Here is a 230075-nt window from a genome sequence, read left to right as displayed (position 1 = left end):
AATTTATCAAGGTCCGCTTGGACCTCCTCGCAATCCTTTGTTTTTTGAGGAGGAGGAGGAGTTTGGATTTATATCCCCCCCCCCTTTCTCTTCTGTAATGAGACTCAAAGGGGCTTACAATCTCCTTCCCTCCTCACAACAAACACCCTGTGAGGTAGGTGGGGCTGATAGAGCTCCAAAGAACTGTGACTAGTCCAAGGTCACCCAGCTGGCATAATCTAGTTCCCCAGATAAGCCTCCACAGCTCAAGTGGCAAGCGGGGAAACAAACCCGGTTCTGCAGTTTAGAGTGCACCTGCTCTTAATCGCCACACCACGCTGGAATTGGCAAATACAAAACTAATGATCCAGTTGGCAAACAAATACTGTAGTTTTCCCTTTCCCATCCTTATATTTACTCAATGGCCAGAGATGGCAGTGGCTGTATCTACATGCAGAGCTGAAGCCAGGAGTTGCACCAACCCCAGAAGAATCGATCAGAAAGGAAGAACACATTCTGAAATTTGTGAAACATAAGTTTCCATTTAGAATGGGAGCCTGCTTTCAAATAAAGTCTGGTTTGTTGTAAAAAAGGGTTTTTAAAATGTGGAAAGGGGGGGGGGGGCAGATGGCCCAGTTTTGGAAGGGGGAAAGCAGAACCCTCATAAATAGCTGAGAAGGGCCTGTTCCTTCATGAAAATATTGCAGGTGCCACTAAATGAGGAATACTGGCTACAGTCCTGATGTACAGAGCAGGCTCAAGAGCTCCTTGCAAAGAATAGTCAGAGAAAGTCCTCCTTAGTGTAAAGTTTTGTTTTAGAAACATCTCAATGCAGCACAACAGAATCTCAGACTGTAAAAGGCTTCTTAGTTATTTTGAAGCAGACTATTCAGACACAAGCATTTAAAAAAAGATTATGAAAGTATAATTGCCCAACAAGCAATCTCCATCCCCCCTCCCCCCCGCCTCATGTGATTAAAAATACCAGTCAGGTTCCCCCTCCTTGCAAGAGGCTGATGAACTTTAAAGACAGCCTCTACTTTTCAACCTAGCTAGCTAGAGCTGATGGGCAGGGTGGATATTTGCCTGTTTACACTAAAATGTATTTCTTGCATGATTAACATGAAACTTGCTACTCCATTTACAATTGCAAGTCAAAGAGCCTGTTAGATACGGTGTTCCGAAAGCTGAAATCAGGATGGGTCTTTCTGCTCATTTACATATTGCTACCCAGAATTCTTCTGTAGCTCACAGCCAATGCGGTAAGTCACACATATGATATAATACCTCCTTCCTCTGCATCTGTCTGGTACTAAATTAGCAGGGCCTTGCTTCTTTTCAGTTTGACAAAAAATAATTCAGGAACAAGCAAAAAATGAGAAGGTGGTACCTTTCCCAGTCCCATTACTCTTTCCTGGCTGCAAGGACCAGTCACTTGGGTGTAATTAGTTAATAAATAGTATCTTGCCGTGCTCGGTTTCAAAAGAGAAGTATCTTCATACAGGAAATGGCTTGTACTGGCTCCCATTTAAAACAAAAACAAAAAGAATTAAGATAGCGCTAAGAATGCTGCAGTGTTACAAAGCAGGATTGTAAAATGACCCAGCCTGCTCTGGCTCTTTTAGGTATACAGAAATCTTTAAAAACACAGGACAAAGCTCGCTGCCTATCATCTTGCCCCTGTCCTCAGCTTCAAAAGTCGGCCTCTGTACTAGCAAGGCCAGTATCTTGCCAGTATCAAGGAAAAATCCTGTATTAGAGAACTTTTCATACATTGTATAGCAGGAAATCTAGGTTTACCCCACTGCATATTCACAGTCTAATTCCAGCAGTGAACAGTCCTGTGACAAAAGACGATTAAAAATACTCACATCACACCTACATATTACAACTGTAATCAATGGGGAAAGGATATGCTTAAATTTGTAATGAAGCTGCACCTGTGGGCAGGCCTGTAGGGCAGACATGGTGCTTTTTAATAATTTTACAAGAAGTCAAAAACAGCAAGAGGAGTTCTCCTCGTCACCCACGCCAGTAAGAAGGAAGCCCTGGTGAATTTCCACTTACACCAGAAAGAAAGGGAACAGCTTGTTTAGAACACACAAATCATTTACTGCTTACCTTGGAAGTAGGACAGATCAGAGAACGAGCACTCAGTGGGGATTGTATACAAGTGGGCCAATAGACAGACCACAAGAAAAGCATCTGCCACCCAACCACACTCCTCTAAATGAACTCGATTTGTAGTGATCTAATTAAATTTGGTGCTTCTTAAGATCCATTTACAGAACCTGCACCTTGTTGGTGGCCGTAGTATAATGGCTCAGATTGAACGATGTACGAGGCAGACCCTAGTTCAGACTTCACTAGGTGGCCACGGGCTCCAAGTTTAAAGTATTTTATAGTAATGTGTTTATTTTAATCTATTTTATTAATGCATTTTATTTAATCTTGAATGTAAGCCGCTCTGAGCCCTGTGGGGGAGAGCAGCATAGAAGTTTGAGGAAATAAAATAAAGAAGTTTCCCATCTGCCATGGTGGGAGAATAGTATCTGCTGGAAATAATGTCTATGAAGATTTAAAATAGCCCCAATACAAGTGTTCAGACTTAACTATCAAAGATCCTCAGTCAAATCTATGGCTTGGATCCTAACCAATAGGAAGGAGGGACAATTCCACTTTCCAATGAAGACTCTCACCCACTTCATCCCAGGCTATTCCCTGATCTTCACCAGGGCAGAATTGGGGGACAATTTCCTTTCTACGTGCACTGGTGATATAGAATCCAAGCCAATTCTGACATCTTTTGGACTGTCTCTCTAGATAAAGGGATCACTGCCTAGGTTTCAGAGCAGCTTTGGACTTTGCAGAGCAGTAGTAGGAATTGTGGCATTCCTTTATGTTATTTCAATACATCACCTTTTTAGTGGAAGTCATGCCTTTTGCAAGACAATTTATAAATTGGGTATTGGCTGCAAACTGGCCTCAAAATTACTGCAGCCTTTAAGACATGGATAGAAAAAAAAAACATAGCCTTTAATGCATGCAGAAGTGTTGATGTACTGTCAGCATTTATAGAATTGTGTGAAACATACCGTCAAACATAAAGTCCATAACTCCTCCACTCCCTTATTCAAATGTCAAGCAGGTCTTTTAAGGTGAATATAGAGATCTATGCACTTCAGTGTTTGAGTCTTACAAATTTTTTTTGGCAAGAAATTTTAAACGAATGGTTGGCAAACATATTTACCTGGTGCTCAAACTTCATCTCAGAATCTCCCTTCTGGCATTATACACTAGAAGCCTAAAAAGCTAATTGTTGTCATTGACATACTAACCATTTTTACCATCTGTTCAGTCCCACCCGGCTGTGGGCTCACCCATCCATACATGCTCCCCCCCCCCCGCCCCCAGTGCCATTCTGGGACCAGTCAAAGCAGTCACACACACCCCAGGACCCAGCCTGATCAAGTCACAGTTATTTCACATCCGGCTCTTGTAACAAATGAATTTGACACCCTTGTGCTAGAGTTATGATGAGTTATCACATTAAAATTAACACAATATCCTTCATAATTTACTCACAGATATTTAAGGGGGCACGAATTTTCCACTGTATTAAATTGAAATCATGTGTTTTATAAGAACATGGGAAGGTGAAAATGTGATTAATGCTTGTTTGTTTCACTTCCTTCACTTTAAGTTGCAAAGAGAAACTGTCTGACCTTTGTACTTACAGGTCACACTCTAGGCAAAGTTAAGCACATTTGCTACTGAAATTAACAAGACTTACAGCCCAATCTTGGTCACATTTCCTTGGAAACACATTCAACAACACTTATCCCAGGATTTTAGGAGTGAGATTGCAACCTTGACTTTGGCTGGGCTGTTCCCATAATCATTTAAAAATCGAGTACTCTACTTTCTCAGATTTATAGACTAGCCATTTGTCTGTCATCATTTTACTAACTTCAAAATTTAACATTGCCATCTGTATATTACTTTACCTTAAAAAGCAAAAAAAATGTTTTCAGAGTTGTTTTTTTTACTGTTTAGGGGACAAACCAAGAAAAACTGTAAAACTTGAGGAAATATCATTCAGGTATAATTTCACAGCTCCCAGACCATAGATAGCTATGAAGATTTTGTAACGTTTGTTCTAACAACGAAAACACCAGATCATTCCATTCAGTCACTGCAAATACAAATCCATACTGTCTCCCATAATCACTGGCTATAGGGCATTTTCAGCATGATTTAGATCCACGTACATGAAAACAGAGGTGAGTGGGAGCCAGACGTTCGGATGCACAATACTCTTAACTAGGGTTGAAAACTGGGCCACAGATCACCAGTCTTCAGCCAGAGAAGCAATACATGTGTTCAGTGACAGGACACAGTGCAATAATAAACGAGGTGAGAGAATGGGCCTTGAATGTGCAGGGAGAGCTGACGAGGACCTGGAACACCCAGGTTATAAAGTCCCACTCTGCCATGAAAGATTATTTCAGTACATCATTGAATTATCAAGGAAGTTAGAACAGCACAAGAAGCTTTTTGCTGATCACCAGTGCACCCGAACAGGATTTTAGAATGGAGTTCAGCTAGCCATCAGTAGTCGTAACTAGGCCTTCAAATTAGTCTTTGCTCTAATACAAAACATTTATACCTTGGATCTCTGCACTGGACTATAAAGCAACTTCTCCTTTAAGAGTGGCTGGTTCTTTATAAGCTACATTACACTGCCTTCAAAGCTCTAAACTTCCCTTAACTAATACAAATAGAAAGATTGTGCTGAATGTGTTGGTCCTGAACACGAACATTTTATAATCCATTAGACTTAGGCCCCTTCTGCACATGCAGAATAGTGCACTTTCAATGCACTTTGCAGCTGTGTGGAATAGCAAAACCCACTTGCAAACAATTGTGAAAGTGGATTATTCTGCATGTGCAGAAGGGGCCTTGGAGCAGTGAAATGACAACTGACCAAAAAGATGTACGGATAAGGCTTGTACAAATTTAACGGACAACACATTTTTTGTAGTTCCAATAGGAACTTAAAACAGTGACTCTCGCCTCAATATTCGTTCCCAAGTTCAATAGCTCAAATAGAGTCAAGTGACCATACAGAACTCTGACACCCTTGCAATGCAAGACAGCTTACTCAGAGTACCATAAAAGAGGAAGTGTCTGCAAGATTAGAGCACCTGAAAAACAGGAAGCCGCACTATTCATATGGTTGGTTAATTCATAATACCTAAGACAAAACATCAAGTGCTGCTCATCTCACGTATACTGATTGGCAGTCAAATAGTAGGAATTTATGGTAGTTAGCTATGTAAGGGTAGCTAAGAGCAACAAAATCCTCCAGTTGTTAAAAGATGACAGACTGGTTCCTCTCGGTATGCTGCCGTAATAACAGAGCAGCCCGGCCATCAGGGTAACATGTAGTTAAGTCACTTCCTGCAGTGACACCCATAAAGACTGCTAAGAGATTGGCAAATTGTTTAAGAGAAACGTGTGATACTCAAAGGTCATGGCCCAGGAGGATATCTAATTCAAGGTACCAGTTTTTAAAAGACAGCCATTCAACAGCTTAATCAAAATGAAAAATAGTCATTCGTTAGAAGTTCTGCCCTGAAGTTGCTCCCAAGATGGCAAAAAGGCTACCAGTTGTTGGAGAACTTCCGCAGTTCTTGAGAGCACAGCGGACAAAGCATGTAAAATGTCTATATAGGCCAGGAATAAGCAAATGGTGTCTGAGGGCACCCCCCACCTTGAATTGGCCTCCACTTGCCATGTGGCTACAACAATGGGATTTACTACAACAATTGAAACCCGGGCCCACCACCCACCACCCCTTTGTCTCAAAGGAGCCTGTAAATCCTACTGCAGGCCAAGCACATGACCCCTGCCAACTTGTCACAGGAAGCAAAAAGTTGTTTTTCCTGGAGATGATTGATTTATCAGGCCAATGTTACCAGGTACACATAATTAAAATAGTTTTTAAAATTTTAAGGGTGCACACCAAGGTTACTAGGTCCAGTAAAATATTTTCAGCAGACTGCCTGCAGTATAGCTCTCGCTTTGCTTTACAGCTGTTAAAGAAAAATACAACCACTGGAACTTGTTTTTATTTCGAGGACAAAATGGTTTTTGACAGTGTCTAGATGCAAAAGACTCCTTTTGCAAAGGTTTTTGAGCACACATTTGGAGTTCCCTCACTTTTATTTTTCCACAGCATTGTGCAATTCTGAATCATGTCACTCACAGGTGTCTAACTCCGGCGCTTCAGATGTTCATGGACTACAATTCCCATCAGCTCCAGCTGGCCATGCCAGCAGAGGCTGATGGGAATTGTAGTCCATGAAGTTCTGAAGCACCACAGAGTTGGACACCCCTGATGTAAGTGATGCAATTTTTATCTAACAGTCAGTGCCCTAAAAACGGCTATTCTGTTGAAGAGACTAAATCTGCTTTAACATGGTTTTTGTGCAGATACAAAGGGGGCTATTCTGCTACAGTGCAAGTGTGACACTTTGTTGCCAACCACTCCACTTATGGGAAGTTAAGGGCCAGTGGACAGGAATGTTACAAGCTTTAGTACTGCAAGTCATTCATATTAGCCGGCATAAGATGATATGACATCTTAATGGACGTGTGAACAGACTGTAATGTAACACTGAAGCTGGAGTACCAATATGTTCCCCTGATCTGGACAGTGCCGGTTATCCCAATCTGATCAGATCTCAGAAGCTAAGCAAAGTCAGGCTCTGGTTGGCATTTGAATGGGAGATCTCTAAGAAAGCCCGGGGTTTCTATGTGGAGGCAGATGGTGCCAAACCATCCCTGTTCACCTCTTGCCTTGACAATCCTATGGGGTCGTGGTTGCCATAAATCAGCTCGACTTGACAGTACGTTGCAGTATACATACCAGGTTTCAAATTCCTAGTGAAAGTCAGAGGGCTACTTTGTAATTGAGAAAGTTCATGGCACACCACACTGAATCTAGAGGAAGCACAGAATAAAATAATGCAAGAAATATGGGCTGCATCACCAGCATGGCCTTTCTAAGCAGACACATTACTAGCAAGTGCTTCCAACATATTCAGGAAGAACTTTGTGTGTCTGAACAGAAGCACGAACAGACACTTCTTATGGTTTAGAACACAGCACAATTTCTTTAAACTGCTTCTGGAAGAGGTTTCATACCAGATTTCTGTGTTCTGGTACAATTAAGGCATGGGCCAATAATGGAACACAAAATAAGAACGGGTTCAACAGAATCAAATGGCTTTCCTCTAACCCTTACAGAGAAGTATAAAAGCTGCTGAAGACACTCGGAGGCAAATAACATATTAACTCCCCTTTGTTCCTGTAAGGAACAGAAAAAACATTAAATAAAATCTAGCTGAGAGTAAGACAAATGATAGGGACCAACTACTGGATATACTAGTGGCAATAGGGTATGTGTTGCCGAACAGCAAACGCTTCACTGTAGTACCTTATTGTGCCATATGATCACACTGGGAGTGGGGTGGAACACACTAAGTCATACAGCATCTGAAAGGGACATCCCATAGTACTTCTGTATCCAATACCCCAACTAAAGCACTGAATTAAGCTGTGATTGAATCCCACAGGTGTATATGTTCTTATGTATGATAATAACAGTGGTGATTTCGGCCTAGTGCAGTTCTTGGCATAAGGGAAAGTCCCTCATACTGGGGGAAAGAACCACCGTCAGTGAAATGAGCCTACAGGATCCACCCGTTGTTATTCCAGGACTGCGCACAGGTTACAACTTGCTTACATCTTCCTGTTTCTTGTTTTGGTTAGTCATCTGTTGTGTATATTCAGACTATGGATTTGCAAAACCTCAACCCAATTTAACTGACATTTCAAGCCTTCACAGTTGTAGGAAATAGGTTGGCGTAAGACACTCTGGGTAGAACAGAGCGCAAACCCTACCACTAAGTATTCTCAGAACTAATATGTTGGTCAATTTTTGCACAAACTCTCAATTTAACCTACATACAAGTCTATTAATGCACATTTGAATTTTCCAGCTGCAACATTTGGCAGGCCAAATGGTGGAAGAAAATCTAATGTTTTTTAATTAAGCTAAGAATTAAGTATACATCCAGCTGTACAAGATGCTGTACCGTGATAATATGCACTCCTGGTTAGTTTTATTTCACCTTGTGGTTGAATGATAAGCTTTGCTTCCAGTCTACAACCTGTACAACTGAAATGTTCAAACATAAGACTCAGAGGTCTGCCTCAACGTCCAGCAGACATACAGAAGTATCAGCTAGATCCAGGAAGATGGTATAATGAAAATCTTCAACGTATTTGCATGGCACCAGTACTATGATTCCAGAATAGCCCCAACTTAACATATCTCCATCTTAGACATCTTCATATAAAAGGTAACTTCAATGCAACTTGCTTAGAAATTCAGCCAAAATACCTTTAGTGGGATTGTGGTATTAAGTCGTAATGATGCCTACAGGTACATATACATAAACTTTACAATTATAATCAATGTTAGATTGCGCCCTGTTTTTGTAATTCTTGTCATACCTGTGTATACTAGAGGAGCAATTTACTGCAAATTAAGCACTAACCCCGCCACTCAATTAACTGGCCCGCGTTCTGGGATTAAGATTTTTTCCCCATTTTGAAGGAACTGTTACAGTCAGCAGTGAAGTAGTTACTCCCAAAGTGAAGCTCAGCCAGCCACAATGAGCTTGAACAGGCAACTGAGTACTCCCAGAGAGGGTTGTGAAACCTATGTTTTAAAACTGAAACAAACCATGGCCAAACTACATATTCCATTTTTATAAAAGTTATAGTTTAACATTTATTTTACATCTAGGTTTCCACAATTGTGTGGAGACAAGGAATTAGGATGCACAGAACTATAGAAGCAGTGCCAAGAGTGGAGCTAGAAAGAAGTCACAGAAGCACAAACTGATAGTACAGGACTAGAGAACGTCAAGCTAGACGACAAGGATGGAGACAAGACCATGTGTGCAGGAAGAAGGAGAAAGAAATCAGTACCTTTTCACCAACAAGATCAAGAATGAGTGGCACAAGAGTGCTCTTCAAAGCAAAAAAAAAAATCCAATAGCAATGACTTTTATTCATTCATTTTAGCCACCAGAACGAGTGACCAACTGCAGCAAAAATGTTCATTAATGTTAAGTGGCAGCACGGTAAATAATCCTTCAATGGATAGCAAGCATCCCACATAGAAAAGTCACTTCAACACAACCTCATGACAATTCCCACATCAAAACAGTACTTTATTTTGCAAATTTTGCCTCATTACTCCCACATAAAGATCTTTCAGCTGTCAAGTGTACAAGGTGAAGAAAAGCTTCTCAGTCAACAAGCTGGGTGCATCCGGATGTGCCTCCACAATACACCAGTACATATATCAGCTGGGTCCCAAGTCCACATTTGAACTCTTGGCTCCCAGTACCTTGTGTAGCACACTAAAGTCTACACTACTAGATTAGCTTATTAGTTCTGCATACTCCAGGGCTGATCAATGTGTCAGCCTGAAAAACAGACCAAGTATTATAACTGAACATGGCAAAAAGGTTCACTCTACTAACTTCACATCATTATTTGATGTCAAACAATGAGGCAAATCCCAACAAGTATATACAAAAACCACCTTTGCTTTTACAAAAGATTTTGTTTCCCATATTGATTAATCCAGGCAGCTAACTCATTGGTTTATGTAACTTTATTGAAGAAAATAAAATCAATTACTAGAAGAGCTATTAGTTGATCACTCATCCATTGACAACTTGCATCATTTATTCAGTGCTATATTAAAGTGTTGTGGAAGACAGATTAACTAATAGCTCCAAGCATCCTAACAAAATTTAAATGAGTTACAAAAATGTTCGTAGACCCTATTTTGGAATACAAGGGATGTTGGATTTCCAAATTCCATTCTCTGTAGAACAAGAACTGGTCATTCCTTTATTGACATGCATAAGATACATCGCGTGTTCTGTTCTGCTGATGCTACAGGTTCTGTACCAATTCTCCAGCACACCAGTTATGAGTGCAAGTTATGTCATGAAACCTCAGTCTCTAACACTGGAAAGGTTTTAAATAAGATGGATGATGCTACAGCAATGTTATTTCCTGTGATGTGAGCAATCTGCACATCCATCTCCCTTCCCTTTGGGTGATATCTTCAGTAGAACTGTTAAGAGCAGTGAGGAATGATTTCAACCTCATAACCAAGTTAAGAGTGAAGACATTGGCCACAACACACATGCTCCATTTAAAGAATTCTGAATCTTGGGCAACTGTTCTTGTATAACTACTTTACAGATTCTAAAAAGCAGTTATTGTCCAAAGCTGGAAGAGCTAGTCTTCTCAGGTGAGCATGTGCATGAATGGAGAGAGGTAAATAAAAAACAAAAAAAACAAAAAAAAAAGATGAGGTCTGAGAGGGGAGCAGCCGGATAAGAAAATCAAAAAAGGAACAGTAATTTAAAGTTTATTCCAGCTATAATGCAGGTTATTCTGACTTTTAAGGTAGTATCACATGGCATACTTCTGAGTCCATTCTCGAGATATTCTGTTGTACCTGTAACAGGAAAATACGTTACACAAATCAGCAAAGCTCCAAACATCATTAGCAATAGAAACTTCAGGGATTTTCTTGGTATTTTATGGTGCAAAATTCTGCTAGCTGAAGAATTTCTAGATAAATGACTATTCTCCAAACAAAAATTACAGGGTATTCAAAACCAACATCAATGAGAAATCCTGCCATAAGTATAGAGTTCCTTCAACTAGCCCAAGTTACTTCAAGCACAGTTTTTCAATTAAATCAGCTTCAAATGGAAAGCATGACTGGCATTAGCTGGCGGCCTTAATAATATCTCAACCAAGAAACAGGCAGAAATATCTCTTCTTCCAGTACTGTTTTTGACCATGGAACTGGTCAAGGAGGCCCATGGACCAAAGCCAAATTCACACCTTTCCCAAACACATGCCAATCTTTGTATTCAGCATATAATTACACAGTGCCACATAAAATATCTTAATGGGCAGATGGATGTTCAGTTATGTTTGGCAAATAACAGAGAACTCCAAACTTCTGTAACACAAATAACCCACAAAGCTCTTAAATTCTAATGCAGACAACCTCATTCAAAAGCAAGGATACCGAGAGAAAAAACTGTAGCACTTGACTGAAAGAGAGCTAATTCTACAGTCACATGCTCATCCACGACTACATTAGTGTTTACCTGAACATGCCTAATAATTTGTATTTTATGCACTTCAAGTCCTGTCAGTTCAACAGTCTAGATTACGTTGTGGCCAAGACCATTTGATGTTACTGCCAAGTACTTCATGGATGAATGTGGCACCACAAAACCATGGGAGATTTAGAAAGCCACTTTAAATTTGACTATACTTTTTTTTTGCCATGCAAAAATAGGTTCCTCACACTGAGTATATAACAAGCAGTTATATGTTGAATTTTAGTAACTGATACATCCATTATATTGGTTAGTTAAATCTGGTGTTTTAAAGCATGCAGCACACAAGTGCTGAAGTTCCCACATAATTGATGCACCATGTAGTGCAGACAAGCTTACCCTACAGCATAGCGTATTTCTCTGTCCATTCTCTTGCTAACCTATTGTACCTAATTAGATAAGTATATTTAGTAACAAAAAAAGGACAAACCAGTGGATCCCTCTGAAGTCTGCTTGAGTAAGACATAACTGCAAGCAAAAAACAATCCTAGTACCCATGGACAGCTCTGATGCAGTTTCTTGGGCTTAACTCTTATCAATAGAAAACTGTACATAAAAATCTCCAAACAAATACACATCAATATCTTTAAAAAACACATGTAAAATATCACAGCATATATCCGAAATAACCACAAGATATCCACTGTTTGGGTCATACACAAGAAACACCCCAGAATCTACCCAGTCTATCTATATATTGATGTATATTTCTATTAAGATTTTATGTATAATTTTCTAATGATAAGGGCCAAGCACAGTGCAATAAAATGCATATTTAATATTTTAACAGATACTGATTAGAGTTCTCAGCCTCTTGGGTTCCTAGTTGTGTTTTCAGGTTGGTTTTGTATTTTTTCTTTCCCCCCTTTCTTTGGTTGCTAATTGCTCCGATGCGAGCACAAAAGCCCAAATTAGAAAATAATAGTTATGTCTGAGAGTAGTCATCTATTTCACTCTTTCCTTACACTGCAAGCCCAACGGTATGTTCTGTTAAACGATCCAGTGACAGCCTCAAAATCTCTAGGCGGCCAGCATTTACTTGAAGTAAAATTCACACTAGTACTCTCCAGAGCCTTCTGAATGTAAAAATGGAATGGAACACTTTGCCCAAATCAATACCCAATTCGAGAAGAGCAAAAACAGCTCAAATGTTCTCGCCATCTCCCTCTATTAAAGCCATCTTCCCTAAGAAGCCGTACTTACTTGTCTCTGTCTGTTTTATAGATACGTGCAATCTCTGGCACTAGGGGATCATCTGGATTGGGGTCACATAGCAGTGAACAAATGGATAAGAGAACTGCAACAAAAAAGCAATATTTACATCAAAAGGAATGACAATGAGAGACCTGTCTAGCTGGCCCACACATCTTACTTGCCTAAGTTGCTCACAATAGCCACTAAATATCAATTTAGAGTCAGCGTCTTTTAAACATGATTTCTTTGCCAGTAGCTACAGAGCACTAACATTCAAGCTCTAAAAGCAAGACAACGAATTAGAATATATTGCCTACATTCTTCACACCACTTTACAAAATAAACAGAATACCCCAGTTCCCCGGAAATAATACCTAGCATGATTTTTCGGGATTTTTGGAGGATGATTGAAATATAAGCCCTACTCCAAAAATAGGTCCTAGTTACAGATTCCCCGGCACAGCTGATCTGATCATGTGTGTGTGTGTGTGTGGGGGGGGGGGGTGTTATATCATGGAAAAAAATAAGACATCCCCTGAAAATAAGCTCTAGCGCATCTTTTGGAGCAAAAATTTAATATGAGACCCTGTCTTATTTTTGGGGAAACACAGTAGAATGTTTCCATACTAATAATCAAAATTCAAATGGAAAGCTTGCTGCTCCTAATATTGTGTCCACCATAGTAGTGGCTTTCTTCGGTTAAAATGTTGAATTGCCAGGAAATTCTCAAAGGATGATTAGGGACAGTGTGAACAGCTACAAGTCTTGAGGCACAGCTGTGATGCCAGTTTAAAACACAAAAACAGGCATTATTAGCCCTGTTACAGTGCTTTACCTTACCTTTAGAAATAGTTAGAGCAGGAGACCACTGTGACCTTAGAATGTCGAGACAAATGCTGCCATTACTGTTAATATTTGGATGATAAATTCTTGTCGTAAATGCAACCTAGAAGCAATTTAGAGAGAATGCAGTCAGCAAACGTCCATTTGATCTGGTTAAAGATGCTGGTTATCAAGCATCTTAAAAACAGTCCTGTTTACTGTGCTGAGGTAAATGATTGCTGTGTGTTTACATTTTCTGGATGTACAAACTGAAGTACAGTTAAGCGTATCAAGGTTTAAGCATTTAAATGCCTACCACGTGATGCCCAAGGACGTTATACGTTCTGAGTCATGTGCACAAGAGAGAACACATTTACATTCAACTACCAGGGGAGAGGCTCATTTTCTACCTCTAAGTTTCTTAACGGACTGATAAAATCAAACACTTTATCTTGAGTTCCCTTTTAAAGGAAAGCACTGCAAATGAATTTCAGAGATGCATTACAAGACCTCCAGTTACTGTATCTCCTGTCTCATCACACATTACTTCCTTGGAGTTGATACACAGGGACATGGATGTTCCCCTGCATGAAGATCCAAGCCAAACATCCAATACTCCAAAAAATTAAGTACTTTCTTAATTTGGCACTAGAACTAATCTGGCAGACCCCTTTTTGCAGGACAGCCCACCCAATACTGTTCCAGACTGGTAAATTTAATAAGTGTGTCTTATTCATCATGGAAACAGCATGGCTATGATTAAAAGATACTCTGCTCTGTTTTTTCCCTCTTTGAACAGCTGAAACACACAAGAAACTTTCTTAATAAAATGTCTGAGCTTCAGAAGCAGTCATGCACACAGTAGTTGCCATTTTAAAAATAAATCGAAGTTCTTTCAGTGCACAGAACTAGCTATGCCCTTGTTCAAGTCAAACTTCGGATTTCACGTTGGAATATTAAAAACTTAAAACAGCTCAAAGTATTTGGCCGTGAACTGCCTCTTGTAATCGCAACAGGACTAGAAGCATATGTGGATATCAAATTAAATTTGACAGCATTAAGAAACTGAACTCCTTGAGCAGTAAATATGCACATCATATTAAAAGGTAAACATATCCATGGAATTATAACATATACTATAAAATAGCATTACCTAACATCGCAGATTTTACATAATCTTAATACTAAACCCCGGATAAGACTTTGTCTTAAAGGATTTCACTGGTTGCAAAAGACAAGAATTACAGATGTTTTTCTTGCATTCTCTTCAAAAGATCCAAAAGTCCCCTTAGAATTTTTTTCCCAAGTTTTACAGTCTCCAGCTCATGGCCTACAATAAAGTCCCTCTCTTGCTTTTAAATGTTGACTTCACCTCTGCTTAGAGAATCTCAGGCCTCTTCTGCACATGCAGAATAATGGACTTTCGATCCACATTCACAATTGTTTGCAAATGGATTTTGCTATTCCACACCACTTTAAAGTGGATTGAAACGGCATTATTCTGCATGTGCGGAAGGGGCTTCTGTATTTAAAAGCAAAAGCCTTTCAAAAGTTATACTTGCCTTAGGTGGTTTGAAAGGGTAGTCTGTAGGAAAGTGAATTGTCAGGAAGAAAACACCGCCTTGATATGGACTGTCATTCTATCAAAATAAATTCAAAGACAATGCTGAATTAGTAGTTTTAGAAGGAACAATACAGTTTACTGCAGTTTAGTGCCATTAACTTAAGCTTAGTTACCTGTAATGAAACAAAACTCCTTGAACTAAAAAAAATTCCCTATTTTCTTGCAGAAAGGTTTTGCAATTTCCAATTCAACTGCCTGTTAAAATATGAAATTTTGGGGACAGCTATGGAAATACTCAAAATAACTGACAAATGCTGACATCTCTCCAGAACAAAACAAAAAAACAATCCCCACTGCTTTCAGAAGGACAAAACAGGATGATTAAACCTACAGTAACGACTCTAAACGAGGTTTCATAAACAACCCAAATTATAGCTTTTCGTATCTGGCCTCCATAAAATATAAATGTCAGAGAGTTCTAGAAGTCTAAACGCAAATTTTATTTCCCTTAGACATTTAAAAGTGCAATACTTACAGGGCCCATAATTGTGGCTTGCCAATGAAACACTGAAACAAGAAGAAAAAAAGTATGTTTGGATTTCCTCCCAATAAAGTGTCTGTATTAAACTAAGAAAGCTCTAGCTGGCTAGGTTCAACAATGCTTTGGATCAACCTCCACTGAAATTCATAGGTCTATAGCAGGGGTAGGGAACCTGCGGCTCTCCAGATGTTCAGGAACTACAATTCCCATCAGCCTCTGTCAGCATGGCCAATTGGCCATGCTGGTAGGGGCTGATGGGAATTGTAGTTCCTGAACATCTGGAGAGCCGCAGGTTCCCTACCCCTGGTCTATAGTGACTAAAGCCCTGACCTGGATTTCTCCTCAGGTCTCAGAAGATAAGCGTGGTGAGCCCTGGCTAATATTTGGATGGGAAGGTCCCAAGGAATATCAGAGCCATGACATGGAGGCAGGCAATGGCAAACCACCTCTGAACATCTCTTGTCTTCAAACCCTGGGTTGACTCAAGTCAGCTGTGACTTGACAGCAAAAAATAGTGACTAGAATTGCCATGTACTACCCCACCACGTTGACCCAAAACAATATTTTTATATTGATATCTAATCTGAAAGACACCTTTGGAGCTGTTTAGGCTGAAGGCTTCTGAAGAAATTCTGGAGAATTTTTTTTCTCCAGAAGAATATGAAGTTTGACTGCTACTTACTGTCATCTCCAACTGGGCCTGCAGAACACTGCGCTGGTGGGTCACGAGCCAAGTCACTAAGTTCCTAAAATAAAACAAAAAAACCTATATTACCTTTAAAAAATACTATGCATCATGTTTTGTACCCCCACTGCAGCCGATAAACTTCAAGGACAGGTCATTTTTGAGCATTATTTTATGCCATCGAAGTTTAATACACCTTCAAATTTAACTCTAGAACTTCCTACTACTAGAATTCAACTATGCAATCTTACAGACTGATGCAGAAAGGGTAGAGGCTATAAGCACATACAGTGAGTGCCAAGCAACCTTGACTCAAGGAAGCAAGATTTTCAAAAGCACCTTCCTCCTCACAACTGCTGGGCATGCTCTGACGCAGCTACACCAGGGCATACAGGGGAGAGAGATGTTAAGGCTGCCAAGGGGTAAGAGGAGAGAAAGCTGAAAACAGGTACACAGAAAGGTAGGTTGACTGGTAGGTAAGAAGGAAGGAGAAAAAGAAGAGAGATTATTGGTGCTTTCAGGGAAGAGATATAAGAAATAGTGGGGGAGGGGGATGAGATGCCCCCCTGCCAATCCTCGCAGGTCCCATGCTTGTACAAATCTATTTATAGTAACAACTAGCTACCTGCCATTTATTGCTATTTCTTTCCACCATGTGTTTGTTATCAGATCGGCACTGCAAGAAACTGAAACCTTCATTTGGACTTCTTGCAATAACTTCCCATGGAATGACTGAATGACAAGCAAATCAGAGGCTTGCAATACAAAGTCTCAGAAGTTATGCTGGATTACTGGTTAAAGCAAATAAGAGTGCAATGTATAGGCATATTATGTTCACCATATTTGCACCCCAAAGTTGCTCTACAACATACAATCATCATCTTTTGCCACTGGTGCTTCTGAAAGGTAGCTGACTGCTTTTTTTTATTTCTGTTTTATTTAGAAAACATTTTCTTCCTACATTTTGCTTCTGTCAGAAAAAAAGAAGGAAAGCGTTAACCATCCTGATCTACAACATTTGACCGTTGTTTCTCATTATGAAAGCAATTTGCAGGCTTTAGTTGAAAAAACCACATTTGTCAAACTATTCTGAAACCACAGAAATTTTTATTTTCTTTCTAGTGATGTCACATCATTCCAACACCCCAAAGAAATAGCACGTATTAAGTCCCATGTTGTAATACAGATAATTTTCACTGACGTCTAACAATGTGGCCATTTTGTATACCACAACATCACAAGGAATTCACTGTACTTTGTGGGCATCACTCATGCTACGAACAGCAGACCTGATCACCATCTACAGTCATTTATGTGGCTATCATCAACATCTTCACCATGCCATCCAACTAGTCCACAAAAATTACTAAACAAGAATTTACAAGCTCATCTATGCAGATATCTATTTTACTCATGAGCAGCCTAAAAATTGCAGCTTTTGTGTAGCTTCTCATGGAGAAGTACTCACTGCGAGGATACAGCTCAGCAGAGCCGATATGGAACTATGCTTATAGCCTCCTATGGTACCAAGTTTCTTAGTAACATTAAATCAGTTTCTCTAGAGACCAATTCAGAATGCACACATTGTTATTCACTGGCAAAGCTCAAAACAGTGTAAAAAGTGGGGGTGTTTTATGCAACTAACAGCTAGAGTCTGGTAGCACCTTCAGACACCAACAAGATTTTCAGGGTTAGAGGCTGATTCCGCATGGGCCAAATACAGCAGTGTGAAAACAGTATAAACTCTTTACACCATTTTAAACACTTTTACACCGTTTTCACACTGCTGTATTTGGCCCATGCGGAATCAGACTAAGATTCCTAGAGTCAAAGCTCCCTTCATCAGAGATAAACTCAAATCTAACTATTCTACTGCAGGCCAATATGGCTACCCTCAGAAGCTGTTACTAGCAACTGAAGGAGTTTCAGACTTCAAGTTTCTCATGAAGGAAACAGGCAGCCAAGAATCAAGATACACTTTCCTGCAAACAAAGGAAGTTAAAAAGACTATGGTAATATGAAAATTGGTCTCTATGTAAAAGTTACCATGAAAGGGTAACTCAAGCTCTAAAGAGGTGATTCAGTAAAACAATAACCCTATGATACTATCTGGAATCCAAACAGATCAGAAAACAGAGAAGAAATCAAAGAGAAACACAGATATAGCTCCCAGTTCTATTTCATCTAGTTAGCATATGTGTGACGAACAGGAGCTATATAAAGTAAACATAACAGCCTGAGTCTACCCTATGGAATTTTTCAATTTCCACTTCCTATAGGTTACCTCTAGGTCTTATCAAGCTACCTTTGATACTCTTCCATTTTCAATAGCAGTTTTCCCCAAATATCAAGCAGGTGGCAAGAAGAGGACTACCCTTCACTGAAATTCTCCAGAGCACCTTCCAACATAAAAACCAGCAGTTTCTGGATTCTGTCCATGGATTTGCTTCCTTACATTTACCACTGAACTGTCAGTTACTTGAATGCAGTAAGATGTAGGTAAATACCTAGCAGCAGACAGCCAGAAGATGGTAGACTGTCTTTACAGATGAAAGCTAAACTGAACTACACTATAGTCTTTTGCAAGTGAAGAAGCCATAGTCATAACCTGCATACAAGAACTATAGCCTATACTCTGAAGAAAGCGCTAAATGCATTTTAGTGTTCAAGTTCTGTTATTTGGAAAACACTAAAAGCTATAAATGTTAGTTCAGCCTTTGATTCAGCTCTCGTCTAGAAGCCCCTGGGTAACAACTGCTTTAAAGCAAACAGGCATAAATTTATTTCCCTCCCTCGTGTAGTGTTGTCTTAATCCTTCTGCTGTCCCCAAATGTTCTGCCAGGCTTATGGTGGAGCACAGCAAGGGTTTTATTTCAGCTGGCCTCCCTTTTCCTTTCCCCCTCCTTCCCTTGTCCTTTCCCTTGTCCCCATCAATGCCCCCCGCCCCACGGACCTCTTTGTCAGCTCCTCTACTGTGTTTGCAAGGTCTCAAGAAATCGTACTGAAGGCATCAACAGAGAAAGCCACAACCAGGGCGAAATTGTGAGTATTAATTCTTGTGCCTGGGTTTTTAATTGAATGTTATGTGGTAATTTAGATTTCTGATTGTATTTTTCCCCCATGTTGTTAGCTGCCCTGAACTCAGGAAAGGGCAGGGTAAATATAATAAATAAAATGAACAGATGATAGCCTGCTCTGCCCAAGCACTGGGATGAGGGTATAAACTATCAATAGTAGTAGCAGTAGAAGCAGTAGTAATTGGGCACTTGGGCCAGAGGTCCTTGAGCAATTACCTACAATGCTATACTAACAGCATGGACATATATAATGGGGATCAGAAAACAACAAAAAGTTACCTGGAAAAGCATATAAATATGATTGATAGATTCCAATATTTCAGATGGTTCTTGATTACATTATCTCAAGTTTGAAAATTTGGCTTTCACATTCTTCAATCAATCATGTCAGAAACAAGATAGTGCCAAAAGAAAAGCTTAGTTCAAGAAAAAGACTTCTTTGCTCAGCAGGGAGCCCTGGTTTCTTCCATTTTTAAGTAGCTCCATTCTTATTTCACTCCTTGCAGAATTACAGAAAAGCCAGGGAACAATGCCCTGTAGCTATGTTCGCTGCATATCACCTCATATCTCTGGTTCCAGTCAACAAGGAGCACAGTACTGAAGTTTCAATAAAAGCTTACTTGAAAAGCATTTTTTAAAACCACATTTGCCCATGTTCTATGCTCCTGCCACATTAAATTCTTGTACGCAAGGTCTACTGAGTCAATGCCTTAATGGAGATACGTGCTGTTTGGCTAAGAGGGCATAATGAAATGGCCTTATATTTTGCAAGCAGACATGACAAGTATGAAGCTGTTTTGTACTGAATCAGACCACTGGTTCATCAAAGTCAGTACTATCTACTCAGTCTGGTAACAGCTCCCTGGGGCCTCAGACAGAGTTATGTCACATCAGTGACTACCTGGTCAATTCAAGTGGATAGGCTGGAGACTGAACCTGGGAACATCCGCCCACAAAACAGATGCTCTACTGCACGGGTGGCCAACCTATGGCACTCCAGATATTCATGGACTACAATTCCAATCAGCCCCTGCCAGCATGGCCAATTGGCCATGCTGGTAGGGGCTGAAGGGAATTGTAGTCCATGAACATCTGGAGTGCCATAGGCTGGCCACCCTGTGTCTTAGCTTCAACCCCTTCCCCATACTTAGCTTCAACCCCTTCCCCATACTATGCTTAGCAATGAAATTAAAAGGTAATTAAAAATGAATGCCTAACAGCATCCTGTTCTCAAAATCGACAGGTTTAATCTTTGAACTTTCCCCCCAACTTGGGATTCTTTGCTTTGTGAAAACACTCCTCACCCCCAAGAACTAAGCCTCTCTTCCATACACAAGCAAGCAGGCATCCTTGGACACAACTCTTTGTGGGAAGATGTGGATCCCTCTCCACCCACTGCTGCACGGATTAGTAAGAGCCCTCTGCTTTGGGATTCAATGTTTCCAGGAACTATGCACACATTCATTCCAGGGAAGAAAGACCACAGTTTGGGAACAAAGCCATATTGTCTCTGGCAACAGGAAAACGATGCTTCTGTAATCATTTTTACACTCTACTCTTCACAACCGCTGTAGTGACAGCAGAACTTTATACATATTAATTATTTTCCAAGTGCTCTTACATGAAGGATAACTACCTCTAAACGACACTATCACACCGTAAGAACTCAATTTAGTTACATAAACAAAACATTGTATATTTAGCTTCTGTTTATTGCTTATTCCAAGGTCAATTTACACAGGGGGAAAGGGTGTTCCAGCAGTGCTGTCCTGCTTAGCATATATAACAACTAAAAAATTACTACAGTTCTTTGCACTTCATTGAAATGCAAAAGCAGCAATAACAAGACCTGGAAAAACCTAAACTAGCTGCTACTTTTGAGACACAGGTAACAAAATCTAAATGCAAAAGAACCTATACAAAGCTATTGTTTATACAAGTCAGGCCACTGGTCCATTTAGGCCAATATTGTTTATTCTGACAGCATCGCCAGAGAGTCAGCCAGTCTTGCTCTGAAATCCTTTAAATTGAAGACATAGAGGCTTGAACTTGGAACCTTCTGCTTGGGAGATTTACTCTGCCATCTAGCCATGGCCCCTTGTTGAGTGTGCTATGAATCATGAACTGGAAATTCTTCTAGGAACTCTCAACCTCGGATATACTTTCCTTCCAAAACAAAACTGCACTTCAAGACACAAGAATATCTTGAAAATAATCTTATCTGAGTCACAGTATAAATAGTGGCTGTGTGTTATAAGTGCCATCAAGTAACTTCTGACTCACAGAAGCACATGAATCAATGTCCTCCGACATGTCCTCTTGTTAATACCCTCACTCAGGTGTTGCAAATCTATGGCCACAGCTTCCTCTATAGAGTCAGTCTACCTCATGTTGGGTCTCACTCTTTTCCTGCTGCCTTCAACCTTTCCTACTGCCTTTTCCAACAACTACAGATTTGTTTAAGATACTACACCCAAAAATCAACACTGCCTCAGCTCAAACTGGCATTTTAAGGATGTAACCACACTCCATAAACTTCATCATTTGTTGAAGATCTGACCCTACAACCTCATGTCCAAATATAATGCTACCTTGAACCCCAGATTTACAGGATTTACAGGGTTAGAGCCCTTCGGGGGAGGGCGGTCTAAAAGTTTAAAAAATAAATAAATTATAATTTCAGGTAGAAAGTTTTCACTATTTTCTTCCATTCCTGTATTTTACTGGCCAAAGCACTCATACCAACAAGTATCACCACAAGCAACTCTTTAAAGGGTAAAAATATTTCATCACTTTTATACTGATGTTCTGAAAAGAAATCAGTTTAAAAAATTAGTATTATGCCTTTATTCATTGTGACAAAAACAGAAAGGTCATTTGCCCCTTAAATGTGAAGCTAAATACCTGAACAACGTATTTCCAATATAAACGATTCTCAAGAATGATGCACAGCATCAGATGTCAATAAAAACCAGATTCTCAAAGCCACAGAGTTTTTATTTAGAAGTTAAAAAAAGCCAGTGTATCCTTACTGGGGGATACACTATTGGGTGGCAGCATGTGTGAACAAGATTTTGGGGGATACAGGTGGACAGTAAGCTAAGTATGAGCAGCAAGTGTGATGCGGGAAGAAAAAAGGCTAACGAGTGTATCAAAGATAGAATATCCAAATTACAAGATGTCACAGTCCTGCTGTACACCACGTTAGCAAGACAGCACCTGGAGTACTATGTGAAATTCTGGAGGCCTCACTTCAAAAAGGATGTGGACAGACCAGAACAAGCGCAAAGGATTGTGACAAGGTGATCAGGGGCCAGGAGACCAAGCCCTGAGAGGAAAGGCTGAAAGTCTTGGGAATGTTCAGTCTGGAGAAGAGGAGACTGAGGGGGGACAGGATTGAATTATTTGAAGGGCTGTCACTTAGGGCAGGAAGCTCTTCCTGCTGGCAGCAGAGGATAGGATTGACAATAAGAGGTTTAAATCACAAGCAGAAATGTTCCGACTAGAAATCAGGAATGTTTTTAAAAGTAACAGTCGTACAGTGGAATCAACTGCTTAGGGATGTGGTGAGCTCCCCCTGACTGGCAGGGGCTGGACAAACCCTTGTCTGGGATGCTCTAGGCCATAGGCGTCAAACTTGCGGCCCTCCAGATGTTATGGACTACAGTTCCCATCATCCCCTGCCAGTATGATGCTGGTAGGTGATGATGGGAACTGTAGTCCATAACATCTGGAGGGCCGCGAGTTTGACACCTGTGCTCTAGGCTGATCCTGCACTGAGCAGGGGGTTGGACTAGATGGCCTGTATGGCCTCTTCCAAATCAATGATTCTACTCGCTCCACAACTACCTTTGGTAAGTCACAAGGACTGCTTCCTAAGAATCATTTTTTTCTGCTGGTCTTTACCTAGTGGGTCAGAACCTGACCCAAGATTACTCAATTGAGAACATTTACAGCCCTTACCCCTTCTTAAATCAAGTGGAGGCAAACAAAACTATCCTTCTTGGAATGGTTCAGCCATCCTTCATCTCCAAATTTGCTGTGGATCAGTGAGCAATTCTCAGCCAAAGTGTATTTAATTCACATAAAATGTTGCTGGCGCAGACAGAAGGGACACCTACTAATCCCCTCCTAAAACCTTGAACCTCAGCTCCTGATGATCTCTGGCCTCCAAGGGGGTGCATCTCTCTCACTTTCCAAGCAAACCTATTAGAGATGAAGCAGACATTTTCCCAGTCACCTTCATCCTTCCCAGCCCTGAGACAAATCTCCATCCCTGGCTGGGATCCAGTAGTGTATTAACATACAACACAGTCTCATCCACACTAGTTTAGCAATCGTTCTTTCTCTCTAGGGAGCACTGGTACTTGTGATTAGGTAGTGGGGGTTTATTCCTCCAAGAACTTTGGCATCTAACTACAATTCTCAGGATTTCTGGAGCAGCCCTAGCAAACTAAAATAGAATAGACCTAATGTTCTGATGCCAGCTAGCATTAGTACCCTAACTCAGATATTGGCAAGTAGCAGGAAGCTTATCTATACAACTCCTATGTATTGGAAGAACAGCTGATTTGATGCTAGCCTGGGAAGACCTAGAACACAGGGATCATATGGTGGTGGACATATTTTAGGGGAGAAAAGATTTGTAAATCTTATTACTTGCCTCAACCCAGAATAGATATGCAAGCAAAAAAAAAATCCCCCTCACACATATGGAACTGTTCCAAGTTACTTAGAGAAAAAGCACAACTAGAGAACCATGTTCTCCAATGCATACATGAAATTTAAGAAAAAAATTTTATCATGCTGTTCAGCATGGATATTCCCAGCATTTCCTGCTTAAAGATTTAATTCAGTCTCATTTAAGTCTATGGGATCATATCAAGCATTCAACTTTGAACTATGCACCTGACATTTTCACAGTGTGACAAAGTTACATCACGTAAAACAAGATGTTTGTGAACTATTAATTTTAAAATTAATATTCATAGGAAATGGCAACTTCAAGCATTCCAATCAACTTATCTTGTTAACAGTTTAATTTAGCAACTGCATAGTCCACTCTGCATATTAGTATTGTTAAATACATTATAAAATACAGTATGCAAAGTAATAGGGATTTGCTCAGTTTTACAGGATTTTGTACGCCACATAAAAACCCTCAGCAGCATAAACTAGTTTTTTCAAGAGTTTAAATACACAATTCAGCTGCCATTGTTGTTCTCTATTTTAACATCCATAAGTACTATAGAAGACTTATTTTGTAATCTGTTGCAATCTGCTTTCAATGGCTAGCATCCCTTCTCTGGCAAGCATGACAAGCACTGGCCTTTGCACCAAGCAGGCCCTTCCCATCCCACTCCTCATTCTCACAGTAAAGTCAGGAAGTGCGTGAAGCACTTTGGATGTACAGCATTAACACAGGTACGCTCTAGCTCTCAAATACCTCCAGATTTAATGCACCTTTGGACTGCTCCCATCCCCAAATGGTGAAGTACTAGTGATCACAATTTCTAGTTGACTATTAATGCCAGCAAATCTTAGCGAATCCTTCTCTTTGTGGCATGTGATTTTCCATGTTGGTAAAGAAAAGTTACAAAGAATGGATTTTCAAAGACAACTGAGAATCGTATCACAAAGCCATATTAAAGTTTAAAAGCAAAAAACGTTCTTTACACTTCAAGCGATTTATTTGAACAAAGAAGGCAGTTTTCGTTTCAGAATACCTTCTAAATAATCACTACATTCAACTGATCATCAGTGGCAAGTAAGATTCACCGGGAACCAGTTTTAAAAATTTAAAAAGTTATCTGCAAGACAAGAAACAAGTACATGACTCTGCCATCAACATCAGCTTATTGTATTATCTAACTTTAAATAGTTAAAGCATTAAGAATTAATTTTTAAAAATCCAAGAAGAAAGGAGCCCTTGAATGTACAGGAATAGATCCAAGAGTAGATCTACATTTAGCTCCATCACATGTAATCTTCAATTTAGTTTGAATGCAAAAATCCTTACACGTACAAAACTAATTCCCCACAGTTACGACAGCTTCCCCTACATGCAAACATTTGAGACCCATCTGTATACAGATTCCACAGATGCTAGAAATACGGTATCATGTGACTAATCTGAATATGTGAAGAACAGCCTCAAGACTTGCATCACTGAAAATTTGTATTATGTGAAACACCAAGTATGAGGATATAACACCTTAATGATGAATAGGCATTTCAAAAACCTATAGAAGAGGTAATAAGATCTTAGAAGGATGGATCTAAAGAAAAAGAAAAACAGAAAGCAAATCCGGCACATCATCATGCAATACTGAAAGGAAAGTAGCTTGTGGAACACCATAAAGAACAGCAGGTGTTGAGGAAATTAACCATTATTTAAAGGGAACAGTTGTCCTTTAAGCATATAATGTTCATCAAACAACTGCTATTTTGATAAGAAATGAAAATAGTCCCCAAATATTTAGGAGTAAAGAAAAAGGTCTCAACCAAGGAACTGCCAATTTGTCTTCAGTACCAGAAGCTAAGACAGAAGGTGACCAATCTATTATTCTCAAGAGCTGTCACATCCAGGCCAAACTTGCTTGGCTTCAGCAAGGCTGCTGTACGTTGTGCCCTCCAACCATCACCTAGGATCCTGAGAATAACTGAATTGTAGGCAAAAATAAAACGAAATTCAGTAACACAACTGTGGTACCAGAAGTCCAACTGGTGAAGCATTCTACATGAAAGAAAATTTGGAGATGCAAAGAAGTAGCACCAGAGTTGGGAAGATGATCAACTACCATGTGTTTTTGAACAGTTCAAATCAGCAAATCTTGCCTGGGCCATGTGTAATCAAATTACAAGTCGCCCTTGGATTACTTTGGAACTTAATTGCAGTTCCAAACTATTTTTCTTCCAGTTATTTATACTGGGCAAATACCATTCCCACAAAGCAAAAATTGAATGCTCATCTTTGTAGCTGTGACTATCTCAATTAAACTATATAAATGAGAAAATGAACTAGCCAAATGTACACCATGACCAATATGTGAAAAGCAAGTGTTCCATACTGAATTTTCACATGTTATGATTGTAGCACATATAAACGTTCCCTTTACCCAAGAGAAAAAAAATTAGCAAACTGAAGGATTATTTTTAAGAATATGGTCATATCATATGCTCGCAGTGGTACCCCAGGGTCGGATAGGACTGAAGGGGAAACTTTACCTTTATGGGCATATCAATGTTGAACAGGCATTTCGAAATGACAGGTAGAAGTTAGCAAAAACTGCATTAAATGTAAGAGGAATCGTGGCGAAAAGGACAGGCCAAAGACTCTGAACTTCAGTATAAGACTCTGGCCTGTCCATTTTCTCCACGATGCCTCTTAAATTCAATGCAGTTTTTGCTAACTGTTATGTCACTTTGAAATGCCTGTTCAACACTGGTTTACTTATAACTTCCACAGAATTACAAGTTGATAAAGACTTCATTTTCCCACAATTTTCAATACTAGTATGCCAAATGGAATTTATGTTGTATTTCATCTGTTTCAAAAGTGGCACTTATTTACAGAGTCGCTACAAACAAGTGGGGTATGTAAGATAACAAGAGGCCTGAAAAAAGATCTTAAGAAAGGATTTAAAATGGGGTGTGATGTGTAATCTATTATCTGAAAGCTGGTAGGGGTCAGCATAGACATTCCACTTCACAATATTCTCTAACCAATTTGCATTTTGATTTCTTGTTGTCTTATACAACATCTTGATTTACTGAAAAAAATTTACCTGCTTTTTCATGTAATTCTACCTAATTATCTCATATGACAGATGACGTTATGACTATAATAATAAAAATTGAAACCTGTCATACCTTAAAATGGGACATCTGCCTATTGATTCATAAGTTAAGTTATTGAAATACCTCGAGGATTGAAATACCGTAAGGATTAAGTCAGCAGACTTAGTTAAGGGTAAATTACAAGAGGTACCAGAACTACAGTTCTTAGCTCCCTCACCAAACTACACACTACAGATCTTGTCTCAACAGCAAGTTCTCACTGACCGATTCTGAACTTCAAAAGCCACCTGACATATGACACATTATATTCTGAATCAGACTAAAGATATAGCAAACTAAATCTGATTTTGATGGATTTACAGTGTTCTCAACATCCCAAGACTAAGAATTTCTAGAGAACTCGCTAATATCAATAAAACATTTATGCACCAGGCCACTAAACATTTCCCCTGTACGTTGTTGACAAAACTAATTAAAGCCAGGTAACTCCCTCCAGAGTTGCTATTCTCTACTGCAGGGGAAACAAGTTCAAAAGCAAGTTCATCAGAAGCTGTTATTAAGGTCCGGTTTCTTACTAATTCAGTCTGTACACACCAGAAGTGTGTATCCTACATATGCCAGATTCACCTAACAGCCATCAGGACTTCCAACAGATGTGTACATGTGACCAGTGTGTGCCTTTCTGTTAACTAGTCAGAGGGCTCGAAGAACTCCTAATTTTGTGGACCAGAGGGGTCCAATCCCCTTTCCCTGCCAAAAAAAGGGCCAAGGATGACTTCCACTCTGCCAGGGGTCCAGAGGTAGACCCCCGTGCTTGCAGTGACCGACCCCTTTGGCTTTCAGGGACGTCACCAGCGAAACTAGAAGCATGACGAAGTTGCTAAACCGCACCCTCTGCTCACCACCACCAGCGAGCCTCTCCACAAAGCACCCAGGCCGACTTCCTCCCCACCACGACACTCATGTCGAATTAGCTGCTTACTCCACCCTCCTTCTAGATTGTGCAAGAACGAAATTCTCCATGCACCAGAGAGAGAGCCAGAGAGAGCCACCATCACACACTTCCGCCCCTTGTCAAGAGTGGAGGCTGCAAACAAGACCATATTCCGCATTGGCAAAAAAAAAAAAAAAGGTTCGGGAGGATCCGGGGGAGAAGCGGGCGAAGGGCGCGACCCGCCGGGCTGCTGCGCTCGGGGCGGCCGCGAAGGTGGGCTCAACCGCGCGTCACTCGGCCAGACGTTGCCGCCGAGAGAGAAAGAGAAAGATCCCGGGGAAGCGCCTCCACTAGGCAAGCCCGCCGCCATCTTACAATGCGGGAAAGAAGTTCGCGGCTGCCAGGCAGAAAGCGACGGGTGGGGGAGGCTCCTTTTACACAGCCCAGGCGGACCGCAGGGGGGGGCTCTCCAATATACTCCCCCCCCTCCGGGTCTCCGCTCTTCTTCGTCGCCCCCGCCTCTTCCGTCGCCAACAATGCATTAAGAGCCCCCCAAGGAAAGGGGGAGGCGCCACGCCTGACATAAAACGACTGCTCCCCTTCTGGACGGATCCAACGGCCTGAGGCCCGATGTTGCCAGGCCCCTCCCCAGGGGCAGCTCGACCCCCAGCGTGCCCGATCCACCCGCAGCGTTTGGGAGAGGGGCGGTGGGGGACAGCTGGCCTCCCGCCGCCGCCGCCGCCGCCCGGCCAAGGCTCTCCCGCCCCCCGCTCCTAACCCGCCCCACATATGGGCACAGCGCCGCCGAGTCCGACCCGCCCCGGCGAGGCCGCGCTCACCTTGTTGATGCGTTTCAGCGCCATCCTTTCCGCTGCGAGGGCGAGTTGCTGTTGTCGTCGTGGTGGTGGCCGCCGCGGCCGGGGGTTCGTCCTGTTCCTCCTTCGCCGCCGCCTCCTCCTCCTCGTCGGGCCTTTCTGCGCCGCCGCCGCTGCCGCACTCCCTCCCTGCGGGTGGGGGATGGGGCCGCTCGCTCGCCGCCTGCGCTTCTCCTTCCTCCGGAAACAGCCGGGGGCGCCCGCCCGCACCGAACACCAGCCGCGACGTCACCAGCCGCGTCGCCGCCTCTTCCTTCGGCGGGGAGGGCGTAGCGGCTCCGGCCTGTCTTCCCCGAGAACGGCGAATAAAAGCTCCGCAGCTACCTGGCCGAGAGAGACGGATATAAGCGAACGGCTTAAAAAGGCTCGGGCGCAGCCGCCGTCGCCGCCAATGGCGAGGCCAGAGAAAAAAGGGCGGTGCTAAATACAGGCCACGCCCCTCCCCTCCGTCATCACCCGCCACCGCCCTCCCTCCTGGGGATGACGGCAGGCCGAAGTATGAAGAAGCGCGCTGAATCCCCGCCCCCGGGCGCCTCCCATTGGACGAAGTGAAGCACGCTTAACCGCTGACGGGAGGGAGGAGGACCGCGCGGATTCGAGGAGGGAAAGGAAGAGAGGGAAACAGCCGTCGGAGCGGCGCATGCGCGCCTCGTTCCGTTTGTTTCCCTGCAGCAGTCGTCCGTAGAGAGGGAAACGAAAATTCACGGAGCACGTCTCGCGAGATAGCGGGAGCGCGACGACGTCGGAGCGAAAAAAAAGGTCGCTTTTGCCCGCCACGAGTGGATGAAACGTTGCGCGTTCACGACCTATTTCCGCCCCCCCCCCATCGCAGCAAAGCAAAAAATCAAAAACATTTCCTTCACTTCCCTCCCCCGCACAGGAACGTGGACCATTATATGTCCATCGAGTGACACTTACAATGCAGGGGCCTCTGCTGCCGTTGGAGGGATGGGTCTGCCACGAGCGGTTCTCCTTATTCGGCCCCTCTTTTCCTTTCGGGATCGCGCATTCGCCAAATGGCCGTCGCGACAAGAAGTCTCGCTACGTATCCCTCCGCCTAGGTCTAGGAGAACGCCTTCCCCTCAGTCTCTCTTTCCCCTGGGTTATTCCGGTCTTTTCGAGGTCCTGCTTTTCATCGCCATCCTGGAGGACGTGTATAATAAAAAGTCTTAGTGGGGCTTTCTTTATTTCTTTTAAAAAATAAATGGAATTCTTGTGATCCTTTAATGGCTGACATTACCATGTAAAACAAAACGTCTCACCCAATATTAGACCCCATTCAGATGTGAATTACAGTGCATCTCCACCAGATAGACTTTTATGTGAAGGAAAAATAATGACAAATAGCAGCGTCTAAGGGCCCAGGAAGTGCAGGGCTAGATATAATTAATGTAAAGTTCAATAAAAAGACCATTCACTTGAGCAGCTCCTGGTAATCTCCTTAATTAATTTTTTCTGAGCCAGGTAACATCTGTATTGCCTGAAGTCCTTTGGAAATAATATCCACCTTGATAGACTTGAATTACCTTTGCCTTCTGGCGTGTACCTTTTCCCTAGGAAATGGGGATGCTTTGATGCCGTGTCCTGGCAAAGAATTCTGTTTTCTCAGAATTGCCATTTTAAATATCAGATTTTATGTCCTTGTTTTTCTGTATGGAATACGCATGTATAGCCAACTATTTCCAAAGAGGAAAAATAAAGCAGGTTACTTTTCTATACCGCTTTGCTTGGAATGTAGGAAAATGTAAGAAATGAGCCATTGGCCTCATGTGATTTGAGATGTCACCTTGCAGGAATGTGGTCATTTGCTTTAACTCCTTGACTGCCACATGCCTCTAAAGCTAGTTGTGTAACAATTACACCTTGTGATGTTAACACTAAGGAATAATCCCAGGATACCACAGGTTATGGGGGAAAATGTGCAAGAGCCTGTAAGAATGGCCAGTGAGTGAGCCCTGTACAGTTCTTCATCTCATAAACTATGTTACGAATTAGGACAAAATTTTCAAAAATGTTACAAAAATGTGTCAACAATTTATAATTTGATAGTTCATACTTTCAGTCTTGTGATTAATATACATCAGATGTATAGTTGGAAAATACTAACATTTTGCGTATTTATTTCTCCCTACTTAAAAAAAAAACCCTCAACATTTTTCTAGAGTATTGCTCTTAGAAATGTAGCTAGATTTCTTTCTTCAGTAAATTCATATGATCCCCCTGGTGGATTGACCTGATAAAAAGCTATTCTTTTTCACTGTTTCCTCAGTCTTCCATTGTGCCTGATTTAGCTCTGTGCTCAGCCACAGCAATAAAGGGCAGAAGTAGAACGCACCTGCTATTTGTGAATAATGGGAGGGTCAAAAGGGGTAATGACAGTACTAAGGGAGCAGAAATAATTTTAAATTAAGCAACCAAATATATCTTCCAAAAGGACAATGTGCCTGATTTTTGCTCTCTGTGTAGGATGCATTCAGATTTAAATTTCAAAATCTGTTGATGTAGTCAGATCTAATGGTAGTGGAAAGTACCATCAAGTCAGGTGACTTATGGCGACCCTATAGGGCTGTCAAGGCAAGAGAGGTTGTTTCCCATTGCCTGCCTCTGAGGGAGCTGAGAGAGTTCTGAGACAACTGTGACTGGCCCATTCAGCAGGCTTCATATTTACAAGTGAGGAATCAAACCCAGTTGGCCAGATTAGAGTCCATTGCTCATAACTACACTTCACTGGCTCTCAGATCTAATACTACAATCAAATTACCATTGTTGTTGTTTTACTTTTTATAACACCTTTTATTTCAGTTACTAATATAATTGGGTATTAAACAAAAATCCACATGTCTTGTTTTCCACTGTGACCTCTGTGACTGCCTCCCTGTAAGTTTGCTTTTGTCATGCCCATCTTTCTTGTCCAAGTTTCTTCCATACAACAGATTTGTTCCAGTCATGTAGACACCAGTGTAAATACACCAATAAACCAATCTATAAGCCAATTAAAAACAGATATAATTTTTTAAAAGGAATAAAGCAGCTGTTTCTGTTCTTGTTAACTTTTTACCCTCAAATGTTACTGCATTATAGGCTTATAAGTGGAAATTCACAAGGACTTGCGGGAAACATCTCATTTCCCCTCCCCTATTATTTCATTTTCCCCTTTCTTGGAAGCTCACATAGACTCTCCCCTCTCCCTGTTTTCTTCTCTCTTTAGGGTTGCTATCTCCATTTTGGGAAATTCCTGGAGATTTCAGAGAGGAGCTCTGGGAGATGAGGTTTGGTGAGGGAAGCAAACTCAGCAGGTTATAATATAGTCCACCCTCCAAAGCAACCATTTTCTCCAAGGGAACTGATCTCAGTCACCTGGAGATTAGTGGTAGTTCCTTGTGATCCCCAGCCCCGCCCCCCACCTGGAGGCTAGCAACTGTAGCTCGCATAAGGAAATCGCTTTGGAGAGTGGAGCCTATGGTATTATACCTCTCTGAGGTCCCCTCTGTCCCCAAACCCCACTTTTCCCAAGATGCACCCCAAACCTATAATTGATGATGTTATCTTCTTCCCATTCAACACCCAACCTACCGCTATCTCACTCTCTGTCTTAAGCTTTATCCCCCCCCTCCCCCACTAGCCTCCATCTAGGAAAACTGTTGGCCAATTTTATGGTGCCAGCCACTGGGTCAGGCCACTTTCATGGCAGGGAACCAACAAGAACTTGTAGGGTAGAACCTCACTTTCCCCTCTATCCCACTCCCCACACTATTTTCTTGTTCCTTTTCCCTGGCATTTGCCATATCCTTTCCCCTTCCTCTGCCTCATTCTCTACTCAGCCATTCATTACCCAGCTTTTTTATCTGGCTGTCATCTTCAGCTATATTTATTATGTATTTATTTCATTTTGCCCCACCTTTCTCCATAGTGAGGACCAAGCAACTTACATTATCCCCCCTGCTCCTTTTTATGCACACAACATCCTTGTGAGGCAGGTTAAGATGAAAATATGTTACTGGTCCAAAATAACCTAGTGAGCCTCCACAGCAAAATGGGAATTCAAACATGAGTCGCTCAGACCTGACTTTGAAGCTCTAACTACTATGTCACACTGGCTTTCATGAGGCAGTTGCTTGAACAGTGGCAACCAGCCAGGCCCAGATGAATAATGCACATTAGATTGTATCAAGTCATCCAGAAGTTGCCGTCAGGCCTAGATTTGCCACCCTCTAGACATCTCCCAGAATTACAACTGAATCCCAGACATCACAGATCTGCCCCCATAGAGAAAATGGCTTCTCCGGAGGGTGGACTTTATTATTTATTTATTTATTTATTTATTTATTTATTTATTTATTTATTTATTTCTTCAATTTATATACTGCCCGATCCCCGAAGGGCTTTATGGGATTATATTCTGGTGAAGTCTGTCCCCTCTCCAAACCTGACCTTCAGATTCTACTACACTATCTCCAGGAATTTCCTAACCTGGAGCTGGGTCCCCTTGCTTGAATGGATCCTCCTTCAGAGTCTAAAATGGGCCTGGAAAGGGTCCTGCCCTCTCCATCTGTCTTTCACTGACAGAACTAGGCCTGGAACATATGGTCACTTAGTAATGCCGCTAAAGGAATCTCTTGCTTAAAGCTACAGATGCTCTGTTTATTATTTTGGGATTTATTAACCTCCAATATGAGTTCAGATTTTTCTGCAAACCTGGGGTGCTGTTCAGGTTTGTAGAAAGATGTCATGCCAGGTCACCACCCCAGTCTCTGGATTTAGGTATCTCAGATCTGGCCTACTTTGCTATTGGTTGATAATTATGTTATTCTATAGTTGATGACTATTATATTCTTAGGCTTGGGAGCCACATGGGCTCTAACATGCTATGAGACTCGTTTGTACACCATTTCTCGAATTGGCACATGCCCTGTATTCCAGGAAGTTAATTTGTCCTGTAGGTCTTGCTGTTGCCTCCTTGGAACAGTACAAAGACTGGAGGATAGGTAAGCTGAGAACTGTGGACCAGGGACAGATATAAAGGGCACATCCATGACTCCACATTCTCATCCCAAGCACCCAAGTGTTTTTCAGGAATAAAGAAAGCTGGCTACAGAGATGGGAGAATAAAACCACCACCACAGCAACAACTGAGGAAAAGATCAAGTTGACCAGAGTGGTATGATGGTGCTTGGCCATCTCAAACTGTCACTAGACCTGCTGTTCCTCATTCTGAGGAGAGAGCAGGAAGACAGAGAAGGGACCCTTCCAGTCATTCCAGATGGACAAGAGCTAGCTCAGCTTAAACAGTTGTGGGGAAGATGAAGCCACCATCTGTGGGGTTATGCTTGAACCACCATCTACAACCATCTGAATTGCTGCTGTTTCATAATACTTATTTTATATGTTTTATTGTTATTTATTGTTGTTCACTGCCCTGGGCCCCCTGGGGGAGGGCGGCATAGAAGTTTAATAAATAAATAAATAAATAAATAAATAAAACCCTATATGCTCAAAGGTACTCTGTTAATTAAATAAGTTATCTTTATATGTTTAACATTGATAGTTACATCTTACATCATTGCATGTGTGTCTTGGGAGAGTGCACATGGCTTACAGTAGTTGTGTGGCTCCAGAGGCATATCTAGGAAAAATGTAGCCAGGTTAAAAATCTTAGTTTTCTGCCCCCCTCCCCTTTATGGGTGCCCACCTTCCCCCACCACAACCAAACAACTTTTTTTCCACCAGGTTTTGAAGTAAGTGTATGGACCTGGGGTGGGGAGGAGGAGGACTGTGGGGGGTGATTTTCTGCCCCCCCCCCCCCGCATATGACTAAATGGCCGCAGTCTGGGGACATTTGACCCCATATGTCCCCCTGGGCAGTACGCCCCGTGTGGCACTTTTGGTTAATGGTAAATATGAATTCGGCTTTCTACGAACCGCAAAGTACCACTGCCTTAAAGTAATATTACAACTTGTCATAGTGAAATATTACAACTTTCACAGTGAGGTTGAAAAGTGAAACAATGATACACTTCATTGCATATGGAAGTTACTAAGATACTTATAAGCAACACCACCTGCTGGCAGTCTTTGATTAGTATTTTGTGAAGATTCTAAAGAAAAAGCAACTAGTTTGTCCCACTTCCAGCTGGATGTAAAAAGGCAGGTCCAGATAAATGGAAGATGCTGTGTCAATAACACTGGTTATACCTGAGGAGGCTGTGGCCCGTCGTTATCAGAGACAGGATACTGGATTGGAGAGAATTTTTTATCTGATCCAATGCTTATGTTCTTAGCATACCTAATACAAATATTTAGTAAAGTTCTAGATTTCAGGAATGAAAAGAAAAAAAACCCTGAATTGGATAGCAGGAGTCTGCTCCTGGAACTTAATATTATTTTCAAACACTACTTGCTAGTTATGTGCTTTTAGACATTTAAATATTATTTAGGGATAAATTTTGACTAGGAACCTTGAAGCTGCACAAAAGCTCACTGTCACAGCACAGTGTTCAATTTCAAGAAATCATGGTGAAGTAGTTTATAGATATGCTTTGTCCTACATTCAGATCGTAAGATCCTGTGCCCTAACTTTGGGAGGGTTTGAAAAGAATGAGGTGATTGTGAAAATCTCTCTTATTTTTGCAGCCTCTCTCTAGATATGAAACTGTGACAAACAGTTGGCCCACTCCCAACTCACTCTTTAAAATGACCTCAAGGCTGCCATGAGAACTTTTTATGAGATGTGCAATGCACATTTTGGGTCTGCCAGATGTCAACAGGGCTGATTCTGACACTACAGTGCACTTGGAGAAGGGACTTCAGCTCCCCCCACCCATGCTGTTTTAGCACCCCATCACAGAGCACCTATTTACTCAATTGTGTGAGTTATGTAATTTCTGCAATGGATCAAATTGCGACTCAGCAGGGTAGTTTTCGGACAAAGATGATACAGGGCAGGGCGGCTGAAGTTCCTTCTTGCTATGTACCAAGATTGTGATCAAAATTGGCCTGCATGTTTCTGGGAGGCACCAAACTCCCATTCCTTATCTGACACAAAACCCACATTGTAGCCAGGAGGACTTTGTACCATGTGAATTGACCCTCAGCCTAGTATGTGTGTATTCCAATGTGGATCATTATAACTGGACATGCCAAGAGTGGAGCTTGAGATCTTCTTCAGGCAAAGCATGTGTTATGGCTGCTCCACTCCAAATCTGTTCATACAACAAGGGCAGAAAATCCTGAAGATGACTATGACCATGAAGAGATTATCTCACAAAGTGGGAGGGGATGATAGCGAAAGCAGTTATAGTGAGGAAAGTTAGCAAGCTACCACTATAGCAGCAGCAAGGCAGTTTGAGGGGGCAGTAGTAAAGCAGAGAGGCAGGAGCTATTGTCTGTGCTTTCTCAGGCAATAAAAATATTAAAAGTACCTCCACTGAATGTACCTCTTGCTCCTCAGAATCCCAGTCCAGTGCGCTTTCTATTTTAATATAAAAATTCCCTTTTTTCTCTAATAAGCCCTTTAGTGTAATATAACCCAAAACTACTTTGCTAATATTTATTGACTTTTGTGTAGTGAATGGAAACACATTAAAAACCCTCTTATTCTGCTCAGCATGTTCAATGTGTCTATTTCTGTGCAGAAAGGAGGTCAGATGAACGGCTGCTCAGCAAGGCTCAGAAGCTCCAGAGACATATTTCAAGTGCTTTCCATCACAGGCAGAATCAAAAAGAGGTGAGGAACACAGGGAAGCTGAGAGCGCAGAATGGCATTTGGTGTGAATGGGAGCTTCTCTGGGTTCTGATTTAGTCCTTATGATAACACCTTCCAGGGTTATGAGCTGAAATTGGTTCAGAACATTTAAAGTTGTTAAACAATATTTGGACATTTTAGTTCAACAACAAGATTTTTGTAAAAACAAAAAGGAAAACAAAAAGGCCCACAATAGTTTGAGAATTTGGAATTTAATCTCACGGTGGATCTGGCTGTATAATTGCAAAACACAGTCAACATTAAACAGTCACTTCTGTCTTGTGGCTTCCACTCAGTGAGGATTCTCTGTATTCCTTTAATCACCACTGCAGATTAGGGATGCCAACTTCCAACCCCCTGGAATTACAACTGATTTCCAGGCCACAGAGATTCTGCATGAGGAAACAGAAGCTTGGGAGAGAAGAATCTATGGTATACCATAAAGTCCAGGAGAAATGGAAGTCCCTCCCCAGCAACTGTCCCCAAATCTCCAGGAATCTCCACATGCAGAGCAGTCACCATGAGAAGCATACACATTTGCAACATGACTTCTCGTGGGAGCTTTTCCCTCTCAAGCTGCCCCACTCAGCTACCATTTCCCTTGCATTTTTATCCCTGCCACGCCACTGAAGAGCTTTTTAGAAAGATTTGGTTTTAAATTTGGTGACTGCTATAGTATTATAATACTTTAACAAGTATCTTTTATGGTCATTTTGTTTTTAAAAACTATAAAAAAAAGTGTTGCCGTGGCACCACAGTGGAAAGGATGAGGGCGCAGTTTTGTTGGCAGGGTAATGGTGCCAGTGTGGGTGGGACCTTTGAAATTGTGCACCTTCTCAACCAGACATTTGGACTGTATTCTTCCTTTAAAAAAAGACCAAAGTAAGATTGGGAAACAGTGTAATGAGGATAGGAAGAGAATGAACAGACCATGGTGCATTGATGCTCCAGGATAAAAAGCATTCTGATTTGAAAGCCAAAATGGACAAAAATCTGTGTCAAAGTTGTCTTGGTTATGGGATTGTGATGATGGTGCAATGATGTGTGGGCCATCAGAGGGGAAAGGTAACCAAAAACAGAAAGGCCATTTTATGTCCACATGCTTGCACCCATTTTATGTCCACATGCTTGCACCTGCATGCACGTACAGTTCCCTTTTGCCTCGCTATTCGGAAATATGAGTTACAGACATGGAGGGGACCCAAAAGAACCATAGTACACCTGACTGCATCCTAATAACATTTCACAAAGCCTTCCCCAGTTTCTTCCTCAAAGGCAAAAAGTAGGATAGGAAATTTTCTATGGAGAGGTGCTAGCTGTGGCCAGTAAGCAGGGCTGGGAAGAACGTTCATTACTTTACAGCTCATCCTAAATCTATGTGATTTTTTTCCCTTAAACACTGCACAGGAAAAAAAATCCCACTGCCTGTGGGCATAAGTGTCCTGCGAAGAAATTACTCCTGTTATTCAGTATGGTTAAAGATGAAGATCTGTGGGAGAGAGGGAGAAGTAACCCTGCAAGAAGGAGGAGAAGAGTATGTATGGAAGAAATACAGTACAGTTGGGCAGGCATAATCTAACTGCCCATCACAAAGACAAGTCTTCGTTAGAAGACGTTTAGGCTTGCATCATGCAAAACGATGCTTAAAAAGAAGGGACAGCCGAGCACCAAAGACCGCTTCCTTTGCCAAAAGTCCTATGAGCTGGGTGGAAAGCCTCACCCCGCCGCCCGAAGTGACGAGCACATAGGAGGCCCATCCCAAAAACTGTCCTCTTCCTCTCGCCCTTTTTCCGGGCTCGGTCCGTCGGCATCATCGCCACGATGCGCGCATGCTCCCTAACGGGAGAAGGCACTTCTCCGAGGGGGAAGCAAGAGGGCAAAGTCGAACCGGGCATGCAAGTGAATCGCGAGAGCGGGAGGTAGCCGAGCCGCGCCCCCTCCCTGCCTCTCCTTGCCCTGCCCCGCATCAGCAGGACCGCCAAAGCCCGCGCCATGGTGCTGGACAGCTTAGCCCGCATTATCAAGGTGCAACTGCCCGCCTACCTCAAGCGCCTGCCCATACCAGAGAGCATCAGCGGCTTCCTCAGGCTGACAGGTGAGGGGGCAGGATTGGTTGCGGGGGGAGGGGGGGTGTAAGGAGGCACGTGGGGGATGGAGGAGCAGAAGGTGGGGGCAGTGCTGTGCCCCCCCCCCCCCCACACCTTAGCAAACTTGCTTGATTCCCTTTCCATGGATAAAACAAAACAGTTGGGAGTTCCTTAAATACAGCCTCAATTAGGATTTGGCAAATGAAGATTTTAGTTATTTGTATAACAGAATCCAGAGTACCCTCATTTTTAATACCCCCTTGATTCATTTTCTCTCTCTCTCATGTGTAAAGGCTTTTGCTTCGTTCAGTTTCCTGGCCTTCTTCATCAGCCCTTTCTGTTTTTTGGTCTTTCCTTCCTTTGCCTTTTCCTGACCTGAATATCAGTTCCTTCCCTCTGTGCCGTCTAGTGGCTTGGTCCAATTGGGTGAAATCCAAATAAGAGATGTTTCTGATTCGGCCGGGCGTTCATAAGTCTAACAAGAGGTGCAAAAGAATTTTGTTTCCAAAGTTTGTTCCAAAAGTAAAACCTGCCAAGTTTGATGCGACTTGTTCACAGCAAAGGCTGCAGATCTGTGCATAAACTTTGTTGATTGAACTCATTGATAATGTTTGCTTAACTGTGTCTAGATCTTGACTGCAGAAACATAGCAGTACTTGTTCAGTGTGAAAATACTCACAGTAGACACATAAAGTTGTTAATACAAAATGGTCATTCAAAATGGTAATTCATTAAAACTTTCCAACTATCTGGTCGTTGGTACAGTGAAAAGAATTCCTCCCACACTTGTGATTCATATGTATATAAACACATGTGCATTTGAACTCATGTAGGTGAATGAGTTGAGCAAGTGTGAACTTTTTTAATGAATTCATGCACAGTACAAGTGTGTCTTATGTTGCAGAACTGACTGAAGGGGGTGGTATATAAAACTATCTAATGGCATTTAGTTAACTTTTTAATCTCCTTCAACCAGCCTTTCAAAAATTCAACGGGTAGCATCAGGTGAGTATTTCTGTCTTTTAAAAATGATTTTTATTGATTTTATAAGAACTACAACCACTATATTACAATACTACATTACAATACACATTAAACAAAAAACACACACTATACAACAGTGAACCAGTCACTCTACTTAAACTACAAAACTTCCATCTTAAATGGTGATTTTCAGTGGGCCATTAGAATTTGATCATCCGTTTCTTTTGCAAAGAAGACAACAATATCTCTACAAAGTCCCTGTGACTTTGGATTCTTCGAATTGACTCTAGACTGTTTCGATTTTCCCTCTATTTTTTCCTCTTCCATCTTCAAAAAATCAATGAGAGCTGAGGCAATTTTCTTTTCAAGATTCTCTTTCGAAGGATCCTGTTCTTCTGGAATCAGCCTTATCCTTAATGCTTTGTTCCTTAGCCGATATTTGAGGCGAAGTATGGCCTGATTGTGAAGTTTCAACTCTGTTCATACAATGTCTGTGCCTTTTTTCAAATTTTTGATCTCCTTTGTTGTCTTTAAGTCTTTTCTCAGCTGTACAACTTTTCTTCAATCAGTCTTGATCTCTTAAGAGTATTTGTATCTTATGCCTTTTCTTTCCCTATATGCAGCAATTCTAATCCATATAATTGACTGTACACACAAGGGAGTGTGCGGATTATTTTTTCATTCACCAATAATAAATTACCCTGTATATGTGATATGTTTCCTTCAAAGAACACACCACTGATTGCCCTCTCTCTTGTATACCCAGGAATTTTAGCACAAGGAATTAATTGCTAGTTAAGATTTTCTTACCTAGAAAGCATGTCTGTGCAGGAAAATACAAGACAGCTATATGTAGTTCATTGTGACACAGCCGCTTATGCAGGTATCTTGCTACATGTACTTTGTTTTACAGAGTAAGGTTAAGGAAAGGTGTGGTATTTTTAGCGTCCCACTCCCAACATATGCAGATGCAGCAGAAACATATATATGCATGTGATTATCCCATGTGCAAAATGGCCTTAAACAACATGCGAAAAGGCTAAAGGGGTGAGCCTAAAAATCCTCTAGATAGATAGATAGATAGATAGATAGATAGATAGATAGATAGATAGATAGATAGATAGATAGATAGATAGATAGATAGATAGATAGATAGACGCACACATACATATATACGTACATGTGTACACATATATACCAATATATTTCAGCACAACAGGAAGTGCCATAGATCAGTGAGACTACATCTTGGAGAGCTTTTTCAGATGAAGTTACCGTTTATGAACTATGTATGTCAGTGGTTTATTTTATAAGAAAAAGAATTTGGACTTATACCTCACTTTTCTCAACCGTAAGGATTCTCTTAAGTGACTTACAAACTCCTTCCCTTCCTCTCCCCACAACAGATTACTTGTGAGGTAAATGGGGCTGATAAAGTTCTGAAAGAATGTGACTGGGCCAAGGTCACCCAGTAGGCTTCATGTATAGGATTGGGGAAACAAACCTGGTTCACCAGATCAGAGACCACTACTCATGGGGAGTAGCGGGGAATGAAACCCGGTTCCCCAGATTAGCGTCCACAACTCTTGACCACTGCACCAAACTAGCTCTTAGCTTCCTGTATTCTATGGTAATCCCCATTCTCATAGGCCTGGGCTCCATGGAACATTAGAATATAAAAAGAGCATTGCTGGATCAGACCAGTGATTATCTAGTCCAGGATCCTGTCTTGCACAGTGACCAACCATTGCCTCTAGAGGTCCAGCGTTAGGGAATAGAGGCTAAGACCTTCCCCTGTTGCTGCCTTCTGGCACTGGTATTCAGAGATTTACTGCCTTTGAACATGGATCAACCATGTCGAACATGGAGCAACCTTTAGCAACTATGGCTAGTAGCCACCGATAGACTTATCCTCCATGGAGGTGCTGTGAGGTTAAAAAAATACATAACATAGAAGTTACTAGTCATTTCAGGAAAAGACTGTCTTGGCAGAGTAGGCTGAATTCCATATCGTAAGTACCTCTGCCACTTTATTCTTTCTTTCATATCCTGTAGGCACGTTTGTCTCCTGCAATGTGTTTTACTGATACAGCAAAAGAAAAGCGAGCTTGTAAAAAATTTCTGAACGTGACATGGGCTGCTTAGAACTGTGTGTTGATTTTTTGCTTCTATTTTCCCCTCATTAAAAACTTCCTCACAAGGATGAAGCAGGGGTGAAGTCAGAGCAGCTTCCTTAAACCAGAGCACCATTCTCTCTGGGCCGAGATATCAGAGCTCTTGTTTCTGGATTTTATACCTCACCTCCAGCTATGCACAATCCGTAGGCTGAACTGGCTCATAAATCTAAAGGCACCAGAGGCTAAATGAGCTTCAGTTTTCATGAATAGCAGCCATGTTGGCTGACACGGCTGGAATCTTGTTAATCAGGATAGGCACAATTTGAAGGCTGTGGGGGCAAGCGTGCTGAGTGAAAGCAGAATGTTGTTCTGCTTGCCCTTCCTGACAATAGCCCTAGCTGTTGTTTCGTTTTATTAGCCTCATAATGCAGAGGGCAGCTTCAAATGAAAGATTCTTCAAATCCCACTTTTTAAATCTTCATCGCCTCCTCGGTTTGTCAATGGCTTTCCTGAGTGTCTCATAAATTTCAAGTTAAACCCCCCTTCCGGCTTTGGGTCAGGGGTCAACTAGTCGAGAACTTGCTGCAGCCCACAGAGCAGCCGTGGGACCCTGCTGACAGGAGTCCTGAAATGCACTTCCAAAATGGGGCCCAGAGAACTGGTCCTGGAGGAAAGCTGCCTCTTACGTTTTGAGGCAAATCTTCCCTGCTTCGTTGCTTCTGTGCATGATTTCCAGTCTGCTCCAGAGGCCTTGTGAGATAGTCCCTTTTTTTGTCAGTGTCACCATGGCAAGAGGGTTTACCTTCTGCAGCTATGATCTTGGACCAGTCCCACATTCCCAGCCAAATATAAGTTGCTTTGGGTGATGCATCTGTTTTATAGCCTCACTGCCCACTGATCTCTGTCAAACGTAAGAGTTTTGTGAGACTCTCAAAAAATTGTTGCCAGCTCTGTCACTTTGATCCATATTGTACACTTGCCTCTACATCTTGGGTTAGTTCTGTAAGGGCCATACCATGAGTATTTGTGACCAATCTTACTTATTGGACTGGCTCCTTAAGTCAGTGAACTGGGAGATCCAGCATTCAGGTACTGGATCAATCAGTGGGTCCCCTTGTACATCTGCAGCCAAAGCAAACACATGGGTGACCTCTTTGTGAATAGTAAGTTAGGTTTCTGCAGTGTAACATAGTTTCTTATAGGTCAGCATGTTTACTATGCTCCGTTGCCCATGCTAAACCTGTTCAGTACAAACAAAAGGTTGTAAATTGGATGATCCCAATATGTTCCAGTAAAATCCTTGCTTAAAAGTATGTGTAAGGAAGGAGCTGATTAGTTTCACTGAAGCCAAATAGTATTATTCATGCTTCAGAGACATTGGGTTGGATCCCACTAGCCTTAATCCTGGTAAAATTGAAGAGGGGCCTACTTTGACAACCAGGGACCGTGTCACATCTGTGAGCATAAGTCATGTGGTACAAGTGCTGCAAAGGGAAACTGAATGAATTTCAGTGGAAAAACAAGGAGAATCCCACCCAGTGGTTTTTAAAAATTCTATTTTATTTCCTTCACAAAAAAGGGGAAAAAATTAAAAAGAAAAAATGAGAGATACATAAAGACAGAAACATTCAACCGTGGTGGCAGATGTACACATACATTTCTATAAACTGTTTCCAAATATCTAAAGATAAGTCTGTGCACAATTGCTATTTCAGTGATGGCGAACCTTTTCGAGACCGAGTGCCCAAATTGCAACCCAGACCCACTTATTTATCGCAAAGTGCCAACACGGCAATTTAATCTGAATACTGAGGTTTTAGTTTAGAAAAAATGGTTGGCTCTGAGGCGTGCGTTACTCAGGAGTAAGATTGGTGGTAGTCGGTGGCTTTGCTTTGAAGCAATCATGCAACTCTTCCAACTGGTGAATCAAGACCCTAGCAGAGTTTACTCAGAAGCAAGCCGCATTGCCAGCAACCGAGCTTACTCCCAGGTAAAGGATCGCGCTATAGTTCTTTACATGAAAATCAATGGGGTTTAACAGCGCTTAACAGGGTTACCTACACTGCTTCCCCAAAACTGAGTCTTAGGTTTAATGCTAATAATCGAGCCCAGTGGCCCAGGCCAGCCTAGATGGGGGGGGGGCGGGGGAGCACGCTGTTTGCGTGTGTCCACTGAGAGGGCTCTGAGTGCTACCTCTGGCACCCGTGCTATAGGTTCATCACCACTGTGCTATTTATATACTGTGCATTCAAATATTGATAGAATTTAAATGTCCAAAATCCATTGATTTATCAGAGGCGGGCTTTTTATCTTTCTAGTGTGTAATACAAATCTTTTAGCTATAATAAGCGCACAGAGGGTTCATTTTTGTTGTCCAACTGTTAGCCTCCAAGAAACAGGCTAACAAAACTGATTCAGGTAATAACTAATAACATATTCCCAGAAAAACCTAATTACTGGACATGCACAAAGCATGTGTTTAAGAGATTTGTCCTGCCAACAATTACACACCTCACTCAGTGTTTTGCTAAAGAGTCACTGCAGTGTCCAGGTTATCTTGAACATATTTTTGCTGGATAAGTTTCAAAGTTAAGATCCATGGACAGAGCAGGTATAAAGTTAAAGACCATATCCCATCACTTTGGCAAAATAGAGCAATCTAGTTCCTATTCCATTCATTCCTGACTCTGCATGTCATAGTTTATAAAATATTGTAGGTTTTGTTTTCTGCCTTGATTCAGTTAAAGTTTGCAGGAACAAATGAGACTCTGGGACACTTACAATGCAATCCTATGCAGAGTTACTGCAAGTCTGAGCCCATTGAAATGAATGGACTTAGACTAGAGTAACAATCAATCAATCAATCACACCTTTATTGACATAAAAGTAACTCTCCTTAAGATTTCACTGCCAATGCTGCAGGGCTATATTTAGATACCAACAAATGTTTCAACCGTAAGTATTGCCATTCTATATAAGGTGACAAGTCATATCTAGACCTCTGCTGTGAAAATGACAAAACCTCATCAATATAACCCATCAGTTGGTCTAATGTAACAAAAAATCCCCTTGTCAGTCCAGGCCATCCATTAAAAAGATTTCTTCCCAATTTTTAGATCTGGAGTGGTCCATAATGTTGGTATTGTTGTGCCCTTATACACCATTGTTCTCTCATTGCAGAAATTGCAAGAGGAATGGGATCCTCTCTAGCACAAGTAGACCTGATTGCATTTCACTTAGAAAGGGGCAAGAAGCCTTCAAATGAGCCCAAAACAGATAGTCCAACTGCGAGGAGTGATCCCAGTAATTAGTACAAGTTAACAAGTATGCCTGATGATCTAAACCAAGATCAGGGAAGCCCAGTCCTCCTTCATTAAATGGAAGCTGCATTCTTTGAGGCAACATGGAACCTTTCATAAATTTCTGAAGCAAAGTATATGGAAAGGAATTGCACATAATATATAAATAATCTTAGGTATCATATTCATTTTGAGTGTATTTCTTTTGCCCCAGAGAGACAAGCTTAAGGTTGTCCATCTGTCCAAATCCAAAGATGTCTCAGCAATTGGTTTGTGAAATTTTAGTATAATCTTGTGCATAATATTTTGTGCTGTATCAGGCCAGTGGTTCATCTAGTCTAGTCTCTGGTTTCACACAATGACCAACCAGTTCTTCTGGGGGTCCAGTAACTGGGGTGTAGAGGCCAAGACCTTCCCCTGATGTTGCCTCTTGGCACTGGTATCCAGAGGTCTATTGTCTTTGGAAGTGGAGGATCCCTTTAGCTACCTTGGCTTGCAGCTACGGATAGACATATCCTTCATGAATCTGTCTAATCCCCTCACAAGAAAACTCATATCACATTCCTGACTGGGACCAACGTGACAGAATGAGGCCAAAGAGTCCTGTGGCATCTTAATTTTTTTCTAATTTCTTGCAGAATGAGCTTTTTACTACTTTAGGGGCCTACCATTTGCACAGAATGCTGTTGCCTCCTTTTTTTAAAACTTGTTCTGCTTCCTTGCAGTCCTGTGACACACAAAGTGTGCAGGTGGCATTTTTCTTGATATGGACCTGACTAGTGAGAAGAACTTGGTTAGTAAACTTGTATGTTCTGGGCTACTGTTAGAGGCAGAGGATAAGATCTTACAAACACTGTCCTCATAGAGTTTATGGCATTTAGTTGTGGTTTGCAGTACATGCTATAGATCAGATTTTGTTTAAAAATACTACTGACAGTTGCAGTGCAACAGTTTGTCTTGTTTATTTACTGTGCCTACCTAAAGTCAGGGGGGGGGGGGGTTGGGGGAATGAGAAGTAGGAAAAGATGCCTGTTGCATCTGGCTGGGTGACAGGAAGAGGGAATGACTGCTGCCTTCAGGCTAAACTTAAAAGGAAAGGCTTTCTCTCATATGAAGACATCATGTCAATGTCAGAAAAACTTTGAGTCTGAAATCCCTAAAGGTCACACAAGGAGCTGAAGCATCATGAAATTTTATCCCCCATGGTTTCTGATCCTTTAGTACAGTGATGTTTGTGTAGCACATTGTTTCTGATCAATGTACAGTGTAGTACATTGTTTCGGATCCTTTAGTACAGACCTTTTCGAGACCGAGTGCCCAAACTGCGACCCAAAACCCACTTATTTATCGCAAAGTGCCGACACAGCAATTTAACCTGAATACTGAGGTTTTAGTTTAGAAAAAAACGGATGGCTCTGAGGTGTGCGTTACTCGGGAGTATGCTTGGTGGTAGTCGGTGGCTTTGCTTTGAAGCAACTGCGCAACTCTTCCAACGGGTGAATCACGACCCTAGGAGGGTTTACTCAGAAGCAAGCCTCATTGCCAGCAACCGAGGTTTCTCCCAGGTAAAGGATCGCGCTTTAGTTCTTTGCATGAAAATCAGTGGGGTTTAACAGCGCTTAACAGGGTTACCTACACTGCTTCCCCAAAACTAGGTCTTAGGTTTAATGCTAATAATCTAGCCCAGTGGCCTAAGCCAGCCTAGATGTGTGGGGGGTGGGGGCGACTCTGTTTGCGCGTGCCCACAGAGAGGGCTCTGAGTGCCACCTCTGGCACCCGTGCCATAGATTCGCCACCACTGCTTTAGTATATGTTGCAGTATGGTTTCAAGACACTTTTAAACGAAAGCTAAGATTCATTGGCCGCTGTCCACAAAAATCCCTTATATAGATAATTGTCCAGCCCTAATTTTGTGTGCTCTTGGTCAGTTCTGACCCTTTTGGGCTGTTGCTGCACAAAGATACTTGATCCTAGAATGTGCAGGGTCACATATGCAATGTGATGTTTGTTTGCGATTGTAGCTATCAGAAAATCTAGGAGGTCAATGGCTTTATTCGGCTTCTGACAGTCTCAGGATACTAGTGCTGTTTTTAAGTTGGACTTGATGGCCCTTGTGGTCTCTTCCAACTCTGTGATTCTATGAACTGAGATCCTTAAATGTGATTTAGAATATGGTTCAGAAACTGGGAAAGAAGGGAACATGGGGGGATGGGGAAGCAGGGGGAAAGGAGAAGGGGTCCCGTCATCTGGTTATGGTTCACCCATCCTGGAGTGAAGGGTAGGGTAGGGAGGGGGAAAGAAACAGTTTGACACAAAAGAATAACTGTGAGTGAAAGATAAAGAGACACCAACAAAGAATTTGCAAATAGCCCAGCATGACTTTGCCTTGCAGTGCAGGGACTCTTCCTTCTTTCAGTTCCTCTTCTTGTTCCTAGTACTTCTGCTGAAATGTATACTATGGCCTCATGATGACTCTGCTTCCTAGGCTGGTATAATTGATTAAACTGATGGTGATACCCCGGCAGCTGTTATCTGTTCTTAGCAGAGTGTTTGCAACCAGGTCAAAGGAAGAGATACAGCTGTCTCTGAGAGCTACATTTGGTGCACCTCTCGATGCTTTTCAGCAGAAAGAAAAGGTCATCATCTTGCCTTCGTTTAAGAGTACCTAAGATGCTGAGAAAGAAACCCCGTGGTGCAGAAGGGTGTGCTGCAGTACTGCAGTCCAAGTTCTGGTCACGACCTGAGTTCAATCCCAAAATAAATAGGTAGCTGGCTCAAGACTGACAGACTTCTATCCTTCTGAAGTCAGTAAAATGAGTGCCTAGCTGGCTGGGGCTAAAGTGTAGACATCTGGGGAAGGCAGTGGCAAACCACCACCTAAACAAAATCTGCCTGGTAAATGTCATGATGTGACGTCAACCCATTTGCGCACAAAACTACTTTTACCTTTACAATGCTGGGAAGACAAGAACTACCTTTCTGAACCAAGCAAAAGGTCCAGTTTGTCAAGGATTCAGACTCCAACATGGGTCAGATTGATGACCCATCCTCTGTTGTTTGCTCAGCAGATCAAAGAATTGGAGATTATCTCTGAACCTGAGGACTCAACTTTTAATTCTTATATGCTCTGTCCACATAAAGATGATAGTAGATAGTATATTACTCCACCACAAAATAAAGCATGCCAGACCTTATTTGTTGTAGAATGCTCTGCCTGGGTCCTAGTGCCTACCTTGGTTATGCCATTTATTTATTTCCAGGGCATTGTTCCCTTCTCCCCGCATCTGTTTGAAAAACTGAAAGTAAAAACACATTTTGGAATAAAGGCTTTTTGATTCAAGTACTACGTTCAGTAATGCACAAAATAATGGTTTTGACAAATGCAGTGCATGAAACTGAATGATAATGTTCATATTCTTTTGGGACTATGTTCTAATGCGGAAGCATACAACTTCTTCAATCGCTGCGCCTCAACTGACTGAACAGTCGTCCTTATGTGGAACAGAGTATCATTAATAGCAGTTGATTAATGTATCCTTTATGAACATATCTAATATTTTTTTAAAAAACCCACCAGAGGTAGAGTGATCATCATGAGCTCCTGAATATATGAAGCTGTCTTATATCAAGCCAGATCATTGGTCTACCCAACTGAGTATTGCCCCTTGTGACTGGTAGAAGGTCTCTAAGGTCTTAGACCAAGACAGCATGCACAGGATCTCTCAGACCTGGCCTTTCCCTCCATGGTAATGGATCTGATAAGTTAATTATTCATTAAAGTAATTGTCCTGAATCTTATTGTCAATTATAGTTTCTTACATAAATATTTAATTTTACTCCTTCATGGACTTCCGTAAATTTACACATGTGAAATTAACATCTTTCAATTATTAGTCAGCAAGCCATACAGCCATCCAAGACACACGGAGACTGGAAAAACTACGGATCAGGAAAGCACACTTACTCTGTTCTCTAACCTTTCTTCTACGCTGCAGAGACACAGGCAAAGGATGTCTCTAGGCAGTAAGCGATCAAAAGGGATCAAAAGGCCAGGCTACTACTATGCAGATGCCCTCGCTAATTGATTATGCTTTCTTCATGGTTATTCACATGCTTCATGGTTATTCACATGCTAAAATGGGTGGATCCCACTCAACATGCAAATCAAGCTTGTTAAGTTACACTTGTTAAAACAGCCAAATGGTTCTTTCTCCCACTCTGGACAGTCCACAGGTATATATACTCCACTTGCTTTACTACCATCAGATCCTCTGAAGATGCCAGCCACAGATGCAGGCGAAACATCAGGAGAAATGCTACTAGAACACAGCCATACAGCCTGGAAACCACACAACACCCCAGTGATTCTGGCCGTGAAAACCTTCGACAATACCATGCAGCTTTCTCTATACATGTATTCATTGGGTGCATCTTTCATATGTGTGCATTACTTTTGCAGCTGGAGGATTGCCGTAGCCTTGTGAAAGGGTTGCTGGGAAAATAGAAATGATTGCTGGGCATTTGTGGGTTAGGGGGTGGGACCACCCAAAGACAAAATTCTATTGATCGGGAATATTGTTGCTGTCTTTATCAGCCTGCTAAGAACATGTGTTTGTGGTCTGGATCTGTGGAGTCTTTTGATTAATTCTTGGCACCATCAGAGAACTGAAGGAACGTAATTATTTTCATCCCTCCCCGTATTTCAAAGCGGAGGTCTGCAGACCACTTACTCTGCAGAAATGCCAGGATTACCTTGGCAATAGTGAGTCCAAGCTGCCTAGCAGCTGTTAGAAACTGGAAGGGAAAACATGCTGCCTATTAAAATTTGAAGAGAACATGATTCGGGAAGTAATTTGCACAAAATTTAAATTTGCAAATAGGATAGCTTTTAGTTCAGTCTGTTGTGAGTAGCTGAACTTCTGGTTGGGAAGGATTTCATTTAAAAAAAAATCTTGTTGGTTAATGTTTCCTTTGTTTTCCCTACATCACCCTTGATATCAATATGACTTTGAACGTTTCAGTGTTAACCATTGTGCATCAGTTTTAATGCCTTGTTGTTTCAATTCTGATCCTCCTTTAGAGTTTGTTTTTATTCTGTTGTCATTTGAACATTTAGTGAACATAATTTGCTAGTATCCTGCATTTTTGGATGTGATATGTTAATGGCTACGATTGTGTTCTGTATGTGACTCCTTCCTTCGTTCATCTTTGAGAAACAGGACTTGTTTCGCATACTTATGTATGGAAAGTCCGCTTATTTGCACAAAGCGATTAGACTGATCAATGTTTCCATCATCTCAAGGTAAAACCAGAGTCTCTCAATCCAGGGCCTCAGTGAACAAGTTAGTTTAGTTCTATTACATCCTATTTTATTGAGCATCATCCCGACATCAGTCTTTATTTATTGGAAACAGGCTAGTTTGATAGCAACTAATGCTGGAAACTGTTCATGGTGCTGAAAATCTTAGAATCTGGTATGTGCTCAGTTTCAGAATGGCTGCGGTTATTGCCTTTCCTGGGTGTCCTCGCTCTACTCGGATACCTTGCGGTTCGTCCATTCCTTCCGAAAAAGAAACAGCAGAAGGATAGCTTGATTAATCTCAAAATTCAAAAGGAGAATCCCAAAGTAGTGAACGAAATCAACATTGAGGATCTGTGTCACACTAAGGCAGTATACTGCAGGTGTTGGCGCTCAAAAACAGTGAGTATTCAATGCATGATTGAAGGATTCTCATTTTGTTACCATTGTTTCTTACCTTGCACAATACAGAATTGTCATAACCATGCAGTGGGTGTTTCCATAGATTTTTTTACAGTGTTTACTTTTGATACACCGTTGTTCACACTTAGACATGTGCCGCCCCAAATCATTCTCATAAAGTGAGAAAATACTTTGTGGAGGCGCTGTAGTAATGTGGAGAGACTTGAAGCTGTGGCCAACCATTCACAAGCCATGATGTAATCGTGTCCAGCTGTAAGTTGTTCAGCTATGGTTTGGTATGCTGTCTGAATTGTGCATCTGCATCCCAGTCATTCTTGTACTCTTGTTGTCTAAGCTAGAGGTATTGTTTATAACTTTCTATGGAGTAATTGTGTTGCTTCCGGAAGAGGGTGAAAGGTAAGCAAGTAGGAGCAGCCAAGGCTATGTGAAAAGACTATAGAAGGAAAGCTGTAGTGGTGGAGCGGCAAAATGGGTCACTGTATGGTAATAGACTCTGCAGCTGTTAAGTCTGAATGTAAACTCCTTTGTAACTAAAGCACACTTTTTGAAATCCCAAGGAATCGTGAGTCCCAAATTTATCTGAGCACGAGCTCATGGGGAGACATTAGTTTGTCACATTGGTGGTTCAGAACCAGTAATGGGGATAGAGCAAGTGCATGTAATATTTTAAGCAAACAATACAATGGCTTATTACACTCAATACATGTCAATTGGCTTGGGATCAGGATAGAGGACCATCTCCTTCACTATAAATCTTCATTGGAAGCCTTGCTTCAATCATCCCCTCTTCCCCATTTGAGAAGAGTTGTTCAAAAGGCAGTGTCTTCTCTGCCTTGTGAACCATTTAGTTAAGAGCATGGGCTTAAGATAGAACTAATAATCTTGCCGCCTGGATCTTTACTTGTCCCCATCTCTTAAGCTAATGTTTGACATGGGCCCCTTCCGCATATACAGAATAATGCACTTTCAATGCACTTTGCAGCTGTGCGGTGTAGTAGTGCACTGCCGACCCAGCAGTGCCGTAGTAGAACGTTGGGACGCCAACGGACCTGCGGCCTTGCCGGTCGCATCGCACCCCCACTCCTCATCCCCCCATGAGTCACGGGTCGTGAACTGTCTGGCTCAATCACCGGCTTGCCCAGGAACGTGGTCTTGCCCCAGGTGAGGGATGAAACTCGAAGCAGCGTCGCTCTTCTCACGCCGACGTAGCCAGATGAGATCATGCATCACCTGATGATCTCCCACCCGGACGCCTCCCGGGCCTCTGAACTCCCCCGGATTACTCCCTCCTGCGCCCCGATAGGAGTAACAATAAAAGGTGCCCAGGAACCCGGCGAGGCCGAGACTTCGCTTAGGAACACGGACCTCCGGTCTCCAGCTGGCTGGCGCATCTCCCACCAGATATTATCTCCGGCGTCACTCGTCGTTCTTTACTGACCGCTGCGGTCGCACTACAAGGTGGTGCGAAACCGGGAATCCCTCGAACCTCCACCCTGCTCACCGTGGCGCCTGGGGAAGGGTCACTGCTGAGCATACGAGATCCGCTGGATCAAGCGCATCCAGGGACCACCGTTCCGGTATCAGCCTGTCACTCGTTCGGCGCATCCAGAGAACCGCGGCGATCCTAAGAACCTCTCGTCGGAATGGAACACGGTGAGTATAGAGGGCTTACCAAAAGCAGGGCTTATGATGCAACCACTGGCGTTGGCGAATGAACGCGTTAGCGAAATCTGGTAGGTCCCCGTAAAGAGAAGGGAGCTCTGCATAAGTGGTTGAGAGGAGATTGAAGCTCGGTAATCGCATGGTACCTGGGAGAGGTGTGGCCACATTGAATCTTAAGGACTGGGAAAACATCAGGCGCCTCTTCAGCACCCAGGAGCCTCGCTACAACGATGTCAGCTGCTACTGCAGCGTGGGAACAATGCTCTTTGTCGCCATCAGCCCACCGACCCTCGGCTCCTTGGTGCCTGTAGGTCGCCCTCACTTCGATCTTTCACCTTCAATTCTGACTCGGAATTTTCTCTATCCCACTAATTGGACGCCACCATCCTCCTTCTGCCCCCCTAAGCTCGGGCCCTTCACCCATCTCAAATCCTCTCCGGCGGCTCAGCCGCCCCTCCCCTTGTCTGCCTCCGCCTTCATTTTCTCCGAAGCCACTGCACGCTCGTAGCCCGTAATGGCGGGTTTCAAACTCTGCGGAAGCGTGTAGCCCGCGATCTGCAGAAGAAGAGATACCCTGGCCAGGAAGCGATACCGACCCTATTCTTGCATTGGTATTGCCCCATCCACTTTACGAATACCGAGATGGCATAGTTATTTGAGGTTGTCAGTACGCCCTGAGCTATAACTCTTGCCGGAGCTCATAAACAATCGCGGGTGCGTGAGTCACTAGCCCTACGTGAGAGGCATGCTGGAAGCCATCGCGGAACCACCCTGTGGTTCCAGATGACTGGAAAATACTCCCTTTCGCGTATCTGGGCCCTGCACAATTTGTGGTCTGGGAAAGTGAGTTCGCCAGCAATGTGCTTCAGCAAACGGCCACCTCTGGCTTCACGCCGCTCAACTCTGAAGCCCGATGCTTTTGTGCAATCCCAGCGATCAGATTGTACTGCCTGGGAGGCCACCCGCTACGATTAGCCTCTGAGTGCGCCTATAAGGCATTTATCAAAGTCTAATGCGAGCCAGCCAACCCAGAGTTTCTCCTCCATCCGGCCACAAAACCCCGAGAGCCCTATGCTGAATTTGTGAACAGGCTCGGGAGCTCAGAGGCAGGTAGATAGCGAGGAGGCCCAAGCGAGCTCCTCATCGCCGCAAGGGCAGCTTCCATGGAGTGCCGCAGGCAATCGCGGGCCTGAGCAAAAATCCTGAACTGGCCCGACGGCAAAACTTTGCAAGGACATTGGTCCTCCGCCCACCAAGCTAGCCTCGCGCGTTTCTCCACGTGGGAGACAGTCGCAGGATGACTGGCAACTCGCGACGAAGACCGGACGCTTCGAGGGGAGTGTAGGCAGCCGGTGGGGGGCCTGCAACCCGATGGAGGGAGGCCTCCCCAGGAGGAGGCGATACTAAACCCGGTGCCGCACGTTGCCAGAAGGGGCTTCCATTGGAGAAAGCGACTGCCGTCGGAAACTCCCGCCGAGGCGTCTCCCAGCCAGGACCAGGGGAGGGAGGTACTGGGAGCAGACCAAGCGCCAGGCCCACCGAACCACCCTCTGGTATTGGCATCGGCTCGCGCTGCACCCAGCCCATCTCCTTTAAGTTCCCCGCGGGGTTCTTGTAAGCCCCAACCCAGTATGAGCCCATCCCTACGGGACAATTGGGCTAGATGCTGCCAAAAGGCACTCTGCGCCGCTGAACGGGATTATTCATCGTCGAGTGATGTCGACTCCAACAAGGACCCATCCACCTTCAGGTCTGGACAAACATCCACAGGAGCTGCCGCTGGAACCAGCTGTATCGTGATTCTCTTGCCCATCGCCGGCTGCCGGCCAATAAAAGACTCTGACTGGCAACCAACATGGCGCAACCCACCACCACCGCTGGCGGTGGAGGCATGTCGGAGCTCCGTCCATATCACGATTCTGGCCATTGAAGGATGTAAAGTTCAAGGGGCCTGGTGGACACCGGCTGATGTTACGCGATCATAAGAGCAGCCGAGTGGCCCGACCAGTGGCGACGGGGCTTTGCCATCTGGGGTGGGGGAGACAAACCGGCGAGCGGGAGCATCCACCATCGCGATCCAACAATGGGACTTGGCTGACAGCTCACAGTCCATACATCTGGAATATCCGCGTCAATCTCTGGGAAGGGCCTCATGAGTCAGGTTAAAGCGACTCTGGTTTGGAATGGGTAGAGCAGCCGCGGGTCATTGATCCCAATCTTGCCCTCGAAGGTATTTTCTAACTCCCACAGGAAGGCGAACCCTCTCCTCCTCTTCTCCTTCTGTTTTCGACCAGTAAGAGGCGGGAGGGGCCAGTTAATGACTGGCCACTCCTGGATTAAAATCTGGGCCAGATCCTGATACCGCTTAACTGTCGGGACGGGCCTAAACTAGAAGTGCTACGCACCAAATTCACCATAAACGGCTTGGGCACCCAACGGGTTGCTCCTCGGTTTTCGACTTATTCCGGCCCTTGGCGAGCCGTAAGGGCGATGTCTCGTGACAATTCCCAAAGACAATTGATCACAAATTTGCTTTCATCCAGCTTCCTGCATCCAGCCACCAAGGTCCGCGGTAAGTACAACTCTCTTGCGAAACCCCTTCCTTTCTCCTTTGTGCAAGGAATTTGCCTCTATTGCCTGATTGTCGTTCCCGGATGCACCCATCCCCAAAAGGTGCTTCAAAGCCCCCGCTTTGTGATTTGCTGATTCGTGTTTGGAACACCTCGAGGCTCGGTTGACCCTCGTAGCCAGCACCCTGATGGCGGCTCTGAAGCCAATTCCCACCAGGAATTAAGCCTACCTCCTGCCCTCCCTGTCAAACAACTAAAAAGAAAGAGGAGTGTAAAGGCGACTTTAGGAAGGTGCATTAAAAGCAACCTGCAGGCTACCAAGCTCAAGCCTTCGCTTCCATATTAAATCCTAAACCGAACTTCGTCCAATCTCCGCCATCCGGCTACTAGAACTGACTTGGCGGGACCCATTAAGTAACCTGGGAAGGGTGTGTGTTTCTCAGTCCGCCTCTTCCACTGGGGTTCGTGAACAAATTCGCCATGACGACGGCAGGTGGTAAAGGCTCAACCCATCGGAGATGGAGCGCATCTCAGAGTCCGCCCGCGTCCCAAGCGAGAGCAGCCCGTCATGGCAAAGACGGATGACCTGGGAAAAAGTGAACGACCACCAGCCGAGCCCTAGCGGCTCTTCGGCGAGACACCCGAGGCGGCCGAACCTGTGCGCGCTCTTTCGATCATCACCACCAACTCGAAACATCCTTTGCCTGCTCTGCTTCCTGCCGATGGCGATCGTACCCTGAAACGCGGACAGCATGGGGCGGTTTGCTGCGCTGTAGCGTCTCTGCGTCTTAGACGGTACCCTACAATTAGGGAGACGCCTGCTGAGCTCCTACCTGCTCCCGTCTACAAAAGCACCGGAGACTTCCTAAGCGGAGTCTGGGCTGAAACCTTCGCGAATACCCTCATCCATCAGATATTCTGCCGGCGACTGGGACCCGTCTCCGAGCTTCCCTCCGGCTGGCTCTTTCCGCATCACCAAAGGCGGTCGCTAACCCGCAGGGATCCAACACCTCGCCCGCATCACGGCGCAGCCGAAACTGAAGAATGACGGGTATTCGTCGGCTCGGCGGTTGAACTACACACATGGAGGACATTCCACGTGTTCCGGAACATCCTGCTCACTCCCCAGGCTGGTTCTGGACCTGAAAGGAAGGCGTTCTTCACATCGCCGACTCCACCGGGCTTTCTTTTGCTCGTATGCTGAACCACCGGGGCCGGGCCCGCCGCGCGCGTTCATGTGCTGACCGCCCTCGGGCGTAGCGGTATCCTCGAGCCGGGTTAAGTCGTCTCTAAACCTCTCCTAATTAGAGTCCCGGTTCGCTTCCTAACAAGTATGAGCTAATGGCGTGGCTGGCTCCAGCATCGCGATCCATCAACTCCTGACTCTCCACCGCTCTGGATGCCCTGGCCTCCTCGGGAACGGCAGGAACTTCGTCAAGTGACCCTAAAAGACAATGCGATTACTGCTATTGATTATGTGTTGCTGTTACATCACCAAAGTTGTGAGATTGTACACGCATGTGTTGTTTTAATCTTTCTGAAAGTAATTCCTCCTAGTTGATCCACAATGAAAGTCGTGAGCTGTGCAAAGTTGTATCTAATCTGGAAGTATGATGTTTTGGCTCCCCATTGGTGGTGCACTCTGGGCTGGCTGCGGAGGATGGTTGGTACTTATTGTACGGCTCTGCATTGGTTTTAATTATTGTGGCCTTGTTATTCCGGATCTTGTTTCTGCGTTAACAATCGCGTGTCTAACCAATACCTGTAATAGCGTGTGTAAAGAAACTACCGCGTGATTTTCCCGCCCAGAACGTGGATTTAATGTTGCACCAACAGTTTGCCAACTAGCACTAAACGTATAGCGGCGGAGGCAATCCTTTAAATGCAGCCCCTTTAAATCAGCGTTTATTTGCCCGTTTTCCTAAAATGTAAAAAAGGAGGAGATAGTAGTGCACTACCCGTTAACGCAGTGCCGTAGTAAGAGCGTTAAGGGACGACTCCAGCGGACCTGCTGACGCTTGGGATGGCAGCATCGCCTCTAACTCCTCATCCCTCATATGAGTCACTGAATTACGTGAACTGTCTGGCTCAATCACCGGGCGCAGGGACAATGGTCTTGCCCCCAGGTGAGGATTAGGCTCCAGGCAGCGTCGGCTGCTTTCTCTCCGCCGACGTGAGCCAGATGAGATCATGCATCTGCCGGTGATCTCGACCTCCTCAGCTCTCCGGAACTCACCGGGTCCTCCCTCCTACGCCCCCGATAGGTAATGACAAAGGTGCCAGGGAGCGGCGGAGCCGGGAGACGCTAAGCTAGGAGTGCGGACCTCCGGTCTCCGCGCTGGCGCATCTCCACCAGATGGCCCATCTCCACGGCGTCTGCCTGCTCTTTACTTGGACTGGGCAAGTGGAGTCTACTCATACAGTCTTGGGAATAGCAAAATCCACTTGTGAAAGTGGATTGAAAGTGCATTATTCTGCATGTGCAGAAGGGGCCATACAGTTCTGGTTGTATGGATTGTATTCTGAAACAGTCATAGATAACCTGGGCTCACAAATGTGAGGCTTTCCATAAACATAAACACAATACACAAGCTCGTCACCTCTACTTTTCTCTTTTCCAGTTTCCTGTCTGTGATGGTTCTCACAATAAGCATAACGAGTCAACGGGAGATAACGTGGGTCCATTGATACTCAAGAAGAAGGAAGTCTAGCAACTCCGTTACTGGAAGGAAGGTCATCTGTTACCCCATCTGTGGTAGTGCTCTCAGTCTAAGAATTACTGTAGCCTTGACTTTTGATATCTTTTTAGGTTTCTTTAGATGTATAGACTGGCTAAAGAAGTTTTAATATTTTTTATGGTCTGAAAAATGTCTACTATTTACAAGAACGTGCCCCTAAACATCGGTGTCAATCAGTGTAACAGAATTACCATTCCCAGAGTTTCATTTAACCTGTTTGGTATGAACATTCTGTAATAAAACATTAGACTATATGTGTGCCATTACTCTTATGCCATTAGAATGCCACTACCTATGGGTATTTCTACACTACAAATGTTACTGGGTGTAGAACCAGCTGAATTGCCATTAATGTCCGCCAAAGAACTAAGGAACTGCAGAAGAGAATTCCTTGTTCTGACATTGGGGTTATTCTGATTCTTTCCTGAGCAGAAGAGCTGTGGCCTAAAACTTCCCCAGTATTATATATGTGAAGTTGACCAATAAGCCCCATCCATACTAGAAATGTAAAACTACAATGGAAGATGAGTGGGGTGTGGTTTCATAACCACTTACAGATCCGTGGTTCTTGGAATTTGTTGAATAACAATGATTGACCAATTTAGGAAGAGAGAGTCAGGGTGGTGTAGTGGTTAAGAGTGGTGGATTCTAATCTGGAGAACTGTGTTTTATTTCCCATTCCTCCACTTGAGTGGTGAACTCTTATCTGGTGAACTTGATTTGTTTCTCTGCTCCTACACATAAAGCCTGCTGGGCTAGTCATAGTTCGTTCAGAACTCTCTCAGCCCCACCTACCTCACAACTTGTGTGGTTGGGGTTTCCCTGTGGGTTTTCTTTTGTTTGAACAGGATTCTCCTGCTGCAAGTGTCCCCAGCCGAGCTGAGCCACCATTTTGCCTGCCCACCACTTCTTTTGCCTTTCTGCTGCTTTTTTTGTGCTGACTTTGATCTAGCATTGGTTTGCTAGACCACGAATTTCATGTCAATTTCAAGGGGCTATTGCTCCAGCAATAGACCCAAAGCATCAATATATATATATTTTTAAAGCCCTTCAGATAGCTTTGAGATCATGGCTCGGAGATTGGGAAAATGATGGCTCAGAGATTGTTACTGGGTGGGCAGGGGAAGACGGGAAGGAGCAAGAAAGCCCAAAGAATAGTTGGATTTATAACCCCCCTTTCTCTCCTATAAGGAGACTCAAAGGGCCTTATAAACTCCTTTCCCTTCCCCCCTCACAAGAAACACCCTGTGTGGTGGGTGGGGCTGAGAGAACTCAGGAGAACTTCTTCGCTTTCTCTGCCAAGGGGGAGAAAAAGTTACACTTTATCAGGTTTTGGAAACCATGGAGATTCTCTGATCTGAGAGCGCAGTGAATTCCAAAGAGGGGAAACAATGTGCGTAATTTAGAATCCAGTCCAAAGGGAATGTGCACTCAATGTGAAGGAGGCCACAAGTGCATAAATGGCCACAACCCCACTGTACATCACATTGGTCAAGCTGCACCTGGAGTACTGTGTGCATCTCTGGAGGCTTTGCTTCAAAAAGGATGTGGATAGAATGGAGCAGCTGCAAAGAAGAGTGATGAGGATGATCAGGAACCTGGAGACCAAACCCTATGAGAAGAGGCTGAAGGCCTTGGGAATATTCAGTCTGGAGAAGAAGAGGTTGAGGGGGGACATAATCGTTCTCTTTAAGTATTTGAAGGGCTGTCACTTAAAGGCAGTCAGGGAGCTGTTCCTGTGGGCAGCAGAGGATAGGACTCGCAATAAAGGATATGAATTATGGACTGAAAGTTCCTGATTGGACATTAGGAAAACAGTGGTTACAGTAAAAGTAGTTCAGCAATGGAATTGTCTGCCAAGAGAGGTGATAAGCACCAGACCACGGCCACACAGCCTGGAAGATCCATCAGACCACGGCCACATAGCCCGGAAAACCCACCACAACCAGTGATAAGCACCCTTTCTATGGCGGACTTCGAACAGAAGGTGGACAAATGTCAGCAATGCTCTAACCTGATCCTGCATCAATCGGGGTTGGACTAGACGGCCTATATGATACCTTCCAACTCTACCACTTCTCACTCTGCCACCGGTTCATAGTATGACTGAGGAAGTCACTGTTCTCCAGAACATGTTGAATATGAATAAACACCACTCGCCTTGCCTACACAAGTCACAAACTTCAAAGTAATCTTTACAGATACATATAATCTGTCAGTCAAAAGTAGTTCAGCTATCATGTTGATAATAGGCAGACACACACACACACACGCCACCTGCATTTCTTACAGTATCATTCTTGTCTCTGTGCTGTGGAAATTATCAACTGCTTCAATGCTGTCATCAAACCCGCCCACTCAAAAGTAGCTGTTCTAGAGCGAGACAGCTAACATAAATAGTATATAAGCATGATTCTGATAACAAGCACCTTTGTCCAAGGTGTCATCTAGCACATTCCGAAGTGAATTTTCTCCATTTTCCTGCCCCTAAACCTGCTCGCTACGTTGATCTGGACTGCCCAGGCTAGCCTGATCTCATGAGATCTCAGAAGCTAAGCAGGGTTGGCCCTGGTTAATATTTGGATGGGAGACCTCCAAGGAATACCAGGGTTATTATGCACTTCTGTCAGGAGTGCTTTGATTGTGTATTCTTGCATGGCAAGGAGTTGTAGCCTCTTGCAACTGTATGACTCTGTGATTCTATAGCAGGGGTGTCCAACTCTGGCGCCCAGATGTTCATATAAGCATGATTCTGATAACAAGCACCTTTGTCCAAGGTGTCATCTGATGTCATCCCATCAGTCCCTGATGGGAATGGCTGATGGGAATCGTAATCCATGAACATCTGGGGCATCAGAGTTGGACACCCCTTCGGGGATGGGGCGGTATAAAAATCCAATAAAATAAATAAATAAATAAATAAATAAATATAGGAAGGCAATGGCAAGCCACCTCTGAAGGTCTCTTGCCTTGAAAACTATACTTAGTTGAGATAAGTTGGCTGCAATTTGACAGCACCTCACACACACAAGTGTACTCATTGTAGATGGGACCAAGAGTTCTATCAAAGCTACCAGCTTTTCTGATTACTTCATTTCTATCAGAGAGGTTTGTTTGTGAAGACTGCAGTATCTGGTCTCCTTTTCCATCCATCACTTTAGTAACGTGGGAATATATATTTGCTTGCGTGTTTTGGGTTTTTCCAAGACAACTGAATTGTGCTAAGCGATAGCTAGATATGACTTGTCAGTTCTTGGCTTCTTGTGAAAAATTGCACAATCAAGCCTGGCTTCTGATAAGTAATTTCCACATCTTCTATATTGTTTACTACCATAGAGCCCACTGGGGCTTGTCTCTAATGATTTTATGGACTTGCCGAATTGCTCTAGTTATACACAGGAAGGAAAAATTCTGTTGAAGTAAGGGAGCCCAGAAGGAGACAACTGATGGACAACAGTATGTGAGTTTTATCGAGCCAATTGTCAAAACAATGAGCAACATATGCACGTTTGACATCTTCCAAGTGTCAGTTCAACCCAATGTTGCACAGCTCTGCCTAGAAACCCAAGTATTTCAGATCTTCAGAACACTTAAATATGAACGCCCCCCTCTCAGCTGTGATGTTACACAGGAGGGTTTTTTTGGGTTTTGCTTTGCACAACAGCATCCACAGGAATTATCCAGCACTTACCAAATTGGTCAAGGACTGTACACATATATGCACAGTCCTCTCCTTTCTGCCATGGTGCCTGTCAGCCAGAAGATTATTCCAGATTTTTTGCTTGTTAGCTACATTTTTTTATTTATTCTTGGGAGGCCTTTGGAACCAATTAAGGCTTGACTCCAATTCATTCTTGCCATCTTGGGAATGGAAAGAATGCATAACTGGATATAGGCCAGTACCTGAACCACACCATCTTTTCATCTTCTGGAATATCCAACCTGAAGAAATGCATGACTTGGACACTTTCCTCTTTCATTCTCAATAAAAGTTGGTCCAGATAAGGGAACTGTCTTAGGCACTTCTTATCACATAAAAATCACCACCAAATACAAGGTATACACATTTATACAGAATTTAGGAAGCACTGTAGATAAACTTTGTCCAGTCCTCCTGCCTGGCTCCTTAGTTGCATGCCAGGCAATGCTATAAATAGTATAGACACCACACTAGGCCTTTTTTTTTTTTTGCAACTGCACAAGTCTATGTCTGTCAATAAAGGCTTCCGATTTTGATATCCAGAGTCTGTTATTAGTCTACAGATCTGGGGATTGACACTATGTAAGCATATATGCATGTATTACACATATACGTACAGTCCTCTCCTTGTACCAACTTATGCAGTGAGGAAGCAATTTTGGCTCAAGAGAGAAAAAAAGTGCTTTGGAACCAGGATGTCATCTTTGGTGTAGTTTGGATACTCACAATATACTACCTTGAGAGTTTTATAAAAACAGATCTATGTATCTTTCTTTTTATAGTTTCAACATCAAATAGTAAAAATAAAAGGGAAAAATGCAATTGGTACCTGGGAAAATAGTTGGTATTTAAAAATAATAATAATTTGAAAATGGTAAATAGAGCAAAGGAGTGCAATTTTAACTATCAGGAAACGATTCTGAATAAATCTATTGAGCTAGAATGATGTGGTGTTTTCTGTGTGGCTCAGAGTTCACCCTCTGTATGGTGTGAAAACATGACTCTGTTGTACAAGGACTGGAGTCGCAAGAGTCATAGACTTTTGCCCCTGATTGAAAATTGGTTCCATTTTTTTAAAAAAAAAATCTACTAAAATAAATCACATTTTAATGTTCAGGGGAAATTAAACTGTTACAACCAAAACTGAGTAAAATAATCCATATCTGAGCTTTTTGCTCCCTCTGGTGAAATATTTCAGAAAAGAAACGCAAAGAGTTGTTTTTTTAGCACCAACTGTGCTCCTTTCCCAACTTCTAGCACCTCCAAATAGATATATTCTAAGGCAACAATCATAGTAGATATTGGTGTTGTGGGCAAATGTAAAAGTTAGATAAAAAAAGACTTTCTCATTCCTGTAGTTTAAAATATTCTCCTTAAAATCATTGGTTAGCAATGTGGTGTGCTCTTGTGTGTCCCTTTAAAGGATAGTTTCAGAATCACTCAGCTGTAATATTTGCTCATCCTTTTGGTTCAGGAAATGAAAACATGGGATTATTCAACTCTTTATGGATCATATCCATTAAGATCTTGTGCTTTTCACAGAGCTGGTATTACTGCAGCACACATCCTTGGAGTACTGGTGAAAGTGTTATTTGACAGCACAGAACCACTCTCTTAAAATTAAGACAGACAGATCAACATGAGATTTGAATGTACTGCAGCAACCCTCTCCCCCCATATGATGGATTAATGGCTGAGAAATGGGGCCAGACCTCTGATGCTACTTTCCCCTGATCGTGTTTGGTAACGTGTAGGGAAACAGGAGGTATATGTCTGCTTATATGAATTTTGGTAATGTGAGAACAGTAAGATATACAGAACCAGCACAGACGGTATGAGAAACTTTTCCGTGCCACATGTAAGATCCATATCTGATTGTTTCACCATTATAATTCTTTCTTACAGGGAGAAGCTCGATGTCTGCTCTGTTTGAAAGAAGCGAGGGGAGGGAGGGAAATGCCAGTCTCCTGGGTGCAGGATTGTTCTAAAGATTCTTTACATCCCTAAACAACACATACCACCTTTGCCTGATGAAACTAATTTAACCAAGTGGGGCTTTTATCTGCTGATCTCACTCACCCATTACCAGTCTTGGGCTTTGTCCTGAACCAAGACCTTCTTATTCATCTCCATTTACCTCTTTAAGAGCCATCTTGACTGCTCCCTTTTCTCCTACTTGTACTGATGATTCTAACTCGGGCCACTGATGTACTTCAGCAATCAGAATCCTGGCCATTGTATACATTTTGCTTGTGACCAGTTTCCTTCCAAACCTCTAGTGCCGAGGATTAAGAAAAGCCTAGATACTGGTACAATGTAATCAGATTTTTCTTCGTGCATTTGGGTTTCTATTCTTGTAGCTGCTGCAATACATCAATTAGGAATTTAGGCTTCTGCAGGCCACTATGATTCCTTAGCCTGGAAAAACAACTGAGTGATCTTTACACCATTCATGAATGAGTCCCTATGTTGGACTAGAGGTTTCCACAGGTCTTTCTTTTTTGGGTCTGTAATCATCTCCATGGTCTAGACTGGTCTTCTGGAGAAGTCTGGGGCCCAACAGGCCAATCAGTATAGCTCCAGTTGGAGCTGTGATCAGGATTGCCAAGAAGGCTATTGTCAGGATATTCAGGCCATATTCCTCTAGCTGTAGATCAGGACCACCTCGTACCGCGTCTAAGGCAACAGAGCCAATTGCAGCCTACAAGTGAAGGAAAGAGATATTTAATTTTAATTTGAAGTGCAACTTCTTGTTGCTGCCCAGAGGACAAACAAGGACAAACACCTCATTCTTCAAAGCTTGAACACGGTAGCAGACAACCCCCCTGCAGCTGGGATCCAGTGATGATGTCTGCTAACAGAAAGGATTTCCATGAGCATAACAGAACCTCTTTGTACCAGTCGACATTTCAGTGCTTCCTACAGACTTAGAAAATGGTTTATTTGGTTAACCATAACAATAGATTAGTCAAGAATGTCTTCTTTAATTTGCGCCACATATCATGCTTGACAAACAAGAAGCACACAGAAAAACATTCAGAGAGGCCATCTTCCCCAGCAGTGTACCAAGTTTCTTTCCATAAGGATGGTACCTAAGTAGTTTTCTAGAGACACTGAATTAAGCCAGACAGAAAGCATTCTCTAATTTTTAAAATAATTTTAAATGATTTTTTTTGGCAGTGAGTAGACTTGTCAGAGGAAGAACATGCAGAATACTATCCATAGGTGTCAAACTTGTGGCCCTCCAGATGTTATGGACTACAGTTCCCATCATCCCCTGGGCAGGGAATGATGGGAACTGTAGTCCATAACATCTGGAGGGCCATGAGTTTGACACCTGTGCTGATAGGCCAATCTTGTCAGATTTTGGAAGCGAAGTAGGGTCGGTACTTGAACGGGAGACTACTAAGGAAGATTTTACAGAGGAAAGTGATGACAAACCACCTCTCCTTCTCACTTCTTGAAAGCCCCTTGCTGGGGTCACCATAAGTCAGTTGCGACTTGGCAACGCACGCATACAAACACTGACGTGTCTGGAGTACTCTTGGTCATTAATGGATCATTTAAGTTTCATATTGTTGTACGAGGTTGACAAAGGTCTGGGAAAGCTATCACCTGTAGCGTAGACCCTTGTCCCTCTTGGCTTCTGAAACGTTGCCAAGAGGTATTAAAAGAAATTTCATCTTTTGAAGGGGGTTTTCCAAAGCCTCCATACGAGGCAGTGATTTGCCCACTTTTGGAAGAGCGCTCTGTAGAGAAACATCTTGTCTAATTATAGGCTCATTCCCACATTTACTATTTCTCAGGAAAATGATTAAGCGAGCAGTAACATAGCAACTCCAGGTGCGCCTGGATGAAGCCTGGGACATGAAGCTGTCTTACACTGAATCTGACCGTTCATCCATTAAGGTCAGTACTGTCTGCTCAGAGCGGCAGGGTCTCCGTCTGAGGCCTTTCACATCACTCACAGCCTGGTCCTTTGAAATGGAGGTGCTGGGGATTGAACCCGGGACCTTCTCAATGCAAAGCAGAGGTCCTTCCACTGAGGCACAGCCTGACCTCACCTGCCTTTCATCCTTTTCAATCTGGTTTTTATCCTGGTTTGAGACACAGACTATCCTAGTAGTGTTGGTGGATGGCACGTGTGCCTTCAGAGGCATGCCCCTCTGCTGAATTTCTCTGAAACCTTTTGACATGCAGTGGATCATGCTTTATGGTAGTGTGGTTCAGCAGCAGGAATTAAAGGTACTGCTCTGAAGCAGTTGATTGAGCCATGTTCCAAAAATGGCGACGGGCAAGGAAGAATCTGTAAGCTGAGGTTTATTCTGAGGAGCTCGCCAGAATTCAGTGTTGTCTTCCATTCTATTTAGTATTTAAGCAAGATCCAGCTATATATTTCTTTGAATGGTCTTCCAGAGTCACCTATGTTTGTCCTGACCACTGTGGTCAAGTAGTTGAGGGAGAACCAGCTGAAACTGAATCCTGATTGGATAGAGGTGATGCTCGTTCGTAAGGCTGTTGTTTGGGTTCAGGTGACATTGCCCAGTTGTTGGTGCCATGAGTCTTTCTTTGGCAAGCTCAGGATCTTTGGAATCTTTTTGAGATCCACCCTTTCCCTAAGTGAAGGAACATCTGCCTCTAGGAACTTGTGGGACAACGTTGTTCCTTTGATCAATCTCTGCTTTCCATTCTTTTGTGAACACAGGTATGGATGGCAACATCCCATTCTTCTGTAGTGCTTCCAATTCTGCAGAATGATCTTCTCAAGAATGTGAGGAAAGCCCCTTTTCCTTGTTTTTAGAAAGCTATTAAGTCTCAGCTCTTTCAAAAGGCTTTACATAGGGCATACTATGGGTAGAATTTTATTTTTAGTTTATTATATCTCAGTTTATTGATTGTTACCTTTCTTTGATCCCCACGTTGGGGACAAAGGTAGGCTCATAAGTTGTCTAAATAAATGACAGGGGACTCCAATTTCCCTTCATGTTCATGAAGAACTATAACTTTGCTCATATGTAAAAGAGTGTTTGCAAATCTTGTATACAAAAGACTCCAATTGGCATTATTACAAGTATAATTCCATTACATGGTTAAAGGAATCAACAGATTTTTTATGGGAGGAAGGAGGAAGAAGGCATTGGTAGATCGGGATCATTATGTTGGTACTTCTACTGTTTGGTGAAGAATACTGATGAAAGATAAGCAGTAAAGAAAAGAAGGAAGAAACCTGTGATACAGGAAGAAATGAGTACACTGCGAGGTAACATTCTGTGTTCTCCTGTTTCTTGCAAGTGTCTACCATGTTTCCCTGAAAATAAGACAGGGTCTTATATTAAATTTTGCACCAAAAGATGCATTAGGGCTTATTTTCGGGGTAGGGCGTATTTTCGGGGAAATATGGTTCCTTAACAGTTCATTAAGGCCGGCTCTCAGCAACCCTGTTGCTTCCCCGACACGTGTGATGCAAACTGTATCCTCATTGGCAGGGAGCACCCTGCTGGATCACACCATCCTGATCTGTAGTGACCGGTAGGGCTTATTTTTGGAGTAGGACTTATATTTTAAGCCTCCTCCAAAAATCCTGAAGAATCATGATAGGGCCTATTTTTGGGGTAGGGTCTTATTTTCGGGGAAACATGGTAAGTGTTATCTTTCCATGTCACATTATGGTATACAGGTAGGTTTGCAGGAAACACAGGTCTGCTAATAAAGCGTACTTTACCTGGACAGTTGCTTTGGGGATCCACGCCAACGCAATAAACAGCTTCTCCTTGCAATTAAAACCAGCACAAGACACAACCAAGAAAGCAGCAATCATCCGGGCTAGTAACGCAGCACTCATTGTGGCCAAGCAAAGCCCTGAAGCAGAGAAATGTACTTATTAACCATTATGGAACCGTGGCCCCTAAACTTGACCTTATCAAATGCCTGAGACAGAACAATACTGCTCAGGAGAGCTGGCCAGATATTGTTCAACATACTATGAGCATCTTGAAATGTTAACTATGTTTGCATCTCTTTTTGCAAAAGAAAAAGAAAAAAGATATTTTGACCAGAGTTAGGCATTCATCCACAGAAGCTGAAATTCCAGGTCCACTTGTACCTTTATCCTAACTTTGTTTACTTTAAAGCAGGACAGGAGGGAGTGGCCCAAGGGGGTCTGCAACCTGTGGCTCTCCAGCTGTTCATGGACTACAAATCCCAATTGGCCATGCTGGCAGGGGCTGATGGGATTTGTAGTCCATGAACACCTGGAGAGCCACAGGTTGCAGACCACTGAGGGTGACATTCATGTATCCAGTGGTGGGATTCAAATAATTTAACAACTGGTTGTTTACAAGCACCATTTTAACAACTGGTTCTGCCAAAGTGGTGCAAACCTGCTGAATCCCACCACTGCATGTATCTTTCACAGGTCTAGACTGTCTATGACAAAAGCACATTGTGATATTCTATGTATGTCAGCCTCACCTAACTGAAAAGTATGTATGTCAGATTCACCTGAAAAGTAGAGGGAATATGAACTTTAGCCTCCACCCCCAGGGTCCCACTGTTTCAGCTTGGGAGGAAAGAAAATTCTTAATTTGTACCCTTCCAAAGTAAGCAAGCCACAGATTCACTCAGTGCTACTGACCTTCCAAGTAGGCTTACCAAAGGTTTTAGCGCTAATAGAAACAATAGATATTTCAGCTCCAATTAAGGAAAAAAGAAAAGGCTGGAAAAGCTCCCAGGCAGCTGCAATAATTTCTTGCACCTCTTTCTGCAGAACAAAAATGAACAACATTACAAGAATTGTTTGGGTCTTGTCCACACCAGCGCAGGCCTTTGTGCTGAAGGAAAGGGGCAAATGTACATGCCCTCAATTCTGAGGCATCCAACTTTCATTAGCTCAATCAAGTTATTCATTTGTTTACAATAAACTTTAAAGTGGGTTGCAGCCATTATTTACCAGGGTAATATCTTATTTCAGAGATGTCAAGGCCAAAAGACACCATTATAACACAGCTGGAATTTCTACCTTAGACAAGGCATATTGCTTACAAAATTTCGTACCAGTACCGGGCACAATAACTGAGCTGAAACTAGAACTATTAAAAATCCAAATATTGATACATATTGAATATATTCATTTATTGGCTCAACTTGCTGCTTGCTCTCACTAGCCCTCACTGATGCCATTCACTTTATATGCAATACCTTCTGACTTCAAAGAGGGGTATGCCTCTTCAGCCACATCATGAGATACATCCAGTCAATTAACTGAATGAATATCATGATGCAGAAGTAACCGTCAATCGGCTGCACGTCCAGTAGTGCGCTTCCATGCACAGATGTCTTGTTCAGGGCAACAATCTAACCTGAGCCAAGAATAACCAGTAACTGTAGCAATTGTCGCACAAGTTGGAATCGAGGTGACTTACAGCTGTTCAGTGAACACTCACCTTCTCCTCTGACCATGCCAAACCACCCAGAATTGATAAGACAATCGTACAGAGCCCTCCAGATCCAGGAAAGCCCAAATATTTGCTGACCAAAACAGAAAACACAGCTAGGCCCATCACAAAGTATGCTCTCTTCCAAGCAAGAAATGCCTAGGTTGATGGAAGAAAATGGCAAAGGTTATTAAAAACAGTGTTTATCACTAGAAAAGATACACCAAAATGATGGAACTGCAGGAAAACATCTAATAATAATTAAGTGCGGCCAAGTTGCAATCCCTCATGGGGTTTTCAAGGCAGGAGACGAGCAAAGGTGGTTTGCCGGTGTCTTCCTCTGCATAGCAACCCAGGTCTTATTTGGTAGCCGCCCACTGTACAACCATGGTTAGCTTCTGAGATTTCATTAAACTTGATGCCTGCCCTTTCCCAGGAAAGGCTGGACTCAGAGCAGCTTCCATACATTTAATCCCATCAAAATGTCATAAAACCATATACAATTTAAAGTCAATTCAAACATACTGGTTGTGGTGGGTTTTCCGGGCTGTGTAGCCGTGGTTGGGTGGATCTTGTTCCTAACGTTTCGCCTGCATCTGTGGCTGGCATCTTTAGAGGTGTATCACAGAGGGAAGTCTGTTACACACTGGACACTGTTCCCATTCAAAACAAAGGCGATGGATTTCTCCTGCTGTAAAGTGGGTTCCTTGCTCCTGCTGGCTTTCCTTGCCCACATAACAGCAGTTCCTCCCTGCACAGACAGAATAAGGAAGTGATGGGTGTGCAAAAGGGTGGATTGATCAGCCATGATCACTTTGCAGCAGGAGAAATCCACTGAAACAGAAAACTGTGTTTTCTACATTTAAAATGGCCTTTATTTTGAGTGGGAACAGAAAGCCCTAAGCCGTAATGCCAAGATCTTCCCAAATGACTCTTACTGATGAAAAAAGACGGAGGTTGGGTTACTGTTTTTGAAACAGCAGCGCTGAACATTTGCCATTCTCTCGACAAGATTCTGGACTAGAGTTTCCATTTTCAGGAATTTTCCACTACTGCTTCAAGAAATCTACATTGATAATGTTGAACAGCTTTATTTTTTGTTTACCTGATCTTGACTTGGAAAATAACAAATGAAAAGTCCCAGAACGCCCCCAGCCGTGGCACCAATCACAACCTGTAGCACACCGTAGAGTAGACTGAAAAAGGTGGAGCCTATGAAAGGTGGAACACAACAGGACAAGATTTCAAATGGACTTTCATAAAGCATCTTTGCTAGTGACTCATAAAAACAGGCAGACTATTGCCAGAGCAAATGGACCAAATATTGGCTAACTTGGGTGCTGTGTGGTTTGCAAAAGATAAGACATAGGACTAGAAATCAAAACAGCATGAAATCCAATCCCGAAGGCAAGGCAGAACCAACTCCCAAGAGCCTGGTCACTTCTGTCCCATGAGCCTCTACTCCCCAAATGTTTTGAGCCTGTGGAAACATTTGGAATTCTGACATGGCATGGTGGGTGCAGCAACAAAATGGATGTCACAAAATGATTACCACAGCTACGTAACTTCAGAGACATAGTGCAGATCCTTGGACTGTGGTGGTGGGATTCAAACTGTGGCGTAGCGCCAATGGGGCTGAGCGGGGCACGACAGGGGCGTGACCAGGCAATCCAGGGATGGGGCATTTCTGGGCAGGGCTGTGGCAAGGACACAGCTGCTGTGCTGGTCCTTGGGCAGGAAACGAATGCACGCAGGCGCAGGCTGCCACGCACGCCGGTGCACCTCCTGCTAGACTGCTTCAAGTTCTGCGCGCTACTGCTGAGAGGAGGGGAGTAATTAAGGCAAAAATCACGTGGCAAAATCACCAATTAGTAACCCCCTCTCGGCACACACAAATAATTAGTAACCTACTCTCGGGAACCTGTGAGAACCTGCTGGATCCCACCTCTGATTTGAAGCTAAAACCACCAGACCACCTCCACATAGCCTGGAAAACCCACAACAGACAGTTAATATAGCAGTGAAAGCCTTTGACAACACACAGCCAAGCTACCTTTGGAGAAGGCCATGCCCAAGAAGATATTAAAGCCTGTGATGGCCACAATATCATCCAAACTGCCAGCTGCTATTAGTAAGGTGGGGATGCCCTTTTCAACCCCGTATCCTTGTGCTTGCAACATCAGCATCGACAGGACAACAACGGCAGGAGAAACAGCACCTAGAACAAATCTAATAGTACACTGGGTGTAAAAAGAGAAGAACAGGAATTCATTTATGAACAGTGAAATGTCTCCCCCCCCCCCTTTTTCGCTCTGGATAATTCTGTTATCCAAGCAGTAAAAAAAGAGGGGAGCGGCTGTGACTTCATTGCATTGCCATTCATCAGGCAACATTCTATGAACCATTCTGAGCAGTTTCGTTCTCCGAGTTGGTTCAAGGATATCGACAAATATTCTGATTGCACCCAGGCACACAAGTTGGTGCTTCCATGTGCTTGATTATTATGGATATGTACATGAGTGCTGTCAAGTTGGAACAGACTTATGGTGGTTTCAAGGCAAGTGAGAAGCATGGGTAGGTGTCATCATTGCCTTCCTCTGCAGAGCCTTCCTTGGTGGTCTTCCGTGCAAGTACTGACCCTGCTCAGTTTCCAAGATCTGACAAGAGCAGACTATATCATTCCATCTTCCCTCCTGATTATTATGAATACTTGAAACACACACACCCCCACCGCAAATCTAAAGAGGAAGGCACTATATGTTGAAGCCTCTGGAATTTGCCTGGGGCTGTAAATGATGCTAGAAGAAATAGTTGGCAGGAAGAACCAGTGTCACCTCTTACCCTAACATAAATCCCCATGCCCATGGCAAGCGCATGATAAAATGGGATGCGATAGCTGCCGCACATGCTTCAGTTAAACAGGGCCCAAAGGTTAGCCGGAAACAGACAAATTTTAACTTATTCAGAGCCTGAAAGATAAAAACATGGAGAAATTAGTAGCATAAGCACAGGGCCCATAAAGAATCACATGGTGGGGGAGCGTGGATAAATCCCCCCCCCCCAAGCTTGAGGCTTTTGTAAACTTTTGGGGGCTTGAGCAGGCTAAGTGCCCACCTCTCCTCTCCTTTAACAGACACGCTAGTGCTCTCAATATTCCATCTAGAGAATGTTTAGTCCTCATCAGAGTGAGGTTTTTGTTCCCTTATTCTTTTCATAAATGTATAAAATCATAAATGTATAAAATCATTTTTTTTTGGTGATCCTGAGACATTTCCTTTGTAGGCAGAAATCCCTGCCTTGCCTGTGGGTATGCCTATTGAACAGCTTTCCTCACCCACACGAGAGCAGGCTAGTTTTCTAATAGTGGGTCATACTATATTTTATGACTTGTAAGGGTTTTCCTGGCTTTTACTGAAACAGTCAGTTGTGAAAGAACTAATTTTCAAGTGTGCAGGATTGTAAGTTGGACTGGGATCATGGTGTGGGGAAAAATAGGTTTCAGCCTCCCTCCCCTGCCATTTTCTGGATCCAACACAGCCATGGATGGGGGCATTACCTGCTCTTTGGGAAAGTTACATGGGTAGCCCGTGTCACTAAGGAATGGAGTTACAGCCAGTACAATGAATTGAACCTGACTTTCTTCTCTATCAAAGGCCATTTACGCACTTGTGGTCTCCTTCGCATGGAGCATACATGTCATGGCCCCTCCTGCTGTAGCTGACAGCTTATCTGAGGAAGAGTTAACTGAGCCTCGCAGAGAGATGCCGGCTTAATCCACAGAGCCTGAACTAGCACAGGCTTCTGGCTCAGAGCTAATGAGCAGGGAGGCAAAATGTGAAGTTGATACTGCACCTCTGGTTCAAGGCCAAGCCCAGCAAGGGCCAAGATAATGGAGAGAGCCATATTCCTCAGATTTGCTGACCATTTTACATTGATCCTGACTAAGTCACTGGTGTATGGGATGTTTCTGATGAGAAACCCAGCAAAAAGCATTCCTAAAAAGGAACGGAGAAAGACATGTTATTGGCTGTTGAGATCACAAACGGAGGCAAAATGTGAAGTCAGGTGGTGTTAAATTCAGTGTGAAACCACATGCACACCCCAATCTGTACCAAACCCCCAATCTGCACCAAAAGCTTGACTGAAAGGAATTGTAATAATGAGAACAAAACTGGAAAAAAATCAGTGGATCAAGTCAGTAGAATAATCAGTGTTCAGACTCATAGACACCAGGACCACCCTATTTCCTGAACTTCTCTGCCATTCAATCTTATGTCCTTGTCACCTCCCCCCGCCACCTCCTAGCATCACAATGAAGTTATGAATAATCTTCCCAATTGCCATTTTCAGTCCCCAAGAGCCTTTGTCTCTGGGCTTTCAAAGCTCTACAGAACTTGGGTTCAAAGACTGCCTCTGCCTACCTGCCCATGCTCTAAGGCCATGGTGGCGAACCTATGGCACTCCAGATGTTCAAGAACTACAATTCCCATCAGCCCCTGCCAGCATGGTCAATTGACCATGCTGGCAGGGGCTGATGGGAATTGCAGTCCATGAACATCTGGAGTGCCATAGGTTCGCCATCACTGCTCTAAGGTCAGCCAAGGAGATGCTACTGCATGGACACTAATGGCAGAGGTTGATCTAGTTGGAACTGTGCCGAGGTCTTCTCAGCAGCTGTCTTGGCTCTCTGGAATTCTTTCCCCCATCCTCTGAGTCATCCCCTTGCTGCGGCACCAGTTGAAGACTTTTCTTCAAATGGCAAAAGGTCGTTTTGATTGATTTCCCACCCTAGATGTTTAGCTCAAAAATTCTTTTCTGCATTTTTTAATTGTTCCCCATTTTTAAAGAGGAAGGCGGCATATAAATGCGCTGAATAGTAAATAACTGTCTCAAGTAGACACAAAGAAATGATGCACAAAATATAAGATTATTTTTATAATGCCAATAAAATAAATAAATAAATATAATAATAATAATAATAATAATAATAATAATAATAATAATAATAATAATAATAATAATAATAATAATAATAATAATAATAATAAAAAGAGTGCAAGAAGTGGTTCCCAAATGCTGTTATAACTCAGGAGCTCGACTGAGGCCATGCATGTTCCTACTGTCCCCCTGTAAAATGAAAAGATTGGGACAAATAAATTCCTCGGACTCAGAACACAATCTGAAACATTCTAGAAGCTTTCAAAAACAGGACCATGGAGTGACTCACAATGGAAAATTCTTCTAGCAACGTGGATCCATACTAGTAGACCTTGGCTACTGCAAATTCCTGCTGTCGGAAGGATTTCAACTGTGGAAGTGCAATGTATCGTTGAAGGCTTTCACGGTTGGAGACCACTGGCTGTTGTTGGTTTCCTGGGCCATGCGGCCGTGCTCTGGTAACCATGACATGCCTCTGAAGATGCCAGCCTTAGATTTGGATGAAATGTTGGGAGCAAAAACTACCAAACCCCACAGCCTGGGAAACCCACAATAGCTTGTGGAAGTGAATCTTCCCTGCCTCACCCATGCCAGCCCACAACCCGCCCCCCCCACACACAATTATGCTCATGAAGAACAAGTGAAAAATACCTCCCCTCCACACACAAATGCTTCAGGCGGGATCCCACCCTACCAGACATTATAGCTTCAGCAAATCAAGTGTACATACTGATAAACAGTGAAAAAAACACTCACCAAAAAGACGTGGGAATGGAGGCATGCCGGGTAATTTAATCTGCCCAACGATTTTACCACCAAGTACAGCAGAAAAGAAAAGGACCAAAAGTCCAAAGAGATTCTCACCGGGAAGAGTCTCATGTTGTGCAATAGACCAGACCACAGCCCAGGTCAGTGCTGCTGCTGTCACTGGAAGAACAACAGAAATAACAATAGGTAAGTCTATCCTGATGTTTTTCACATTTGTCAGTGTATATGAAACATTGACAAATCTGGAAAAGACACTAGGATGGGGGGGGGGAGTTGTTAATCAAGAGTGCTAGAAAGAATAAACGTGGTTGCAAGGGGATTTTAAAGGTTTCTGAGATGTTGCTTCTTTACTTCATGGATGTCAGCCAATGGCACGGTTTTCTGCAATCTGCACCAGCAAGTAGATTGCTAGTCATTTTGACTACCGGTATGTACTCATTTGCAAGCAAGCTGCGGGATGCAGACTCCAGGCCAATGCAACTAAAATCTAAACAGGGTTCAGAGACATTTCAGTACGAGGTCTTCACCCACCATAACGTTCTGTTTCAGAGCCATAATACAACTGTTTGTGTTGTTTACTGATGGTGACAGAAGTGAAGAAAACTAAAACCTTATTGGTTGTTGTGGATTTTCCAGGCTGTGTGGCCAAAAAACCCACAGCAACCAGTTGAATCTGGCCGTGAAAGACTTCGGCAATACATTAAGGCCTTATTGTCCTCAAGTTCTCTCATTAACCTGTGGGCTAGGCTTTAAACATACCTGTCCCGTGAAAGAAATTCAGATCTTTCACCTTGGGGCAGGTTGTACACTGAACTGCTTGAAATCACGAGGCACCATCTTGGCAGTCAAGTTGCTCTAATTAATGGGGAAAGGGTGTGGTCATGTTTGCTGTTTGTTGCTCAATTAGTTCTTCCTTGCAAGCTTACTGACCAAAAGAAAGCAGGTGATGAAGCCTAAACTTGGTTGGTTAATTGCTGTTGCCCAAGGAAGAGAAAGGGGGTAGGGATAGGTTATTAGGCCAATGCATTCATCTGACATCTTTGAAGACATCACGTGAGTTATGAACAAACACTTCCAGAGGCCTTCCCTCGTCACTTGGCCAGAGAAGGATCCTTCTGGAAGATCCACTAGCAACATTGGCTTGATTCTTTGTAAACAATTTTAATAAAACACTTTCAATAGTCCCACAGTCTCTAATCTGTGTTTGTGTAAGCATATTGCCAAAGACTCTAGGACTTCATTGATACCAATGCCTAATTTTGATGGGAGAATATTCAAGCTACAGAGCTTCATTAACACAAATGAGCTTTCCTGCTTAGGCATTGTTCAGATGTCACAAATAAACTGAAGTTTAAATTTAAGCCAGAGTTTGTGGCAAACTGGTTTAATGTTGGGACTGTACTTTCCCTTCTTCCTTCTCCTCTCATGCACTTTGACCAAAAATAGGAGCTTTTAATCCAGCACCAATTTGCTGAGATGTCCAAATGGCAATAAACTTTGTTCATGCCAATTTTTGATGTCTAAATGCAGAAGAAGAGTTGGTTTTTGTACCCCACGTTTCTCTAGCTGTTAAGAAGGCCCAAAGTGACGTACAACCGCCTTCCTTTCCCCCCTCCCCCCCCACAACAGACACCTTGTGAGATATATCGGGCTGAAAGAGTTCTAAGGGAACTGTGACTGGCCCAGCGTCACCCAGCAGGCTTCATGTGGAGGAGCAGGGAAACAAAGCCAATTCACCACAGTAAATTCTACCACTATTAGCCACTATACCACACAACTGGTTCCCCCCCTTATTGTGTAAGATAATTTTCTTTTTTGTAATAATCTATTGGTACTGTGAAACAGTCTTTGAGATAAGCTTGCTCAAATGTCTTTCAGCCAACATGGTACAGTGGTTAGTGTCGGATTAGGATCTGGGAGACCCTAGTTCAAATCTGAGTTCTGCCATGGAAACTTGCTGGGTCACCGGAACCAGTAACACACTCATAACATAAGCTACTTCACAGAGTTGTGGTAAGGATAAAATGGAAGAGGAGGAGTTAACAATATTGCTAGCTGCTCTGAGTCTTCATTGGAGAGAAACAGCTGGAAATAATGATCTAAATAAATACTTATCAGAAATATTGTTAAAACTTTCCTATTACTTCTCTATTTTATTTCTATTTAATTGCTTGTTTTAGTGTGTGTGTTTCAGCACTGAAAGTCAAACTAAGTGAGATACTGGGAGTTTTGTTCTGAGGTTAACACATCTTAATTTGTAAAACAGCAGCTTCATGGGGGCCCAAATCCTATAAGAAATCTGGTGGAGCGGAAAGAGGGTTACTCTAGCTCCCCCCCCCCCCCCACATCGCTTCATGGAACTGCCATTTCACCCCTATTTCCCCAGCAGAGAAATAGCAGTGCTACAGAGACAAGAAACATAGAGCTGGTTATCACCAAGGTGGGGGGTGGAGAGCAGGAGTTAAACCCTTCCCCCTCCACAATCTTTACCTGAATCAGACCCTCGTGTGTTTGTGGTTTTATAAGAAAAACACTTGGTAATTCTGAACACAGGTCTGATACTGCGGCCCCTTCCACACATCCAGAATAATGCACTTTCAAGCCAATTTCAATGCACTTTGCAGCTGTGCAGAATAGCAAAATCCACTTGCAAACAATTGTGAAAGTGGATTGAAAGTGCATTATTCTGGATGTGCGGAAGGGGCCTGTCTCGTCTCATTCAACCCTAAGCTACAGTATCTGGCATTTCCACATGCAAACTGCCCCTCCACTAAGCACTGGGTGGGTGCAAGGGAATTGAAATGGAGACCCTTTTCAAAATGAATAACAAGTAAACACAAATCTGAAAAAGTACAGCTGTGAGCAAGGGTACACTAGAACAAAATGTTCCAGCTCTTCCCAAATATTTCTGTTCAAAAACATATTTTCAATAAAATTGGCAGACATTCCACAGCTAAAGATAAGCAGATTTATAGTCTAAATAGGATGTGTTTTATATTCTAGAATGGTGGTTATTTTCAAATATTAGCTCAAGAAAGAGAAAGTTAATATTCACAAAATAGCAAATTCAAGGGTGCTTTTCTTGGTTCTTGCCTCAGGATTCCTTACTTCTAACGTACCGTTTGTGACTGTACTGGCTAAAATGCCTTTTGGAGGACAACCACAGTTTTTCCTCTTTTTCTCAGATACCTTCCAATCAGGCAGAGAGTCTTCATCGTGAAACTCAAAGGCAGATGAATCTTCTCCTTGTAAACGACCATAGACTGCTATGACATCAGCAATACTGGACCTCTACACCAAAACAAAGACAGATGCAAAACTATGTTAATGCATAGACTCCTCTAAAGATACCTTAGTCCTTAGCATACTAGGAAGCAGATCAATCTGAATTCAATGGGATGTTACGAGCAATTAGCCATTTTTATAACAGGGATTAAAGTTGTTGAACAACTGAGAAATACAAACAGTTATAGCTTTGTTTCTTGTATATATTACACTCCATGGTAATTTGGCTGTGTTGTGCTATTTATATGACTTACTATGTTATATTGTATGTCCTATGCTTCTTGTAACACAACATTCTCTAATCTTGTAACCCGGTTTTATTCACTGCTGGTTGAACGTTTTATATTGCTCTTATTGCATTGTTTTAAACTGTATAATCTGCCTTGAGTTTCAGCGAGAAAGGCTGACTATAAATTAAGGAAGGAATGCTGTATAATCAGGCCAGAAATGTATTAACAAAGGAGATCAGAGCAGCAAAAAGAAACTACTCTGAAAAGCTAAAAAATCAGTTTTCACCAAACGAAACAGCAAACACGTGGAAAACTCTCAAAAATATCACCGGTTACAGCAAACCACCTTCCCAAGCTGAAGGAAATCAGCAATTGGCAGATGACCTGAATGTGTTCTACTGTAGGTTTGAAAATAATCTACAGTCACCTTTCTCCACAACCTCTATTTCAGATGCACCAACAATAGCCAAACTTCCTACAACTGCACCCATTTCATTGGGTTTACAACCCCTGGTGATCTCAGAAAAGGAAGTGCAAGATCTATTTCACAGACAGAAGCCTGGAAAAGCACCAGGCCCAGACAAGATAACACCTTCTTGCTTAAAAGTCTGTGCTGTCCAATTGGCCCCCATCTTCACCCAAATCTTCAACAAATCACTAGAGATGTGCTATGTTCCTTCCTGCTTCAAACACTCCACTATCGTCCCAGTGCCGAAGAAGCCTTCCATCAAGGAACTGAACGACTACAGACCAGTTGCTCTAACATCTGTAGTTATGAAAACTTTTGAAAGGCTAGTGATGTACCATTTGAAAACCATCACGGATCCACTGTTGGACCCTTGCAATTTGCATACCGAGTAAATAGATACACAGATGATGCTGTTAATATGGCTTTGCACTATATCCTACAGCATCTTGAATCGCCAAAGACCTATGCAAGGGTCCTCTTTGTTGACTTTAGTTCAGCATTCAATACTATCATACCGGACATTCTTCTAACCAAACTAAATCAGCTAGCAGTACCTGAGCATATTTGTAAGTGGATCACAAGCTTCCTAACAGATAGGAAACAGCAGGTGAGGCTAGGAAAAATTACATCAGACACCTGTAAAATGAGCACAGGGGCCCCCCAAGGCTGTGTACTTTCACCACTTCTCTTCTCTCTGTATACCAATGACTGCATCTCAAACGATCCATCTGTTAAAATACTGAAGTTTGCAGATGATACAACAGTGATTGGTCTCATTCAAACCAACGATGAAACCGCATACAGACGGGAGGTTGAACAACTAGCCTCGTGGTGCCACTGGAACAATCTAGAACTGAACACACTTAAAACCGTAGAAATGGTGGTAGATTTCAGGAGAAACCCTCCCATCCTACCTCCTCTCACAATACTAGACAACACAGTATCAACAGTAGAGACCTTTAAATTTCTAGGCTCCATCATATCTCATGACCTAAAATGGTCACCTAACATCAAAAATGTCATCAAAAAAGCACAACAAAGAATGTTCTTTCTGCGCCAACTCAGGAAGCTCAAATTGCCCAAGGAGATGCTGATACAGTTCTACAGAGGAATCATTGAGTCTGTCATCTGCACCTCTATAACTGTGTGGTTTGGTTCTGCAACCCAACAAGATCGACACAGACTTCAGAGAATAATCAGAACTGCGGAAAAAACAATTGCTGCTAACCTGCCTTCCATTGAGGACCTGTATACTGCACGGGTCAAAAAAAGGGCTGTGAAAATATTTACTGACCCCTCGCATCCTGGTCATAAACTGTTTCAACTCTTACCCTCTAAACGTCGCTACAGAGCACTGCACACCAAGACAACTAGACATAAGAACAGTTTTTTCCCGAATGCCATCACTCTGTTAAACAAATAATTTCCTCGATAATGTTAAACTATTTATTATATATTTATTATATAATTACTGCACTACTTTTTTCATCATTCCTATTACCCATCTCCTCCCACTTATGACTGTATGACTATAGCCTGTGTTGACATTTCATTTTATTTTATGATTTTACATTTTATGGTTTCGTTACTATTGATTGTTTCCTGATTGCTTATTAGATCTATATGACAATCATTAAGTGTTGTACTCTATGATTCTTGACAAATGTATTTTCTTTTATGTACATTGAGAGCATATGCACCGGAGACAAATTCCTTGTGTGTCCGATCACACTTGGCAATAAAGATTCTATTCTATTCTATTCTATTCTATTCAATAATCAGATATATTTCAGGTTATGTTGACCAAAAAACCCCATAAACAGGGCTTCATATATCCTTTGCACGCAAATTCCCAAAGATCCTTCTGAGTTCATTTAACAACCACAACAAAGAAAGCTTTCTGTTCCTCATAGAAGCAGAGAAAGTTTTTCTAAACAAATAATTGCTTTAATGGTGTGTGTATGAGGAGAACCTTCTCTTCAGAGACGTAAGTCAGTATTAGCTAGTATTGAATACGTCAAACCTATTTGAAGCTCATCATGACAGTTGGTACTGATAAGAGATGTAAGTTACTTTCAGCCCTGCTTCCTTTCTCCCACTTACATTGCCCAAAAAATGAGACAGGAGCTGGAACGGTTTAGTATTTAAGAACATAAGATGTGAATCAGTAAATTCCTAGTTCAAACAAAGTGTCACTAATGAATTCACACTTAGGCAAGTTAGACCCGTATCTATTTGCTTCGCCACATCTATAAGACAGCTTTCTGATATCAGGAAGGCCTCCACGTATCATCACATCCTTCAGGGAGTTGTGTGAGACCAAATTGTTTGGGAGAGCATTTGAGGGAAGATTAAGAACAATGATAACTACCACGTTCTCTTGCTCTGCTTTTGTATTTGATTAAATTAAATTAATTCATTTTAAAGATCTAATGCTGTTCCATCGTGGTTGTTTCCTGTTCAGTGTTGCTCAGATATCCTGTGGACCTACCCCACTGAACCATTGAAAGCTCCATAACATATGGCAGTGAGTGCTTTAACCTTATTTCAGTCAGAGAGGACAGTGAGGGGACAGTGGCTTTGGTGAGATTTGAACTTCTCCATAGCTATTTTCTTTTTTTCCTTTTAACGACTAAACTACCAAAATAGTAAAAAAAAAAAAAGACTTGGCAATAAATACCTGCAGTTTCAGAGGCGCCGGGCTCACTTTATTTAACATTTTTGTTGACAATTCTGACTCCTCTCTTTCCTGCCATCACCTTCTTTGACAAACTTCTTAACCTATGATTTAAACATAATACTTTCTAGTTAACAAGCTGGCCTTTCAGATGCCTTATGTGATTCAGATATCCTCCCCATCAGCATCAGGATTTCTTAAAATTAATATGAGTTCTTTCCTAAAAGAGATCAGGAGAGCACATAATGAAGCAGGCTTGCTTGCTGGAGTTAAGTTGGTTGGGGTCTGATCAGTGCCTGAAGGGAAATTCCATGTATACCACCTTGAGCTCAGTAGTGCGAAGATGAAATATAAATATAAGAAGTAAATATAATAACAATTCAATTATCTTTGTTTCTGCTTCAGCAGTTGTTATCTGATCTAGGCCATTTCCCCAAGTTCTGATTATACATGAAGGCAAACTGACTATTCAGGTCAGAACAGTGCTTGATACACCTGAGAGAGTTCAAGTTGCTTTTGGTTCAACTGTCTCTGAATTCCGAGTTCGACAGCAACTATCCAGGAACAAACAATTTGGGCCCAGGTGTCAATATGCTCATGAGTGGCTGGAAGCAAAAATGTAAAACCAGCCAATCACACGCATTCTGAAACATCAGTGTGCAGCAGATTCACCTGATCTCTCATTGCAGATTGCCTCAGTCAACTTTGGGTTGACCAAAGAAAGACAAAGTGTTCCCCACATCTAAATAATAGAATAGATTCCATCAGCAGCATTTCTTGGCATCAGGACTATTTGGGGAGTGGTGGTACACTATGCTACAATCCTGCTACTGTTTACAGACATACATAATTATGGTGATCAAGCTGTTGGGAAACCAGAATGACTTCATGTTGGTCAACCGACTTCTGCAATCAAGTTCAGAAGAAGCTACTTTCGTCATTTTCCATTAGAAGCAGGCTCTGTACAGCAATGATTGGCTGGCTCTTCTGACACGAAGAGCCTCCTTAGAGCATTTTTCCAAATAATTAAAACACCTTTTTTAAAAAGTGCCAATAACTAATTGGATTATTGAAAAAATAGTGATACAGAAAGTCCGAAGGCCTGCCTGATGTGTGAGCAGAGGAGTAACAAAAGGAGGAAATGAGATTTGGAAGTAAATATATTTTTCAGTTGAATATCAAAGATGAGATTAAATTGGATCTTTTCTCCAAATTAAGTGCACAAAAGACCCGACAGCCACTACTAATCAGAAAAAGCAGTACTGAACTGAGTGGACCAATTATGTTACATAATATGGCAGTTTTGTATGTTGGAGGCATTGGCTTCTGTTTTCATGAATGTCTGTGAATGTTCTTGAAAGATATACAGTGGAACCCTAGGCAGAGTTTCTTCCTGCTACGCTGATTGACATCAATGGGCTTAGAAGTGTATAATGCTTAGGATTGGATTGATAATTCAATATGTTAAAAAAGCAAAAAAAGTAATTTGAAGTATCTGCAAAGATATGAATTAAGGAGGTAACAGGATCGGCTATAAACAAACCAAACTCTTTGTTATGATGATCAATAAAATAGTGCAGTAAAACAGTGCCTATCTGAGGATGTGAGTCAAAATACAAAACTCATTGGCCTTACTACATGCAGAAACCACGTACACATCTGAGAGCATGGCCTGTGACTTTCAGGAGCATTCCTACATTAACATTTTTGTATTCTCACTCTGCTGATAATTTCTGTATTTCTGTTTTTTCCATATTGTTAACACTTGTCAAACATATGCAACAACTTATTAAATTAATGTATTAAAATTGTGCAACATAAGCAAAGTTGCCTTGCTGAGCTGTAATCTTTTTTCATTGCCTTAGTGGAAAGCACATATATATATATTCTCTGTTGAAGAGTAGATGGTTTTGTTTAGCCATGCGAGTAACAAATCCTTAGGGAGGGGCTGCAGCTCAGTGGCCAATCACTTGCTTTGCACACAGACGAAGAAGAAGAAGAAGAAGAAGAAGAAGAAGAAGAAGAAGAAGAAGAAGAAGAAGAAGAAGAAGAAGAAGAAGAAGAAGAAGAAGAAGATGATGATGATGATGGAGAGATGGATTTATATCCCCCCTTCCTCAACTGTAAGGAGACTTAAAGGGGCCTACAATCTCCCTCCCCCCACAACAAACACCCTGCGAGGTGTGTGGGGCTGAGAGAGCTCCGAAGAACTGTCAGGCATGTGTTGGAGTGCACAAGCTAATCTGGTTCACCAGATAAGCCTCCACAGCTCAAGTGGCAGAGCAGGGAATCAAACTCGGTTATCCAGATTAGAGTGCACCTGCTCTTAACCGCTACACCACGCTGGCTCTAAGAACAGAATAAAAGGAAAATGTGGCCTGAGTGGTTTTGTCAGGGGGTGAATTGAGGGGTGTGCTCACATTTTGGAAACACCAGGTGTGTTTGACCATTGCTCTGAAAAACTAGTCTCACTGAGTAAATTTGCTTTGGGGCCATAATACGTATGACATCATGCCTGTATTGTTACTTGCACCTGAATGGATTCTAATCCTTCATATATATATATATATAACATTTATAGGTACTCTGAATTAACAGCCAGAGCAAAACAGGAGACACTGTGGTAGATACTTTCTGATTAATTTCTTGCCACCCAATGCATCCAAACCAATGAACGTTTTCTAAGCATCCCTTATTTCCAAGGTACAAAACTGATCAATACAGTATGCAACATCTTTCATTTACTAAACAAAGAGCCCTTCCAGAAACTCCTGGTGGGAAAGCAGTAAGTTAAATAGGTACAGTTTTGATCGTGATGACACTCAGGATCCTCTGGAAAGGGAGCCATGCTAAGATCACCTTTACCGTGTTCCTAGTCTGCATATTAATAAGCCCAAAGGATGCGTGATTACTAAATCCCACTAAGTTAAATAGTACTATACTCAACTAAATTAAATAGCACGATACTCATGAGTATCTCTTGAGTCTCTTGAGTATTTTTTTTTAAAAAAACACCTTCTAAACACACGTAAACCGGACCAAGATGTGTTAAGGTATTCAGTTCCAAACAGTTCCGCTTGAGGCACTAAAAGATGCAAAGACCAGGAGGGAAATGAGCCCTGCTCAGCAAAAGGAAGCCGGAAGATGCGGCTGAGTACCAGGTGAGGGCAATAAAAGAAGGAAAGCCAATCGTAACTCAGTGGAGGCAAAGGCCGAGCTGAGTCTCGTCTGGACGCCTCTCCCCTGCTTGCAGAGGCGAGTTTCCAGCAGCAGCAGCAGCAGCAGCAGCACTCACCTTGGAGGCGCCCATTGCGTTCCCGTGCCCAGGCAGTTGCTGATCAACGGCCTTTTCCTTGGGAAATGGAGGATGCAGAGAGAAGACGTGGGTGGGCAGCTTTTGCTGAACGAGGCCAGGAGGACCTGTTCCTTACCGCCTTTTTTTTTCCCAACGCGGAACATTTCTTGGGCAACAAGTCGCAAGCCACTTCAGCCGGGTTGATATTTGCCCTGGACCCCCGCAAAGCAACCCCTTCCCCGGAACACGCTCACACTTTTTCCAGTGACCAGGATTGTCCTCAGATGCAGTATGAACATCCCCCACCCCAGCTATTTGTTTGCTTAATTAAATCGTATCAGTGCTAGACCTATTGAATTCTAGCATCTCGTGGATCTTTCCCCAATTTTTTTCACACTAACTGCAGCTAGCCCCAAGTTCATGATTAAATATTAATTTTTAAAAAGTGAATGATATAATATAACCACTAATTTTAACTTTTTATATCATCCATTTTAATTCTATTAGTTTTATCCTGCAGATCTTTCTGCCTACATGTATATTTTAATTTTATGTCAATAAAGGTGTTTGTACTTGTACTATCCCCAAGTTCATAGGGGAACTATAGTGCAAGGGGAGTTAATGCTGGGCCTAGTGATTCATTACTAAAGCTGACCCTCGTTCCTGGCTCTCCAATATTATTGCTAGTGTAGTAATGGCTTTAGTCAGAGGTCTCCCCATTTTTCTTTTTGTTCAGTTTTATGCGTCATAAAAGATTAGTTTGAACATTTACCATGGCTGTGAAGTATCTACTAGGACACAAGAAAACTCGTCTGGCCTCATCTAACTCAAACCTTTTTGACTTTGTTATTTATTTCTAGTTCCCATAGCCATCTTCAAGTGGTTTCTCAATCACTTCTCCCTGTAATTTGAAGCTAAATAAGACTGATCAGCAAGACCACACAGAACTGGAAACAATGGTATTTTATTTATGCAATTCTTATGTACAACCAAGTCCATGAAAAAGTAATACTTTCTACACTGCTTTTTGTTGTTGTTGTTTATATTAATATCCTGCCCGTTCTCCATGGCATTCAGGCTATAATTTTTGCAGCCATCTCATTTTAAGGTTCAGCTAAGAAAACAAAACTGGCCCAAAAGTGAATTGTAAATTGGAGTGATTTGAACCCAAGTCTTTCCCGTTCAAGACCAACTCTTATGTCATATTGACTTGCAGTGATTAAATGTGTTCCCCATAGCATTTAACTCTGCTACATTCCCATGAATCTCTTTTCAATAGCAATAGTGTTATATTCTGGAGAGTTTGCCTCAATATAGAAGAGAGGAAGCACATAATCCTTTGCTGAACAAATGATAAAAACCTAAACCTTTTCAAAAATTGTGCTGCAATGCTTTGCTTGGAAGTGGTCTGAAAAAACACTAGGTGGCACAATACATAAACACAACAGAAAGTTCATAATGTACCCAGAACAGACAGTGCAGGTATCTTCTGGGTCAGAGTGCATCGAGTATCAGTCATTGGTAATTATGCCATCAAAAATACCAAATAGATGCTTGTAATAACTGGTGATGGAAAGTGCCATCAAGTCACAGCCAACCTATGGTGACCGCTCATGGAGGTTTTCAAGGCACAATAAAGATATGAGTTTGTTATTGCCTGGCTCTGCATACCGTTTCCCCGAATATAAGACATCCCCGGAAAATAACACGTAGTAGAGGTTTTGCTAAAGTGTGAAATATAAGGCATCCCCCCAAAGTAAGACGTAGCAAAGTTTTTGTTTGGAAGCATGTCTGACGAACAGAACACAGAAAAATAAAACTTCCCCTGAAAATAAGACATAGCGCATCTTTGGGAGCAAAAATTAATATAAGACACTGTCTTATTTTCAGGGAAACACGGTAGCGACCCTGGACTTCTCTGGAGGCCTGTCAACTAATAACCAGGGCCGACCCGTCTTAGAAGAGGAGTTTAAATTTATACCCTGCCTTTCTCTTCTGTAAGGAGACTCAAAGGGACTTACAAACTCCTTTCCCTTCCTCTCCCCACAACAGACACCTTGTGAGGTAGGCGGGGTTGAGAGAGTTCTGAACAATCTGTGACCAGCCCATGATCACCCAACAGGAATATAAGAGTGGAGAAACAAATCTGGTTCACCAGATAAGAGTCCACTGCTCATTTGGAGGAGTGGGGAATCAAACCCAGTCCCTCAGATTAGTCTACCAGCTCTCAACCACTACACCACACTTAGCTTCTGAGGCCTGATGAGATTGGGTTGGTCTGGGCCATCTAGGTCAGGGTACAAGGTTTCCTTAACAATATTCCATGCAGCAATCATGAATATGTTATCTGAAATGAATAGCTGTTCTGGACTTGTGAGAACAAATTACTCTGATTGCTTGATAGATGTTACAAAAGGGGAACTTTAAGGCTGGGAGCAAGAAAGAAGAAACAAATACCCACTAATTGCACAATAAATTTGTTTGGGCAGGAAGGCTTTCAGAGAAGTATTAGCACTTAATAACTAGGATAATCCTGGCGACTATCACGTTACAAAATGATGCAAGCTATGACTGTTAGAAAGCAATCAGCTTCTCTTTTCTGGCCTCCAGAGAATACTTTGCTATTTGCAGGCAGACTCTTCCATCACAAAAATTACAGGCTCCAACTTCCCAGGATTGGTTCACGCATGCCAAGCGATACACTCAAAAGACAAAAAGAGCCATAGAAGAGGGTGTTCGAGCCATAAAAGCCAAAGAAAAGGGCAGAACAAATGTGATCGCCAACACTCTTTTCTTTCCAATTCAGTTCCCAAAAGGATCTGTTTTAACTGGTGTTAAGGGGGCCATTTGACCAACTGCTGTTTTTTGAATTCTCATTGGGGACTTCCGTTTTTGCTAGCCTGGGCTATCTAGGTCAGGACATTTCTTCTTTTCCTGCAAGTGCAAGTGCGAGATATGGGAAAGCAGGATTACAGCAGAACATCAAAAAGGCATAAGAACTGACTACTGGGGAATTATATAACTGTAAGGTTGACAATTAAGATATTGAAATTGTGAAAGAGTTGGCTCCATCATCAACCAAAAGAGAGACTGTGACCAAGAAATCAGAAAATTCAGAACCCCATCCAAAGGAGGGGGGTGGGATGGCTCTTTGGAATCAGCATATGTTTGCTCTGCCGCATATGCTCACCCTGCCAGCACATATGGCAAATGCGCTGGCTGGGCAACTTGGGAGGTGGGTGGATGTGGTGAGCCAATGGGGTGGGCAAACTGAGAGGCGAACACCAGTGTGGAGGGCACTTCCAGGGTATCATTGGCTCCCACCTGGGCTTTCATTCAAAAGGGTGCTATAAATCCATTCAGCTTTTGGCTGACCGGGGAGGTATGTTGTTGTTCCTGTCTCCCCATGCCAGCCAAAAGTCTTCTGGAAGCAGTGGAGTGACACAGTAGCAGTATTGTGTCCCACCGCCTCAGATTCTGAATGAGGTTGCCCAATGAGGAAGGGCAGGAAGGAAGGTGCTAGAAAAAAATTCTAAGTGTAAGGATATGTCACTGGCAAACAATTCATGATATAGTATTCCCTACGTCTGTGTGAATGCTGGACAATGTAGAAAGCTGACAAGCTGGTTCAATTGAAATGTGTTGTTGGAAGAGAGTTTTATGGACGTGGACTGCCAGAATGACAAATAAATGGGTTCTGTATCAAATCAAGCCTGAAATCTCCTTAGAAGCGTAAATGGCTAAACTGAGACTATCGTACTTTGGCCATATTATGAGAAGACAGGACTCACTCAAAAAGACAATAATGCTAGGAAAAGTTGAAGGCAGCAGGAAAAGAGAGAGACCCAACATGAGACAGATTGACTCAATCAAGGAAGCCACAGTCCTCAATTTGCAAGACTGAGAAGGTTGTTAATGATTTGTAGGTCATTAATTCATACAGCTGCCATAAGTCAAAACTGACTTGACAGTGCTTAACACACACACCCCTATAACCGTCCAGATATGTCAATTTCTTCTGTTCTTTCATGCCCATCATGGTCTTCACTGCAAGCACCTGCTTTGTGGAGAAGCCTGGGTCCTGCCAAGCCAATTATCAGAGCTCCAATTGGTGCTGTGATCAGAATTGCTAAAAAAGCCACTGTCAAGACATCCATGCCATATTGTTCTAACGTTTGATCCTGGTGAGTTCGTGCCGTATCTAAGGCAAGTGAGCCAATCGCAGCCTGCAAGAAGACAAAGAAACAACAAAATCCACTGGCCAGTATCCAATGGGAACCACGAGTGGAACAGAGCTTGTGGCAGGGAATTTCTCTGCTCACCTTTTCCACTGTGGCTCACTAAGTCCCATGACATAGAGACTTGGTGCACAAGGTTTAAAGGGCGCCTGGGAAAAACACTGGGCACAATTTGGGGCTGCAGTGGGAGAAAGGGAAATGTACAGAAATCACACCCCATCTCTAGAGAATTGGATTCAAGCCATCATCAGAGGCGGAGCTACAAGTAAGGGTGTGGTGTGCCGTGCGGCTACGCCTGAGGGGGGGGGTATCGGAAAATCGCCTTCCCAGGCCCCCTCCCCTGCAGCTAGCTTCCATCATTTCATCTTCTCATTATCTTTACGAGTTCCTTTCCTTCTAGAACGTCTTCAGGCTGGAAAGGGCCTGTTCAGATGTTCAGGCTTTAAAACGCCTGAGGGAACTTAAGAAGTTCCTAGTGTGAGACCTTTGGGCTCTTATTGAAGGTCTCATGGGAAGTATAATTCCCATCAAGCCATTTTTAAGCCTAAACAGCGAATAGGCCTTTTTTTCAGCCTGAAAAAGTTATAGGAAAAGGAAAGGAACTAAGGTAAGTGTGGGAAGGGGGGGTGCCATGGGGGGACATGGGGGGGTGGCGGCGGAAAATATAGACCGCACCGGGCGCAGTTTGGCCCAGCTACACCTCTGGCCATCATTTATAAATCAGATTCTTTTAATTGGCCAGTTCAGAATCTCCCTAGGTTATCTGACTGAAGGGTCAGTTGCACCTTCTGCACACAGGTCTAAACCCAGGCACAAGGGAATGAGATCCCAAGGTGAGTAAGGTGTCAGGTTTTCGAGACTTTGGTGCCCACACTGGAGTGAGTCAGTGTGCACAATTCTCCAGCACTGATTCAACTTAATTATAGCAGCTGCCCAGGACTGTACAGTGTGCCTCATGTGAACATCCTCTTAGCCAGGTAACCCATGTTAAATGTTTTGACCTGCAAGGAGTAACCAGAGAGATGTTCTTGATAGTTCCTTATACAGCTACAAAATTCTTCTTGTGTGAAAACCCCCTAAAGATGAAGCCTACACACTTCTCAGAAACAGCAAAAAGCCTACCACTTGGTATACAAGAACTGAAACCAATACTGTATTTAATTTGTTGTTGTTGTTGACTTTAAATATTGTAATACTTATTGTAACTCCATTGCTGCTGCTTCGAACCGTTCAGCCTCCGTGTATTACAGGGGATTCCTTCAGAGTGGATATGCGTATGAAGGTGAGAGACAGTATTGGCCTTGTTGAAGGTTTTCACTGCTGGATTCAATTGGTTGTGGTGGGTTTTCTGGGCTGTGTGGCCATGGTCTGGTGGATCTTGTTCCTAACGTTTCGCCTGTATCTGTGGCTGGCATCTTCAGAGGTGTATCAGAGAGGGAAGTCTGTTACACACAGCCCGGAAAACCCACCACAACCAGTAGTGGCCTTATTTGAGCAACAAATAGAAATTCATGGAGGGAGGGATTATAACCCAGATTCATCAGCGAAAGGTAATCCCACCTTTGCCCATTACCCATTAGGTTTTTCTAAGAAGAAACATGGGATAGAAACTTAATATGTAAAAAAAAAGGAGTATTTGACACTTGAAGCCAATGCCAGAGATGTTGTCATTTGATTTATTTCTCAGGTTTATCTATGTAACTAGCTGGTTTTATATACTGAGTAATTACTGCTATGAACAAATTGAACAGACCTTTGAACTACTTATGAGTGCCAAGGACACAAAAGAGAGTTTTTAACCTGTAATATTACCAGTTTGGTTTTTTAAATACCTTGCAGTAACTAAAACAGATGTTCTTATAGTGTAAAAAGCAGATCTTTGAATATTGATGTGCATCTTTCTTCTCCTTCGGCTCCCCATTGGTCAGTGAACCCCTTTTGACCTCCCACTGACATGCACGCATGACCAATAATACAACACTTCATAAGGCTTTCATGGTGCCTCATGACTGTTTGCTCTGACTGACAAATTTCCTAAGGAGTTGGTGTGGTCCAGTAGACAAAAAAATCAAGCTGAGGTCCAGCTCATGCAAGATGTTGGAGTTTTGATTGCATACTACCTCCCTAAGCTGCCAGGAGGAGGCATGGCTGAGTGGCAGAGCATCTGTTCTGAATGCAGAAGGTTGCAAGTTCATTCCATGTTATCTCCAACTTGAATCAGGTGCCAGGTGATGTGAAAGGCCTCCGTCAGAGACCCTGAAAAGCAGCTACGGGTCTGAGCAGACAACAATGACAGACCGATTCAGTATAAGGCAGCTTCATCTATTCTTGTCACTGTGGGGAAAAATGACAAACACGCCAGATACCCACACTTTGCCTGTTTTGTTTTCCCTTTTTGGAAAACATAGATCTGTCCAAACTTGCCCTCACTTGCCTGCTACTGGGAAGCTACTTCTCTGTCAAGAAAGGCCATGCCTTCTGGTCCCTCTTCAACACTTTAGTTTGGAGAGGAGACGTCTGAGGGGGATATGATTGAAGTCTATAAAATTCTGCATGGGGTAGAAAATGTTGACAGAGAGAAATTTTTCTCTCTTTCTCACAATACTAGAACCAGGGGGCATTCATTGAAAATGCTGGGGGGAAGAATTAGGACTAATAAAAGGAAACACATCTTCACGCAACGTGTGATTGGTGTTTGGAATATGCTGCCTCAGGAGGTGGTGATGGCCACTAACCTGGATAGCTTTAAAAGGGACTTGGACAGATTTATGAAGGAGAAGTCGATTTATGGCTACCAATCTTGATCCTCTTTGATCTGAGATTGCAAATGCCTTAACAGTCCAGGTGCTCGGGAGCAACAGCCGCAGAAGGCCATTGCTTTCACATCCTGCATGTGAGCTCCCAATGGCACCTGGTGGGCCACTGCAAGTAGCAGAGAGCTGGACTAGATGGACTCTGGTCTGATCCAGTTGGCTTGTTCTTATGTTCTTAACACAATGGCTGTTTGGCTTTACTCACTGACCCAGTGGATGTGAATGTTTTAACCATGGTTAGGAGAGTGGCAATGTGTCATATAGCATGTTTACATCAATGCTAACTGGCTAATACTACACCAGAAATTTGAAATCAGAGTCTGAAGCAGGTTTGCAAGCTGGGGGTGTAAGAGACTGGCACAGGAAGGGAAAAGCAAGAACCCCGTGATCCTGCAGTGCCACCCTGAGATCCCAACCCTGATTAATAGATTAGGAATATTATGCCTCTGCTGAGCAACTGCTTTTCTCTTGCTCTGTAACAGAGAAGGGATGAGGAAGATATTTTAGCTCCTGGGAAAAATGAGCTTACAGTAAGATATGGGAACTCCTTACCCACCTCAATTCCTTGCAGTAGTCAAAATACCCCTTATGGCAGTAAAACATTGTATAAGAAACCTCTTGGTTGCAGAAGACCCTTGCCTTCTGTAAAAGCATACTCTACCTGAACGGTTGCTTTGGGGATCCATGCCAGTGAAATAAATATTTTCTCTTTCAACTCAAAGCCAGCAAAAGATACCAGCAAGAACGTGGCAGTAATTCGTACTGCTAACGCAATACTGAGCGTGGCTACACAAAGTCCTGCCGCAGAGAAATATACTTTGTTAACTGCAAATTAAAAATGCATTTCTAGGCTTTCGATTATTTGGAAGAGCAACAAAAGTGTTCCCTCTACACAACAGCCGTTCCTCCTCAACAGATATTAATCAGACGCAGCAAATGCAGCATAAACCAGCTTGATGCGTAAAGCACTTTTTTCAAATGCCACTGGTATGAGCTACTTGTTCAAGGAACCAGAAATTTACTTGGTAATATAATAGTAATAGTTGCAATTGACTCACGGCAACCCCAAAACTAGGGGGTTTTCAAATCATGAGATGAGCAGAGGTGGTTTGCCAGTGCTTTCCTTTGCAAAGTCTTCCTTGGTGGTCTTCCATACAAGAACCATCTCTACTTCTCTGCCAAGCTCTGCCAAGAGCAGGCAAGTCAGGACCATTCAAGCGGCTTAAACTTTAGTTACATACTGAAATGTACTTCTAAATGGATGTTGTGTGCATGTGCATAGATGTGTTTGTGCATTGCAATTTAACCTTGAACATAATCAAGAGTGGCTCTCTGAATTTACTTCATTCTTTATTTGATTTATACCCTGCCTCTCCCAACAAGTAGGCCTCGGGGCAGCTTCCAACAATACAAATTTAAATACATTAAAATATCAATATCAATAATAAAAGCTAAATACTGAACATCACTGGCAATTTTTATTTATAATGAAGGCAGTTCTTACCTTTATTTATAATGAAGGCAGTTCTTACCTTGGCTTAAGCAGTTCTTACCTTTCTTTTTATAATTATGTTTATTTAACACTATGTTAGCTCTAATTGTCCTTCCCCGCACCTCCCTAAGAAGTTACTCCCAGTATCAGACCACCATCTAAATATAGCAATGATATTGACCTACCATGCAGGGTTGTTGCACAAATTAGAACACAATAATGTGCATGAAGCCCTTTGTATTCTATATACATTTTGGTCTTAGGAAACACAAAGTCTGGAAAAGCCACTTCACTAGTACCCCTCAGGAAGAAAGCTAGCCACAGTTTCAATTACCTCTAACGTTTTCCTAAGGAAACTTACCAACTGTTTCTGGTTTTAGAGAGAAGACAGATATTTCAGCTCCAATTAAACCAAAAAGAAAGGGCTGAAAAATCTTCCAGGCAACTCCAATAATCTTTTCTACCTCTTTCTGCAGGACAAAAAGCAAAAAGGAGTAGCATTACAAACTATGCTTGCCTGTTGCTCACTCGAGCATTTGCACCCATGATAGGAAAAGCATGGTGTGTGTAGAAATTGATCAGTTTCAGGGTAGATACATGCATTCAGACTTTACTTGATTCAATCAAAATATCAGAAATTTGATCCTTCCATGAAGACAGTGTCAGCTTTCAAATATTCCATGTCCTTAAAGGAATCTTCCTTTTTAAAAATCCTGCTATTCTTTCAGGAAAGCTGATGTTCCCCCCCCCCCCAAAAAAAAAAAAAGCTGTGGTCAAGCTGATAGCATGACTGGTATTCTTTGTATATGAAAAAAGTTAGTAGAATTGAAATGTTTTTAATGGAGGCTTGTATCCAACTTTAGCATTGGGAAAATGTGTAACCTTAAGTTTTATTAAAAGGTATGGAGAGTTCTGCCCATTCCTTCTCCTGCTGCAGTCCGTTGAGATCCTCCAAATGTTGTTCCTGGGAATCCACAGGAGTCTCAAGTGCAAGAGAGGAACTAGTAGGAATTGCCACATTCTCTTAAGAAAGCTGAAGGGCCTTTATATCATGTCAGTGTAGTTGGATACAGGCCTCTTTCGATGTACTGTTTGAATACATAACTGTGAATTTACCCCCACCTTTTCAACATGTTTACTAGAACTCACCAGCCCCATTCAAGCTGTACATTTAAAGCATAACCCCAGATATAGATTTACATTGGCTAATTCAACAACACCAGAATGAAAATCAGTTATACATGTACTAAACCCTGCTTTCATACATGACAGCCAAATCAGGGAGAAAAGTTTACCCATGTTGGATAATGCGCTTTCAATGCATTTTCAATGCATCTGGATTTTGCAAACAACTGCAAGAGTGCCTTGAAAGTGCATTATCTGACATGTGTGAAAGCAGCCTAAAGCAGCCTAAAATGACCAGGCCTACTTTATAGCAATCCTGCAGGCATTTTACTCAGTTTTGTTTTTCAGAAAGTGACTTCTCAGCCGCATGTTGACTGAAACACTCACCTTCTCATCAGACCATGAAAGACTGGCAAGGAATGCCAAGACAATGGTACAGAGTCCTCCAGATCCAGGGAAGCCCAAGTTTATGGTGCTAAAAATAGCAAACACAGACAGACCTACCAGAAAGAATGCTCTCCTCCATACAATGGATACCTAGGGCCAGAGAAGAAAATAAAAAAGCATCATTGAAGCTTTTTTCATTTCTTTTTTGAAACAATAATTACTGTAATTGAGCATTATCCTAAAATAATGGAATTACTGTCACTGTAAAATCTGTAGTATGTAAAAATGTAAAATCACTGTAAAAATGTAGTATGGACTACTACATGTGATTTCCCTTGAATATTACCTACAACTGGTTCAAGATGCAGCAGTGCAGATGTAATCCTGAATCAGTTGGTGAGAATTATTAGTACAGTGTTGAAGCAAGTCCATTTGGTATCATCAAGCTATTAGCCACATGTTAAAGTTTTGGCTCTTTGAAAATCCTCCATTCTCTGGGACCAGAATACCTTAGGGATCACTTCTGCACTTATAAACCCATTGCATGGATAAATTCCACTGAAAATGATCTTGCAAGGCTCTGTTCTAAGTGCTGAGCATATGCAGAGGACCATGGGGAGCAGGGCTTCTTTGGTGGCGGCTCCCATATAGATCTGGGAAGTTTAATCACTGCTAGATTTCAGGTAGCTAGCTCAAACCCACTTGTTTTGATTTCACTGGTTCCCAACTAATATTTCACTGGTTCCCAGCAGTCATTTGCATCTGCTTTATTGTTGTTTTAGCAATTAATGTTGAAATGTTATGAGGCTTTAGCTTATACGCTTTATAAGCTTATAAGCCACCACGAGGGTCTGGACTGGCCCAGAAGAGGAATATAAATTTCTTGATCCACTTTACAAGTGTCTTCAATTTACTCCAAAAAGATAATATTCCAACCATAACAGGAGTTCCTTCCTTAATTGCATCTATTTAAAATTATGAGAGTCAATTCTGCTCTTAATTTTTATTGTGCATGAGTGATTTTTTTCAATATTTTGAAATATTTTTGCTAAAGGAGCAATGGTTTTCTGAAGCGCATTTAGCAAATATAGTTGGGGAACCAACCTAGTTGAACACAGCCTTCCTCCCCACAAGCCCCACGTTTTCAGGCCACCCAAGAAGAGTCTGTTTTTGTTTTCTACATCCAATATTCTCAGCGATGCTTGAACACCAGAATGATGGCCCAAATATAGTCCAATTAATATGGGAAACAAAATATTATTTGTGTAACACTCTTGAAAGGATCTCAGCATTAATCAGAGATGGACCTCAATCTTTAATCTTGCTACAAACTCAACATAGTTCCTCTTCTAAAATGCCTAAAGTTTAAAAGGCTATAAAGGAAGGCAGAGCTGGGGTGTGGGAAAAAAGTGATTTTCGTAAATGCCAAACCATAGAAGATAATAAAATGCAGCGGCTTCATATCCTTGCAAATTAATGTACTAGAAAATTAATTTGCCACTCTCTAGAGAGATAGATTATATTTTCATTTTCCAGACAAGACATGCAGAGGTTTCAGATTAAACGTTCCTCATTTTGCATACGTAAAGAGATGCAAAACTGATACTTTTCAAAATATTGTTTCTTTACCTGATCCTTGCTTGGAAAGTACCGTACAAAAATACCTAAAAGCCCGCCAGCAGCGACTCCAATTGCAACCTCCAGAAAACCACGAAGAATACTGAAAACAGTGGAGCCTGTTGGAACATTTCAGAAGGTTAAAATGGTTTTTCATGCAGTCTTTCTGCTAATGTTTCTTAAGCTTAGGGGGTTTTTTCAGCCAGGAAATACATCCAAAATATCAGCTAACCACAATGCCAAAGCTCTTCTTGCCAAAGTATCACATGAGAAGGAACAAAAATGGTCTTTGCTTCAATTCCTTGAGGTGAGGTGGGATAAGCCTCCCAACAGCCTTGTTGGAGATTAACTCATTGCTCAGCAAGTCATATAGCATTTCAACTTACAGATTCAGAGGGGCGTATCTTGGAATACTTCCCACAGCATCATTAGGGTTCCCAGCTCTGGGTTGGGAAATATCTGGACATTTTGGGGGTGGAGCCTAGGGAGGGAGGGTTTTGGGGATGGGAAGGACCTCAGCCGAGTATGACACAATGGAACCCCCCTCTCCAAAGAAGCCATTTTTTTCCAGAGAAACTGATCTTGGTCATCTGGAGATCGGTTGTAATAACAGGAGATCTCCAGAAGCTACCTGGAGGTTGGCAGCTCTAATCATCCTATATATCCAGAATTTTGTCAATTAGAGCATCACAGAGAAAAGTATACAATGTGCTTTATCAGTCTGAGGAAGCGGTATGGGTACCTGTGGAGAAGGCTATCCCTAAACAGGTGTTGAAGCCCGTAATGGACAAGATGTCATCAAAGCTGCCGGCAGCCATGAGCAAGGTAGGGACACCCTTTTCGACGCCATAGCCTCCCGCTTGCAAAACCAGCATGGAGGGAACCACAACAGCAGGGGAAACAGCCCCTAAGACAAACCTGAAAGAATCAGACCACAGTCCATCAATAGAATGGGACCCGCTCTATCCCACCCCTTCCCAATAACAGTCCTGGTTTGCAATTTTTTTAAAAAACGACATTATGGCTTTCCTGTGAACAATAAAACATAACGTGCACAATGATCAGGGTTTTGTCTGCTACTTTTAAACAATGGGACGCAAGTATTGGTAAGGAAAACAGAACTCATGCCACGAAAAAAAAACACAAAACAAAACAAAAACAAAACAAAAAACAAAACTGAGCAATATGAAATTCTCCAGTGTGCCCATTTTTGTGACTTAGTAAAAAGGGAAAAGGCAATTTAAGTAAGATGAAAATGAATGCAATTGTCTAAGCAAGCAAGCAGGAGAAAGCAGCCTGACCTCTTACCCTAAGAGGAACCCCCAGATCCATGGCAGGTGCATCAGGAAGTGAGCCAGAACTGCTGCTATACATGCTTCAGTGATGCAAGGCCCGAAGCTCAATCGTAAACAGACAGCCTTTAATTTTTTCAGAGCCTGAAAGGTAAGCCACAATGAGAAACATGTCATTTTTTCAATGCCAGGTAGCAGAACACCCTTGGAGATATACTATGCTCAACTTTCTTAACAAGGTACAGAAGGAAGATGCTTGGATCCAACAAGTGCAGGTTTGGTTTATATGTTGGATTCATCTCATTGCTTTCTCAGGATTCAGCAAGTGTTCCACATGATGGGGGGGGGGGGTGCAGGAGGGCAGGCAGGGAAGAGATAGAGAATCACAGTCAGAATATTATCCAGTTAGCATATAGGTTTTGAAATAGTGCTGGTATGAGGAATGTCCCACTGTGGCTCAGAAATACTGCCATCTGGATCTGCTTTAGAAATAGTTTAAATAAATAACTTTAGCAAGACTAAAGACATAATCCCAGGAAATCAGTTCTGCATATGGAGGCAGGCTTCTACACATAGAGCAGTTCTCTCCTCAAGCAAATGGTGCCAGGACAAGCTCTGGGCCACCCCTCTCAAAATGCCATTGTTTCTAATTTTGGTGATTGTATTGTGTATCATCTGCCTTGAGTTTCAGCAAGAAAGATGGGGTATAAATAAATAAGTAAATACTGAAATCCTACCCACAAGGAATCATGAAGGTGGGTTCTAGCCTCGCTTTATCCCCAATATGCTAATTTTGTAATGTATAAAGATAATTAAGATGAAGAGATATATTTATTCAATTATTTAGTCTCTATTTGTAATGTGATGTGATATAAGTCAGGCATGGCTTTAACACTAGCGAGAACCAGGCCTATCTCTGTGAAATTTCTCCCACACAGTTTTGCTGTGATTATAAGCAAGGACCATTTGATGCCATACCTTTGGGTCAAGACCCAGGCCAGCCCGGGCCAGGATAATAGCAAGGGCAATACTTCTTAGGGCAGCTGACCACTTTGTATCTATCTGGATTAGGTCACTGATTAAGGGAATATTTCGAAGGAGAAATCCTACAAGCAACATTCCTAAAAGAAACAGAGAAAAGCATCTTAATGACTGTACAGGTAGAAAAGTGAGACATCAGTAGAAGGTATTCTAAACCTGAACGAAAGTAGAAATGGAACACCAAAAAATCCAAGCCTAATGCAGAGGAATACGGCAGGAAGGAGCTGGGATGAACTTTGAGTCAATTCTCAAAACAAGCTGTCAGTCTCTTGATGGATAACCTAGCTAGGAGTGGTACCATTGAGATGTTTGTGATATGGAGAAAAGCAGAAGGAATTGATGAGGTTGAACCTGGAAGGGGAAGTAACATGACACCTCAACCTGGACTTTCAAATTATGGAATTATGGTTTTGAATAAGGAATGGCAGAGCATAAATCTTCAAATAAATAAACCGAGAGAGAGAGAAAGAATAATAACCCTCCCTTCAGAGATTTACTTTTTCTTCTTATCATGCTCTAATCATACTATTACGATGTATTGCTCTATGTTCCTTTTCTTACACTTCACACTGAACCTTCCCAGATCAGATTTTATAGATGTTGTTTACCTCTCTGGAACTGAATCCCAATTCCATGAAAGGCTGGAACATGAGACCTCTCATTCATTAAATGTAACATCCCCGTCCCTTCTCGCACTTTACTTGGGGGTGCTCACACGAAAAACTGACAACAGGCATGTTTCTGCCACAACTCTGCTCCCTTCCCTACCCCTGTGATTCGGTCATAAACCTTCTATGTGAAATTTTCATTTCATATCATGCATGTGAAAAAGTGAGATCTGACTCACAAAAGCTTATGCTGAAATAAACTTGGCAAGTCTTAAAAGATGACGCTTGATTTCTCTTGTTCATTGCTACAGCAGACTAACCTGCTCACCCTTCTAAATAAGCTTTGGCAGCCCTGATGGGGCAGAAAGGCGGGGTATAAATTCTGTAAGTAAGAAAGTAATGTAAATATATGTGTCACAGAAAACACTAGATCTGTTTGGATCTCGTGGGAAGGGGATAGTTTCCTGCCGTCCTCAAGGATTTCAAGCTGCTCCAGGATTTCAAGCTGCTGAGCCATCTGTCTTTTTAAAATCAGGCAATCAATAAAGCTTATATATATTTGCACATAAGTGGAGCCTCAATACACAGTGTCTTTCTTAAGACACTGAAAGATCTCTGCAAAGTGAAGTTGGTAAGAAAAAGCTACAATTCATGCTTAAGAGCAAGCTGTTCAACCCAAAACAGAGTTACATCTTCCAAAGTCCACTAAACCAAGATGATTTAGGATTGTGCTGTAACTTTTAAAAATATTTTATTTATTAGGACTGCACTATAACTTTTTAATATTTTCTTTTTTATTCCCTGTTGCAGGGAGATACAAAATTAACTCCCAAAGTAGCACCAAATAGATGCAGTAATAATTTAGAGTAATATAATAAAATAATAACTCACAATGGTCTCTCATCTGTTAATCAATTGGTGTTCAATTGGTTATTCTGTCAAAGGTTTATAGCCCTAAAATTCGAATGCAGGGAGGAGGGTGGACTTACCTCTGGAGCCAGTGCGGCCTTGTGCTGGTGTGGGTGTCACCCCACCAACACAAGAGGAAAATGCGCAGGCAGAGGGGCAGATACGCAGGTGCCTGCAGCGCCTGACCCCAGAGGTGGCTGCCACATCCTAGCCCCAATGGTGCAGGACACTGTGCCAGTGTGGCTGGAAGCATTCCAGAGGCAGTCCTAGAGGCAGAGCCAACTCTTTCCAATGGCATAAGTCCATTGATCCAATGGAGAGCTTTCTGGCAGCATGTGTGTGTGTGTGTGTGTTTTCTCTGCCTTCCCAGGGCTCTTGATCGGGTTGCTCTTTTATCAGTGGATCATAAATCAGACCGCAGACAAGTTCCTTTCTTTTAACAAGCTATCTGTGCCATGAGGCACAGTTATGCACCCACCTGACATTGAGATACTTACCAAGCAGAGGAGGGAGTGGAGGCAGACCAGGTAATTGAATCAGCCCCATCAATTTGCCACCAATTACAGCAAAAAAGAAGAGGAACAAAATCCCAAAGAGGTTCCCACCGGGAAGACACTCTTGGCCTGTAATGGACCAGACCACGGCCCAAATCAGCACCACAGCTGCTCCTGGAGGAAGACAGGGATTTTTAAAAAGGAAGCATTTTATAGAACATTTCTCAGGATGTCGGTGCATTTGTTGAAGTTTCATTGGGGAAGTTGTTTTGCAATGGATGAAAAAGAATTGTGTTCATAACATCACTGTAATTTTAAGTTTTCCTGGTGGCTTCTTTTTCTTTCTTTCTTCAAGATATTGCTTCCGGTACCACCATGTTATCTAATTCTATTCCAGTTGCTTGTTAGCGATGGTTGCACACAGATTTTCAACCAACCCACAGGATTCAGACTGTAGACCAGCACAACTGTTATGCTGGAATTTGCATAGGGTTTAGGACGGTATTGATGCTCACACATCATGCATTATTTTGTTTTGAGAAGGGCTGGTAATCTGGAACTGTTTTTGCTGCTTCCTGGCAAGTCATGGGTGAGCATTGGAAAACATAGATAGAAAACCTTGCTCTACAAGTTACAGACATTTTTGAATGCAAATGGGTTTCTACACTTAACTCTCCTTCACTGTGTGCAAAATGATCTATTCTCAAATTCACATGACAACTCATCTTATGATCAGAGTAATTAAGATACTTATCCTGTTCCACTGAGACTCATGCTGAATCATAACACCTCAAGATGTTCCGTGAATGACTGACATCTCATGACGCTCTTTGGACATTTAAATGTTGTAGACTGGCAGCCGCTGCATGAACAGGTCTGTTCCTTTGGAATGATGCCCTTCCAACGTGACAATTTTAAAAATGGTTTTAAATTAACTGGAGCTCACTGAAAACTTCCACCTTGAGCAGGGATCGGAACCATACCTGCTCAGGATCAACAAAGCAGCCACATCAGATATCCCTTGACCACTGAGTCTGCTCACTACATTCCGGCAGGAGTGGGAAGGAATAGCAATTAGCAACAATTTAGTTTTTGAGCTAATAATCAAAAGTAAAGCTTGACGTTTCTAGGAGGAAGTTTTCTTAACACTTGAGAGAGACCTACTTACATGAAGTGTGCAATCATTTTACTTAGACTTGACACTTTCCCCTAGGATAGGATTGATTGCTTTTGAGGCAGAATCCTTAGTTATTTCTTCAAATACACTAGGCATGGATCTTACTGATTTCAGCGGCTCATGTACTTGGGGTTATATTTTGGCAGAGGAGAAAGCAGCTCTCTCTCTTTCTCTCTCTCTGCATGTGTTATTGGTCATAATCCAGTTTCAACACCCCATCAGAAATACAATCTCACCACAATCTTTTTTTGTAGTTCACTTATGGGCAAGGACATTAAGGTCCAGTTTAAAAGTTTAAAATTTTGATTAAAAAAACTGAATGCCAGAACAAAACAACTGGGAGACTAGAAGTCTCTTATTATTTGCAAAAAGAGCTTTAGTAGATATGTATGGAAGAAAAGACAGAATAGTTTATCCAGTTCATGTTAGATCTTGGAAGCTAAGCAGGTCGGTACTTGGAAGAGGGATGACCAAGGAAGATTCTCTAGAGCAGGGGTCTGCAACCTGCAGCTCTCCAGATGTTCATGGACTACAATTCCCATCAGCCCCTGCCAGCATGGCCAATTGGTCATACTGACAGGGGCTGATGAGAACTGTAGTCCATGAACATCTGGAGAGCCGCAAGTTGCAGACCCCTGCTCTAGAGGAAGGCAATGACAAAACTCCCCTGGATTCTTGCTTTTCTTGAAAGCCTCTTGCTGTGGTCACTATAAGTTGGATGTGACTTGATGGCATTTCACACACACGGTCAGTGGCGTACCTAGGCAAACTGGTGCCCTGGGCAAAACATGTGCATGATGCCCTCCCATGGGTGGAGCAGTCCGGGCATGGCACTCACCCTTCCTGGATGGCCCCAGCAGCCCAAGTTCACTGGAGGCGGAGTTCCCCGTCCTCCTGCTCTGCTGACTTGTGGGCCACCGTACAGAGTGGGCAGGGCTTAGCCAAAGTGGGTGGGGCTTAGAAATCAGGTGCCCCACGTGACAAAAAATTTCTGCATCTTGGGCAACTGCCCACTTTGCCCAATGGGTGGTACGCCACTGCACACGGTTAAGGCCCCAGGGATACTTTTCATTTACCATATTCTGCCCTGCTTTTCTCTAAGAAAAGCTCAAAGTGGCTTATATAATGGTTCCAGGCAATCTCCATCTAGACAGGTTCAAACCTGTATAGCTTCATTAGAATTACATATATTCGTACAGACTCTTTTCTGGGCCATAAGAAAGAGCACGTGCTACATCTTTGCTGGTGACTCTGAGAGACTTTTCACATTCTGGAAAGAAATCAAAGGTAGATGTGAGTCGACAAAAGGACCCCACCAATTAGGATTCTTTTCATCAAAGACTAAGCAATCTTTTAGTTCTTGCACTGGATGGAATTAATTATTTTATCAAGCAACAGTAAGCTTGGAATAATTCAAGACAGCTAATAAAGCCACCATGAAAAAATGTGGGACAGAACAATTAAGCCTTTCATTCCTGCATGATATTCCACATACTCTCTGGTTGTGCTCAGTACTCTGGACTACAAAACTGGGGGGGGGGGGGGGGGGGAGAACAGAACCACCAGGCAATTTGGTTAACCAAAATACATTCCTATTCAACTTGGCACACTGCAATTGGTGAGGGTCTGTTTTGGACAGTGACTTGCCCCGAACCTTTGCAAAGCAAGTTAAAAATCCAAAGCCACAAACCAATCAGTCCAAAGGGTATGGTTTATTTATTGTTGTTCTTTCTTGTACATACCATATGTGACAGTTTTGGCGAGAATGCCTTGCGGAGGGCAGGCGCATATTTGCTTCAGTCTGCCCGGCATCTTTGACTCGACCACGGGTTCTTGAGGCTGCTGCCCTGAGTAATTCAGCAGAGCAGTCGTTTCTGTCTGTATGGTCCCATCAACAGCTTTGGAATCTGAAAGATTGGCATCCTGAATTAAAAGAAACAAATCATTTTGTAGGTCTCTGACGAGATGCCAGATACCTAAGGTTAGACTCCTATGCACACTTACCGGGAACTAAGTGAATTTAATGGCACTGACTTTTTGATTATCTACATTTATGGCGGACGGTAGAAGAAGAATAGATGCTTTTGAGTTGTGGTGTTGGCGAAAACTACTGCTCATACCATGGACAGCTAGGGTGACAAATGCAGAAGTTGCATAAAACCACATCACTAGAAGGGAAAATAACCAGGCTCAGACTTACATACTTCGGTCATGTGATGCGATCAAATTCGCTAGAAAAATCTATGATACTTGGAGTTGTCAATGGCGGGAGAAGACCTGGACGCCAAAGAATACGATGGCTAGATACCATAAAAGCTGATACAGGCGTGAGCATCAACCAGCTGAAGGAAGCAGTACTTAATTGAAAAACGTGGATAGAGCTTGCATATCGGGTTGCCAAGGGTCGAATGGATAACATCATCATGGTGGACAGTAAGATGAATTAAATACTGCAGTGTAAATGACCATAGAAGTTACTAAAAGAAAGTAATGATACCAAGCTCGTTTTTGCAGTTACATTTTAATTCTTGGGAGCTTTGAGATTTGTTTAATAAAGACAAAAGGAAAAGCACCAAGTCCTCAAGGTGATACAGATTTTTTAAAAAAAACACACACATGGACAGCATCTGTTGAAGGCTAAGTCCTTTTAACCAGCAACACTTTTCTGTATCAACCATAATATTCAGAGGAAACAAACAAGCTCCACCCCTAGTATTAAAAATTTGAATATCTAATGCTGGGGACAAATGGCATGTGTATGTGGTGGGAGGGTGGATATTTCCACCTCTTCTGCATGAATGTCTTAGGGGCATCTGGCTGCTCATTTTTAGGGGAAAAAATGAGACCTGTAAAACAGAATGTGAAACTACACAGATGTAGGACTTAAATGATCTAGGAATTCATTTTCTCACATTCTTATGGAAGTTAGTTGCACAGACCAAGACAGTCAAGACTCAACTGTGATCGGAATAAGTCCAACCGGGCAAAAAAAGGCAAGAGGCTAGAAACGAAAGGTGGGGAATAATGGTACACATTTGCGTTTGTGGCACCACATATGTATAATTACAGTAATCCTTCAACAACCTTGTAAGGCAGGCTAGGATTATCTGAGAGACAGGAGTTTGGCTAGATCTGCTAGCAAGTTGTGTGCCAAGATGAGATTGGAATCTGCTAATCTTCCTGATTGTGCAGCTTAGCTGCTGTGCTACACTGGATTTTTGGCAGACACAGAGAGGACTGCAGTCTAGGTGTAAAGCTGTAAGGGCTTGTGAAGCACATTCTGATCATCTCGAAACCAAAGGTAGCTCTGGGACTGGCACATCCTGTTCTACCAACTCTATCGAACCACCTGTTTGCTAGTCAGGTATTGGCCAGGTAGACTGCTGGAATCCACTGGGGATGCCAACATTGTACAATTCCTTCAACCCAACTTTCTATCAGAAGCACTCATTTTACTAGGCTAATTATTGGCCCAATTTTTAAAAAATTGCTAAAGAACAGCCAAGTAATATTCATTTTTAGAAATTTACTTTGAAATAAAGCTTCTCCTATATACAACCATTTCCATGCCCCAAAACATACCTTCGATATCTACTTTTGCCGGTTTAAAGTCTGTCAGCGTTTAATGATGTTGCCGTTGATGGGTTTTGGTGGCAGTCTGTGATGAGGTTTTAAAGCTCTGAAGTTTCAAAGTTCCTATTTTGATCAATGATTTACCCGAGGGCAAGTTATTAAGCATGTCTCCGTACGATAAAAGTGAGGCTTCCTGGACTGAGCGCCTTCCCAAAAGAAAGATGGCTACCACCTGACTAAGCAGAGTTGCAGCAAGGAAGAGAGGTAGGAAAATTGTGTGAAGGCAAGAGAACCAATGGAGAGGGCAGAGGCAGCAACCTGAGTGTGTCATACAGGGAAAGACAGGAATTCTGCATGGTCCAGTTATCTCTGAGTTGATCTGCATGAGTGTGAAAGAAAGTTTGTACGATCAAATCACCACGGTCTTTATGTATAAAACATGTAATGTTTAGTACATTCTTAATACTATCAATATACAACCTGGGTTATAAATTCAGTTGTATTATGCAGTTTTCTTACTTGTTCAAGGGGCAACTCTGTACGTGCTTTAAGATAATTTTCATGTTCTTTTGATTTGCAGTCTCTGGTAACAGTAGACTATACTGTTGTAAATAATTCTGTCTTGGTTTCAACTCTCTGTTTGAAGGAAACATGGGGATAATAACAGTGGGTTACACTGTATGCTTCACAGCTTCTTGAAAATCTGTTAACAGGACTACCTTACAGGGTGGATGAGTACCAAACAATATGTTCGATTTATTGTCGAAGGCTTTCACGGCCGGAATCACTTGGGTGCTGTGTGGTTTCCGGGCTATACAGCCCGGAAACCACACAGCACCCAATATGTTCGATTTCCTTTATATCCACCTCAGGTCTATCACACTCACTTTTAACGTGGCATGAGTTCTAAATCTTGCTTGGTAAATTCCTGGAGATTTAAAAGTGGAGTCTGGGGAGGGTGAAGTCTGGGGCAGCAGCTCAGCAGGAAAAGGACGCAATAGAATTTACCCTGTAAGCTGCCATTTTCTCCAGGGGAAGGGTTCTCTGTGCTCTGGAGATCAACTGTAGTTCCACAAAGTCTCCAGGCCTTAACTGGAGGTTTGCAGCCCTACGTCCAAGCTTGAGACTCAACTGCCATGTGCACAGAACCTATCTGGATCAGAACCATGGTTGCTTGAGCCTCACCCCAATGCTGTTTTGTTTACATTAAGCAGTCCAAGGACCCATTATTTGCCCCATGAAATGGAGGTTTCTTCAATGGGCAAACAGCAGCTCCCCGAGTTCATTTCAGGCCATGAAAACAGAATGCAACCGGTGGCTTAAACTCCCCTTTCTTCAAGATGTCAAAATCAGGATTGCATGCCCATGGAAACTGGATTCCAAGAACAGCATATGACTGACTGAAAGTCCCTATGGTAGACCGAGGAATTCAATGTAACATCCTAACATAACATATGTGAAGTTCTTTCAAAACCTGAAAATGCTATATAAATGATATTGTATTGCCACCTGTAGTTAAACTTTTGTTCCCCTTCTCCAAGTCTTATGTAATTCAACGGATTTACTTAAAATCTTGTTGAAATCAAACAGGTTTACTTTGAACATGCTGTGGGGGTTTTAAATGGCAAAGGCAGAAGGGGCAGGGAGAATGTGTGTGTTTAATGCGTACTAGGATGGATATTTATTCTACAGATGAAAATACATAGGTATTTGGGAGTTTCTATCAAGAGAACGAACTGAAAAAAATACATCCAAATAGGGAGATTCTATAGTCGCATCAAAGAGGGAGGGAGGGAGGGAGGGAGGGAGGGAGACAGGAAGGCAGGAAGGCAGGAAGGCAGGAAGGAAGGCAGGCAGGCAGGCAGGCAGGCAGGCAGGCAGGCAGGCAGGCAGGCAGGAAGGAAGGAAGGAAGGAAGGAAGGAAGGAAGGAAGGAAGGAAGGAAGGAAGGAAGGAAGGAAGGAAGGAAGGAAGGAAGGAAGGAAGGAAGGAAGGACCGACCGACCGACCGACCGACCGACCGACCGACCGACCATGGGAGAGCGTTCCTAATCACAGATCTCCCAGGTCATACGTACATTCATTCTTGAAACCTACAGCCCTTTGAGAAAAACCAAACTAAAAAGTTGAATATACAGTTGTAGAAGATTGTACACCAAATACCTTAGCTATGGGATGTGAGGGGAGAGAGTCCTTGTTCATAATAGCAGATGATGTTGTATCCTCAGTCTCTTCCACCAGGTCATCTTCTGCCATCTTGCTCACGCTAAGATATAAAAAAGTATTTGCTAATTAACAAGCTGACTTTTCGGATGCCAGATATTCACCCAACTTTCAGAGAGTTTGCAGGAGCAACAGTGACTTTAAAAAATCACTCTGCTCGCCAAAACTGAATGACATTTCTTTGTTTATGCCTCAGCTGTGTGCCCTAGATAATTTTTCAAGGTTTTAAAAATATAGGATCAGCCAAATCCATGTTTTGTTGAATCAAAATAAAGGGAAGGACGTGGTTATTTGGGCAGACAGTTCACAGTTTAATTTAGCTTGATCATTTATCCAGAAAAAAAAGAATGAGTAGTGTAGTGTGAGGTTTTTATCCATGGGTTTGATACATGGTCTACTGGCTAATTTACCAGTTTGAGTTACACATACTGTGTATCCAAAAAGTTTACAGATGTTGTATCTATTGTGCAGCAAAATGTAATGCAGATTCTGTTTTCAGGGGTTGTCATTTCCAGTGTGGGATCTGTCATTCCACTCCTGGAGCATAGATTGTGCTCCCAGGGACTGTCACTCCACAGTCAGGGTTGTCATTCCAGCGGCAGGGTAGTCCATATAGACCCAGAGACTTTGGCTGATTCCGCATGGGCCAAAAACAGTGGTATGAAAACGGTGTGAAAGCAGTATAAACCCTTTTACACCATTAAAAAACCTTTTACACCATTTTCACACCGTTTTCACACTGCTGTTTTTGGCCCATGCGGATCAGCCTTTCATTGAAAACCATTCCCCTTTTTCTTTGCTATCTTTTTTGTGCTGTAATGTATTTCAATGGAGCCCATGTAAGTCAATTGGCATTCCTGGGTTCCATTATTTCAATGGGCCTTCCAGCCTCCCCCATTCCAAAGGTCAATCCTGTCATTCCTTTTACTACATCCTGGCAGAAAAGGAAGGAGACAGAAGCATGTGAGCAAAGGGGGAGATCCTTGTATCATACAAAATATGGTTTGCTCAGTTTATTCAAAGCAGCTGAATGAACCATACAGAGTCTGCCATATGGCTTATGAGATTTGTCAGTGCAAAGTTGGACCTTCTAAGTCCAAACTAGTCTGTTCACCCTGGCCCCCCAACAAATAATAATCTCTCCCAATGTAAGAGGGAATTTTCAACAGCAGCAAGATAGTTGAATACTTGTATTCTAGCTGAATAAATGTGATATTAAAAGTTATTAATTACGTGAATCTACACGCATATCTGAAGGTGTGGCTTGGAACATGGCAATTCATCAGATAATCTTTATTTCTTTCTTTGCAAACAAATTACTTTTTCAAAAACATGCAGCAATTTATCCAGCTAGGATTGTGGATTTCTGGGCTGTGTGGCCAAGTTCTTGTTTTTGTCACGAAGATTAAAACACTTTACCATGACATGCCTCTGAAGATGGCAGCCATAGATGTGGTCCAAATGTTAGGAGCAAAAACCATGGCCACACAGTCTGGAAAACCCACAACAGTCAGTTGATTCTGGCCATGAAAGCCATGGGAGCAGCAGTGGCGTAGTGGTTACGAGCAGGTGAATTCTAATCTGGAGGAACCGGGTTTGATTCCCTGCACTGCTGCCTGAGCTGTGGAGGCTTATCTGGGGAATTCAGATTAGCCTGTGCACTCCCACACCTGCCAGCTGGGTGACCTTGGGCTAGTAACAGCTTCTCGGAGCTCTCTCAGCCCCACCTACCTCACAGGGTGTTTGTTGTGACAGGGGAAGGGCAAGGAGATTGTAAGCCCTTTTCAGTCTCCTACAGGAGAGAAAGCGGGGATATAAATCCAAACTACTACTACTAGTAGTACTAGTACTACTACTACTCTTCTATATTACTTTGCTATGTAAAATTAGGCAAGATTCAAGCAGCACCCTCTGAACTAGAAAACGTAGTGCCAGTTCCCATTCATACAATATGTCGATTGTTCTATTATATCACTACGGAACATGGTGGTTTTGTTTAATTTGTGATAAAGTGGTTTGCTTTCAAAAAGCCAAGTGGGTGAAACAGGTGAAAAGCATGCTCAAGAGAGCATTCATACTCCCCTTCCAGAGAGCTGAACCCACAGAAAACTGTAGCTCCATGGTTTATGTGCATGCATCAGAGTTAATGCAGGTTTTGGCAGCAAGGAAAACACCCACCCACCACTGCAGAACAGTCTTGTACCAGTGCCTCTTGCTTCTTCATCAGTGGTAGAACTATGTTGGCTCTTTTCTGTTTTCAGTTCCTGGTACCAAAATTGTTGTTTGTTTCCTTGTTTGTTTAGGAAATTTGTATGTTGCCTCTTCACATCTTTTCAAGGGCAGCTCAGAGCTAAAATGCAGCATTCAGAGAGAACAGGGCAGAAGCCTGTGAAAATCCGACCTCTGATCCACCATCCCAAACGTATCCTACCCATTTGGTACCCAGCAGCAATACAGACTGACAGGAGCTTCAAGCATCACTGGTGTGAAGTGTCACTCTCATTGGCTGGAGCAAAGTCTGACTCAAACACTTCTGGAGTATTATAATGTGACCATCACAACAGTTGTGCATGCTGTGTGATCTCACAGACATCTGGCACATCTGCACTCAGGTTCCCATGATTTGTTTTGAAAGCAGCAGCCCAGGAAATGCAGTATTTTTTTTTGGTGTGCAGATGCCAAACGATTTTTTCCCATCCACTATTAGCCTTTAACCGTCCAAATGAATAAGCATTCCAGAGCATGCCATAAACCGTTGCAAAGTGGGCCAGCTCAGGATGCATCGTCTTGTTTTGCCAAATAAAAGAAGTCACAGAACAAGGCCTGGACTAGAACACGTGCTTATTCTCAACAATGTTACCACGATTTCCAGCCACTCACCCCTTCTGCTCTCTGGAAATACACGAAGTCTTTCTTTCCACATGCTAAAAATACAAGAGCCAACAAGTCAGGAATATCTTGGGACCGCCTAGTTGGAAGGCAACCAAGGAACCAACCCAGGCTTTCCCTAAAACACCTTCTTGTACGAATCCAATTTCCTTCTGTTTTCCACCAGCCAGGGGTAGGGAACCTGCGGCTCTCCAGATGTTCAGGAACTACAATTCCCATCAGCCTCTGTCAGCATGGCCAATTGGGGGTGATGGGAATTGTAGTTCCTGAACATCTGGAGAGCTGCAGGTTCCCTACCCCTGCACCAGCCGGTGAACCCGAACGACACATCTGCTTGCATACAAAGCACCCAAAGACCCATCCAGCTTGTTTCCCCATAGGCGCGCGCGCACCCCCTTCCCAGCTAGGACTTCCATCCCCGGGGGCGCGAGGGAAGGGGGCGGGTGCCGGGACGCAAGCACGTGCCCGCTCTCAGGCTGGGGGGGCAGAAAAGCAGAGGACAGAGAAAAGGGGCGGAAGATCCCTTACCGAGCAAAGGCAAGCCCCCCGGGTGCTGCGGTGCACTAGCAGAGGCCTTCCGAGATTGCTAGCGGGGCGGCAGCTGCCGGAGAGCCCCGTCTGGAGAGCCTCCAACCTCCTCCGGGGAAAGCGAAGAGGCCCTCCTCCTGCAAACCGGCTCCGGTTGCTGCAGCAAAAGATCCGGCCTCGAGGCGCCCTTTCCCCCAAGTGGATGCAAAAAGGGAGCCTGCGACGGGAGAGAGACGCTTGCACGCTATTCAGATTTACATGGAGAGTAGGCGCTGAAGACTAAGGCGGGGAAACCTTCCGAGTAGGCGTGCGTATAGGATGCGTATTGCAAGGCTGAGATCCCTGGAGGCGCACTTTTGGGGGTAAATCCCTCCTTGAGTTCAGTGCTGCTCGTTTCTGAAGAAACAGGGATGATGACTACCGAGAACAGCAAGGCAAAACGGCAGGGTGGTATTGTCACAGCTCCGGGAAGTTGTAACTGACTAAAGGGCAGGGAAGAGAGATTCTCACTCCCCCTTCAGAAAGCAACAGGCTGCCAGATGAGAAGTGGAGTTCATTTCCTATACCTGAGAGCTGTAGTCCCTGCCTTATTCCCAGTGGCTTCTGAACTTGTTAAAGTGGGCTATGACTTTCTTTTTTGGACTAGTCTTAGGTCTGGCTTCACATAAAACAGAAGAAAAGAAAGAAAGACTTTGTGTATTTCCAGAGAGGCAGTAGAGGAGGCTGGCATCGTTTCTGGAGAGAGATGCTGTTTTTTTTAAATTATTATACGAATCCTTTGGTGTCAAACCAAAGCTAGTAGAGTAGGAAGGGCTGGTGATTCAAGCGCAAGCGCGCATTCTGTTTCATGTTCTGCTGTAACGCGAGATCAGAGATTATGCAGAAATGCTTGGGTTTTGCTTGGCGCATGGAATGATCAGACCCTCTGGCGGTATAGTGTTAAGGGTGGCAGATTCTGATCTGCAGAACCAGGTTCGATTCCGCACTCTTCCACATAAAGCCTTCTGGGTGCTCTTAGGTCCATCACATTTCTCTCAGAACTTTCTCAGTCCACATGGAGTCAAACAATGGCAAACCACCTTTGAACATTTCTTGTCTTGAAAACCCTAAGGGGCCACCATAAGTCAGGTGTGACTTGAAGATAAACACACACATGGAATGATCGCCACGGGGGTTTCACCATGTTCTCCCATCTAGGGATTCTGCCATATACTACTAGGTCAGCATCATGGAATTCTACTAGCATTTGGCGTAGCCAGGTAAAATGGGTGCTGAGTCATTTCTCTGGTGCCTGGCGCACGGCTTTAATATGCTTGAGCCACTGTTTTCCTAGTCTTACTGAAGAAAAAAATTGTTCTGTAAGAACACACTGCTACAAGGATGGAGGAAAATGTGATTAGATTAAAAAAAAGAATTCAAACACAATAGGAGTTGTCATAATTCAAGGTTTAAAAAATCAAACAAAAAGAGCACCACTTCTGTGATTAGGAACCTGAATGGAGGCTGCAAACTTATACATTTGACAGTTGTAATAGTATCATCTTACAAAAAGTGGAAGAAATTAAGAATTCAATTAAGAGAATTTAATTAAATTAAGAATTCAATTTAGAGAGCCAGTGTGGTATAGTGGCTAAGAGCAGCAGGCTCTACTCTGGAGAATCGATCTCAATTCTTCACTTCTCTACCTGAAGCCTGTTGGGTAACCTTAGGTCAGTCACAGTTCTCTCAGAATTCCCTCAACCCCACCTACCTCACAAGGTGCCTGTTGTGGGGAGAGGAAGGGATTGCTATTGTATGCTGCTTTGAGACTCCTTAAGGCAGAGAAAAGTTGGGTATAAAAGCCATCTCTCCTTACAGAGAGGGGAAAAGGTCACGTTTCAAACATATTAGGGAATTTAAGAATCAGTTCAATAAACTCAATAAGCTTGGACCAGCTAGCGTCATTCTGTACACAACTCCACAAGTCAACATGAAACCCCGAAAATTAGTTATTTCAGGTATTATCTGAAGAAAAATGCTAAGCAGTTTCCAAGAAATTAAAATATATGTATGACAAAAATACATATGTGAAGCAGGAACTAATTAAACCAGTGGTGGCGAACCTGTGGCACTGGTGCCAGAGGTGGCACTCAGAGCCCTTTCTGTGGCGTTAGGTATTTACTTTTAAGAGTTCGTCATGCCAGCCAGAACAGGGGCGAGGCGGAAAGCCAGCTACACTTACCCCTAGGCTGGCCTGGGCGTGATCCTTTACCTGGGAGTAAGCCCGGTTGCTGACAATAAGGCTTGCTTCTGAGTAAACCCTCCTAGGGTCGTGATTCATCCATTCGAAGCGTTGCACGGTTGCTTCATCAAGCTTACTCCCGAGTAACATGCGCCTTGGAGCCAACTGTTTTTCCTAAACTAGAACCTCAGTATTCAGGTTAAATTGCCATGTTGGCACTTTGCAATAAATAAGTGGGTTTGGGGTTGCAATTTGGGCACTCCGTCTCGAAAAGGTTCGCCATCACTGGATTAAACCTTCCTATCATGCTCACCCACAGCAATTTCACATTATACTACATGGCAGAAAAGCTGATGCTAAATCTCTTGCTTCTTTCCTTTTTGTCACACTTGGTACAAGAAATTACTATTCCCAGTTGGGACCTGAAGTGCCATACACCTCCACCTCCATTTTACCCTGACAACAACCTTGTGATGTATGATAGGCTGAGAGAAAGAGTGATTGGCTCAAGGCCTTCAGTGAGCTTCCACAATTGTGTGGGGTATCACAGATCCAAGCTACTAATCTATGCTGGCAAGTATTGAGTATATATGTGGCAAATCACCCTGATCAGTGAGCAAAAGCAAAGCAAAGCCAAAAAAGTTGCAAAGGAAATTTTTAAAAAAATGCAGCTCCCCAACGTCTTTTGAGACCTTCCGCAAGGAAACCTATAAAAGTAAATATTGAAAACCCAAAATAAAAATACATTTAAAAATAAATGAAATGGTTAAAGAATTTGCATACAGAAATCATAACTGCAACTACAAAAATAAATCTGTATCTTGGGATGTAATAATATAGAGCAATAATGAGAAAATATAGCATCGTAAGATAAATGGAATTGGTAAAATAGTGATTTTGTAATAGAAATCTCACTAACCTCCAGGTGAAGGAAACAAGCAGAACCCACACAAGGAACTTACTTTGAGATCACGTACATGCAACTGTTCCTTGCAAAGCAGAACTTGAATTCCTTTGCATGACTAAGTTAATGACTGAGAAAAGTCCTATATATATATGAATGGAAATACGATAGCACATGTGGTATGTAAATCTCCAGTGAAAACTCAAGATATTCATTTAACCCCTTAAGGCTAATGGTTAGTAATTAAAACTCTTTTATGTTTCATTTTTTCACAGAGAAAAAAAGTCAGTTTGTTTACTGTTTGTTTACTTTGATGAATTGTTTACTTTGATGAATTGTTTACTTCGATGAAGAAGCCCAAATCAAGAAATCTGTGGGTTTATGTTTATTAAACAAACAAAAACATTTCCTGTAGGGGCACCCATTTTTGTCACATGAATTCATGAGATCCAACACTGGATAAATAAATAAGCTGAGGGTATTTTCCAGTTAGGATTGCCAATGGGCCTTTATGCACATTTAATAGAGGCTTAATAGGATGTTATTTATCAGATCTTCAACTGCTTTGCAATGCTGTATGGTCTGGAGCCAAGGATAGAAAACTTTACAATTGTGCCATTTCCTAATAGATATTACTTTTGTCTGCCAATAATTTGGTTTCATTAGCATATCTTAGACTGTTAATATTACTTCCAGCAATTTCATCTAAATTTAATTCAGCTGAGTCCAACTGTGTGTGTGTGGGGGGGGGGGTATTGAAGAAAGAAAGAGAGAGAGAGAGAGAGAGAGAGAGAGAGAGAAAGAAAGAAAGAAAGAAAGAAAGAAAGAAAGAAAGAAAGAAAGAAAGAAAGAAAGAAAGAAAGAAAGAAAGAAAGAAAGAAAGAAAGAAAGAAAGAAAGTCTGAATTAGGTGGCAGGGCTGGAAATGAGCAGATGGGCCAGAACCCACCATCCCCCCCTCCATCACTGGGCCAGGGGGAGTGTAATAGGAAGGGGGACAGGAAAATAGGTAGGGGCAACAAAATCCCCCTCCTCAGACAAGTCTCTTGGTGGGTGAAGGGATGTGGGAGTGGCAAGCTCCATGGGAAGTGATTGGCCTAATGGGGTGGAGGAAGATGGGACCCTGTCAGGATGCTCTTGCTGGGAGGTGGGAAATGTCTGGGAGTGCTTTTGCTTTTCAGGTGCATTGCTATCAACAGTTCTGGCCGTGGAGTTCTGCGGCTGAGAAGGGCCTCCAGGCTGGACACTTCTGACTCTCCATGTTTCCATGTGGGGGTGGAGATTATGCTATCCACATTATCCAGTGTTTGGCGCCTTTTTGCCAGAATTGTCTTCTTCAGTCTCTCATATGTCTTCAATAAAATCCTTGAAAACCTACAAGTGTTTTATTGTCTGAGCGGGGGACTGACAGACCTCTAACGGGTTTCCACTTCCATTTTTGCCTTTGTCATTAAAGACAGGCATTCAGGAACATTGAGGGAAGCACTGAGACAGGTCTTCGTTAGGTATTCCCCACAACATTTGCTTGACAAGGAACCTGCTGAGTATCTTCATATCTAGAATGACCTTTGACATATATAGCATTGTGGAGGAAAGGATGCTGGAACACTTAATTTCCTCTCTAGCCTAGATGTCTGAAAGAACTTGTATGCTATGTAGATATCAGTGGCGTAGTGCCCACGGGACAGGAGGGTGCAATGCCCCGGGCGGAGGTGTGGTGGGGACGTTCTGGGGTGTGGCGGGCAGCGCCATGGCAAGGGTGCAGTTTCCCCTTGCTCCACCTCTGGTAGATATCCAGAAGTTTTTGTGGATTGGGAAGTGGCAGTTATCAGGTATCACCTGCCATTGGGAGCTGTTACCAGACAACCGCAATAAGTGCTCTCCAGAGACTATGTAACTGTTTCCTGTATGTAGAAATTCTGTATTTATTTATACATGCTGAAAAATTACAGACAGACCAGTCACTAATGGGGAATTTGTATCATTATGAAGGAGCTACCCAGCTCCTTGTGTTCTCTTAAAGAAGCTAGATCTAGTTTCCTCTGTTACACTTGGCATTGCCAAGTGGCACTGGAGACACTGAACTTAAGTGGGATTTTTGCATGAATCAAGTTCAGCTACTAGCTTTGTTTAGTTTTCTAAACTAATTTTGCATGAATCTGAAGTTCAGCTACTAGCTTTGTTTAGTTTTCTCGTTATAAGGAAGCCAAATCTGATCTGAAGTGGAGCCACTCCTTGAACCTATTAATCAGAGTATGTGCAATCATTAGGGTGAGGCCATATCCAAAGGCAAAAAAACTGCAAGTTGTTAAACCATGACGGTTCAACCTGTGAATATTGTTACAGTAATTTTTTACTGACTAGGTCCTTAACTCCTAGTAACACTGAGTTGCAAGACTACATTCAAGGGGTTGTTTCTTCTTGAGATTTGTCCACTATGCCATGCTCCTTCTCAAAGCCTATGAAAATCTCATCACTATCACAGGCCTCTAATGGCCCTGCTATGAAGACTGATGCAGGAACATGGTGCTCTCAACATTGTGAAAACAAAAAGTTTTAATGAAGGACAAACTTTGGTTGATTGTTTCAGGAAACTAGGGTGGAGGGGAGAGATCCAGATGTTTTTCTGTCTTATAATGAACATATTTCTTAGAAAAAGAAGACACTTTGTTAAGTTACCCTTTGCCCTCTTACGCCCTGCTCATAGAAGATAAAGGAGTTAGCATGCACAAAACATTTAAACATGCTTAAGTTAATCTTGACAAATCCACTATAAACACTCACTATAAATGTGTGACCTTGGGCCAGTCACAGTTCTCTCAGAACTCTCTCAGCCCCACCTACCTCACAAGAGTTAAGTGGTTGGAATTTGGATCACCAATGCTTAGAGGGGGTTGGAACAATGTTTGTCAGAGATTTAATTTAACCAAAAATGTCACTATTCTAAAAAAAACCCCTCTAAAAACACAAGGCATCTCAACATTAATTAAAAATCCTGAATTTTGGGGGTGGGAGACACTTAGGTAGGGCAAATCAGTGCTATGAAGGGAGGAATGGTTCCCTCTGGGTCCCTTCTTGGTCTATAACCCAGGCCCTGCTTTCAAGCTAGAACACAAAAATGAATCCAAGGCTAGCTCCTAACTTCCTAATAAGGAAGATACAAGGGCCAGCTTTCTGCCAGAAGAGACAGAAGTTGACCCATTCCTAGTCACAGAAGAATCACCAGGCTGTGATTCACAGAATATTTAAGTCCATGGGGAATGAGGAGCAGTAAATGAGTGGCTCTTCATGTGAGGCAGAAATTACAAAGGAAAATAGCACAAGCAATTCACACCTCCTTGTAAACATAAACAAAAATTCAAAGAGGGATTTTGTTTATTTGCTCTTCAGCCACATCTGGAACACACAGAGTAAGTGTGCAGTGTTCCCTTTTTAAAATATTGCTTTACAAGTACAGGACAAATGGGGCACGCAGTCATTTGAACTCTCTTACCATGTGTTGTATGCAAAACAACCTATAATTACCCTTAGAACATGTGCTGCTTCAGGTGCTATGGTTTCCACATTCTACACTCATCACTGACAATACATCACACTGTTGAATTGTGACATAATTGTGTGAAATTTAGGATGTAAAAGGAAAATGAATTACAGCAACTCCACCTCCTGACAAACCTGGGAGCAGCTTTAAGGCAAAAATTGCTCCCAGTCCCTTGAATTCTGGTTTTAGGCTGTTGTAGATGTCCCTATTGTTCATATATTGGAATGCTTTTGGTATGAATCACTAGCAGTTTGGGGAATACCCACAAACCATGTCTATGTGTCAGTACATTGCTGCTAGATAAATGCCTTCAGAGCCAAACTGCATGTTACACCAGTGTGGTGTGGTGGTTAACAGCAGTGGACTCTAATCTGGAGAACTGAATTTGATCCCCCACTTCTCCACATGAGTGGCAGCCTCTAATCTGGTGAATTAGGTTTGTTTCCCCACTCCTACACATGAAGATGGCTGGATGACCTTGGATCAGTCACAGTTCTCTCAGCCCCACCTACCTCACAAGATGTCTGCTGTAAGGAGAGGAAGGAAAGGAGTGTGTAAACTGCTTTGCGACTCCTTATAGTTGAGGAAAGTGGGGTATAAATCCAAACTCTTCTTCTTCTACAGTAAAGAGGCTGTTTTGGTAATTGAAATGAAATTATGTGTTGCCACTGCACCACAGGTTCAAGCAGGATCTGATCACTGTGGAAATTTTTAAATGGCTAAAATTTCTTCTAAAATGACACCAGCAGGCACAGGTTGGTTGCATGTCCAATTTGGTTGGGGAAAAACAGCCCTTTTCTTTCTAAAACATGACTGGGGAAGATTAACTCTTTGCTGTCAAAATCAGCAATGACTGTTTCACATTGTCATGTGTATGCAATAGCACCAGTCACTGGAAGACATTCAAACTATGAAAAGGGATTATGACAACTCTACATGTGTGACTTGCTTTCTGATTAGCAAATCATGGTTCAGCTTTTAACATTCAAACAATTATAGAAAAATGACACAGGGTTCACTGTGAGCCTCTGACTGAACAACTACACATTATTTCTGTGTACTGATCATGTGCCTTTGTGGTTCGAAGGCAAAGTTCTGTGTACTCAAATGTCTGCAGTTCAGTAACTATAGTCAAGCAAATTACAGTTCAGTAACAGTGATGACAGAAAATGCTTGAGGATCTGTTCTGGCTTACGCTCAAGATTAATCTGAAGCAAGATTAGATTCTGAAGGCGTTCAATAAACACATTTGCCTATACTAGCTGGCAGGCAGGCAGGCAGGCAGGCAGGCAGGCAGGCAGGCAGGCAGGCAGGCAGGGCTTCACAGGTTTGATGGGTGAAAACAGGCAGAAATCATGCCTGTGCTTTATCTCAACAGTAAACAGACTTCTTTATTAATCCAAACAAAACACCAGATGCCACTGATAAGGATCAAGTCACCACTCTTTCTGTGACAGATCAGCTGATTTTGGATCTGAGATCTCTTAAGCTTGGGTTATATGATGTCAAAGAACAAAACAGTTGAATACTGATGTATAATAGAATGAATCTCACTACTGTGAAGTTCAGTTGTGTGTGTGTGGTAGGTTCTAATTATGAATGTTTCTTAAAATAAATGATTCAGGGCACACAGAAAAAGAAATTGGCAGGGAGAAACTTCTATTCCCTTTCTTTGCTTGCTGGACTGACTTTCTTTTTGCAGTACCATGGGGAAATATTCCAAAATGTGATGCTCCAAAATTTTCTAACTGAAGCCCAAAGTGATATAGTCTATTTTGCTACTTTGGCATTCCCCAACTTATTCCTCTCTACTCTTACATGTGTGAATGGCTCAGACCCAAAGTTCTCTTTCTGAATATCCATTAACAGGATGGGGGGGATCCAATAACCCATAGACTATAGTTTCAGGGAGGCACAGAAGATGTAGCTGTTTGGGCTCTATTGTATCTAAGCCAATGTTTGTAATTTCATGTTAAAAACACTGAGCATCGACACCTTCTCTCCACGCCCCACCCCCATCTGCACTAACCCCTAATGGAGGTAAGAAGTTACTTCCAGTTCATTTATTAAAGAAAGAAAGGCTTGGAAGGATTTTTTTAAAAAAGAACATCAAAAAGTGGGAATAAAGGGAGTAAACTCTGTCTCCCCAATATCTTCTCTTGTGATTGAAGCAATTTTCTCGCAGCCAGGCTCCAAGAGTGAAAAACAAACTGTAAGGGTGAAAAATACCCTTTGAGTGCATTAGCTAACCAAATGCAGCAAGGTAGGGGTGACAGGGTTTATCTCTTACCAACACATTCGGGCTTTGTTTTAGACCCCCTTTTTCTGCTTCCAGTTAAGGATCGCCGACATGAAAGAAAAGCCCACTCACACAGTTCATGCCTGCTCTGCAAATAGATATGCCAACTGCCTAGAAAATGAAATGCTGTCCCTTTAACTGAGTCTCAATGGGATGTTACGTATCAGGTGATATCATTTATCTCCAGGCAATGAAAAGCTTCAACAGCCCATTTCCAGATTTTCTGATAAAGGGAGAGGGCATTTTTCTTCAGACCTGTTGGAAACTCCGTCTGCAAGCAAGGAGTTCAGCTGTCTGTATTATGGGAATAATTTCTTCTACCTGCCTGAAATTTGTGCAGGGATTTCTCCTGGCAAAGGAGTACTATCACTAATGATTTAATCCTTGTTGGGAATGAGGTCATGCCTAGAAATGTTTCTCATTGAAAACAATGAAAAGAACAACTGGAGGTACTTCCTAATGTGTGTGATACTACAGAACTCAAAGTTTTAAAATGACTTCTAAATCAGATTTCACACGTTGCTAAAATTTTTGCTCCCTCACCTCAACTGGGGGGATGGCAGGGCCCATTTTTGCTTCTCAGCCCACCTCAGGAGGTTTTGCATAACTATTTGTGCAATTCATGGTATTTGAATTTTAAATCCGACTGAAATACAGTGCTCATAAGTCACCAAGGCAGCAGTGTGATGCAGGAGAGTGGACAGTGGACAGAATCACATGGGCCTCAGGCAACTATGTCAGGAGGGTCAAATGCTACTTGAGAAAGTCAGCTCATGGGTTAGTGATGTGTGCAAGTTCTTCCCCCACCCCATATATTTGAATTTTTATTGTTGGCTACAGCAGCAGCACAGTTAAACTTGCTAACAGCCTACAGTGGAAGTGTTGTTGATTGGTAATACCCTAGGACAGAGGTGGCCAACCTATGGCATGCCAGATCTTCATGGAGTACAATTCCCATCAGCTCCTGCCAGCATGGCCAATTGGCCATGCTGGCAAGGCTGATGGAAATTGTAGTCCATACATATCTGGAATGCCATAGGTTGGCCACCCCTGTCCTAAGACTAGGGGTTACACACTTCTATAAAAGGGAATGATGCTTGTTTAACCTAAATGTTTCATTTGGCAATTTGCATTAATAATGTATGAATTCACGTATCTGGCCAAACTTTCACAGAATTCTGTGTACAACACACACAATAATGGTAATGACATTTTATTGGTTCTATCGAGTACTCAAGAAAAGTAATTTAGTATTTGTGTACATGATCAGACTGTGCCCTAATTTAACATTTCTATGATAGTCTCATTCATTGGCGTATCTATGGGGGAAAAGAGGGGGGGGGGTCATGGTGTCTAGATCACGTGGGGGATGCATTTTGACCCCCCATCCTGTCCCCTCTCCCCTTTGCTCAGCCCCTGACTGAACAGCAGTGGATGTGGAAAATATGACCTCTTTGCAACACAATGACAGACTCAGAAGAAAAATGTACAGGCAGCATGCAACAAAGAAACAAACAGTTATTTATGGGACAAGAAAAATGATGGAAAGGGGTGGAAGAGAAGGCTTAGCACTGACCAGATAACAGAAAAATTAGGCAGGAGAGGAGGATTAACTATTTTTAGTCATTAAGAATGCCACCTGCATTGAGATATTAGACTTAGAGGGTAAGCAATCCCACTTTTCTGTTGTCTAAAGGCACTTTGCGTTTGCAAAAAGAATCTTCAGCAAAGTAAGTCACAGGTTCCAGCCACCGTCAATGATGCATTCATTACCAGTCACATAGGCTGACTGAAATAAAAAATGAACAGAGCAAGGGTGTCAAATAACACAGAACAGAAGTGATAAAGTGCCAAATAAAATGGAGCAGAGAAGAACTATATTGTAACGTTCTGACACCCCAGTGGGGAGAAAAGTGAAGTGTAAATACTTTTAAAATATATATATAGCTTTAATTAGCACTAGAATTTGCATAAGTTATTCATACTGAACTTGATGCCCTTGCCCCTATGACATATTATTAATGACAATGAAGTATTACAGATATATTTAAGTAGCAGTAACCAACTGGAACAAGTGATTAATGGCCACCATTTCAAACAACATCATGTGACGGTATGGTGTTGACCTCCCAAAACTTACTTCATCAGAAGCCAGGTACACAAAGAGGTGGGATATTTCTTCAGGTGTACCAAGCCTACCCATCTTTTGCCTGGATACCATGCCCTTCAGTGCCTGCAGAACAAAAAAGCATTCCCTGTTCAAGTGTTTCTAAATTTAGAGTGTGGCTCTGCTGGTGGGCCACTGCGAGTAGCAGAGAGCTGGACTAGATGGACTCTGGTCTGATCCAGCTGGCTTGTTCTTATGTTCTTATGACAGCCCAGTTCAAAGGGTGTGTGTGTGACAGCGTGGGAGTTGGGGGCACCACTACTTCCAAGGAGAAGGAGAAACTCCCTTCTCCCTTGGGAAGCACTTAGGTGCACAAGACTTAGTATAGCACACTTTTTAGTAGGTAAGTCTGCAACACTGAAGGGAGGCATTCCCAGGTTGAAAGTCCTTTGGGATCAGCTCTACAACTGGGAACTACACCCTCCATGCTTCAGCCCCGCCCCCCCTTCCAATGGCATACCTGCAAGAAATGGTGCCTGGTGGGGCTAGTTCTGAAATTCTGCCCCCATCTCAAATTGCATCCTTCTTCCAAAATTGAGGCAGGCCAAAGGGCAAGCGGGGAGCAAGTGGGGCAGGTGAGCATGCAGAAGAAGTGGTTGGGTGGGTGAGTGAGTGAGTGAGTGAGTGGCGAGCAAGCAAGGGGTGGGCAGTGAGCGGAGGTTAGTAGGTGGGGGGGCAGGAGGAGGCAGAGCGCAACAGTGAACTGGGATGCTGCAGCCTGCTGACCTTAGCAGTGGGGCCAGAGGCACGCCTCTAAGTACACATGTGCACTGCTCCTCGCTCGAGTATCTGTAGCCCAATTCAATTGCTTGCTCTGGGAGGGATGGAGGAGGTGGGGGGAACCAGTCGAATGCACCCCCATGGCACATTAAAGTGGTGCCTGGGGCATCTGCCTCCTCTATCCCCCCTCAAGTACGCCATTCCTCCCTAAGGCTCGATTGCAGCCTTAAAGTCACTTAGCATCAGTTTATTCACATTGGTCAGTTCTGAACAGTTTGCGGGGCCACCCAAATGTCAATTTCATTCTCAAGATACCATTTAGAAACACACATCCACATAAAAGGCAACTTGAGATTTTGAAGGTGAAAGAGCCAGGAGTCATAAAGGCCATTATCCATAAAACAGAGAAACGTTAGAAGTGGCTCTCAGTGAAGCTGCATTCTAAGCAGCGGCTCCCAGTGGGCAAAAGGCTCTCTTCTCGTCAATTTATGGAAATGAGACCTCAGTGAATACATCCTCCAGAAATGGCAGACTTTTGCAAGGACACTCAATGAAGTCAGTTAAGTGAATGGATTATGATCTATCCGTGTGTGTGTGTGTGTTCAGAACATGCACAAGGTTTGATGCAGCCCTCCAAGGACTAGGTGCCTTCAGTGTTTACTTGACAGTAATAATTAAATGGATTGCCCACCTGTTCGGGATTAGGACTGGCCTGGATTCTCTCACGGAGGGAAGGAGTGTCAACAGTACCTGGGAAAACATTCAAGCATCCATTGTGATGACACATCTCCATGCCGAATATCAACATAGAGACTGATCTTCATACAAAATATATCGTCAGAAAAAGTCTTGTTTTTAGTACAGTGGTTGTATGTGACTTGAGCATAGCTCAACTGAACAAGGGCTTAACATTATCCCTCTGGCTTCATTTTCCACAAAGATCATTTCAGAGGGAAGCCATACCGACCTGCAGGAGAAGAGCTAGATTTGAATCCAGCAGCACCATAGAGACCAACTAGATGTTCAGGGTATAAGCATTCAAGGGTCAAAGTTCTTTGCATCTTGTTGGTCTTAAAGATGGAACTGTACTATAGCTCATTTTCCAAAAGCATCCCTAGTGATGGGATAAAGAGACAATGACTATATTGACTGTTAAGGAATGTTCCAGAATGGCAGATTTTGTCTCCTGTGTGTGTGAGAGAGTGGACCTAATTGGCATTTAAATCCTGTTTCACACCTTGAGAGCCAACATGGTATAGTGGTTAAGAGCAGTGGACTGTAATCTGGAGAACGGGATTTGACATTCCACTCCTCCACATAAGTGGTGGGCTCTAAACCTGGTTTGTTTGCCCCATCCTTCACATGCAGCTTGCTGGTAACCTTGGGCCAGTCACAGTTCTTTCAGAACTCTCTTAGTCCAACCTACCTTTCAAGGTGTCTGTTGTTGGGGGAAGAAGGGAAGGAGTTCGTAAGCTGCTTTGGGACAACTTGTGGCTGAGAAAAGTGGGGTATAAATCCAAACTCCTCCTTCTGAAAGGCACAAGTGTTCTACCGTTGGGAGATTTGGTCCTACAAGCTGCCTGGGGCACAGGGTTTCTTGGGATATATATATATAAGTCCTATATTCTTTGGATGAAAAGTAAGGCCAGTGAATGTTTCGTAGCGCCAACCTGAACTGCAATTTCTACCTTGATTTGCTTCCACAGTTATTCAAAAGCTATTAGTTTTTTTATTTTCAGAGCATCACTCTTAGCTTGAAAGACTGAAACCAACAATCCAGGTGTCCTTCATTCTTGATCAACAAAGCTATGAGTTTTGAGTCTTACCAAAAGACAGACGAAACCACTCTTACCAGGACAAATACAGTTGCATCTGATGCCTTGGTCAACAAAGTCAACCGCAATGGACTTAGTGAGACCAATCACTGCAGCCTTTGAGGTGCTGTAGACACACCGGTTGGCAACTCCTAAGGGAGATCAGGAATAAAGCAATGAAGAAACAAATCAGGCTTGAGATAAACAGCAAGGAAAGGTTAAACCCTGTCTCCCCACTTCTTCAGCTTCAACACTCAACTGCAACCTCCAATAAATCCTGCTCACCTGGAAGCCACACACCCAACATCTAGGGAAGCCACAGCAAACTGCATGCAATGTGTGGTTTGGTACAAAGATGCAACACTACCCATCGCAACTTAGCTGCCTAGAAGACCAAGTTCAACTGTTCTAACATTTCATATATCACTCTTCTCAACGCATGTTTTAATACTCTTGTAAAAACCAGCATGAACACAATTCCTAGTAGCCTAACAGCACATATTGTTTATGCTCTGGATACACATTGGGAAGCAGATGTGCAGACGGCCACAAAGTCTCTTTTTTCTAACAGACGTCATGTTTGGTTGTCACCTCTCTTCTGATTAAAACTATGTTGTGTGTTAAGATGTTTACACTGGTAGAGGTTGGGAAAACTTGTGAAGCCACTTCTGAGTGCAAGTTGGAAATTGGTTTCTGCCTTCTGTGGGATAAGAAAAGGCTAGCAGGAGCACAAGGGGTGACCTTGCATAACTATACGCTTAATTGTTGGATGTGATAAGCCATGCAGTTACAAGGAGCATGTCTGGCCTTGTCTCTTACTCCCCTCTGTTGGCTTTGTTCCCAGTCATAGAATGTGTGATCACTTGGTCATTTTGGTATGGGCGAGATGGGCCATCTGATCTTCTGGGAAACATTTCTGATTCTGCCCTGGTCACAGGAGAGGGGGCATCTTAAGACCATGCCATCAGCAAGTCTACCTAGATTGGGTAGCTGACATGATTGGCCCTGGGGTTTCATCCCACGTGGGATTTTCTAATCAAGCAGGGTCCTTCCTGCAAACAGTGTGTTCTGTGAGTCCTTACAACAGGATTCCAGGGTCACCAGGACTTCTCCTGGAGTGGAGAGGCCGGGGCTGTGAGCTGCGTGAAGCCAGTCATGAAGCTCGGATGAGCTGGACTGGTAACTACTGAGAAGGCTGGCCATCTGTGCATCTTTGTTTGACAAGGTCTCCTGTTGAGACTAGTGAGGTTTGTTTGCGTTCTCATTGGTAAGTGTGGTCTGTTTAAATTCTTGCACTCTACTTAATAAACTTTTCATCAGCATTTCCTTGCTGTCTTGTGGCTTCAATACAAGTTCAACAGACCCCTTGGGTTCCACATTGAAATTTCAGCAACTAAGTCTACTATATAGGGCTGGTTGACTGTTTTGTTCCCAATTTTGGGGCAGGGCTAAGGGGAACTTCTTGACACATATCCACTGGGTCCAGAATGACAATTATCACCATTCTTCTCAGTATAACAGAATACCTCTTTTTTTAAAAAAAACTGAGATGAGTGCTGATATTCAGGAAAACAGCAACATCTGAAATGGCATTCAAAAGGAGTATGTGATTTGGAGTGATCCCATGTGATAATATGTCCACAGCCCCAGAATAATCAGCAGCCATATTCTACATGATGGGCACTCACTCACTTAACAATAACAACTGTGTGAAGCCAAGATGCAAACAACTCATAGCAAGCCCAGGACCATTAAGTTTTCAAAGCAAGAGAAAAATGGTCTGCCATTGTCTCCCTTGGCATAGCAACCAGTTTTCCTTGGTGATCTCTCATCCAAGTATTAACCATGGCCAACCCTGCTCAACTTCCAAGCTCTGACAAGATTAGGTTAGTTAGGGCTATTCAATCACTTAGATATGGCTTAATAAGGTAAAAACACACACACAATGTTAGAACGAGTCTTAAGAACTGACTGACCCTTGACGCTGGATGCCACAGAAGCCATGTTGATAATGTTACCGGATTTCTGTTCGAGCATCTGTAAAACATACCCCCCAAGGTTAGACCTTTCAGACATAAGAATCTTATTTTAAGATAGAGCATAATGTTTTCTTCATGAATTATAGATGAAAGGAACTGCTATAGAACCATAGGAGCATCACCAAATTAACATATATTTAATGTACAAAAGGAAAGACCAATGGTCTTATCCTATAAGCCTCCATACCAACAACCTACCTGCCTACTTGGCTTCTATCATCTTAGAACTAAATGTTACCAACAAATGTTTCAGGAAAAAGGTCTAAAACAGGGGTGTCAAACATGCAGTCCAGGGTCTGAAGACCTTTGAAGGAGCTTAACAGTCCCGTGAGTCAGATGAAATCACCCCCCCTTTTGCTCCCGATCTGCCTGGGAAGCCTGCTGGGTTCACCAGGCCAGATCGGGAGTGGTGGGGGTTGCCTCAACTGGCTCGTGGGCCTGGTAAGACCTCTCAAGATAGCCACCCAAATTCTGCTGTGTGCTCACTAGTCCAGGCAATTCTCCCCAGTGTCGTTCTGGGGCCATCTGAGGCAGCCTCCCCGCCGCCCACCCCCGCCCCCAGCTCAGGGCCCAGTCTGACTTGACCAAGTCACATTTTTGTCACATTCAGAACTCCTTAAAAAGGGTCTAAAAAGGCCTTCCTGAAAATAAGATAGTAGGCTTGTTATAGTAAATAACTATAGATATTTAAATGGGTGTTAGATCAGAGGCTCCAAGTGTGACAATATTAGGCTTTATAAATCTGAATAAATAATACAATAATCCTCTCTCCTCTTACACTGAAGAAGACAGAGAATAATCTTCCTAGAAAAAACACAGGAACCAGAAGCTCAATTATTTTCAAGAGGGTAGACAAAATAATATTACTTGATAGTAACAAAATGCCATCAAGACACAACAGACTTATGGTGTCCCTCGTGGAATTTTCAAAGCAACAAATATGCAGAGGTAAAACCACTGCCTTCCTCTGCACAGCAACCCTGGTCCATCTTGGTGGTATGCCATAAATGACCCTGCTTAGCCTCCACGTTCTGAGAAGCTCAGGCTAGCTGAGCTATTTAGGCTGCTGCGTTGGTTGGCTTTGATTTAATGGAACGAAGGAGGTATTTTCCCTTTCCCTTTCCTGCACAAACTGATGTTTTTCACCTTGCTCAACATCAGCATTCAAACAAACCCTTTACTAAAACATATATGCATGTGTGTGCAAGAACGCATGTGTGCAACTCCTTTTGCCATCTCTAACTTTAACCTGCTACCCCTTCCTTGAAAGGCAAGATACGGCCACTGTTATGCATGTTCTGATTACATCCAGGCTACTACAATATGCCTCGACAAGCGGTCACCTTTAAAGCTTAAATTATTGCAAAATGCAACAGACTGCTGACTGGCATTAATTGTGAAAACCAAAGTATATCAGTCTTAAGATATCTGTACAGGCTGCCCATTCATTTCAAGCCCAGTTTAAAGGGTTGGGTATTACCTTTAAAGTCCAAATGACTTGGAGCTAGAGCACCCAAGGGACCACCTACCCATCAATTAAGATAGGCTTCTGAGGCCCTAATCCATTTATCTCCATTTTTGGAGGTCAGACTGACAACAGATAAAGGGAAGGTATCTTCAGTTGTGCCGCCTAATTATGGCAAGCCCTTATCAGTGTCCCTGTAGCTGAGCTTGTTAAGCTTTCAGTCCCAGGTGATGAGACAGGTAGGATCTATGGGAAGAGTTTACATCGGTGTTTGCTAAGGACATCTTTCCCCACTTCCCCCTTCCTTGGGCAACCTGTCATTCATCCTGAAATTCTTTGTATAATCAAAATGAGCTGCAGGATGGGGCAGAGGTGTAGCAAGGGGGAAAAGCACCCAGTACACTGGTGCACCTCCGCCCCCGTCCCAACCTCGCCACACCCCCACAGGGGCGTGTGCCCGGTGCGTTGCGCACTACCCCCCCGGCCCCCTTGGAGATATACCTCTGGGTTGGGGCTGATGCAACTAAATTAGATCAAGGAAAATTGCCTTTCCCCCTCTCTTCCACTGTCACAAGTCTTGAAACAGAAGAGGGAAAGTCATTTTACTTGTCACTACAACCCCCTTTCCTGATCTGGATTTTGAACGTGAGGAGCAGCCAATCCACTGAGAGCAGTTGCACGGCAAAGGACAGGTCAGAGAAGGACCCTATCACAGTACCACCCCTTCTATCCATTCCTTGTGTGAACTTGTCCAGTGAATCCAGACCACTAACTTCCCCAGGTATTTTGACTGTCATATAAAAAAAAAAAACTGGTCCATTTTAAATGCCGTTGTTTATACCTTACGCGGAATACGTCTCCCCAAGAGCCTGAAACGGCTGCGAAGTGAGGAATACACTTAACAAAAATGAAGAGGAAGGTAGGTTGGCCTTGCCTTAGGAAGGAATGCTTTGATCATCAGATACATGCTACGAACATTGACTGTCATTGTGAAGTCCCAGTCTTTTTCCTCACAGTCCAAAATAGTTCCAGGATGCACATATCTGGGATTGAACACAAATGGAACAACAAGTTATTCTATTAACTTGGGAATCCTGGGCTTTCCATTCTGATCCCAAAGCGGCTCACAACGGGTTGTAGGGCATAATTACACATACTAAAGTCCTCCATCTCCTACAGCAATTACAGCCATAGGCGCCTCCTCAAGCCAGACATTAGGTTCCCTATTTCCATACATGATTGCTTTTGTATTAAGCAAATTGTAATGGTCAGACTGGCAATCTGGGCTTGATTTAGGAAGCGAAGAAATTTTTGTGCAAGATTCTGTCCATTCTGAACTACAAGCTATCTGGACAAGTCCCCTCTGAATACATGCTGGGGGAGCTGACCCCACCTGCTGCCTTAGTGCAATTGCCAGCGTGTGAGTGCACACAGAAACTGTCCACAGTTACATTCCCTCCCTGTGATTGAAAATGTTTGGAAAGCAGTGCCCCCATTACAAGAGTGGAGCATATGCATGAACACTTCCTGCACGCATAGGGGACATGCTTGGAAGTTAGTGGAGGTGAGCCAACGCATATATGCAGTGGTGGGGGGGGGGATGGCATCCGGGGCAACACCTGCTCTGGGTGCTCTCCCTGCACCCCGCACCTCCCATGCCCTTCTTACCTTAGCCCCTTGGGCCAGCCTTGCTAGGCTGCTCCTTCAGCCAACAGAGGCTCCACTGGCTGAAGGAGCAGCCTGGCAGAGCGGGGCCGAGGGGAGGGATGAGGGGAGTGGAGAATTGCCCCACGTGACCAGCTGGTGTGTGCCTGGGGACATATGACCCTTCATGTCCCAGTGAGCGCTCCGCCCCTACACTTATGCCTACTTTTTGTCAACATGCCTACTTTTTGTCAACATGCCTACTTTTTGTCAACATGTATTCAGTCTTCAATGTTTATGGTGGGGGCAAATAATTTAAACCTTATACTTTAATTTTTCCTTCTTGCACTTAGGATTGCCGGGCCCTACCTGCAGAAGGGGTGGGGGCAGGGACATGGGTGGAGTGTAATGTCTAGGAAACTCTAGGAATTGCTCAAGGATTCTAGGTAAAACCATAGTGCTTCTGGCAATTCCTAGAGCAGTGGTTCTCAACCTTCTTAATGCCGCGACCCTTTAATACAGTTCCTCATGTTGTGGTGACCCCCAACCATAAAATTATTTGTGTCTCGGTTCCTAAGACCATTGGAAATATGTGTTTTCTGATGGTCTTAGGCGACCCCTGTGAAAGGGTGGTTCGACCCCCAAAGGGGTCGCGACCCACAGGTTGAGAACCACTGTCCTAGAACTACCCCATGACACTTCTGGGGTTTCCAGATGCTTCAGCATCACTAAGGCTGAGTGGCTGAGATTATTAAAATCTCAGTTGAAACCAATGCAAGACTAACATGAGTTTTAGAAAGCAAACTGTCAAGGACAGAGGAATTAAAACAGCACCAACCACATTACCCTGCAATATTACAGAGAACATCGATTTTTTTCACTTCCTTGGCCAGATTCTCAATTTGCCCTTTGTTGGTGACATCCAGCAACCGAACTTGAATGCCTACAAAAGATATTTAAACAAGACATATGCCGTTATATTAAATATTAGATTGTCCCAATCAAGAAAGATTAGCTGGCATATCACAAGTGGTACATTTGCATATTATGGTGCAATTACTGGGTCATGACTCTCACAGAACACTTAAGGTGAGCCTACTCATTAAGGTCAAGGACCATGAACAGAGGGCATGCTTTTCAGGTGTGACGAGGGAAGATGACGTAGAAGCCACTCACATGTCCTCATGCTATACTTCCAGCATAAACAAAACTTATGCAAACAGGGAGTTCACTCACTTCCTCTTCAGACACAATTGGAAGGCACATGTCTCTTCAGGGAAAACGAACAACTTTTGCCTTTGAATATTACTTCAGAAACCAAAGCGTATGCAATCACTTGAACTCCATCATCAATTATGTTGTCTGCAAAGCATATTTATTTACGTTATCCATGATCCAGCTTTCTCACTAGGACTCAAGGCGGATTTCACAGAATAAGCCAATAAAATCAATAGAGCAGGACATCTGGTAGACAAGGCAATAGGAGTTGACTGGAAGAAATCTGGAAACCAATCACAGGTGAAGTCCAGCACACATATTAACAGGTCATGTAAAATATATAAAAGGCAGATGAACTGCAGCAATGAAAAGTGGGACCAGATTTATGGCAAAAACTGCTGCCCGCTCTTTTGGCTTTAGGCCCATCTAGATGTTCTTGATGTCCATACATTGGAATGCTTTTGATGTGGGTCACCAGCCATGTGCTAAATAACCAGAAATCATTGTCTATGTGTCAGTCATCAGGCTCCTCACTGGTAGCCCAAATGCCCTTAGTTAGAATGACTGGAAAAGGACACCATTCTTATCTCAAGGCCAGAAAGATGATTTATGTTGTTGTTTGAATGCAATAGCACCATCCACTGGAAGACATTCAAACTAGGGAAAGGGATTATGATGACTCTAAATCTGTGGCTTGCTTTCCGATTAGTCAGTCATGCTTCAGGTCTTCCCATTCCAACAATTATGGAGCAAGTGACACAGAGCTCACCATGCACCTCTGAATCGAATCACTATGAATAATTTCCCTGTGCTGAACATGTATCTTCACAGTTCAAAATTAATATTGTCCGCAGCCAAATGCCCACAGCTGAATAACTGAAATCAAGCTATTGTTCCTGAATAATGCAGGTGACAGAATGTGCTATTAAACTGGGTGTTAAACACCGGATTCATCTGCTGCCAGACCAAGCTGTGGAAGGGTTAGGCCAGGGGTCGGGAACCTTTTCTCCTCAAAGAGCCATTTGGCTCACCACCAAATTTGGCTCACCACCAAAGAGCCATTTGGCTCACCCCCACCCCCCCACCCACTCGCTCGCCCGCCCCCTGTCCGCTCCCCCGCCGACTTGCTCGCTCGCTCGCTTGCTCGCCCTCCCTCCCCCCGCCCGCCCGCTCACCCCCCCCGCGGGCTGGAGATGTGCCCGCCCTGCTTCCTGCAGGGCGGGCGAAGAGGGGCCCGGCGGCTCGGCCTGCCCAGCCGCCGGGAGAGCTACCGGGCCTCGCAAGCAGCGGGGCGGGCAGGGAGCCAGTTTCAGCGCCAGCGCTCGGCCTCGCCGTCAGCAGGTTGGAGATGTGCCCGCCTCTGGTTCCTTAGGGTGGGCGAAGAGGGGCTCGGCTGCTCGGCCTGGCCTGCCGCTGATAGCTTCTATTGGGCAGCGGGGCGGGCAGGAGCCAAAGTTTTCGCTACACGGCCTCACCGGCCGCGGGCTGGAGATGTGCCCGCCCTGCTTCCTGCAGGGCGGGCGAAGAGGGGGCCGGCGGCTCCGCTCATGGAGCCGCAGAACAGCGGCGGAAGAGCCGCATGCGGCTCGCGAGCCGCGGGTTGCCGACCCCTGGGTTAGGCTAAGGTGAACCTTTGGCACTCCAGATGTTATGGACTACAATTCCCATCAGTCCTTGCCAGCATGGCCAATTGACCATGCTGGCAGGGGTTGATGGGAATTGTAGTCCATAACATCTGGAGTGCCAAAGGTTCACCACCACGGGGCTAAGCGTTCTGGTATTTGGATGTAAGAAAAATTACTAGGGAATCTGCTGGCAATAAATCAATTTTTACAGATAAATCCAGCATGTGAGTTTGAAAATATCACCGTGGTTCTTAAATAAAATGAGCCTAAGAAGAACTGTGGACAACATGCATCAAATTGAACTGAAGACACATATGGTTCCAGATAAACAGAGATATACCTGGAAATGCTTGCAGTTCTTGAAGTTTTGATTCATTGATATCGGTAGCAATGACTTGGGCTCCTTCCTTAGCAAAAGCCTTGAATGCAAAACAATCCATTGTTAAAAAGTAATAAGTCACATGTTACTTCCTGATGGAAGATCTTGGAGGTAGTTGGCCAAAGGACCAATGAAGAGTTTCTTTTAGGGCATTCAACATAATGAGAAGAGAGGACCGATACAGAAAAGAATGTCCTTTGAATGGGGGCAGTTCAGAATCAACCCCCTTCCTTTCCCCTCCTTTATACACCCCTCCTGTCTAATATACCATCCATTATATGAAGCTCCGTTTCACTGAGTGAGACCCATGACCATCTGAACTATTTACTGTTGCCAGACATGGAGTTCTATGATCACTGGCAAAAAAAGACCAAGAATCATAGCCAGAAAAAAAAACAGGGATTGAAACTGGAATGTTCTGCTTGTTCATTACTAATACCTTCAGCTCAACCAAAAGCTACATTTTTAAGGACTATTGTTCAGCTGATATTGTTAAAAATGTATTTCCCTTATCTCATGCATTGAGCAGGGGGTTAGTCTAGATGCCCTGTATGGTCCCTTCCAATGATTGTAATGCACCAAGGAAAGCATCTTGCGGTGTGTAGATGGGGAGGGAGTCATGAAGACCATCCCCGTTCCCATACTTTACTAATAACCAAGTTTTGCAGCAATTTCAAATGAAAGAGGATTAAATAAGATAGAGTGCTGTCTGCTAAAACTAGGATTGCCAACTCTGGTTTGGGAAATTCCTGGAGTTTTGAGAAAGGAGCTTTGGGAGGGTGGGGTTTGGGTTAGAGGAGGGACCTCAATAAATTATGAAGCAATACAGACAGTCCATCCTCCGAAGCAGCCACTGTTTTCGGGGGCAGTGATCTGTGTCGTCTGGAGATCAGTTGCAATTTTGGGTGCTCCCCAGGCCTCACTTGGACTTTGGCAATGCTATCTAAAACCTATCCAAGACTTGTGCTTTTGTTGGGAGGGTATTTACAAAAGGCAGACCTTTTTTTTAAAAAAAAACACATGTTTTCATAGAGAGTGACACTTTGGTTTAAAATATAGAGCAATCCCATTGTTCTGATTTGGGATGTTCCATTTGATGGTCAGTCTTCCCCAGTGCTGTGGGTGGGGATGCAACTGGCAGCCGGGGCAAAATGGCGCCTGTGCCCCCCCTCCAACCTGCCTCACTTACCTTTAAAAGTTAAAAGAGCAGCCTGCTCCAGGCTGCAGGGGCAGCCTGAAGGGAGAGGAGGGGGGGGAGCGATTCTCTGCCCCCCCACCTGCGCCCAGGGCGTTTGTCCCCCCCTTCCCGTGGTATCTCCGCTATGGTCTCCCCCACTCCTCTGAGCATAAAGTATTCTGTAGAAGCAACTGCATAGCCACACATTAAGAAGCAATTGCATAGCCACACATTAAGTGACGAAAACCAGCAAATATTTCTGGACTTACAATAGCAGCTGCTCTGCCAATCCCTTGAGCAGCAGCAGAGAGTAATACAACCTTTCCGTCAAGTCGTCCCATGGCACAACCTGTGGAGATGGATGCTCTGTTTTGAATTGGAGTTGTTTATGAAAGGAACAAACACCCTGGAGGAAATGTGGGTTACTGACATTACCTTTACATAGATATCAATACATCTGCATATCTTTTATTTTATATGGCTAACATTTGCCTATAAGGCAAGTTTAATTGATTGTATACAGTATCAAATGTATGATTTTTTTGGCATTCTATGATTACAGATAGTGGTGGGATTCAAATAATTTAACAACCGGTTCTGGTGGTGGGATTTAAATAATTTAACAAGCTGTTGTTTACAAGAAGCATTTTAACAACCAGTTCTGCTCAAATGATGCGAACTCCCACCACTGATTACAGGGTATGTTTTCTGTTACTGTCTGTCATTGATTTACAAAATGTATCAAGTCAGTTACTGTGTTTCTTTAGTTTTAAGTTCAAGGCTAAAGAAATATACACATTGATGCATTCTTCAAGGCTCCCTTCTGATGGGTTCAAAATGTAAATGGATTTGTTCTATTGTTCCAAACCAAATTCCATTATTTGGTTCTTTATCTCTGTATATTGTTAGGCAACAACTGCCTGGACTAGGATTCCAATGAGAACGCTGTCAGTTAGTTCAAAGAGCAGCCAATCATACACTATTCAAAGCCCAAATAAGTCTAGAGGGAAGATCAGCACTGAGAAATCCCCTGAAAATGAAGGGTACAACGCCAACATACAGAGCACGGAGAGATTTTAGGACTACATCTTTCACTCTTGTCTCGAGCCAAACCCGGGAAGATTTGGGCTGCAAAATGCAATATTCAGTCTCTCCTCCTCTCCCACGTGTTAATTGCACGCACCTTTAGAACGCGTGCACAAGTCATATAACTGGCAGCAGCAACTTACCCAGCACGGACCTGCAAGCGATTTCCTAATTAGAGTCACCCGAGCCAAGTTGCAAGGCGAGTACAAAACAATTGCAATTGAATTTTGTGCAATTGAATTTGCCTCTTCGGAGCAACGACTGAAGAGGATTCCAAACTGCGCAGGTGTGAAGAGGAAAGGGGTCACCTGCAAATGTAATGAATTCCCAATTACCTTGAAGGAGAGAGGAATTTAGAAAAATAAAATACTCGCCTCGAGCAGTTTGTCAGCTCTTTGAAACCTTTGCTCTGGAGACAGTTGCATGTTTTTCTCACTGCATGCTGGGATTTGTAGTTAGCTGTAAAACCTCACTCGTCCGATGAGTTTAAGACTATTATTGGAGTTTAGATACCGCCATCTAGTGAGAATTTGCTGTATTAAAACTAAATTGTTACAACTGAGGAAAAAGTAAACCATGAGGAAAGATGCACCTTGGAATAGTTTTCAGGGTTTGGAGTGGAGCTGGGAATCTCGATTCCCTAGTTGTTCAACTAAAATCAATTTTCATTCCCAGATTTCTGCACCATGAAGAAGTTGGGCATGTTCTTTGTTCTGAAACACCTTAAGGGCTGGTGCGATGAATTGGCCACACTTGGAATGGTAACATTTTAGTAGAGCATCCATTGCATGTCATGCAGTAATGAAATTTGCCTTCAACAAGGCATTTCATTATAGAGTGGACTGGAAATGTATACCCAGATATCTGAAGGAAAAACATTGTTCTGTTTCATGGCCTCGAATGTCCCATTTGTGCTTGATTTTAAGATTTCCAAAAATGACTACTTTAGTTTTACTATGATTGATTCTTTGTTTGTTCATCTTGCAGTAATTGCCTACCTCCCCAACATCCTTCTAAGCCCCACTTTGGTAAATGACAGAAGAGCTGTACCATCGACATGCAATAACATTAACAGTGGCATAGTGGTTAAGAGCAGGTGCACTCTAATCTGGAGACCTGCGTTTGATTCCCTGCTCTGCCACTTGAACTGTGGAGGCTTATCTGGATTAGCCTGTGCACTCCAACACATGCCAGCTGGGTGACCTTGGGCTAGTCACAGTTCTTCTGAGCTCTCTCAACCCCACCCACCTCACAGGGTGTTTGTTGTGGGAAGAGGGGAGGGAAAGGAGATTGTAACCCCCTTTGAGTTGCCTTACAGAAGAGAAAGCGGGGATATAAATCCAAACTCTTCTTTTTCTACTGGCCAATGAAGGAGTGAAATGCTAATGGGAATCCATAAATTGGACAGTCATTAATATAAAAATTATAAAGAGACAAGAGGGCTAATAAGCAGCCTTGTTTAACACCCTTCTTCAGAGGAATAGGTCTGTAAGGAAACCTCCACTTCCTGCTCTTTATTCTAGTTGTAAGATCTGTATGGAGTTCTCTCAAGAGTCTGAACAACCTTCTGTCAATGTTTGTATTGTCCAATTTGCCCAAAGTTTTCATCTGGCCACTGAATCAAAGGCAGTGGAGAGGTCAACAAATAAAAGAGTAATGCTCTCCTAGTGTGTAATGTGTGAAGTACCTGATCTGTAGATCGTGGATTGGGAAGGAGGTTGGAAGTGTGGACACTAGATACTATTTTAGGCCTAAACTCCATATTGGGATGAAGGAAACTCTATCAGCATGGAACATAATGAAAGGGCACTCAGTTCTAACCTTCTTGCTGATGTCACAGAAACCCAAGAGGCTGTCTTATATGACAAAAAGGACAAATTACATGGAACTAATGGGCCAAAGGCTTTGTGCTTAAATTGTATTAACAGGCTCCATTGGGGAACTAGTAATTTCAGTGGTGGAAATAAATTTAAGTCCTTCCAGGAACTTTTTTTGTGTTTGGTAAAATTGTCAATCAACAAGTGAAAAGCTGAAATAACCTTCATGCAGATGGACTGAGCTAGTGGATAAACCCTGATCCTTCAGTTCCAGAAGATACTTAAATATGTCAGGAAGCAGGCGCACCTCAGGTGGGATCTGATGTACTGATGCCCACTTAACAGGTATGAAGGTGGGAAACTTATGGGCTACCAATTATCACTTGCAGTTCACTATCAGTCACACGTTGAGGTGTAGGGATGAAATGTCGTGGCTGTGCTCAATATTCTGTGCCATTTTAATGCCATATTCCAAACATTTCTTGAATAATATAGGATAAATTCTGAAAAGAGGCTGATAAATGAAGCAAATGTCCTCTCCCCACAGTGGCAAGAAGAGAACTGAGGGAGGAGTGCTTTCTCCGTCATGTGACCATCTGGACAAGGAATGGCCCTCCTCACACTTTGAGATGGAAGGAAGGAATGCTTCTAAAATGCTGAAGCTTCTAGAAGCTTGGAAACAAATTCCTTGTGACTGGGCTGTACAGTCCCATGTGGGACTGAAGACAGAAAGATAGAGTTATCTTTATACAGATCTGACAAATGTCCTAGAAAAATCTGAAATATAACAAAAACCGTTGGGGTTGATCTCTTCCCAAATAATAAAACGAGAGCCAGCATGGTGTAGTGGTTAAGGTGACAGACTAAATCCCATGTTCAAATTCCCATTTGTACCACAAAAGCTTGCTGGGTGACTTTGGGCCAGTCACACAATCTGAGCCCTGACCCTGGATAGCAGTATTTGGATTTATTGAAAATAGGTTGGTAGGTGGATGGTTGAAAAGGCAGGGAAAGGGTATACAGGTCACCAGGAGAGAAAGAGGAAATAGTTGCGGGGGGTGGTGGTGGTGGTCAGTGGGCCTGCATCATAAAACTAAGCCAGCAGGCAGCATCACAAAACTGAGCCATAGTTTTCCTAGATAGAGGTGAATGGTGAGAGGGGAAGCTGAAAATGGAGTTAGTACAGAAAGGTAGATTGACTGCTGAGTGAAAATGAGAGCAGGAAGCATGAAAAAGGGGCGAGATTATTGGAGATTTCAGGAAAGGGGAAGAAGAAACAGTGGGAAATGGGAAATAAGCTACCCCCCCTTCCCACACACACACACAAGTCCTTACAGGTCCCCTGCTTGTATTGTTTATCAGGCAAAACATGTTAGGTCAAGCAGAGGATGGAGTGCATAGGACACAAATCAGATATTGCTGGGTTTTCAAGGGTCTAGCTGTATAAATGGTATGCAAGAAGGATGGCTAATTACCCACCAATTCAGTCTTAGTTCACAACAATATTAATTAATTGACCATAATAATAACCATGCCTTTACACATATCTGGACATTTGATTATATCATCTATAGCAGACTATTGTTGGACATTGTGGTGACCTGCAAGACCATAGGTGGTGTACTGTTAAAAACAATGTGTAAGTAGGAATCCGTGTCTGATTCAATGCCTAGTGAAAGTCATAGAATGAGCAAACAAAATGCAACAGGTAACTAATCATCATCAATGTGCACAGTTCTTTTGGGGGGACAATGTAAAGAATCAGCCAGCCTCTTACCACAGAAACAAAACTAAAGAGTCATCTCACATTTCATGGATATATTTTAGAAGAACTAGCTCAGTACAGCCATGAGAAAAGGTGTTAATATTTGTAATTAATACACCAAACACAGGTCCTTGCATAAAACAGTCTTTTATTTACAAAATGGACAGTCAAGTAAAAATAGAAAGAAGTCTATATAAATGTGCAGACATACAAGTATACACACACACAGATAAATCTACCAAATCAGACTGGTGGGAATGGCTGCCTATTCACTCAGTGCTGGGGAAACTAAAGTTCTGGGATAACCTAAAAATCAGTCCAAACATTGAACAAACTACCAAAGGGGGCAGGGTGTTATTGTGTCTTGCACTCAGGCTTGCCCTCTTTATTTGCTTTTTCCATCCAGTCTTTCAGGCTGTTTTCTGGCTTTGTCCTTTCTTTAGATTCGCCACCTGTAAGTCTTACATCTGTTGAAGATAAAGAATGTGCATGTTACCTTAAATAAAAGAAATCTGCCCTGAAATTATCTATAGGGTCACATGCAACCAGAGGATAAAACGTTGTTCAGGAAAAAAGCAAACTGAGGCAGATGTGCTCACGTCTCTTAGACCAGCGGTTCTCAACCTGGGGGTCGCGACCCCTTTGGGGGTCGCACGACCCTTTCACAGGGGTCGCCTAAGACTCTCTGCATCAGTGTTCTCCATCTGTGTTAAAGGGTCTGTTAAAGGGTCGCAGCATTAGGAAGGTTGAGAACCACTGTCTTAGACGGTCCCCCTAAGGTCCATACAGCACACTACCATTAATTCTTGTAAGCAGATTGAGGTTTATAAAATATATCTGTAGAACAGGGGTCTGCAACATGCGGCTCTCTAGATGTTCATGGACTACCATTCCTATCATGCTGGCAGGGGCTGATGGGAATTGTAGTCCATGAACATCTGGAGAGCCGCAGGTTGCAGACCCCTGCTGTAGAAAAAGGCAAGAATTTAACCATATCAGTACAATAGGTCACAAATATGTCAAGTACAGTGTGCAAACCATGTGCAGTTGAAGACAAGCTACATTTTGGAAAAGGGTGTTTAAGAGCTATCCTTGCTTTATTTTCTTCTAAAGAGAGTGTTTTGGGCTTATTTTAGGGTTTTCTATCTATAAGGGCTGAATAAGGGTACTGAGTGTATATTCATTAGTCAGAATATCATCTGAAATGTAAGGAACTATACAATTACAGGAAACATCTTATTATCTAAGCTTACTGATATTTAACAAAACTTATTTAAGTCTGTGCCTGAAAACTGCTGATTATCTGCCAAAGATCTCTATATTTCTGCTGCCTCCTTCATGCAAGTCATTTATCTCCCATTTCCAGCTCTCTCTGTTAAATAAATCTTTTATTCTGTTTAAATGATCTCTGCCTCAGTATTGTTATTATTTGTGCTTTACAAGGGGTTTGCTGAGAAAGGTTTTAAAATAATGGGCTTCCTTCACCTTTCCCCCACACAGGGCCGAAGGAAAGTCCTTCTTATCGCCAAACGCTACCATATTAGAAGTGCAGCCCCTGAGGTGAAAAAGGCAGGAAAAAATCTGACAAGCCTGATCAGTAAGTGGTTTCCTTGCGTTGGGGATTTGAGGAAGGTGTGGGGGTCGATCGCAAAATACTTGATGAAGCAAAGCGGGCATGAAGTACATCCTAAGTTACCTACCGCTAAAGGTCCCCAAACATGAATTATCGAAGAAAGTTTTCGGATAATTCAACGATGAAGGTCGTTTATCCAATGCTGGAGGAGGTTGAACAGAGCTTTCCTTAGAAGGAGAGGAAGACGGCCCTGTCAATAAGGGAGGCGCTGTTTTCCTTGGAGATTTTAATCTTTGTTCTTCTTCGCTCGTGGCTCTTGATCGTTCTCTCATCTTCAGAGCTCGCTCCTTCCATTTCCTAACTTCCTCTTTCAAATGGAGTTCATTTCTTAGAGAGACAAAAACGGGTGTGTGAGCATTCAGAGTTTAGCTGAACTCTACAAAGATCGTCGAAGGTTTCCATGGCCAGATTCAACTGGTTGCGGTGGGTTTTTCGGGCTATGTGGCCGTGGTCTAGTAAATCTTGTTCCTAACGTTTCGCCTGCACCTGTGGCCGGCATCTTCAGAGGTGTATCACAGAGGGAAGTCTGTTTCACACTGTGTCTAGTGAGAAGGGAAAGTTTAATGGGGTATATTGTCTATGTCCCAGGGTGGGAACCAATCAGTGAGTGTTTGGGTGGAACTTGCTATGCAAAGGTGTGGTTGAGTGCATTGTATTGCGGGTGAGATTATCAGTCCATTTTTCAAGTACTGGTAGCCAAGGTTTGCATAGCAGGTTCCACCAAAACACTTACTGATTGGTTCCCCACCCTGGGACATGGACAATATACCCCTCTAAACCAGCAGTTCTCAACCTGTGGGTCGTGACCGCTTTGGGGGTCGAATGACCCTTTCACAAGGGTCGCCTAAGACTCTCCGCGTCAGTGCTCTCCATCTGTAAAATGGATAAATGTTAGGGTTGGGGGTCACCACAACATGAGGAACTGTATTAAAGGGTCGCAGCATTAGGAAGGTTGAGAACCACTGCTCTAAACTTTCCCTTCTCACTAGACACAGTGTGAAACAGACTTCTCTCTGTGATGCACCTCTGAAGATGCCAGCCACAGGTGCAGGTGAAACATTAGGAACAAGCTGTACCAGACCACGGCCACACAGCCCAGAAAACCCACCACAACCAGTCTACAAAGATCATTATTTTGAATAAGGGGAAACAGGCTTTGTGTTAAAGCTCAGCAAGATGTCCCACTGAAGCCACTTCTCATGACAATACCCCTTCAGTGCATGTTCAGATGGCTGACTGCTGGGATGGGAGCAAGATTTTGCTACTTGTCAGCCAGTTGTTCTTAGCAGTTGTACTGCTATTTTGATTTAATTTCAGCCCTGTGCACACATGTGCCTGGGGTACAGCAGTCTTGCAAAGGAACTCACTGCTACAAGGGACAGTTCAGAACGCACCCTTTTTCAAACAACGGGATCTTGATTCTGAAAACATTTATTGCATGTCAGATCTTGCAAGTTCAGAGAGGATTATTCCTAGGTGAATTGAATATAGGACTGCAATTTTGATGCTTGAATTTATTTTGTTATTTGTTGTCCGCAAGGGTGGGAAAACAGAGGTGAAGACCGACTTGGAACGTTCCTTTCGTTTCAGTATTCAGCTCTGAAACCTATAGATGAGCTTGAAGACAACAACTGAAGTATCTGCTGCAATGAATATGCACCCATGACTGCTGGGGGGAGGGGGTAGAAATGCCTATCATCTAATCAGTGAAGTGAGTGGTTAAATTGGCAACTCTTGATATTTGGCCATGGCTGAATATTCCATGAAGGCAAGCCAAGTGGCGTCCCGTCTTTTAAATCACATCACCATGTCCTTGGATAAGAGACAACAGCAAAGGATATTCACGTAATTTAGGTAGTTTTTAATCCTACTCTTCAGCTAAAAGGTGGGTCACAAAGTAGTTCATGGTCTTGAAAGCTCAACATAAACTATTCCTTGGGGAACAGATGCATAATCGGAACAGGATGCAGACACAGTTTTGAAGTAGCCACTGACCTGCACCAGAACGGCATTTGAAATGTGACTTGTATATGTTGGTCTAATTTTCTTCCTGTTCTTTTTAATCTCTTCAGTTGTTGGCTATGCATAAATACTGAGTACAATTACTTATAATTTAGTTGTCTGACTAGTTAGCCAACAAGATTACGTTCTTCTTTCGTTACAGTTCTGCTGTATTTATGATAAAACATTTCACCACTAACTGATCTCACTTAATGTATTGTCGAAGGCTTGCACAGCACCCCACTGATCTCATTTAATGAACATATCATAATTAGTAAAAATGTCTTAAGGGAAGCTTCCAATACAATTTACCAATAAAGGCAAGTACAATAAAACTAAAGGTTGAACTAAAGGTTAGAGCAAAAGCAGTAAAAATTATCAGCAGCAATAACGAAGTTAAGGCACTTAAAAAGGATGGCAGTGACACAACGAGCAGGAAGAATAAGAAATAGAAAAAATGGATAAAAGCAAAATAAAGTGGCATAGTAAGAAAACAATTACCATCCCCCCAAAAGTTTAGACAAATAGCCAGCGCTATGCAACAGATAGGAAAGGTAAACCAGCATAAAGCAGGTCTGATGGATCTGTTTCAATAACAGCAGTGTCTTCCTCCAGTGTAAGAAGCCTTGTCTGCTAGGCTTTTGCATCAGGGAAGTCACCTCCTGCCAAAGGAAGCCCCCAACCCCAAATAGTGGAATGGATCTCTCAGCTCCAGCCCACGTTGTGGCCTTCCCACTCTTTCTGCAGTCTAAGGGAGGTGGTCAACAGATGCTATATTAAACTCCAGTGAATCTTTTTTTCAGGTTGTTGGGTCAGAAGTCACACAGATTTGCAGAAACCCAATCCGTCTTGGTAAAAATTAAAAAAAGAAACCCCAACAACACATCTCCAGAGAATTCATTCTCAAAAACAACCACAAAACCTAAGCTTTGAAAAGGCAGGAAAACGATAAATGGATTCGAGAGAGTTCTTAAGACTCACTTGAGCAACAGTTCGTGTTCTTTCTTCAGTCGGCCGACTTCCCTCTCCAGTTTAGCATGCTCAGCCTGTAGCACGAGCATCTGGGTATTCTGGACAATTCCACTTCCGCCACCACAAGTGATCGGCAGGGGTGGCTGAGGAACGTTTTGGCTGTGCACGACTGGAAAATAATTCACCAGAGTCTGTATGAGAAACCGAAGCATCAAATGCGCCATAGCAGAGTAGCTGCCTCTGGATGAGCAATTCCCACAGGACCCTCTTCTTCCATATATCCTTGCACACCAACTGCCGTTATTAGGCAGCCATCTTGGCAATTCAGCTACTCAGGGTAGCCCATCTGGCATTCACCAGAGCCTGGGCCTTTCCCATCGCGGCTCCAGGTCTGTGGAATGTGCAGCAAAGTCTGCCTGTTTGCCAGGGCTTTCAAGGGGGTTTGAAGTGCAGACATCTTTTAAGGGTGGAGGAGGAAGAAATTTGAGGGTTTGTTATTTTTTTTTTTTGTAAATAGGACATGTTTTTAACTATTACTGTAAGCTGCCTTGGACGACAAGGCAAGGTAGGATATAAATGTTTTAATAAATGCACAAAAAATACCAGGAATGGCAGAAGAGGTGCAAGTGAGGAAATATTTCCTTTTACCAGCCTATGTAACTGTCATAGTAGCCTGGGAAGAGGATTATCCCAAATGCTGAAGACCATCAACGGTGCCCGAAGCACACAGACATGTCTCAGGTTTTTTCTTTTAATCTAAATAATGAGCGTGCATTTTTCCAGGTTGCAGGGCTTAAATTTTTATTAGAGAATTCTAGACCTTCAAACAGGCTTCTGGATCGGTTGGCCATGGATCAGTTCTGATGCAATTACAAGGACCAAGTGGTGCACCCCTAAACAAAAAATGAAAAAGCTTCTCCATAATTTTGCCCGCGAGGATCTTGAGTACAGATGCAGTGACAATTTTCAAGAATCCTGGCTATTCTTTGAGCATTAATTGGGAGGAAAGTCTCTTGTTTCCCAGTAAGCTCTCTTCTTTCAATTACCCACTCAAAGGTCACATCTTATTCTTGTAGACACCTGCACTTTGAACAACTTGATATGCCCACATGCTTGCTTTGTACTCACCTGTTGTATCCTGCTCGAGCTGAGTTCTGCGCAACTCTTCCCTGGTTCTTCTTAATTGTTCATCTCTTTGCTCCAAAAGAGCTTTTGCGTTTGCCAATCTAGTAAGAAATGCCAAACTTGTGTGAAATGCCTTTATTCAATACTTCTAAAAAATTTCATAAGAACGTAAGACCTGAAATCAGACGAGCGCTATGTCAAGCACAGCAACTTGCTTCGCCCAGCAGCCAGCTCTGAATGGCCATCAAGAAGTGCACAGAGGCATAGATCTTCCTTTTAGTTTTTAAAAATATTAGCTGCCTTTATTATTTATTTAAATAAATATATTTACATATTTATTTACATATAAAGAATATTTATTATTCTTCCCTAGGGAGCTGAAGGTGGCTTGTTATATTAGTAAAAAAAAAGGCAAAACACCTTTGATGTGGCCTCCTTGCACCGGTAAACTGTGGATTACTGCATTTGAGTTGGAAGTCTCTTTTAGTCACATTGATTCTCCTGTCCTCCAGGAAGCTGTGTGACCTTCTTTGTAAAGATATCCATGCTCAGAGCCATCACTATGTCCATTGGCAGAAAATTCCGCAACTGCTTGTTGCGTAAAGTAGTATTTTCTTTTGCCCACCCAGGATTTATTACCCATCAATTTTATTCGCTGCTTCCAGGGGGAGGGAGAAAAGTTCTCTCTTATCAATTTTCTCTACTTCATGTATAAATTTTCTAAGCTGCAGAGTTCCAAGCTCTCCAGTTTTCACTCATGGGAAAGGTGCTCCAGCCCCATAAACATCTTTGGTTGCTCTGTTTTCTATTTTTTGTAGCTTTGCAGTATCCTTTTTGAGATGCAATGACAAGAACTGCGCAAAGTCCTCCCAATAGTTGCTTTTCTGTTAAGTACTGAAGAGTCATTCCTATCCAAGCCTAAAAACATGTAGTATAGCCAATTTAAACAGTTTAACAGCAGCATTCATTATTAAACCCAGGGTTGACCAGAACCGACTGTACAATCCTGTTCCAAAATCACTGGTTTCAAAGGACTTAGAATTGCACTGCAGGGGGCTTAGAAATAAGGCCTTCACTTTTCAGCAGAAACACAAGAGCTGCAACACAGGAAGGCCCGGCCTTGGTTCCCTTATTTATTTAGTCTCAATTAAGTTGAATTCAGTACTATAATTTAAGCTGCCTATAAATATGAAGTGAAGGTACTTGATCCCCTCTGAAAGGGAATGCAAGACCCAAAGTGGGGTTAATCTTTCTCCATCCACTGTTTGAGATACAAGGCCAGAAAGACACTGATCAAATACAAAATGGGAGAAGTGAAAATGTTGCCGCTGTGTGCTGTACAATACACTCGCTGCAGAAAAGGAGCTGGTAAGAGCACCAAGGGATCATGCTATCTCAGGCATTCAAAAATTGTAATATTCCAATAAACCTACTGTTGGAATCTCAGCTAGCAAAATTTTGAAAAAGCCACCAGCAAGAAATGTGGAACTTAAATAACTTACTGCCAGTCAAAACGTTTGGACTGCTTTATTAGTGTCATGTCAGCTTTAGCAAGCTGTGTTTTGAGGTCCTCAATCTCCTCCTTATACAGTTCAGCACCTTCGTTAAGCTGGGCCTAAATGGGGCAAACAGGAAAAAAGGTCACACATGGGAGCAAAACCCTACTATTTTCTCATCTGTACAGTAGCAGATTAGTGATTTCGAAGCCCTTGGATTTTTAAACCACCAGGCACACAAACATTACTAGTCCTGTAGCATAAGGCTCCACTTGTTACAGCAAATGAATACTAAAAAGCCTCACTTTGGTCTGTGACTTTCATTGTTTACTATAATTGAAAACACTTTTATGCTGCCTTTCACACAGCATGGTGTACCTAAAGCAGCAAACAGCCCAAGACATTGACAAACGCTTTTAAAAATCCATAGTATAAAAACAAAAATATTAAACCACCTGCATATACACAATTAAATTACACGCACAAGAAAGAGAACAGCCAGTGTGGTGAAGTAGTTAAGAGTGGCAGACTCTAACCTGGAAAACCAGGCTGGATTCCCTGCTCCTCCACATGAAGCCTGTTGGTTGACCTTGGGCCAGTCACAAGTTCTCGCCCATCTGGAGGCAGGCAATGGAAAGCCACCGCTAAACGTCTCTTGCCTTGAAGACCCTATGGCAGGGGTGTCCAATTCTGGTGCTTCAGATGTTCATGGACTACAATTCCCACCAGCCCCTGCTGGCATGCAGCAGGGGCTGATGGGAATTGAAGCACCAGAATTGGTGCTTCAGATGCCATAGGGTATTGCCGTCAATGGCACTTTCTACCACTGCCACAGAAAAGAGGGTCACTGAGGGAATGCCAAGAAGAACAGTTACATTTTCATCTGTTGGCGGAAGACAATGATAAAAGGAGATTCCCCTGGAGAGGAAATGTCAGTTTTGGTGCTGTGACCAAGAAGGCTCATTCACATTTGGCCACCAATCTCGCCTTTGATGACAGGGGTTATGGAACAGAGATATCCTGAAGATGACTAATGTTCAGGTAGGATCGCATGGGTCCTGCCTGAGGTTGGTCTCAAGCTGTACAGGGTTTTTAAGGGGTGTTAAAGGTTAATACCACCTCCTTGAATTTGGCTTGAAAAGATAAGGGTGGTGCATCACTCTGCAAGCTCGGGTCCTGTTCTTCCTGCTGGACCACATGGCTTTACAAATGCTCTGCCCTTTGAGAATGCTGGTCCCCTGTCCATAATGGGAAGCAGGAAGGCAGCTTTATTAAGCAGGTAACACTTACCTTGAGAGTCTGGTTCTCTGTTAGCGTATTAGTTAGGACGTTCTCTTTCTCCTCCAACACAGCTCGAAGTCGGACAACTTCGCTCCTGGAGGCTCTCACTTTGAGCTCCATTTCTAGCACCGCTATTCGCCTCTCCTTTTCCAGAAGGTTTTGCTTTGCTTCGTTTGCTGCTTTTTCCAGTCCTTGGATTGTCAGTTTCAAATCCTTTGAACAAGCACAGGCCGTTATTTGAATGGTCGAGACACCTAGAGTTGGCATCACCAGCAACAAACAGAGACACACCAGTGGTATCCATGTGCTTTTGCTATTGGGGACAGCTTGTCCTAAATTACAGTGGCTCAGAACCTGGAAGATGGTTTTGGCAACCCTCTTTTTCAGACAGAGGAGTTTTTTAAAAGAGCAATTTAATACATGTACGGGAAAGCCGTGCAGTGAACCCCACCCAGTCTCCGCTGCAACACTAGTCACGCCCAGAAAGGATCTGAGTGCAACCCTGTACACCTTCTACCCAGAAAGCAACTTGCAGTCACCACAGATTCTCCTCAGCACGCTTTTCAAAATGGCGGACACTGTATGGAGATGCCGCCTCTCCACATTACAGGAAGCTTCCAGTACTGGTTCCATTTTTAAGCACCCAGACATGATGTCACTGTGGACAGTGTGTGAAATGAAGTAGTTACACCCCACCTGGTGTCAAATAAGTTCAATCTTCCCATTTGTTAGCTGAGAACCAAGCACTGTGGATTGAGTAATACAAGAAACAGTACACGCTTGTAGAGGTACATGAAAACTGATGCTGCTGCTGAAAACAAGCAGTTCTACAACGCTTTCACTCTATCTCTGGTGTCTTCAGGTTGTCTAATGGTAAGTTAACATGGGGGCAGAGGCATTTGGCTTCTCAATTACATTGGCAACAGCCAAGACAGAAGAGGGCGGAGAACCCAAGAATGTCAAGGACATGCATTTTTCATCTCTAGGTTTCAGTGGGAAGAATGAAAGAGATTCAGGACTATTTTCAGCAAGAGCTACATGTCCTCTTTGACATCCAGTAATCTGGACCACCAGCTTTTACAACGGCCTAGTTTCAGGGGTCTGCAACCTGCGGCTCTCGAGATGTTCATGGACTACAATTCCCAGCAGCCCCTGACAGCATGGCCAATTGGCTATGCTGGCAGGGGGTGATAGGGTTTGTAGTCCATGAACATCTCGAGAGCTGCAGATTGCAGACCTCTTGGCTAGTTTTTCACTGCACTAACCTGGTTGGCACAGGCTAGCTCGATCTCATCAGTCTCAGAAACTAGGAAGAGTCGGCCCTGATGGGAAAGTAAAGACACTTCCCTATGCAGGCACCAGGTTGTTATAGACCCCTGGGGTGATCTTGCATCACTGTTTACTAGGCAGATTGTATATGGGGTGGTTTGCCACTGCCTTTCCCAGGCATCTCCACTTTACCCCCAGCAAACTGGGTACTCAAATTACCTATTTTGGAAGGATGTCCACCTCGAGCCAGCTACCTGAAACTGACTTCTGCGGTTGAACTCCGATTGTGGGCGGAGCTGTGAGTATAGTACTGCACCTCACCACTCTGTGCCATGGGGCTCCTGGTGGGAAACCATGAAGAAATTCCAGGGTCGTTATGTAGAGGCAGGCAACAGGGAGCCCCCTCTGTTAGCCACTTGCCTTGAAAACCTTACGAGGTCTCCATAAGTCGGCTGTGACTTGATGGCACTTCACTCTCACACACACACACACTCTCCCTCTCACACACAGTGTCTCAGTGATAAACTTGAAAGCCCCATGAGGATTATGACTACAGCACCCTCTCTCACTGACGTCTCTAAACAGCCAGCAGGAGAGAAGGCATGTGGATGTTTCTGTTTTATTCTGGCATATGATCAACTGGTACCTTCATGGCTTGATCTTGGGCTCTTAATTTGCTCTCCAGCCTGCAATTTTCATCTTCTAGGATAAGATCCGCATGACCGCTGGGTGTTTGCTGTTCCTTTGCCATATTAAGTGCCAGATGCAATTCCCTCGTCCTCTCTCTGCATGCCTTCAGAGAAGCCTCAGTTTCTTTGCAGTAATTTTTATTTTTGGACTCCAGTTCCTCTTTAGCTTCAATGAGAGGCCGAGGTTTGGGTTTCAAGAACTGGCCCACGGGGAACAGCCTCTCGTTGTCTCGCTTCACTGTCGTCTCAAAGTCTTGCACGTCGAAAGGAACTGAATGCCTTTCCATTTTTCTGCCCTCGTTCTCCAGTTTCTGCAACATCGCTTCTATACTGCAAATTTCTTCCTCCATTTGTGACACATCTTTCCAGATTTGCTGCATCAGGAGAAAAGAAAGCTGTTAATGGTCACACACTCAAGTGAGCCTTGGCATTCCTTTTTTGCATACAAAGCGACACAGAATCTAGTAAGGAATTTTGTTTCTAGTCTTTCATGTACCTATTTGCCCTTTTTAAAATTCAAGCTTCTGGTACTCATGGTTTGGTAAAAAGTCTGAAAGCTACACTTGTTACAACACTGATAATGATTCCAATGACTGTGTACAATGACTGAGCCCTTAGGGGGAGGGCGGTTTATAAACCGAATATATAAATAAATAAATAAATAAATAAATAAATACATAGCAGACTTCCAACCCCATTTCTCAGCATTTTGACAGTTGCCAAATATACATTTCACCTTTCTTGCACTCCACCTCCATAGTTCACGACTGCTTTGGCAATCAAATCAAATAGAGGTGGTTTGCCATTGCCCCCCTCCATGTGGGCTGGGAGAGTTCTGAGAGAACTGTGACTGGCCCAAGGTCATCCAGTAGGCTTCATGTGTAGAAGCAGGGAAACAAATTCAGTTCAGCAGGTTATAGAGTTGGCCACTCTTAACCACTACACCATGCTGGCTGTTTCCACACTGGCTGATTGAGAAAGAAGCGCCAAACTACCTTGCATACATGGAATGAACACCATGATTCTCTGGATCCCAGCCTAAATTCTCAATTTTCAATATAGCTGGTGCTGTCAAAGTACCGCGTTTCACCATGTTAATACAAAATGTTATGGGGACACAGAAGGTTGGATCCACCAGGAACTTTTGGCTAAGGAAAAGAGAACCAATTCCCCATTCCTGCAACTCCTTTGACTTCCCTCATGCTGTTCCTGGGGTATCTTTACTGGTAAAATCAGGGCTTTCTGAGCCTTGGCAGATGGTTTATTTCCCCAAAGGTTGGGGGAGGAACTGAGAGTTCACCATTTGACACAGCAGCCAAAGGGAGGGTGACTGATAAGCATTAAAAAAACCCCTGAGATGCTATGTGCCATGAAGACCATGGCAAAAGAAGAGCCCATGTGAAATTGATTTCTTGATTGTGAGGGGCAAAAGGTTAAAAGATGAACTTTTCCTTTGAGAGCAAAGAGGGGGAGCAAAATGAGAAGAGATATGATGCAGTATGAGAAATGAGCAGAGGGGAAAGGGTCACCTCTGTTCTGACATCTGGAAACCCTTCCTTGATGTGGGAATAGCAGGAAATATGCTCAACCCACCTGAAGGTTAAGTAGCAGGATGCAATTAAGTGAGATACGTGGTTTTATTTTTATCTTCTTAACTCTGTATCTTTTACTATGATGGTTATTTTCTCTATCTGTGCTGCAGCGTAATATTTTGCAGTAAAGTTTCTTTACGTTTCAGAAAGCAGACTGTGGGAGGAAATCCTCTCCCAAAAGGACATGCATTTGTGGAAAGAGCTAACTCAGCTGGAAGTTCTGCTCTTTGCATGTACTCAGAGGTAGCCTTACCAGGGCTCCCCAAGGTCCTGGTTTACCAAGAGTCTGAGTTTTATGTGTTGGTGTGATAGCAGGAAGAGGAAGCGTGCTTCTTACAACCATTCAAGCATGCAATGTACATGTGAGGCAACACATCCCCAGTGTAGGAATGTGACACTTAACACTCCCCGAATCCAGCTGGAGAAGAGTTTTGTGCAGAGACACAGTCAACAGACATGATCTATGGGATCCAAGCCAAACTCAACAAGAACAACATGACTGAATCACATTCCTTAAGGCCGTGGTGGCGAACCTTTGGCACTCCAGATGTTATGGACTATAATTCCCATCAGCTCCAATTGGCCATGCTGGCAGGAGCTGATGGGAATTGTAGTCCATAACATCTGGAGTGCCAAAGGTTCGCCACCACGGCCTTAAGGGAAATCCAGAAGCTGAGCACTCCACCATCTATAGTTGTCAACCTACTTAATTTGTTTTTTACTGCAGAGTCTCTGCTCAGGACACTTGCATTGCTTAGGACCCTTAAGTCACATTTTCTAACTTAAGGGGCCATCTCAACATAAGAGCTTAAGGTCTCCGGGGAGTTCCATCAAAATATTACCTCTACATGGAAATCCAGGTTCTGGCTCAGTTCAGGGAGGTAGAGCTGCTGAGATACAGCTGCATGCGAGTTACGGCAAGGCTCCTTCAGGCTTTGAATCTGAGTGAGCAGCTCGTGTTGTTTTCTCCTCTCTCCAAGCAGCTCCATGGTGTAGCTGCTGATGCTGCTGTAGTATTCCTTCTCCCTCTTGCACAGTCGGAGTGAAAGGAACTGTAAGAAATGGAAAAGGGGTTACCAGGAATGTGGGAATGGCATTTAGTCAAGTGCTGATTTTGAGGCCTCAAGAACAAAAAGTTTAGGGAAGGCTGTTTATCTGAATTGGTGTAAAGAAAAAGACAAATCACTGACTTTCCTCCCACCCCTTGCCCACACCAGCAATTATAATAGGCTTTTTAGAATTTTCTAACAGGGATATTACAAGCCCGTATCGATTAAGTGCAATAAAGGAAGAACACCACACACACACAAGACAGAACAAAAGCTGATGGCTCAGGAAACAGGATCACACTAGTAGCAACCACATAAAAGGGAAGTGGAGATTGTGTCTTGTGTCAAGGACTATTTCACCAGGACTTGATTTTGGCCATAAACATTCGGAGAGAAAGAGAGACAGGTTTTACGTTTCATTTGGGAGTTTCTCATACCACTGCTGCCCTGAGCCTGACCTCGGCCAGGAAGGGGTGGGGTATAAATAAAATAAAAATAAAATAAACTGAAACGGGCCTCAGGAAAACACACTGAGTCCTCTGGAAAACACACATGCACCTGCAGAAGGCTTCCAGGGGCAGGCAGGCAAATGCGGAAAGGAAGAAAGCAAGAACCAACAGTTTGGGAGCAGCTACAATTCTGTGCATTACGCAACCAACCTTCAAGTTTATATTGTACATAGTGAAGAATGTTACAGAACATACACGAAGTGTCAAAAACCGGTACCTGTGTTTTGTTCAGCAGTTTCTGGAGACCGTTGCTTACTATCTCGTGTTCCATTTGGAGCCTTCTGATCTGTTTTGCCTTCTCGTGGGAAACATCTTTAAGAACTTTTGTCACTAGTTCTTTTTCGCTGTTAACTTCAGTCATCAGATTCCAAGCAACTCTTCCAAGATATTCATATCTCTGTTCTATCGCTGGAAATTTCTGCAGCGCCTCCTGAAACAAAAGAAGTAGAATAAGGTCCTCAGTTACAAATATTGGGCTGGATGCGGCCAGCTGGTCTACTGGTAAAAAGGAACAAGCAGCCCCCTCGGACCACTCACAAAGGCTAGGGCAATTCTGGATCCAGCTTCATCGCTGGAGAAGCAAGTGGATGCGGCTGCAAAGAAAGCATTCGATCGCTAGCTCAGAAGTTGTGTAAATGGTTAAAATAAACAATCAGAAGACTAGATCTAGAAACGGCACAGAAACGTCAACCCTCTTCTCAGAATCATACCAAAGAGAATTGAAATGGGCATCAATAAGCAGCTGTCTCCTGGAATAAATGGATAATTCAAAACAAATAATCTCTAATAGGGGTTTGGGGTTTTAAAACCCAAGATTTACCAGTTCTCCCCACTGCCACTGTGGACTTGAGTACCCAAGGTGGGGAGAACTGGTAAATTCCAGGTTTGGGTTTTTAAGCCTGACGAATTTCAGTAAAAAGTTGACTAAATTGATTTGCCTTTACAATTTTTTTTAGTTTTTAAAAACGAGAAATTTATTAAGGGAAAAAACTGTGCTCACCCCTACTCTCTAGCCCTTAAATGCACTTCCGGGTCATAAAAATAGGATTAACGAATGCATGTAAATGCTATTCACCTCTATTTTTGAGACTTTTGCTTGAAGTATTTCAAGGTCTTCTCGTTCTTTGTCCTCTGGTGTTTTTTCTTCAGTGGCTTTTGCCAGTTGCTCTCTCAGTTCGTGCAAATCCTTCTGCAGTTCTGCATTTGTTTTGGAGAACTAAAAATGCAGAATATGTATTTAAAAGGACAATGAACTAGTTGAAGCAGACAATGTGCAACATGCCAGGACTTTTGCGGCTCCGTTTTATTTCTGTGCCAGTCACTTTCCAGGCAGGCAGGCACAAAATTTCTTCTTCCTATGGTGAGCCATCCTTTCTCTCTCAGTTCTGAAACTCCAGCTAGCGTTTCAGAATCACTTAAAAAAGGTTAACATATCACAGCCACCTGTCAATCATTTTCATACCTTTTCCTTCAGCTGTGCCATTTCTTCTCCAAGTTCTGCTTCCCGTTTCCGAAGCTGCTCCTCTTGTGAGACTATCAAGTTCTCTTGCTGAATAACCTGCTGCTCTTGAGATCTTGTTTTCTCCAGCAGCTTCTCCACCTCTGCTTGAGTGTCCACAACCTTGGAGTAAAAGGAGAAAGATGAAAAGAAAGTTCAGGCCCTCAAGAACGCACTTCTATTCTGTAATGGCAGCCTGGACATCAATTGCTCTTTCTGCGCCCAAGAAGAAAATAGTTGTAGAATAGTCATCTGGGAAATGAGTTCTCCTGCCTTTGGAACCTCATTTCAAATCAGAATGATGGAGGGTGTTTATAATGCTATGTAAATGGCAGGTCAGCTCTTACCTTTTGCTTCAGCTGCTCAATGGTCTGGTTGAGCTCCTCCTCTGTTTTCAAAGCCAGGGAATTTTGGCATCTCAGTTTTTCTACCATATCATGGTATTCTTTGAGGGAACCATCAGCACTATTGAGCTGTTCTTGCAACTCCAAACCCTTTCAATGTAAAACAAAACACCCACAAAGTTATTTAACTACTACTGGTGTAAAACTAAGTCAAGTAAGGCATTCTTGTTTCAGTCTTAAAAAAGGGGCCCATCTCAGTCTCTAGGCAACATAGTGCGAACTAAATGCATCTACTGGCAGAGTTTTCCCTAGAAAGCTTTGGCATTTTGGAAAGTTAGCCCTATTTTCGAAGCTGTGATACAGACAAGGCACTGGCCTAGCCAAGTGGAAGCTCTCAACAGGCTCACTTCCATCAAGAAGTCCAGCACCATCGCAAGAATATGGTACTTGGTTTAGAAAAGTGCTTCCTGGAACATTAAAACTGCGACCAGAAGTTCAGTTGTCATAACACACTGTGCGACACAGGATGGGCTGTCTTGTCTAATTGGCCTCTGGCATTACAGTTCAAGCCATAAATATAATACATTCCTGCTGTTAAGCTACATGAATAAGTGTTTCAGATACCTTCTCAGTGTTTTCCCGTAACCTGCCACGAAGCTGGTCATTTTCAGCTTTTACTTCCTCCATTGCTTGCTGGATGTCATCGCTTTCTTTCTGAAGCAGAGAATTCTGCATCCCAAGTTGCTGCGTGCTCTCGACCTTGGCTTTCCGTTCATCCAGCAAGTGGTTGTTTTCAGCCATTTGAAAGCTTAATCTTTCTGTCAGCTGTTCCACCTAGTGAGGCAAAATTACAAGAATAAAACCTTTCTGCTAACGTTTGTTGCAGTCCTGTGTGAAAGAGAGAACAGCAAAGTTCTCTAGCTCGTAAGCCCCTTCCCAGAACTCTGCACCCAAGTGTTACAAGATACACAGAGCAGTTTACATATAAAGCCAAAGTTTGTCCAACGTGGGTATCAATACTTTTACAAGACTCACTAGGTGAGCTGAGGTGTATAGACTTTATCCCACCAGAACATATCTCCCATGCATGTGGTTTTTACATTTGTTGCCTGTGATTTAACATTTCACCCATGGTATTTTAATACAGCATAGGATAGAAACACCAATTTTATGTTAAATAAGATGTTATGAAACCTCATTCCTCCACTGGTGATTACCAAAGTATCTGTGAAAAATGCCCCACAGAAGCCTGTGACTTCAAGGATGGAAATGTTTTGGGCAGTTCAATCTACAGGGTTCTGGTGGCTGGGGATGGTGATGCTGCCATGTCACCTTCTGAGGGCTTCCAGGTGGCGCAGGGAGGCAGCAAAAACAAACAAACAAAGTCCCCAGCCACCTGGAAAGCCCAGCATAGGACTCAGTGGAGTTACATCACCTTTTTGGCCAGCATAACTCCAAGAAGAAGAAGAAGAAGAAGAAGAAGAAGAGGAGAGTTTGGATTTATATCCCCCCTTTCTCTCCTGCAGGAGACTCAAAGGGGCTGACAATCTCCTTGCCCTTCCCCCCTCACAACAAACACCCTGTGAAGTAGGTGGGACTGAGAGAGCTCCGAGAAGCTGTGACTAGCCCAAGGTCACCCAGCTGGCGTGTGTGGGAGTGTCCAGGCTAATCTGAATTCCCCAGATAAGCCTCCACAGCTCAGGCGGCAGAGCGGGGAATCAAACCTGGTTCCTCCAGATTAGATACACGAGCTCTTAACCTCCTACGCCACTGCTTTATATCCCACTGCTTTGGATTTATATCCCCCCTTTCTCTTCTGAAAGGAGACTCAAAGGGGCTTACAAACTCCTTTCCCTTCCTCTTCCCACAACAAACACACTGTGAGGTAGGTGGGGCTGAAAGAACTCAGAAGAACAGTGACTAGCCCAAGGTCACCCAGCTGGTGTGTGTTGGAGTGCACAGGCTAATCTGAATTCCTCAGATAAGCCTCCACAGCTCAAGTGGCAGAGCAGGGAATCAAACCCTGTGAATTGCATATATTTCAGCACTACTTAAACAAAACTTTTAACATATCACAGTCACCTGCCGGTCATTTTCTTACCTTCTCTTTCCATTGTGTAATTTCTTCTCCAAGTTCTGCTTCTCGTTTCCGAAGCTGCTGCTCCCGGTCGACAATCAAGCTCTCCTGCCGAGTAGCCTGCTGCTCTTGAAATCTGGTTTTCTCCAGCAGCTTCATCATCTCTGCTTGGGTGTCCACAACCTTACCGCAAACAGGAAACAACCATTGGTTACTTACACATGAAGGGTCCTTCACCTCTGAGCTAAGAAAGGCATTGTTTGGGTAATTCCTGCCACTTTTCCAGGGAGACAGAAACAAGAATTCTCCTTCCTGTTTCCTGTGGGGATCCACTCTTTCTCTCTCAGTTCTGGAACTCCAGCTAGCATTTCAGAATCACCTGAAAAAGGTTAACACCACAGTCACCTGTCGGTCATTTTCTCACCTTTTCCTTCAGTTGTGTCATTTCTTCTCCAAGTTCTGCTTCTCGTTTCCGAAGCTGCTCCTCTCGCTCGACTATCAAGGTCTCCTGCTGAATAACCAGCTGCTCTTGAGTTCTTGTTTTCTCCAGCAACTTCTCCACCTCTGCTTGAGTGTCCACAACCTTGGGATAAAAGAACAAAGATCAAAAGAAAGTTCAGGCCCCCAAGAGTCGGCACTTCTGTCTTGAATTGGAAGCTAGGGCATCACTTGTCTTTTCTGCACCCAATAGGAAAATAGCAGAAGAACAGTCATCTGGGGAAAGAGTTCTCCTGCCTTTGGAACCTCATTTCAAATGAGAATGATGGAGGGTGTTTACAGTGCTGTTATATAAATGGCAGGTCAGCTCTTACCTTTTGCTTCAGCTTCTCAATGGTCTGGTTGAGCTCCTCCTCTGTTTTCAAAGCCAGGGAATTTTGGCATCTCAGTTTTTCTACCATATCATGGTATTCTTTGAGGGAACCATCAGCACTATTGAGCTGTTCTTGCAACACCAAACCCTTCCAATGTAAGAAAACAGCCACACAGTTATTTAACTGTTACTGGCTTAACACTAAAGTAAGGTGTTCTACTTTCAATCTTAAAAATTCGACCCTTAGCATTAAAGGGCCCCATCCTAGTTTCACTGCAACATAGCAAGAGCTGAAGGAGTAAGCTGGAAGAGCCTTCGCTAGGAAGCTTTGGCATTTTGGAAAGTTAGCTCTACTCTTGAAGATGAGATAAACAAGCTATCTAGCCAAGTGGAAACTTTGTGAACAGGTTTACTACCATCAAGAAGTTCAGCCCCATATTAAGACTATGGTGCTTGGTTGGAAAAGTGCTTTCTGGAACAAATTAAAATTGGTTCCAGAAATTCAATTTTCATAAGACAATGTTGATCAAGCGACAGAGGCTGGACCAGGTAGTCTAACTGGCCTCTGGTATTATAGTTTGAGCCAAAGATAGCCCATTCCTGCTGTTAAGCTACATGCTTAAGCCCCTCAGATACCTTCTCAGTGTTTTCACGTAACCTGCCACGAAGCTGGTCATTTTCAGCTTTCACTTCCTCCATTGCTTGCTGGAGGCTGTCTCTTTCTTTTTGAAGAAGAGAATTTTGCATCCCAAGTTGCTGCATGCTCGCTGCCTCGACTTTCCGTTCATCCTGTGAAAGGTTGTTTTCAGCCATTTGTAAGCTTAATTCTTCAGTCAGCTGTTCCAACTAGCGAGGCAAAATTACAAGAACAAAAAATCCTTCCGCTAATATTTGTTGCAGTCTCATGGGAAATAATGAATGACGAAATGTCTCAAGCAAGTAAGCCCCTCTGCAGAACTCTGCACTCAAGGGTTGCAGGGCACATATCGTGACTGTGATATGTTAAAAGTTTTATTTAAGTAGTGCTGAAATATATGGAAATCACAGCACTACCTCTGTAAGTCAAATTCCCTCCCAACAATATGTTCACTTCCTGTTCCAGACAAATGTTTTAAAAATTGAAATATGGGAGTACTGGTCCATGCAATCCTGCAAAATTTTCATAGTGCATTCTTCCCCCTGTTTTATCTCATTTCCTTTTGGCCACCAAACATTCGCCTTTCAACTTCTCTATAGCTTGCTATGTGCAGAAGAAAACCCCCTTAACTATAATTGGCAAACAGTTGCATCGAATCCAAATGGGTGCAGCGTGAGCTCATGCCAAAGTGTTTGCCCCTCTGACAGCCCAAGGGGCACCTCCACCAGCAGAAAGAGCAAAGACACCCTCATCCGTGTGATCCACAGCTCCACGATGGTGAAACCCGGAAGATGGCACCCCCACGAAGCTACGCTGACATCCAAGGGGACACCAGTGCATGGGGGAGGAGGTGAACTGCGATGTCCCTGGGGATGGGGCCAAGTGTAGTTAGCTTCCACCAGGCTCTGGAGCCAGGAGTGGCAGTGGTGGAGCGGTTAAGACCAGGTGTACTCTTATCTGGAGGAACCGGGTTTGATTCCCTGCTCTGCCACTTGAGCTGTGGAGGCTTATCTTGAATTCTGTCTGTTTCGAATAAGCAGCTCTCTGCGCCCTGACCTGGAAGGACAGAGATACAATACAAATATTTTTCTTTTCTTTGTACTTGTGTGATAAAATCCACGAATATTTGTTGCAGTCTCATGGGAAATAATGAATGACGAAATGTCTCAAGCAAATAAGCCCCTCTGCAGAACTCTGCACTCAAGGGTTGCAGGGCACATATACAGTCAAAGTGATTCCTGCCACTTTTCCAGGGAGACAGAAACAAGAATTCTCCTTCCTGTTTCCTGTGGGGATCCACTCTTTCTCTCTCAGTTCTGGAACTCCAGCTAGAATTTCAGAATCACTTGAAAAGGTTAACACCCCAGTCACCCGCCAGTCATTTTCTCACCTTCTCTTTCAGCTGTGTAATTTCTTCTCCAAGTTCTGCTTCTCGTTTCCGAAGCTGCTCCTCTCGCTCGACTATCAAGCTCTCCTGCTGAATAACCAGCTGCTCTTGAGATCTTGTTTTCTCCAGGAGCTTCTCCACCTCTGCTTGGGTGTCCACAGCCTTGGGGTAAAAGAACAAACATGAAAAGAATGTCCAGGCCCCCAAGAGTTGGCACTTCTGTATTGAACTGGAAGCTAGAGCATCACTTGTGCACCCAATAGGAAAATAGCAGTAGAAAAGTCATCTGAGGAAAGAGTTATCCTGTCTTTGAAGCTTCAGTTCAAATGAGAATGACTGAGGATGTTTATAAATGCTGTTATGCAAATGGCAAGCGAGCTCTTACCTTTTGTGTCAGCTGCTCAATGGTCTGGTTGAGCTCCTCCTGTGTTTTCAAAGACTGAGAGTTTTCACATTTCAGTTCTTCAACAGCATTGTGGTTTTCTCCGAGGGAACCATTAGTATTATTGAGCTGTTCTCGGAGCTCCAAACCCTTTCAATGTAAAAAAACAATCACACAATTAAACTAAACTATTACCTGCTTAACATTAAACACTTAACACTAAATCTTAAAAATTGGACCCTTGGTGCAAAAGCTGTATTTTTAAAGCGTATCTTGCCTTTCAATGAATCTTCCAGGGCAGCTTATAACATAACAACACCCAGTAAGACAAAGTAACCACCATTTCAGGAGGTTTAACACAGGTTTAGAAGCCAGTACCACCAACAGTCTAATGGAAAGAAAAATCCTCATGGACTAAGAAAGCCTAAATGAACAAGAAGGTCTTATAATTAATATTACTGAATATATAAGACACCCTTAACATAGCATTCAGTAGAAACAGGAGGGTGTATCCAAAAAGGACCTCCAAAGTTCCTGAAGGATTATATGGGTGCAGGTGGCCTTCCACGCACCCTCGTCTCAAACTACATAATCTTTTAAAGCAAACTACAACCTACACTTTGAATTACAAATGGGAAACCAAGGAAAGGTCTTTAAAACAGGCAAGACACTGTTCTGGTGGTTTGTATTCATCCATGGCCTCACCGTTGCTTTATTGTATTGACTAAACAAAGATGGTCACTCTGAACTGGAGTGACTTTCAAAACAGGATTCCAACAACATACTTGGCATGAGACGGGAACAGAAAGGGGCAAAGCAAGCGTTCAAGCATGACATTCTCAGTTGGCATATCTGAATGTGACCCTAGTCTTACTTCAACATACTGAGAGCTGAGTGCTTCTACTGCAAGAGTCTTTCCAAGAAAGCTCAGGCCCTTCAGGAAGTGAGCTCAACTCTACAAGCAGAGATACAAACAAGGTCCTCGTTTAGCCAAGCAGAAGTTCTCTTAGCAGGCTTATTGGTGTCAAGAAATCCAGCCTCATCGCAAGACTATGGCACTTGGTTTAGACAAGCACTTCCTGGAACACATTAAAACTGCGTCCAGAAGTTCAGTTGTCATAGGACACTGTTGACCAAGCGACAGAAGCTGGACCAGGTAGTCTAATTGGCCTCTGGCATTACAGTTCAAGCCACACAAAGAAAGCACATTCCTGATATTAAGCGACATGCATAAGCCCCTCAGATACCTTCTCAGTGTTTTCACGCAACCTGCCACGAAGCTGGTCATTTTCAGCTTTCACTTCCTCCATTGCTTGCTGAAGGTCGTCTCTCTCTTTCTGAAGCAGAGAATTCTGCATCCCAAGTTGCTGCATGCTCGCGGCCTCGGCTTTCCGTTCATCCAGCAAGTGGTTGGCTTCAGCGATTTGTAAGCTTAATCTTTCTGTCAGCTGTTCCACCTAGTGAGGCAAAATTACAAGAAAAAATCTCTCTGCTGATATTTGTTGCAGTCTTATAGGAAAGAGAGAATAATAAAAACTCTTTAGCATGTAAGCCTCTCTCCAGAACAGTGCTCGGCACACAGAGCAGTCTTTGACTGTGGTGTTTCAGGTCAGGGCTCAGAGAATAGCATATTCTGAATAGCCAGAATTCAAAAGGTGCCCACCCAAATTCAAAGCGATTTTGATCGTTCCAAAGCAGGAAGAATCCCACCAATTGCCTCTGCAAATGCTGCCTGAAAAATCTGGTTTCTGCTCCGTATACCCCCTTATTGGAGAACAGTGGCTACAGATGTAATGGATGTTGCACAAAGCAAGCTATATAGAATATGAAAGGTAAAGTGCTCTTTGCAGCCAAGAGGAAATTAGATGAAACTGAATCAAGAATGCACCATGAAAATTTTGCAGGATCATGCTCACCAGAACTTACATATTTCAATTTTCGAATATGAAGTGAACATATTGTTCTGAAAACATTTTAGTTAGCGTTTTGGGTAGTGTTTTGTGAATTACAAGCATTTCAGAACAAATAATTATTAACATATCACAGCCACCTGTGTGTCTGTCATTTTCTTACCTTCTCCTTCAGTTGTGTCATTTCTTCTCCAAGTTCTGCTTCTTGTTTCCGAAGCTGCCCCTCTTGCTCGACAATTAAGCTCTCTTGTTGAATAACCAGCTGCTCTTGAGATCTTGTTTTCTCCAGCAGCTTTTCCACTTCTGCCTGAATTTCCACAACCTTGGAGTAAAAGGAGAAACATGGAAAGGAAGTTCAGGCCCCCAAGAAGTGGCACCTCTATCCAGAAACGGTAACTCAGACATCAGTCGCCTTTTCTGCATCCAGTTAAGAAAATCCCTTTAAACATCCAGGCGTCAAATCACATAACTTTTAAAAGTTAGTTACAACCAGCACTTTGAATTACAAATGGGAAAGAAAGGAAAGGTCTTTATAACAAGCAAGTGGCAATTCTGGTAGTTTGCATCCACCAGCAGCCTTGCTGTTGTACTTTTGTATTTGACTGAATAAAGAAGGCCACTCTGAACTAGAGTTACTTTTAAAACAGGATTCCTACATCGTACATGGAATGAGAAGGGAGGAGAAAGGGACGGAGCAAGCGTTCAAGCTTAATGCTGCATTGGCATATCTGAATATGACCCTAGTCTTACTTCAACATAGTGAAAGCTGAATGTGTATACTGGTAGTCTTCCCTACAAAGCTTTGGCACTTCAGGAGGTTAGCACTACTCTAGGACCAGTGTAGTGTAGTGGTTAAGAACAGATGCACTCTAATCTGGAGAACCGGGTTCGATTCCCCGCTCTGCCACTTGAGCTGTGGAGGCTGATCTGGTGGACTAGATTAGCTTGTGCACTTCAACACATGCCAGCTGGGTGACCTTAGCCTAGTCACAGTTCTTCTGAGCTTTCTCAGCCCCACTCACCTCACAGGGTGTTTGTGGTGGGGGGGGGGGGGGAAGAAGGGAAAGATGATTATAAGCTCCTTTGAGTCTCCTTTCAGGAGAGAAAGGGGGGATATAAATCCAAACTACTACTCCTCTTCTTCTAGAAGCATAGATACAGACAAGGCCTAGCCAAGTAGAAGCTCTCTCAGCAGGCTTACTACCATCAAGAAGCCCAGCCCCATCACCAGAATATGTATTTTGCTTAGACAAACATTTCCTAGAACTACATTAAAACTGCTTTCAGAATTTCAGTTCTCATAACACACTGTAGATCAAGCTGCACCAGGTAGTCTAATTGGCCTCTGGCATTGTCGTACAAGCCACAAAGATAGCACATTCCTGCTATGAAGCTACACACTTAAGCCCCTCAGATACCTTCTCAGTGTTTTCACGCAACCTGCCACGAAGCTGGTCATTTTCAGCTTTCACTTCCTCCATTGCTTGCTGGAGGTCGTCTCTTTCTTTTTGAAGCAGAGAATTCTGCATCCCAAGTTGCTGCATGCTCGCGGCCTCTGCTTTCCGTTCATCCAGCAAGTGGTTGTCTTCAGTGATTTGTAAGCTTAATTTTTCTGCCAGCTGTTCCACCTAGTGAGGCAAAATTAAAAGAAAAAACCCCTCTGCTGATATTTGTTGCAGTCTTATAGGAAAGAGAAAATAATAAAAACTCTCTAGCACACAAGCCTCTCTCCAGAACAGTGCCCGGCACACAGGACGGTTTACACATAAAGCCAAAGTTTGATCAAGATGGATATAAATTGTTTTATAAGCCTCGAAAGCTGAGCTGAGGACATAAGTACTTACACAGATTTTTATTACACAAAAACATTTCTTGCATGCATGTCGCATTTACATTTCACACGTGGTATCTTAACACAGCATTCAGTAGAAATAGCCTTTTAAAGTTAAATATATGTAATGAAACTTCAAGCCACCACTGGTGACTGCCGAAGTCTCTGGCCCCTTCCGCACACGCAAAATAATGTGTTTTCAAACCACTTTCACAACTGTTTGCAAGTGGATTTTGCTATTCTGCACAGCTTCAAAGCGCACTGAAAGCAGTTTGAAAGTGCATTATTCTGCATGTGCGGAATGAGCCTCTGTGAAAAATGCCTCACAGACACCTGTGTCTTCAAGTTAAGACCTGCATTAGTCATAGTTTGAAAGCAAAGTATGAAAACATTTATATTGTCTCTCTGACTGCGGTGTCTCAGGTCAGGGTCCAGAGAATGGCTTATTCTGAATAGCCAGAATTTAAAAGGGGCCCACCCAAATCCAAAGTGATTTTGATTGTTTCAGTGCAGGAAGAATAATACCAATTGCCTCTGCCTCTGCAAATGCTGCCTGAAAAATCTGGTTTCTGCTCCGTATACCCCCTTATTGGAGAACAGTGGCTACAGATATAATGGTTGATGAATAATAGGTTATTAAGTTAAATTTGTTTTATCAGTAAAGCTCTAAAGAATGTAAACGTGTTTAAAGGATGCCACTGTTTTTCAACTACTGTTAATGGATTTTCTTGAATAAACTATTTGCACAAATCAAGCTATACAGAATTTGAAAGGTAAAGTGCTCTTTGCAGTCAAAAGGAAATTAGATGAAATTGAATGAAGAATGCACCATGAAATTTCACAGGATCATGCTCACCAGTACTTACATATTTCAATTTTGGAATATGAAGTGAACATATTGTTCTGAAAACATTTTAGTTAGCGTTCTGGGTAGTGTTTTCTGAATTACACGCATTTCAGGACAACAAATAAAATTATTAACATACCACAGCCACCTGTGTCAGTCATTTTCTTACCTTCTCCTTCAGCTGAGTAATTTCTTCTCCAAGTTCTGCTTCCGGTTTCCGAAGATGCCCCTCTCGCTCGACAATCAAGTTATCTTGCTGAATAACCAGCTGCTCTTGAGATCTTGTTTTCTCCAGCAGCTTTTCCACCTCTGCCTGAGTTTCCACAACCTTGGAGTAAAAGGAGAAACATGGAAAGGAAGTTCAGGCCCCCAAGAAGTGGCACCTCTATCCAGAAACAGTAGCTCAGATGTCAGTCGCCTTTTGTGCACCCAGTAAGAAAATAACTGTAAAACCATCATCTGAGAAAAGAGTTCTCCTGCCATTGGAGCTTCAGTTCAAATAAGAATGACTGAGGACATTTATAAATGTTATGTAAATGGCAAGCCTGCTCTTACCTCTTGCTTCAGCTGCAAAATGGTCTGGCTGAGCCCCTCCTGTGTCTTTAAAACCTGAGAGTGTTCGCGTCTCAGTTCTACAGTATCGTTGTTTTCTTCGAGGGAACCATTAGTATTATTGAGCTGTTCTCGGAGCTCCAATCCCTTTCAATTAAAAAAAAACAGTCACATAGTTATTTAAATATTACTGACTTAACACTAATAAACTAAGGCATCTTCCTCTGCATCTTTAAAATTGGACCCTTAGTGTTAAAGCTATTTTTTTAAAAAAAGTGTATCTTGTCTTTCAATGTATCTTTCCAAGGCAATTTATGTCATAATAACACCCAGCAAGATAAAATTACCACTATTTCAGGAGGTTTAACATAGGCATTAGAAGCCAGTATCACCATCAGTAGAATGGTAACAAACAAAGCCTGAATGAACAGAAGGGCCAAGTGATTGAGAATACCAGGAATACAGCAACAGGAAAGCCATTCTGGAGGAGAGAACTCTCCTGAATTGACACCTATCACATTGATGGTGGAGGGATTATCCAAAAAGGACCTCCAAAATTCTTGATGGATTATATGGGAGCAGGTGATCCTTCAAGCACCCAGATCTCAAATCACACAACTTTTTAAAGTTAGCTACAACCGGCACTTTGAATTACAAACAGGAAAGAAAGCAAAGGTCTTTAAAACAAGCAAGAGGCAATTCTGGTAGTTTGCATCCATCAGCAGCCTTGCTGCTGCATTTCTGAATTTGATTGAATAAAGAAAGCCACTCTAAACTAGAGTTACTTTTATGGCACATTGTTCAGGCAAACACTTCCTAGAATACATTAAAACTGTGTTCAGAAGTTCAGTTGTCATGACACACTGTTGATCAAGTGACAGAGGCTGGACCGACTTGTCTAATTTGCCTCTGGCATTGCTGTTCAAGCCACAAAGATAACACATTCCTGCTGATGAGCTACATGCTTAAGCACCTCAGATACCTTCTCAGTGTTTTCACGCAGCCTCCCACGAAGCTGGTCATTTTCAGCTTTCACTTCCTCCATTGCTTGCTGGAGGTCGTCTCTTCCTTTTTGAAGCAGAGAATTCTGGGTGCCAAGTTTCTGCATGCTCTCGGCCTCGGCTTTCCGTTCATTCAGCAAGTGGTTGTTTTCAGTCATTTGTAAGCTTAATTTTTCTGCCAGCTGTTCCACCTGATGAGGCAAAATTAAAAGAAAAAACCCCTCTGCTGATATTTGTTGCAGTCTTATAGGAAAGGGTGAATAACGAAGTTCTCTAGTGCGTAAGCCCCTCTCCAGAACACTGTCTGGCACACAGAGCAGTCTACCTGTAAAGTCAAAGTTTGCCCAAAATAGATGGCTTTACAAGACTCAAAAGGTGAGCTCATAAGTACCTACACAGATTTTATCACAAATACATTTCTTGCACACGTATGGTATTTACATTTCACAGGCAGTATCTTAACATAGCATTCAATAGAAACAGTCATTTTAAGTTAAATAAACGCCGTGAAACTTCAAGGCCCCAAGGTGACTGCCAAAGTCTCTGTGAAAAATGCCTCACAGATACCTGTGTCCCCAAGACAAGAACTATCACAGCTACAGTTTGAAAGCAAAGTACAAACAATATTTATGTTGTCCTTCTGTCTGTTGTATTTCAGGTTAGGGCTCAGAGAGATGCTTATCCTGAGCAGCCAGAATTAAAAAGGCTCCCACCCTAATTGTACTCTGACATTACAATTCAAGCCACAAAGATAGCACATTCCTGCTACTGAGCTACAAGCTACAAGCCTCGGATACCTTCTCAGTGTTTTCACGCAACCTGTCACCAAGCTGGTCGTTCTCAGCTTTAACTTCCTCCATTGCTTGCTGGATGTCATCTCTTTCTTTCTGAAGCAGAGAATTCTGAGTCCCAAGTTGCTGCATTCTCTCGGCCTCGGCTTTCCGTTCAGCCAGCAAGCGGTTGTTTTCAGCCATTTCTAAGTTTAATTCTTCAGTCAGCTGTTCCAACTAGCGAGGCAAAATTAAAAGAATTTTTTTCTGCCGATACCTGTTGCAGAATGACATATACAGTTCTCTAGAACATAAGCCCCCTTCCCAGAACTCTGCATTCAAGGGATGCAAGGTGTGGATACATCAATATAAATAAGCCAGTTTGCCCAAGACAGATATCAAGTTGTACAAGGTTCAAAAGGTGCACTGAGGACACAAGTACTTACACAGATTTTATCACACAGACACATTTCTTGCATGCATGTGGTATTTACATGTCACAGGTAGTATCTTAATATAGCATTCAGTAGAAACACCCATTTTAAGTTAAATAAGATGTCATGAAATCTCCAAGTGCCCACTGGTGATTGCCCTGGTCCTAAGTTCACAGTCCCATAACAAGCACTACTGTAAGACGTTAGGGTGGGATGTGGATGACCTCGTTCCACTGAAAGAAAATATGCCCTCAAGGCTAAGTCCAATGCGTCATTCTCCAACAGTGGGGCTTGGTCATTCAGGCTGGTTACATACCACAGTCTTCCACCTTTGGTGGCTTAAGAAAGATGGACCCACCACTACAGGAAAACATGTCTAGTTACATTTCTGAAAAGGGTAAGGCAAGGATCCCACATTGCAGATCCCCTTGGATGACCTGCTGAAGCACTCTCCTTCCAAACTTTGCTTCCACAGACTCTTGTTGGTCCAAACAATAATGTCTCACAAATGTGCAGAAGCAGGACCAGGTGGCTGCATGACAGAACTTGCTAGTAGGAGCCCTCATAGAGAAAGCAGCTGAAATGTCTGCAGATCTAGTTGAACAGGCCGTCACTCCCAAAGGAATGGCACATAGTCTTGCCTCATAGGCTGTCCTTACACAGTACTTTAACCATTATGCCATGGTTGTCTTGGTGACTTTCCTTCCCAGAGACCAGACCCAGAAATAAGACCGTCTCCTGTTGGGTAGGTGTTCATCACGTGACCAGAGTCACATTCTGGATCACTGCTTCCAGTGTTGCTGATCTTACAGGAGTTAGTCTGGGAACTGGGCTCTGTGGAGCCAAAGGGATTAGATACTAGTTCTAGAGACTCCAGACTAGCCAAAGAGTCCATCCTGCTACTGGTCCCTCGCTCTGGGGATTCCTCCCAAACCAAGACTTGATGTCCTCTCAGAGAATCTAACTTCAGTTTAGGAGAAATCTTGTGAGAGGATTGCTCAATTTTCTTCTTCTTCTTTGCTCCAGATCCCAAAGACTCAGTTGCAATGGTCTTAGAAGACTTTCCAGAATCCATTTGTAAGTAATAATTTTTGCTAAGCTAGACTATTAATAGATTTCTGAGGAGATAGGTAACTAGCGACTCTCTATTCAGATTGGAAGGGATGGTCCCCTACAGCCCAGTAGAGCTTGCAGAGCATTTTTTGAATAGCCTAGTTTGAACAGTAGGAGGCATAACCTAACCAGCCTGGATGACTTTGCCCAACTGTGGAGAAATATCTGTAATGTCTTTCTGTCTGTGGTGTTTCAGGTCAGGGCCCAGAGAGTGGCTTATTTCAATTTTTAAAACACTTGGAATATGAAGTGAATATATTTTTCTGAGGCAATTTTAGTTAATGAGGTAGCGTTTTGCGTATTACATGCATTTCAGAACCAGTTAAATAATTTCTAACATATCACAATCAGCTGTCATTTTCTTGCCTTGTCTTTCAGCTGTGTAATTTCTTCTCCAAGTTCTGCTTCCCGTTTCCGAAACTGCTCCTCTTGCTCGACTATCAAGCTCTCCTGCTGAATAACCTGCTGCTCTTGAGATTTGGTTTTCTCCAGCAGCTTCTCCACCTCTGCCTGAGTGTCCACAGCCTTGGAGTAAAAGAACAAACATGAAAAGAAAGTTCAGGCCCCCAAGAGTTGGCACTTCTATTCTGAAATGGCAGCCAGGACATCAACTGCCCTTTCTGCGCCCAAGAAGAAAATAGTTGTAAAACAGTCATCTGGAAAATGAGTTCTCCTGCCTTTGGAACCTCATTTCAAATGAGAATGATGGAGGGTGTTTACAGTGCTGTTATGCAAATGACAGGTCAGCTCTTACCTTTTGCTTCAGCTGCTCAATGGTCTGGTTGAGCTCCTCCTCTACTTTCAAAGCCAGGGAATTTTGGCATCTCAGTTTTTCTACCATATCGTGGTATTCTTTGAGGGAACCATCAGCATTATTGAGCTGTTCTTGCAACACCAAACCCTTTCAATGTAAAAAACAGGCACACAGTTATTTAACTATTACTAGCTTAACACTAAATCAAGTAAGGCATTTTTCTTTGAATCTTAAAAATTGAACCTGTAATGTTATGGTTATTTTTCAAAAAGCATATCTTGCCTGTCAGTGCATCTCTCTCTAAGGTAGATTACAAAACAACACCCAGCAAGACAAAATGACTACCACGTGAAGATTTCAGTTTTGCTAGTGTGCCTTATTTCATTTCAATCCTTCTGCTTCCTATTAATACAGTTGTTCAGTTGTATTTTAGAAACATGTGGTCAAAACTATTCTATACTTATTTCCAGTACAAGTCAGGTCTCAGTGTTACCCTCAAAGGCATTCAGACTGGGCAGTATGAAGAGTGAAAGCACTTTATTTCCTTCTATTTTAAATGGCACTTAGCCACTTCTCCAGATAGCTGCCAGAGGAAGTCCAAATCAAATAAAAATGAGAAAACAATTTAAGAATAAAGCAACCATCAGTCTAATAGTGGCAGAAAATAATACAGTAGCAAGCCTATCAATATTAACACGTGGATTAACTGAGAGGTCCTTTTCTTAAAATCTTCTTTCATGGAAAATCTTAAAATAGGACACCCATATGCTCCTCAGGCTGATGACTTCAGTAGATGATGCTGGAGAGGTTTCCTCTACTTATTTTCTCAGTATTACACCGTGGCAGAAGTTGGGTCCAGATCCAAGGAAGAGCACAGTTCTCAGCTTGACTTGGCCAAGGCAGCTGAAATATTGTTGTAGAGGAGTCGTGTTTGGCTCCCAGAAGCTACCAAAAAGAGCCCCACTTACTTTGGACATGCTTTAAGAGTGTTTCTCTTTTAAGGCTGAAACTAGGATTCCGACAGTAGTCTTAGGGAAACTCTAGAAACCTTGAAAGTGCCCTTTATGACGCCACAGTTGCCACCATGGTCTTGAAGTCAAAAGGAGGATGGGGGGGGGGGGGGGAAGCAGGTGACGCATTGGGCATTGCAGTTCCTTAGTAGCCATTACTTTTGTCCTTTTGATGTCCAGCTGCAATCCTGCTTGGGTCCTTTCTGCTTGACCTTCAGAAGATGTTATTAAAAGTCTTCACTGTTTTCTGCTAGTAATGTGGTGTCATCTGCATGTCTCAAATTATTAATGTTACTTCTTCCAATTTTCACTCCACCATATAACCAATCCATCTTTCCTTGCACTATGTTTTACATACAGATTGAACAGATAAGAAAGTAAAATGCACCCTTGTCTGATACCCTTGTCAATTGAAAACCACTGTGTTTCTTCACATTCTTTTGAAACAGTAGCCTCTGGTCCAGATTATAAATTGAGCATCAGAACAATCAGCTGTTGTGGCAGACCCACGTCTTTCAAAGTGACCCATAGCTTTCCATGATCCCAGTCTTGCTGTAATCTGTGAAACACAATCTGATTTTCTTCTGAAATTTTCTCATATGATCCAGTAACCATTGTAAGTTTGCAGTATGATCTCTAGTGCCGCTTCCTTTTTTTCCAGTCCAACCCAAACATTTGGTATTTCTCTTCCCATGTACAGCAGCAATCCTTCTTGTAAAATTTACATGCGTGAGAAGTTTAACACAATGATCTGATAGTTGCTGCAGTATTTGAGGTCTCCTTTTCCAGAGGTGGAATGTTGATTTGCAAACTGTAAGCCATGGTTTTGTTTTACATTTTGTCGGCATAATCTTGTGCAAATTTCGATGGACTCCATTTCTGTGACTGAAAATCATGCTGTTGATATCCCATCTGCTCCTGGTAATTTGTTTCTCCCAATTGCTCTCAATGCAACTTTCATTTCACTTTCTGAAACAGGCTTTTCCTCAAAAGGTTATTCTTTGAAGTAATCTGCTACCCTTTCAACTCTTGTTATAGTTCTTCAGTGTACTGTTCCTCTCATTTATTTTGTTGTTCCGTTAACGTATTTCCTTGTTGATATTTTAGCATCTATAACTGTGCTTTAAATTTTCCTTTGATTTCTTGGGTCCTGTGGAACAGACTTGTTAATTCTTTTTTGTTCTTTTCTGTTTCTTTAAATTAGGTATTATAATAGCTTTTTATCTCTACATATCAGTCATTGGAACACTTTTAACTTGTGGTTCTATTTCTGTTACCTTTTACTTCTGCTTCATCTGCATCTTCCGCAATTTCAAGCATTTCCTCAGTCATCCATCAAGGCTTTTCATTTCTTTTGGTTACAGGAAGGGTCTTTGCAAATTCTTCCTTGACAATATGTGTGGTTTCAACACATAGTTCTTCTGGTTCATGTTCAATCGAACTTAGTAATGCAAATCTGTTCTTTACATGTCTTTAGACTCATCAGGAATGTTGCTTAGATTGTATTTTGGCACTATGAATGTTTTGGTGTTTTTCTTCAGCTTTAAGTTTTGCTATTGAAAATTCATGGCCCATGAATTTTATTCACTTTAACATGGCCACTGTCTCGTCTACGTCATCTTTAATTTGATCTTTCTCTCTTCCAATCGTCTCCAGCATTTGCTTCAGCTCATCCCTTTTCTGTGCCAGAACACTTCTTTCTTCTTCTCTGCCTTGAAGTCGCTGAACTATAGCCACCCTTTTCATCTCCCCAGCCTCAGTTTCTGATGGATATAGCGAAGCTCTTCTTCCATACAGAGAAGCTTCTCCTATTCTAGGCCCTTTGCTTGCAGCTCCTGGACCTTGCTGGACAGCTTCAAACATTCAGCAAAGCCAACACACATTTAGTACTAAACAGGGTCACTAGACTCACTTATGCACATTTTGGAGTTTTTCTATGGACCTACAATCTATCAGACACACATTTCAAAACACCCTCTCCCCCCACCCCTTCCCTCGGACTGGCAATGACCCACACAGAACCGAAGACAGATGTACCCACCTCTTGCACCATCTCACTAACACTTGCATGGAGTTTGAGGTTTTCACCAGATAAGCTTTCTATCTGGCCTTGTAGCCGTTTGTTTTCTTCACATACAGTGGCTAGCTCCTGCCCCAGTTCATCGTTTTTTCTCACTGCTTCAGCATTTGCAACATCCTCTTTGGACTTTAGTGCAGCGGTCATTTCAAGGATCCTTTGTTCTTTTTCAGCTACTTGAGACAGCAAAGTTTCTTTTCCAGAGGTCAGGGAAGCGATTGACTGAGATTTTTCAAGAATCTGTTGGTGAGACAAACCCGTATTTTAAATAGCAATTTGTGTTTCAGCTACTGTTAAAGATGCATTCAAAGCTGAACAAGAAAAGAGTATATGCGGCCTTTTAAATTAGGTTAGTGTGTTTGCTGGAAATGGATACCCTTTGCAAGAACAAACAGATTCCATCTTTGCTGAAGGCTTTCACGGCTGGATTCAACTGGCTGTGGTGGGTTTTCCGGGCTGTGTGGCCGTGGTCTGGTAGATCTTGGTCCTAACGTTTCGCTTGCACCTGTGGATGGCATCTTCAGAGGTGTATCACAGAGAGAGGTGTATCACAGAAAGAAGTCTGTTACACACTGTGTCTAGACACAGTGTGTAACAGACTTTCCTCTGTGATACACCTCTGAAGATGCCATCCACAGATGCAAGTGAAACGTTACCATGGCCACACAGCCCGGAAAACCCACCACAACCAGATCCCATCTTTCTCCAAGAGCTTAGATCAAAATGAGAAAACATTAGAAGAGCTGTTTTTATGCCCCGCTTTTTCGTATCTTAAGAAGTCTCAAAGCAGCTTACTATCAGTTCCTTCCAGCCTCTACAACAGGCTCCTTGTAAGATAGGTGGGTCTGAGAGAGGGTCTGAGAGTGACTCTGGGTCAGAGTCACTCAGCAGGCTTCATGTAGGAGAGTGGGGAATTAAACCTGATTCTCCAGAGTAGAGCATGCTGCTCTTAGCCACTACACCGTGTTAGCCAGCTTAATATTTTTAATACTCAAACTGACACTTTAAGGCAGGTCAGGCAGAGAGATGCTGATGGGCTTATTGAGCTTCCCAGCTCAGGAAGGATTTGAATCCAGCTTTCTTCGCATCAAGTACCTCCCACATCAGTTACTCTTGGTTTTCCCCCTTCATGTCCCCGCATCCTGAAAGGAAGCCCCCCTTTTCCTTGCAGCACTTGTTTTCAGAAGGCAGGAGCACCTGAATCTTCTCTGCTCTGTAAATATCCAGTTTGCCTTTCCTTCACTAAAAACAATTTGCAACAAAGCAATATTCAAGAAGAGAAGAATGTGAATTCTACTGAAGAGGCAGCAATGGTTTGCGCTGCCTAAAGTATTTACTACATCTGTACGAGACGCATGCCAGTCTGAGTGCGTTGGAGCTAGGACCATTAAAATCTGAAAAAAGTGTTCCAGATAATAATATATGCTTGACTACAGAAAGCCCCATTACAGGAAACAGCTTTGACACTCCACTTTTGTTAGTTGCATATTATTTTTTTACCTCCTTGTGCAAGATTTCTAGGTCAGGTTTCAGGCCAGCTTCTGACAATGCAGCCACTTCTTCTCTTAAAGAAACATTCTCTCCTAGAGCTTTGTTCAATTCGTTTTTTAAGTGAATGATTTTTTCATTTAGTTCCACAGATGACTGGGTGCCTATTAAAAAAAGAGAGGCTTCAATGAATAAGGATGATGAAAGAGACCCAGGAAAGCTTTGAATTAGTGACCAATTCCTCCGACCTAGCCTGTTAAAAAATCATGGTTCCACATAGCAACCATCACAAAATAACACTCTAAAACAGCCACCCTTTTCAATAGGCTAGGTGGCAAAACTGTCAACAAGGCAGCCCCCTCCCCCCCCAGCATCCTTTGTACTTAGACTTCTACCACTCGCAAAGCCCCCATATAGCCATCATCCCACTTATTCTCCTCCTTTAGGCCCAGATGCAATAAGCATTTGCTGTAAAGCTTCTTGATTTCTATTAGAAAGTTTGAGCGGAGTGAAGCCTCCCTCTTGCCCAACTTCAAAATGTGCACGTTTACTTCCAAGAGCAGCATGCTGGGGGGAGGGGGGCGGCGACAAAGAGAAAATGACAAGCCATCAAGGCCAGACCCTTCCAAGGTCACATTAAGGCCAGTTTCTTCTGGTCGTCGCATGGATGAGTTTGGTGACAGTCACTCCTTTTTTCCTTTTGCCTTTTACCTAATGTCAGTTGCTAGGCAGTTGTGAGTTGGCTATGTCATCCCCTAGGGCAGCCAATTTGACATCACCCAGAACCTGGGCCTTTTTCATCACGGCTCTGGGGATCAGGCTCACTGAAGAGGTGAGAAGGCCCCTACCCCCCAGATATCTTCAGGAGGTGCTGCCTGTTTGCCAGGGCTCTTGAAGTGATTTGATTGGCAGGCATATTTTAATGGGGAAGAGGGGCAAGACATTTGGGGGTCTACTATTTTACTTTTAGTATTTAACTGAAAATGTTTTTAATGGTTACTGTAAGCAAATTTGAACCGTGAGGAAAAGTGGGATATAAATGTTTCAATAAACAAATGGAAATGAGCTTTCAAAATGCTGAAGAAAGTGATTTTGTTCCACATGGGCTTTTTTTATTTTTTTGTTTGTTATTTATATTTTTATTTGCATCCCGCCCTTCTCAAGAAGGGCTCAGGGCAGCATTTAAAACTGCATCCATCTTTCACTTTTTGCTCTTTGACCTTCCAATCCCTTGCTGCTTTCAGGAGAACTTGAATTGTCCTCGCCTCATTTGCTGTGCAAGATTTTACAGAAATCAGCTTTGGCTGCTTCTCTAAAAAGCTGGAGACATTTTAAAAAAAATAAAATGGATCAGGTGCTCATGTGAGGCCACAGCTGCTGTCCACCAAGAGTCTGAATGATTTGTGGCCCAAGCTTTGCATCTTTCTGATCAGTCTCCAGTGGGCATCTCTAGAAAAAGGGCTACAAGGAAATTCTGCAGCATCTTCCTGTTGATTGAGTAATGCCCAGTGCAATGCAAAGGTGAGTTTCCCCAGTGTAAGCCTGTTCATTTCAGAAGGCTCAGACTGGAGTAGCAATCAAACTAGGTACACAGACTTTACTAGGGTAGGTAATTCTGGGGAACCCCAGTGGCTGGATATACTGACTCTTGCCATAGCATGGGGAATTAGGGAGAAGCTGTTCTTCTTTAACCTTGGGGGGCGAGGGGGAGAGAATAATGTGCCCAATTTCAAATGAAGGGAAGTAATATTCTGCTATTAGCCATGATGGGCATAACACAGCAAGTATTTGTAAGACGTTCCTGTTGACAGTACATTTTGGAACTTTACCTTCCAGGAGAGAAGTGAGCTTTGCATTTTCTTGAAAATAATACTGCAGCTCTTTCTGCAAGTCAGACTGCATTTTTTTGTACATGGCTTTGCCTGCTTCTACCTGGCTCCTATAACGTTCCACATCTTTACCCATGCGGTCATAATCATCCAAGAGTTGGTCCTACATGGGAACAATTAAAAAAAATATTACTCCATGCATTTACATGTTGTAACAATGCTTTAAGTACAAGTACAATGTTTTTTGATTCTTCAGCTACATCTGTACTTTTGAGACTGGGTAGTTGGGGCAAAACAAGCGCCAAAAGGTTGGAGAGGATCACAAAAATTGGGGAGGAGGGCACTGCTTCCGAATAGGTGATCTCTACGGTTGCTCGGAAGAAACAGCTTGTTTTGCAGCATACACGCCTTGTCCCCCCGATTAGGTTTCTGCTAGGAAGGATCCAATTGCCAAGCAGAGATGGTTTGTTTTGTAGTGAACTCCCTTCCCCTGACTAGGCGGCTGCTGGGGATCGCCAGCAGGGAAAGAGAGACCTTGAGGCTCAGGGGGGAGTCTCAGCCCTTGGCAAGGCAGACTACAATGAGAGAAGAGGAGGGGAAGCTAAAGGTTCCTGAGGAGATGTTAAAAATGTCAGATTCTATAAAGTGAGAGGCATAGACCTGTCCTGGCTGTGATTCACCTGCCCAGCTAATCTGCCAACTGGTAGAGTTCAAGATCCTTTTATTTCTATTTCCAAGAATAAAGCAGCAGTGGCAACTAGGAAATACAGCTAGCCACAAAATAGCTGCCACAGCTTATCTTCAGTACCACAGTGAAGATTCTTATGTTGTAATGGCAGCTGATGCCAAAGCCACATTTCTAAAAAATGTTCCAGATCAACAGATGATGATGATGTATTAAATTTAGTATACTGTTCATCCCCAAAGGGCTCTGGGTGGTGTCCAATAAAACCAACGAACAATACAAAACGAAACAAAAAATAACCTAATACAAAAATCCAGTAGCAACATCATAACCCAACTGTAGATGGCATCCGAGATTCCCTCACCCACCATGCCCAGGAGGGGACCAGCAGTTTGCTGAACAGATGGTACAAATAGATGGTAAGCAAGGGCATTAATAAAAATGCTAATGGTACAACTACTATCAGGTGGAGGTCTATGGAACTGGACTTTTTTATGTTAAAAAAGGGGTCTGCATACTTGAAAAATTCAGAGCCCAGTTTTTTATAGGGTCGGTTCAGGGGCATGGCCACGCCCCCACCCACCCCTGGGGCGTGGCCATTTCTTCCCAAACTCCAAGTTCCGCCCCCGCCTCAGTGTTTATAAAAGCAGCTCCTCGTGGCCGGAGGCCAGGGATGGCAGTCTCTTCTCCCTGGAGGCAAGGGAAGAAGGGACCGCCAGCTGGGAACCCAGCCGGGGTGGGGGGTGGGGGATTTGAAGCTTCAGACATGTAATGGGGGGGGGGTTTGAATCTGTGAACCCCCCTTACCTACGTCCTTGTCAGAACCACTAGCTTAGATGATACCAATCTTGTAAGCAAGTGCCAAAGTAAATATTCTCGATCTTGGTTGGGCACCACCCCACTTAATTGCACTCCAAAACAGTCAAAGACAAAAGGCAAACTCCCATCTGAATCAAGGCAAAAGGATAACCAAGGTATAATTAAAAAAAATATAGAGCTGCTTTCAATATATTTAGGGGAAACAAGAACTGCCCTCCTGTCCACCCCAAAATTCAATACAAAGAAACACGTTAAAGAGGACAATTCCCTCATGCCCTGAGGTTTGTTTTTCTGATGTAAAGCAAGGAGACTTTTATACAGTTCTAGATACATTAATGAAAGAAGACTCACATTTCTCTCTTTTAGCTGTAGATTTTCACTCCGGAGGAAAGCAGCTTCCTTCTTGGCATCTAAGGCTACTATTTCAGCATCGTTGAGTGACTGTTTCATTTCATCTGTCACTTGACTTGTTCCCTGGAAGAATTGAATAGTGATAAGATATATATATAAAATTGATCACACACCTAAACAAGATGTGCTGATGGTAACAGGTGGCTAGAAGACAAAAGGAGGGCCAGAAACAGAGACAAATATTGATGGCAGATTTGGGCTAAGAGTATGAGATGGTAGCAGGAGAGCAACTCATAGAATTTGGCAAAGGAGAACTATTTGTTCATTGCAAATGCACATTTCAGGCAACCAAACAGACATGGTCATCGCCAGATGGGCAGTTTAGAAATCAAATAAATTACGTAATTGGAAGCAAAAGATGGAAGGGCTCTGTTAAAACAAGACCAGGAGCCAAATGTGGCACAGACCATTAATTGTTATATATTGCAAATTAAACTGAAACTGAAGAAAAACCCAAGAACATTCATACCTAGTGTCAAAATACAATCCAAGCAACAGTGCTGAGGCGTTTAAAGACCTGATAAAGAACAAATTTGCATTACTAAGTTCAAGGGACTGTAAACCAAAAGAACTATGGGTTAAAACGAGAGATATTATTGTGGAAGGATATGCAAAGACTATTCCTGCAGCTCCCCAAAATGAAAAGTGTCAGTGGATGACTGTGGAAACTCTTAATCACTAAAGAAAGGATATATTTAACTCCCTGTCTCTTCAATGTATGTGCAGAACATACAAGGAAAGCTGAATTAGATTTAGATGAAGATGGAGTGAACACTGGGTGGGGGAGAAAGGAACTGTTAGCAATTTGATATATGCCGATGATGCTACTTTACTGCCAGAAAATACTGAAGGCTTGAAATGACGACTTCTAAAGCTTAGTGTGGAAAGTGCCAAAACAGGATTACAGCTGAACATCAAGAAGACAAATGTAATGACTACTGGATTATTACTCAATTTTAAGGTGGATAATGAGGAAATGTAGGAAAACTAGGCAATGAAGAAAGCCGACAGGAAGGAAGTAGATTCCTTTGAAATGTGTTGTTGGAAGAGAGTGTTACAAACCACCACAAGGACAAATAAGTGGGTTCTAGATCAAATCAAGCCTGAAACTGTCACCTAAAAGTTTAAATGTCTAAACTGAAGCTATTGTGCTTTGGTCACATTATAAAGAGACCAGAATCACTGGAAAAGACAATAACGTTAGGAAAAGCTGAAGGCAGCAGGATAAGAGGAAGACTCAACATGAGACTGATTGACTCCATGAAGGAAGCCCCGGCCCCCAGTTTGCAGGACCTGTGCAAGGCAGTTAACAACAGGGTCACCGTGAATGCGAAGCGCCTTGATGGCACTTGACACACATAAGATAAATATTCATGTGCAGAAACTTCAGGAATCAAGGAGGACAATAAAGGCTTTGGAACTGGAAATGGAAACGAAACTGGTTAAACAAAATTCTGTGAATTCAGCTGGAAAGGCAGTCCGTGTCCCCAGAGAACAGGGAGCACTGAAAACCAAATGTGATTTTGTGGAATGAGGGACTCGATTTTATGTCATTGCCTTGCATGTATCTATGAAGTTTGTGTGGGGCACTGCTCAGGATTCCTCAGAGAGAAGATGGCAGTATGATTATGACACGACTGGGTTGGGTAGGCAGAGAAGTTAAAAATCACAACGGCTATTCCCCAGGAACCCATTCGCCACTGGGGAGAGTTGAGTGCTGTTGGTTCAGATAGGCCAGTCAAATCCCTGTGGGAAGTTAGCCTGCATCTTAAGATTTTATGCTATATGCGGTGGCTCCAGAAAGGCAGAAACTATTCAAAGACAATGACAACAAGAAAGGGGTTCCCAGAAGGAAAGCAGTTTGAAAATGCTTCTTCTTTGGGGAATAAAAAAAAATCTAAGCCTTCCCACTAAAAAACTAGTTTTAAATTCCCAAAACACAATGAAGATTTTCCAGTTCACCCAGCTGTTAATTTATGCTTACCGTTAGGGATGCATCTGCATTTCTACTACTTGTCTTCTGAGATTCTTCCAAAAGGTCACGTAGCTGAATTATCTGTTTTTCCAGTAATGCTATTTTGTTTTCTGCTTCCTTAAGTTGCAATTCTTTTGACTGCAAGTCATCCTATAATGCAAAGAAGAGAAACAGCAAATGCTAGAAAACAGATCATAAGATACCACATTCAGGGTTTTCTGGTTTATCTATTTCCTGTGTCTTTCAAGTGTTATACAGTAACTCAAACAGACCAGTGTTTTGCTAGCCAACTGTAGAACAGTGAGTCTCTATGAGTAACATGCTCGTTCCATTGTGTTGCATGCAAAGCCGCCGCCACCAGCACCAGCTCACCTGGAGATCTTGATTGTACCCTTCAGCATTTGCAATCACAGCCTTTAAGTTGGAAATTTCATGCATTAGTTGCATCTGTGGAGCAATCGAAGCAAAAATGTACATGCTGTTAGGAAGCACCCGTCCAGCGGTTTACCTCACCGCAAAAAGCAAGGAAGTTCTGCACAGCTTCCCTTCAGATCTACTGAGCCAGTTGGAGATTAAAAGGAAGCTGCGACTAGGAAAAACAGCCCACAGAGGAAAGAAGTCCTAAGAAACCAAGTGTGTAACTGTTCGCTATTGTCAGGGATGGCACCTAGATTATTGAGATGCATTCCTAGCTTAATGTGTTTGCTGCAAAATATATGGGCGGTGATTGTACCTAGTTGAGATGCATACTTGCTTCAATGTAATCGCTACAAGATATATGTACTCAGCCTACTATATGTTACCACTGCTGCAAGGGGACATTCTTTCAATGCTGGGGAGGAGGGGGGGGAGCCATTTCCTTCTCTGTTTTGCAACTGTTTCCCTCTCTGCTTTGAAGCCGGCAAATGTGTGGATGGCTGAAGGGAATGCGGGGGTGGGGAGCTGTTTCCCTCTCTGCTGTGGAGCCAGTAAATGTGTGGATCACAGAGGGGAATGCGGGGTGAAGGGAGCCATTTTCCACTCTGCTGCTTTGCAGCCATTTCCCTCTTGGCTTTGGAGCCGGCAAATGTGTGGATCACGGAGGGGAATGCAGGGGAGGGCCGTTTCCCTCTGTCTTTTGTCAACCACGTTTCTTCTGTCTAAATCCACGGTTTCTCCCTCTGTGTTTTTTTCCACTGCTTTCAAAGCCATATCAATACAGAAGGAGTTTTGGGTTCAAAGTCAAATTAAAACTACACTAGTGAAAGTTAGTGGGAATGGAGGGAGAATCAGCCAATCCGAAAGCGGGAGACGGAGATTACCTGCGCATGTGTGAAAGATTGCAGAAGAGCTCGCGGTACAAATGGCAAAGCACCGGGCTCGTGAAGAAACAACTGGGGCATAATACACTGGCCCTGCCTCAAATCCCGGGAAGAACCAGGGAGCAATGAAGAGTCAGAAGCAAGATAGGTAAGCTCCCGGGTATCTACCACGGGGCATTTTGACGTGAAAAATCAGCCTCCATTTTATGGTTTCACACACCTTATAGATAACTAGGCTTGACACCTTCTGCTCCCATTGGAAACAGGATGTTTCCGTAATTCCGTGGGGGTAGGAAGCTAGGTGGCTTTATCTCTAACTGTCTCTAACCTTGGAGCGCTTCAGCTCTGAAGTAACTCTTTCTCACATACTTTGGAAAAACAAGAGGGGGGAATTATTTCTGAATAAAGGGGATAGCAAAAGCCAGGTTTGCCAGAACTGGCTTTTTACAAGCTGGGTGCTTTGCTGCCTTCCAATAAATACTGATCAGCAATCTAGAGTTCGCTTACTGATTCAAGGTTCGAGACCCAACAGCTACCAATCAAGTTTACCACTTCTCAACTCTTCAAAAAACAAGGCAGAATGAAGCATTGATACAGGGTGGTAGTTCCAGGAGGGTAGTCAAGTTGGTATGCAGCGCAAGAGCTAGATTAGAGTCCAGTGGTACCTTAGAGACCAAGAGTTTTAGGATATAAGTTTTCAAAGATCAAAGCACCCGTAGTCATCAGATGCAGGGAGCTCTGACACTTTGAAAGATTATAGCCTGAGGTTTGTGTTGGTCTCTAAGGTGCTACAGGACTCAAATCTAGTTTTGATGCAGGATGGTGTTACATACAAGGGGAACCATCCGATACCTGTAGTATGCATCAGTTATGGGTTCATACTGAGGCAAGGCACTGCTGATGAAAAATCAGTGCCAAGTTTCCAGAGAAGAAAGCCATTACTAGACAAAACTTTTCAACAAGAAGAGTCTCACTAAGTCTCATTCCCCCTTCTTACCTCATGTTCCTCTGCAGTTTTCTTTTCAAGAACTATGAATTCATTTGTTTCTATCTTTTCAGTCAACTCCTTCACTTCTTGCGACAGCTGTTCTTTTTCTAACTGTAAAGTCTCTAGTTCTGCGAGGGTAGCTTCTTGTTTAGTTACAGCACAGTCCTATGAAGTTAAAATAAACTAGAATAAGAGATATTTTTAACTTGGCCATTAGAACAACTCCTAAATAACGCTAAGCTGACTTACCCTTTCTGCTGCAAGCGTTTCGCAGAGGATGACAGAATCTGCAAAATCTTTATGGATCTATAATTAGAAAAATACTTGAGTGAGCAACTTAATTCTGACTCTGCCCCCTCACCCTAATTACAATCCATCTGGTATTAAACCTGTGTATCTTAAAAATATGCAGGATGCAACCACTTTTTCTGCTGGAGAAAAAGACCCCCCCCCCACCCCCCGCCTAAGGATATGCTAGGTATCATGGGACCTGAATGCCCAAAAGCAGTGTGGGATAGGAGCTGTGCCAAAGAAGGAAGCTGAGTGGATCCAGCCCAATACAGTGGTAGCATAAAAGATGAAGTCACCTAAAGCTGTTCGTGAATACTAATAGGCAGGTTCCAGGCTTGCTTACCAGACTCATTTCAGGCCCTGGAATCCACTCCTCTTCCGGCACTGCTGCAGAGATTGCCAGGCAGGGATCGTCGCATTCTGAGATATCTGAAATTGCAGCTATATACACAATACAGACCGTGGTAAGGGCGGAGAATAAATGCAAAAAATAAACATCCAAATTTTCACCAGTAAGATAGAGGTGTGTGGCCTGTAGGGACGTGGGGTCACCCATGTCTCCAGGCATATGCCTTTTGGTTACGTGGGAGAGCCGGGTGCCCCCTCACTTGGCTAAAAGGCATGCACCCCAGCCACCTGCCACTGAGCCCCCCCCCCCAGCAGGTCGGCTTTTGGCCTCCTCAAGCCCCGCTCCTGCACAGCCCCACCCCCAAGCACAGGGGGCGGCATCCAGAGAAGGGGGATGTCTTCGGGTGCCATTTCCCTCCAATAGGTTTCTTCAGTAAGACAAAATTTAACAGAAAGACAGCTGCACACAACAGCCCTGGAGTGCTCAAGAGCAAAAATGTGAGCATTCTTTCATATGCTTAAAACCTGAAATGTTCGCATCATGGAAGGAAAAAAAAAAGGAATATCAAGCTGAGAGAGCCAGGATGAGACAGCCTGTTGGATCAGCATTAAGCTTCTGTAACAACTGTGGGTAGCCTGAATCAGCCAGGCATCTGGGGCTTACTGTCAAAAGTCTGAGCTTTTGAGAACCCACCCAGGAGACAAGGCTAGCCAAGGGCCCACACCCTCCTCTGACACTGTAGCTCAAACACAACAACAGAATAACTGAGAGATAGAGCACTTTGAATAAACTAGTAGCAATTTAACTATTTACGAAATAGGCAATTGAGCAGCTGCAACTTAGCATGCGGTCTATCCAGTACCCATACTGCAGATTTCTTAATTTCTTCAACTAGACATACATTCAATTTGATTGCCCAGTCTTTTAGAATATTATGCTACCCACATTTCTCTCAGAAAACCACACTTACATTCTTCCATCTCTGATAAGGCTGACATAGAGACTTTAAATCTTTTAGGTTTTTCAGGGAAATCTTCTGAAAACAAGTCCCTGTTGTGGCTTATTTGTCCAGGGGCCCAGGTAACTCTCCTCCTCTTTCTAGCCTGAAAGCAGAATTGTACCAACAATATATAGTCAAGAAGCAAAGAACTAAAAACTATGCTGTTAACATAGGGTTATGACAGATTTCTGATCACGGTGAGGCAGGGGCCACGGTTCCCTGGAGGAACACATTGCCCAGCACACCAAAGGCCTCAAATTGCCAGTTCCGGGCCTCTGCCTCAAAGAATCACGGCCAGGGTAGGCACTTATTAGGACTGACCCCCAGTGACGCTGTTCTGTATATAGCAACTGAAAATGCCCCTGTGTTTTTATGCACTGTTACCCACCATACGAAAGCACAGAAAGTTCACTGAAATGTATGGTCAAAGGCTTTCACGGGCGGAATCACTGGGGTGTTGTGGGGTTTCTGAGCTGCATGACCATGTTCTGGTAGCATTTCACTGAAATGATTATCTCTATTTCATTGCTTTATAGTTTGTTCTCAGTAGAATGGTTTTGTCCAACCCTTTATGGGACATCCTGCTTCTTTCTTTCTTTTGTATTCACTGAAAAGAACGTTACTAAGACCACAATCCTTAGCAAATCTGGTCAGAATCCTACTCAGGCGTATTCCACTGAGCTGACTCTTGGGAAAGCATTTTCAGGATTGCCCTGTTAAGTGACTCTTTTGTAGCCATCCCCTTTACTGAGACTCTTCTAATAACTAACTTCCCAAGCTCACTTTTAACTCTTCTTCTTGCAGAAAGGAAGATGAAGGGACCACCAACTTGGCCAGGGTTCTTATCCTGTCCTCCTGCTGCTTTTGCAATGAGTTCTTTTCCTCCAAGAGCTGTGCGAGCTGGTCCTTCTCTTCATCTCTGGTGTGACAGCCTGAAGAAACCTGAAAATTAATACATTACAACATTTAACTGCAACAGTGTACACAGCAAGTCAGAGGCGTAGCTGGGCCAAACTGCGCCCAGTGCGCATTCCACATCCCCCCCCCCCCTTCCCACACTTGCCTTAGTTTCTTTTTCAGGCTTCAAAAGGCCTTGTTCTCAGTAAAAAAAAAAAAGGCCTGATGGCATAGGAGGTTAAGAGCTCGTATATCTAATCAGGAGGAACCGGGTTTGATTCCTAGCTCTGCCGCCTGAGCTGTGGAGGCTTATCTGGAGAATTCAGATTAGCCTGTACACTCCCACACATGCCAGCTGGGTGACCTTGGGCTAGTCACAGCTTCTGGGAGCTCTCTCAGCCCCACCTACCTCACAGGGTGTTTGTTGTGAGGGGGGAAGGGCAAGGAGATTGTAAGCCCCTTTGAGTCTCCTGCAGGAGAGAAAGGGGGGATATAAATCCAAACTCTTCTTCTTCTCCCCAGGAGACCTTGTGAGCCCCAAGGTAGTTCCTTAGGCCATTTTTACTAAGAACAAGGTCTTTTGAAGCCTGAAAAAGGAACTAAGGTAAGTGTGGGAAGAGGGGTGGGGGGCGCCGTGGGGGGAAGGGGAGGGCCTGGGGCGATTTTTGCACCCCAGGTGCGCCTGGTGCACAACGCACCCCCCGTCCCCTTGTGGCTTTGCCACTGCAGCAGGTGATTCAATGCATCAAATGCTGGACTTCTAAAACTGAAATGCTGTTCTATTCCCCCCACCCCATTTTTTTCTTAATGTTTGCTTGCGCTGCTCCAAATGTCTGTGTAGGACATTCCTAGATGCAGTTGCTATGACTTTCCATTGGAATTAAAAGATTACTTTTAAAAGCAGATCTTGTATCCTTGCCAGATATAGGCAGCTGGCCTTGATCTACAAGGGAAGGCACCTCACATTCATGGATGGACCAAGGAGACCTGCAACGTGCATTGCAAGAATTAAGGGGAGGTGGAGACAACTGATCCTGCTAACCACAGTCTGCAACCTATCCCGTATTCTGGTTTAAGCTACTACAAGTTGAAAACTAAGGACTACACCACCAATACAGGATAAGCTTAAAGTTATGCGCTCTTATTTGGACATCACATGTATGCAGGTGGAGAGAGACAGGGTGGTAGCATCCTTACCTATATTTTGACCCACATGGCAATGTTATCAAGATCATCAAGTTTGATTTTTAATCTCCAGCTCAACCAAGTTTTTCTCTTCTGCTCTCTGCCTTATTAAGAACTTGTGTGTTCTAACTAGTGTTTGGGAGGTATCTCATTACTTGCTCGCTTTTAAATGCTCAAAAAGGAGAGGGGCCTTTTTCCCAGTGTCCCAGCAGCTTTTGATGCAGAGTAGGGAGTTAACTCTACCATGCCCTGAAACCATCCCTTCCTTGTACTGAATACCCAGCTTAGCAAAGACTTCTGGAGAATCTGAAAACCTGCTCAGCGTCCTGCCATACATTTGCTGGTCCCAGAAGAACAAGGCGTTATGGTTTCCCACAATCTTTTGCTGAACCTTGGGAATTTTAGTTCTTAGGATTCTGAACAAGAACTGAAAGCACACCTCTTCTAGGCGCCGCTTCAAGTCTTCAATTTCTCTTCGGTACCTCTTCAAGAGGGCATCATCATCCAGAACCTCATTCACTTTGGGGCTGTTTTTCATCTTCTTTGCTGTACTAGCAAACTTGAGGAGGCAAACACAGAGACAAATCAACATCAGCAAGTTTTACTAGCAGAAGCCAACACAAACTAAACAGGAAGGTGACCTGCGCGGGCAGAAGAATCCCTCTTCCGTTTTATTGTCCTCTTCAATTTCATGTCCTGAACAAGTGCAGACCAGACCAGTCAGGGTGGACTGATTGGACAGGTTCAGGAGAAGACAACAACAAGGCAGACACCAAATGGGGATGAATGATCCGAAGACATGATCTGATGGGGTGGCTTGTGCCGAAACACAACATGGTAGTTTCTTAAACATAAAAATTGGAGAACGACTCACAAACTAGAATTACCTGAAGGGTGCTTAATGTCTCTTCCAGAGATACTGGAGTAACTGTACAGATGATAACAGTCTTAGCATTCCCGCCAAGCGAGTTCTGTAAAATTCTTGTAAGTTTGCTGTCTCTATAATTTATGAAGCCTCTGGTATAAAAATAAATAAATAAATTGCAGGACCCAGGAGTGAGGAATTCACATTTTTATTTGTCAGAAGTGGCAAAACTATTTTAGAAGAAGAAGAGTTTGGCTTTATCTCTCGCTTTCTCTTCTGTTAAGGAGTTTCAAAGCAGCTTACAAACTCCTTCTCTTCCTCTCCCCATGCAGACACCTTGTGAGGTAGGTGGGGCTGAGAGAATTCTGAGAGAACTGTGACTGGCCCAAGGTCACCTAGCAGCCTTCATGTATAGGAGCAGGGAAACAATCCAGTACATCAGATAAGAGTCCACTGCTCGTATGGAGAAGAGGTCAATCAACCGAGCTTCTCCAGATTAGAGCCCACTACTCTTAACCACTAAGCCACCCCAGTTAAGCCTCCAATACAGTGAAAGAGCAGGTTCTTGTACTTACCCAGACTGATCGTCACAAAGTTTCTTGATGACCTGACCCAAGGTGAGCAGGCTCCGGTTTATATTGCAGCCTTCCTTAAATCGAATGCCTAGGGGTTAAACATTATCAGGGTAAAATGGTGCTGACTGCAGCTCGCCTCAAATTACTTTTGCTGCTGTGACACAGAGCCACAACTTCAACGTAACACCAGCGGTTTGTTATTTTAGAATTCTGAGCAATAGCCATTCATTTAGGGACAGTGTGGTGACATACCCCTTCAATCCAACGCAGCAGGGAAGCTACGTGACGCAACACCATCCTATTCAGCCCTGCCTACTGACCTCCGTAGAATATAGAAGTTAATAAATAACCTTCATATAGAACCTAGAAATTCTTTGGAAAGTGGTGGAATAAAAATGTAAAAATTAAATCAGGGATTGACAAATTCCAGGTGCAAGGTCACAAAGGGAACCTAAAATTTTAAGCAAGAATTCTATTGCAGTGTCTCAGCAATTCTCAGTAGAAGTATTAAGTTTTTCCTTTGAGTCGTGAAATAGATATGTTTGGAATCATGGAACCTTGCCCTGGCAAAGTTATGTAGGTGTAGTAAAGGGAAAGTCAGCTGAGAATGTGCAAAAAAGCTGGCTGGATTCAGCACAAAGATTTATTTATCATTTTTGCATTAGGATGTTTTGTTTTATGACATTAAAATAAATGTGCAAGTTTTAGCCATTGCTTGTTGGTATGCAGTCTTCACTTTACACCATTCAATAGTGGAGGATAAGGCCAAGTGCACTTCTGAACTGGCTAAATGCCTTCTATACTTGGTTCAATATTCAATTTATAGAGCTTTTGAAAACAGGAACAGAATGATAAAGTATTGAGAAGTTCAGTAAGGTTTTGAGGTTAGCTTTTTTTGGTTGGGTGATGGCAATCAAGAGTTACCATACCTATTGAGATAATACAATACCTCTGTCATAGCTTTAATACAATTATAAAAAACTGTAGAACGGGAGATTACTGTTTAACGTTTTCATGGCTGGAAACAAATGGCTGTTGTGGGTTTCTTGGGCTGTGGTCCGGTTGTCTTTGCTCCTAATGTTTCGCCCACATCTATGGCTGGCATCTTCAGAGCTGAGTCACAGTTCCTCACCGTGTACAGTGTGGAGAGATTATGCAATTGCAAATGAACCCCTGCCACACCCTGCCTTTGCTCTTTAACAACAATACCAAACAATAACAACAACACACAATAACAACAACAATAACAATAACAACAACAACAATGCATCAACAAATAACAATATCAACAAACAATACCAACAACAAAATGTCATCACCACCAACACTACCATACAATCACTCCACACTGTGCCACAGAGAGAAACGCATGCTTCTGTGACATGCCTCTGAAGATGCCGGCCATTGATCCGGGTGAAACATCAGGAGCGAAAACTACCAAACTACAGCCACACAGCCTGGAAAACCCATAACAGTCAGTTCAAGATTATGTTTTGGGGGTTGTAATGATTAGAAAGAAGTGGTAAGCTGCAGCGCTGGTCACAATCTGAGTTCGATTCCAACAGAAGTTGGTTTCAGGTATCCAGCTCAAGGTTGACTCCATGCTTGGTAAAAAGAGCACCCAGCTTGTTGGGGTTGAAGTGCAGATGACAGCAAACCACCTTGTACACATAGTCTGCTAGTAAAAATTGCGATGTGTCAGCATCCCCTGGCTTAGCGTGACCTGGTGCTTGCACACCTTTACCTTTTAATCATTAGAAAAGACAGTCCTAAAATTAAGTTACTGAGCAAACTTCCAAAATAAGCTGGTTGAACAGCAGGTACATACCGTCCGTGCCTGTTTGGCTAGCTCTTTCACTTCCCGCCAAGTCTACCAAATTCTGCAAAGACATTAGAAACCATTAGGTACAGAACTGATGTGAGGTTAATTCATGTACTGGAGACATTGGACATTCTAAATATATGCCAGCCAGTGGCAGAGAAGAAGTCAACAGGGACCCTTTACCTTCTAGGAAGTATAACAGGGCTGGGGGGGCGGCGGCTTCTTGTCGCCAAAAGCTACCATTTCTGAAGCAGCTCAGTTCCCGAAGGCAAAAAGGTGGGAAAAACCTGAGTGACTAGTTTTCCTGTCTGAAGAAGTATAGGAGCTGAAGGGGATGTACATTGCAGCTATTCATTAATTTTTAGTTTATTTATTTTTGAACTTTTACCCCACCCATCCCCCAAAGGGCGGCAATACAACAACAAAAACAACACTTAGTAAAATAACAATATCCTAAAACACTTTAAAGCAGCTAATACAATATAAAACAGCTTAAAACAACCAAGATGGCGACTTAAAAAAACCCCAAAAGTTCCCAGGAGGCCAATAAAGCAAGTGTTAGCCTGGTTGGCCTCCAGAAAAAGCCCGGCAGAATAGCTCCATCTTACAGGCCCTACAGAAACAACTCAAGTCCCGCAGGGCCCTGATCTCACTTGGGAGTAGATTCCCCCAGATAGGGGCCAGGACAAAATAGACCCTGGCCCTTGTCAAGGCCAGCCAGATATTTTTCAGGCCAGGGATAACCAGAAGGCTCTCCTCCGAAGAGCAGGGGACCTGATTGGGCAATATGGGGAGCCTTGTGGCCGCATGTTCAATTTTTTAAAAAATGTCTGGATTAGAGTCAAGGGAAGGCCTGCATAGTGAGTTACAATAGTCCAGTCTGGAGGAGACCACTGAATGTATCACTGTGGCCAGGTCAGAACAGGAGAGATAAGGAGCCAACTGTCATGTCTGGCGAAGGTGATAAAAAGCAGTCTGGGCCATTTTGGTGACCTGAGCTTCCAAAGAAATCTTGGAATCCAAGATCACCCCCAGACTGCTAACTGGTGAGGCCAGATGTAAAGTTTCGCCATCTAGCACAGGCAAACTAAAGTCAGCTGGCCTCTCCCTCTGACCCACTGTATGAGCCTGTAATGTCGTTCTGGCCCCTCAGTAGCTTTACATGCCAGATGACGGACGGCTTGCTGACTTCTCCAGCCAGCTTTCTCCCAGGCTTCCAAAGAAACAATCTCCTCTGTAGGAGTTTCCTCCTCCAGACAAAATAAAACAAAACAAGAAAGCTCCCAGCTACAAGTTGAGAAAGTCCAATAACTTTTTTATTGAGTAACCAAGGAAGCCTCCTCAGGTAGTCAAGAGAGACTGGATCATAGTTTCAAGAAGCCAAACCTCCAAGTACGTTTTTAGCAAAAGGTTTCCCAGCCTTGTTGTCATGATCAGTTACCTGATCTCCCTAGCCCACAGCTGGTGCTTGTTATTAGCCATTGCCATTAATCACCCTCAGGTGTTTACATTCTAGGAAATCACCTCCTCTCCTCCAGGCAACGCCCCAACTGGTAGTGCTCAAGGCTACTATACCACTCCTACATACACCCACCCATTTTGCTATTTGGAGTATCATCATCATCTCTATTTCCATCTCCATCATCTCCACCTCCACCATCATCTCCACCACCACCACCACCATCATCATCTGATGACTTATGGTGACCCTGTAGGGTTTTCAAGAGCTTGGAGGTAGTTTGACATTGTCTGCCTCTGTGCCGTGACCTTGGTATTCCTTGGAAGTCCCCCATCCAAATAATAGCCAGGGTCAGGACTGAGAGTGTGTGGCTGGCCCAGTAAACTTCCATGGCAGAGTGGGGATTCCAACCTGAGTTCTCAATGTCCTAGTCCAACACCTTAACCACCAGTGTTTAAAAACCAGTACAGAATAAAAGAGGGTAGACTTCAGCAAAACTCCACTCCAGACATAGAAAGACTACAAGGAAAGAGAATTTTTAGGAAAAAAGTGGAGAGATTAACATGCTATTTATATTTTGATATTATGACTTCAGTTTGCAGGCAGAGGTTGTGGAGTTTTCAATACACCGCTCTTGAAATGTAGATGTGTCTGAACTCCAAGGCACACTTTGTTCAGAGACAAGTTTCTCTGACGTGAACATACTTAGGACCGGTGTGTCAGACTAACTGCAACCTACATCAACATTCAGAGATACACACAAGATTCCTGACTGAACCATTCCTAGTTTATAGGTTAGCAGTTCACAGACTTTCTCCCTCCTATATTTGAAGCAGATGTTGGGCTCGGATTGCCTGAAATCGAATTCAAAAGTGGCAGAGTGGGATCTTTCAGCAATACTGCAGCATACAAATGATTACCTGCTGTCATACTCAAACTCACTTATAACCTCTATGGTATCTTTCCAAAACTCACCAAGTGAGACACCATGACAGCCCCATCACAGTTGGAACTCGAAGAATCCCTCTCCTTGCTTTCAATAATCTTCAAAAGAAATGGAACAGAGCAATGACTCAGGGTTACAGCAGAATGCCTAGTTATGAAAGCACAAGGGTCTTCCCACTGCAAGAACTGTAATGTATACATACACCCTCCCAATTCCCCCCTGAAAGTCAATGGGGTACTTGTGCAACAGTGTCACCAAGTTCAGAACTGTCCCAACATCCACAATTAAATTACAGGGCATCATGCAGGCAGTATTCAGCCACCACTGGGAAGGAAGCCAAGCTAGCTTCACAAGGACCCCAGAGAAGGTCCCCAACCTTCTTGAGTCCACAGGCATCTCTGGACACTTGACAGAATAGTGGCTGCAACCGCAAAACATCAGAGAGTGAGGTCATGAATAACTCAAATAGTGAACCTATCACTTCAAGAAGCAGCTCTGTTTAACAGCATGCCTTTTAAAACGAACATCTAAAAAAAAATTCTTGCATACACACTTCAGCAATGCAGTGAAGATCCTTGAGCTAGGGTAGTGTTTTTTTTAAATATCTGCGCAGCCAGTCAGAAGACCTGCTGGGCAAAAGCCCCACTTGGCCCTATCATTTTCTAAAAACACGTGTTGGTCTTAAAACAGGCATCTCGTTGGGGAACTTGCCCTAGTAGTGGTGGCGAACCTTTGGCACTCCAGATGATATGGACTACAATTCCCATCAGCCCCTGCCAGCATGGCCAATTGACCATGCTGGCAGGAGCGGATGGGAATTGTAGTCTATGACATCTGGAGTGCCAAAGGTTCGCCACCACACTGGCCTAAAAGTATAAGGAACAAGGATTGAGTAGTGCCTTTTTCCCTGCTAGCCCATACATTCATTGGGCACCTGAGACTCAAGCAAGACCCAGTCTGTATGCACCCACCTTGATTCCTACTTGGCAACTGAAATATATATACATATACGCAACATGCTGAACAATAGCCACGGCCAGTTACCATTCTGAAGATCGTATGTGAACGGCTGCTTCTTGCATTCATTTTTGTCTCCCCATAATGTCTGCTTTCTGTTTAAAAGAGACAAAATCACACATAGGATCAGGTTTGCTAATTAGCGTAAGGCACAAAGCCGGTATAAATGGGTTTTAGACCTGTGTTGTACCACTTGAGGCCCAAAAACTTACTTTCGCCTTTTTGTAGCCACCTCATGACTTCCTCTGGAGAAACCACCACCTCTTCAATCAGGTCTTCGACATAGATAGTCCTCTGCAAGAAAAGTCAGAATGTTCTTGCATTACATACATACAGTCTTCTTTGACTGCTTTATCACTGATTTGCAGCATCTAGAAGGGGTAGCAGCTGAATGTTAGGGAAACATCTTTTTTAAAAATTTCGTGGTCACTTTGAAAAATTCCTATTCTGCTGGGAAAACACTGAGACCTGCAGCTGGGATCCAGAAGAGCGGTTTTGGGCATGCACAATGCTGTCATTTTTAAAAACACACATTTCAAGCACAGAAGCATGGACTTCTCAGGCTGAAAGATACACAGCTGTACATGCAAAAGACCAGTATTTTGCCTTCCAACCCACAAAGCTTTTAGAATATAAATGATTTTCTTGAAATCTAGGAGTTTCACAACTTTATTTACTTACACTGATGTCTTCCCGGATTATGAGAGGTTTTTTCTTCGTGATATTACTACACAGCAGGTCTTTTATTGTCTCATTATGGATTTCCATATATGAGATGCGAAGTAAGAACTCCCTATCTGGAATCTTAAAAAAAGAAAAGAAAAAGAGAAATCAAGAAGGCATAGATTCAAACTTCAAACATAAGATCTGCCCAACAGGGTGCTTCAGCACTGCAGAGTTTCAGCACGGCCATTCTACCCAGTCATATTCAACTTTGGTTTCATATCTCCTTGGTTCTAAAGAAACTTGTTTTAGATAAGCAAGCCAATATAACAGCAGCCTCCATTTCCCACAGGAGTGGGAAGTTACAGAAGAGGAAGAGCGATCAGCAGGCAGGAAAGGTCCTCCACGACTACACTCGGGAGGAAAGCCTAGAACAGTCAGAGCAGATGGACGTGTAAATGCACTCCACTTGCAACATGCTTTCGACACCTGAAAGATAAAATTTAGCTCATGGACTTACGCTACAGATGGTCTTGAAGACATCTTCAATTGCCATGGGTAGAATCCCTGGAGAACTCTCTGTTCCCAACATTGTATACGTTTTGCCTGAAGCGGTCTGGCCATACGCAAAAATAGTGCCTGGAGAGGATGCATAACTCGGTTAGCTCAGACCAATACGCGCATCAGCCGCAATTATGCACGCGAGCCAATATTTTAAAAGATACCATTATATCCTTGAACAGCAGATTTTATAATTGGATCAGCCACTTCTTTATAAACTGTGGAGGTACTTTCTTCCGCATGAAATACTCGATCTTTGAGAGAAAGAAAGAGGGGTGGGGGGGAAAGGATTAGTCAACAGATAAAGCAGATTCTAGTCCCGTTTTACTAAATTGTCAGTTGTGAAGCAAACTGATTTTATTATTATTAACTTCTTCTGTACTCTGCCTTTCTTCTCAGTGGGGGCACAAATTAGTTTAAATCACTCTCTTTTCCTCCATGTTAACTATGCAACAAACCAATAGACGATTGCCCACTGCAGGCTGTTCCCCACCCTTGCCCTGCTCTGGCCAGACGTGCTCTCACTTTCCCCAGGGAAAGCAAGAAGCATGCGCAGGGAAAGAGGAAGCGTATTGGGACAAGAAATCTTGCCTGAACTTGCTTCTTCTCTTGGTGTGCCGCAAAGAAGGGAGAGCGCAGGGACAACATATCTTGCCCCGACTCGCTTCCGGTTCCACCACACACCAGAGTGCTGGTGGGTAATCAGCCAGTGAGCTAGGCAAGGGGGTTAAGTAGGTCAAGGTCAACCAGCAAGCATATATAGCAGGGTGAGGTTTCATACTCAGAGATCCCAGAACCTAGTCTGACAAAGTAGCCACTATACCATGCTGGCTCTCAACTGTGCCTGGCACTGTAAAGCTGCTACTTTGGATCACTTTACAAGATGTTTAATTATGCACCAATATTGTTTCCAAAAGGATAAGTTTCAACTAAATACATATTCTGGCTACTGAGAATTAACTTTATAAAATATCAATATATGCCAAAGATATCACATACCCTCTCTCCTGATTCTTCAAGGCCAAAAAGACTGCCAATGGCACACTAGCTGTAATTCTACTTACTTAGCCAATGACTGTCAACCCATCTGATTTGGAGCTGACTATTCTGACTAACAGTAGATGTTCAGTGACACAGACAGAGAAAGGAATCTCCCAGTTGTAGTAGCTTAACAGAGGCCAGGGGATGAATGGCTTGGGTTGAGGCCAGGGTATTTGGGGACAGGCCTCCTCCCATGTTGTGTAACCTGCCAGTTAAGATCCGTCACCCAAGCCATGATCTCAATGCCTCCACCATCTTTAGAGGTGAGATGGTTGGCTATCAGGCTTGTTTTAATTCCCTTATGGAATGTTCTTCCTTTGGAGGCCCACCTGGTACCTTCACCACTCTTAGGCAGTAGGCCAAAAGGCTTCTTTTCACTCAGCTTTTTGTCCAAGAGTTAAACTTTTACTATTGAAAGGAGAGAACCAGCGTGGTGTAGTGGTTAAGAGCAGGTGTACTCTGGAGAACCGGGTTTGATTCCCTGCTCTGCTGCTTGAGCTGTGGAGGCTTCTCTGGGGATCTAGATTAGCCTGTGCACTCCAATACATGCCAGCTGGGTGACCTTGGGCAAGTCAGTTCTTTGGAGCTCTCTCAGCCCCACCCACTTCACAGGGTGTTTATTGTGAGGGGAGGGGGAATGGAAAGGAGTTTATAAACCCCTGTGAGTCTCCTTACAGGAGAACGGGGAGATATAAATCCAATTCTTCTTCTTCTAGTGTGGTTCCAGTCTGAAAAGCCTAATTTTATGTTGTTTAAAGGTCCGTTTCGTGGTTTATGCTTTTATACTGTGGCTGGATTTTAATTAATAATATTTTAAATTATTTTAAGTTTGTAAGCTGTCTCAGGCAGGTTCCTTGGAGAGGCAGCATAAAAATGTTGTAGATACGTAAATAAGACTTGATTAACCTGGAACTATCTGTATGAGAGTCATTTACCACTGGCTATGACCTTTCCCCAAAATTGTTTTACCCACCAGGCTGCCTTCCCAGCTAGCCTTAACAAGCTACAGCTAGGGGAGTGATAGATAGAAATCAAATACAAAACAAATATTGTACCACTAGGTTCAGATATAACTGCTACTGATACTTTAAGCTGTATGCGCGAAATGAAATACAAAAATTGATGTCAATATAGTGAGCAACTTTGCATTATTTTACACATAGTATGGACTTGATAGTAGTTCATTTTTGTGTTTAGATTCCCAGTTAGCTCTGGCATCAAATAAACACACTACAGATGCAAGATGCTGAGTCCAATTCAACACCACGTGTGCATGCAACAGCACAAGAGCAGCAACAACACATAGGGCACTTTTGCACATGAAAATAATGCACTTTCAATGTACTTTGCAGCTGGATTTTACTTGCAAAATAGCGAAATCCACTGGCAAACAATTGGGAAAGTGCATTGGAAAGTGCATTATTCTGCTGGGCGAAAGTGCCCATAGAGCTGCAACAGTCCTAGTCTGTATCATGAATCTTTATGAAATCTCCTTTTTATTCTACACAGTGGCAGGTTTGTTTGGCTTCTTTTACAAGCACAGTATTGGCTGCAGGGTCATCCTGCTCTATCTTGAGCCCTTCGGGGATCGGGCGGTATACAAATTAAATAAATAATAAATAATAATAATATCTTGTCTGAAAGCACTCTTAAAGGAACGTGGGACATTGAAGGAAGAAGGAGCAACACTGGCTCTGCCGAACTATACTACAGTATAGCAATACTATATGCTCCCTCTCCTCTGCAGCAGAATCAAACTCAAGAACAGAGCTTTATGGTTACCAGGAATGACACCCCAACACCACAATGCTAAACACAGTCTGTTGTCTGATCCTGGAAGGACAAAAGTTCTCATTGGGAGATACCAAATAGGGATAACGGAAAAATTTTCTACACAGTCTTTGCCATCTCTTCTGGCTGGCCCAACCTTGTCCCTTTTCCTTCCCAACTTGAACAGGATAGGGGAAGGCCTTGAAAAGATCATGCTAGCCAACACAGAAGATCATCTTTCTCCAGCAATTTGGGTGTTTTACGGTCCATTAAGAGCTTACCAAACGTGAAGAACTTTGTTCCATCCACTTGTGAGATGCTGAATTTCTCACTTTTCCAGACAACGGTTTCTTTGTCTCCCGCCTCCGTATTCTCTCTTAAGGAACAGACACATTCACAGTTGTTATATTATTTTAGCAGCAGGGGTGGGGAAGGAGCTATCACATCTTCAGGCTGATCAGATAGAAGAATACAAAATACTGCCAGCAGCTTTCATAACCATCCATGAAACCACTTTACACTGAATTGGATCCTTCGTCCATCATGGTCTGCATTGTCCACTTAGATGGGTAACAGCTTTCCAGAGTCTTTGATTGAAGCCTTTCACATCATCTTTGCTGGAGATTCAGGGGAATGGAACCTGGTACCTTCTGCGTGGAAGGCAAATGTTCTCCTTCTGAACCACATCCCCTGTTACCCCTCCCCAATAAACATGTGAAAATGCATTCAGATTAACAAGGGGAATGAGTTTGTACATTTGTGCCAGGTGCAGCAAACCAGGAACTTTTACCCTAAAGGACTGGCTGTTGAAGAGAAAGTCTTCAGTAGGAAAAGGATAAGAGATATGTGACTTAAAATGGATATAGAGTTTATCGAGAAACTTGAGGTACTTATCCTAAGCAAATACTAATGGTGCAGACCTAAAGGAGGCAGTGTGGTGTGTGGTTAAGGAGCTAATTTGGAAAACTGGGTTCAATTCACCATGCCTCCACATGAACTCGGCTGGGTCTTCCAGAACTACCAGCCAAGGTTGAAGCAGGCAATGGCAAACCACCTCTGAATGTCTCTTGCCTTGAAAATCCTATGGGATTGCCATGTTATCTGTGGCCTGATGGCATACACAAGAAACCAAAGAACAGACACACTCCTTATCCCAGTTAAGATAGCTACAACAACCAAACATTCAAGCAGAGCTACTGCAGTTTGGATCATAAATTAATCTTTGAGCTAAGGGTGTGTGTGTGTGCGTGCACGCGCAAAATGGGGAATAGGAGAGAGGAAAAATGAAAACAATTGGAACGGAGGTGTACAGAGCAGACAGGACCAAATTGCCAGCTCTGAGTGGTGCAAGTGCGGCTTGGAAAAGAATGGGGAGTAGAACAAGATGGAAAGCAAAGATTGCCTATCCTATTCTGCAAAGAAATCAGATGAAAGAAGGAGGAGCCCAGTATTTGTTGGACATCCCTGTTGCTCTAAAAAGTCAGGCTAGTCATGTTACAGTTTAGTTTTCTACAGAAATAATTCTTACAGGTTGAGGGAACTTATTATACGATCAGTCAGTCTTATTATAGGGACTTCTGTCTCTTGACCAAAATTTCAGCTTTACACTAAGAGCAGACAGGAAGCACACACTTAACATAGCCAAGGTTAACAAAACAGCTGTGCTCAGTGGGAACTAATTTATAATTCTTTAGTTGTGTCTAAAGATAATTCTCTTGGAGGAGAGGACTGAATGGGTGTTGTGAATTGCCTTCAGATTGCAGGCGCCAGATGTGCATTGTAAATCTTTAAGCCTAAAGTATTCAACGCAGGTTTTGACATAACGTTATAGTTTGGTAACATTGTTTGATATAGTTAAGAAATTTGATATAGTTAGGAAATTTATAGGTAATATTGTATTCACAGCACCAGTTTATGTTGCATGTTTAAGCTTATATTGCAGCCCTGTAGAGTTTAATCATGTGAATTAATAATTGTTTTCTGTATTGCTTGTTTGTACTCTTTGAAAACTGATAAACTTGGCCTACCTGAAGAAAGTCTCAGTTTTTCAAAGCACAATTTAGAGCTAAATGTTGTTACAAAAGGATTCCCCTGGCCCTCCCTGCATGAATCAATACTCCCCATTTTGGTAAATCACCTGTACTAGGATGGCTGGAATAAAAAAAACCATTACTGATAAGCACGGATGTTTCAGAATAAGTGTTACTTTTAGATCTTGTAGGTATAGCAATTGTGATGCTTTGAAATGTATCCAGGAAACATTCTTTTCTCAAGCTTTTGGCTATAAAAAGGGTCTCCTGGGGAGAGTAAGCCCTGCTCTGCAGCGGGGAGAAGAATGTAAGCCCTTTTGAGTCTCCTTAAATTCAACCTCCTCCTCTTCTTCGATCAATGTGAAATAATACAGCATTTCCCCAAGCCAATTCTTTTCAGGAACACAAAATTTAAGGTGGCACTGAACCAGCTCAGGTTTCGACCCAAAGGGAAAATAGGTTTGCACAGATGATTAGAGGACACTACTCTCCGTATATAAATGCGTAATTAGATGTATTAAACGTGGGACAAGAGATATTAAGCACGTGCAGAGCCAATAACTCAGTAAGCTAATACCGTTGATTAATTTTTTAAAAAACCTAGTGATGAACAATCAAGCTGCAATTCGGGGGGAATAACATGCATGCATGCAAGCAAGTTTCTGCAGTAAGTCTGGCCCCAGGGCAAGCTATAGAAAGCGGCGTCCCAAACGCTTGCTAATTTAAAGAGTGATTGCAAGGGAGGCTTAACCCAGGGCTTGCCCTATGTCCATGGACCACAGCAGGGCTTACTCCCCACAGCGGGACCCCCTTCCCACAAACAGAAAGGCACCTTTCGATCAGCGGCCGCACCCTCACGCAGACCCGCACAGCGCCCTCGTCGGCCATCGCACCGGCAGCTCACGAGACGTCCACTCGCAGAGTTTCAGTTCCAGCGTTTGAATTTTGACCAGGACCCGTTCTTATTGGCCGCGCTTCTTACGCCCCGCCTCCCCGGTGGACTGTACTACTATTCTGGCTGGGAGGGGGAGAATGGGCGGGTTCACTTGAGGAAACCGCGGGGGAAGAATGCGCCCTCGTGCGGGACGCAGCAGGAGATATTATCAACGTGGTGCATTTTTTTAGGCGTCGTTGGAAAAGGAAGGATCGGAAAGCGTTGTTGTTTTTTAAACGCACTTTTTATGTCTTTGGAAAGGTTAAAATGGTTGGTGCTTCCTACCTCGATTCGTAGGCTTCCCGCATAGGGTTAAAAAAGGGGCAAATTTGTAGACTTGTGCTTTCTGGATTTTGGTGTGTGATTTTGTGTGTGTGTGTGTGTATTGTATTGCTAGCCAGGAAATTGTTTTATTGCACCACTTCCTAAGAGTATCTGAGTTAGAGCTAGGTGCTGCAGGTTCCAGCACCTGGTTCCAGGTGTTACCGCCCAGGAAAATAGCCAAAATATTTTCCTGAGTCAAGTTACCTGACTATGTAATTTATTTATCTATTTAATTGTTTTGTGTAATTGTGTGTGAACCGCCCTGAGCCCTCTGGGGGAGGGCGGTATATAAGCCTAATCTACTACTACTACTACAACAACAACAACAACAACAACAACACTGGCTTCAGGTTAGGACACAGAGACCTGTGTGGTTCAGAAACCTCCATAAGGCTTGCAAATGTATGTGATTGTGCCAATATTCTACATGGTTTCCCTCTCACCTCTGCCCTTTTAAGATGTAATGAAAGCCCCTTTAGTGTTGAATTTATGATTTGCCCGCTGTTTAGGATTATATTTTGACTAGGTTCTCCAGTTGGTGTAAGGTTTTGTTATTGTTAATTTAGGAAATTCTTATGTGCTTGTACTGTATTAAAGACTCTCTAAGGTTTTCTCTAATGTTTAAAGAATAGAAATGTTATTTTTGATATTCGTGTTAGTAAAAGCAGTAGCCTGTAGAAGCTGATATTAAGGGACAAGGAAGCAGGGGCGTAACGAGGCAGCCGTGGGCAAACTTTAGCCCTGGGCAAAACCTGAGTTGGATGCCCCCCCCCCCCCCACCATGGGCGGCCACTCCACCACGACCAAATTTTTTTTTGCACCAGGACATTGGTGCCTACAGGGGGTGAAGTTTTTAGACATATCAGCACCGTGGCTCTTTTCAGCAAATCATCAGGGAGACTGTCTCATAAGCATTCTCAGCAAGTTTGGTGAGGTTTATTCAAGGAGTGAAAAATTATGATCTCCTCAGTGGGTGTTTCATCTCCTCATTGTTTCCAATGGGAGCTAATAGGAGATGGGGGCTACAGTTATGAGGGTCCATAACTTTGGCCCCCCTGAACCAAACTGCACCAAACCTGGGGGGTATCATCAGGGCAGTCTCCTGATGAGACCCAGAAAGTTTTGAGACTGTGCCTTCAGAAATGTCCCTCCCCCCAGCCTGCAACCCCCATGGACAGTAATACAGAAAACTCAATGCAGAACATAGGTTCTTGGGCAAATTTCTGGGATGTTCCTGCAGGGGGCACATTTTTGGATGTATCAGCACCAAAATTTCAGGGTATCATCTGGAAACTGTCCTTATGGTACCCCCAAAGTTTGGTGCAGTTTGGTTTAGGGTGTCCAAAGTTATGGACCCTCAAAGTTATGGATCCCACATTCTTTGCTAAGCAAACTGCACCAAACCATGGGGGTGCCATCATGACAGTCTCCAGATGATACCCTGAAATTTTGGTGCTGATATGTCCAAGAATGCCCTCCCTGCAAGAACATCCCAAAATTTGCCCAAGAATCTTTGTTCTGCATTGAGTTTTCTGCATTGCTGTCAATGGGGGTTGCAGGCTGGGGGGCATTTTTGAAGGCACAGTCTCAAAACTTTCAGGGTCTCATCAGGAGACTGCCCTAATGATTCCCCCTAAGTTTGGTGCAGTTTGGTTCACGGGGGCCAAAGTTATGGACCCTCAAAACTGTAGCCCCCATCTCCTTTTAGCTCCCATTGGAAACAATGGGGGATAGGGGCACCCCTTTTGGGAGTCCATAACTTTGGACTCCCCGAACCAAACCTCACCAAACTTGGGGGGTAGCATAAGGACAGTCTCCTGATGATACGCTGAAATTTTGGTGCCGTTAGTCTAAAAACTGCGCCCCCTGCAGGCCAAAAATGGAAAACCACTAAAAATACCCAAAAACCAACCCAGCATTTTGATGCCCCCCACAAGGTGATGCCCTGGGCAGCTGCCCATCTTGCCCAATGGGCATTACGCCAGTGCAAGGAAGTTAGCCCTGGAATTCAGCTCAGATCAACACCCAGCCGACTCCTTAGCAAAGACAAAGACCCCTTTGGTTTTGCAAATTAAATCTGATGGCAGCACCCAGAGGTCCCGGCTGTTGGAAAACGTGTCAGGACCACCATTGGACAGTTTGAACTCTCCTTTGTTGCGGAACTGAGGCGTGGGAGCCTCCGGTCATAACTCAAGGAAACAGCCATCTGATAATGCAGATAGCTGGGTGCAGTAGCAAGCCCACCCAGTTCTCTGAATGGACCTTCTCCGCTCTCCTTTCAGCACCATTGTGAAGTCTCACGGGAAGACGCTTGACAGCGGGATTTCATGATCCCATTCACAAAAGTTGTAATTGTATCTGTATTTTGTATTGGTGTTTCTTTATTGGTGTTCGGTAGGGGACTTGCCCCCTACCTGCCCCCTTTACCTGCCCCCTTGCCCCTTTTGATGTATGTGTATAAAAGTTCTTGCACTTGGTTACAAGAGCGCGATTCTCCTGCCCGAGCTGTCACCACTGCTTCTGAATTAAATATTTTGCCTTGAAGAAACACCGGCTTCCTGCACCTCACTACGTTGCTGAGTTGAAATCACTTATTGTTACCCAAGCAGCAGCGGTAACACAGGTATAAGGGGGCAGACATTTCCCAGGGGCCCCATCTGCCTACCCACTGTGGCCTTCCTCATGATGCATCTGTCCATGCTTCCTCTTCCCATTTGCAAATGCTGTCACTGCCCATGCTCAGTTGCTTTTCCCCAACAGCCCAGTACTGTATATGCATTTGGGAGAGCTGCTGCCATTGCCACCCTGTGCACCACCCACATGGCCTTCCTTATGATCTGGGGCACCTGGGAGCATGGGTGCAAACAAGGGGTAGGGGAGGTGAGTGGGTGCAAGTCAGCAAGGCCCCTTCAGCCCATGCAGAATAATGCACTTTCAATCCACATTCAACACACTTCGCAGCTGGATTTTACTGTGCGGAATAGCAAAATCCACTTGCAAACAATTGTAAAAATGGATTGATAGTGCATTATTCTGCATGTGTGGAAGGGATCCAGCAATGGGCCCTGCCAGAAGTCCTGGGCCTTGGCAGCTACCCCACCTCGGACTATGGTGGGGGGCGGCTTTGACTGCAATGCATGTTCTTCCCTTCTCTATGGAGTTGGTGATTTGATATTCAGATTTTACTTTAGGACTGACATGGTTGTTAACTGTTTTTCAAATGGTCATTGTGGAGACTGAAGATTTAGAATGCCTAGAAAAATTTTGATCCAGAGGTTTGGCTTTCATAAACAGTAAGGCCCCTTCCGCACATGCAGAATAATGCACTTTCAATCCACTTTCAATGCACCTTGCAGCTGTGCGGAATAGCAAAATCCACTTGCAAACATTGTGAAAGTGGATTGAAAGTGTATTATTCTGCATGTGTGGAAGGGGCCTAAATCAGCCTGGGCTATTATCTTTGCCTATAGTCTATTCCTAAAGATTGTACTCAAAACAGTTTTGCCTTCTGTGTGGACAGAAAGGGGCAGCATTTCCCCTTGAGCCTGCCATTCCCCCTCACACCACTGGCAAAGTTTTGGCTAGCTTTAGATGCTATTTAGGCCCCTTTCATGATGGCTTCATGATCCTTTCCACACAGGCACAATAACGCACATTCAATCCACTTTCAATGCACTTTGCAGCTGGGTTTTCTGTGCGGAATAGCAAAATCCACTTGCAAACAATTGTGAAAGTGAATTGAAAGTGCATTATTTTGCATGTGCGGAAGGGGTCATGGAGCCATCATGAAGCTATCATGCTGCAGTTAGTACTGATTTTACATATAGTTACTACTGATTTTTTTAAAAAAGAAAAGATAGCAAAAAGCCCTCTGGGAACATGGGGAAACAGGAAAAAGTGGACCCCCCCTTGTTGCTGAGAATATATTTGCAGTTGCAATGGCAGTGAGTACACAATGGGGAATCATCTCCCTGTGAAAACAGCCTCAGCCTGTAACTGTGCTCTCCATTAGCTAGCAAAGACATTTTTTCCAAAAGTATAAACACCTCCTTGCAATTGACTGAATAGGTAAGTATTTATTACACTCTTCTTATTCTAGTCCACTAATAAAAAAGTCAGTGAATTCTTTGGGGTTGGGGAATACTACAATGCATTCAACTCTTTGGAGTTTAATCATCCTCATCTTCATCTTCTTCCTCTTCCTCTTCTATCTCTTCTGCAGCCAAAGCCTCCTCCTGTGCAGCTTTTAGTGCCTGCTCTTCTTCCACAGTTGGATCGGTTCCTTCTGTGATTTCTGGTCCACTGGGATACTCAAACTGCACCGATGGTAGCTCTGGAGGGGTATAATTGTCTGGACTGTATTTAAGACCCCAACCAACATAGATGTTGTCAAATCTCCTACCGGAAAAAAATGGAGTTACAATTAACTTAAAGGGAAACCCCAGTTTAGCTTCTTTCAAGAGTAGAGTGAATCTGCCAAGGCTGATACCAAAACCTAAGCCTTCACATCTTCTCCATCTGGACTGTTTAATAAAGCAAAATCGTGCTGTGTTGTTATTGCATCGCATTCCTTGGCAGCCAAGGAAATAGAATGAGGAAACTTTCAATGAGATTGTGCCATGTTCCCCCAAGAAGTGTGGAGTGACACACTTTAGATTAGACAAGCCAGACATGATGGCTGCTGTGTTCCCCCAAATAGGATTTACAATATTTTATATTCAATCTTCTTCTTGTCCTTAAAAATAACATGATACAACAATAACCCCCATTCACAGTTTTCCAGCCTTTTCATTCCAACCACAACAACTCACATTAGAACAAGAAATCATATACAAGGAACTTGGTTTAGGTCACTGACAAACAGGTATTTTGGTCTACCCAGGGGCTAAAAATGCTGCGAAGGTTTTTTTGGAGCTTTCACATGACATTGTGCTGCATTCATGCACCTTCTGGCTCGTCCCCTGCTTTGCACAATCAAGACATCGGATTTTAACATCACCCTTCTGCATATACATCAAGGCCACATAGAGAAAAGGATTTTTGTTGTTGTTGTTGTTGCAAACTTAGGGAACCCTCCAGGCTGGCAAAGAAGAAAGATGAAAGTTTTAAAAAGTGGAAATTTTAGTACCCTGCTCCCCCCCAAAAAACAAGGAATGTTGTCTGTGGTTGCTCAGGCAACACTCCTCCACTGGTCCGTCATATGGGGTCGCAGTTGGAGAAGGGAACTTGAGCCAGCTAAGTGGAAGTGGCTGCAGGTAACTGGTGGAGAGGGAAGGACAGAGGGGAGGACCGGAGCTGGCATCATGATCTTTGTTCCCTACACAGTGGTGGAGAGGGCAAGGGGGACAGATGGGGAAAGAGCAAGAGGGTAATGGTACAAGCAGACTGAGGCTGGAAGGAAGAGCAGGAGTCCCCATTGTCCCTACCAGATCATCAGTCACGCAGAAGTGGTCAGGCAGCTGGTGGGTCAAGCAATTGAGCGGCTGAGGCTGTGGGACTGGTAGGCTGGTACGGGTGAGCCCAGCAGGAGGAGGACACAGGGATGGGGCGGGGGAGAGGAAACAACAGAAGCAATGGGAGGGACAAAAAGGCAGGACAGGACAAATGTGAGGAGGAGGAGAAGAAGAAGAAGAAGTAGCATTTGGATTTATACCCCACCTTTCTCTCATGTAAGGAGACTCAAGGTGGCTTACAAGCTCCTTTCCCTTCCTCTCCCTGCAACAGACACCTTGTGGGGTAGGTGGGGCTGAGAGAGTTCAGAGAGAACTGTGACTAGCCCAAGGTCACCCAGCAGGAATATAGGAGTTCGGAAACACATCTGGTTCACCAGATAAGCCTCTGTTATTTATGTGGAGGAGTGGGGAATCAAACCTGGTTCTCCAGATTAGAATCCACGTGCTCTTAACCACTACACCATAGTGGCAATGGGGCACAAAAATGGAGGGGACTCCCCTTATGAGTCTTGTGGGTCCTCGCTTGTCTTGCCTATATCTGCTTTGCTACATTCCTTTTTTCAAAGATCGCAGTCAAAGCCGAGTGGATGTTGTGTGAGTGGGGGACATAGAAAGGAAGCTGGACTTATTATCATATAGTGTGAGCCGAAATATCATTTATGGACTAAACTCCTCGGCCTTTTCAGCTGAGAAGTAAGCCTGTTGGCTTGATTGCAGCAAGACTTACTCCTTTGTAAGGATGTGTGAGATAAGATTGCAACCTTAATGGGGGATTTCAGTAAAGGGATAAAAATTGTGAGAGCCAAGCCAATTATGGAATGAAACTGATCAGCTGTAAATAATGGTCCAAGTAAGAGTACAGAAATAACATTTTATGCTGATTAGACAAGAAACAAACCCAGTTTTCTGCTCCCTACCTGCCAGTACCAAAGGAATATGCTCCAGGCCACAGGTTAGACTGCAGAACTGCAATGGCATATTGAGGAATCAAGTTTGTAGAGGCCTCAGTTGACCACGGAGGAGTATTCTGAATTTCTGTTTGAACAAACTGATGTTTAGTAAAGCTATGAAAATTTGTGTGGCTAGACAATTGTTCCATAGAACGTCAAAAAACATACTGAAAATTGCAGAGCTGAAGCATGAATGCAGTTAAAGCACAGGAGATTAAGTGATAAGGAGCAAAAGTGCCACGGTGCAGTCTGATCTCATCAGAACACAGAAAAACACCAAGTTCTTATAGTAAAAATTTGGAGGTTACATCATGGATTGAATTATACAGTAATAATACAGGGCCATCAAGAGCCATCAAGCTTCTTCTTCCAAGACATCCAGGTCTTATCTTTGTTGAGGAAACACCTCCAGAGAGTTGTCCCTGTGATAAGTAGAAGTTTGCCTGCTGGCTCTTATGCATATTCACCTTGACGTTCCGCCCTATATCTGGCTGTTAATGGGTTTTTACAGCATTTAAGAGAGACTTTAGCGAGGTTAGATGATTAGGTTATTCTTTTGACTTTCCCCAAGCTATGGGTCATTCCGCACATGCAGAATAATGCACTTTCAAACTGCTTTCAGTGCTCTTTGAAGCTGTGCGGAATGGCAAAATCCACTTGCAAACAGTTGTGAAAGTGGTTTGAAAATGCATTATTTTGCGTGTGCGGAAGGGGTCTAAGAGGAAATTGTTTAACATAAATTCTGCCATTGGCTACTGGCTTTTCCTGGGTGTGTGGGACAATTACTTGGGTGGGGCTATGTCAAAATGCAAAAAAGGGGTTTACCTGATTCATTAACTGTCTGTATCCTGTTTCTCCGGGTTCACCTTTAGCATAATCTAGTTTCAGCAAGCTTGTGACTTAGACAATGGTTTCAGGGAGTAATACATTTTACAGCGGGAAGGAAAACTTTATAGAAAACCAAAATAAAACCTAAATTCTACTAACATTACATATCTATCAAAACTATATTAAAAACAAAATAATTATTATCTGTCCCTCTGGCTACATGCAGGTCCCATGATCTCCATGTGAAAGTCTGAGGGGACCCCCCCTTCCATTGGGAGAGCTGGTTGGATGCAACCCAATGAAAGAAGTGAAAATGTCCCCTTTAATAGGTCTGCAGACACATCTCATTGGATATTACACTACAGCAGTGGCTTGAAGCTAGATTCTCTAGACTACACAGGAAAATCTATTTGCAATTGATTACAGTACATGGATAGTTCAACAGTTCATTGATAGTTCAATATGCTGCAAGGCATAGCTGCACTATAGTTGCAAGGCTAACTATGGTTCTGAAGGCTAACTAAACACGTTGATTAGATTAATTTTAACAAACCTTGGGTATATCCATGCATTTTTAGTTATTGTAGTACAGCAGCCATTTGCAACTGGATATCCTTGTGTGAATAAGATGATCCAGAAGGTGAATGGCTGCTGTAATTGAATACTCAGTGCTACGTGGATACAGCCAGGGCACATCACTGAATATTTCACTGGTGTCCCAGAATCATTTGCAACTGGACTTTTTTGACAGAACTAGAAAACTCAGATATGCACCGTTACAGTGCTACAATAGCATAGTATCTGATGGGTCAGTGCAGCAGTGAACTACCAACTCTCAATACCAATGCCTGCTTTCTCAATGGCCAAACACTTCGTGTTAGTGATGCCCATAAAGAATAAGGGCCCGTGCGGTGTATGCCCTCTACCTGCATCTTCAGAGAGTGGAGTGAGAAGTGGAGGTCCTATTTCTTGTTGGGTCTCCTCTACATCTTCTTTCTCCTCTTCTTCATCCTCCTCCTCCTCTTCCTCTGCCTTCTGAAGGGGATTGACCCATGTACAGCGTCCCTACATCCAAAACAATTGATGGGAACCAAATACCAAGGTACACCAGTAGTCCTCAGCTAATATGAACCATGCTCAATGGGACCCCATGGAAAGGAAGGGAGGGGGGGACAAAGCAAGGGAATAGCTGATATGTGGCGGAGTTCTCAAGATACTCTGAATGAACTGCCGGGTATTTTAAAACTGTTTCCTGCTTCAGTCCCTCAGCATGACGAGACCAATAAAGCTGCACTCATAAATCACTTAAGCACCATAGACAGCCCAATCCAAACCAGGGGAGGGGAGGGGCAGGGAAGGGAAGGAGTAGAATAGTGACTGGATGGCATTACAGCACTGCCTCCAAAGAGGCAATTGGAGATGTGGGCACTGCGGGAGAAGGATATGATCCTCTCCCAGGGAAGCCCATCATCTGGAATGACTTATGTCACCCAAACTCCACTGGGAGGTGACTAAAGCTGGCTCTACCGAAGGGCCCCTCCACACTGGTGCAGGCTGCAGCGACAGTGTAAGGGGCAAATTTCCAGGTTCCAGATCTGGGTGTCACAAAGGCCCCTTCGCCACATGCAGAATAGTGCACTTTCAATCCACTTTCACAATTGTTCATAAGTGAATTTTGCTATTTCACACAGTAAAATCCAGCTGCAAAGTGCATTGAACGTGGATTGAAAGTGCATTATTCTGCATGTGCGGAAGGCATCTCTGTCATCCATGCCACTTTGTATGGTACTGATAGCAATGACATCAGCCCAGGGGTCATGCTGTTTCCAATGTGGCTTCGCTCCTCTGCCTCTTTGCTTGTACAATAAGACTGGATGTGCACCAGCTTTGGCTGGCTGCTGGACTCTTGTGTGAATCTTCCCCAATCCCCCTTCCCTTCTTGTTCAGTGAGTCCTGCTTAGAAATTAATTCTGGTTATCCATGGATGAGAAATACACAACTATGGGTTAACAGGAACATGAACCCAACCCAAGTTGCCTTCTCCTTTCAACTACAGCATGAAGGAAGTTTCATGGGAGAGCATTCCTATGGAATAGTGAAACATTTTATAATTTACAACTGAAGCAAAGGAGAATATTGTTCTTGTTCTGAGGAGCTTTTGGTACTTCTATGACAGTGATGGCGAACCTTTTTGAGACTGAGTGCCCAAATTGCAAACCAAAACCCACTTATTCATCGCAATGTGCCACCCGGCAATTTAATCTGAATGCTGAGGTTTTAGTTTAGAAAAAACTGGTTGGCTCCCTCTTCCTACACCGCACCCGCTTGAGCAGGGGCCAGCCTGCTCTAGTCTCTAGCAAGTCCTGCGTGCACTGCTCTGTGCCTCTCTAGCATCTCTGCCTCCTCTGCGCCCCCCCCGCCCCCGGGCAGCAGTCACCCGGAGAACAGGCATCAGACCCACCAGCCAAGTCCTCACTGTGGTGTGCGCACATCGTGCTCAGAGGCCCAGGCCAACCTAGATGTGTGTGTGGGGGGGGGGGAAGTGATTTTTCGCCCCCCACATGATGAACTCTGTGAGTGTGTGCCCACAGAGAGGGCTCCGAGTGCCACCTCTGGCACCCGTGCCATAGGTTCGCCATCACTGTTCTATGAGATCAGCACAGACTTCAGTGAGCCTACCTGCATTAGAATATTCTGTACATGATGCACCCAGTTGGAGAGAGATTCCACCAACTCTCCCACAGTAATGGGTTCAAAGTCTGGATTTTCTTCATACGAGTCTCTTCCGGCTCCTCCCTCCTCCTCCTCATCTCCTTCTTCTTCTCCAAACTGATAAAACCCCAAGGGGCTGATCTGGGTGGCAGCTGAAATGCGGGCAATCTGGGCACGCAGGTAATTGGCCTCGTTGCCTGGGAAGGGCGGGTAACTCACAATGGGAGCATCCAGTCTTCCAGTGAGGAACTTTTTGATTTTTCTGGCATTCACAATCTGCACAGGTGTCACGTGAGGTAATTTCACCCAGGGTTTGCCTGGTTCATTGCAGACAAAGTAAAAGAATTTATTGGTCCCGGTCCGACTCTCTTCTTTTGGTATTGTTGGTGGAGGCTTATAGTTGGGTTTGGGAGGCTCATCTTTTTCTTCCTCATCTTCCTCATCTTCCTCTCTCTCACTTCCTTCTTTCAAACCTTCTTCAACTACTTCTTCCTCCTCTGCCTCTTCTTCCTCCTCTCCCTCACGGAACTCGACTTCAGCGACAATATAGTTTGCTTCTATTCCTAGGATTTTGCCCCAGAAACGACATGTCTGAACTGAGTGTGTGACGACCAGCAGTTTGAGGGCAAGGAATATGTGGTAGTATTCTTCCAAGCTCAAACCAACTCCAGCTTGTTCAAAATAGTAGGCTGTCTCCATCACATTAGGCAGAGGTGTTTCTAGCTAGATGGGGAAAAATGATAGAATTAGATAATCACACCCCAATAATAAAAGTGGTTGTCTCTTGCACGGATTTTGGAAGTTGCACAACAGAAACTGTGTCCACATGTTGTAGCGAAATTCTACATACATGTACGTATATTTGTAAGAAAGCACTAAAGCACATTCAATCACAAGTTCATCTGTAGTGAGCAGCAGTGGTGTAGTGGTTAAGAGCAGGTGCATTCTAATGTGGAGGAACCAGGTTTGATTCCCCACTAATTCAGATTAGCCTGTGCGCTCCCATACACGCCAGCTGGGTGACCTTGGGCTAGTCCAGGGGTCGGCAACCTTTACCACCCAAAGAGCCATTTGGACCCATTTTTCACGGCCCCGAAGATCTACCGAGCCGGAGAGGCGGCTCCACATGGAGTCGCCTCCGGTTCGGCCCCCCCACTCACCTTTCCTTCCAGTGCTGCTCTGGAGGGCTGGAAGGACACGCCCACGCTACCCTCTGACCTCCAGGCCACGTGGAGCCGCAGTATAAGGCTGAAAGAGCTGCATGCGGCTCTGGAGCTGCAGGTTGTAGACCCATGGACTAGTCACAGTTCTTCTGAGCTCTCTCAGCCCCACCCACCTCACAGGGTGTTTGTTGTGAGCGGGGAAGGGCAAGGAGATTGTAAGCCCCTTTGAGTCTCCTACAGGAGAGAAAGGAGGATATAAATCCAAACTCTTCTCTTCTTCTTCTTCTTCTACATGCAACAAATATGGCATTAGAATTGCTCAGGGTATGCATAAAGAAAAATCAAGTGTGCACTGTACGCTCTCACGTGGTTTTGCTAAACAAAATCCCCACGCTCACTGTTATTAGTCCTATTTGCCTGTCATTTTTCTTTAACAGGCTATATATAATTGGGAGGCACAACTGTACAGGGATGGAGAGGTTAATCCCTTCTCTCCCTTCCCCCAACACCCTGTTTCAATCTAGCACTCATGTGGCGGAAATTGTGCTTAAAAGGATGCTGGAAGAGCCAAAGATCTTACAGCAACTCACCTGTCTTGACCTTAACTGAAGTTTGAGCCTGAGGATTTTTTTTGGAAGCAATTTGAGATAGTTAATTTTGCCTGGCTTCTATATTTGTAAATCTAATATATAATGCAGAACCTGGATCCAGAATGTAGATAAAATATACACACAATGGAGCCAGGAACAGACAGGGGATTTTTCTAGGGAAACTTCAGGTTTGCGGAAACCGAAATCTATTGACTCCCAGTACTTAAAAAATGGACAGATAACCCCACCCGCAATACAATGCACTCAACCACATCTTTGCATAGCAAGTTCCATCCAAACGTTTACTGATGGTATTGTCGAAGATCCTCTGAAGATGCCAGCCACAGATGAAGGTGAAACGTCAGGAGAGAATGCTGCTAGAACACGGCCATACAGCCCGGAAACCACACAGCACTCCACTTACTGATTGGTTCCCCACTCTGGGACATGGACAATATACCCCACTAAACTTTCCCTTCTCACTAGCACAGTGTGAAACAGACTTTTCTCTGTGATACACCTCTGAAGATGCCAGCCACAGATGCAGGCGAAACGTTAGGAACAAGATCCACCAGACCACGGCCACCCAGCCCGGAAAACCCACCACAAACTATTGACTTACTGTTTCTTCTTCAACTTCTTGTTCTGCTCCATCTCCACCAGCCTTCTGGAAAAGGGCTTTATACATTTCAGCCAGCTCGTATGTTGGCAATTTCTCATGGTCATCTCGGAGGGTGTCCAGTTTTTTCTGGAAACGAGCACACTTTATATCTTTGCTGATATTCTCAATGATGTCTGCTGGGTTTTCAGGTCGCTCCTCCAGGATTTTGGCCAACATTTCAGCGAAGTGGTCATACCTAGCAGTTTGAAAATAAATGCCCCACTTAAGTAGACATATTAGTGGCTCACTACAATAACTTCTATACAGAAATGGTTTTTCATAAACAATCATATTCTTAGCAATTTTTTAGAACTGTTGTAGAGAAATCATATTTTCCCTGTTCTTAAAATGTAGCGGAAAATACTGTTTCCTGGCACAACTGATATAGCAATTTTTAATTCAGCTCAATTTTATTTTCTGACTTCTTTTGAATACAAGGTAGTAGTTTTTCTGTCAGAATAAGTGCTCGCTTACCCTTAGCAAATATTAGTTCTCTTTGTATTAGTTCTCTTTCACTAGCTGCAAGCTTGCAAAGATAGCTAGAGGAAGTTTGCAATACTGATGAAGGACATCTATTTAGAAGAAATTATCAACAATGTACTGGTATTGTAAGCAAGGCAGGGAGCTCTATGAAATATAAAATCAAAGTTTGCAAAGCACCAAACTGTCTACAAAAGTCTTAGCAGGACTCCAACAAAGAACACAAGGCCCTTTCAAGCTGAACATCTGGATTCCTTTGAGATGGGTGCCTTCTGCTATACCTTTGCTAGCCAAATGGTTTGCTGTGTACAATGTTGCTGAGTGAGCAGGAGAGAGGGGGACAGGTGTGTGAATTATAGCAACTTTTCAAGGATGCTCAGCAGAACTTCAAACCTGTTAGCTCCTCCAGACCCACTGTTTAGGCAGTCAAAATGGGCTGATACTGAACTTAGGCATAGTGAAAACAGTTTATTGTTTAGAAGAGTTGGATTTATATCCCCCCTTTCTCTCCTGTAAGGAGACTCAAAAAGGCTTACAAACTCCTTTCCCTTCCCCTCTCACAACAAACACCCTGTGAGGTGGGTGGGGCTGAGAGAGCTCAGAAGAACTGTGACTACCTCAAGGTCACCCAGCTGGCATGTGTTGGAGTGCACAAGCTAAACTAGTTCACTAGAGAAGCCTCCACAGCTCAAGTGGCAGAGAGGGGAATATCCCCCCTTTCTCTCCTGTAAGGAGACTCAAAAAGGCTTACAAACTCCTTTCCCTTCCCCTCTCACAACAAACACCCTGTGAGGTGGGTGGGGCTGAGAGAGCTCAGAAGAACTGTGACTACCTCAAGGTCACCCAGCTGGCATGTGTTGGAGTGCACAAGCTAAACTAGTTCACTAGAGAAGCCTCCACAGCTCAAGTGGCAGAGAGGGGAATCAAACCTGGTTCTCCAGATTAGAATCCACCTGCTCTTAACCCCTACACCACGCTGGCTCTTAAAAAAAAACAATTTCCTGGGACTGACGGCAACAATAAATCTGTGCCAGGAACAGGGAGACCCCTGGTTCACCTAGGAAGCCTCATTATAATACATTATAATGTTACGTGTCCACCCTTAACTGTACATGGGTTGCATGGGCAAGTATGAAGTGGCGTTTCACGTGTCTTGGCATGATCAGGACAGGTGCTTAAATGATGTCACTGATATTGATTATTCAAACGAAGATGTAACTGTATAAAAGAAGTAACTTTGGAACAACAATGCGCTTCTTGCCTTCTGGACTGTTTGGTCCAGTGCTTTAAGCTGGAAATAACCTCCTACCTTTTTACCTTACCTCTCACCTGTCTCCTTTTATTGGCAACTCAAACTTTTGGGTACACTGTTGGCAAAAGACTCTATATCATAACTAGTTCTGCTTCCAGTTTTCTAATGCTAAGTGAAATGTGGTTGAGATAGCATCATAAGTACATATTGCATAATTCCTGTGACTTCAGTGGCAAGTAATACACATTTTTACTATGACTTTGTCATTTTTTAAAGTTGCATTTTCCAGTTATTATAAAACCTGTTCAAGTGCTTGTCTGCTAGAATACCTAAGAGTAGATGCTGCCTTTTCCTTTCAAGTCATGAACACCAGAAAAGTGTTATCCTTCATTTTAGAAGACTTTTGTATTTTTATCATTTTTTTGATTTTTGCATAATTTTCCTCCCCCCACAGGCGACTGGTTATTATCTGCTGAATGATTGTTTGCACAATCCACAATCCCACTTAGTATAGACTATCGGGGTCCCCAATGCCCACCAACAACGGTATTGTTGACAATAAATTAGATAAAAGAATATTAACAAATATAAACCAGCATCCAAAAAGAAAAATAAGACAAATAATGGAAAACTGTCAAGATCCTTCTTTAATCTAACAGAGCTTTTAGAACTGCAAGACGTCTGGAGGGAAAAAGAAGGGAATGGCAGAGATTATACCTTTTTCTCAGGGAGGCTCTGTTGTCATTTGAGACTGGATATGGGGTGGGCCTCTGGTATCATTTATAATTGTACAAAATCAATAGATATCAAAGCTAGACTACTTTCTGACCATAACCCAGTAGTCTGGACTCTGACCAATAAGACAAACACGTTTTTTTTTGGAAAATTAAAGATTCGATATTAAGAGACAAGAAGGTTAAAAAGGAAATTACACAAACTTTACATAATTACTGGGAGATTAATTTCCCACATACGAAGGATGGGACGCGCACAAAGTGATGTTAAGAGGACCATTGATATCGCAAGAAATAATTCCAAAGAAACAGAAAATTAAAAATAAAGAAGAGTTAGAATTGGATTACTGGAGATTTGATTGGGTGTGTAGATTTTTTCAAATGTTGCTTTGGCAGCAACTGCTACTACAACACAAGGATCTACACTGTGTCACTGAACACAAGGGGCTACCTTGTGTTACTGAAATTAAGCTGTGGCAGTCATTTTATGGCTGGCTCCACCTCCTGCGGCAGCCATTTTGTTGCTACATGCACTATACTGTGTCAGAATTCCAAATGTGCTTGCAGGCTGAAAAATGTTGAGGATCCCTGGGCTGTTCTTGTATTTTGGACAGTCTACAGAATGATAGGCTGGTCATTTGCCCATCTGTGATGGACACTCCCCTGCCCTCAATTCCAATCCACTGCTTTTGATAGTTTGAGGAGCAGCATAAAAATGGGGGGGGGGGGGGCTAGTTGGCAAAACTCTAGGAATTTTCTCAATCTCTATGGCAAAGACCGTAGTGTAACAATACAGTAAAAACTTAGGGTAAAGATGATAGTCCTGGATCATCACAATGCACTTATAAGGTTGAAGAATGTGACAACAATTTCAGAAGATGCTGTAGGAATCACTACAATGGCTTTTACCATAGAGACTGCGAAAATTCCCTGAACATCATAGAGGATGTCACATCCCCTGAAACCCCTTTCTCTTCAGGCACTACCACACTCCTGGCAGTCACTGTTGCAAGGTGGCATTTTATGGTTCAGGCTTGTTTTGACTGCTCACTCAGTAATGCTACCCAAAAGTACTCTAGCAGAGGATCTAAATAACACCCTTGCTCAAGCAGGTTTGAGTCTAGTTATTGGGAGTTCGCCTGTGAACCCTCCATATGCTGCCTTGAACCACATAGTAGGGAGCAGGGGAGTCAAACTCTATATTGCTTATTTAGTTTTAGAAAAAACCTTTCAGGTTATACTAGTCCTTTCTTCCCTTTCCGCTCTGTCTCATTTATTCAATATGCCTTCACCCATACTTACAAGCTCACACCAGATTTGATGCTTGTTTTCAGGAGATAAGCCTTCGCATTCTTAATTGCCAATTCTCTGGCTGTCGGATCTGGTACCTGATCTTCATAAATGCCAGCTCCAAGTTGATAGAGGCCAAATCCAGGCTCATGAGGTTGGTAAGGACCATGTCCTGGGTCATACTGCTTCGGACTGCTTCTGACTAAAGGCACCTGTGGGAACTGACTTTGGCCCTGCGGCTGTGATGTGCCGCCCGCAGAATCGTGGTCCTGGGATTGAGGTATACTGCCCCTGCCTTGGAAAAGGCTACCTCTTGCTTGTTGAGGTTGATAAATAGCCCCTCTTTGTTCTTCCTGCTCGTAAGCACTTGGTTCCTGGGGCTGGTACATGTTGCCAGTCAGTTGTTCAGGTGGACCTGGCTGTTGATCATAGTAGGGAATGTGTTCTGTCTGTTCACTCTGGTCGGGAGGCGGCTGCAGGCCTCGTTCCATGCTGCTGGTCTGCCTACGAAGTCCATGGCCAGGCTGTCCTGGAAGGCTTTGTATGGATCTGGTGGAGGAAAGGCTGGATTGCTGGGGGATCTCTGGGCGCTGTGGCTCAGGTTTCTCTCCCTCTCCAGGCTGTTCGCCAGGTGGCTCTGACATGGTGTTGAATTGGCTTGTGGAGGAATCTCTTTGCTTTTGCCGTCTCTGCAGCAATGGCTTTCGCCAGCTGCAGGAGTGTTGCTAAGGTAAACCTGACACCGTTGCTAGGAGGACTGGATTGGCTGCCAAGCTCTCAAGCTCTGTCCAACAAAAGGAGAAACAAAAGGAGAGCAGCGGCCGGCCGCAAACTGTTGCTGCCGGTGGTTGAGAAGCAGAGCGGAAGGTTCTGGGTGGTGGTGGGGGGACCTTCTGGAGCTTAACAGACAAACCTTCTGGAAGATTCTGTCAAATGTTGTGCCAAGACTGGATATATTTGTACATCCAGGAATATAAAGCAGGCATGGAGGCACCTTGAAGACAGACAGAACTTATTCCAGCATAAGCTTTCGTGAATCAGAGCTCACTTCATCTACAGCAAACTCTGATTTATAAAAGCTTATGCTGGAATAAATTATTTTAATCTCTAAAGGGCCGTTGGACTCCTGTTTTATTTTGCTGCTTCAACTAATACATGTACACATTTGGAACATGTGTGGGAAAGTTTGTGAACAAGCACTTTTTTTTACCAGCTGCTGTCTACTCTGAAAAGGTGGGGGAGAAACGGAAAAAGGAAGATTCTCTCTCTTTTTTGTCCCCTCCGTAAATTCCAGGTCTCCTGAGAAATGGGGTCTAAAAAGTTGCATATGGAAAGGTAGTGATGAAGATATACTCTTGCCCTCCCTTACTGTCAATCCAGAAAAAATATAGCCTAGTCTAGGCAAATGTGCCAACTGAAAATCAATGGAGCTTATCCCCCAGTAAGTTTGGATAGGATTGCAGGTACATTTCAGGTGTTTCAATGAGAAAGTATTAAGGATGTTCTTAATTCTTTATTATTGCACTCAATGAGGCTTAAAAGGGCTTATTTTTGGCTGGATGAAGTATGTTCTCTTCCAGCTTGTAGACTCCAAACTTCTTGTTCCTTGTCACCATTCTTAAAAATTTAGTTATTTCCACCTACAGCTTTCATCCTAGGGACACTCCAGAGTATGTGCTTGTGGGTTGAGGGTGTTGTTGTCATGGTCATAGCAACAAAATCCAGGCATGCTGGTTAGCATTACTTTATTTGAGACTCTTCCTCTCCTCCCTTTCTCTTCCCATGAATTCTGGAGCTCTTATCCTCCTGCCATCTTCTTGTCTGCTGTGTTTTGGTGAGATGTGAAAGAAACTATTCTAAATTGCTCTGTCCTCCTTTTCAACGAGAAAAGGAAATTCTATATCAATAAAGAAGCAGCAAAGTTGTGGAGAGTCTACCAGATTGTATGTCCTGAGTTATTAATGTGCTTTCAATTGTAGAGCGTAAGCATCAAAATGCAGGCTAGGGAAAATAACCACCCCAATGAAAGGGACAAAGACTGCTTTGTTATTTGGGCATGAAAAATAAGCAATCAAAAGTAATGATTCAAACTATGAAAACTTGAATAAACTTACTTTTCCTGAATTGTTCCATTTTTTAAAAAGTTTTTTTAAAAATATATATATATTGGGTTCTCCCCTTCCCAGCACCCCAGCATATTCATGAAAAATGCTGTGGCTGCCTGGAAATGCAACCAGCAGTTATTACTAGAGATAGCAACTGTAGGGAGGTATGTGTCCAGCAGATGGCAGGAGCAGATTGAAGACGGGTGCTTTGCGAGGCTGGCTTCAGCCAAAGGAGAGAACTAAAAATAAAGATTTTTATTTCTCGTAAGTATGTAGGTATAGAAGTAGGTATAGAAATATATTTATGGCCAGTTGCTTAGTGAAAGTGGGCAGAAAATACACTTTACTCAATTGGACCAGTCTCTCTATGAAGTGTCCCTAAAAGCCATTTTGAGCAACAGATTCCAGAAGAGAGAACACATCTGATTCTTTAATTAAAAACTGGAGAAGCCTAAGGCCAGCGCTGCTACTCAGTCTAGGTGTCACAGACAGGCCCTCAGGAGCCAAAGATAGTCCTGACACAGTTCTTAGTAGGTTCAGTCATTTAATGAGAACACAGAGCCTGGAACCAAGAAAAGCTAGAAACAGAAACAGCCACCTGCAAACTGAACGGCAACATTGCTGCCACAAGCTAACTCACCTGCAACTTCTGTAGCCAGCTCAGCCTCCCATTCACTCGTGCAATAACCTCTTGCAGCTGGGTTACTCTAGTCTGGCTCCTGTAAAGACTTTGCATTCAATTCAGCTCGCTCCATAGCTGCTGACCTGCTGCTGCGTCTCCTTTGCTGTAAACTAGCATGCAGTCTCTTCCTGCTTTGCTCCTGGGGCTCTGGAGACAGGTGAGTGACAGGGTCCCCTCTAGCTTAGTACCAAGAGGCTGAAGAGTCCCAGAGCTAGACCCTGGCTGGGGAATCTCAGAGCTCAGACCTGGCTGTGGATCCCAGTCTGAATGCTCTGCCTGAGCTTCTGGACCTGGTCCTGCAGGAATTACTGACTGCTCAGGCTGTGCGTTTACAGGCAGTGCCTGGGACTCTGGAATCAAAACTGTCCCTTCCTCTCCATCCGAGTCTTCTTCTCAGGGGTGCCCAGCCAGACCAGGCTGAGCCATAACACTAGATTAATTGACTCTAATTCAGGAACTTTCCCCTCTTCTCCCATATCATGTTTGGTTCCCTTGAGTTATTTGGGTTGGTATTCTCCATTAATTCGTGCCTTCTTTGGGGAATCTAGATAGGGTGATTATGGTTGCCAACTGCTTGGAGGAGAAAAATGTCCTGTCCCTAATTGGGGTTGTCAGGTGCCTTTTTGGCAGCAGGGGAAGTATAAGCTGGCATTGCAGTGACATTGCTGGCAGTCCAGTGACATCATTTCCAGTGCAGACTGGAATTGGGGTCTTTGTGTCACAGGTGATGTGGAATGCTCTGGTATTTGGACAAAAACTCTATGGTAGATGCCTTTTTACCATAGAGTTTTTGCCCAAGTAAAGGAGAATCCTGTGTCATCAGCAATGCAATCACATCGCTTCTAGTGCATGCCGGAAGTGATATTGTCATGTCGCTAACGATGTTGTTGCGATGCTGGCCTAGACCTGCCCCAGCTGCTGGTAAATCTCCCCGCTGGCCTCTTGATTGGCAGTGGTTGAGGATACCCCACCCCACGTGGGGTCTGGCAGCTCTATGCTCCTTTAACGGTTAGGTTACTGGGATGTTATTTACCGTGCCATGAAAAGCTTCAGCTGCGTATGTCTACATATTAAGCCTCAATTCAATGGACATAACTTTTTTTCTCCAGGTGTGTTGGAAACCTTAGTGGGATCATGTGTGGAACATATTGTTTTGTGGTGGCAGGATGAAATGATGATCTCTGAATTTCTTTCTACCTTAGGTATGTAAGCATCCCCTCCCCTGCATATTCCATGGACAACACTCTTGTCATTCATAAGTTTGGATCACATGTGACTTGATACAGCAGCCTTCCATATTTAATTTAATTTATGGAAGGCATTTCTTTGCCATTTTATACCCATGTAGAGGCCCAAGATGGCAAACATCAAAACATTTCAGCATACATTTTCATACATAAACAGAAACCAATTTGTTTGATTCAGTTGTGTTCCAAATACCTAATGCTTTATGGAGAATGTTGATTGGATCCAACACCTTCCACCCATTTAAACTATGGTTACTAGGGCTATAGAAATGAGACCTGTTTCCTGTTTGTTGTTTTGTAGGAAAAGCTTGGCCATCCTGCATTAAAACGATATGTTTAATCACACCAATAGACTTCATTTAAGAAAAACAACCCAGGACAGGTTGGCCCAGGGACAGATGCAAATGTTATTCCACAAATGGATGAGATTTTGGCATTCTAGATAACACCATTTGGATTGGATTGTTTCGTTATAACTATAATGGCAGTATTAACTCATCACACATTGATTGTGACTCTGTGCTGGCATAATGTAACCATGACTCTTGTCTTTGGCTGAGTATGCTAAACAGCTACCCTGCTGTGGCCCTGGGCAGAAAGATGAATGTTGGTATTCAAGGCTTCTTCCCTGTATGGAAATACTATTATAAGGCCCCTCTTCTGCTGGGGTCTGATAGGAAACACAGCTGCTGCTTAGAAAAGAATAACTCTTCTGTCTCTGAAGTGATGACAGCCAATGGAAGCATTACCATCAACCCAAGGAGGCACTGGTACTAATCATTAGCATGTCAGTCAATGGCCTGATTTCCATGTAAATTCATTTATTGAACTTGGGGGTATAGACTGGCATCTAACCAGTAAACCAATATGATGATCTTAGCTAACGGTTGAATTCTGTCATAAAAGCTGCAAAAAAACCCCCCTTCAGGCAATAGCCGGCCAAAATCAAGGCCATTAAAAAAGTTCTGTTTATTCCAGTGGAAGATTTAAACACATATTTTTATGTGCTTTTATGTTTTTGGGTTTTATTGGCTGGTTTTAAGGGCTGTTAATTTTAATAACTGTTAAAAATTATTTCGTCTTTTATGTTGTGAGGCTCCTCAAGAAGGTTTCCGTAGACGTTTTTTAAAATAAGCGTATAAATATGTAACTCTCTGTCCAGGGACAGTGCTGGGCTCTGAGCCGTGCCCACCAGTGGGGCTGTCTCCTGCTAAGCACGCCTGGGGCCCAGCTTCAGGACCATCCCAATGAGGTGGTCACACCAGCAAGGAGAGGATGGCCCAGGCCCAGGAAGAGCCATCTAGGCCCAGCCATGCCCAGCCACAGCCCCTGGGCCTGTTGTGGCAATGAGGTTCAGGGAGGGGCAGGCACAAAGGTGATGCCTTTTGGTCTCTTCTGAAATGTCTTATGCTCCAGTGAGGTGAGGAAAGCCAGTATGCTCTAGTCTAGAGAAAAGATGTTACAAGGAAGAAGGTGGGGGGTGGGGCAAGAATTTAATCTGCTAATGCCGGCCACCCATAGGTGCCATGTTGGCAGAAATCACTGAATTTGGTTGCCTGATATATTGTATTCCCATGGATAGAAAAACCCCTTTAGCTCTTAGCATAAGCATAAGCATTTATTGTCATTGTGCATGCACAACGACATTTGCAGCAGCATTCCTCGATGCACACAATTTCAGACTCATACCCCATCCTCACTTTCCCCTTCCTCCACCCATCCCTACACAGCCCCGAACACATCAACATGAAGCCGCGGAGTTTAGCATAGCCACAGCTCTAGAGTAGAAGCTATCTCTAAACCTCTTTGTCCTAGTTTTGATAGACCTGTATCGTCTGCCGGATGGTAACAGTTCAAAAAGAGAGTGTGCTGGATGAGATGGGTCTCTCAGAATATTTTGGGCTTTCTTTAGGCTTCGGGAATTATAGAGTTCTTCCAAGGAGGGGAGAGGGCAGCCGATAATCCTCTGTGCAGTAGTGATCACCCTTTGGAGTGCCTTCCTATCTGCCCCTGTGCAACTGGAGAACCATACACAGATGCAGTAGGTTAAGACACTCTCTATAGCACAGCGGTAAAAGGACACCAGGAGTTTTCCATTCAGTTGTTGTTTCCTTAAATGTCTCAGATAACCTTTGAGTTACATCCAGTGTTCCTGTCAGCTGGGAGCTATCAGGAGAGGAAATGTCTGAAGAGATATCAGCTGAGCCATGGACCATTTTCTGAGGGATTGGATCGTGACTGGCCCTGGGAGCTACGTCAGAGAGGGCATTGCCTGAGTGACATCTAGAGGCTGCAGGAGGCCGGAACAGCCCAGCCTAGTGAAAGAGCCATGCACAATCTATATTGTACTCTTCATTTGTGTATTTAAATCATACTTGGTTTAGCTTCATTGTTGTAATTTGCTATTTTTGTAAGCTGCTGTGGGTTCCCATTGGGGAGAAAAATAGGGTAAACCGCCAAAATAAGGTAAAGGGTCAAAAGGGACACTATTTAGATTGAAAGGTTGTGTAAAACTTTTTGAAAATAAAATAAAAATTATTTCAAAAAATAAGTATAAGTAAAACAGTAGTTGGTAGAAGCTACAGTGTCAGAGCATGAATTTTTCATGTGTTTTTCAAATTCCCAAGTACAGTCAATGGCATTTTCTGGTGAACTGATAGGTGCTCTGTCAGAAGGCGGTTGTTCCTTGGGGAGAGATACCCAGACTCGAAAAGAATGTATCCGTGATCAATTGTGAAAATTCAAGCCTGCTGCAAGGACCATTAGTGTTTGTCCCTTCCCTGCACTGAGAAATGACAAGCAGAAGAAGACTGCTGATCGCGTATTGTTTCTACTTGTTGTTTGCCATCAGTGACCCTCCAATGTTTGGATAGCTTTATTGACGGTTGCTGAATTTGTTTTAATGACAGCTTGTTCATGAATGCATTTAAATTGTTTTAATGTGTATAACCATTAGGCGTAAGTACTTATTCAAGTAGTTTTATGCTGCCATTCACTTTTATCGTAAAGACTTTCATTGATTGATGTATGGTCTTTGCTTTATTTGGTGGAATGGATTTCAATTTTTCTTCATTGCTTGCTGGTTGTTTTTCAATGCTTGTTTGTGGAATCCTACTTTGGACCCTTTTTTTTTTGAGAAGCAGCTAATAAATACTCCTAAGAAGACCAAGACTCTTTGTTTACGCACTTGTAAAGCACGGGCAGTAAATGTGACAGGCATTTACTCTCCACAATTCATGTAATTTTGCTCTAACTTCATATCTAGTCACAAGCAAACAGCTGGATGAGAAATCCTGCTGAGACTGCTTAGAAAATTGGTCTGCCTCAGTCTCGACGTTTGCTTCTCTTCTGTGAGCTTTGTGTTTCTTTACTAGAAGAAAATAACAAATGTTCCAAGTCTGAATCCTAAAATTAGGGATACCAGTCTCCAGGTGGCAACTGGGGATCTCCCGGAATTACAGCTCATCTCTGGACTACAAAAATCCGTTATCCTGGAGAAAATGGATGTTTTGGAGGCTGGACATGACGGCATTGTACTGATTACCCTGCCCTCTCTAGGCTCCATCCCCAAATATCCAGGAGTCTCCCAACCTGCATCTGACTATCCAGTGGCGTAGTGGTTAAGAACAGGTGTACTCTAATCTGGAGGAATCCTTGTTTGATTCCCCACTCTGCTGCTTGAGCTGTGAAGGCTTATCTGGGATATTCAGATTAGCCTGTGCACTCCCACACATGCCAGCTGGGTGACCTTGGGCTAGACACAGTTCTTCTGAGCTTTCTCAGCCCCACCTACCTCACAAGGAGTCTGTTGTGGAGAGAGGAAGGGAAAGGAGTTTGTAAGCCCCTTTGAGTCTCCTTACAGGAGAGAAAGGGGGGATATAAATCCAACTCTTCTTCTTCTCCCACAAGTGGCCAGGGAGAACCTACCGGTAGCAACCCTATCCGTCCTATTGGGTCCTTGGTAGGCTTCTGGTAAAGCCTTGCATTAAAGGACAAATTCACCCATTATAAAAGTCCATGAGGATTTTCATTAGGAATTCTGTTCTTCCCAGGCAAGAACATACTGATTCAGTTTAGGACCATGGCACTCAGGGCACGAGGGCTGAAGTATTCACCCTGTATCATTTTCCCAATTTGAAATGATTTGGGGAAGTTTGTTCCAGCCATTACAAATACACACAAATTTCCTCAGTGAAACAAAAAGCAGCTCTCTAGGTCTATTTTAGGCTGATAAAATGGCATAGAGAGAAGCTACCTGCATGCCCAGGTGCCAGTATGAATTGGACCTCTGCACCCCCGTTGAATACGTTGCAAACATGGAACTCCCAGGGAATGTCTGACCGAAAATTGTCATGGTAGCTATGAGGATTTTGTAATATGGGAACAGATCCTAGCAATTATGTCTCAGCCCAGAATCAAAAGAGTACAAAGATAACCATATATATATATATATATCTAGCTGGATAGTTCTCATAGCAATTGCAAAAATTTTTTTACTTCTGTTTTCAAAGTTTCCCTATTGTTTTAATATGGAGAAAATGTTGCAGAGATACATGCACATGACCCACACTTCTTTTCTTCCTGGAAGTAAATCCTGTGATTAGATTAGATATTTAATTTACATTCCGCCCTCCCCCGGAGGGCTCAGGGCGATTCACAACATAATAAATAACAATAATACAATAGGACTAAACATAAGAACAAATCCAGTACAATAGCCCCACAATAATAAATAATTCAGTAAATACTTAATAAAGCAGTATCAGGTTAACAGACTAATAATGAGCTTCACAGGCAATATTAACTACCTCTGACAAAGTTTGCCAGCGTAACATCATTTGCAACACAACCTATTCCACCCGTGAGGTACAGAGAGAGATTCCACTGAATTTTTGGTCGAAGGAAAAAGTCTGTCTGTCTGTCTTTCTTTCCAAATTAATGATTTAAATAATTTTTATTAATTATTGCAGGAAATCCTTGATCATAAGCATTTAGCCAAATTATCACAGGAAATCCTTGATCAGATGCATTTGCCCCCTTCCAGTATGTGTGTTTTTCATTTTTGTTTTTCCAGATGTAGATCTTAGTCCTTGTCCTTGTTGGATTGCATCTTGTTCAATTTCTGCCCCCTTTTCCAGTGTATTTGGATCTTGTTGAATTCTATCTCTATCTTCTGGTTTGACTGCTTGTCCTGTCAATTTGGTGTCATTGCAAATTTAATGTCCCGTTACACCCCCCTCATCCAGAGGATTAATATACACATATACCGGTAAGTATCCTTAAATGTATAGAACTAGACACGGATCCTGGTGGTTTTTTTGAGTCTATTGTAAATAATACAGCTTGAAATAAACAAAATTGTAAACCACCTAGCTTAGAAGACTAGCATGACAGTAGAATTCATAGTTGCAAGAGCTATCAAGTCAGCAGCTTTAGCCATATAATTTCCTCCCTTCTCTCTGTACAAACAATGACATTGATTGACTAGTCTATCAGCAGTTTATCAGCAGTTACTGGACAGCATATTAAATGGAAATTTCACCCAAGGGACTCCTTATAATCAGCTTTTGATAGATCAATACCCTCAGCCCATGTATAATCTGCATCTCATTTGTGAACTTGGATTTCCATTATTTGATCTACACATCTATGCAAATAGTGATTTTTTAAAAAAAAAAATCTGGCAATTTATTGAAAGCCTACTAATTGAAATTAACATGTCCTTGCAGACAATGTTTTTAGAAGCTTCTTTTAAAAATGTGAATAGATTAATTTCAACATCTATCTTTCCCTGCTTTATTGTCAGTATAAATTGCTCAGTAGCCCATCACATCCAAGACATTCGTTTTACAGACTAGTTTTCCCAAAAGAACTTGCTCAATAAAGTAGCAAGGAACTCAAAAATCATTAGCTCGCTGCGATAAATATTGCCTTAGAGCTTGGGACTGATTTTTTTTTTAAAATCAGTCTGGACTGTCACTTGGTAACCACTTGATTTCTTTCTACCAAGCAAATTAATTGGTGGAAGAAAGTGAAGATAATACTTCATTATTTTGAGCTGCATCTTGTTCTCTTGAGAAGTTCGAATTAATGCAGACATCAAAGGATGCAGGGACTGAGTTGTGCCTCATCAGGCTAACGTAGCCTTTTGTTTACAGAAGTCAATGCATTTGGATTTAGTTAATCATAGTGGCTCTATAGATGTCAGTTATATTAATCAGCACTTCACAAAAGCTAAGGATAAGAACCAGAACCCCCAGTTCCAGGGCATGAAACAATCTTGCATTATATAAATTCCATCTAAGGTTGTGGGTAAAATACGAAAATGTGATGCATTAAAATTTCCTAATGTGGCCTAAAAACAGTTCCCCAGGTTAACCAAAAATGACATTCTATATATTAAATAATGAAAACAGGAAAAATCTGCTTAAATCAGTAGTCTTCTGATTTTCTGTCTTTTGTTCCAACCTGTATTGAAGAAGAAGAGGAGTTTGGATTTATATCCTACCTTTCTCTCCTGCAAGGAGACACAATGTCTATCTCTCTTGATTATATATGCTGCTATGATTATTGTTGCCTTATAGCTTATGATGCTTTGATTATTGATGTTCTTGTTGTTTATAATGCTATATTTATAATGTTGTGTTTATTGATCCTATGTTTATTGATATTTTTTTGCTTGATGTTACGATTACTGATTGAGGACAAGAACATGACCATTGTTGACATAGCAATACTTGGTGAGAGCAGGGTCATTGAAAAAGATCATGAGAAGGTCACTAAACACCACAGTTTGAAAATCGAGATTCAGCGACTATGGCACGAACCAGCTGAGGTCATCCCAATGGTAATCGGCACCCTGGGTGCCATTCCAAAAACACTAGGGCAGCACTTGAAGCATCTTCAAATCGACAGAATTAACACCTGTCAGATTCAGGAGGCAGCCCTGCTGGGATCTGCGTGAATACTACGCCAATACATTGAAACATCCTAGGCCTCTGGGTGAGGCTCGAATTGAGAACTGGCAGCTGTGATATTAATAATAATAATAATAAATAGCTGATTACTGATAGCTGTTCATGCTTCCCCAAAAAAGTACTTTATCTTGAGTAAACATTTATTAGGCTAACTTCCTACAACCTCTTAAATGCATGTAATGGGATGTAAATTTGGATAGCTCTGGCAGAAACAATTGCTGCACCAATCTGCAGCAAAGTACCTCTCTGAATAATTTGCTTCCTATTGACTGCCCCCCTCAGAATGGAGACAATTTATCAATACCATTCCTCTCCATTATCTGCTTCCCCCTCCTTCCTTTGCTTGTGTTTTCAACTGAGGGGGTAGAACATTCATTGGAGATATACAGAAAGGGTTCCAAATATGTTAGCAGCTGGTGGGCCATCTGCTAGCAAGATCAGCTGATTAACACTCCAGAGAAGTCTCAGTACGCTGGCAATGGAGATAGGGAAGTGAGAGGAAATTGCAGGCATGGTGTATTGTATCAGTGTTTCAGCCCATCATTGGAGATGCACTTTGGCTGTAGACGAAAACGAAATCTGAACGCAGAAGCAGTTGGAACACCCGTTAGATAGTTGAGTGAACCCCATATGGGCTGCCCAATTTAGACTCTAATTACAAAATGGAAAGAGGGAAAGGACTGAAAGGCAAAGATGAATGTTTCTTGGCTAGACTCTGCTTTGGTGTCAGATTTTATGCTGCCAAAGGAAATCTACATAGCTCACCCACCCTAGCGGGTCGATATATATGGGAAAACAGGTAAGGTGGATACAGCTACCTGAGAGCTTACTCTACTCCCCCTGCACAACTTTATTTCTTTGTGGTGCTAGAATAAAAATCATTTGGGCAGTTTAAGAATGTTCTTGCATGAATCCACTCTGCTGCATCCTCTGTGATGAAGCAACACAATAAAGCCATCTCCAAATAGCCATGGACCGGTCAACAACTGGATGAACAGAGTGTTGAAAAACCAGCTCCCTGTTTGTGACTGGTGAGCAGGTTGTGAAAAAAACCAGTAGCTTTCAAACACTCCTGACATAAATACAATAGCTGGGCCAGCTACATCCCGTAATAATCTAAAATATCCTGTTGCTAATGTAATATAATAGTGCAGAGTGGTGCATCATTGCAGTCAAAGCTCTGCTCATGGTCTGAGTTAGATCCCAACAGAAGTTGGTTTCAGGTAGATTGCTCAAGGTTGATTAATCCTTCTGACCTTCTAGGGCTGGTAAAATGAGTACCCAGTTTGCTGGGGGTAAAATGTTGATGACTGGGGAAGGCAATGGCAAACTGTCCTGTAAATATAGTCTGCCTAGCAAATGTTGTGATGTGAGAAGAAGAAGAAGAAGAAGAAGAGGAAGGAGAAGAAGAAGAAGGAGAAGAAGAAGAAGGAGAAGGAGAAGAAGAAGAAGAAGAGTTGGATTTATATCCCCCCTTTCTCTCCAGTAAGGAGACTCAAAGGGGCTTACGATCTCCTTTCCCTTCCCCCCTCACAACAAACACCCTGTGAGGTAGGTGGGGCTGAGAGAGCTTAGAAGGACTGTGACTAGCCCAAGGTCACCCAGCTGGCGTGTGTTGGAGTGCCCAGGCTAATCTGAATTCCCTGGATAAGTCTCCACAGATCAAGCGGTAGAGCGAGGAATCAAACCCAGTTCCTCCAGATTAGAATGCACCTGCTCTTAACCACTACGCCACTGCTGCTCACTACAGATGAAGATGTGATTGAATGTGCTTTGGTGCTTTCTTACAAATAAATGTACATGAATGTAGAATTTACACATGTTCACTGCAACACATGAACACAGTTTCTGTTGTGCAACTTTCAAAATCTGTGCAGGAGTCAACCACTTTTATTATTGCAGTCCCCATCCTGGGACATGGACAATATATACCCCACTAATTAAACATTCCCTTCTCACTAGACACAGTATGTAACAGACTTCTCCCTGTGATACACCTCTGAAGATGCCAGCCACAGATGCAGGCGAAACGTTAGGAACAAGATCTACCAGACCACGGCCACCCAGCCCAGAAAAACCACCACAACCAGGATAAAGGATGTTTTTGGAGTATTGTTTTAGAGATTATATGGAAGTGGTGTCTCGCTAGTTCTAGTGCAGGGGTAGGGAACCTGCGGCTCTCCAGATGTTCAGGAACTACAATTCCCATCAGCCTCTGTCAGCCTCTGGTAGGGGCTGATGGGAATTGTAGTTCCTGAACATCTGGAGAGCCGCAGGTTCCCTACCCCTGTTCTAGTGTGTGTGAGAAAGGGGGAAATTTTCTGTATGAGTCTTGATCATTATAGTTAGGTGCCTGGTCATGAAGAGCAGAAGCTCATTATTCCCTAGACTACAATTTATGTTTTTGTTTACTACATATGTACCCTGCCTTTTCCCCAGTGGGGACCCAAAGCTGTTTAAATCCTCCTCCTGTGAATCCCTTGGGAGCCTGAAATAAGAGGTAGATTGCTATATGTTATCTTCTGTTCCTCAGTGTGTTCTAGGTGAATATTGATATAGTTCCTAGATGGAGTAGGAAGATAGATTCACTGCACTGCAGCTCCCATCCTCTACGGACCAGAAGCCAGAGTACTAAATCACAGGTACCACATCCAAATTAATATAAACCAAAGAATGTGCACTAAATCTCCAATTTTTCAGTTCTAGGATTATGGGAATAAACCTTTCTTAGATTTGCTTCATGTGTGACATTTTTCCAGCAAGAGAAGCACTTCCGTATGGAAAAAATGCAGAATTTGCAGTGATGAGACAGTTGCATATGTATATATTTTACTTTTCAGCTTCTGTACTTCATGAGCAGTCAAATACTGCATTTGGATACAACAGTAGCCAATGCAGAGGTAGGAATGTGTGTGTGTGTGTGTGTGTGTGTGTGTGTGTGTGTGTGTGTGTGTGTGTGTGTGTGTGTGTGTGTGAGAGAGAGAGAGAGAGAGAGAGAGAGTTTCTAGTTCCATCTTCCAGGTATCATGGCGCATCCCTTGAGAGTGAGAAGATGAGGGTGCGTGGATCAAGGGAGAATCCTGAAATACCAGCTAGCCTTATCTTCTGGTTCTGAGCCCAAAGGGACCAGACTGGAGAAATGTAGGGGCTTAATAGATAAGGTCAACACTTCCAATATCCTTGTCATGGTGAAGGCAGTAATGAAAAAAATAAATAAAAGATCCTGGTGAATGAGCCTTTCCCAGATAAAACACCCCAAGACGCCTTTTTTGGCATCCTCAGGACGTTTTATTTGAGCTGTGCAGAAGAATCATCACATCTTAGCAATTTCCCAACATCATAAACGAGTGGTAAGTTCCAAACTAATGGGCAATACATGTGATTGGATCTCCATCAGGGACTGTAAATTCATCACCAGCAGAAACTTTCAATGTCATTAATTCCATTTGAAAGCATCTATGCAGTTTTCCTATTGCTAATCACTCCCTGCTCTCATCTGTAAGGAAAGACTGACTGTCTCTGATTCATGGGCAAAGAATCCGGGGGCTGGGACCCATTTTTAAACAAAACTAAATCATGTGCTCAAGAAGCCCAAGCTTTCCCTTCTCCCATGTTTTACTTCAATGCTTAAAATGTTGTCCCCTCCCTTTCCCTCCCTTGCATGCCACCCCTCCCCCTCCCCCCCTCCGCTAGGGTGGGTGGGCTATGTCCAGATGCCGGCCCCCTCCCCTCCCTTGCATTCCACCCCTCCCCCTTCCTCCCCTCCCTTGCATGCCACCCCTCCCTCCCTCCCTCCCTCCCTCCCCTTTGCTTGCATGCAACTCTTCCCTCTCCCTCCCCTTTACCTTCCTCCGCTAGGGTGGGTGGGCCAGCCAGGCTGGAATAAAAATACCATAATCAG

The 230075-nt window shown here is 43.1% G+C and overlaps 7 protein-coding genes across 21 annotated transcripts; 1 reads left to right on the top strand and 6 right to left on the bottom strand.

Annotated features, from left to right (window-relative positions):
- Positions 1–9107: 9107 nt before the first annotated feature.
- Positions 9108–29821, bottom strand: UBE2D3 (ubiquitin conjugating enzyme E2 D3). 3 transcript variants are annotated; one of them, XM_048509111.1, is made up of 9 exons: positions 29693–29821; positions 28739–29098; positions 16086–16149; positions 15398–15429; positions 14861–14938; positions 13317–13422; positions 12486–12579; positions 11622–11671; positions 9108–10600 (listed from the first exon to the last, which is right to left on the bottom strand). In XM_048509111.1, exons 2-8 carry the CDS (start codon positions 28760–28762, stop codon positions 11623–11625), a joined length of 447 nt encoding a protein of 148 aa, XP_048365068.1. In that variant the 5' UTR covers positions 28763–29098; positions 29693–29821; the 3' UTR covers positions 9108–10600; position 11622. The 3 variants fall into 3 exon arrangements, with proteins under 3 accessions (XP_048365068.1, XP_048365067.1, XP_048365069.1); XM_048509110.1 differs by lacking the exon at positions 29693–29821 and having other exon boundaries at positions 28739–29188; XM_048509112.1 differs by lacking the exons at positions 11622–11671; positions 29693–29821 and having other exon boundaries at positions 28739–29185.
- An 8494-nt stretch (positions 29822–38315) lies between these two features.
- CISD2 (CDGSH iron sulfur domain 2) lies at positions 38316–57948 on the top strand. The gene is made up of 3 exons (XM_048509673.1): positions 38316–38610; positions 50489–50703; positions 57578–57948. Exons 1-3 carry the CDS (start codon positions 38508–38510, stop codon positions 57665–57667), a joined length of 408 nt encoding a protein of 135 aa, XP_048365630.1. The 5' UTR covers positions 38316–38507; the 3' UTR covers positions 57668–57948.
- Positions 57949–61146: 3198 nt separating this feature from the next.
- On the bottom strand, positions 61147–84722 carry LOC125440100 (sodium/hydrogen exchanger 9B2-like). Its single transcript, XM_048509672.1, has 12 exons — positions 84490–84722; positions 81198–81298; positions 77653–77824; positions 74522–74692; positions 72680–72822; positions 71669–71796; positions 70881–71056; positions 69933–70039; positions 68837–68986; positions 68046–68154; positions 67117–67253; positions 61147–64095 (listed from the first exon to the last, which is right to left on the bottom strand). Exons 2-12 carry the CDS (start codon positions 81234–81236, stop codon positions 63859–63861), a joined length of 1569 nt encoding a protein of 522 aa, XP_048365629.1. The 5' UTR covers positions 81237–81298; positions 84490–84722; the 3' UTR covers positions 61147–63858.
- A 1983-nt stretch (positions 84723–86705) lies between these two features.
- SLC9B2 (solute carrier family 9 member B2) lies at positions 86706–114119 on the bottom strand. Of its 4 annotated transcripts, XM_048510237.1 has the most exons (13): positions 110895–111211; positions 110358–110401; positions 107418–107520; positions 103425–103605; positions 100509–100679; positions 98432–98574; positions 97470–97597; positions 96904–97079; positions 96174–96280; positions 94545–94694; positions 93394–93502; positions 92202–92338; positions 86706–88715 (listed from the first exon to the last, which is right to left on the bottom strand). In XM_048510237.1, exons 3-13 carry the CDS (start codon positions 107508–107510, stop codon positions 88479–88481), a joined length of 1632 nt encoding a protein of 543 aa, XP_048366194.1. In that variant the 5' UTR covers positions 107511–107520; positions 110358–110401; positions 110895–111211; the 3' UTR covers positions 86706–88478. The 4 variants fall into 4 exon arrangements, with proteins under 4 accessions (XP_048366194.1, XP_048366192.1, XP_048366193.1 ...); XM_048510235.1 differs by lacking the exons at positions 110358–110401; positions 110895–111211 and adding an exon at positions 114078–114119; XM_048510236.1 differs by lacking the exon at positions 110358–110401.
- Positions 114120–121055: 6936 nt separating this feature from the next.
- Positions 121056–135633, bottom strand: BDH2 (3-hydroxybutyrate dehydrogenase 2). Of its 3 annotated transcripts, none has more exons than XM_048510150.1 (10): positions 135567–135633; positions 134376–134455; positions 132891–132969; positions 130554–130650; positions 128998–129106; positions 126536–126596; positions 124598–124711; positions 123437–123495; positions 121999–122091; positions 121056–121647 (listed from the first exon to the last, which is right to left on the bottom strand). In XM_048510150.1, exons 2-10 carry the CDS (start codon positions 134445–134447, stop codon positions 121594–121596), a joined length of 738 nt encoding a protein of 245 aa, XP_048366107.1. In that variant the 5' UTR covers positions 134448–134455; positions 135567–135633; the 3' UTR covers positions 121056–121593. The 3 variants fall into 3 exon arrangements, with proteins under 3 accessions (XP_048366107.1, XP_048366109.1, XP_048366108.1); XM_048510152.1 differs by having other exon boundaries at positions 135528–135611; XM_048510151.1 differs by lacking the exon at positions 135567–135633 and adding an exon at positions 135336–135518.
- Positions 135634–138905: 3272 nt separating this feature from the next.
- Positions 138906–198757, bottom strand: CENPE (centromere protein E). Of its 8 annotated transcripts, none has more exons than XM_048510066.1 (51): positions 198625–198757; positions 196044–196138; positions 193116–193205; positions 192911–193029; positions 192409–192531; positions 191940–192021; positions 191755–191822; positions 190740–190808; positions 188312–188363; positions 186484–186571; positions 185931–186060; positions 185483–185602; positions 183745–183903; positions 182932–183064; positions 181956–182053; positions 181571–181627; positions 181331–181486; positions 179405–179479; positions 179042–179182; positions 176998–177120; positions 175143–175305; positions 173326–173477; positions 171790–172065; positions 168739–168885; positions 168351–168509; positions 166465–166674; positions 165649–165858; positions 164670–164813; positions 164284–164442; positions 162855–163064; positions 161600–161758; positions 160774–160983; positions 159530–159676; positions 159148–159306; positions 157757–157966; positions 157122–157268; positions 156734–156892; positions 156334–156492; positions 154857–155066; positions 154236–154382; positions 153853–154011; positions 153466–153606; positions 152608–152820; positions 151675–151884; positions 149198–149614; positions 147292–147495; positions 146008–146120; positions 144509–144606; positions 143390–143549; positions 140475–140734; positions 138906–139241 (listed from the first exon to the last, which is right to left on the bottom strand). In XM_048510066.1, exons 1-51 carry the CDS (start codon positions 198678–198680, stop codon positions 139129–139131), a joined length of 7659 nt encoding a protein of 2552 aa, XP_048366023.1. In that variant the 5' UTR covers positions 198681–198757; the 3' UTR covers positions 138906–139128. The 8 variants fall into 8 exon arrangements, with proteins under 8 accessions (XP_048366023.1, XP_048366024.1, XP_048366025.1 ...); XM_048510067.1 differs by having other exon boundaries at positions 157757–157909; XM_048510068.1 differs by lacking the exon at positions 179405–179479.
- Positions 198758–203106: 4349 nt separating this feature from the next.
- LOC125440417 (radial spoke head protein 6 homolog A-like) lies at positions 203107–215950 on the bottom strand. Its single transcript, XM_048510244.1, has 6 exons — positions 215176–215950; positions 211369–211603; positions 208961–209716; positions 207208–207346; positions 205421–205538; positions 203107–203448 (listed from the first exon to the last, which is right to left on the bottom strand). The coding sequence occupies exons 1-6, from the start codon at positions 215805–215807 to the stop codon at positions 203220–203222; spliced, it is 2109 nt and encodes a 702-aa protein (XP_048366201.1). The 5' UTR covers positions 215808–215950; the 3' UTR covers positions 203107–203219.
- Positions 215951–230075: the final 14125 nt, after the last annotated feature.

This window comes from Sphaerodactylus townsendi, linkage group LG10, assembly GCF_021028975.2.
Source record: "Sphaerodactylus townsendi isolate TG3544 linkage group LG10, MPM_Stown_v2.3, whole genome shotgun sequence".
Lineage (NCBI taxonomy): Eukaryota > Metazoa > Chordata > Lepidosauria > Squamata > Sphaerodactylidae > Sphaerodactylus > Sphaerodactylus townsendi.
The sequence above is the reverse complement of the archived record's forward strand: the minus strand, read 5'-3'. Positions and strand labels throughout refer to the sequence as shown.

What these genes read in the sequence shown, in the direction of transcription:
- LOC125440100 (XM_048509672.1), bottom strand. Translation starts at nt 81,236, where the DNA reads ATGTTAAATAAAGTGAGCCCGGCGCCTCTGAAACTGCAG. An exon ending in AGCCAGTACAGTCACAAACG is followed by an intron (nt 74,693 to 77,652) that starts GTACGTTAGAAG and finishes TTGTTCTTCCAG; the next exon opens with TGACAGCAGCAGCACTGACC. An exon ending in ATTTTCCAAGTCAAGATCAG is followed by an intron (nt 68,987 to 69,932) that starts GTAAACAAAAAA and finishes CCATCAACCTAG; the next exon opens with GCATTTCTTGCTTGGAAGAG.
- CENPE (XM_048510066.1), bottom strand. Translation starts at nt 198,680, where the DNA reads ATGGCCGACGAGGGCGCTGTGCGGGTCTGCGTGAGGGTGCGGCCGCTG. An exon ending in AACAAAGTTCTTCACGTTTG is followed by an intron (nt 193,206 to 196,043) that starts GTAAGCTCTTAA and finishes TTTCTCTCAAAG; the next exon opens with ATCGAGTATTTCATGCGGAA. An exon ending in TCTTCAAGACCATCTGTAGC is followed by an intron (nt 192,532 to 192,910) that starts GTAAGTCCATGA and finishes TCTTTTTTTAAG; the next exon opens with ATTCCAGATAGGGAGTTCTT.
- CISD2 (XM_048509673.1), top strand. Translation starts at nt 38,508, where the DNA reads ATGGTGCTGGACAGCTTAGCCCGCATTATCAAGGTGCAACTGCCCGCC. An exon ending in CGGCTTCCTCAGGCTGACAG is followed by an intron (nt 38,611 to 50,488) that starts GTGAGGGGGCAG and finishes GTATGTGCTCAG; the next exon opens with TTTCAGAATGGCTGCGGTTA. An exon ending in GGTGTTGGCGCTCAAAAACA is followed by an intron (nt 50,704 to 57,577) that starts GTGAGTATTCAA and finishes TCTCTTTTCCAG; the next exon opens with TTTCCTGTCTGTGATGGTTC.
- BDH2 (XM_048510150.1), bottom strand. Translation starts at nt 134,447, where the DNA reads ATGGGACGACTTGACGGAAAGGTTGTATTACTCTCTGCTGCTGCTCAA. An exon ending in TCAAAGCATTCCTTCCTAAG is followed by an intron (nt 126,597 to 128,997) that starts GCAAGGCCAACC and finishes TATGTTTTACAG; the next exon opens with ATGCTCGAACAGAAATCCGG. An exon ending in TGTGGCATCCAGCGTCAAGG is followed by an intron (nt 124,712 to 126,535) that starts GTCAGTCAGTTC and finishes GATCTCCCTTAG; the next exon opens with GAGTTGCCAACCGGTGTGTC.
- LOC125440417 (XM_048510244.1), bottom strand. Translation starts at nt 215,807, where the DNA reads ATGTCAGAGCCACCTGGCGAACAGCCTGGAGAGGGAGAGAAACCTGAG. An exon ending in AAGAAGTTGAAGAAGAAACA is followed by an intron (nt 209,717 to 211,368) that starts GTAAGTCAATAG and finishes TTCCCCATCTAG; the next exon opens with CTAGAAACACCTCTGCCTAA. An exon ending in TACAGAATATTCTAATGCAG is followed by an intron (nt 207,347 to 208,960) that starts GTAGGCTCACTG and finishes TTTTGGATGTAG; the next exon opens with GGACGCTGTACATGGGTCAA.
- SLC9B2 (XM_048510235.1), bottom strand. An exon ending in CGCCAAAACTGTCACATATG is followed by an intron (nt 100,680 to 103,424) that starts GTATGTACAAGA and finishes GTCTTCCTCCAG; the next exon opens with GAGCAGCTGTGGTGCTGATT. An exon ending in ACTTTCCAAGCAAGGATCAG is followed by an intron (nt 94,695 to 96,173) that starts GTAAAGAAACAA and finishes CTCTGGCCCTAG; the next exon opens with GTATCCATTGTATGGAGGAG.
- UBE2D3 (XM_048509111.1), bottom strand. Translation starts at nt 28,762, where the DNA reads ATGGCGCTGAAACGCATCAACAAG. An exon ending in AGGCCCAGTTGGAGATGACA is followed by an intron (nt 15,430 to 16,085) that starts GTAAGTAGCAGT and finishes TTCTTGTTTCAG; the next exon opens with TGTTTCATTGGCAAGCCACA. An exon ending in ACCCTTTCAAACCACCTAAG is followed by an intron (nt 13,423 to 14,860) that starts GCAAGTATAACT and finishes AATTGCTTCTAG; the next exon opens with GTTGCATTTACGACAAGAAT.